The sequence below is a fragment of the Pleurodeles waltl genome, chromosome 7, assembly GCF_031143425.1.
Source record: "Pleurodeles waltl isolate 20211129_DDA chromosome 7, aPleWal1.hap1.20221129, whole genome shotgun sequence".
Lineage (NCBI taxonomy): Eukaryota > Metazoa > Chordata > Amphibia > Caudata > Salamandridae > Pleurodeles > Pleurodeles waltl.
Window position 1 is genome coordinate 451,094,237 of NC_090446.1, and position 288,358 is coordinate 451,382,594.

Consider the following 288,358-nt stretch of genomic DNA (forward strand, 5'->3'; position numbering starts at 1 on the left):
CAGGGGCCCTTCCCCCGACACCGTAGCCATTGTCGCTTCCAGACTCAGTTCACAGCAGCACTTGCAGTGTAGGTCATCTCCTGTTGCCGGTCAGGTATCAAGTGAGTGAACAGAAATAAAATGGTGGTCACCTCCGCGGCGGTGCGTACCGTCACCGCCGGAGTACATCGTCATTGGCTCCTGGAACCCAGAGGGCCCAATGGTAACCAATGCTGAATTGCACCGCGGTCTTCGTCAGAGACGCTGCACAAAGCCAGCACAGTTCCCCTTGTCCCTCCTTACTGGTCAGGCAACTGCCATTTCAGGGGGCCACATGGCAGGGCAACTAACTGCGTCACAGCACTTTTGGCCAGGAATACGGACAGACAGCGCCGCACACCGATTACATCACAATAGTGCAAAATACCCTTGTGAAACCTATGTGATATATGACCCTCTGCTCACCCTTCTCCTCTATAGGGAACATCTGCTGGGGCAGATGATGAGATGGAATCATCCTCCGGTATACAGACCCCTGGTGGACCTGTTGACAATGGAAGACAGACACATCATTATCACCTACAGACTTGATTGTGCCACAATCCATGAATTGTGTGCCCAGTTGGAGCCAGGCCTGCTTTCATCTATCCGCCATCCCACAGGAATCCCCCTCTAGTGCAGGTCCTGTCAGTGCTCCATTTCCTGGCCAGTGGTTCCTTTCAAACAACAGTGGCCATGGCATCAGGGATGTCACAGCCAATGTTCTCTAACGTGTTGTCCAGAGTGTTGTCTGCCCTGCTGAAACACATGCGCAGCTACATCATTTTCCCGCAGGTGGAGGATTTGCCCACAGTGAAAGGTGACTTCTATGCCCTGGGACATATCCCCAACATCATTGGTGCCATTGATGGTACACATGTGGCATTTGTCCCACCCCGCAGGAATGAACAGGTGTACAGAAACCGCAAAAGCTACCATTCTATGAATGTGAAGATGGTGTGTTTGGCAGACCAGTACATCTCCCATGTGAATGCCAAGTATCCTGGCTCAGTGCATGATGCTTACATTTTGAGGAAATGCAGCATCCCTTATGTGTTGGGCCAACTCCAGAGGCACCGTGTGTGGCTAATAGGTAAGCCCAAAGTCCCCACACAGTTTGATTAGGTGTCTGGGTATGGGAGAGTCCCTAAGGGTTAGTGTGTGTCTAACAGTTGTCCCTCAATATTTTCAGGTGACTCTGGTTACCCCAACCTGTCATGGCTACTGACCCCAGTGAGGAATCCCAGGACAAGGGCAGAGGAACGCTACAATGAGGCACATGGGTGAACTAGGAGGATTATAGAGTGGACGTTCGGCCTCCTGAAGGACAGATTCCGGTGCCTCCATTTAACAGGTGGCTCCCTATACTACTCACTGAAGAAGGTGTGCCAGATCATCGTGGCATGCTGTATGTTGCACAACCTGGCTTTGCGACGCCAGGTGCCTTTTCTACAGGTGGATGGGCCTGATGTTGGTCTTGTGGCAGCTGTGGAGCCTGTGGACAATGAAGAAGAGGAGGCAGAAGAAGAAGATATAGACAACCAAAACAACATCTTCATGCAATACTTCCTGTGAGGCACAGGTAAGAGACTGGCACTGCTCCTCTCATATCAGACTACTGTAGGACATTGCATGATTCTGCTTTTTTACCTCTGTGTATGGACCCTGACAGTTTACTTTGCCTTTCCTTTTCACAGATCTGGGTACCACATTCTGCCTTCTGCTATGTTTACTGCTGCCCAACAACTGTCATACATTGGTATGTGCAAATGAACATTGACATTGATATTTGTCAGAGAGGTTGTAATAACACACTTGTGAAAGTACAGACTGACTCCAGATCATTTTGTGATTCAAGGGTGTTTATTTAAGTGCTATTCAGTGGAGGGGGATATGCAATGGGCTGGGGTGATGGTGGAGGAATGTCCATGGTAGGGTCCAGTCTCTTTGTATCACATGTGCATTGTCCAAGGGGGCATAGGAAGTGGAGTAATGGCAGTTCAAGGTGGTCAGGGTGACATAGTGGGACAGAATGGTGACAATCAGGAGAGTCTTATTTCCTGGCAGGGGTCTGGCAATGTTCTCTGTCTTGTGCCTGGATCGCAGGGACCATTTGCAGTGTGGTTCTCCTTCTACAGGGGGTGAGGTGCTGGTGGCCTGTTGGTCCTGTGGCGGGACCTCCTGTCCACTAGCGCCAGCGGATGTGGAGGGCTGTTCATCGTTCAGGCTAGTGTCAGGGGCCGGTTGGTGTGCCACTGTCTCCCCCATGGTGTTGGCCATGTCTGCCAGCACCCCTGCAATGGTGACCAGGGTGGTGTTAATGTACTTGAAGTCCTCTCTGATCCCCAGGTACTGTTCCTCCTGCAGCCGCTGGGTCTCCTGAAACTTGGCCAGTACCGTGCCCATGGTCTCCTGGGAAAGGTGGAATGCTCCCATGATGTTGGAGAGTGCCTCGTGGAGAGTGGGTTCCCTGGGCCTGGCCTCCCCCTGTCGCACAGCAGTCCTCCCAGCTTCCCTGTTGTCCTGTGCCTCTGTCCCCTGAACTGTGGGCCCACTGCCACTGACCCCAGGTCCTTGATTGCCTTGGGTTAGTGGGTTTGCCTGGGGTCCCTGTAGTGGTGGACACACTGCTGATTGACGTGTCCTGGGGACAGTGGCAAGGGCACCCGGGTGGGTGCTGTGTTGGTGTTTCCTGAGGGGGGAGGTTCAGTGGTGGTTTGTGACTGTGGCAGGGGAACCAACTGTCCAGAGGTTCCTGATGGGCTGGGCTGGTCATCTTGATCCAGGTGTGCAGAGCTGCTGTTGTCACTGTGGGGGGACTGGATATGGCTGGCACCTCCTATCCGGTGACATTGGGTAGGGGTCCTGTTGGGGTGTAAATGCATAGTTATTGTATCTGTGTATGCCATCTTGTGCAATGGGTGAGTTTCCCTCTACTCCTGTGCTTGCATTATTGCCTTGGCCCTTGTGTGATTGGTGATTTTGTGGCCGGGGTGAGTCTCTCTACTGGACATGCTTTGGTGATGGGTGTCCATGCAGGTCTGTAATGGGTGTCCATGCATTGGTGCTACATGCAGGGCTTGGTTTTGGGATGTGTGGGTAGTGATAGCAGCGTATCTCTGAGGTGTTGGGGTGATGGGTGTGAGGGTAGGGGTAGGAGTTTGTGACGGCATGCAGGTAGGGTGGGGGGTATAATAGTAAATATTTGCCTTACCAGAGTCCAGTCCTCCTGCTGCTCCTGTTGCATGATCACCAAGACTAGCTCCTCCCATGTTGTTAGTTGTGGGGGAGGAGGTGGGGGTCCACCGCCAGTCCTCTGCACGGCTACCTGGTGTCTGGATACCACGGAATGCACCTTCCCCCGTAGGTCGTTCCGCCTCTTCCTGATGTCATCCCGTGTTCTTGGGTGCTGTCCCACTGCGTTGACCCTGTCGACAATTCTCCGCCATAGCTCCATCTTCCTTGCAATGGATGTCTGCTGCACCTGTGATCCGAATAGCTGTGGCTCTACCCAGATGCTTTCCTCCACCATGACCGTGAGCTCCTACTCAGAAAACCTGGGGTGTCTTTGAGGTGCAATAATGTGGTGTGAGTGATGTGTGAGGTGATGTTTGTTGTGCTGTGTGAAGTGTTGTGTTGGTGTGTGTTCTTTGAGGTGCGTGGATGTTGTATGGGTGATGGTGTTGTTTGCCTGTGGATGCTGGTGTTGTGTTTGCTATTCTCTCTCTCTCTGCTTATTCCAAAAAAGTCATTGTAAGGGGTTGTGGGTAATGTGTGTGTGTGTTTTATAGTGGTGTGAGTGTGTGGGTGTGGTGTGTGTATGTGTATCAGGTGTGTGTATTTTGAATTGTCCAATGTGTTTGTGTTTTGAAAATGTGTGTGTATTTTGAGCGCAGCGGTGTGTACCGCCAATGGATTACCGCTGTTGAAAGACCACTGTGTTGATTCGTGGGTCGTGATACTGTGGGCGTATTCCTGTTGGAATGGCGGTGTGAATTTTGCTATCGCCACTTTATCACTGACCTTTGGTGTGGCGGACTTGTGTGGGTGTCTGTATTGTGGTGGATTACGAGATGTGGGTCGTAATTCCTGTAGCTGATTTCTGCCGTGGCCACTGTATCGTGGCGGCCGCCAGCACAGCGTTAAGCGGAATTTACCGCCAGTTTTGTAATGAGGGCCTATATTTCATTTTGATATAGTAAATACAGAGCCAGCTTCCTACTCTATCTTTTGTAGGAAAGTAGCATCTTTCTAGCATGGTCACCTCCACTTTTGGCCTGTTTGTCAGTGTGTTTGACTGTGTCTACTGGGATCCTGCTAATCAGGGCTCCCTTATGAGTCCCTAGTCTATGGTACTTAGGTACCCAGGGCATTAGAGATTCCTATGGGCTGCAGCATTACTTTTGCCACCCGTAGGGAGCCCAGCCAAAGGCTTCCGCAGGACTGCCATTGCAGCCTGCGTGAAAAGGTGCATGCACCCTTTCACTGCCATTTACATGGAACCAGGTCACTTATAAGTCATCCCTATAGCAGGCCCTTCGGCCCTGAGGGCAGGGTGCAGAGAACCTGTGTATGAAGGCACCCCTGCACTAGCAGAGGTGCTCCCAGGACCTCCAGGACCATTTTTCCAGACTTCGTGAGTGCGGGGAGGCCCTATTATGCGTGTACTGGACATAGGTCACTACCTATGTCCAGCTACATAATGGTAACTCCAAACACAGGCATGTTTGGTATCAAATATGATGGAATAATACCCAAATGCTTTTGCAAGCACTGGTGGATAATTTCATGCACTCTGAGGGCTCCTTAGAGGACCCCCTGTATTGCCATTACAGCCTTCTGAGGTTTTTCAGGCAGACCCAGAACCTCTCGGACAGGTTTCTGCCCTACTGTTGCTTGAGCAGCTCAAGCCCAGGAAGACAGAACAAAGGATTTCCTTTGGGAGAGGGATGTTACAACCTCTACCTTTGGAAGTAAGTGTTACAGGCTTGGGAGGGGTAGCCTCACCAAGCCTCTGGAAATGTTTTGAAGGGCACCAATGGTGCCCTCCTTTCATAATCCAGTCTACACCGGTTCAGGAACCAACAGTACCTGCTCTGGTGTGAAAATGGACAAAGAAAAGGGGAGTGACCACTCCCCTGTCCATCACCACCCCAGGGGAGGTGCTCAGAGCTCCTCCCAGGGGTGGTGCTCAGAGCTCCTCCAGAGGGTCCCTGGGTTTTGCCATCTTGGATTCCAAGTTGACAGGGTACTCTGGGATCAACTGAGTAGCTAGTGCCAACAGGTGACGTCAGAGCCCACCCTTGATAGGTGCTTGTCTGTGTAGCTGACCAATCACCCTTTTAGGGCTATTTAAGGTCACTCTCTTGAATGGTCCTTCAGATTTGGATTGCAAGACTCAGGCAGGAATACTCTGCATCCTTTACTTCACCTTCTTACCGAAGAAACTGCTGCTGGACCCTCCAGAAACTCTACAAACTGCAACAAAGAAGCAAAGACGACTTCTGCAACATTGTATCTTCAGCTCCTACCAGCAACTGCAACTGTTTCCAGGTCGTGCGTCCTCAGAGGACAGCCTGTCTTTAGTCTGTACCAGAAGAACGAAGGAATCTCCTTTGGAGTGAAGAAGTCACTCCCCTGCTTCAGCAGGCACCCCTCAGCAGCGACGAACAGTGGCGTGGGTCCCCTCTCCTGAAGAAGTGCGTGGATCCAGCATCACGGGTGGTAGACTAAAGTGGTCCTGACTTCCTACTGTCTAACTTTGGTGGAGGTAAGAGCTTTCCTCCCCTTGCAAAACAGTACCCCCGTGCACCGTGTGTTTTTCAGTTGCCAAGGCTTGTTCGTATCCTTCCACAAAGTTCTTCTACACTGTGCAGCTCCGGCCCCCTGTACTCCTTTCTGTGACGCACAGCTTCCTGCGTGGCTCTCCAGCAGCGTGGGACCCATTGTTGTAGTGCTGCGTGGGCCTCTATTTGCACCTTCTTTGTTCTCGTGCTGTGGGACTCCTGTGTATGCTGCCTGGTCTTCTGAGGGCTCTCTGACTTGCTGAGAGCCCCCTCTGATTCCCCCTCCCGGGTAGAGTCCACCAGGTCCCTCCTGGTCCCCGGCAGCGCCATTTTCTGCTAACTGTGAGCTATGCATGTGCCAAGGCTTGTTGACGGAATCCAGTGACACAGACCAGACTGCAATCATCCAGCCAGCGTGGGACATATCTGCACCAACCAGGAACCCGCATCCGTCTTCTTTGGTGCAGTACTGACTGTTGTTCTTCACCTGTGGTTCTTCTTTTGCAACTTCATCCGGGTTAGCTGGGGTTCCTGTTCTTCTTGGACTTTTTAGTGCTTCTAGGATTTAGTCCCCTTGTCCACAGGTCTTCAGGTCCAGGAATCCGTCTTTGGTGTCTTGCAGTCTCTTCTGGTTCTTGCAGTACTTTCTTTCTTGTGTTCTTGTGTGTTCTAGGAAAGTTACTATGATTTACTCCTGCTTTCCTGGACTCTGGGGTGGGTTCTATTACTTACCTTTGGTGTTTTCTAATATTACCAGCACCCCTCTACACACTACACTTGCCTAGGTGGGGAACCGACTTTTGCATTCCACTTTCTTAGTTTATGGTTTGTTTTCCCCCAGGTCCAATTCTAACTATTGTGATTTTCACTATTTCCACTGTTTTCTAACTGTTTTACAGCTACTTCTGCATACTAGTATTTATAATTTGTGTATTACTTACCTCCTAAGGGAGTATAATCTCTGGTATTTTTGGCATTTGTGTCATCAATATAAAGTACCTTTATTTTCGTAACACTGAGTATTTTCTTTCATGTGTGTGAGTACTGTGTGCCTATAGTGGTATTGCAGGAGCTTTGCATGTCTCCTAGTTAGGCCTTGGCTGCTCATCCACACTACCACTAGAGAGTCTGGCTTCTAGACACTGTCTACATTTCACTAATAAGGGATAACTGGACCTGGTATAAGGTGTAAGTACCTTAGGTACCCACTACAAACCAGGCCAGCCTCCTACATTGTTGATGCAGCGGTGGGACAAGTACTTCTATCTATCTATCTATCTATCTATCTATCTATCTATCTATCTATCTATCTATCTATCTATCTATCTATCTATCTATCTATCTATCTATCTATCTATCTATCTATCTATCTATCTATCTATCTATCTATCTATCTATCTATCTATCTACCAGTGCAACTCTTTAGTTACAACTCTATCTATCTATTTATCTATCAATCTATCTGGGCAACCCTTGCTATGTAGCTATCTATGCCACAAGCTACATTGATGTACCCATATATCAACCAGCTATCTATCTAAGCAACCTTCTCTTTGCAACTTTATCTGTGTATATAACTAGCTCTGTTTAGCTATTTATTGAACTCGATGTATGCAATCATATTTCTTTCTATGCATCTCTATGTATCCATCCATCTTTCTTGGCTATTTTAGGTCTGCATTCACACAAGATCTTTTGATTGTGCTTAAATTATACGTACAACATAATTAATTATATGGGTTTTCAGCCAGACGTCATCCATTAGTCTGCAGGTGTGTCATTCACATTTTTCTTCCAAGCATTCCAGCATGCATCATGGGGAAATTGGTCAGCCCACTGCAGTCATTGGTTGACTTCACTGAGTTTTTACAAGCTTCCCTTTCACAAGAAGCACATCCATACTCAAAGCAGTTTGGGGAACACCCGTCTGCCAAACTCCCGGCAGGGTGGCCGCCACATTAGTGGCAACCTCTAAGCCAGCCCCATTATTACTTTACAGCTGGGCTGACTGGCTGAAACCAAGGTTTCTGACGGTCAGCCCAGCAGAAAAGTGGCAGCGCTATTGTCGCCAGTTCGTAATCGAGCCGGCTGCAATGCTGCCACCCACAGGGAGAACCAGCACTCTCACAATGGGAATGGGAAGTGTGCATTACGAGGGTTCTGGGCAGGGGGACCCCTGCACTGCCCATTGACATGGGAAGTGCAGGGGCCTCCCTGTGGCCCCCTGCACCTGTTATGCACCAGCCCACCTCAATGAAAAGGCTGGGGAAGCACTGGGTTGTAATCAACAGGGTGGGGCTGAGGTCAAGTCCACCCTGGCTGATTGCAACCTGCACTGCCGTCAGCCTGTCAGGATCCGAAGATCAAGTAGGGGACGTGGGTAGGTTGGCTGGGCTGCCCATCAACCTCGTAATGTGTCGGTCGGATTGCCACAACCACAGCGGTCCGACAGCTACGGCGAGTGTGGCAATCCGAGGCCGCTACACTCGTAATCATGCTCCAAGTCTTGCCCAGATACTGGATACTGTTAAAAAGACCTTCCTCTGATGCTCCTTCCTCAAAAGAGGGGCCAGTAGCAGGACTGACATCTTACAGGAATCATTTGAGGGACGCTTGGACCACCATCACTGGGGCTAACTGCGGAGAGGAGAAAATATGGATGAGTAATGCGTTGCAGGTCAGTAACAATCTCTGCTGATGTTGGTAAGCACCACGTTCAGATAAAGAAGAATTTCCCATTCAGTCTTCATAATACATATGGGACACATGTCCTTTAGTATTGTTGTACTTCACGATTTTTGGTGTCATTGAAGCATAGGTGTGTGAAGGTGGTATGCAAATAGAGTGCACCATATCTAAGCAGCAAGGACTCGAAATGTAAAACTAGTTCTAAGATATTTTATTTAACAATATATATCGTTTATAAAGGGGTGTTACAGAGGTAGCAATGTTGCTTTTGTTAAATTGTATCTTTGGCTGAAGGCAAAGACTATATTAGAAAGACATCTGTTAGTATGCAATAGAAAATGTGCAGCAAAATGTAACATCGCAGAACAAGAAAATGTGCAGTTCTACTGCCTCCCATAAAGGTCCCATTAAAATGTGCATTACACTGGTGTAATCATGTGTCATTTTGTTAATTTCACTTTTCTCTTATGTAAAATATTCAAAGTTACATTTTGTGCCATAGCACAATTACCTTCTGCTCACTGTAAAATTTACCATGAGCCATGGAAAGAACATGAACGACAGAACATGAGTGGCTGTTGTTCAATGTGCTTGTGTTTTTTACACTAGTTTTTAAAAAGGGGAATGCATCCTCACAACCAAAAACGGACAGGAGTACTAATTTCATGCCAAAATATATAATCAAATGCTAGTTTTGCATTTTGAATAATTATGTGAAATTTCACTGAAATTTGACTTTAATGTACAAATGTAAATTACACAGATTTCACACACACCCTGCTCCTATACTCCTTCCAGTCCCCGATACATACAAGAGCACAGAGTTTTACCTCCCTAACATATCACATCCTGGACCATGAAATATTCTGTGATTTGCTGAGGCTGAATGTTGGGCATGTGTAGTGCAGGTTATAAAGTGAGAACAAACGTCATCAGTTGAAACTGTTTCCTTTTTACAGTGGATCTTCACGGTTAACTACAGGTTTCCTAGCACATGTTGTGTGTTTGAACCCTTGCAGGAGCAGCCAGGTAACAAAATAATGAAACGTGTGTAAACAGTCTCACACAGCAGCATCCCCAGAAGAGAACACGTGCACAGTATTGTATGTAGCATGCATGTGGAGCAGCACCACGTTGAGACACTAAGGCCCATATTTATACTTTTTGAGCCAAACCTGCACTAACGCAGGTTTGTGTCAAAAAGTAAAGTGCCGGCTTGCGCCATTCCAGGACACCAGCCAGTTGCCATATTTATGGAATGGTGCAATCCGGCTCAAAGGGTGGGCTAGCGTCAAAAAAGTTGATGTTAGCTGGGTGGGGGTGGCGGTATGGGAGATGGGTGTTTAGCATTAAAAGATGATGATAGGCCGGTCAGAGTAAAAAAAGATGACTAACCAGATTGGCGTCATTTTATGGCTCTAAACCTACCACGCCACATGACTCCTGCTTTAGAAAAAGCAGGAGTCATGCCCACCACCCCAATGGCCAACGCACGGGACAAGGCTCCCCTGGCATGGCCATTGCACCCTGTGCCATGGAGGGGGCCCATTTCAGGGCCCCCATGGCACTTTCAAAAAATTAAACAAAAAACTTCCCTGTACTTACCTCCACTTACCTGAGATGGGGTCCCAAATCTTCTGCTGTCCCACTGGTGGGGGTGGGGTTGTCCCTGGGACCTGGGGAGGGCACATGTGGGCTCTTTCCATGGTGTCCCTCCATGGAAATGGACCCACAGGACACCCTAACGCCTGCCCTGACCCAGGCGTTAAATAAGGGTGCTAAGCATTCTTAGCACCATTATTTAGGCCCGCCTACCTCACGTGCACCATTTTTGCACGGGAGGAGAAATAAGGCGCTTTGGCCTTTGAGTAATTTGTTTTGCCAGAGAACGCCTACCTTGCAAGGTGGTTTTCCACAGGCAAAAAATGACTTTAACTTCAATATTTTGGCGCTAGACATGTCTATCACCAGCATATAAATATGGAGTTAAGTTTGCACCAGATTTGCATAAAGTAAATTACGCAAATCTGGCGCAAACAGAGTATAAATATGCCCCTAAATAACGTACGTTTGAGGATGTGTTTTGAGCTGTCCCTGAAACATACTGCATTGAATGACTAGCGTGAGTTTTTTTCCCACGGATCCTCCTGAGCCCCGAGGTGGTCAGAGTTCAACAGTCCACCCTGTCCAATCAAAGCTTTCAATGGGTCCTGCTATTCACTACTGACATCACAGGGCTCCTGTTCCTAGTGCAGTCAAATTGTATAACCGGAAGGAACAAATAAGGCTTAAACTCAGATGGTGCTGGGAGTTACAAACTTGCAGACACTATTACACATAATAATCTCATCATGGTCCAGTGTGAGCTCCTACTTAAAAAGAAAAGAATCTTTCTAGGTATGTATTAAGGGTACCTAGAATTAGAAAATGTGTACAACTAGAGGTTATTTTCACCTTCTGGGCCCAGGTGTACACTGAAACATGTTTCTTGAATGTATGCTCTAAGACAAATGTTTTAATATGGACAATGTACATCGATTGAAGGAGAGATTCATAATGGTCTTCTTTCACCCTGTAGGACTCGCTGCTCTATGCTGTGTTCTGTTGCAAAACAATGAATGGCCCTTACCCTGATTATACCTATAGTTGGCCCTAAGTCGTGCTTTGCATCCGTATCTCCAACAACCCTTCTTGATGCCCCACACCACCTCCACCTGTCTCCAGAAGCACCTTCCATCTGTGCCACAGATGCTCCATGTCACTAATTGCCTGCTTTGTATGACCTACACCTCTTTCCCAGTACCACTGCTCAGTCCTTCCAAGTTACCCCAGCTCCAGTCAGTGATCTCCCAAAGCACTACTCCCTTAGTATACGGGCTCCAATTCGTACCTCTGAGTGTCCCCCGGAGCTGTGGTCATACAGCACTCTCTAAGTACCCTAACATGCAGTGCCACCCCTGCTTTAATGGTCTAATAGAGGGTGGAGTTGCACAGTGCCCAACAACATTCCCTTCCTTTGACCCACAAATACCCCTAATACACCTACGTTTTATGTTTGCATTTTTATTGACGCCAGTGCATCAAACATAGCAAAAGAATCATCCTAAATCAAGTGAAATGAAAAAGGAAATTACTTTCAAGCAGCCAACGTTTGTACGCATGCGCAATGCAAGCAGTCTCCCAGCCAGAATGGCTTTAAATTGACCCCAGTCACTGCAACTCTCTGTAAAGAACCCAGCTCCAACTGCTCTTTCTACACGCCCGCCAATGTGTGGCTATATTTATGACCGCAAACACTATTTGCCCCTTCGAGCATCCAATAGGACTGGACTACTGAGTACAAAAACACTGTAGCATACCAATTTAGTGGACAAAATATCAAGTGACAAAATATCAAAGGTAAGAGTGCACAGAGGAGGAAAGTATAAATGTATATGGCTTGGGTTGGTATATAGGGAAAAAGTTGTCCTAATTATAACTAATCTTTAACTTTTGGTTTTATGCATGTGTGTATATTATTCCACACAACATCCAGCGGTGACAAGTAACTGGACACCAACACTTACTAGTAAACTGCAGCAGTGGAACGATGCTGAAATTTACGCATTTTGGCCCCACAAGGCAGGCCTTCAAATTACCTTAAGTAGCGGACCTCATTATCCACTCTTTTCAAATCACTTATACACTCTTTTCAGCTTACTAACCAGAAAACTATAACTAGAGTAAAGTTTGTAGGGTATCGTACCATGTATAAAAGTGCAGTATAGTGTAGTGGCATGGCGTCTCACATAGTGGAGTCAAATATTGTAGACTACAGCAGCAAACTGTACAGTGGAATGGCATGTTTAACAGGAGAGAAGGGTGCCATGAAGAGTCGTAAAGTGAAGTAGAGTGTTGTAGAGTGGAGTAGGATGAAGTGTCAGAGTGGAGTATCGTCAAGTGGAATGTCACAGAGTACAGTGGAGGAGAGTGTTATGAGTGGAGTGTTGTCTCATATAGTGGAGTGGCCTATCGTAAGAGAGCAGTTGAGTGGCATGTCGTCAAGTGTCATTCAGTGTAGTACAGTACAGTGGTGTAGAGGGGATGGGTACAGAGCGGAACAAAGTGGCATAGAGTGTAGTACAGTGTTGTAGTGTGGAGTTGCATACAGTGGAGTAGAGGGTTGGACAGTGGAGCAGCATGCAGTGGAACATAAAACAGTTTCAATGAGTGGGTTAAGGTGTTGTAGAGGGATGTATAGTGGAGTGTAGTACACTGGAGTAGGGTAGTTCAGAATGGAATAAATTGTCGTAGAGTGGAGTGGCATGTTGTAATCTATGGTGGCCTGCAATGCAGTTGAGTGAAGTTGTGTAGCATGCAGTTGAGTAAAGTTTCAGAGCTGGAGTACCATGTTGTACACTAGAGTGTAGTGAGGTTTCATACAGTATTAGAAAGTGATGTAGACTACAGTAGAGTAGATAGGTATACTTTATAGTTGAATTTTGTAGAGTGGAGTGATGTACAGTACTGGCTTGCAGAGTATGGTACAGTGGATTAGCATACAGTGCTATGAAGTACAGTAACTTTGAGTGGCACAGGGTGAGGTAGAGTTCAGTGGAGAGGTGGAGTAGAGTGGAGTACTGTGTTTGTGCAGAATGTACTTAAGTGGAGTGTAATGGCATACAAAGAGTTGGGTACAGTATCTTACAGTGGAGTAAAGTATTGTAACATTGTGTGGAGTAGAGTGATGTATTGTGGCATACAGTATAGTAGCATAGAGTGAAGTAAAGTCTTGTACAGTGGAGTAGAGTCAAGTGGAGTGGAGTAACGTAGTGTGGGATAACCTACAACAGAGTGTGTTAGTGTGTTGTAGAATAGAGTGGTGTGGAGTGTACTGGCGTAGCATAGATAGTAAACTGTTATAAACGGTAGTGGGGTCTCGCACAGTAGAGTGGAGTGCTGGTCATATAGAAAAGTGTTGTATAGTGGCACAGAGTGTTGTACATTGAAGTGTAGGGGCATTGATTGGAGTATAGCGTTGGACAGTGGAGTGAACAGGGATAGAGTGGAAAAGAATGTTGGAGAGTACCATGAAGTGTGGTAGACTTTTATAGAGTGGCGTTACAGAGAGTGGAGGAGAGTGTCAAACAAAGGAGCAGCATAGAGTGGAGTGGCATATACTGTAGTGGCGTAAATTGTATTACTGTAAAGTGGAGTATCGTACAGTGCAATACTGTAAAGTGGAGGGTAGAAGAATGGAGTGGCATAGAGTGGAACAGCATAGAGTGGAGTGGTGTACAGTGGAGTGGCGTAGAGTGGGGTGGCACACACTGAAGTGGCATAGTGTAGGTTCGTGGGAAATTTATAAACTGGAGTGGTGTCTTATACTGTAGAGTAAAGTGCTGTGTCATAGAGTTTTGGAAACTGTTTTAGGGTGGAGTAAAGTGTTGTACAATAGAGTGTACAAGCATGTTGAGTGCAAATTTGGACAGTGTAGTGTATGGGTAAAGAGTGGAGTAGAGTCTAGTAGAGTGGTATAGGGCGCAGTAGAGTTTTGTAGAGTGGAGTTATATAGAGTGCAGGAGAATACATTTGGATGGTGTAGATTGGAGTTGCGTAGATTGGCGTGGCATTAAGTGGAATAGCATACAGTGGAGAAGTGAAGAGTGGAGTGGCAAGGAGTAATAGCGTATAGTGTAGTAGCGTGCTACAATGGCGTTTTTGTAAATTTTAATGGCATACAATGTAGTAGTGTATAGTGTAGTGGAATACCTTGGAGTGGCGTACAGTGGAGTGGCATATAGTTGAGTGGTTTAGGCTGGAGTGGTTTATTGTAGGTTGTGGTAGAGTGTAATGACATACAGTGGAGTGGTGTACAGTCTTGTTTATTTCCTGGGCTTCCCTGCTACTTTAGTAGTATTGTGTTACATGAAATCACTAAGTTTAAAAACCTTATAACTTAACATTTACATACTCAACTTACCTGCAGTACTCCACAGAATAATCTGCCCACCTATAGGTAATACTGACAAAGGTCATAAAGATCAAGCTGACTTTTTGCACTACACCAAATACAAAAGTCTATGGGAAATGCATTGAATTTGAGGCCCGTTTTGGGAACCCCACTTTTTTCTTTTCACCCAAATGCCACATACTTTCAGCACCCTTCTCCACTCCCCACCCCCTGCAAATGAAACAGGGGCAGCAGGTCTGCAGAGTTTCAGGTGTATTCGTCAAATAGGTGCAAAGTTATGAAGGGCTAAAAATCTAAAAAATCCCCATCTCTGATCATCCTATATACCCCATGTATACACTTTTTGCAGAAAAAAATGAAATGCAAACCATAGCCAACATTTTTCATTTATTTCAATGCCATCCTTGATCTAAATGAAGTTTTAAACACATATACCACAGAAACATTTCTTTCACGCACTGATGACTACTACTATTACTGGGCCTACTGGCTAGATGGCCTGTTAGAAGTCTAGGCCAAATAGTAAAATAATTAATATTGCAAATGTAACAAACATGGAGAAAAGGTATTGAGCTGTGCTACATTTTCTGTTTACAAAAGATGAAACATTAAATGCAAAAAAATAACTAAGCCTCTACTTAAACTACAGGTCACCCACGACAATGAAGTTTAAAAATCATTTAAAAGTACAAAGAAATACCGGTGCATACACTATCATACACACAACAGTCTTATACAAGTTTTTGACCCTACTTGTGTGATCTCACAAAAACAAAGTCCTTAAATTCAAAGGTATATATCCAGGAGGCAAAGAGCGCTCCTTCCACCTTGAAATCCAAGAGAAAATTGACCAGGAGATGGACAAAGCACTGGCAGGAGCTGCCTGGACAGGAACAGGAAGATGAAGTCTCTGGGGCACTTCTTACCAGTTGGGGAAAAAGTTATAAAGAGAACAGTCTATTGGAGAAGAAAATCCACTCAAAAACCTATTTTTGAGTAGATTTAGCTGCTTCTCGAGTGGAATAGAAAATCTACTTGAGGTGCGTATGCAAGCAGCACTGTATTGGTGCTGTTGTGTCTGGAAGCGGTGCGTGTGGGTGCAAAATCTCACACGTGCTCGCTAGAGGTCTGAGAATATCGTGGCACAAGCAAGCATCTAAATCTTGCACATGTAAATTGAAACTACTCTGCTTTGTGCCAGATGGCAGAATTCTGCAACTCTGTGTAGAGCGGAGTGCCCAAATTCCTAAAACTCTGCAAGCGGAGCAGAGTTTTTCACACGGGCCTACTCATTATTTCTCTATGTTTTTGGGTTATCATAGACAACACACACCCCCTCTTCTCATGGCAGAAAAGGTAAAATTCCTGGTCATAACCAGATGTCAAGGTTAGGTGCACTAGGTAAACTTTCTCTCAATTCTTAGGAGACCTTCATGCATTTGTCATCAATCAGTACTAGATCCTTCATATAACTTTGAGTAAGTCTTTTTAAAGGCTTCAAATTAAGGGAAAAGTTTGGAATCCACTGGTGACCATAGCCAACTATTACCAGAAATATCCTCACCTACGTTTGGGGGGTTGGAGTATTCATTTTCAGGATTGCAGAAACATGTTCTTTTAAGACTTACCTTGTCCCTTTTTCAATGTGATGACCAAGATGAATCAATTTTCTTTTATCTTAGTACTTCTTTGTAGGTGAAACCTTGCAACCTTGCCAGAAAGATGATTTATGATTGCAAATGTATATAATTTGTAGACTTCTTTTGAACTGATGTCACGAACAGGTTATCAATGTACAAGACCAAAACTGAGTAACACAGTAGCTGCATACCATCCAAATCTTTTGTTAGGATCTGACTAACAATTGAGAGACTTTCAGTATACCCTTGTGGAATCCTACACCAAACAAGCATTTTATTTTGGAACCGGAATACAAAAAGACATTGGTTATCTCCATGAAGAGGAACAGAAAAGAATGCTTGACATAAGTCAGTGACTCTATACCATTATGTATCCACAGGAATCTGTAACAAGAATAAAACAGGATTTAGTACCACTTGACAACATGGAACTACTATCCAATTACTTTTTTCAAGGTCCTGCACAACCCCCACTTATTGCTCATTTTTGGAAGCCCTTCACAGAAGAATTGCAAGGACTACCTAGCACCTCCCCTGTAATACCTAGTTCTAACATTTTTTCTTTGTTAGGCTTCATTCCCTCTTTTGTTTTTCTTGAAAGTTTGTATTGCAGAATTATGGGGTACATAGCATTTAGTATGACATGTAGTTTTACATTTTCTGCACTTTCTATCAGTCCTATCTCTTTCACTGCAAAATTCTGTCTTGTCAGAGTCACCAGATCCTCGGGGTCTGTGCACATTCCCAACACGTCCACCACAAAACAGCTCCAATACTCTGATTAGAATGTCACAGAGTCAAAGAGAGTCCAAGTGGGGAAAAGGGTATTAGGTTGGGAACAGCGGGGAAGGAGACCTGTAGGAAGCAAAAAGGCTAAAACACACAATATCAAGATTATATCATATTAATCATTACTAGGCTATGACTCTAAGTATTGTCATACTGGAAACATGGATAACTTAAGCATGGACTTAAATAATTAGGCCTCAAGATGTCTGGATACCTGTGAGGGAATCAAGAAAGATTAATACAACTTTCCAATGAACCACTCAATGAAATGTTACACATGGATTAGAAACATCAGAACCTTCTAGAATTACGCTTTCAAATTCAAGCATAGTCTTTTGCATGAGGCCCAGGAAATAATCTGAATTATTTCTATAACACCATATGAACTGTACTTGAGGGACTTATTATGCACATACAATAAAACATCTAAAATTCTAACACTTTAGTTTTCTTAAAATGCCAGAACATGAATTGCGCACATTGCAGATTTCCACAAAAGTTTGTAAATGCCATGAAATTATTGTGCACAAGGAATAACATGAGTTAGACACGAGAAATGAATTGCGCATCTTGCCGATTCGAAGCCCACCAAGTAAATGCCATGAAGTGGTAGCGCACAATGAACATCATGATTTAAGCACAAGAAATTAATTGCGCGTCTTGCTGATTCAAATACAACCAAGTGAATGCCATGAAATGATAGCGCACGATGAGTAACATGAGTTTAGCACAAGAAATGAATTGCGCGTTCTGCCGATTCGACCACGTAAATGCCATGAAATGGTAACACACAATGAGTATCATGAATTAAACACAAGAAATGAATCGCGCCTCTTGCCGATTCGAAGGCCAGATTTTAGAGTGCGCGCCCAGCACTATTGCAGTGTTTGTTTCTTAAATAATCTCTCCCTTACCTGGAAAGTAGACTCTGCTAGCTTGGAAGTGTGGATTCAGCCTGTCTGTATCCAAGGAGATTCTGAATAGAGCAGCAGTTGCCTTTCCCCCTGACCACAGGGACTGGACTTAGCTGATCGGCTCCCTGAGTCCCAGCTGCACCTGAGACCTGCCCCCCCCCACCTGCTCTGACCCCTTAAGTTTGTGGAGGGAAGCCCGAGACAGCCACCTCCATTTTGTGAGCCTCTGTGCATCTCCCCTGTGTCCTGATACAGCCCAGTGTTCAAGGATTGCAAAAAGACCTAGGTAAGGAGCCCTGAGATTTTTCTGGGTGAATAGTATTATTTGTTCAAATGTGTTTGTTTCAGCTACCTGTGTCTGTTTTACTGTGGACTCTTGGTGTTTCAGGCAACCTGGCCTCTTTTAAAGTAGTGTTTTTTTTTTTAATTTGTTTTTGCTGTGACTGTGTGAATTGCCTTGCTATTTTGTGGCCTCCCCCCTCTCCCCTCCCTTTTTTCACTTCAAAGTAAAAAGGCTACATGCATCTTGCAGAGTGTGTTTTTAGGAGACTGTTTTAATCAGTTTCTGTGATTTAAATTGTGCTTAAAAACTGTCTGCCCCCCCTGTATTTTTGCTTTTGAAAAAGCCCGATTTTAGAGTGCGCGCCCAGCACTATTGCAGTGTTTGTTTCTTAAATAATCTCTCCCTTAACTGGAAAGTAGACTCTGCTAGCTTGGAAGTGTGGATTCAGCCTGTCTGTATCCAAGGAGATTCTGAATAGAGCAGCAGTTGCCTTTCCCCCTGACCACAGGGACTGGACTTCAGTTAACTTTCTCCTTATATAAGTTCCTATTGGTTGTTGCATATGTTGTTGTGATAGGTTGTTGGGAGATGGTCTTTCATTGGCTTCTGGCTCCAGGGCTGCAGTTATGATTGGTGGATAGGGATGGGAATCTGATTGGCTGTTGGTTCTAGGGCTGATATTCTTATTGGCTGTTGGTTCTAGGGCTGTGATTGGTGGATAGGGCTGAAATTCTGACTGGCTGTTGGTTCTAGGGCTGTGATTGGTGGATAGGTCTGGGATGATTGGCTGTTGGTTCTAGGGCTGTGATTGGTGGATAGGTCTGGGATTCTGATTGGCTGTTGGTTTTTAGGGCTGTGATTAGTGGATAGGTCTGGGATTCTGATTGGCTGTTGGTTCTAGGGCTGATATGTCACAATTCATTGAAGACAATTCTACACTTTCAGACTTCCAAACTGGATTCCGCCCAGGTAGAAGCACTAAATCGGCACTCATAGCAATCTGGGATGATCTTAAAAACACAGTCGACCACAATGGAGTTGCTGCACTACTTTTCTTGGACCTCTCGGCTGCCTTTGATACGGTTGACCATGACACCCTAACTCAAAGACTCCACAAAGCCGGCATACAAGGGATTGCTCTCGACTGGATTACTTCCTATCTTCAAAAAAGATCTAATATCATCCACTCGCCCCCCTTCTCGTCCGAACCCTACCTCACAAAAGCAGGGGTCCCCCAAGGGTCAATCATCTCACCTTTGCTTTTCAACATCTACATGATATCTTTACCAGAACCAATCAATGATTTCCATCTCACATGCTACAACTATGCAGATGACACACAAAATACTACTTAAATTAGAATGCCCCAAAAACATTGAAAACTCACAAATCTTCAGCTGCCTCAGAGCCGTTGATCAGTGGATGACCTGGAGCCATCTCAAACTTAATACCTCCAAAACAGAAATACTTATATGTGGTGACTGGAAAAGTTATGACCCTCTGTGCGTCTGGCCTGACGATCTCGGACCACCTCCTCAATTATCCAAGGAAGTTAAAAACCTAGGAATCACCATGGATTCCAAGTTAACTATGAATGCCCAAGTGGACAAATTAGCACGAACAAGCTTCATCACCTTGAAGACTTTACAACGCTTCTTCCCCCACCTCGGATTTCCACACAAGGTGCAAGCTACTATCTCACTTGTACTATCCAAACTGGATTATACCAATGGCCTCTACTATGGATCATCTCTATCTGTTATGAAAAAACTACAACGTATCCAGAATTCCGCAGCCAGGCTACTATTACATGTAAAGTCGCAAGCCCACATCTCCCCTGCCTTGAGAGCACTACACTGGTTACCCATTGCCAGAAGATGCACTTTCAAGCTGCTTTGTATCACCCACAAAGCTATACATGGAACAGGACCGCTTTTTATCAGAAAGAAAATTACCAAATACATCCAACAAAGAAACCTCCGCTCAAGATTGGCACCCCGCCTTAGAACACCACCATACATGAAAAAGACTATAGGTGGTACATCCTTCTCCGTCCAAGCAGCCAAACTATGGAATTTATTACCCCCAACTATAAGAGCCACAGATAACTTTCTTGTCTTCAGAAAACTACTAAAGAGTTGGCTCTTTCCTTCATAACCACCATATTCAAACAACTATGAACTGCATATGCCTATGTTGATAAACATTTTTTTCAGATTATGTGTATATTTCTATTTATTTATAGTTTCTTTAGAAAATATTTATCGCAACTATGTCATAACAATAAAATACACACACACTCTTTAAACCTGTTTGATTAAGTATTTTTTACCCATGGTTCTAATTATGTATTGTATGTGCATAAGTGTGTGTATTCATGTGTGTGTGTGTGTGTGTGTGTATATATATATATGTATGTATGTGTATATGTTGTTTCTGTGCTTGGCATGTTCGTGGATCATTGCATGGCTCCTGGGTGGGTTGTTATACTAGATATCTATGAATTCCTGCTCTCATCTTATCACACTTATCTACTCATCATCATATGTCATGTCTCTATCAAACTATCCTCCATTCTCACTCTGACTCATCCCAAATCCCTTCTTCTACTTTCATCTCCTAAGTAACTCTGCCTAAGCTCTTCCCTCCGCTTCCACATCCAACTCACCAAACCTCACTCTACTACTGTGACCTCCAACACAACCCTTCTAAATTCTCCCGCATTTATCTCACCCTGCTACTATGCTCTCCCTAACCCTTCCACATACTCTTCCCTCCTCCACCCCTGCATTACTCCAGTCAATCTAACTAACAAACTCTCATATCCGCGACTCAAATGAACTCATAATAATACTAAAACTGTACTCATTATTTCCCGATACTAATCCATCACTAATTCTTGTTGAGTTCCAGAGTAGCATGCTACTCATCGAAAAGCGCTTCGACGCCTCGTCAGGGGTAGTAAGCGCTATATAAATACGATTACAATACAATACAATACAATAACATGAATTAAGCACAGGAAATGAATATCGCATCTTGCCGATTCGAATGCTACCTTGTAAATGCCATAAAATGGTAGCGCACAATGAATATCAAGATTTGTACACCAGTAAATAATTGCGCGTCTTGACAATTCGAGTGTCAGCATGTAAATGCCATAAAACATCAAGCGCACATTCACACGCACAAGAGCAAAATTGTTTTATCATGCTAATTAGGCCCAAGAACTCAAAAACCATCGAGAACGGGATCGGGGGCCCAGCCTGACCTCCGTCTTACCACCCTGATCAAGAATCACCAACAAACTGAAAGGACAAGGCCTGGAAGATCAAAATAGGCCTCCGGAACAGGAGCTCAGGAAGTTGCTGCTGCTCTGCACCGGGACCTCTGAATAGTGAGCACATGGAGTTGGGCTGGCTCCCTTATATAGAGTCTTGGCCCAGCCCACAAACCACACCCAGACATGCTACAGGGAAAGCTTCTAGAAGGCCCTGGAAAGGGACCACACCCTGACACACTCTGAAAGCCTGAAGCAGTACATTGCAAATGAACAGTATTTATATGCACCTTGAACATAAGTCTTCAGGATTAAACTCTGCAGTGCAAAAGGTTAAACAAGAGTATATCAGCACAATGGATAAATTACGTTATCTTGAGAGTGCTGGGTTTTTGCATTCTAGTCGTCCATAGAGCGCACACTGCCCTGATGTTGACAGTACTCCTATCTCCCAGACGCGCTCTAGGGCCTGGTTTGTCTGGATTGAGATGATGAAAATGCCTAACAAGTACTGGAGCATGAATATCAGATGCGAAAACCCATGAGTTACTTTCAAGGCCATAACCTTTCCATGAGATTCAGTACAATAGATTACACCCTCTCACTTTGGAATCCAGCACCTTCTTGACTTTGTATTCTATTTCCCACTGAACTAGAACTGGAGCTGGATGAGGGGGGACCTTCTGGACTGCCTTTTTAAAGAGGGAAGTGTGGAACACTGGATGAATCCGTTATGATCTTGGCAATTGCAGTTTATAGGTCACAGGATTGATTTGCTGAAGGACAGTGTAAGGACCTATGAATTTAGGGATGAACATGTGCTTCTTCTTGAAGTCTATAAGTTTAGAAGAAAGCCACACTTTATCACCTGGTTGATACTGCGGTCCCTCACAATGTTTCTTGTCATAATGCTTTTTGTATTTTTATTTGGCCTTTTCTAAATGCTGTTGAATCAATTTCTGGGTTTGATGAAGATGTTGAATGGTTTCTGGCACAGCTGGTGTAAGAGAACTTGCTTGAGGGATCGTGATGGGCAAGGTGTCAGGATGATGGCCAAACAAGCCAAAAAAGGGTGTAACGCCAGTAGAAGTGTGGAATGAGTTATTGTAGGCTGACTCAGCTAACCAGAGCATTGATGTCCAAGACTGAAGTGCTTTTTCAGCGTAAGCATGTAGGTATTGCTTCAAAGTCTGATTTAGTCTCTCAGTTTGACCATCTGTTTGAGGATGATGGCTAGTAGATAGTGTGGATGTTACTTGAAGTGTTTTGCACCATGTCTTCAAGAAATTGGAGGCAAATTGCGACCCTCGATCGGAGAGGATCATTTTCAGCAGTCCATGATAACGAATCACTCTGTTCAGTAAAATAGTTGCCAGTTCACTGGAGGTGGGCAATTTCTTACAGGCAATGAAATGTCCATATTTCGTGAGACTATCTACTACCACCAGGATTACTGAATGTTGTTGATCCACTGGTAGACCTTTATTAAAGTCTAAAGAAATGTGCTCCCAAGGACGATTTGGAGTTGGGAGTGGATGCAACAACCCTTTCTGTTTTGAATTACTTGTTTTAATGTGAGCACAGACTTCACAGTTGCTTACCATTGCTTTTACGTCTTTCGTCAGAGTGGGCCACCAAAAGTAGCATTTAATTAATTCAAGAGTTTTAGGAGTTCCTGGATGGCCTGCTGTAGGTATAACATGCAAACAATGAAATACTATCTTGCGAAGCTTGGTAGTGGGCACAAACAAACGAGCGTCATGGAAAGGTAATCCTTGCTTGATTGACCTTTTGGGATCTGCTTGGGCCCATGTCTGCCATTTCTCAATGGTGAAAGAATTACGGATGTCTTCAAAGAAATCTTCAGTTTTTATGATGCATAGGACTTTGTCTGGAGCAATGATAGCTCTTGAGGTTTGAGCTGCAGGCAACGTGGTAGACACTTGGCGGGACAAGGCATCAGCTTTGGGATTGTCTGTACGAGGACGGAAAGTTACCACAAAATCAAATTCGGCAATAAACAGCATCCAGTGTAATTGCCGAGGAGTCAAAAGTCTGTTGGAACTCATGAACTGGAGATTACGATGATCAGTATATACTGTGACAGTGTATTTGGCACCCAACAAATTATGTCTACATTCTTTAAAGGCATCACGAATCACCAGAAGCTCTTTTTCAGCAATGACATAGTTCTGTTCGGCTTCGTTCAGTTTCCGAGACATGTAAGCTACAGGATGAAGTTGGCCAGTGTCTTTGCTTAGTTGTGACAAGACTGTACCTATTGCCACATCTGAAGCATCAGCTTCCACTCTGAAGGGACGATCCGCATCTGGGTGAGTCAGGACTGGGGCAGTGGAAAATGCTTCCTTCAAAGTTGAAAAGGTTTGGCCAGCTTCTGGGGACCATACACATTTTTCTTTCTTTCTTAATAGCTTAGTGATTGGGGCCACTGTCTGGGAGAAGTGATTTATGAACCTCCGGTAAAAATTTGCAAACCCCAGGAAACATTGTACATCACGAACAGTGGTGGGCCAATCAGATATGGCTTTTACTTTCTTTTCTGCCATCACCATACCTTGACTGGTAAGGATAACCCCTAAAAACTCAACTGTGGTAACATGAAACTCACACTTGCTTAGTTTGTAATGTAAATGGTGCTTTCGAAGGGCTGCAGGAATTTTCTTGACATGTTGTACATGTTCATTTTCATTGTCAGAGTAGATCAAAATGTAATCGATGTAGACTATGGCAAATATGTTGAGATATTCTCGAAGAACGTCATTCAAGAAAAATTGAAATGCTGCTGGAGCATTACACAGACCAAAAGGCATGACGGTGTATCCAAAGAGGCCATATCTTTTCTTGAACGCTGTTTTCCATTCGTCGCCCTCTCTCATTCTGACCAAGTGATAAACATCTCGGAGATCAAGTTTCGTGTAGATTTTAGCTTTCTTTACTTCTTCCAGCAAGACCGGGATTAGGGGCAAGGGATATTTATTCTTGATGGTAACTTTGTTCAAACCCCTATAGTCAATACAAGTTCGAAGATCTCTATTTGCCTGTGGAACAAAAAACAAAGGAGAGGCTGCAGGAGACTTAGAAGGGCGGATGAAACCATTCTCCAAGAATTGATCTAGATACTTTCATAAATGTTGATTTTCATGTTCTGACAGGGCGTATACACAACAGTTGGAGAGTATTGCACCTGGGACTAGATCAATTTGACAGTCATAAGGCCTATGAGGAGGCAAGGTTTCTGCTTCTTTTTCATTGAATACATCTTCATAGGATGAATACCATGCGGGCAATGTAACTTCTTTCTCCACGGCAGTGGCTATGTAAGAGTTGTAAACTTTTGGTACTTGAGACTTTTGGAGGCATTGTTCTTTACATAGCACTGATGAGAACATGACCTTTCGTTCTGCCCAATTAATCTCAGGATTGTGATGAGTTAACCAGGGTAAGCCAAGGATAATTCCATACTGGGGAGCATGGATCACGTCAAGGATGAGTTTCTCTTTATGTTTATTTCTTTGGTTCTTACCCTCACAGATTACCGACAAGGGGACAGTCTGAAGAGTTACCGGACCTCCAGTCAAGAGTTTCCAATCTACTGCCTGTATGATTTCTGGAGTCTTCTTATCAATACATGGGATTCCCCCATGCACGAACCAATTGGGCGTCAGCAAAGTTCCCGGTAGCCCCAGAATCTAATAGGGCCTTCTTGAAATAGGTCTTTTTCTTTACTTGAACTTTTATGCCCAGCTTGAGATGTCTAGATTGTGAAGGGTCCACGGTGACACCCAAGAGCAACCCTTCTTTACATCTTGGGTGATTTGAGTTTTCCAGCTTGACTTGTGCATTGGCTGCAAGTTTCTTGACAGGACCTTGTTTGCTCTTTGTTTTGATTTGACATTCTTTGGCAAAATGAACCTTGCATCCGCAGTAACGATATTGTCCATTCTTTTTACGTAGGTCTTTTTCGTCTTGGGTCAGAGATCTCCTGTTTGTTCCAATTTCCATAGGTTCTGGCGTCCTTTCCATCTGAGTTCTTGAGTCTCTATTATCATGAACATGCCAGGAATATTTTTCAGTCTTTTCGCGTGTTCCCCTTCGTTCTGCTAAACGATGATCCAGTCTCAAAACGAGGTTTATCAGGTCTTGACAGTCTGTAGGCTGCGGGCCTATTTGAGCTAGAATATCTTTTAGCTCCTCTTTGTGTCCCTTGTAGAACAAGGCCGCTTGCTTTTCTTCAGGCCAGGATGTCTCGGCTACCAGCCGGTTAAAGTTGGCTAAATATGACACTAAGGGGGTTATTACAACTTTGGAGGAGGTGTTAATCCATCCCAAAAGTGACGGTAAAGTGACAGATATACCACCAGCCGTATTACGAGTCCATTATATCCTATGGAACTCGTAATACGGCTGGTGGTATATCCGTCACTTTACCGTCACTTTTGGGACAGATTAACACCTCCTCCAAAGTTGTAATAACCCCCTTAATCCTGATTACCTTGTTGTAAGTCTAATAATTCACGATCTGCCAACAATGTTACAGTTCAACGATTAAATACTCGTTCAAACTCACAAACAAAATTTCTTCAGTTGTAAAGCAGGGGACTGTCTTTACGCACAAGAGGAATAGCCCAGGTAGCTGCATCTCCAGTCAGATATGATAACAAGAAAGCTACTTTGGACTGGGCGTCAGGGAAAGTATGTGGTCGGCAGGTGAAATGTAATTCCACTTGAACCAGGAAAGATTGCGCTTTCAAGGGATCACCTGAGAAACGTTCTGGAGGAGCTAAAGGAATAGCCGAAGGAACATTGAGGGAAATGTTTGTAGGATTACCTCTAGACGTCTGAGAGGAAGGACCTGGCCAAGACACACCTGTGGGATTTTGTCCCTTCTTCTCTACCTTATCCTGTAACTGACTCACTCTCTCAGCTAGGCTAGCTGCCAAATCTTTTGATGACACCACTTCTGCTTGGAACTGCGTGATAGCCTTGACTAGCTCGTCCAGTGTGGCCATGCTGAGAACATACACAAACCAGGAGGATTATTAATTTGTGGGCTCACTATTCTGTCAGAGTCACCAGATCCTTGGGGTCTGTGCATGTTCCCAACACGTCCACCACAAGACAGCTCCAATACTCTGATTAGAATGTCACAGAGTCTAAGAGAGTCCAAGTGGGGAAAAGGGGATTAGGTTGGGAACAGCTGGGAAGAAGACCTGTTGGAAGCAAAAAGGTTAAACACACACAATATCAAGGTTATATCATATTAATCATTACTAGGCTATGACTCTAAGGATTGTCATACTGGAAACATGGATAACATAAGCATGGACTTAAATAAATAGGCCTCAAGATGTCTGGATACCTGTGAGGGAATTAAGAAAGATTAATACAACTTTCCAATGAACCACTCAATGAAATGTTACACATGGATTAGAAACATCAGAACCTTCTAGAATTACGCTTTCAAATTCAAGCATAGTCTTTTGCATGAGGACCAGGAAATATTCTGAATGATTTCTATAACACCATATGAACTGTACTTGAGGGACTTATTATGCACATACAATATGAATTGCGCACATTGCAGATTTCCACAAAAGTTTGTAAATGCCATGAAATGATTGTGCACAAGGAATAACATGAGTTAGACACGAGAAATGAATCGTGCGTCTTGCCGATTCGAAGCCCACCAAGTAAATGCCATGAAGTGGTAGCGCACAATGAACATCGTGATTTAAGCACAAAAAATGAATTGCGCGTATTGCTGATTCGAATACCACCAAGTGAATGCTATGAAATGATAGCGCACGATGAGTAACATGAGTTTAGCACAAGAAATGAATCGCGCGTTCTACCGATTCGAATGTCACCACGTAAATGCCATGAAATGGTAACACACAATTAGTATCATGAATTAAACACAAGAAATGAATCACGTGTCTTGCCGATTCGAAGGCCACCATGTGAATGCCAAGGAATGGTAGCGCACACTGAATATCATGAACTAGGCACAAGAAATGAATCACAAGTCTTGCCGATTCAAAGGCCACCATGTGAATGCCAAAAAATTGTAGCGCACACTGAATATCATGAATTACGCACAAGAAATGAATCGCGCGTCTTGCCGATTCGAAGGCCACCATGTGAATGCCAAGAAACGGTAGCGCACACTGAATATCATGAATTAAGCACATGAAATGAATTGGCGTCTTGCCGATTCGAATACCACCCTATGAATGCCAAGAAATGGTAGCATACAATGAATAACATGAATTAAGCACAGGAAATGAATCGCACGTCTTGACGATTCTAATACTACCTTGTAAATGCCATAAAATGGTAGCGCACAATGAATATCAAGATTTGTACACGAGTAAAGAATCACGCGTCTTGACGATTCGAGTGTCAGCATGTAAATGCCATAAAACATCAAGCGCACATTCACAAGCACAAGAGCAACATTGTTTTATCATGCTAATTAGACCCAAGAACTCGAAAACCTTCGAGAACGGGAGCGGGGGCCCAGCCCGACCTTCGTCTTACCGCCCTGATCAAGAATCACCGACAAAGTGAAAGGGCAAGACCTGGAAGATCAGAGTAGGCCTCCGGAACAGGAGCTCAGGAAGTTGCTGCTGCTCTGAACCAGGACCTCTGAATAGTGAGCACGTGGAGCTGGGCTGGCTCCCCTATAAAGAGTCTTAGCCCAACCCACAAACCACACCCAGGCATGCTGCAGGGAAAGCTTCTAGAAGACCCTGGAAAGGGACCACACGCTGACACACTCTGAAAGCCTGCAGCAGTACATTGCAAATGAACAGTATTTATATGCACCTTGAACATAAGTCTTCAGGATTAAATTCTGCAATGCAAAAGGTTAAACAACAGTATATCAGAACAATGCATAAATTAGGTTATCTTGAGAGTGCTGGGTTTTTGCATTCTAGTCACCCGTAAAGCCTGCACTGCCCTGATGTTGACATGTCCCTCTTCTTTGACAGTATTGCAGGAAGTTGGCCCAGTGTGTGGAGCACATTTATGGTGTTATACCTTATACTGGTGGCAGGCAACCCCTATTAGATAGTGTTACACTGTCTAGGAAGCCAAGGTTCTCTAATGCTAGCTGTGGTGAGCAGCCAAAACTTATCTAGGAAGAATGTGAAGTACTTGCAATACCACAGTAGTCACACAGTAACTTATCACACATAGAAGGAACCACACAGTGTTGCAAAAATAAAGGAACTTTATTACAGGAATACCAAATAGATTCCTATAGGTAACACCCCTTCTGGAGGTAAGCACATACAAAATATACCCAGGTAAACAGTAGGAAATAGCATAAAATAGCAAAGGCCCTATGGGGGGCCAAACCATATTCTAAAAACGTGGAATGTGAGAAAGGGTCCCCCATCAGAGGATATGGAGTAGTTAGCTAAGGGTTGGGAGAGAGCAGAACCCCAAGAGGTAACTATCTAGAAGATCCCCTGTAACCAGGAGAAGAAAGGTAAGTTAGCTTGTCGTCCCACAGGCTAACAAGTGGGACTTGTAAACGGAATATTGCAAAAGCAGGAACAGGCTGGAGGAATGTAATGGTGGATTTTCGATGAAGAGGACCTGAAAAAAAGGGGACAGAGTCCAGTCCACACAGGAGTGTCTAGGTAGGGCAGGAGCCAACACCCACACTTCTGTTGGAGAGGATCGGGGTCAACAGTGATGGAAGAAGTCCAACTGCAAAGTCCAGGAGCTGCAGAGGAGTCCCTGAAGTCACCTAGGAGCTGTCCCTTGTCAGTCTCCAGATTACAGATGGGTCAGTGAACAGGAGGACTACAAACAAGCACAAGCACATGCAAATGTAACTGGAGCAGTTGGAGATTTGCAGCGCTTGAGAGGACCAGCAAGGTCCTGGGTTCTCAACGCTTGGACGGGAGTGTAGGCTGATCCTCAGGATGTAGGAGAGCCAGCAGAAGCAGTCAGAGCCCCCATGTGCAACCCACTGGCATCAGGTATAGTAAGGCGCAGTGAGACCCAGTCAGCACACCTGAAGAGGAGTCCCACGTCACTGGAGCAGGAGAGAGGACACTGTCCTTGCAGAGGTAGAATGCTGGGGGCCAGGGCTACTTGGAGACTGAAGCTTCCTCGAATCAGGAGTCAAGAAGCCCTTGTTGCTGCAAGAGTTGCACTATGCAGGTGCTCTTTCTTGGAGGAAAAGGCTAGGACTCATTGTCTCACAAGTTGGAAAGAGGGCATAGAGTACCCAGAGGACCCTTCAGAACTACAACCTGTGTTGGAGAATCTTTACAGGGCCACAGGCCAGTAGAGCCCAGCAGCCAGACGACATTGCCTTAGGTGCCTGTGGATACAGGGGAGTGACTTCTTCACTCCCAGGGAGATTTCTTCTTGCTTCTTTGGTGCAGCTGAAGTCTTGATGACCGCAGACGATGCACAGCCACTGAAATTTAGGATAGGATAGGAGCTGTGGAAACAAAGTTGCAAAGCGAGGTCACCTCAGGCGTTGTATACTTGTTCAGTTTCCGTGGAGTCCAGAGCAGGTCATGGTGGCCAGCAGCGGGAGATGTATTTGCAGGGAGGTCCTGGTGGAGTCTTGCATTACAAATCTGGGGTCTGGCCAGTAAGGGAGTCCCTAAATAGCCCAAAAAGGGGCTTTGCCACTCTATGAGGTGACCACCAATCAGAGGGGGACAATGATGTCAGCTACCTATCCTGCTCAGTCAGATGCTCCGAGGGGCCTCTGCACATCTTCCTAGATGGCAGAATCAAGTGGCCACCTGGAGGAGCTCTGGGCACCACCACTGGGGTAGTGATGTACAGAGGAGTGGTAACTCCCCTTTCCTTTGTGCAGTTTCACACCAGAGTGTGGACAGTGGACTGGTGCTAACCGGATTATGCACGGAGGGCACCAAATGTGCCCTTCAAAGCAGTCTGCTGGCTTGGCGAAGCCACCCTTCCCCAGCCCAGTAACACCTATTTCCAAGGGAGAGGGGGCTGCATCCCCTCTCCAACAGGAAATCCTTTGTTGTGTCTTCTCCCACTCGAGCTAGTTCAGCAACAGGAGGGTGGAATCCTGTCTGAGGGGCTGCAGCAGCATGGGCTGCCCACAGACCCAGAAAGACTGTTAGGACCAATACTGGGGGGTCCTCTAAGAAGCCCCTAGAGTGCATGAAATCTTGCCGCCAATACTTCACCTCACTGTTGGTTTAGCTGGTGAATTGCACCTGAAAGATTATTGTCACAATTAATAAGGACACACTATTGTATACCAATCAACTTAACAACTAATCATTTCAACTCAGCAATACTATAGTCATTCACTCTGAGCTCTCTGGGAAATGTGCCTCTTTCTCTGTTTGTCTTACTGTTGTTATTGAAATGGAAATAAGTGTCTTAGAACATAAACTCTACCAGTTCAATAAAAGAATTGTCCACTTCTTAACTAAGAATCTCTTTTTTTTTTTGTCTTTTTTTCCTCTGCGCACTTTTCTTTTCCTTTGCTCAAGAATGTTGCTATATATGTATATTAAAATATTGTCTGTATAGCTTTTCTTGTGTTTAGTTAGTTATGTCAAGCATGCTATATTATTTGAGTCATTATTATATTTATATTCTCTAAATGCTCTTTGAATTGTCATTTTTTTTTACCACAGAATTTTCTTAATCCTTCAATAAAGCTAATTTTCAGAATTTGCTTTCTGCTTCCTGTTTTTTTGTTTGCTGTGACGCTTGTGTTTTCTTTCTTAATCAATATACTTGCAAAGACGGATTTTCCTCACAGAATGTTTCTTCACAGGCGCGCTCTCTCTCCAAACACCTGACTCCTGCCTAAGCACAGTTGAAGTGCGAAGCTCTCAGGCTTCGCGCGCGTATCCTAGCAACTGGACTAATGCAACACTAGAGCAACTACTTTACTGTCTGCCTAAACGGTGGACATCTTGGATTCCTGTTCACAACCTCCTTTCTGTAAAAGGTGCAACACGACTTGGCAGATCTTCCTCCAGCCTGGACGACGCTGTCTCCACTGAGGATACTTCTTCAGCTGCATTCTGATTACTTTTCTGGCACCTTTCGTAGTTATGGCATGACAGGCTTGAAGGGTCTTGACAATATGCGGTACCAAGACAACCAAATTTAGAGGAGAGAGCACAATCACTAGGGTCTTAGCTAGCAGGATACCAGTGCAAGCAGTCTAAGCACACTGACAACAGGCAAAAAGTGGGGGTAACCATGCCAGAAAGGGAGTACTTTGCTACAAGTATGTCTTAAATTCAGAGGCAGGTCCTCTTTTGTAAGAACTGGAGACTGCTGACTTTGAGTATTGTGATATTAATATGTTTATTGCTAATGCCTACAACCTGGTCTTAGCGCCTTAAGACAGCCCAGGTGATAAGTCACACTTTACAAATACTGATTGATTGGTCTTGCTTTCCATGGAGTGATAGATTCGCACCTCCCCTGATTCACCATAGAACGGGTAGCCCTAGTATTGATCAGAAATGATACTGGGTGACCATTCACATCACCATCTACATATGTGACACTCTTGTCTACCTCTACGACTGCATCACGCTTGTAATCTTCTTTCCTCTCAGACACAGTCATTGAGAATTTGTCTCTTGTGAAAATCATTGTTCAAAATCAATGAATTCTGTTGGCACTTGGATTATATTGTATAGTGTTTCTCATGTTATGCCGCATCACTGGAGCTTCAAGCATATTCTTATGGCACATTCAGCACAGCTGTTTCCTGTATTGGGGCAACATTTATCATCTGCATTTGATTTGTGTTTCACTGCAACCGGGGAAAGAAATAATTCTGGATTAGATCTGAATTTGTACTGCACTCGCAGTTCAAGTGGCCAATTTTACCACTGATTTGAGAAGCAGTGCTTTTCTCCAGCAAATTATAATTTGCATTTACTAGAGAATTATTCACATTCCATCTATCACAACCCTACATCTGCACCACCTCATTTTTTATTCCAACACATTGCATTTCATGTGTCCGAATAATTTAAAACTTTAAAGACTGTACAAAATCTGAATTTGAACCCCCTGTCTGATTTATTTTGTTTCTATGAGTCTGCTTCATCTGTACAATCAGCAATTTCCACTTTTTCTTTTTCTGCTGTGCATCAAAACAATTACAGCAATATTTGACATACCTCAGCATTTTCCCCATACTCAAAATGAGCCAATTTACTTACCTCCCATCTCTTTAAAATGATTCCCTGTAATACGTTCTCCAACTGTTTTCTCAGCCCATCCAAACTAGCCCTCAAAACCTCTGTCTCACCTAATTCCATCGACTCAGCCTTATACTTCAACATTTCTTACTCTAACAAATTAATTTCATTTCTGAACAGTTTATGCTTATAATATGAAATATTCGTTATCTTCCCCCTAATAACAGCCTTGAAAGTGTCACATACCACTGACGTTGGAGCGGACCCTGCATTTACACTAAAACAAAATTCTGATTCCTTGTGCAATTGCATTACCACTTCCTGATCCAGCAGTAAAGGGCGGTCAATGGTCCACCTATTACTGATTGTCCTCTGCAGAAAAATCATATCTAAAACAACCGCAGAATGGTCAGATAAGTGAGAGGGCAGATATACTACCTTCTCCACAGCCTCTCTCAAATGTATATCTAGTAGGAAATAATCAATTCGGGAGGCATGTTTATATTTCTTATTAAAAAAGGAGAAATCCCTATTGTTTCCCACTCTTTGTCTCCAAATGTCACACAACCCAAATTCTTTCATCATCCTCCTTAAATATTGTTGCGATTTGGAAGTGCCTAGCAACTTACAATTATCTCTATCCTGCTCATTGTCTAACACAACATTAAAGTCACCCATCATAATAACCGGGTCCGAGAATTCAAGAAGTTGAGAGAAAAGCCATCTTAGAGGTTCTATGTCGTCGCAATTGGGGCCGTAGTACCCCACTAAGACCAAGTTTCGACCATTAAGCTGTACTTTAACTACAACCCAACGCCCTACTGTATCCGATCTTACCTCCAATATTACTAAATTTTCCTGTTGGAGCAGTTTAAATAAAATCGCCACACCTTTAGTATGGTAATTGTGCTCTGTGCATAGAGACGCTTGAACCCACCTCAGCTTTTGTATTAAGCTCATACACTCAGCCTTTGCTAAGTGGGTTTCTTGCAAAACCAAAATTTGTGCAGTTGAATCACGCAAATACTGCAATATTCTATCCCTTCTCCCTCTTGTTCTCAAACTATTAACATTCCAAGAGAGAATTTGCAGTGGTGTACCCCTTGTCCCCTGGCCTCTACCCCTATTAGCTAGATCTCAAATATTGCAATAAAACATAACTGTGTTGAACAAGGCACTTTTTTATACTCTTTCTCCTCCATCCCCCACACTAGCCAACCCCCCAGCTCCCTCCCCCCACCTACCCCACACATAGAGAACCCCCCCCATATATAGACCATTGTTGGTCCAAATTTTAGAACGCCCCTGCATTCCTGGGTGATCTTGGCTTAAGAAAACCATCAAACTCCACTATTTTAACGTCTGCCCACTCTTAACTACTTCCAATAACTCATCCGCTTCAGTTATATCCCTGATATTATACATTTTGTTATACATAACCCGGAGAAAGGCTGGAAATTTCAACTGAGCCGAACCCCATAAACTCTTAAATACCTCCAAGCGCTTCCCCAACTCCCACTGCCTATCCATGGTAGACCTAGACAGATCAGACCTAATCTCAAAGACAACATCATTTACGTTTAAAGATTTTTGTTTCAACGCTCTAGACAGGATCTTCTCTTTCATCTCATACGTCAAAAAAGTTATCAAAATTCTCAGAGGTTTACTACTGTTCATCCGCATCGTAAAAGGGTCCCGATGGACTCTCTGAATATCTTTTCCAATTTCCTCATCGCTCTCCTCCAGTCCCACTGCAGATTTAATTAGCGAGACCATAAAGGCTTTAAGATCATTACCTTCCGCACCTTCTGGAACTTTCAAGAGCCTTAAGTTATTTCTTCTATAATAATTTTCCAATTGCTCTATCCTATTTTTTAGCACCTGCTCATTTCCCTTCCGTGCATCAATCTCATCCTTGTGTCGGCTCAATTCCTCCTTCATGCCGCCCACAGCCTCTTCAAGAGCCTGGGTTCTCTCCATCAAGCCATCGATCTTTCTTTCCAACACCCCGCAAACCTCTCTTATCTCCCCTTGATTTGTTTCTGAATTTGCGAAACCTCTCTTTACATCCTCAGAGATAGACAGGATCACCGCCTCAAACAAAGGACTCTGGGAAGGTGGGGGGTACCAAAAGCTTGAGGGGCTTCCTCTACTAACGAAAGCAAAGGGTCTTGTGACTGTAAGACCGCCAAGGTTAGATTCCGAACTTGAGGGGCATCAAACTGTTCCTTGCTAGACTGCGCAGGGGGAAATATCTTCTCCAACACATATCCATCCTTATTTCCTCCATTAACTTGGGAAAGCAAGACCGTATTATTGTCAACCAACCCCCTGCCCTCAACCAGAGGAGTCAGTAAGCTGTAAGCAGTAGCCTCCATCACCGCTCTGGCCTGACCGGGTGTAACCTTAACTACCTCAGGCCTAACCCTAAAATAAGGCCTCAGGGAGGGAGTCAGCTTGTTTCTTCCCTTAAGCTTATTTTCCCCCTTTTTCCTCAAGGAGCTCCTTCTTCCCTCAAATGATTTTGCTGTGTTCTTCTCCTTGCCTGAGCCCCCCTTACCTTCCACTGCAAAGTTAGGTTTATCAGTCAGCAGCTGACCAGCCCCTTCCACAATCGTCGGGCCTGAGGGGGGAGAGGGGGGTATCACAGTCCCCCCCCGCTTTGTCTTACCGTTCTTCGAGCTGCCCTGGCCTCCGTCCCCCTTTCTGCTCCAGAAACGCTGCAAATCGGCGCTCCTAGCCTTGCCTGCTTCACCCAGGCGCCCTCGCTGGTGCTGCCGCTGTTCCCCCGAAGAGGAATACGCGCCGCTCCTCTTCGTGTCCGGCACAACTCCAGCGCGGCACGCCACCACAGTGCAGCCCCAGCTGCCTTCCACCTCTCGTCCGGATTCGAAAACTGTGGAGCACACATCCACGTGTCGGCCGCAGTTCACCCGGCAGAACCATCTCCTCGCTTCACCCAGGAACCGGAAGCCGTCCTGGCGCGCTGCTACCACGGCGCAGCCCGCCATGTTCTCCTCTTCGCCCCTTCTTTTCCTTTTAGCTTGAAAGTGAAAAGCAGACCGAGTAAGGAACCATATTAAGGAGATTGAAGTGGAGCAGTTAGGGGAAAAAGTAGCGGATAATGATGCTATTGAATCTGCTTTTCAAAATGTTTTTGCACAGCTGTACTCGGAGGAGTTAGAGGTGGGAGAAGATATGGTGACGGATTTGCTGGGGTCTGATATATCTTTATTTCTAGCACCGCAGGTAAAGGAAATACTGAACGCCCAATAACGCCAGAGGATATTAGGAGAACCTTGAATAGCAGTAAGAATGGGACGGCCCCGGGCCCAGACGACATTCCAGTGGAAGTATATAAGGCATTAGGGGACTCGATTATCCCAGCCCTGACAGACTTGTTCGGGGGGATTTTCAAGAATGGCTGTAGTATTCCTCTTTCGTGGAATGAGGCTATTATTTCATTGATTTTGAAACTGGATAAAAACCCAGCAAAATGTGCTTCTTATAGGCCTATATCGCTGTTGAATAGCGATTATAAATTATTAGCTAAAATCTTAACGGATAGGCTGAGTAAGATAGTCAATAACTTGGTTCACCCAGACCAGAAAGGCTTCTCTAAAGGTAGATGTCTGCATGAGTTGAGTTTTGAATTGATCCGGAGATAGATTTGGCCACAATCTCTGGGTCACCGCTGGCAATTATTATTTTAGATGCAATGAAAGCATTTGATCAGGTAAACTGGAACTATTTAAAATCAATTCTAAGGCGGGCCGATTTAGGAGCTAAGTTTTGTGGGGTTATTGATCATATATATACAGCTCCTTTTGCTAAGGTGTTGGTTAACAGGAATTTTACAGGGTCTATCACAATTTCTAGAGGTACTAGGCAGGGTTGTCCATTGTCTCCTGTTTTGTTTAACCTGTATATTGAACCATTTGCTAGAAAGATTAGGCAAAATAGCCTCATCCCTCCTTTTTGCTGTAATGGTTGGGAAAAAAAAATAGCCTTATATGCAGATGATCTTTTGATATACACTAATAATTTATCATTGGCCTTCAATACAGTTATAGAATTGGCTGAACAATTTGGAAGCATATCGGGATATCGGGTTAATGTGGGAAAAACTGAAACTATGCAATGGAAAATGGAGGTAGGGTCGACACAGAGTAAGCAGGAAGTACGGTATTTAGGTATTTTAGTGGCCAGTGACCTTAAGGACCTAGTTGAAAGGAATTTACGAAAATTGTTAGCTGAGTGTAAAGGTATACTGCAGAAATGGGCACATCTCCCTTTGACGATAGTTGGGAGAGTCAACTTAATTAAAATGTTTATCTTGCCTAAATGGAACTTTGTGTTTTCAGCTATCCCTCTTACAATGCATAAAGGGTATCTGGATGAAATGCAGCAGGTGATAAACGGCTTTATTTGGAGTTCAAAGGGGCCAAGGATATCTTGGAAGAAATTACATAGAAGAAGGGAAAAGGGAGGGTTGGCTTTACCAGATCTGTCATATTATGCTTGGGCCTTTTTATTTAAGAACTTAAGGATGTTGTTTTCATGTCCAGATGCTTTAGCGGTGGATGTGATGTACAAGGAATGGTCTCAACTGTTGAAGGGGCCTCAAGGAATTTCCTTTTCAAATTTGGCGATCCTAAGTTTTTCAAAAAAATCAATTTGAAAGTTCTGCAAGGGCTGGCGAAGAGTTGGTATCAGTTGAGACGACGAGTTGGTATTTTTTATTACAGCTACCTTGCGCCTATTTGGGATTCCCCGGGCACTCCAGAGTGCTTTAAAGACATCTTAGCACTAGCATTTAAAAAGGCAGGGGTAGAAAGTTGGGGTGACCTATCTCGGGATGGAACTTTGCTTTCATGGGAGGAGTTAGTAGGTATAACGGGTGGATCCCTGTCTAGGCTGAAGTTTTTGCAGATGAAAAAGTAGGAAAGAGGAATTAAGAGGGGTCTGGGGGTGGGAAATCCATTGGAGGATTCTTTTTTAGAGTTCTCTGTCTCTGTAAAGAAGTTGGCGGTTTGGTATTGGGAAATGGTAGAAATATCAGACGGGAACTTTACACTGCCGATTGATCTGTGGGGTAATCTTATGCCCAGGGATAAGGGTTGGTGGATGGTGGCAGAAGTCTGTGTCGATCCTGTACGAAGTAGTGAAGCCAGCCCCGTTGAGGAAGAATCATCTTTATACTCTACATAGAGCATATATTTATCCGTAAAAGCTTTCTAAGATTAAGAAAGGAGAAGTAATAAAATGTTTAAAATGTGGTAGTGTTGGAGCAACGGATGTTCATATGTTTTGGGATTGCCCTAGTATTCGTTTGTTTTGGGAGGATGTTTGTGATATTGTATCAGCTATGTTGGGTCGGTAGATTATTGCATTGCTTCCGCTGATTATATTTAGGCAGCTACAGGAAGAGGGCATAAGGAGCAGTGTGAGTAATGTCAAACTTAAATTTTTGTTTTCTGTAATTTTGTTGGGTAGAAATGAAATTTGCAAGAACTGGATGAAGGACTCCCCTCCGGTGTATATGGATTGGCTTAGCGCTGTTTTTCACGTATCGAACTTGGACTTGAACACGTGGTGCACTAGGACAAATGCGGAATTGTGGACGCCTTTATTAAATTGGGGGGGAGATATCTGAAATATGTTGTTTAATTATGGTCCAATGATTATGCACCGCTCTCCAACTTCTCTTGTCTGATAAAGCGGACCGGGAGATATAATGGTGCCCCCTGGCTTGAGCCTCTCTCTTATCTAGATGGTGAGAAGGGTGTACGGATAAAGAGGTGGCTTAGAATGTGGGGATGAATGAGGACAAAAAGTATATATATATTTGACATACCTCATGATGTCATTAACACTCTTAGCCTGCCAGCACATTACAACCTGCTGAATATGAGGACTCATTTCTGGACACAAACCCAAAATGGCAGCCAATACACTACACCTTCTTTCTCAGGCTCTTTAACTTTGCTGTACTTGCTATAAATCTGCATAAATCTCTCATAATAAGCATGTACTGACTCCTTCAATTCTTGTGTAGTTTTCATTTTTGCCTAGTTCACATTCGTCATTTCCACTTTCTTTTTCAAATGCTCTATCACTGCTCTGTATTTTTCAATACCCACTTCAGCTGAATCACTGGTAGGTGGAGCTCCAGCCAGTTTGTCAAGTAGCCAAGCAACTGTAGCCTTGCACTTTGTCAATCACTAGGAAAACAATGTCAAGGAATGTATGTGTAGGAGGCTGGCCTGATTTGTAGTGGGTATCTATGGTGCTTACACCTTATGCCCGGTCCAGTTATCCCTTATTAGTGAAATGTAGGCAGTGTCTAGAAGCCAGGCTCTCTAGGGGTAGCTGAGCAGCCAAGGCTTATCTAGGGGACATGCAAAGCTCATGCAATACAACTGTAGTCACACAGTAATCACACACATGAAAGAAAGTATTCAGTGTTACAAAAATAAAGGTACTTTGTTTTAGTGACACAAATGCCAAAAATACCATGGAGACTATATACACTTAGGAGGTAAGTAGTGCACAAATTATAGAACTAGTATGCAAAAACAGGTGTAAAAACAGTTAGAAAACAGTGCAAATATTGAAAATCGCAATGGTTAGAAATGGGCCTGGGGGAACACAAACCATACACTAAGCAAGTGGAATGAGAATGTTGGTTTCCCACCTAGGCAAGTGTATTGTGTAAAGGGGCAATGGGAGTATTAGACAACACCAAAGGTAAGTAATAGAACCCACCCCAGAGCCCAGGAAAGCAGGAGTAAATCACAATAACTTTCCTAGAACACACAAGAACATGAGAAAGAAGATAATGCAAGAACCAGAAGAGGCTGCAAGACCCAACAGTGGATTTCTGGACCTGAAGACTTGTGGAAAAAGGGGACCAAGTTCAAGTAGCAGAGAAGAGTCCAGGGAGAACAGGAGTCCCTGCTAACCCGGATGAAGGTGCAAAAGAAGAACCACCAGTGAAGAACAACAGTCAGTACTGCACCTAAGAAGACAGATGTGGGTTCCTGTTGCAGTTTGTAGAGTTCCTGGAGGGTCCAGATGCAGTTTCATCGGTTCGGTGAGAAGGTAAAGTAAAGGATGCAGAGTATTCCTGCTGGAGTCTTGCAATCAGAATCTGAAGACCCATCCAAGAGAAAGACCCTAAATGGCCCTGAAAAGGGGACTGGTCAGCTAAACAGGTGAGCACCTATTAGGGGCAGGCTCTGACGTCACCTGCTGGCACTGGGCACTCAGATGCTCCCAGAGTTCCCTGCCAACATGGAATCCAAGGTGGCAAAACCAAGGAACCCTAAGGAAGAGCTCTGAGCGCTACTGGGGCTGCCTGGAAAACCTCAGAGGGCTGGAATGGCAATACTGGGGCTCCCTATGGGTGGCAAAAGATATGCTGCAGCCCATAGGGATCCCCTGGAACCCCAATGCCTTGGGGACCCAAGTACCATATACTAGGGACTTCTAAGGGGCCACCAGTATGCCAATTGTGGGTGAAATACTGGGTTACCAGTATGCAATAACTATACTTTAAGGGAGAGAGCATAACTAATGGGGTCTTGATTAGCAGGATCCCAGTAGACACAGTCAAACACACTGACAAACAGGCCAAAAGTGGGGGTAACCAAGCTAGAAAGAGGCTACTTTCCTACAGTATGTAAACCAACTCGGAGCACCTTCAAAATTGTGACCAATTTCCTTGTGCGTATTTTTCTTTTTAACTTGCTTTTTCAAATTTTCCTTGTATTTCTTCAAACCTCTTTAGTCCTTAATGCAATTCTTTAATGTTTGCTCGCAAAGTTGCTAAATCCATCTCTGCTATTTCTGATTCACTCAAAATAATTCTGTATTTCCTCTGTAAACCTTTTGCCTTGCTTATATCAACCTCTTATTTTTCAGCTAATGCCTCAAGTTTATTACTTGCTTCATTGGCACAACTTGCTACTTCCCTGATGGGCTATTCAATATCTTCCACATGATATAACCATTATTCCCTTTTCTCTGAAAATTATCAACAAATTCAATCTTTAGGTTTTAATATTAATCTTCCTCTCTGTAGGAAGTGCAGTAACCTAAGCAGGGGCTGGAGTAGATATAGCATCAGACTTAGCAGTAGACACGGCAGTACAGCCAGCAATAGGAACAGTAGTAGTTTCCCTACTAGTAGTGGGCAAAACTAGCACTGCATTCTCAGGCGTGCGCTTGCCCTCACAGTTGTTCTTGCGCAAGCTACCACAAGCGTAGAGACCACTTGAGCCTGTGTTTCTGTAACATGTGAGTGTAGGAGAGGTCTAAAATAAAAAAATGTAATTTAAAAGTTATTTTCTAATCTGAATCTTTTTCCTTATTTTCTTTCTCTTTGTCATCTACAGCACCATCACCTTTGCTTCTATTGGCTGTCACACTAACTGTTACAAGGAAAGCTCTCCCTCCTTTACCATATCCTCCCACCAAAATCTCCCCTGATCAACCAACTTGTTTTCTAACCACTGTCTCAGTAAATCATTAAGCTGTTTCTTCTTTTTAATGTCCCTCCTTCTTTGTGGCCATTCAATCCTATTTATTCAGTGCTTTAAATTGTGTAGGTCTAGGTAGTGGGTTTCTTTTATTCATTTTATATCTTAGGAAATTTAGCTTTCTAATGTTAAAGACACCCTCTAAAGGTAATTACTGATCCTTGTCATCAGAGGTATACTTACGCCAGACTTGATTCCATGTACAAGTACAAAGTCCAACGCTCATCAACATCTTGTACGCAGGTGAGCCCCCTGGAGGAATCTTTTGTTCCTTCATTGCAGGTACGCTAGGGATTTTAGGGTTTTATTAACACTGCACCCATTATTCTCGCTTGAAACAAAACAGAAATCTCACAAACAAGTAAATGAAAAACAACCAATCCCAGTGCCGCTACACCAAAAGTCAACCAATCACAGAACAACTTAGAAGCAATCAACTCATGACAGCATGACTCAGTGGTGTCATCTCACTCATCAAAGTGCAACTCTCAGTACCAGCTAAGAAATTGCAGCACATCTTTCCTATAAACGGGAACACAACACACAGGACTTGTCTGTCACTGAACACAGACAGGAAAACAAAATAATTATTGTCTGCTCAACTTAAACCGCTCAAAATAAGCATGTTAGATAAAAAGAATCTCACAGTCAAAATAAAGAAGATTAGTACCTTTGCAATACATGTCAAGCACAATGCACATTAAAGCAGACTCCCGTCCAGCAGTAATCCACCTTTGATTAGTCCACTTACTCCTGTGCACCAAAGACCAAATAACACTGACCTAATTAGACACATGAAACCTGGAAAGAAACTTTTATTTCAGAAAATCTCAATCTGTGTGAATGCAGTGCTTTACAATCAGACTACCCTACAGACAAGTTCAGCAACAATATCACAATATCTTGAGATTTTGGATTACGATTAATCCAATTACCTAATTCACAAATAATAAAACCAACATATTTTCAACACAAATCACATATTTGACAAATATATCAAAATCACAGTGATCAAACCACCAACTGAACTATGAATCAATAGCGTACAACCAAAAACTTCACATACGGCATAACAGTCCATCACTCTATACCAACCGCACCCTCAATATATATCCCAAAGAGGATCACTAACACACTAAACACACTCAATCTCAAGAATCATTCCACGCTACTAATATTAAGGAAAAGTAAATAATCTAAAGTTGGACTCAGAAATGTAGACAGACAACCCATCTAGGGACAGTGCTAAAACCACCCCGTGTCATCAACCATCTTCTGCTGCAAAACATTTGTTTGTGTGGTTTACGCCTAAAATTTACATCTCTAAGGTCCCCTCAATACTACACCCAGGGGTGGGAGGATCAGGGATGATGTACATCTCAATTTCAGGAGGCAATGTGCCCCAGACACTAGTAGGGAAGGACTGATTCAATAAGTGAGTTCTATGGAGAAATTAGAAATTGTATGAAGATTTGTTTGAAAACATTTAAATTTACATTACAGAAACTGTGAACTGCAAATGAATAAAGTTGCTACCACGAAGGCTTGTAGTATTACGAAAATCCAGAACAATAAGCAAAATCAAAAATAGATGAAGTCCCAATGAGCAGCAAAATAAGTAAGAAATCTGACAGCATCCCTAGTAGCACCAGAAAGTCATCATGGCTCTCCCCAAATTTGATGGTAATATGCAATTATATATGAAATATTCTTACAGAATAGAATGATAACTGCAGATTCATCGTGGTGTGAGGGGAAAGTATTTTCAACAAATCAGAGCACTCAATTAATATACCCTTACCACCTAAGCACGATCTCACTACATAAATATTTGTGCAGCCCCAAAGTACTAATGCCATTCAGAGGTGTCTTAACAAATTAGATACAAAACAAGAGTGAGCCATTGTGAATTAATGCAACACTGCATGCAAGCTTGTTAGATCTGGCATCCTTAGGGTGGTCTTACCCCAGATCTTTTGACTTTCACCTCCTGTTATTGCTGTATCTTTTTGGTGGCCTTGGGACTATAAACACTTTGCCACTGCTTACCAATGCTAAATTGCATGTACGTCTTCCTCAAACATGGTAACATTGGTGTGTCTACAACTGGCATATTTCATTTACTTGCAAGTCCCTTGTAAGTGGTATCCCATACACCCAGGGCCTGTAAATTAAATGCTAATAGTGGGCCTGCAGCACTGACTGTAGCCCTGTAAACATCTCAGGCTTGCCATTGTACAGCCTGTGTGTGCAGTTTCACTACCACTTCCACTTTGCATGTAAAACCCCTTGCCAAGCTTTAAACTCTCCTTTTATTACATATATGTCACCTCTAAGATAGGTCCTCAGTAACCCTAAGGTCAGGGTGCTATATAAGTAAAAGGCAGGACATGTACTTTAAAGTCGTACATATCCTGGTAGCGAAAAACTCCCAAAGTAATTTTTCATTACTGTGAGGCCTACTCCTCTCATTAGGTCAACACTGGGAATTTCTTAGTATACCTTTAAGCTGTAATTCCTGATCAGAAAAGAGTAGCTATAGTGCGTTTCATATAGTTGGAATGATAATGATATTTAACACTACTATTTTACAAAGTGGGCATTTCTCTGTTCTTACTGCTCTGTGTGCCTGACAGCCTGTCCCAGTATATGTCTGGGCTAAGTGACAGCTACATTTGTGCATTCCCTTTAGACAGCCACAACACAGGACACTCAACTGCATCTGCATTCATCTGCATACTGGTGGGTCTTCCTAGGCAGGAAGGATGGGAGGGGCTCACACTTGCACTATAAAGGGTAGTGGCCTAACCCCACCCAGAGGCCTGATTACCTCCCACAGATAGCACGGTAGACAGTGCTTGGCTGAAAGGAATCCTTGTACAGTTGAGAGGATTCCCTTGAAGTCATCCCCTACATGAAAGGCACTTTTGTGTAAAAGTACTGGGTCTCTTCCTTTCTAATATCTAATCAATAATGTACCTGGGAAGAACTTTGCTGGAGAAAAGACTGCTGTGCTGTAAGGATTACCACTCTGCCTGGACTCAGTGTTCCAGGAAACTTCTACTCTGCTGTAGTGAGTTGCTTTGCTGTTTGCTGGTCTTTGCCCTGCTGAGGACAAGAATTGGATTCATCTCATTTGAACCCAGAGTGACTCCAAGGGCTTGCTCCTGTTCTTTTGCAGTTTCATGGATATCAAAGACTGCCTGCAACCCTCCTGGTGCTGCTGGATTCTGCCATCTGTGAGTACCTTGCCTGACGTGCCCCCCTCCAATCTTGGGACTCAGAAGTGGGGTGCAGAAGTGGGTTTCTGCAGCTTTTTTCCACCTTGACGTAGCAGGGGTTTTGACATGGACGCAATGCCTGCTAGTAAAAGTATTCAATGCCCAAGCTTTCATTGACTGCGTGGATCAGCACTAATACTAACCTACATCGACATGATCGACAAAAATGCCTCCTCGACTCCTCGCATCGAGTCTTCAAAATCAACAATTGTTCCATCTAAGGTACTTTGTCAGCTGGACCTGTTTGAGTCCTGAAGCCAGACTACCCTCCATTGGGGTCGGCTTGAACTTTGGATTTGCACTTGTCCATCGCGTCCTCAATTAACCTTTTAACAGGCAGTGACTCCTAAGCATTTTTTAGTTTATTCGTTTAACAATTATTATCTGAACTTCTACTGATTGGAATTTTGTCATTTTGGTCTTGTTTTATTCACATCCATATTCTCTATTGTTCTAAGCCTGTGGGGAGTGTTTTTGTGGTGTTTTCAACGAGTTACTGTGTGTTAGTGTTGCACACATACTTTACACATTGGCTCTTAAACCTGCCTAATCTGTGCCAAGCTACCAAAGGATGAGCACAGGCTGTGGGTACCTGACCTACTCTGACTAGAGTGGGGGTTCCTGCTTGTACAGGGTCAACACTCCAGCAACCAGAAACCTCACTTTTAACAAGGCTGAAAAACTGTGAAGAAATGAAACATTAGTGAGGCTATGGTAGAGAGCCTACTTCAAGAACAATGTATCACTCAGAAATAACCAAACATAATTTGCTTGCCTACGTTCAGCAGAAATAATAAACAGAGTACAAGCAGGATGAGACATCCACTTTGAACAAGATGGTGTGTGTTCTAGCTGAGGCATTGTTAGCATAGGCCAATTAACAGGTAATATCAAAAGTGTTTCAAATGCAATGGCATCAATAACTGTACATATGTGGCTTTGAGTGTAAATTACTATTCTGCATATTGTTAATAATGAACACTTTTGATTATACACAAATACTTTGCAATGACTTTGGCAGAGACTTCCTCACCAGAGCATGCAAACAATATGCATAGAGTATGGAACCTTGGTATCATGCCTGAATGTGGTTGCAGAGGACTCAAAGCATTTGCTTGCACTGCCTTCAGGGTTAGACAAGCTTTTTGAGCAGTCTGGCACTGCCAGATGGAACACCTTCAAAGGTTCCGCGTGTGTGCCACTTTTTTGGTCTCACCGGGCCATGATGGGACCAAAAATACCATCTCATGCACTGGCCCTTGCAAGATGGCCCATGAGTCAAAATGTTCCCCAATTTACCCACTGCACTGTCAGCGCAATCCTGAAAGTGTGCACCTCAATTATGTCCAACTGCTTTATAAATGAGTTCTGGGGCTGAACCGAGTCAAACACTTGCCACAGAATAAACACCAAGACCTAGTGCAGTGCACACTTCTAAAACATTTAAAATACATTAAAACCAGCCATATCTCTCTCAAATAAGAGGATATAAAGGAGCATATTTATTAATAAATCACACAGCACAGCAAGTCATTTGGCTGTGCTGGGTTATAGGGAAAGGGCGGGAATGAGTTGTACGTAACTTTGTACAGTGCATTCCTGTCTTTTCCCTGTGCTTGTGCGCATTGTGCTGCCTAGCACTAACTCAGGCACCCTTGTACCACGGTGAAAGTGTGCCTGCGTTGTAAGCAGGATTATTTCAGTGCAGCAAGGACCAACTGCCAGCACAAAAACAGTTGTGAGTGGCATCTTTCTCTTTCTTTGTGTGCTACAGATGCAGCATACATAGAAAGAGGATTTAACAAGGAGAATGAAAGATACTTTTTCTCATTATGCCTCATCTGGTGAGTCTCCCAGTAATGGTAAATTTGGGAATGCCCCAAAATCCATGAGTGGATGCATGGGAACCAGGCTCCACCCACGGAATTCTTTCCCAGGGCAGAGTAATGCAACATAATGATTTGTGCTGCATTGCATTACTCAAGATTTATCAAGCCAGGCAAGGCCACGCAAGGTTCGCTCCTCCAAGATACTGCCTCTGGATTTTTTGTGGCGTGATCCATCAAAACCAAAACATGCTTGCTGCCTGTTGCTGAGGTGGTGTGGGTCAAGCAGACTAACAATGCCAAAGTTCACCCATTTGAATGGAATTCCTACTAGGTGCGGTGATATTATTTGTCCTGGTCCCAGGATGCTTGTTTCCGGTCCAGGGAGGACCTGGCCTGGCAGTTTGGGCTGGACTATTCCCATGAGGAACAGGGTCAAGACTGATTTGCATATGGCTGGGTCTAAACTGGGGTGGCATGGTGAGCAATAGACTGATCGATTAAACCCAGATCTGTGACTGGAAATGAATGTTTGATTGCTTCCTCATTCCGACCATCATTTATGTTTTGCTTTATTAATAGTGCCTTGGTCTTACCTACTGACTTACCACTCAATTGGCAAGAGAAACATGTTATACAGAACCTCTACTTGTCAGAGAGCACCCTGTCCAATAAGACAGTCTCCAACACAGAGCCCTGCTAGAGGCACTTCATGTGCTAGCGACACCAGAGAGCTCCTGTGCCTCTTGCTAGCGCCTAACTCAGGATTTCCCAGATCGCTGTATAGTAGTCATCCTCCCAGCCAACATAATGCCTTTCAACCACTCCACTGCTGATCTCTGCTGAACTCTTCCTTGGCGCCCTTCAGGCCACAGAGGACCTACCCTCGAATTCTTCAAGGGTAGGTCCTCCGTATGCTAACAAACTGTAGGAGGCTGGCCTGGTTTGTAGTGGTACCAAGAGGTACTTACACTCTGCACCAGGTCCAGTTATCCCTTATTAGTGTAGAAGAGGTGTCAAGCAGCTTAGGCTGATGGAAAAGGTAGCTTAGCAGAGCAGCTTAGGCTGAACTAGGAGACGTGTAAAGCTCCTACTATACCACTGGTGTCATATGCACAATACCATACGAAAACATAATACACAGATATACTAAAAATAAAGGTACTTTATTTTTATGACAATATGCCAAAAGTATCTCAGTGAGTATCCTCAGTATGAGGATAGCAAATATACACAAGATATAAATACACAATACCAAAATTATGCAGTAATAGCAATAGAAAGCAATGCAAGCAATGTACAGTCATAATAGATTGCAATGAGAGCACATGGGTATAGGGGCAACACAAACCATATACTCTAGAAGTGGAATGCGAACCACGAATGGACCCCAAACCTATGTGAGCTTGTAGAGGGTCGCTGGGACTGTAAGAAAACAGTGAGGGTTAGAAAAATAGCCCACCCCAAGACCCTGAAAAGTGGGTGCACAGTGCACCTAAGTTCCCCAGAGAGCACAGAAGTCGTGATAGGGGAATTCTGCAAGGAAGACCAACACCAGCAATGCAACAACGATGGATTTCCAGACGAGAGTACCTGTGGAACAAGGGGACCAAGTCCAAGAGTCACACTCAAGTCGGGAGTGGGCAGATGCCCAGGAAATGCCAGCTGTGGGTGCAAAGAAGCTGCCACCGGATGGTAGAAGCTGTGAATTCTGCAAGAACAAAGAGGGCTAGAAACTTCCCCTTTGGAGGTTGGATGTCCCACGTCGTGAAGAAGCTTGCAGAGGTATTCCCATGCAGAAAGACCGCAAACAAGCCTTGCTAGCTGCAAGGGTTGTGGTTAGGGTTTTTGGATGCTGCTGTGGCCCAGGAGGGACCAGGATGTCGCCAATTGTGTGAGGAGACAGAGGGGTCGTCCAGCAAGACAAAGAGCCCACTCAGAAGCAAGCAGCACCCGCAGAAGTGCCGGAACAGGCACTACGAAGAAGAGTGAACCGGAGCTCACCCGAAGTCACAAAAGAAGGTCCCACGATGCCAGAGGACAACTCAGGAGCTTGTGCACTGCAGGTTAGAGTGTCGGGACCCAGGCTTGGCTGTGCACAAAGGAAATCCTGGAAGAGTGCACAGGAGCCGGAGCAGCTGCAAATCACTCAGTACCCAGCAATGCAGTCTAGCGTGGGGAGGCAAGGACTTACCTCCACCAAACTTGGATTGAAGAATCACTGGACTGTGGGAGTCACTGGACAGAGTTGCTGAGTTCCAGAGACCACGCTCGTTGTGCTGAGAGGGGACCCAGAGGACTGGTGATGCAGTCTTTTGGTGCCTGCGGTTGCAGGGGGAAGATTCCGTTGACCCAAGGGAGATTTCTTCGGAGCTTCTAGTGCAGAGTGGAGGCAGACTACCCCCACAGCATGCACCACCAGGAAAGCAGACGAGAAGGTGGCTGGATCGGCGATACAAGGTTGCAGTAGTCGTCTTAGCTACTTTGTTGCAGTTTTGCAGGCGTCCAGAGCAGTCAGTGGTCGATTCCTTGGCAGAAGGTGAAGAGAGAGATGCAGAGGAACTCTGATGAGCTCTTGCATTCGTTATCTAAAGAATTCCCCAAAGCAAAGACCCTAAATAGCCAGAAAAGGAGGTTTGGCTACCTAGGAAGGAGGATAGGCTAGCAACACAGGTAAGAGCCTATCAGAAGGAGTCTCTGACGTCACCTGCTGGCACTGGCCACTCAGAGCAGTCCAGTGTGCCAGCAGCACCTCTGTTTCCAAGATGGCAGAGGTCTGGAGCACACTGGAGGAGCTCTGGGCACCTCCCAAGGGAGGTGCAGGTCAGGGGAGTGGTCACTCCCCTTTCCTTTGTCCAGTTTCGTGCCAGAGCAGGGCTGGGGGATCCCTGAACCGGTGTATACTGGCTTATGCAGAGATGGGCACCATCTGTGACCATCAAAGCATTTCCAGAGGCTGGGGGAGGCTACTCCTCCCCAGCCCTGACACCTTTTTCCAAAGGGAGAGGGTGTAACACCCTCTCTCTGAGGAAGTCCTTTGTTCTGCCTTCCTGGGCCAAGCCTGGCTGGACCCCAGGAGGGCAGAAACCTGTCTGAGGGGTTGGCAGCAGCAGCAGCTGCAGTGAAACCCCGGGAAAGGCAGTTTGGCAGTACCCGGGTCTTTGCTAGAGACTCAGGGGCTCATGGAATTGTCTCCTAAATGCCAGAATGGCATTGGGGTGACAATTCCATGATCTTAGACATGTTACATGGCCATGGTCGGAGTTACCATTGTGACGCTATACATATGTAGTGACATATATATAGTGCACATGTGTAATGGTGTCCCCGCACTCACAAAGTCCGGGGAATTTGCCCTGAACAATGTGGGGGCACCTTGGCTAGTGCCAGGGTGCCCACACACTAAGTAACTTAGCACCCAACCTTTACCAGGTAAAGGTTAGACATATAGGTGACTCATAAGTTACTTAAGTGCAGTGGTAAATGGCTGTGAAATAACGTGGACGTTATTTCACTCAGGCTGCAGTGGCAGGCCTGTGTAAGAATTGTCAGAGCTCCCTATGGGTGGCAAAAGAAATGCTGCAGCCCATAGGGATCTCCTGGAACCCCAATACCCTGGGTACCTCAGTACCATATACTAGGGAATTATAAGGGTGTTCCAGTATGACAATGTGAATTGGTGAAATTGGTAACTAGCCTGTTAGTGACAATTTGGAAAGCAAAGAGAGAGCATAACCACTGAGGTTCTGGTTAGCAGAGCCTCAGTGAGACAGTCATTCATCACACAGGTAACACATATAGGGCACACCTATGAGCACTGGGGCCCTGGCTTGCAGGGTCCCAGTGACACATACAACTAAAACAACATATATACAGTGAAATATGGCGGTAACATGCCAGGCAAGATGGTACTTTCCTACACAACCCCACCCCCAAACGAAGGACAATAAGACTAGCCATGACCTGATGAGTCTTCATTGTCTAAGTGGAAATATCTGGAGAGTCCATCTGCATTGGAGTAGGTACTCCCAGGTCTATGTTCCACTGTATAGTCCATTCCCTGTAGGGATATGGACCACCTCAACAATTTAGGGTTTTCACCTTTCATTTGTTTGAGCCAAAGTAGAGGTTTGTGGTCTGTCTGAACAATGAAGTGAGTGCCAAACAGGTATGGCCTCAACTTCTTCAGTGCCCAGACCACAGCAAAGGCCTCCCTCTCTATGGCAGACCAACGCTTTTCTCTAGGGGTCAACCTCCTGCTGATAAATGCAACAGGTTGATCCTGGCCCTCAGAATTAAGTTGTGATAAGACTGCCCCTACCCCTAATTCAGATGCATCAGTTTGGACAATGAATTTTTTGGAGTAACAGGAGCTTTTTAGGACAGGTGCAGAGCACATGGCCTGTTTCAGCTCCTCAAAAGCTTTCTGACAGCTAGCTGTCCACAATACCTTTTTAGGCATTTTCTTTCAAGTGAGGTCATAAAGAGGGGCTGCTATGGAGCCATAGTTCTTTATGAACCTCCTGTAATACCCAGTGAGGCCTAAGAAGGCTCTCACCTGGGTCTGAGTTGTAGGGGGAACCCAATCTATGATAGTTTGGATTTTCCCCTGAAGTGGTGCAATCTGTTCTCCACCTACAAGCTGTCCCAGATAAACCACTTTCCCCTGCCCTATCTGGCACTTTGAAGCTTGATAGTGAGGCCTGCCTTTTACAGGGCCTCCAAAACTTCCCATAGGTGGACCCGGTGATCATCCCAGGTGGAGCTAAAGACAGCTATATCATCTAGATATGCTGCAGTAAAAGCCTCCAACCCTTGCAGGACTGTATTCACCAACCTCTGAAAAGTGGCAGGTGCATTTTTCAAACCAAAAGGCATTACTGTGAATTGGTAGTGCCCTCCAATGGTTGAAAATGCAGTTTTTGCTTTAGCATCCTCTGATAACTTGATCTGCCAATACCCTGCAGTCAAATCAAAGGTGCTTAGATACTTGGCAGATGCCAGTGTATCTATGAGCTCATCTGCCCTGGGTATAGGGTGAGCATCAGTTTTGGTTACCTGGTTGAGACCTCTGTAGTCTACACAAAATCTCATTTCCCTTTTCCCATCTTTGGAATGGGGCAAGTACCACAGGAGAGGCCATTGGACTTTCAGAGTGCTCAACCATTCCCAGTTCAAGCATTTTCTGAACTTCTTGCTTTCTGCAGTCTCTGGCATGGTCAGGCTGCCTATAGATCTTACTTTTGACAGGCAAGCTGTCTCCAGTATCTATAGTGTGCTCACACCAAGAAGTGGTGCCTGGCACAGTAGAAAAGAGTTCAGAAAACTGACCCAGGAGATTTATGCAGTGGTCTTTCTGCTCAGCAGTAAGACAATCTGCCAGAACTACACCTTCCACTAGAGCATCCTGTTCTGTGGAAGAGAAGAGATCAGGGAGAGGGTCACTCTCTTCTTCCTGTCCTTCATCTGTTGCCATGAGCAGGGTGAGATCAGCCCTGTCATAGTAGGGTTTCAGGCGATTGACATGGAGCACCCTAAGGGGACTCCTGGCAGTGCCTAAGTCAACCAAGTAGATGACTTCTCCCTTTTTCTCAACAATAATGTGGTGACCACTCCATTTGTCTTGGAGTGCTCTTGGGGCCACAGGCTCAAAGACCCACACTTTCTGCCCTGGTTGGTACTGAATCAGAACAGCCTTTTGGTCATGCCATTGCTTTTGGAGCTCTTGGCTGGCCTGAAGGTTTGTACTGGCCTTTTTCATATACTCAGCCATTCTAAATCTTAGGCCAAGTACATAGTCCACTATGTCTTGCTTAGGAGCTTTTAAAGGTTGTTCCCAACCCTCCTTCACAAGTGTTAGAGGACCTCTTACAGGGTGTCCAAATAAGAGTTCAAAGGGGCTGAAGCCCACTCCTTTCTGGGGTACCTCCCTGTAAGCAAAAAGGAGGCAAGGTAACAGGACATCCCATCTTCTCCGGAGTTTTTCAGGGAGTCCCATTATCATTCCTTTGAGAGTTTTATTAAACCTCTCAACCAGTCCATTTGTTTGTGGATGATAGGGTGTGGTGAATTTGTATGTTACACCACATTCCTTCCACATGGCCTTTAAGTAAGCAGACATAAAGTTGCTACCCCTGTCTGATACCACCTCTTTTGGGAAGCCCACCCTGGAAAAGATTCCCAGGAGGGCCTTTGCCACTGCAGGGGCTGTAGTGGTCCTTAGAGGAATTGCTTCAGGATATCTGGTGGCATGGTCCACTACCACCAAAATAAACCTATTGCCTGAAGCAGTAGGAGGGTCAAGGGGGCCAACTATGTCAACCCTACCCTTTCAAAGGGAACCCCAACCACAGGCAGTGGAATAAGGGGTGCCTTTGGGGTGCCACCTGTTTTGCCACTGGCTTGACAGGTGACACAGGACTTACAAAATTCCATTGTGTCCTCTGACATTCTAGGCCAATTAAACAAGGGAACAAGCCTGTCCCAAGTTTTCATTTGTCCCAAATGTCCAGCCAAGGGAATGTCGTGGGCTAGAGTTAGGAGGAACTCTCTTTATTGCAAGGGAATGACCAATCTCCTGGCTGCTCCAGGTTTAGGGTCCCTTGCCTCAGTATAAAAGAGGTTGTCCTCCTAGTAAACTCTGTGAGAGTCACTGACATCCCCATTTTGCTGTTTGACAGCTTGCTGTCTTATACCCTCTAGTGTGGGACAGGTCTGCTGTGCCACACTCAGCTCCTCCCTGGCAGGCCCCCCTCCACCCAAAAGCTCAGCAGTGTCTGCTTCCAGCTCCTCTGGTGTAGGTTCTGCACAGGGTGGACATTTCTCTTCTTCAGAAGTTGAATCCACTGTAGAGGGAGGGATAGTAGGTAGTGTTTTACCTTTACTAACCCTAGCTTTAGGGAGCACTTGGTCCATTGTTCCAGGATCCAAGTCACCCTGTCCTTTTTGCTGTTTGGCCTGAGCCCTTGTCAAAGCACAAATATGCCCAGAAATGCCCAGCATTGCTGCATGAGCCTCCAACTCCACTTCTGCCCAAGCTGATGTCTCTAAATCGTTCCCTCGTAGACAGTCTACAGGTAAATCTGAGGCAACCACAACTTTATTTGGACCAGTAACCCCCCCCCCCCCCCAGTTGAGATTCACAACAGCCATGGGGTGGCTAAGAGTGTTGTTATGAGCATCAGTCACTTGGTACTGGTGACCAAGTAGGTGTTGTTCAGTGTGGACCAGTTTCTCTATTACCATGGTAACACTGGCACCTGTGTCCCTGTAGGCCTGAACCTCAACACCATTTATTAGGGGAAGTTGCTTGTATTTATCCATATTAAGGGGACAAGCAACCAAGGTGGCCAAATCAATGGCACCTTCAGAGACTAACACAGCCTCTGTGGTCTCCCTAACAAGACCAACCCCAACTAAATTACCAAAAGTGAGCCCAGCTACTCCCTTGGATTGGCTATTAGTAGGTTTGCTCCCACCACCACTGCTATTACTAGGGGCACTAGGTGTAGCAGTAGGGGTTGTTGTAGTGGGAGGCTTGGTGCTTTTCTTTGGACAACTGGCATCAGTTGTCCAAAGGCCTTTTACTTTACACAAATAGCACCATGGTTTCTTAACTTGATTAGAAGAGGATTTGGGCCCACCACCCCCACCAGAGTGTTTTTGTGGGCCTGATGAAGACTCATTTTTAGATTTGTCCCCACCCTTGTCTGAAGACTTACCATCCTTTTTCTTGCCATCCTTGTCACTCCCTGTATGAACTTTTCTGTTTACTCTTGTTCTGACCCATTTGTCTAGCTTCTTTCCCAATTCTTGGGGAGAGGTCAGATCTGAGTCCACTAGATACTGGTGTAACAAATCAGACACACAATTATTAAGAATATTCTCTCTCAGGATTAAGTTATACAGGCTTTCATAGTCAGAAACTTTCCTGCCATGTAACCACCCCTCCAAGGCCTTCACTGAATGGTCAACAAAGTCTACCCAGTCTTGTGAAGACTTCTTTTTGGTTTCTCTGAACTTGATCCTGTACTGTTCAGTGGTTAAGCCATAACCATCTAGGAGTGCATTCTTAAGAACTGTAAAATTATTGGCATCACTTTCCTTCACAGTAAGGAGCCTATCCCTACCCTTTCCACTGAAAGATAGCCATAGGATAGCAGCCCACTGCCTTTTAGGGACCCCCTGTACAACACAGACCCTCTCAAGTGCAGCAAACCACTTGTTAATGTCATCCCCCTCCTTGTAGGGGGGAACTATTTTGTGGAGATTCCAAGAATCATGGTCTTTTACAGGATTACTATCTGTAATACTGCTGCTGCCACCATGGGGTCCAAACCCCAACCTCTGTCTTTCTTTTTCTAAGTCAAAAGCTTCCCTGTCTAGATCCAGCTGTTGCTTCTTGAGCTTCAGTCTGGACTCTTCAACTCTCAATCTATTGAGTTCCCTTTCTAACACTCTGTCTTCAGGGTGGGTGGGTTGGGCATGCTTAAACACAGAAGAATGGTGTGAATGAACAGAGGGAGACCTGTCCCTAACAGATGGCACTCTAACAACCTGGCCTAAAGGAGTAACCTCTCTACTGTGATGAGAACTCACCTCAGTACCAGCCCTGCTAGGTGGCCTGCTAAGGGGCAGGTTGGGAAGGTTCCCTTCTAACACTTTTACTGGGGCTACCCCAGAATCAGAGTGTGAACCATCAGCTAATCTCTCACCAGATGTGCCAGCTATGGTCTTATCATGTTCAATGAGCATATTAACTAACAATTCTCTAGAGGGATTCTTCCCTACCCCTAAACCTCTATCAATGCAGAGACTCCTTACACCTTTCCAGTTAAGATGGTCATAAGCTGTGCTGGCCAGATCCAGAGTTTGACCTGTACCAGACATGATAGGAAAGGGTTTAAGGGACAGAAAAAGAAAGAAAATGTTTCAGAACTTTTAAAGGAACAGAAAAAAACTTATTCAACTTTTAAGAAACTTTTTAAAAGTTTAGAGGTACTTTTCAGCACTTAGCAAAAGAGTAAGAGGAGAAAAGCAAAACCTTTTGGTTAGGTGTACATACACTGAACTTGTTTTGTATATTTTTCTCGTATGAAAAGTACAAAATGACAAAGTGGTAAGCAGTTACAAGTACTTATCCCACCGCTGCACAACCAATGTAGGAGGCTGGCCTGGTTTGTAGTGGTACCAAAAGGTACTTACACTCTGCACCAGGTCCAGTTATCCCTTATTAGTGTAGAAGAGGTGTCTAGCAGCTTAGGCTGATAGAAAAGGTAGCTTAGCAGAGCAGCTTAGGCTGAACTAGGAGACGTGTAAAGCTCCGACTATACCACTGGTGTCATATGCACAATACCATAAGAAAACACAATACACAGATATACTAAAAATAAAGGTACTTTATTTTTATGACAATATGCCAAAAGTATCTCAGTGAGTATCCTCAGTATGAGGATAGCAAATATACACAAGATATATGTACACAATACCAAAATTATGCAGTAATAGCAAAAGAAAGCAATGCAAGCAATTTACAGTCACAATAGATTGCAATAGGAGCACATAGGTATAGGGGCAACACAAACCATATACTCTAGAAGTGGAATGCGAACCACGAATGGACCCCAAACCTATGTGAGCTTGTAGAGGGTCGCTGGGACTGTAAGAAAACAGTGAGGGTAAGAAAAATAGCCCACCCTAAGACCCTGAAAAGTGGGTGCAAAGTGCGCCTAAGTTCCCCAGAGAGCACAGAAGTCGTGATAGGAGAATTCTGCAAGGAAGAACAACACCAGCAATGCAACAATGATCAATTTCCAGATGAGAGTACCTGTGGAACAAGGGGACCAAGTCCAAGAGTCACACTCAAGTCAGGAGTGGGCAGATGCCCAGGAAATGCCAGCTGTGGGTGCAAAGAAGCTGCCACTGGATGGTAGAAGCTGTGGATTCTGCAAGAACGAAGAGGGCTAGAAACTTCCCCTTTGGAGGTTGGATGTCCCACATCGTGAAGAAACTTGCAGAAGTATTCCCGTGCAGAAAGACCGCAAACAAGCCTTGCTAGCTGCAAGGGTTGCAGTTAGGGTTTTTGGATGCTGCTGTGGCCCAGGAGGGACCAGGATGTTGCCAATTGTGTGAGGAGACAGAGGGGTCGTCCAGCAAGACAAAGAGCCCACTCAGAAGCAAGCAGCATCCGCAGAAGTGCCAGAACAGGCACTACAAAGAAGAGTGAACCGGAGCTCACCCGAAGTCACAAAAGAAGGTCCCACGACGCCGGAGGACAACTCAGGAGGTCATGCACTGCAGGTTAGAGTATCGGGGACCCAGGCTTGGCTGTGCACAAAGGAAATCCTGGAAGAGTGCACAGGAGCCGGAGCAGCTGCAAATCATGCGGTACCCAGCAATGCAGTCTAGCGTGGGGAGGCAAGGACTTACCTCCACCAAACTTGGACTGAAGAGTCACTGGACTGTGGGAGTCACTTGGACAGAGTTGCTGACTTCCAGGGACCACGCTCGTCATGCTGAGAGGGGACCCAGAGGACCGGTGATGCAGTCTTTTGGTGCCTGCGGTTGCAGGGGTAAGATTCCGTTGACCCACTGGAGATTTCTTCGGAGCTTCTAGTGCAGAGAGGAGGCAGACTACCCCCACATCATGCACCACCAGGAAAGCAGACGAGAAGGTGGCTGGATCGGCGATACAAGGTTGCAGTAGTCGTCTTAGCTACTTTGTTGCAGTTTTGCAGCCGTCCAGAGCAGTCAGCGGTCGATTCCTTGGCAGAAGGTGAAGAGAGAGATGCAGAGGAACTCTGATGAGCTCTTGAATTCGTTATCTAAAGAATTCCCCAAAGCAGAGACCCTAAATAGCCAGAAAAGGAGGTTTGGCTACCTAGGAAGGAGGATAGGCTAGCAACACAGGTAAGAGCCTATCAGAAGGAGTCTCTGACGTCACCTGCTGGCACTGGCCACTCAGAGCAGTCCAGTGTGCCAGCAGCACCTCTGTTTCCAAGATGGCAGAGGTCTGGAGCACACTGGAGGAGCTCTGGGCACCTCCCAAGGGAGGTGCAGTTCAGGGGAGTGGTCACTCCCCTTTCCTTTGTCCAGTCTCGTGCCAGAGCAGGGCTGGGGGATCCCTGAACCGGTGTATACTGGCTTATGCAGAGATGGGCACCATCTGTGACCATCAAAGCATTTCCAGAGGCTGGGGGAGGCTATTCCTCCCCAGCCCTGACACCTTTTTCCAAAGGGAGAGGGTGTAACACCCTCTCTCTGAGGAAGTCCTTTGTTCTGCCAGCAGGACCTCTGTTTCCAAGATGACAGAGGTCTGGAGCACACTGGAGGAGCTCTGGGCACCTCCCAAGGGAGGTGCAGGTCAGGTGAGTGGTCACTCCCCTTTCCTTTGTCCAGTTTTGCACCAGAGGAGGGCTGGGGGATCCCTGAACTGGTGTAGACTGGCTTATGCAGAGAAGCATTTCCAGAGGCTGGGGGAGGCTACTCCTCCCCAGCCCTGACACCTTTTTCCAAAGGGAGAGGGTGTAACACCCTCTCTTTGAGGAAGTCCTTTGTTCTGCCTTCCTGGGCCAAGCCTGGCTGGACCCCAGGAGGGCAGAAACCTGTCTGAGGGGTTGGCAGCAGCAGCAGCTGCAGTGAAACCCCGGGAAAGGCAGTTTGGCAGTACCCGGGTCTGTGCTAGAGACTCGGGGGCTCATGGAATTGTCTCCTAAATGCCAGAATGGCATTGGGGTGACAATTCCATGATCTTAGACATGTTACATGGCCATGTTCGGAGTTACCATTGTGACGCTATACATATGTAGTGACATATGTATAGTGCACGCGTGTAATGGTGTCCCCGCACTCACAAAGTCCGGGGAATTTGCCCTGAACAATGTGGGGGCACCTTGGCTAGTGCCAGGGTGCCCACACACTAAGTAACTTAGCACCCAACCTTTACCAGGTAAAGGTTAGACATATAGGTGACTTATAAGTTACTTAAGTGCAGTGGTAAATGGCTGTGAAATAACATGGACGTTATTTCGCTCAGGCTGCAGTGGCAGGCCTGTGTAAGAATTGTCAGAGCTCCCTATGGGTGGCAAAAGAAATGCTGCAGCCCATAGGGATCTCCTGGAACCCCAATACCCTGGGTACCTCAGTACCATATACTAGGGAATTATAAGGGTGTTCCAGTATGACAATGTGAATTGGTGAAATTGGTCACTAGCCTGTTAGTGACAATTTGGAAAGCAAAGAGAGAGCATAACCACTGAGGTTCTGGTTAGCAGAGCCTCAGTGAGACAGTTATTCATCACACAGGTAACACATATAGGGCACACTTATGAGCACTGGGGCCCTGGCTGGCAGGGTCCCAGTGACACATACAACTAAAACAACATATATACAGTGAAATATGGGGGTAACATGCCAGGCAAGATGGTACTTTCCTACACAAACCCTACAGCCCTTCTGTGGCCCAGACTCCCAAACCCTGGTCTGCCTTGGGGGCCTCATACTCCTCTCGGTATAGAGAAGGGGAGAAGAATGCCACATCCTGTGCCTTCTCAGAGTCTTCCATGAGCTGCTCACTACCTTTGTCTGGGCTGTACAAATCAGGCCTGGTCCAAGTCTTTCACTGAGACTGACATGCAGCCTGCGCTCTGGTCAGCAGAGCTGATGTGGTCCAAGCCTTGTAGGTTTGTAGTTGTGGTACTGGTACTGAATCATCAAATTATTGTCTAAGAGATGTCCAGCACCTTACTGCCTTCTTACCCCTTTATCGACCGTGGCTGCTTCGCCTTTAAATTCATCCTCATTCTGTGGCTAGTAACAAAGCCTGTACTGCATGGAGTTGCTTCACACCTCCCCCTGCAGGAACTGTAACACCTGGCGGTGAGCCTCAAAGGCTCACCCCCTTTGTTACAGCACCCCAGGGCACTCCATCTAGTGGAGTTGCCTGCCCCCTCCGGCCACGGCCCCACTTTTGGCGGCAAGGCCGGAGGAGATAATGAGAAAAACAAGGAGGAGTCACTGGCCAGTCAGGACGCCCCTAAGGTGTCCTGAGCTGAGGTGACTCTGACTTTTAGAAATCCTCCATCTTGCAGATGGAGGATTCCCCCAACAGGGATAGGAAGGTGCCCCCCTCCCCTCAGGGAGGAGGCACAAAGAGGGTGTAGCCACCCTCAGGGCTAGTAGCCATTGGCTACTAACCCCCCAGACCTAAACACACTCCTAAATTCAGTATTTAGGGGCTCCCCAGAACCTAGGAACTTAGATTCCTGCATCCTAAGAAGAGGACTGCTGAACTGAAAAACCTGCAGAGAAGACGGAGACACCAACTGCTTTGGCCCCAGCTCTACCGGCCTGTCTCCCCCATTCTAAAGACACTGCTCCAGCGATGCATTCCCAGGGTCCAGCAACCTCTGAAGCCTCAGAGGACTACCATGCATCTCTGCACCCAACGCCCCTGGCTCGACTTGTGGAGAACAAACACCACAGGGAGGACTCCCCGGCGACTACGAGACCGTGAGTAGCCAGAGTTGACCCCCCTGAGCCCCCACAGCGACGCCTGCAGAGGGAATCCCGAGGCTCCCCCTGACCGCGACTGCCTGCTTCAAAGACCCGATGCCTGGTAAAGACTCTGCACCCGCAGCCCTCAGGACCTGAAGGATCCGAGCTCCAGTGCAGGAGCGACCCCCAGGTGGCCCTCTCCCTTGCCCAGGTGGTGGCTACCCCGAGGAGCCCCCCCCCCCCTTGCCTGCCTGCATCGCTGAAGAGACCCCTTGGTCTCCTATTGATTTCTATTGAAAACCCGACGCTTGTTTGCACACTGCACCCGGCCGCCCCTGTGCCGCTGAGGGTGTACTTTCTGTGTGGACTTGTGTCCCCCCCGGTGCCCTACAAAACCCCCCTGGTCTGCCCTCCGCAGGCGCGGGTACTTACCTGCTGGCAGACTGGAATCGGGGCACCCCCTTCTCCATTGAAGCCTATGCGTTTTGGGCACCTCTTTGACCTCTGAACCTGACCGGCCCTGAGCTGCTGGTGTGGTAACTTTGGGGTTGCTCTGAACCCCCAACGGTGGGCTACCTTGGACCCAAACTTGAACCCCGTGGGTGGTTTACTTACCTGCAAAAACTAACAAACACTTCCCTCCCCCAGGAACTGTTGAAAATTGCACTGTCTAGTTTTAAAATAGCTATATGTCATTTATGTGAAATCTGTATATGCTATTTTACTAATTCAAAGTTCCTAAAGTACCTACCTGAAATACCTTTCATTTGAAGTATTACTTGTAAATCTTGAACCTGTGGTTCTTAAAATAAACTAAGAAAATATATTTTTCTATACAAAACCTATTGGTCTGGAATTGTCTCTGAGTGTGTGTTCCTCATTTATTGCCTTTGTGGGTACAACAAATGCTTAACACTACTCCTCTGATAAGCCTACTGCTCGACCACACTACCACAAAATAGAGCATTAGAATTATCTCTTTTTGCCACTATCTTACCTCTAAGGGGAACCCTTGGACTCTGTGCATGCTATTTCTTACTTCGAAATAGTACATACAGAGCCAACTTCCTACAATACCAATATAAGTGAAGCCGGGAAATTAGGGGAAACCAGTACAAATATACTGCAGACACTACACATCTTTCTCTTTACAGAATAATAACAAATGAAAACACAACAACATACTTCAGCATGCGACAATAAAAGAGTGAAAATGATGTTCTCTCATTTGAAGACATAGGGCCTGATTTAGAGTTTTGCAAAGGGGGTTACTCTATCACAAATGTGACGGATGTCCTATCTATTACAATTACATTATTGCCTATGGAACTTGTCATACAGCGGACGGGATATCTGTCATGTTTGTGTCTGAGTAACCCCTCCACCCAGGTCTAATTCAGGCCCATGGTCTTTCAGAAATAGCAGAGGAAGTGAGCTGTGGCCACTGGATCGACATCACACATGCCTAGACACAAATTTGCCACTATTGTTTTACAATATGTGCATCAGCCAACATGTTTTCCCCAACTCCACACTCCCTAGATTCCAAATTCTTCCACCTTGGGTTTTAACTGCATTACGGAACAATTTCATCACCTTGATAGGTTTGATGAACTTGGAACATGTGGGATTACCGTGGGAGCTTTAACTTTTGTAAAGAAGAAGGGCCCCCTGCTACAAATTGAAATTCCATGGCAGGGAAATCACATAAGTGTACTCACTCCTATGGCATACATCACTGATACAGGTGGAGGGCCAAATAACATACTATACTGGCTTTGCATACCATTTTATATTGTTGCACAATCTTTATTGGGCCAGTATAGCCATGAGTTAGCAGTTCTGGCAGCAAGTATTTGTCCATAGATATTGACTTGGGCTCAGGCATTAATATCTGCAGTCACCTCAGTGTACAACATATTTGTTGTGATCTTTGAGAAGGTCTGGAGTTTTTTAATTTTCTTTTTGTGACATTCTATCTAGTGGGCATGGCTAATTTCTATAGGGGACCACAGCACCAGGAGTATGTGCTCCAGTCAGAATCAACCGACTTTTGATGATACGTTTTCCTTTAGTGGTAGACATATGTTGTGTTTCTTTAATATTTGTTTCTGTTCTATCCGGGGGAATTGGTAACTTCATAGGACTATTAATACATTATGCAGTGTACATATATATGTATATATATACATATATATATAATACTTTATCCTTGAGTGATTATCACCTTAGACGTTTATTGTGTCAAATGGAGCAGTTTATCTATATTAAAGTCAGCAAGGGCTGCACAAGTTGCCCATTACATGAGAAAACAATATTGGGGGGGTGAGAAAGTCTGTGTGTATAGGATTCATGAATGAATTATCGCCTAGATTGCATTATAAATCTTGCACATAAAGGTTTATTTGTGGTATTTTATGTGAGATGGGTTTAAGCTGTATGGTGTTTGCACCTGTGGTGTATTATAGGTGGGCTATGGTGATCTTTGTAGCATGAACAGTGGGACGAAGTTGTTTCCTTTGTAAAATGCTGTATTAACATTACACTGGGCCTGGATCTGTCAAACAGGTTACAAATGTAAGGACTAAGGCGGTCATTACAACATTGGCGGTAAAAGCCACATACCGCCGTGCAGAAGACCGCCAACACACCGCCGCGGCCGCGGAATTCTGCCACAGCTGTTATGACCCACATTTCGGAATCCGCCAAAATTCAGACACCCACACAAGTCCGCCACACCAAAGGTCAGTGATAAACTGGTGAAAACAAAACCTCCACCGTCACGCCAACAGAAGTACACCCACACTATCACAACACAAATCCACGCAGCGGTCTTTCAACCGCGGTATTCCTTTGGAGGTACACACTGCCGCGCTCAAAATACACACACTTTTACAAAACACAGCCACATTGGACAATTTGAAATACACACACCTGATACACATACACACACCACTCCCACACACCCAATACAATATGAAACACACACCCACATCACCCACAAACCCCTACGACCACAATTACCGAGAGAAGGCCAGAGAGAGAGCACCAGCAAGAACAACAGCATCCACAGGCACACAACACCATCACCCACAGAACTTCCACGCACCTCACACAACACACCACTACATATCAGCACACATATCACCACACACTCGACCCCACACATCACCTACACCACCCCATGGCACGGCAAAGACACCCCAGGTTCTCGGAGGAAGAGCTCAGGGTCATGGTGGAGGAAATCGTCCGGGTAGAGCCACAGCTATTCAGATCACAGGTGCAGCACACCTCCATTGCAAGGAAGATGGAGCTATGGCGAAGAATAGTGGACAGGGTCAATGCATTGGGACAGCACCCAAGAAATCGGGAGGACATCAGGAAGAGGTGGAACGACCTACGGGGGAAGGTGCATTCCGTGGTCTCAAGACACCACCTGGCTGTTCAGCGGACTGGCGGCGGACCCCCACAACTAACAACATGGGAAGAGCAGGTTTTGGAGATTCTGCATCCTGAGGGTCTCGCAGGAGTAGGTAGAGGAATGAACTCTGGTAAGTCAAATCTTAACTATTACAACCCCCACCCTACCTGCATGCTATCACATACCCCCACCCTCACCCTCACCCCCAGTATCCCAACTCCTCACATATGTCCCAACATCACAAACCACACATCCCAACACCAAGCCCTGCATGCAACAACAAAGCATGGACACCCATCACCAAAGCATGCTTACTGCACATACCCATACACCCCCCTAAATCATCATCACACAAGCTCCCACACAGGAATGCCAGCACTGGGGTACACGGTCACCCACCCATTGCACATCATTACACACACAGATTTAATAAACATCCTTTTATACCCCTGCAGGACCCCTACCCAACGTCACCGGACAGGAGCGTCCACACATGTCCACACGCCCAACAGAAGAGGCCCACAGTGATGACAGCAGCTCTGTCCAACTGGATCTAGATCACCAGCCCGGCCCATCGGGGACCTCTGGACAGTCGGTTCCCCTCACACAGGCACAGGCCACCACAGACCTTCCCCCCTCTGGAAACACCAGCACAGCACCCACCCAGCGGGCCCATACCTCCGTCCCCAGGACACGTCAATCAGCTGTGTGTCCACCACTACAGGGAACCCAGGCTAACCCACCACCCCAACAACAACAGGGACCTGGGGGCAGTGGTTGTGGGCACAAGGTCCAGGGGACGGAGGCCCAGGAACACAGGGGAACTGGGAGGGCTGCTGTGCAACAGGGGGTGGACAGGCTAAGGGAACCCACTCTACACGAGGCCCTCTCCTCCATCATGGGAGCCTACCACCACTCCCAGGAGATGATGGCAACGATACTGGCCAAGTTTCAGGAGACCCAGCGCATGCAGGAGGAACAGTATATGGGCTTCAGGGAGTTACTCAGAACCATCAGCTCCACCCTGGGCACCATCGTAGGGGTGCTGAAGGAACTACTCAACACCAGGAGGGACACTGTGGCACTACAAGGGGCCCCTGACACTAGCATGGACGATGAACTGCCCACCACCCCGCCGGCACTAGTTGTCAGGACGCCCCGCCGCAGGACCACCGCACCAGCACCCCACCCCCTGCAGAGGGAGAACCACCCCGCAAACGGTCCCTGAGATCCAGGACAAAGACAGAGCACAATACCAAGACCCCCGCCAAGAAATGAGACCACCCTGATTGTCATCCTACTGTCCCACTTTGTCACCCTGTCCATACTGAAACTGCCCAAGCTCCACTTCCTAAGCCCATATGGGCAATGCACCTGTGAGACTAATAGACTGGATTCTGCCATGGACATACCTCCGCCATCACCCCTCACCATTTCACTACCCCCTCCAATATTGAGCACTTAAATAAACACACTTAAAGCACAAAACAATCTGGAGTCTGTCTGTCGTTTCGAAATAGTGTATTAGCAATTACAGTGACAAAATGCTCTTTCAAGTTTAATGTCCACTTACCTATGTCACACAGCTCTAGTCCATGAGGAATCTAAGCAGATGTCACACAGTGGGACCCACATCTGTGAAATCATAAGGGAAAGTGACAACTCAGTGACCATACACTGGGTGAAAACGACACACAGTAGAGAGGTAGTAGTGTTAAAGTACATGTAGTAGGCAGCTCTGTATTCTTACCTGTGTCTCACTGGAACTATTGCTGGATCACTGAGTCCCTGTTGTGCATGTCTTCTTCCCCTGCTTCCTCGTCTTCACTGTCCACAGGCTCCACAGCTGCAACAACACCGCCATCTGGAACATCCTCCTGCAGAAAAGGCACCTGTCGTCACAAAGCAAAGTTATAAAGCATACAGCAGGCCACGATGATCAGGCACACCTTCTTTGGTGAGTAGAATAAGGATCCACCTGTCATATGGAGGCACCTGAACCTGGCCTTCAGGAGGCCGAAGGTACGCTTGATCACCCTCCTAGTTCACCCATGGGCCTCATTGTAGCGTTCCTCTGCCCTTGTCCTGGGATTCCTCACTGGGGTCAGTAGCCATGACAGGTTGGGGTAATCAGTGTCACCTGCAAATGGTGAGGGACAACTGTTAGACATGCACTAACCTGGAGGGATATCCCCAGACCCAGACAACCATTCCCGCTGACTTGCTTCCAGGTGCTCACCTAATAGCCACACACGGTGCCTCTTGAGTTGACCCATCACATAAGGGATGTTGCTATTCCGCAGGATGTAGGCATCATGCACTGAGCCAGGGAACTTGGCATTCACATGGGAGATGTACTGGTCTGCCAAACATACCATCTGTACATTCATAGAATGATACCTCTTCCGGTTTCTGTACACCTGTTCACTCCTGTGGGGGGGTACCAAAGCCACATGTTTCCCATCAATGGCACCTATGATGTTGGGGATGTGTCCGAGGGCATAAAAATCACCTTTCACTGTAGGCAAATCCTCCACCTGAGGGAAAACGATGTAGCTCCGCATGTGTTTCAGAAGGGCAGACAACACTCTGGACAAAACGTTGGAAAACATAGGCTGGGACATCCCTGATGCCATGGCCACTGTTGTCTGAAAGGAACCACTTGCAAGGAAATGGAGCACTGACAGCACCTGCACTTGAGGGGGGATTCCTGTGGGATGGCGGATTGCTGACATCACGTCTGGCTCCAACTGGGTACACAGTTCCTGGATTGTGGCACGGTCAAGCCTGTAGGTGATAACCAAATGTCGGTCCTCCATTGTCGACAGGTCCACCAACAGTCGGTACACCGGAGGATACCGCCATCTCCTCACATGTCCCAGCGGACGATCACAGCGATCACAGAGTCAAACAACTCAGAGGTGCGTACCCACAGTTTACACAGAACACCTATCATACACAAAAGGTGGCCTGTATGTGTGTTGAGTCTAGGCCTAGGTATGAGTGACGCAGTTGGAAATGAGCCCCTGAAATGGCGGCTGCCTGACCTGTAAAGTGGGACAATGGGATGTGAGGTAACTGTGCTGGCGTTGTACACCTATGGGTCCCAGGAGCCAATGGTGCTGTACGCCGGCGGTGACAGTACGCACCGCCGCGGACGTGACTGCCATTTTCTATCACTTCAATCACTCGATACCTGATCTTTGACAGGAGAGGACCTACACTGCAAGTGCTGCTGTGACCTCGGTCTGGAAGAGACAATGGCTCGAGTGTCTGGGGAAAGGGCCCCTGCCTTCACATCGGAGGAATTGGAGAAACTCGTGGATGGGGCCCTCCCCCAGTACACGCTACTCTACGGTCCTCCAGACAAACAGGTAAGTACAATGGGAGCAGGCTGTATGGGCTATGCCTGTGTGGAGAGGGCTGGATGTAAGAAGGAAGGGGGAGAGTGCTGCGTGCATGAAAGACGGTGAATGCATTTGCCACATGGCAGGGGTAGGGATGGGGGCCAACCACTTAGACGGTGCAGTTGGTAATAACTTCTCTTTTTCCCCTGTACATTTCATGTAGGTCAGCGCCCACCAGAAGAAAGATATTTGGTGTGGCATCGCCAAGGACGTCCGGGCCCTGGGCGTCTACCAAAGACGGAGCACCCACTGCTGGAAAAGATGGGAGGACATTCGCCGCTGGAGCAAGAAGACGGCGGAGGCTCAGCTGGGGATGGCCTCCCAACGTGGGAGGGGTGCCCGTCGCACGATGACCCCCCTGATGTTCAGGATCCTGGCGGTGGCCTACCCGGAGTTGGATGGGCGCTTGAGGACATCACAGCAGACACAAGGGGGTGAGTACACTCTCATTCTGCTGACTTTGCGCGCAGTGGAGGTGTCTGGGTGGGGGAGGAGGGCTGTGGGTTTCCCTAGGCCAGGGCGAGTTCCGTAGGCAAGGCCCCTCCGTATGTCAGGCCATGTGGCACCCCAGCCCACCTCTGTAGAGTGCCAAGTACAGATTGTCATGCCCCTGTGTCATCTATGTGTGCAGAGGTCATCCATAGCCTTGTAGGCCATTTCCCAGAAATTGAACAGTGGAGCCCAAGAGCGCGGTGTAGTGCAGGGGGCTTCTGTGTCTGTCGTGTCCGCCAACGGTAGCGGTAATGCATGCACTCAACATGTCTTTCTTCTGTCTTCCCCCCCTTTTTGTGGTCTCCCTGTTCTTGTGTGCATTAGCATCATCAGGCGGAGGAGCAGTGGCAACGGAGCACGAGGGAGCTGCATCCCACATGGCCCTGGAGGCCGACACTACGGAGTCTGAATTCACCAGTGGGACGGAGGGCGAGGGGAGCTCCACGGCGGGGACAGGAGCTGACACCAGCGACACAGACTTGTCCTCTGATGGGAGCTCCCTTGTGGTGGCGGCAACATCTGAGCCCCCGCATCTACAGGTACAGCCACCACTCTCCCTACCAGCACCGCCCTCCCAGCAGCCCCTCAGCCTTTGCCCCCTGCCCGCTCACCCAGGAGGGTGGGCATCACCTTCGCCCCATGCACCTCAGGCCCTGCCCCAGTCACCCCTGCTGCCCTCAGTGAGGAGGCCATTGACCTCCTCAGGTCAATCACTGTTGGGCAGTCTACCATTTTGAATGCCATCCAGGGCGTAGAGAGGCAGTTGCAACAAACCAATGCATTCCTGGAGGGCATTCATTCTGGTCAGGCGGCCCTTCACCGAGCTTTACAGACTCTGGCCTCAGCACTGATGGCAGCCATTGTCCCCGTCTCTAGCCTCCCCCCTCCAACTTCCTCAATCCCGACCCAATCCCCTGTACCTCAGCCTATCCCAAGCACACCTACAGACCAACATGCACACACCTCAACACACAAGGGAAGCTCAGGCAAACATAAGCACCACACATCCCACAGGCACTCACGCAAGCATCACACACATGCAGACACACCAACATCCACTGCCTCCACTGTGTCCCCCTCCTCCTCATCTCCCTCCCAGTCTCGTCTACACTCACACCTGCATGCAGTACCTCTACAGCCACTACGTCCCTCTCCAGCACACCCAGCTCATGTGACGTCACCACCCCCACTACCATTCACACGTCCCCTCTGTCCTCTCCCAGTGTGTCTGTGACGCCCCCTCCCAAGATACACAAATGCAGGCACACACCCACCCAACAGCCATCCACCTCATGACAGCCTGCAGCAAATGCACCTCCACCCAAAGTCACCAAACGTACACCTCCTACAACCACCACCTCTTCTTCCACTCCCAAACCCCCTCCAGCTACCCGTCCCAGTGTGTCCAAAAAACTTTTCCTGCCCACCATTGACCTCTTTCCCACACCTCCCCCACCCCCTCCGTCTCTTAGGTCCCGAACTAGCACCTCAGCCACAACATCTCCGGGACCAGTGGTGCCTGTAGTCACCGGAATCTGGAGTGCACTGGCCACCAGGGCAGCCAGTGTGGCACGGAGCCACAGCACAGACAGTCCCCCACCTGTGAAGCATCAGAAGTTGGCCAGTGCCCGGCGGGAGAGGGTGAAGACTCCAGCCACCAAAGCCGCTCCCAGGGGTCCCGTTGGGAGTGTGGAGTCAGCTGTGACACCTTCCGAAGTGGGGAAGGGCCATAAGAAACCCGGCAAGTCTGGGAAGAGCTGCACGGTGGAGAAGACCGCCATCATCCCAGCTGCCCAGGAGGCCACCGCCAGCACCAGCCCAGCTGCCCAGGAGGCCACCGCCAGAACCAGCCCAGCTGCCCAGGAGGCGACCGCCATCTCAAGCACCGCTGAACAGGGCACCGCCATCTCAAGCACCGCTAGCCCTTGAGCGGCAGGGGCACTGACGCAACTGAGTCCGTCACGGGGTGAATGATGCACTCTGGGCACCATGCCCCCTCCAGAACCAGTGGAGACTGACATCCACTACCTCTGTCCTTAACAGGATGAAGCACTCTGGGCACCATGCCCCCTCCAGAAACAGTGGAGAGATACATCCACTACCTCTGTCCTTAACAGGATGAAGCACTATGGTCACCATGCCCCCTCCAGAACCAGTGGAGACTGTCATCCACTTGTGAGACTGTGGCTTTGCACTCCCCAGGATGGAACAGTGGGCAACCCACCCACTGTAGAGACTTGTGAGACTGTGGCTTTGCACTCCCCAGGATCGAACAGTGGGCAACCCACCAACTGTAGAGACTTGAGAGACTGTGGATTTGCACTCCCCACGATCGAACAGTGGGCATGTGGCCCCCTCGTGGACTTGGCATCGTGTACTCAAGCGGCTGAGGTGCCCCCCCTTTCCCTCCCCCTGAGGTGCCTGTTTTCTTGCTCTCTGATGCCCCTGCAGTGTTCTCTCTGTCATGGTCGGGGATCTTGTGTGGGCCTCGCCTATACCGTGTGGTCCCAGTGTTCCATGGACTATCTTAGTAAACTACCTGGACTACTATGCTTGGTATATATTTTGTACATGGTGTGTATATATATATTTACGCCTACTTGTTTTTAATATATTACAATGGTTACACTTATTTTCTATTGTCTTTGTATTCTTCCTGGGGTTTTGGGGGGTGTTACTGTGATGTATTGATATGCATTTGTGTGTGTTGTAGTGGGTGAGGGTGGGGGTGTTGCGTGTGTGTGTCCCTGTTTTTTCCCTCCCCCCCTCCCCTGTGTCGTAGCTGCAGTACTCACCATGGTCCTCGCCGCCGGCGTTCATGCTCCTGGTAGAGGAGCAGGAAGACTATTGCATGGAGAATTTGGAGTTCCGGGTCCATGGTGTCCTCGTTCCTCGTGGGGTGTGTAGAGGTGAGCATTTTCCCTTCGAAATTCCTGTTTCCGCAGTGTTTTTATCCGCAGTGAATCCGCCCTGGAAAAGGTGGCGGGTTGGTAGGTTATGATACTGTGGGCTGTACATTGTCTCCCGCCTGTCTGTTGGCGGTGAGCGCCTCGCTGTTTGTTTGTACTGCCGTGGCGGTCAGAGTGTTAAAGTGGCTGTCTTTGTTGGCGGTTTCCGCCACGGTCGTAATTGCAATTTTTTTACCGCTGGCCTGTTGGCAGTTTTACCGCCGCTTTAACACCGTCCGCCAGGGTTGTAATGACCACCTAAGTTTTTTTTATTTTATACATTTGGTACAGGTGGGGTGCTTTATGTAGATTTTTTTTATTTCAGTTTATGATTATGGGGGGTTTCTCCTGAAGAATGCACACATGCGCCGAAGCGCACTTCAAGAGGCAACAATTGATGACATCAATAAATCTCCTCAAGTTTATACTTCACAGTACTATGCACTGTATTGCAATTTAGGGATTCAGCAATCTATTCCATTAACAAATTCCAGGAAAGTGTTAATTTGTCTGTACTGTACTGTTTAAGAGATTATGCAGAAGGAGTTATTCATCAATGAATTAAGCACATTTTGTGTACTTCCAATGTTATAATAAGTGACAATAATTGTGGGTTTCCTTTGGATATTTGGGAAGAATATGTATAGTCTGTCTGCCATTTTTTCCATTGATAGTTTTATTTGGTAGAGAGTGTGTGGATGTGTGCATGCAGATATGGAAGGTGTGTGATTCTTGAGGGTCTTATTGTGGCCATTTTTATGTTAATTTTATTGAATGTGGCAATTAATATGTGATTTAATAAAACATATTTTTCGATCAGTTTATTGTATAGTATGTCAGTTTGCCCTCCATCTGTATCAATGATGTATAGAGTTGCCATAGGAGTCAGTACACTTAGGAGCTTTAACTTTCAACACTTCCCCTACCTTAACATTTGCCACACCAGTGTTCTTCGATTCATCATATTCTTCTTCACACCTCCTCTGTGAACTCAACCCTGAGTCTCCAGGGATCCCAGGTTTATACATTAACCCACCCTTTTTGGCACTTCATACAACCAGGAACAAGTTTGGAGTTGAGTATTGTACCCCTAAATAACTGAAAAGGTTTTATATCTGTCACCTGATGTGGACTCAGTCAAAACGTGTAGGAGGCTGGCCTGGTTTGTAATGGGTACCTTGGGTACTTACACCTTACACCAGGTCCAGTTATCCCATATTAGTGAAATGTAGTAGTGTTCTAGCAGCTTAGGCTGGTGGAGGTAGCTATAGCAGAGCAGCTTAGGCTGAACTAGGAGACATGCAAAGCTCCTGCAATGCCAATTATAGTTACACAGTACTTATACATAAGTAAAGACAATACTCAGTGTTACCAAAAATAAAGGTAGTTTATTTGGGTGAAAAAAGGCCAAAAATATCTTAGAGGCAATAATCCTTCTGGAGGTAAGTATTATACACAACATATACACTAGACATCAATATAAGGTAAGTCATTAGACACAGGATAGTGCAAACAATAGGAAATGCTATAGAATGCAATGGGAGAAAATAGATCTGGGGCAACACATCCCATATACTAAGAAAGTGGAATGTGAATCACAAATTCCCTCTAGACAAGTGAAGTGTGTACAGAATCGCTGGGAGAGTAAGAATACAGTAAAGGTAAGTAAAATACCCCACTCCAGAGCCCAGGAAAGCAGGAGTAAAGTACTGAAAGTTTCCTTAGGACACACTACAAGTTGTGACTAGAGTTATTGCAAGAATCAAGCAAGACTAGAAACAACAAATGGTGGATTCCTGGACCTGAAGACCTGCAAAGGAAGGAGACCAAGTCCAGAAGTCGAAATAAGTTCCAGGAAGGACAGGAGCCCCTGCCAACCCAGAAGAGGGTGCAAAAGAAGAGTCCCCGGTTGGACGAAGACTGCAGAAATACACCCAAGGATGATGTCAGTGGGTTCCTGTATGATGTACTGGATGTCCCACAAAGAGAAGTTGGATGCAGGTGACTTTTGGCGCTGGATTCCTCCAACAAGCCTTGGTTCTGGCAAAGACGCGTTTTGCATCAAAATGTTGCTGTCTGGACCCAGGAGGGACCTGAAGGCCTCAACTCTGTGTGAGGAGGAAGAGGGGGTTCTCAGCACTTCAAAGAGCCATCAGAAGATCAGACAGCACCCACGAGAGTCCCAGGACATGGGAACAAAAGTGGTGCAAAACGCGGTTGGTGCAGCACTACAAAGGAGGGTCCCACGCTGCCGGGGTCAACTTAGCGAGTTGAGCATCGCAGGATAGATTGCTGGGGACCTGGGCCAGGCTGTGCATGAAGGAATTTTGCAAATACTGTACAGAGGCCTCAGGAGGCGAAGAAGATGTGGTGCACAGGGATACTGTCATTCTCAGAGAAGGCAAGGTGTTACCTTCTCCAAATTGGGACAGCAGCCCTCAGGACAGTCTGTGTCGGAGGGGTCCACCTTCTGTGTTCCAAGGAGCATGCTTGTCGCCAGGAGAGGAGTCCAAGAGAACTGGTCATCGACGTAGAAAGTGCCAGCTTGAACAGGGGAGTGACTCCGTCACTCCATGGGAGATTGCTTTGGTCCTTCTGCTGCAGGGTGAAGACTGAGAGTCCCCAGAGCGTGCACACCGTGGAAACTGTTGCAGTTGCTGGCTGAAGCTGAAGTTGCAGAGGAAAAGTAGCCCTTCTGGATATTTTGTTGCTTTTACAGCATTTCCTGGAGCAGTCTGTGGTTGATCCGATGTCAGAGGATGAAGTAGTAGTTGCAGAGGATTCCTACTGGAAACTTGCAAGTAGAATCTGAAGAGAACCCACAGGAGAGACCCTAAATGTCCCTCAGAGGGGGATTGGCTACCTTATTAGGTATGGACCTATCAGGAGGGTCTCTGACGTCACCTGCTGTTAGTAACTTTCCATCTAGACTTCATCAAATGAAGGTTAGACATATAGGTGACTTATAAGTTACTTAAGTGCAGTGAAAATAGCTGTGAAATAGTGTGTGCACTATTTCACGCAGGCTGCAATGTCAGGCCTGTGAAAGGGTTTGTCTGAGCTCCTTATGTGTGGCAAAGAAATGCTGCAGCCCATAAGGATCTCCTGGAACCCCCATGCCCTGGGTACCTACGTACCATATACTAGGGACTTATAAGGAGGGTCCAGTGTGCCAACTGAAATTGCTAAATGAAGTCACTAGCCTATAGTGACAAGTTGAAAAGCAAAGAGAGCATAAGCACTGGGGTTCTGATTAGCACAGCCTCAGTGACACAGTTAAGCACTATACACAACACACACATTAGGCCATAAACTACGAGCACGGGGTCCTGACCAGCAGGATCCCAGTGAGACAGGCCAAAAAATACTGACATACAGGTAAAATGCCAAGAAAGATGGTACTTTCCTACAAAAAGCAATGAGAGCTGAATTATTTCATCTCTCCACTTCCAACCATTACTTTTGGCTCATTGTATGCTCTCCTTGAGTGTTTTATTACATTTCTCATTGACACCATTGGTTTCAGGATAATATGAAGTACATTTGTTGTGATGTTCCATCCCTCTGGCTTCTAGGCAATTCTGCATCTCAGTGGAGCAAAATTAATCTCCATTGTCTGTGAGGGTTGAATTCGAGAAACCTTCTCTTCTAAATATGTCAGTTTGGACAAAATCCCGGGGGACCTGTTCAAACATAGTTTAGAAATTTGGGCACCCTATCTAAATCTTTTAAGTAACGCTATAGCAAGGGGAGGTCTTGTCCCCGAGACATGGAAAGGGGCAGAAATAATCCCAGTCTTCAAAAAAGGTTCCAGGGATGAACCAGGGAATTATAGACCAATTAGCCTCTTAGATGTCACGCAAAAAGTATATGCTAGACAGCTGCTGAATAGGATTAACAGCTGGATAGATGGAAACAGCATACTGACCATATACCAAGCCGGCTTTAGACACCAGACGAGCACAGTCGATCAGGCCTTTAGGCTATTGACGATAATGTGGAAATATACTAGACTAACGAAAGGCCATCTCTATATCGCATTTGTGGATCTGCGCGCAGCCTTTGATCTAGTGCCAAGGGACTCCCTATGGGCTGCGTTAGGGAAACAGGGTATGCCAGGGAACCTTTTGAGCCAGCTAGAGAGACTACATGAGAATACATTTGCAAAGGTTCGGTGGGGGCCAAAGGGAGAGTTGACAGACCCAATACCTATTAAGAGGGGGGTGAGACAGGGTTGTGTGCTTGCCCCAACCCTCTTCTCACTATACATTAATGATCTGGTTCATTTTCTGAAACAAAGCAACCATGACTCACCAAGATTGAACGGTGATCCTGTCCCCGCCCTCCTCTTTGCAGATGATACTATCCTATTATCTCAAACTCCCATGGGCTTGCAAACTCTATTAGATAAATTTAGCGAGTACTGCAGCCTGAAGGGATTAGAAATTAACACAAACAAGACCAAATACCTGACTGTTAACCCTCATAAAGCACTCAAGAGAAACATTCGGATTAGAGGGCAGGCATTGGAACGAGTAACAAATTTCAATTATCTAGGGATACTCCTTGATGCCAAATTGTCATGGACACCGCATGTTAATAAAGCTGCTATTTCCTTGGCGCATAGCTCCATGGCAATTAGCAAAAATTACAAATGCTCAAGGTCTAGTATTGTTTCACCAGTATTTGAGATTTATAGGTGCAAAGCACAGGTTGCTGCTCTATATGGTGCTGAACTCTGGGGATTCATAAATCTAACCCCATTGGTTACCCAGGAAAATAATTTTATGAGGGGGGTACTCGGTCTCCCTCCATCTACTCCACTGATTCCTTTAACCTATGATATCAACATGAAACAAATAGGTAAATTGGCAGCCTTGAGGCCCTTGCTTTACTGGTGTAGACTTTGGTCTACCCCTGAATTAATCCATTATAGGCAAGCGCTAATTGAGATTATAGACTTGGACAAGGCAATTTCCCTCCCGTGGCTCCATTATATAAGACAATGCTTTTACACTCTTGGCCTAAAATTTTACTGGGAAGAACCATACACACTAACAAAACAATCTAAGATTCAACTAAAACAAGTATTTTGGGACTTTACCCTAAACAGCCCTCTCTACAGCAAGGATCTAGGTAGACTCACTTTAAGTTTCCTGGATATGAAACCATTACCGTATGCTGAGGAATGGATAGATACTATCCAACCTAGACGAGCAAAAGTCTTATTTATGAAGCTTCGATATGGGACTCTCCAGGTTAAGGCTTTTACTTCTAAATGGGGCCCCTTCAATGGGAGAACACAAGAGGTGATTTGTGGGCTGTGCAATATGGAGACTCCTGAAACGACGGACCATGTCCTTTTAAACTGCAATGCCTATGATAAACCAAGGAGGAAATGGCTTCGACCTATCTGCAGGAACGTTGGAATCAGGAACTATAATGAAGCAGCAAGATTCTTGAGATACTTATTCCTTTTCTTTTATCTAACTGTACTGTATGACCTAGGGGGAGTCCTGGATTTTATTTTTTTTCTTCTCATAATCTTTTGATGGGTCTGGTTTTACTGTTTTTACCAAATTGCTTTTGTTTTCTTTTAGAAATGTATGATTTGTGTTGGCATGCTTTTATGGTATTGTTTTACCGAAATAAAGCTGAATTGATATTGATAAATATGTCAACCAGAAATTTTGTGACACTCTTCGTGATAATGTCAACAAGATACTTTGGGGTATATCTAAAAGTAAGTGGTGCATTGGTCTCAAAAAACCACTTTTCATGTGTCAACCCTGCCCCACCTAACGGCACCATGGTTGTGCAATGTTTACAATAGGGTGCACCATGGCAATCATCAGGACAATAGCATCAAAACCTTTGATGCTTTTGTGGCACTTTGCTGAACTAGTGTCAAAAGTGTTGATGCATGTGCGGCAAAGCACAGGGAGGCCCATTACTCTGAGCAGGCGTTACAAATGATGGAAAAAATGTCACTGCACCATTCTTTCGGGCATCCCTACATGCCTTTTCCAGTCAGAGGCCCCACTATAACCATGGCAAGTTCTATTCATGGTCTCTTTGGAAACTGTTGGCAGGTCATTGGTGGTTTCTTAGTAATATTAGTTGTAACACAGACAACACCCTCCTACAATCCTCCCAACTAAAATGTCCATTCCCAAACCCAAAAAGTCAATTTTGAGTCTGTCCTTGATCTTGCAAATGCCAAACATTCCTTCATGTGCCAGGCATATTCGTCTTTCACTTAACTATTCTCTGACACCAACCTGGACAAACAAACTGCTGCTTTGTTTTTTATCCCTGGAGTATATTCAACACAAAATGTGTATTCTTCCAAGTAAAGTGCCCAATGCCAAATCCAACTGGATACTGCAACTAAATCTCTTTTCGAAAATAGTTTGCTCAGTGGCTTCTTGTTCGTCTGTACCTTAAACTGCACTCCCCAGGGCATTGCTAAACATATTCAGGGCCCAATGTATTGCCATGCCTCTTTTTCTATGACTGAATAATTTATTTCTGACCCGTGCAAAGATCTGAATGAAAATGCTATGGTCTATCCTTTCTCCATTTCTGACCTTTTCACTTGCAACCACACTGCTCCTAGCCCTTTAAAACTGGCATCAGTAGTTACCACCACTTTGTAACCAGGAATAGAGGCTTTTAGCTAAAGGACAGGCAGCGGCTGAACACAATCTGGTCAAGCAGGGAAGCCAAGAATGATCCCAGGTTTTTTGTTTAAGCATTGTGCACTTCTGGCCCTAAATAGGTATCTTATTCTCTCTCCTACTTTACATCAAGGGTTATTGTTTGTCTTCAATTCTTGCGCATGACCTTAAAGTGAGGATGGCCACATCAAAGCTTAGCTCGTTTTGGTCTCGAGGTGCCAAGAGGACCTCAAGGAGAGCCAGAGTCAGGCACCTGGCTCGCGTCTCCACTGGCTCACCCACCTCTACGAAGAGTCTACAGTGCCAAAGAGAAAAAAAAACATTGCGATGGAGAGAGTGAAAGCCTGGTCCTTTGAGGAGATGGAGGAAATGCATAATGGGAGAGAACATGTCCTAGAAGGGTGCGCCTTCTAGACACTCTGGAGGAACCAATGGTCGATAGAGATGAACAGCTAATGGTATAAGTGAAATGGCACCCTCCCTCCTACAGGCAAGATGTGTTCCCTGAAGGGCAATCTAGATCTAAAGCGGTTTTTGAGGTTCTGTAGAGGAGGAGGACTGTTGCTGTTGTCTATGGACATCTTTGGAATCACCACATCTTTTGTAAAGTGGTAAGAACTGGTCTGACTGCTACTGCACAGGTTTGAGGAATGGCGGTGCCAAAAGGATATACCTTAGTAGTAATTCTCGAACTTACAGTATTGTCTGTGGAATTGAAGAGCAGGGGAAGCCAAGCCAAATAATTGGGCCAAGACAAAACCCTGTTTAAAATGCTCCAAAGGTAAGTCGGCTTTCTTGCCAAAAATATGAGCATCATCAAAAGGGAATGTTCATAAACATCTACTGGAAATCACCGAACAGCCAATTGAGTGCATCCAAGCATAGTGATCCAGAAGAATAAAGAGCTTAAGACAGTACCCCTGTGCACCACATGAAGTACAGTTGCTAAGGCTTGTGTGGACCTTCCACAAAGTTCTTTGTGCACAGCACAGCTTGAGCCCCCAGCACTCCATCATGTGACGCACAGCTTCCTGAGTAGTTCTCCTGCAGCATGGGAATCCTTTGTGTCGTGCTGCATGGGCCTTCATTTGCACCTCATTTGTCCCTGTGCTGTGGGACTCCTGTGTGTGCTGCCTGATCTTCTGAGGGCTCTCTGAGTTGCTGAGAACCCCCTCTGTCTCTCTCTCCTAAGTAGAGGCCACCAGGTCCCTCCTGGGCCCAGGCAGCGGCATTTTCTGCTAACTGCAAGCTTTGCGAGTGCCAAGGCTCGTTGGCAGAATCCAACGACGCAAACCAGACTGCATTGATTCAACCGCCATGGAACATCTTCTGCACCAACCAGAAACCCACATCTGTCTTCTTTGGTGTAATGCTGACTTTGTTTTTTTCACCAGTGGTTCCATTTTTGCACCTTCATCCGGGTTAGCAGGGGCTCCTGTTGTTCCTGGACTCTTTAGTGCTTCTTGGACTTGGTCCCCTTCTTCAACAGGTCTTCAGGTCCAGGAATCCATCACTGGTGTCTTGCAGTCTCCTCCGGTTCTTGCATTATCTTCTTTCACAACTTCTAGTGTGTTTTAGGAACCTTGCTGTGTTTTACTCCTGCTTTCCTGAGCTCTGGGGTGGGGTATTTTACTTACCTTTGGTGTTTTCTCACACTCCTATCGCCCCTCTATACACTACACTTGCCTAGGTGGAAAACCGATTTTCGCATTCCACTATTTTAGTATATGGTTTGTGTTCCCCCAGGCCCATTGCAGCCTCTGGTGTTTTTCACAATTTGCATTATTTTCCTACTGTGTACTACCTGTTTTGGTTACTGGTTTATTTATTGTGTAATGTACTCTCCTTCTAAAGGAGTATAGCCTACAAAGTATTTTTAGCATTGTGTGATTAAAATAAAGTACCTTTATTTTTGTAACACTGAGTATTGTCTTTCATATGTGTAAGTGCTGTGTGACTACAGTGGTATTGCAAGAGCTTTGCATGTCTCCTAGTTCAGCCCTGGCTGCTCTGCCTACAGCTACCTCTAGAGAGCCTGGCTTCTAGACACTGACTACATTGCACTAATAAGGGATAACTGGACCTGGTATAAGATGTAAGTACCTTTAGTACCCACTACAAATCAGGCCAGCCTCCTACATTCCTGTATACAAACAATCTTACATGCAACGAGTTCTAGACACTGACTACATTTCACTAATAAGGGAAAACTGGACCTGGTATAAGGTGTAAGTACCTTTGGTACCCACCACAAACCAGGCCAGCCTCCTACATTCCTGTATACAAACAATCTTACATGCAACGAGTTGGCACTAGGCGGCCCACTGTGAGTCAGCAAAGGGGGAAAGGACATGAATGCGTTGTATGCCTTAAATACAGCACATTCATGTCCTTTCCCGGTGACACAGAGCAGCAAGAAGACTTACTGCTCTGCACAACTTTCCCATAAATATGGTCCTAAGATTTAAAGCATTATCCCTCATCCAATTACTAATATTAAACATACACTGGTTGAACTTCTTGGTCATGGAGGACAAATCTTTGGAAATAGACACAATGATTTGTGTGGCATCTGTGTAAGATAGTTTGTGTAACCCATAAGAGCAAACTAATCATGCCAAAGGGGCCACATATAAAGAGTTGGGCTCAGAGACAAGCCCTGAGGCACTCCACGAGAAAGGCTAAAAGCCTTCGCCTTGCACTCACCATAGCTGACAATTTGCACTGTCTTAGATAGAAAAGATTAAAGAAGCTTCAGGGCAATCTGACTGACACCAGCCTGCTGCAGTTGTTGGACCATATGTAGGGGCAGGACGATATTGAATGCTACGGGCATATCAAGCATTACCAAGATAGCCCACCCATCCCTAATCAACCTGACAACCAACTATACAGTGCCAGCCCAGGAAGGGCCCCAGGAGATGGAAACTCTAGGTAGAAAGCAGGAGGCTCTGGCCCAGAACCAGCAGATACTAGGAGGATGTCCATGCCCGGAAGTCAGGCAATGACCTGCAGCAGTGACGCATCCAGCGGTCCTGCTAAGCTTGTGCCATGAAGAGCTCTGCCTTCCACCCCTTCAAGGCCTTGGTGTGCAGGAAGCCGCATGTCTCACATGACCCAGTTATGTTTGGGCTCCAGGCACCAGAGGTAGGTATCTGTTGCTGTCCAGTGTAAGGGCATTGATAGCTCATCTCCTGTTGCCCAATAACTGGCATTGCTTGCTCATTCAATCCTTTTTTTCAGTTTCCATTCTAGCACTTGTTTTCTTATTGGTACAATGTGGTGGAAAAAATACATGTATGCAATGGCAAGAAATAAACATGACTGGACCAGCTTAATCATGCGTGGCAATGGAAAACTTGGGAACTCTGTTGAATGCTCTCCCACGCTATTCAAAGTAAATTTACTTAATGGTGCAAACATTTGAGTTCTATCAATTTTGTACCTGTATAATGCAGGTGCTTGTGAAGTAAATGTCATGGGGAACTGGTATGATCATGTTAGTGTATAATGCGTCTGGATTAAATATGATTATTACATACAAGTAAGAGTGACACAAAATAAAACTTTTACATTGAATTGAAGTGGTGGACCCTACTGACTTTAGTAGCTGACACTCTGCAATCGCTGGCATAGTGAGTTTTTACATGCCTTTGGTGCATGCAGCTTTGGATGCTGTGCGCAGAGAACCTTTATTGCCGCACATAGAAGAAAACTATTAGAAGGAACCTTGGTTGTGGAGTGGAGTGTGGTGAAGTGGAATGTTGTGGATTAGATTGGAGTGTCATGAAGTAGAGAGTGTCATCAATAAGAGTGGAGTAGAGTTGTGTAACATGGAGCGGTGTAGACTGGAGTGATGTAGAGTGGCAGAGAGTGACATGGAGTGCAGGGGTGTAGTGTAGAGTGGCGTAGAGTAGAGCAGCACAGAGTGGAGTAGAGGGGAATAGGTTATCATGGCATAGAGGGGGCAGAGTGCTGTAGAGTGGTGTAGATTGGCATAGAGTGGAAGGGCATAGAATGGCGTAGCATAGTGTGGCGTGGAGTAGAGTGTCATAGAGTGGAGTAGCATAGAGTAGAGTAGACTGGAGTGGCATTGAGTTTCATGGAGTGTAGTGGCACACAGTGTCATAGAGTGTCATAGAGTGGAGTGTCATAGGATGGAGTACTGTGTCAGAGTGGAGTGTCGTAGAGTGGAGGCTGTAGAATGGAATGCCGTAGAGTGGAGTGGCATTGAGTGGAGAAGAGTGCAGTGGAGTGTTGTGGAGTGGACTGGTGTACAGTGGCGTGGCATAGAGGAGTGGTGTAGAGTGGAGTGGCATAGAGTGGAGTAAAGTGCTATTGAGTGGAATGGAGTAAAGTGTCATAGAGTGGAGTATTGTGGGGTGGAGTGTTTTAGAGTGAAGTGTTGAAGAGTGGAACAGAGTAGCTTAGAGTAAATTGGCATAGAGTGGAGTAGAGTGGAGAGTGGCATATATGGAATTAAAGAGGAGTGACGTAGAGTGGAGTAGAGTTGAGTGTTGTAGAATGCAGAATCATAGCATGGAGTGCATAGAGTGTTGTAGAGAGGATTACAGTGTCATAGAGTGTCGTGGAGTGTTGTAGAGTGGAGTGGCATAGAAAGGAAGGGTTTAGCGTGGCATAGAGTGGAGTGGAGTAGCATAGATTGGAGTGTCATAGAGTGTCACAGAGTGGAGTGAAGTGGAGTGGCCTAGAGTGGATTGACATAGAATAAAGGGGAGTAGAGTGTTGCAGTGTGTCGTGGAGTAGAATGCTGAAGAGTGGAGTAGAATGGAGTTGCGTAGTTTTGAGTATGCATGGTGTGGTACCGTACTGCCATTACATACAACACACTGTCATTTGAAATGACCATAACCTTTGCACAGACATACAATTTTACTGATCAAACTAAGGAGCCCAGAAACAATAACGAATTTGTGGAAATGACATCAACAAGTGTATTGATTTGATTTTATTGTACTAAAATACAGTATTTGTTTCCACCACACTTCAGGATCACCAAAAAATGTGCTTCATTTCTGATTTCATAATTCTAATTTATTCTGAAATATTTGCACAGTTCATTTAAAGACATTTACATGTTGTGTACTAGACAAAATAACATCCTGCAGCTGTTCCTCTCACACGGGTACAAAGCAGGATTGTCACATAAATCCATTCACTTTGAAGTCATAGAAAGAAAAGTAAATAGCAACCTCCCTCAGAAGACAGAACCTGACATTTTGTTTTAAACTCCAGGAGACCAAAACTTACTAACAAACCACCACACATTGTGGCCACAGTGGCAGGGCCCTTGTAAAGGTAAGCGGCTCACTGTTCAGAGGATGATTGCTGTAGGCAGAGGTTAAAATGTTACAACTGAAGTGATTTTTTGCAGAGACAGTATTAATATGTTGCAATGAAAAAACTGTGAAATATTAATGCCACTGATAATGATGCATCAAGTGGCACAATGTGTCTTTTCTTGCTACACATTTTCTCAACCCTGTTACAAAGTTTGGTCCTTATTGCCGTGTAGTTCCAGTGGTCCTGACAAAAACCTTCATCCAGTCACGACAGTTCTTTCACCTAACATTGAATGAGGGACCTGTCAGGAGTCAGTCGATCCTCGGTGTCAACACGATGCTCACTTCGGTACTCCTCCTGGCACCACCAGCTCAGCTTACTGTGATGGCACTGAGTGCTGGAGTGGCCAGGCGAGGGAAGGGGTATTGGGGTGGGAACAGCAAGGAGGGAGACCTGGAAGAGAAGAGAGTATCCATAATTCCTTGTTCCTTGCCCTTATTCCCCTGATTCTCCCAGCTAGATTGGGGGATGAATAGTGGACAGGTACAGCGATTACCTGTCAATGATGAGCTCGCCTCTTGCAAGTCAGTAAGGATCAGGAGCTCTCCCAGATATTCATTCACACAGGAAGACAAATAGTCCCTTTCATAATACTTAGTGATAAAGCCCCAGAAGTTGTCTTATAATGATTGCAGACCCACCCCCACTTGTATAACACAGCATGTGCTTTGCCACAGCATGTTCAAAGTGTCATGGGTTCAAGAATGACAGCCTTTCTCTTCTCGCCATAAGGTGTGTTCCTGCCACCAGTTTCACTGGCATCATTCATGTTTATTCTTGTAGTCACCCTTGCCTGGATGGCCCTTTCAGAAAGGATGAGGCTACTTCTGACACTAATAGTGGGCTCTGTGTCCCAAAAGAAGGGTTCTGATCGGTCCATGAGACACCAGAGAATGGGAAATACTGGTGACACGTAGGTGCATAGTTAGTCTAAATAACACTTGGACACTGTTCATTCAAGTTGTCCGGCAAAATAGCACATCTGCTCTAAATGCTTTTTCTAAAGCAATATGGTGTACTTTTAAACAAGACCAGTTAACTGGTACCATGTGTTGGGGCCATGAATTGTGTTCTTACAGCAAAAGCGTGAGCCTGACAGTCTGGTATTACGGGAGCTGCAAGAGCAAGTGAAGCAAATACCACAGTCACTTCTTGGCGCTGTTCCTCCATCTACTCCTGAAGGTTTTTGTACTTTTCTGTCCTCTCAATAGCCCTGGTGAGCCCAGGGCTGCTGACTTCCTCTACCAGTTATCACTGTTTTGACCTTTGGAAGTCAGGGGTCATGGATTGTTTGCTCTGCAGGTATAATAACACCAGTGCTTAATTTGTTAAAGAATGAGTGCCTGTGCCCGAAGCTCTGCTCAGACACCACTGGCTGGTGCTATTACATGTCAGCTCGTGGAATACCAAGGCTGTGTAGTCGGGAATACACCTCTTGCCTCTTCAATCAGCCACCAGACACCCCCCGGCCGCCTTGTCTCACTCTTGTAGGTTCCTGCTTTCTCCCTTTGCGGCGGTTTTCCATCTTTCTCCTTTTCCTTCTTTTCTCTCTGTGCACTTTCCCTCTCTTGCTCCTGGGAAATGTATGATGAGGAACAATAAATGCTGGTCCCCACAAATGAGTGCTGGTGGGCCCCGCCTGCAACAACTGGCTCATATCAAGCGCTGCATCATGCTTGGATTTGCAGCTAAGGTGTTCTCAGGATTGCTTTCACACTCAGTGGTTTCCGTGTCATGAACCAAAGAACCAATCCCAGCTAAGTGTGCATGACCAAATGTTGGCTGTGTTCACCTAACACAATGCAAGAGCCGTGCCACGCGCTGTCACTGCCCCCACTGACTGCAACATTACTAGCCGGACTGTACAGCATCCCAAGGTGGGTTATTTGCATCTAAGAACTGGGATTTGGAAAATAGTGTCTGCTAATACTATTGAAGGCTGAAAATGTATACAAATAATTCCCCACTGTCTACCAAGAGAACTGGAAGAGGGTACCAGTGCTTCATCCGGGTGTAGACGAAGAACAAGTGTAGAAGCAGAATAATCTGCATAATGGATAATAAGTGATTTTCCTGATTGTAAAGTAGAAATCCGGTTATAACAAAACGTTCACCCGGGCACGAACTGAACCATAACAAAATGCGGTTACTACGCATGTACTATTTAGATGCTATTCCGCGGCATTACCTCCGTCCCTCCCTCGCCTTCCTTTAAACCAATGAGGCTTTCTGCCTCCCACTAGACCCTCCCTTCCCCTTTTAAACCACCCCCCACCCCTACCCCCTCCAGTTCTTTTTGTCTAGCCCACGGTAGACTTTTCTTTTCTCTTACCTCCACGGCGGGGCCTGGGGGACATCGGTATGTGCACTCCTCGGGACGCGGAGCTCCGCGAGGTGTGCTTCGGCCGGGCGCGTCTTTTTGGAGCAGGCGGGGCTGCTCGTAAGACGCGTCCTGGGAGGCGGCTGATGGGGTCAGCCTGCTCTTTGTGGCTGGGGCGTCAAGTTCCGGTTTTCTACGCCGGAGAGCCGCGTAGAGATGCCGAGGATCGTTTTTTGGTGTCCTGTGCGGGTAGGACTGGGGTTCTGCCCGCATTTTGACTACAATTCTTGTTTTGACCTTTGTGTGGATTGGTTGATGGTGGTGTTGTGGGAGGTCCTGGGTCCTGTAAATTTGGGGGTGTTTTAGGGTTGGTGGTAGTGTGTTTTTTGGATGCTATCATGCCTAAAGCTCCAGCTAAAAGACGGAGGATTGTTTCTTCTTCCTCCTCAGAGGAGGAAGGTGCTGCTAGCGTTTCAAACCCTGGGGGCCCCCAGATTCAGGGTGGTGGTGCTGCACCCCTCATGGCCAGGGAGGAGGTGCAGGAGATGATCGAGGTGGCTGTTTCCAGAGCTCTTCAAGCGGGGATGGCCAGGCCTAGTCGGTCTAAGGCTACCCATATACCTGCATCTGCAGGGAATTCCTCCCCAGAGAGTGAGGAAGGGGATGCTCCATCTACGTCCTCTGGGGGTAAATATGTCTCCAGGGAGGAGATGTGGGATGCGATGGCACATGTACGGGACAATTTGGGGTTTCCAGTGTTTCAACCTACAAACTCAGACTCTCACTTATTTCCGCAATATCAGACGCCTTCTAAATTTGCCATGCCTTTTCAGGGACCTGTGAAGGATATGGTGTTTCGAGAATGGAAGGATGTGGATAAGGCTCAGGTTCCACGCTTCCTTCAGAAACTTTATTTACACGAGTGTGAGGAGGTGTTACCTCCCTCGGTCCGCCTGGATTCAATTTTGGCTACCCTGATTGGCAAGACAGCAGTCAATCCGGAGGATTGTGTGCCTACTGATGCCACGGACCGTAAGGTGGATTCAGGGCTTAAGAGGGCTTTTGCGGCTGAGAATCTGGCACTGAGGGCAGGTATATATTCTGCTTATGCAGCCCAGTCGTTGGTGCAGGACTTTGATAAGCTGGCAGTGGCTGTTCAGGAAGGGGCGGAGTGTTCGGAGCTCCTGGCTGGTATGGATCAGCAGGCCAGGTTGTTGGCAGATGTATCTTCAGATGTGGTCCGTACTTCGGCTATGGCGTCGGGTGCTTTGATTGGGGCCCGTAGGTCCCTCTGGTTGCGATCCTCTAAGGCCAACCCGGGGGAGAAGTCTGCCTTGCTGAGACTACCTTTTGAGGGTCGTAGCTTGTTTGGGGATCAATTGCCTTCCATGCTTTCCAAAGCGTTTAAGGAAAGGAAGCATGCCTTGCCTTATAAAGGGGGATCTGCTTCAGGAAAAGGGTGGAAGAAACATTCCCATTCTTCTCCCAAGATGGATGCCAAGTCTTTTTCTTTTAGGAAACGTCGTTTTCAGCCGTGTTTTTCCCCTAAGAAGTCTGCTCCTTCGAACCGGGGTGGATTCAAGAAGGGGTCCTGACAATCACTGTAGGCCTGGCATAGGGCCGGTTGGGGGAAGGCTGAGACACTTTCTTTCAACTTGGAAGGAGAGTGTCAGCGATCATTGGGTGCTGGACATTGTGGCTAATGGTTACGTCATCGATTTTGTTGTGGTGCCTCCAGATTCGGGGGTGCGTCCCACTCCTCTGCCTACAGGAGGGCCGCGGAGGAAGGCATTGTTGGACGGAGTCCGGGACTTGTTGGTCAAAGGGGCCATTTCCCGCGTTCAGCTGGAAGAGAAGGGTCAGGGCACTTATTCTGTCTTATTTCTAGTTCAGAAAGTATCAGGGGGGTTTCGGCCTGTGCTCAATCTGAAGGAAGTGAATGCTTGGATCAGGACGGTGCATTTCCGCATGCTGTCTATTCAGACTATCTTTCCATTGGTCAGTCAAGGGGACTTTCTGGTGTCACTGCATCTGCAGGATGCTTACCTGCATGTGCCTGTGGCAAGGACTTTGCAGAGGTTCCTGAGGTTAAGTGTGGATCAGGAGCACTATCGGTTTTGTGTACTGCCTTTTGGCCTCAAGTCTTCTCCTCTGATTTTTACAAAGGTGCTGGCCCCCCTGGTGGCTTTGCTGCATTCAGAAAGGGTGTTTATTCATCCATATCTGGACGACATCTTGATCCATGCACCCTCGCGGGCCCTGATGCAGAGGCAGGTGGCCCAAGTTCTGGTGGTCCTGCAAAACCACAGGTTTTTAATCAACTGGGGAAAATAAGATTTTGTCCCGTCCCAGGATCTGGTTTTTCTAGGGGCTCGGTTTCGGACTCTTCTAGGCTTGGTGACAGTGTCAGAAATGAGGTTAGGTGTGCTCCAGTCCATGGTGAGGGAGGTTGTGTTACGGACTGCCCCCCGTGCTCTTCTATGGTTGCGTCTGCAAGGTCATTTGGCGTCTGTGATATTTCTGGTCCCTTGGGCGCGTTTCCATTTGCTGTGCTGAATGACCTGGTCCCTGAGAAGGTGGACGCCAGGGTCCGGTTGACTGATGACCAGGATTCCGGGGTCAGGATTGATTCGCAGGGAGTTGAGATGGTGGTTGGATGCCGATCATCTTCGGGTAGGGGTGTCTTTGTCTCCTCTGAGCCCAGTGGTGGTGACTACGGATGCCAGCCTCTCCGGATGGGGTGCTTGGATGGGGTCGGCACAGATTTGGGGGTTCTGGTCCCCGCTGGAGGCCAATCGGTCGTCGAATTGGCGCGAGTTGAGGGCTGTATTGTTGGCTCTGATCCATTTCCAGGTGTCCCTAAAGGGAGCTGCGGTTCTTGTTCGGACGGACAACTTAGTGGCCAAGGCTTATGTCAACCGACAGGGGGGGACCAGGACAAGGGCTTTGTTCAGTCTGGCCAGGAGGATTTTTGTGTGGGCTCAGGATTGGGTTCCTTCTCTCAGGGCTACGTACATTCGGGAGGTGGTCAATGTTCGGGCGGATCTGCTGAGCAGGGTGATTCCTTCCTCTCAACTTTTCTCCCTCCGGAAGTCACTGTTTCTTCATCTGGTTCGTCTCTGGGGTCTTCCAGTGCTGGATGTGTTTGCGTCCGAGGAAAACGCAAAACTTGGTCACTTCTGCTCCCGGTTTCGGTGTCCTTGAGCTTGGGAGGTGGACGGGATGTCGTGTCCTTGGCCGAGGGGCCTTTTGTATGCGTTCCCGCCGTTTCAGCTAATCAGGTCTTTTCTGTTGAGGGTGCAGCTTCTGGGGGCCAGGGTTATCCTAATTGCACCCCATTGGCCGAGGGCGAATTGGTTCCCATTACTGCAGCTGATGGCATTCGGTCGGATGTGGCCTCTTCTTCTTTGTCCGTCGCCCCTGGAGTTTCCCTGCCTCTCGATGGGGTCATTGAGGAGGTTACACTTGACGGCCTGGAAGTTGAACGCTGGGGTTTGACGGGTCTGGGAGAACCAGTGGCTTTGAGTGCTACTTTACTGGCTTCCAGGCGGCGTTCCACTTTGCTTTCATATGGTAGGCAGTGGAAGGTTTTTTTTCTTCTTGGTGCTTGAGGCATGAATTGGATCCTACCTGCGTGTCTATCTTTGATGTGATGCAGTTCTTGCAGGAAGGTGCACAATTGGGGTTGTCAGTGGCGTCTCTGCGGGTACAGTGGGCGGCTATTCAGGCATTTAGAGGTCCGTGGCGTAATCTTCCAGATGAGGGTCGTTTGATGCCTAGATTTTTTCAGGGGCTTCTTAATTTGTTTCCTCGCCCTGTACGTTCTTTTCCTTAATGGGATCTTTCTTTGGTTTTGGATGTTTTAACGGAGGCTCCTTTTGAACCTCTGGGGGACTGTGATTTACGACATCTTTCCTCGAAGACATTCTTTTTGGTGGCCATTACTTCGGTTTGCCATTTAGGGGAATTGGGGGCCTTGGCCTGTTCTTTTCCTTTTGTAAAGTTTTTCAGAATCGGGTGGTTCTGGTTCCGGTACCTTCTTTTATCCCGAAAGTCTATTCTTCTTTTAATGCTCGCCAGGAGGTCATCCTTCCTTCCTTTTGTCCGAATCCCTCCTCGGTGGAGGAGGTTTGTTTGCATTCATTGGATGTACGCAGGGCTTTGTTGGAGTACCTGCGTGTGGTGGCTCCTTTCCGTAAGGGTGATTCGCTTTTTGTGAATTTCGGTCCGGCCCGTAAAGGGGAGAAGCCTTCCACGGCTTCCTTGAGTCGTTGGGTGAGATCATTGATTCTGTTGGCTTATTCCTTGAAAGGGGTGGTTCCTCCTCAAGGGATTCAGGATCGTTCTACCAGGGGTATGGCGGCTACGGTGGCGGAGCTTCAGGGGACTTCAGTGGTGGGAATTTGCAGGGCCGCAACTTGGGCCTCTCCTTCGACGTTTGTTCGGCATTATAGGCTGTCGGACTTGGGTAGTTTGGAGTCGGTATTGGGTCACAGAGTATTGTCCTCTATGAGGTAATAGGGGAGGGGTTTTGGTGGCCTTTGTGCATGATAATAAACTTCTTGCAACTCAGTGTCCGTCTCCTGTGTGTTTCTTGCTATGTCTCATTGGTTTAAAGGAAGGCGAGGGAGGGACGGGAGGTAATGCGTCCATTTTCTTACGATAATGGCATTACTTCTAGTCCTACTCCCTCGCCTTCCTTTCCGTTCCCTCCCGCCCTCCCGGTACGGACTGTCTGAGTTGCTACTTGGGCTTGGTTTTTGCACAGGAGGGGGTAGGGGTGGGGGGGGGTTTAAAAGGGGAAGGGAGGGTCTAGTGGGAGGCAGGAAGCCTCATTGGTTTAAAGGAAGGCGAGGGAGTAGGACTAGGAGTAATGCCATTATCGTAAGAAAATTGAAGCATTATTTGTCCCCACAGTGTGCAGTGTTGTTGTGCTGGTCACTCACAGCAGGAGGGTCGGTGGGGCCCTGAAGGAGCCGAGAGCTCCAGGCAGAGGTGGGCGGGGCTCTGGGCCTACAAGTCTTTTCTGTGGCTGCATCCACTGTGCTCGGCCCCAGCAGCTGCGGGAAAGGTCCCGGGAGGCCCGGGGTGGGTAGCGCGGAGCAGGCGGACGCCCTGCCCAGGAGCAGATAATGGGAGAGGAGAGGTGGGGGAAGAAAATGGAAGAAAGAAGGAAGACCAGGCGAACAGTCGAAGGGTGAGAGGAGTCTTGTGAGGAGAAGCGAAAGACGGAAGAGAAGGGCAGAGGGAGGAGAGATGAGAAAAAGGGAGGCAAATTGGTGGAGTTGAATGGTGGAAGGATCAGTGAAGAGAGAAGCAAGAACCAACTAGGGCAAAGAAGAAACAGGTGTGCAGAGAGGGGAGGGAGGGGAAGAGAAAGAGAAAAGGGGAAAAAGAGATTGAAAAAAGAGAAAAAAAACAGCAGTCAAGAGAATGGAAATAGAAATTAAATAAAGGAGATATAAAAGAGGGGAGAAAAGCGTGAGTTGGCGATGGCCAGAGGAGACAGAAGGGAGCAAATGCGATTTGAAAAAGAAAGGGATAGAAAAAGGAACAAGAAAGAAAATGGGTGGAAGAAAGCCTAAAGAGGCCAGAAATAAGGAAGCACAAAGGAGAGAGAGTAATGGGGAGAGCTCAAAGGAAGGAGAGGTGAAAGGGGGAGGGATGAGGAGGAGTGAAAGGGGAGAGACGAGGGAGAGTTAAAGGGGAGAGTCGAGGGGGAGTGAAATGAACATTTGTGAATAGGAGCGTTAATGGATGAGGTGCAGAGACAGGAGAGAGGAAGAAGGCCTGAGCTGTGGCCCTGTGGGTACAGGAGGCTGGGATGCTGCATGCTGAGGTTCAGCTTTAGAGCTGCTGCTGGGCACCCTGGGCTGCTGGTGGTCACCAGGGTTGGCACAGCATCAGAAAGCCTCTGCGGCACCGGGAGCAGTCACTGTCTGCTCCTCGGCTTCAGCTCCTCCTGCTCCAGGGGCCCTCAGTATACCCGGGACCGCATGCGGCCCTCCTGCCCTTTACATGCCGCCACCAGGTCAGGAGGAGCACTGGGCTGCTGTTCACTCAACCCCGCACTAACATTACAAAGATGGTAAGTAAACAGGCAAGCATTTATTCAAAGCTTAATGGAAGTTAAAGGAGAGAAGTAACTAGGGTATCCTGCACTGATTAACTTCAGAAACACCTTCTTTTTTCAAAGCATCTTGCAGCAAAGTGTAAAAGTGTGATAAAGTCTGTTCAAAATTCAAATAGTAAATTTCATTAACATGCTGAGACATTTCACCTTAGTAAATCAAATTATAATAGGGCATTGAGATGTAATTTTGTAGGAGTGATAGTTTTCAAACATTAATTCAGAAACATTCATTCTTGCTATGCCTCACCTCGGGAGGCGTAGGTTTTTGGCGCATTCCCAGGTTAACCACTTCTGATCCATCTGCATGACAGGTGAAAGAGCAGGAAAGCACCGTATTTTAAAAAATAGAGGGCATTCCTGCCTTTTCCCTTGCACTGGCGCAGTAATTGTTAGGGGTGTGGTAGTTCGGGAAAGCAAACAGTGATAAAATGTGTCCTCACACGGGCTATCCTTGGTGTAGGAAGGCTGCCTGATGAGTGGTGGAGACCTATGGTGTTTGCACCTTAAACCAGATCTAGGTGACCCCTTATTAGTGAATGAGACAGTGTCTATGAAGCCAGGGCTCTCTAGGGGTAGCTGTAGGCAGAGCAGCCAAGACTTATCTAGGTGACATACAAAGCTCTTGCAATACCACCTCAGTCACACAGCAACTTATCAAACATAAAAGGAACCAGAGTGTTACAAAAATACAGGTACTTTATTACAGTAAAACTAAACTAGATCACATATAGGCAGTCCCCCAACTGGAGTTAAGTACACACTATATATACACAGGGGATATTAGGCAATAGCATATAGAAGCAACAAGCACTGGCAAGAGATAGTGAAAAACAATTAGGGCCGAAGGGGGGCCAAACCACACACTAAAATAGTGGAATGCGTAGTTAAGCCCCTCACCCAGGGATGTGGATGAGGTAGAGGGGAGCTGGGAGAACTTGGGTCTCCAGGAGGTGAGTACCTGGATGATCCCCAGTGATGAGGAGAGCAGAGGTAAGAAACCTGGCCTTCCCAGAGACTATCAAGGGGATTTGGAGAAAGGAGATTGCAAGACCAGGACCAGTCCAGTGGAACCCACTAGTGGATTTCCAAAGAAGAGGACCTGCAAAAGAAGGGGACAGAGTCTGGTTCATGCAGGAGTGTGCAGGTGGGGCAGGAGCCAATGGTCACCCTTCTGAGGATGCAGGTCCGGCTCAACAGTGGATGAAGAAGGTCAGCTGCAGAGTCCAGCAGCTGCAGAGAAGTCCTTGGAGTCATGCAGATGTTGTCACATGGCGGTCGCCGGGTCATCAATGGTCAATGGTCAGGAGGACCACCAAAAAGCTGTGGCGAATACAATGCCAGGCAGAAGGAGTGTTACAGAGAAGAAGAGGACCAACAAGGTCCAGGTACTCAGCCCTTGGAAGGGAGTTCGGGCTGACCGACAGCAGTCAAGAGAGCCAGCAGAAGCAGAACCACCCAAACAGGACATAGTAAATTATGTGCTAGACCTAAGATCCAGAATGGCTGAGTGCATGAAGAGGGCATCCAAAAACCTTGAGGCCAGCCAAGAACTGCCAAAGGCGTGGCATGACCAAAATACTTTTGTGACTGTATATCAGGAAGGACAAAAGGTGTGGGTCCTGGAGCCTGTGGCTCCCAGGGCACTCCAAGACAAATGAACTGGACCCCACACTATTGTGGAGAAAAAAAGGTTAGGTCCCCTACGTGTCTGATCTAGGCATTCCCAGAAGCCCCCACAGGGTACTTCATGTGAATTGCCTCAAGCCTTACTACGATAGGGTTGACTAGTCTTTGCTCAGGGCCACTGATGAAGGTCAGGAAGAAGAGAGCGACCCTCTCCCTGAACTCTACCCCCACAACCCAGCTGATGGTTCAGTAGAGGGAGTAGTTCTTCTTGACTGCCTCTCTGACCAACAGAAGGATGACTGGAAACATCTCATGGGTTAGTTTTCTGAATTGTTCTCCCTAACCCCTGGTCAAACCACATGGTGTGAACACACCATTGATGTAGGAAAGTACACTCTTTTTGGCATGTTACCCCCAATTTTTGCCTGATGTTTGACTGTGTTCACTGGGATCCTGCTAACCCGGCCCGCCACTGATTCTACTCTCTCTCGCCTCTACAGTTTGACACACTGGTCACCCCTTATTAATTCCTAGTTTATGGTACCTAGGTGCCCAGGACATCGGGGTTCCAGGGGATCCCTACGGGCTGCAGAGTTTCTTTTGACACTCATAGGGAGCCCATGCAAAGGCTTCTACAGGAATGTCATTGCAGCCTGTGTGAAATGGTGCATGCACCCCTTCACTGCCATTTACATTGCACCAGGTCATTTATAAGTCACCCATTTGTCACGGCTTCCAACTCTGAAGGCTGGATGCAGAGTACCTGTGTGTGAGGGTACCCCTGCACTAGCAGAGGTGCCCCCACCTCATTCAGGACCATTTTCCCGGACTTCGTGAGTGCGGGGACGCCATTTTACTCGTGCACTGGACATAGGTCACTACCTATGTACAGCTTCACAATGGTAACTCTGAATATGGCCATGTTTGGTATCAAACATGTTGGAATCATACCCCAAGGCTTTTGAAAGCATTGATTGTATGATTCCATGCACTCTGGGGGCTCCTTGGAGGACCCCCAATACTGCCATTACAGCCTTCTGAGGATTTCCTGGCAGCCCCAGCTGCTGCCACTTCACAGACAGGTTTCTGCCCTCCTGTTGCTTGAGCAGCTCAAGCCCAGGAAGGCAGAACAAAGGATTTCCTTTGGGAGAGGGATGTTACACCCTCCACCCTCTCCCCTTGGAAATAGGTATTGCAGGTATGGGAGGGGTAGCCTCACAGAGCATCTGGAAATGCTTTTAAGGGCACAGATGGTGCCCTCCTTGCATAATCCAGTCTACACCGGTTCAGGGACCCCCAGTCCCTGCTCTGGCGTGAAACTGGACAAAGGAAATAGGAGGGACCACTCCCCTGTCCATCACCACCCCAGGGGTGGTGCTCAGAGCTCCTCCAGAGGGTCCCTGGGTTTTGCCATCTTGGATTCCAAGGTGGCAGGGAACTCTAGGAGCATCTGAGTGGCCAGTGACAGTAGGTGACATCAGAGCCATCCCCTGATAAGTGCTTGCCTGTGTAGCTGACCAATTCCCCCTTTTAGGGCTATTTAGGGTTTCTCTCTTGGGTGGTTCTTCAGATTCGGATTGCAAGACTCCAGCAGGAATCCTCTGCATCCTCCACTTCGACTTCACACTGAAGAAACTGCATCTGGACTATCCAGGAACCTACAAGCTGCAACAAAGAAGCAAGACGCCTCCTGCAACATTGTATCTTCAGCTTCTGCCAGCAACTGCAACAGTTTCTGATTCGTGCATCCTCTGAAGACATCCCGTCTTCTGCCTGCATCAGAAGGAAGGAGGAATATCCCTTGGGGGGATAAAGCAATGAACCACTTGTGGATGTCACCCCTGCCTTGCAAGGTGGGACTATTTTACTCAGGTTCCTAGAGTCACAGGAGTCCTCCCTGACCCTGGTGTCCCTAAAGTTGTTGCTGTCACCATGGGGAACAAGCCCCAAATTCTGTCTTTTCCTTCCTACTGCCAGGGCCTCCCTTTCTACAGCTAACTTGTGCTGCTGCTGCCTCAGTTTGGGCTGTTCTGCTGCCACCTCAGTTTGGGCTGTTCTTACTTCAGTATGTGGAACTACCTATCTAGGGACCCAACCCCTGAGTTAGAGTGGTCTGTCTCATAGGAGGTCCTTGAGATATGGATTTGAACAGATGAGGAGGTCCTATACCTCCTTCTGGGGACCCTTTGTACCAAACCCGTAGGAGTAAAACAGGGCCTCCTTGTGTGACTCCCCTTTTCACTACCTGCAGTGCTCCTAACAGGGCTATGGTATTCTCCGGTTTCTCCCTGACCCTCCTCAGTGTAGCCTAACTCTACCTTAGCTAAGACTGAAGGTCAGTCTCTACTTCATCCTCCTCCTGGCTGCCTGAGCTTCCCTGATCAGACTGGAGTAGTAATACCAGAAGTAGACTCTTGTTGGGATTTCTCCTGGTCTTCAGCTTCCTGGAAGCACATATCTCCCTCAAATCCTGAAAAGTGTAGCCCCCATACTGAGAGTCTGGGGCCTGAGTTGTGTTTTTCACTGAAGATGTTTTCCCCAGAGTAGTGTTGGTGTACCTCTCTACTCTAAGTACTAGTCTTCCTAATAGTTTGGAGAAAGGGCTATGCCAGACCCACAACTTACCTAAATTAGGAGACCAGTGATCCTAATCACTAAGTGCAGGGTGCCATATAGACTAGTAGTGGTCTTTCCTGTGGAAAGCTACCTAGTGACAAAATGTAGCAAGACAATTGCAAGTGTCTTATCCCACCGCTGCACCACCAATGTAGGAAGGTGGCCTGGTGTGTAGTGAACACCTATAGTGTTTGCATATTACACTAGGTCCAGGCAACCCCTTATTAATTTAATGAGACAGGGTCTGAGAAGCCAGGGCTCTATAGGGGTAAGCTGGGGAAAAGCAGCCAAGACTTATCTAGGAGACATGCAAAGCTCTTGCAATACCACCACAGTCACACAGCAACTTATCACACATAAAAGGAACCACACAGTGTCACAGAAATACATGTATTTTATTACAATAACACTGAACTAGATTACGTAGGGGTCTTGGAGAGAGGTGATTGCAAGACCAGGACCAGTCCAGTGGAATCCAAGGATGAAGTGCTGAGGGCTGGGGCTACTTGGGGCCTAAAGATCCCTTGGAACAGGAGTCAATAAGCCTTGGCTGCTGCAAGTGTCACAGTGCATAGGGGTACTGTCCAGCAAGGAGAGGCAAGGGCTTGCAAACCCTCATGTTGAACAGAAGACAGAGGGGATGTAGTGGACTATTCAGACCCACCACACGTGTTGCAGGATCCATGTAGTTCCAGAGGAGAGCAGATCCATGCAGCCGGATGTCGTTGCCATAGGTGCCTGCAGATACAGGGGAGTGACTCCTTCACTCCAAGGGAGATTCCTTTTTGCTTCTTGGTGCAGCTGAAGTTGTACTGACCCCAGAGGATGCCCAGCCATGGAAATGTTGCAGTTGCTGGAAGTACTTGGGGAAACAATGTTGCAAGGGGAGGTCATCTCAGGAGTTGCAGTCTTGTTCGGTTCCTGAAGTGTCCATTTGTGGTTCCAGTGGCCAGAAGCAGAAGGGGTTGATGCAGATGAGTCCTGGTGGAGTCTTGCATGCCAAATCTGGGGATCCACCCTCAAGAAAGTCCCTAAATAGACCTAACTGGGGGCCTGCTCACTCTGCAGTGTGACCACCTATCAGAGGGGTCACTGACTTTAGTCACCTGTCCTGGCCAGCCTGATAGTCCCAGAGGCCTCTGCACATCTTTCTTTCAAGAGAGCAGAATCAAGTGGCCACCTGGAGGAGCTCTGGGCACCACCCCAGTGGTGGTGATGGGCTAAGGGGTGGTCACTCCCCTTCCCTTTGTTAAGTTTCACACCGGAGCAGGGATTGGGGGTTCCTGGACAGGTGAAAACTGGTTTATGCAAGGAGGGTACCAAATTTCAAAAGCAAGCCGGTGGCATGGGAAAGCTACCCCTCCCTGCCAATTTAACACCTATTTCCAAGGATGAGTGTGTTGTATCCCCTTTCCCACAGGAAATCCTTTGTTCTGCCTTCCCCTGCTTGAGCTGGTCAAGCAGTAGGAGGACAGAACCCTGTCTGAGGGGTGGCAGCAGCTTGGGCTACCTGCAAAACCCTGGAAGACTGTTTGTAAGGAAATGCCTCTTTGCCATGGTTACCCCCTGACTTTTTGCCTTTGCTGATGCCAAGTTATGATTTGAAAGTGTGCTGATGCCTGCTAACCAGGCCCCAGCACCAGTGTTCTTTCCCTAAAACTGTACTTTTGTCTCCACAATTGGCACACCCTGGCATCCAGGTAAGTCCCTTGTAACTGGTACCCCTGGGAAGGTCTCTAAGGGCTACAGCGTGTCTTATGCCACCCTGGGGACCCCTCACTCAGCACATGCACACTGCTTGCCAGCTTGTGTGTGCTGGTGGGGAGAAAATGACTAAGTCGACATGGCACTCCCCTCAGGATGCCATGCCAACCTCTCACTGCCTATGGCATAGATAAGTCACCCCTCTAGCAGGCCTTACAGCCCTAAGGCAGGGTGCACTCTACTACAGGTGAGGGCATAGGTGCATGAGCCCTATGCCCCTACAGTGTCTAAGCAAAACCTTAGACATTGTAAGTGCAGGGTAGCCAATAGAGTATATGGTCTGGGAGTCTGTCATACACGAACTCCACAGCAGCATAATGGCTACACTGAAAACTGGGAAGTTTGGTATCAAACTTCTCAGCACAATAAATGTACACTGATGCCAGTGTACATTTTATTGTGAAATACACCCAGAGGGCATCTTAGAGATGCCCCCTGAAAACATACCCGACTTCCAGTGTGGGCCGACTAGTTTTGCAAGCCTACCACATACCAGACATGTTGCTGGCCACATGGGGAGAGTGCCTTCGTCACTCTGTGGCTAGTAACAAAGCCTGTACTGGTTGGAGGTGCTTCTCACCTACCCCTGCAGGAACTGTAACACCTGGCGGTGAGCCTCAAAGGCTCACCCCCTTTGTTACAGCACCACAGGGCATCCCAGCTAGTGGAGATGCCCGCCCCCTCCGGCCACGGCCCCACTTTTGGCGGCAAGGCCAGAGGAGATTAAAAGAAAAACAAGGAGGAGTCACTGGCCAGTCAGGACAACCCCTAAGGTGTCCTGAGCTGAGGTGACTCTGACTTTTAGAAATCCTCCATCTTGCAGATGGAGGATTCCCCCAATAGGATTAGGGATGTGCCCCCCTCCCCTCAGGGAGGAGGCACAAAGAGGGTGTAGCCCCCCTCAGGGCTAGTAACCATTGGCTACTAACCTCCCAGACCTAAACACACCCCTAAATTCAGTATTTAGGGGCACCCCAGAACCTAGGAAACTAGATTCCTGCAACCTGAAGATGAAGAAGGACTGCTGACCTGCAGCCCTGCAGAGATGACGGAGACACCAACTGATTTGGCCCCAGCCCTACCGGCCTGTCTCCCCAGTTCAAGAAAAACTGCAACAGCGACGCATCCCCCAGGGTCCAGCGACCTCTGAAGCCTCAGAGGACTACCCTGCATCTAAAAGGACCAAGAGCTCCCGAGGACAGCGGCCCTGTTCCAAAGAAACTGCAACTTTGCAACAAAGAAACAACTTTTAAAGACCACACGTTTACCGCCGGAAGCGTGAGACTTTCCACTCTGCATCCGATGCCCCCGGCTCGACCTGCAGAAAACCAACACCACAGGGAGGACTCCCCGGCGACTGCGAGCCCGTGAGTAGCCAGAGTTGACCCCCCTGAGCCCCCACAGCGACGCCTGCAGAGGGAATCCAGAGGCTCCCCCTGACCGCGACTGCCTGCTTCAAAGAACCCGATGCCTGGGAAACACACTGCACCCGCAGCCCCCAGGACCTGAAGGATCCGACCTCCAGTGCAGGAGCGACCCCCAGGTGGCCCTCTCCCTAGCCCAGGTGGTGGCTACCCCGAGGAGCCCCCCCCTTGCCTGCCTGCATCGCTGAAGAGACCCCTGGGATTCCCATTGAAACCTATTGCAAACCGGACGCCTGTTTGCACTCTGCACCCGGCCGCCCCTGTGCCGCTGAGGGTGTACCTTCTGTGCCTGCTTGTGTCCCCCTCGGTGACTACAAACTTCCCTGGTCTGCCCTCCAAAGTCACAGGTACTTACCTTCTGGCAGACTGGAACCGGGGCACCCCTATTTCCATTGAAGCCTATGTCTTTTGGGCACCACTTTGACCTCTGCGCTTGACCAGCCCTGAGCTGCTGGTGTGGTAACCTTGGGGTTGCTTTGAACCCCCAACGGTTGGCTACCTTGGACCCAACTTTGAACCCTATAAGTGCTTTACTTAACAGTGAACCTAACAAATACTTACCTCCCACAGGAACTGTTGAATTTTGCACTGTGTCCAATTTTAAAATAGCTCATTGTCATTTTGCCACAACTGTACATGCTAATGTGAAGATTCAAAGTTCCTAAGATACCTGAGTGAAATACCTTTCATTTAAAGTATTGTTTGTAAGTCTTGAACCTGTGGTTCTTAAAATAAACGAAAATATATTTTTCTATATAAAAACCTATTGGCCTGGAATTGTCTTTGAGTGTGTGTTCCACATTTATTGCCTGTGTGTGTACAACAATTGCTTAACTCTACCCTCTGATAAGCCTACTGCTCGACCACACTACCACAAAATAGAGAATTAGAATGATCTTTTTTTGCCACTATCTTACCTCTAAGGGGAACCCTTGGACTCTGTGCATGCTATTTCTTACTTTGAAATAGTACATACAGAGCCAACTTCCTGCACTGGTAAGAGGAATACTGGGGGGGTCCTCTAGGGAGCTTCCTGAGTGCATGGAATCTTGCCACTAATAATGGCATCAGTATTGGGATATGTTTCCAACATGTTTGATACCAAACATGCCCAGGTTCGGAGTTGCTACTAGGTATCTGGACCATTGGTAGTGAGTGACCTGTGGCCAGTGCACATGTAAAATGGCTTCCCCGCACTTACGAAGTCCAGTGCCTTGGAACTGGAGTTCATAAGGGTTTATCTGCTCATGCTGGGGTGCCCTCCCACAGAGGAACCTGCACCCTGCCCTTTTGGCTGAAAAGGGCCTTCCATAGGAGTGACTTACAGTGACCTGGTGCTATGGCCTGTAGTGAAAGGGTGCATGAACCTTTTCAGGCAGGCTGCAATGGCAGGCCTGCAGACCCATTTTGCATTGGCTCCCATGGGTGGCTTAATACATGCTGCAGCCCATGGCAGACGCCTGGTGTACCAATGTCCTGGGGACCTACGTGCCATGTACTTGGGACTTACAGAGGTATCGCAGTATGCCAATTGTGAGGTGTAAAAGGTATCAAGCAACCAAATTTAGGAGAGCACAATCACTGGGGTCCTGATTAGCATGATCCCAGTGAAAACAGTCTAAGCATACTGATAACAGGCAAAAAGTGGCGGTAAACATGCCAAAAATGAGGATACTTTCCTACACCCGGAATTTGGGCAATACCAGTGGCAATATTTTGGTACAATCATATTGTATGTAATTATTGGCATGGGGGTACCATATTGAAATGCTGGAATTGGAAAATGAAGGTATATGGACAACTCTCAGTGAACATTTTAAACAAAATGAGGTGAATTCCTAGCATTCATTCTATTCCATCACTTTTAAAGATTATCAGTCACCACTGTGTTTCAATGTATTTTTCTTGTTCCTTTGTATAAGCCTTGCTGCTTAGAACAACAGCTATCCATGCTTGAGCTAAAGGTTGAATAAACAAAGACCTAGTGGTACTAAAGAGGTTGGTAAAGTATATTTCCCAGCGAGGTTGCAAAACCTCTAGTTACACTATTATTTAGATATAATTTTTTAACACTTCTTAGGCGCTGTGTGTTTGTCCTATACACCATCTGCCACAATAGCGACTTGTGTTCCTAGCACTGCACCAAAGCCCAGACTGGCACCACAGACCACATGGACGTTAGAGACCACTAGGATAATTTTCTGCTGTTTTGGCTTTGGATCTATCCTCTTTATTTATAACTGACCCGGTAGCCATACGTCTTTTGTCACACATCCCTATTTACACCCTGGACAATATTTAATGGAACTATTGATCAAATTATTTATTGTGTTATAAAATTGCCCTTAGATGTGGCAATGTAAGGGGAGCACTATAAGATAGGTCTTGTCTTCACTTGAAGGAGAGAAAGGTTTGTGGGTCCCAATTGAGTATTGAAACCATCTAACTAGCATCTGTTTTATGATTTTGTATGGCTTACTCCCCTCTGTATTTTTCGTTCTCTCCTTTCAGTCTGGGAACATCTGATCTTAAATTCTACTTCTCGTCATTAGTCCTTTCAATTACATATTACATTTCTTTTTTACATCAAATGTTAAAAGTAGTTTTGTTGGTTTTGATTGTTTCAATTTCTTGTACATATCTGTACTGTGTCAGCATTTGTGGTAATGAAAAGTTTTGTCAGTTGACAAAATACAATAGAAATAATACTTCTCTCTATAACTGTTGGTTCAGGAGATACCTTGGCAACACCAAATATAATAGCACAGCAACTGACCTCATGGGGGACATTCAGAGAGCAAATATCTGTGGTTAGCGCTGGTGAGTTGATATTGTTGACATACAAATGTTCCATGCACGGATCAAACCTTAATTTCATGTCTTTCTTTTTGTTGACAAGGTGTTAACTTTGTTATATTTATTTCAGAGCAATGTAAATTAAAGTTCTGTATGGAATTTTAGACACAAAACTATGGGGCTGATTTAAGAGCCCCTAGCGCCTCCTTGCGCCATATTAGTGTAATTTGTTTTTTACGCTAATGTAGCACAACAAGGCCAAAATTGCTGTGCCAAATTGACAAAGTGTGGCAATGCATGATTTGTGCCACTTTATAACCGTATGAGCTACATTATGTCTCTGCCAGGCATAATGTATGCAAATGGGGCGTTCCCCAGTTAGGCGGGCCGAAGAAATGATGCAAAGAAATCTAAAATATTTCCTTGCACCATTTATTTTGGCACTTTTAACGCCTGCTGAGATCAGGCATTAAAAGGAGGCATGCCATTGTTTTCAATGGGCCTCAATGGGCTTTGCAGGATTAGTGTCAACATTTTTTATGCTAATCCTGCAAAGCTCCGAACTAGCGTCAATATTTATGATGCTAGTTCCCCTAACTACCACCATGGTGCGCCGTATCATAGATACGGGGCACACCTGGTGGCATTAGGGAGTGCTAAGGGGCGCAAGAAAAGTGCACCCAGTGCAGCACCACTTTTCTTAAATCAGGGCCTACATTTGATGTATTTCAACTGTGTAGATCTTCTTTTTGCAGGTACTGGGAACATTGCACCAGATGATGATGCAGTACCATCTGCAAGTGGAAGACTGGGGATGGGAGTAGGAGGGGTTAATTCATGGAGAAAATCCTTACCTCCTCCAAGCTAGTATCTCAGCAGCCAACACTGCTCAAGAAGAAGAGGAGGAGCAGAATCTGGTTGAGGAGAAGGAGGACATGCTTGTCCCCATACAGAATATCTCCAAAAGGCCACTTTACAGCAGTGCATGCAGCAGTCTTCCTTCAAAATCACGTTTGAGGATTGCCAGTCCCCAACCATAAAAGTAGCAGCCACGGATGCCGGTTCTGCCTATGCAACTCACATCCACACAGAGCTTAACGAAGGGGTACCGCTGTACAATCTCTTATCACACTCCTCCCAAGAAGGTGCATTTCTGGTTCTTTCTCTTTCTTCTGAGGGAGAGAAAACCCCTTTTAAGGAGAAGGTATAACCCATTCATCATTCTCTCACACAACCGCCCAGATATCGCCCTTCTCCATGCTGTCCATCCTGCTGGTCATGTCAGAAGGCCATGCAAGTAGTAGAAGGTTTGCATGCTCTAATGCTGTTGTCTGGGAGGATATTTTTTTCTAACTGCAGTCTAATGTACAGGAGGATAGTCATAAAATGGAGATTACTCTCCATGAGATAGCGACCTCCCTTTACGAACTCCCTCAGGTGACTAACATACAGGCCCATGTATTGGATAATGTTGCCAAATCCAGCCAAGACACGTCAAAAATGCTGCAAGAACATCTTCTGGTTTTAGGGAAGAGACTGCAAGGCATCATGACTCAACTGTAAATATGATAAAGGCAATTAACAAACAAACCTAAACCTAGGAGGGACACACCACCTGTTTACCTCACTCCACAGCCACAACTACTTGCGCCACCTCCACCTGTACCATCTCCACCTCCAGGCCTTCAACTTAACCACCCGCAAGACGAGCACACTTTCACATAATCTCACCACCTGCGCTGCATAGGCAGAATAACAGGATATTTTTTTTGATTTGTAAAAATTCTCAAGTCTATTCTTAACAGTCAATAAAATTATTTTTGAAAAATACAAATCTGTATATCTTTTTCATACTAAACTTCTGTCTGTAATACATCTGTGTTGAAAGCTTGATGCTGCATTTACTACATAGAAAATGTTATGTATGTGCTGCTTTACATTCAAAGTGTAATGTTCAAAATACCATCATGATATTGAAAGCATCTTTAACTAGACATTTCTTTTGTGTGATATGTCATGTATTAATCTAAAAGTTTTGTAAAAATAAAGAGTTTTTTCAAAAAATCTTCATAGAGGAAAAATAAAAACTGACCTTGGAATTGGGCAAACTTTAATAAAAAAGAATCTTATAGCAGAGAGAAAATTTAAATTTGGAGAGGGTTGGCAAGTAACATGTGTGGAAACATCAAGAGAAGAAGTATTTATACAAAAGGGACTAATGTAACAAAAGTTACCACGAAGAGTCAAAAAACATCTGTCCACTCTCCTACACTTTATTAAAGTCATTCTCCCTAGCCAGAGAGGCAAAAGATCCTGCCCATTTTTGTTTTCTGTCTTCACCACAACAATGGTGAAGTCCTCCTTTGACACAAACATTAAATCGCTGGCTGTGGTAGGACCAGACATCCCAAAGGATAAAAGTAACACAGGGATAAAAGAGGAAATTGAAATGGCAGGCAGACTGGAGCTGAGACAACAGGAAGCGAAGTGGGTTGGGGAGGTAGATGCAATGTAAGACCTGCTATCAAGGATGTCACACTCCTTCATAAAGTTCAGAGTTGTTCAAAGACTGCCTTGGAGTACATAGACCTCTTCATCTCAGTTGTGAATTTCCAGCCACCCACCCACCGGAGCCTTTTAGAAGCAGATCTTGTTTGCCTTCAGTGGATGAACCCCGCTGCTTGTGGTGACTTCCTTCTCCTCGCTGATGGTGTAAAGTGGTTGTACCAGCCTCGCATTTGAGGATCTTCTTCCTTGCCTCGGGTCCTGTTGGGATGATCCTTGGCAAGATGAAACAGAATGTGAAAAAAAGAGAGAAAATTGGAATGTGTGTGTTCAATATTGCAAATCAAATTAATTTTATTTGAAAAGTAATATTATATTACTAAATCCAAGAATTGACATTGTGCAGTTATTACGAAACTGGTCACAATCCAATGTTTATATGCTAATTTTGTTGACTTTCCAAATAGTAAGAAATTATATTTTCCAAAAAGTAAAAAGATGTTTTGTAACATCTTCCACACAGTGGCTATCGGAGATTGGGGTGTTTTGTACGAGACATCACATGGGCCTACTTTAAAAATTGGTACAGAGGGTACTCGACTGCAACGGTGTTGGAAGGATCTTCAGTATGTAGATGCCAGAGACTATTCTGTCTCTGCTGCCGGCATACATCTTTGACTGCCTGATCAATTTAGATGCATTGGAGGTTTTGTCATTTGTTCACCCACCCTATTTAGAGTGGGAGAACAAATGTCACATTTTCACTGTCATTCACTATCTGGTCAAACCTGGTGGTAAGGGGAAGTGAAAACTGCAAAATGACCCCATGCTAAGGGAGAACGTTTCCATGGGGAGATGCAAGAAGTGTCCATGGGCCGACAGAAATCTCTAAATCTGATAGGCTGGTACTCCAACCAGGTGACACAGTACTTTTTTCTGTTGCTCTGCATGAGTAAATCCTGTCCAGCAAAGTCCATATCTGGCCCTATATCTTATTGTTGACTTTCGTTGAAAAAGCTTTCAAAACTGTTTTATAATTGAATGAATTTTGAATCCTAGTTTTAAAAAATATTGTGGTTAGAAAATAAAGTAATGGTACACAATGTCACATTACCTAAACTAACATTGACAAAATGAAAATGTAACAGATCCCACATGTTGAAGTTGTGTTTTAACTAATAGACTGTCACACATTAAAACAACAGAAAAGCATTTCCAGTATGTCAAGATTCAGATGATTAGGCATTCCAACAAAAACTACTATAATTCATGCTTGCTAGAAATTGTAAACTTTCAATCCTTTCGTAACACACAAGTAACACAGGTTAAACGCAAAATGGAATGTGATGTCAGAGCTCTGATTGAACACGAACGGGCACCACTCTGAAAACATGTGCTCTTAAGTGAATACACAAAAGTGCACTTACCATCTGTCTGCTACTCACAGCCTTCCAGCTGCACATGGGGGTCAAGGGAATGGACAGGCTGCTCTCAGACAACTCCTGTACATTGGTGTCATAGAGTGGTGCCAAGAGTGTGCCGGTAGGACAATCCCAGAATACCCTGGACCTTTATATGGTCCATCAATATAGGTTTCCCAATGCTTGCGGCACAGCTTCCCCGCAGGGTATCAATGGCCACTGCACTGCAGCACATGCTGATGTTTCTCCACATTTGTTCCCAGCTCAGCTTGGCCTCAGGACTCTCATAAATCTGATGGTACTTTTGAAGGAACTCCTCCTAAATGATCTGTAATGTGTCATATTCAAATTGGGAGGCCCTTATCTTCTCCTTCAGCCATGTTGGGACTTTGAATATAGAAAGGAGCAGCAGAATGGAGGAGGATGGTGATGTGGTGTTGATAGAATGGCTCAGAATAACCACAAAAACCCTGACTTCCTCTTCCAGTGTGTATTTTAATGTCTGCTGGGGCAGGTGGAGATCTCAGCCTCAACTGTTGACATCTCTGCATGCTGGGAGGACATCCCCATATTCAGGACGGAGATCTCTGCATGGAAAAGATAAGAGCCGCAGAGGAGGCGATACCTCTGCATACAGGAGCAAGACCTATGCATGTAGAGAGAGCCATAATGATGGTGTTGTTCGACACACAAGAATTACCATCCCTTCCTTTGCTATTTCTTGGCTTCACTTTTCACCTTCTTCACATTCTTCTCTAACAGTTTTAGAGCTTCTCCATAGAGACTCGTGTTTGTGACCAAATAATTATTGTGAGACAGGATAACGACAGCCTACCCAATGGGCCACTGGTAACACCCAGTGCAGCTGCTGCAGTGGGGGTTGCAGGACTAATATGTCCTTGTGCTTTGCTTGTTCTGTGTCTGAAGAATGATTGCATTGCTGCTGCCTTTGCTGTGCTCGTGCTGTGTGTGACCAAATCTCAAATTTTTAAAATTATTCTTGGGACACTCCTCAATAGTCAGTGTGAGCTTGAGGTGCCTATCTGAACAGGGTGATGCTGGTAGTACAGATATAGGGGGAACCACTGCAGTCACTTAGCTCTATAAACGCTACCCATGGTGGATTATAGGGCCATAGAAATGTCCATGGATACTGCTCCCCAAACTAGCCAATTTAAAACAAAGCTATCCCCAGACCCAAGATATGTGAACCTGAAGTGGGGAGTCAAGTGCATAACTCACACTTATTCTTTGCAATGTCACCCTCCCCATTCTATTAGTGGCATGCTTAATGTTTGGGTTTCATCCTGGTATCTTAAAAACCAGGACAGGATCAAATTAGGTGGAGGGAGAATGTTGATATTCCTTTTTTGGGGGGAACTAGGAATATAAAAAGACCTAGAGGCTGCTACGATATCTCTTTATTTTAGGTGCCACTGGTAAGAATAATTGTGTCTACATGTTTCAGCCATCTATGAAAGCGCACTGAGGGTCACGGCTTTCATCAGTAGTAAGTGTTAACTCCTATTAATGCTTGTTATTGTTCCTATCACTACCAATCTGATGTGTGTAAGATAACGGAAATTTGTACCATGCAGTCTTCCTTTGCCAGAACAAAACAAACATGTATGAGTGCCAGGAACCAACGTTTCATAGGCCTTTTAGAAGAGTGGGTTTCCCCTGTAGTAAAACAGTTATCATGGATGCCATGTCACCAATGATCTTACATACTCTCCCCGTCTCCTTTATTTCAAAAGTGTGAGTTATGTCCTGACACTCCACTTCAGGTTCACATAGCTTCAGTCTGCACATATCCTTGTGGAATATATTAAACTATACTGATCAGGGATTTATGGAGGGTGGCATTTAAGGTGGCTAAGAGATGACAGGAATAAAAGCCAGAGACAGGGTCCTCTTTTATATTGAGCAGGATGCCACCCTGGACTCTGAGGCTTGCCACTGAGGCTTGTTCTTTCAATGCTGCAGCAAAGTCTGAGACCAGAACTCTAGTCATGTAGCCTAGAGTTGATCTTCACTTGTCTTTTCTATTAAATTGTACCGGGTACTTAACACGATCATGAGAAATGGTAGATTTGTGATGAATTGTTAGCTGTCATGGTTTCAAATTTGAGGTTTGCATTTTTCAGTCGTTTGTAGATTTTTGCAGTTTCATTCTAGCAGGAAAACAAATGATACATAACCTTCTTCGTATGAGCAGAACGGCAGCCCACTTGATTCCAAAGTTACTAATAACAAGCAGCAGACTTCACCTGGTTCCTGTTTATACCCAAAACACAACCACATGGCCACCGCATCTCATGTGGCATTCCATTCCCAAAAGATTTTGAAATCATAAAAGACTTTGTAAGAACAGGAGCAAGAACGTATTTTGTGTAACAAAAATAGTCTGATCCCAATCAAGGACAGATGTAACTTGGCTAGCACCTGTGGACAAGACTATAGTAAAAGATTTTGCCTAATGATTTATTGTAGCATATCTGTGGGAGATGAATGGTGGCAGATATGGACACGCTTGGCTTGCATCTTACAGCATCTACTATCTTGACAAACACAAGCACATACAAACACATATCTACACCCACCTGCTTATAGTGACAGATGCAGTCACACAATCATGCTCTCCATGTACTTGTGTATAGGGACTGCTGTATGTTTTGTGTGTGTGTGCGTTTGTGTGAATGTGTGTGTGTGTTTAGATCTTTACTTTTGTCTGCATGTCTGTTTCTCTGTCTGTCTTAGAAAAACAGACTGCCACCATCACAAAGTGCAATACACAATATTTCACTAAATGTTAAATGACTCAAAATGTCCCAGCATACAAAAACATAAGGCCACACACAATATGTGAAAGTGTGTAACACACACACAGAATTTACAATATCATCCATTAGCCTTCTAGAGACTAGGGCAGATTCTGAGACTCAGACATTTGCAGAGACCTATACCAAGATGTTCAGAGCAGATAAAAATGTACACACCTCCAACAATGTCTTAAAAATCATCCAAGGGTGCCTACAGTGAGAAAGGCAGACAAGCATGAATTTTCTTAGTGGCACTTGCATCAATCTTCATATAAATAACCCTCCTGTTACAATTACTTTTGGCAACACTGTCGGCCTTGTTAGAAATGGGGTCTCTGGTTGGCAGTCAGAATGCACTCTGTCCAAGCAGGGGCCCTCACTCTAGTCAGGGCAATGGAGATACACACATAGGATAATCCCTGCTCACCCCCTTGGTAAATTGGTACAAGCAGTCAGGCTTATCTCAAAGTCAATGTGTAAAGTATTTGTACCAAAACACACAGTAATACAGGGAAAACACCACAAAACGGACACCACAACAGTTTAGAAAAATAGCCAATATTTATCTTATTCAAACAAGACCAAAACACCAAAAATCCAACATACACAATTAACGTGATGAATTTTGAAACTACGAGTCTTACTCCATAGAAAACAATGGATGCATTGATGTTACACAAAGTACCTGGTTTGCGTCAAAAATAAAGCTGCACAGGTGAGTGTGCATTAGAAAAGTCAGCGATGTGTTGATTCTTTACTCGCAAGTAAGGCTGTGGGTTGTTTCTTCTCCGGTCAGGTAGACAATGCTTTGTTTTTCTCTCCCGCAAGAGAGAGATACATCAATTTCTGGACGGGCCCCTTGGGTCCGGGCAGGTTAATGATGATTTTGATGCCCAGTGATGATGCATGTGAAATCCTCCCGCACAATGACAAGAATCCGACAAGAATTTTCAGCAGTCACAAGCGGGAGTTGCTTTCTTTCTCCAGCCGCGATACAGGTGATGCATCGATTTCCCAGCCGTGATGCAGGTTGTGAGTTGATATTTCAGCCACAATCCAGGTGGTGCGTCATTTTTACAGCTGCGTTGTAGGTGGTGCATCAAAATTTTCCCTGCATGGCTGCTGTGCATGGATTTCAGCTTCACCTCTCAAGGGACTGGATAGGGCACCACTTGGCAGGGTTGGAGACTCAGCAGGGAGTCCAGGGGCTGCAGAGGAAGTCTTTGATAGCCCTTAGACTTCAAAACAGGAGAGAAGCTCAATCCAAGCCCTTGGAGACATGTCACAAGTAGGAATATAGCACAAAAGTCCAGTCTTTGTCCTCTTTCAGGCAGAAGCAGCAACTGCAAGCCAACCGAGAAAAGCACAGTCACATGCAAAAGGGCAGTAATCCTCCTCCAGCACTTCTCCTTAGCAGAGGTTCCTCTTGAGTCTAGAAGCAATCTAAAAATCTGGGGTTTTGGTTCCACTACCTAAACCACTTTCTGCCTTTGAAGTTTGCAAACTTCAAAGGAAAGTATCTGTTGTTCACAAGATCCTGCCTTGCCCAGGCCTAGCTCCAGACTCACACCAGGGGTTTGGAGAATGGATTGTGTGAGAGCAGACACAGCCCATTCAGGAATAAGTTTCAGCTCTTCCCACCACTCTAGCCCAGATTGTCCATTTGGCTTTGCAGGCTACACCCCAGCTCCTTTTGTGTCACTGTCTAGTGGAGATTCACAAACAGCCCAACTGTCAGTCTGACCCAGACAGGGAATACACAAGCAGGCATTGTCACAGAATGGTTTAAGCAAGGAAAAGCCTATTTTCTAAAAGTGGCATTTTCAAACTGACAATCTAAAAACCAACTTTACCAAAAGTTGTATTTTCATATTGCGATTTCAGAGACACCAAACTCCAACTGGATTCTCTAACTGCTCCCAAAGGGAAACTTCACTTAAAAGTTATTAAAGGCAGCCCCCCATGTTAACTTATGAGAGAGATAGGCCTTGCAACAGTGAAAAACGAATTTGGCAGTATTTCACATTTAGGACATGTAAAAGCACACAACCACATGTCCTACCTAAACATATATTGCACCCTGCCCAGTGGCTACCTAGGTCCTACTTTAGGGGTGCCGTATATGTATAAAAAGGGAAGGTATGGGCCTGGCAATGGGGTACACTTGCTAGGTTGAACTGGAAGTTTAAAACTGCACACACAGACACTGCAGTGGCAGGTCTGAGACATGTTTACAGGGCTACTCATGTGTGTGGCACAATCAGTGCTGCAGGTCCTCTAGTAGCATTTGACTTACAGGCCCTGGGCACCTCTAGTGCACTTTACTATAGACTTACTTGTGAATCAAATATGTTGATCATTGAAAAGCCAATTACACATACAATTTACACAGATAACACTTGCGCTTTAGCACTAGTCAGCAGTGGTAAAGTGCCCAGCACCCTAAAGCCAACACAAACTGGTCAGAAAAAGTGGGAGGAAGGAGGCAAAAAGTTTGGGGATGACCCTGCAAAAAGAGACAGGTCCAACAGGCCATATCTATGTTTACCCATAAATTTTGCAATACACAATGCAATGTGACAAATACATTACAGTTGAAGGCTCCTGCAGTGACACAGCACCACTAAGAGATTTCTGTTAGCTTAAGTCATTTGTGGTAGTGTAAGGAAATGCCTCCTTGGCCGGTTTTGCCTTTGCTGATGCCAAGTTATGATTTGAAAGTGTGCCAACCAGGCCCCAGCACCAGTGTTCTTTCCCTAACCTGTACTGTTGTTTCCACAATTGGCACACCCTGGCATCCAGGTAAGTCCCTTGTAACTGGTACCCCTGGTACCAAAGGCCCTGATGCCAGGGAAGGTCTCTAAGGGCTGCAGCATGTCTTATGCCACCCTGGGGACCCCTCACTCAGCACAGACACACTGCTTGCCAGCTTGTGTGTGCTGGTGGGGAGAAAATGACTAAGTCGACATGGAACTCCCCTCAGGGTGCCATGCCAACGTCACACTGCCTATGGCATAGATAAGTCACCCCTCTAGCAGGCCTTACAGCCCTAAGGCAGGGTGCACTATACCATAGGTGAGAGCTTCGGTGCATGAGCACTATGCCCCTACAGTGTCTAAGCAAAACCTTAGACATTGTAAGTGCAGGGTAGCCATAAGTGTATATGGTCTGTCATACACGAACTCAACAGCACCATAATGGCTACACTGAAAACTGGGAAGTTTGGTATCAAACTTCTCAGCACAATAAATGCACACTGGTGCCAGTGTACATTTTATTGTGAAATACACCCCAGAGGGCATCTTACAGATGCCCCCTGAAAACATAACCGACTTCCAGTGTGGGCTGACTAGTTCTACCAGCCTGCCACACACCAGACATGTTGCTGGCCACATGGGGAGAGTGCCTTTGTCACTCTGTGGCTAGTAACAAAGCCTGTACTGGGTGGAGGTGCTTCTCATCTCCCCCTGCAGGAACTGTAACACCTGGCGGTGAGCCTCAAAGGCTCACCCCCTTTGGTACAGCGCCCCAGGGCACTCCAGCTAGTGGAGATGCCCGCCCCCTCCGGCCACGGCCCCACTTTTGGCGGCAAGGCTGGAGGAGATAATGAGAAAAACAAGGAGGAGTCACTGGCCAGTAAGGACAACCCCTAAGGTGTCCTGAGCTGAGGTGACTCTGACTTTTAGAAAACCTCCATCTTGCAGATGGAGGATTCCCCCAATAGGATTAGGGATGTGCCCCCCTCCCCTCAGGGAGGAGGCACAAAGAGGGTGTAGCCACCCTCAGTGCTAGTAGCCATTGGCTACTAACCCCCCAGACCTAAACACACCCCTAAATTGAGTATTTAGGGGCTCCCAGAACCTAGCAAGATAGATTCCTGCAACCTGAAGACGAAAAAGGACTGCGGACCTGAAGCCCTGCACAGAAGACGGAGACACCAACTGCTTTGGCCCCAGCCCTACCGGCCTGTCTCCCACTTCAAGAAAAACTGCAACAGCGACGCGCTCAACAGGGTCCAGCGACCTCTGAAGCCTCAGAGGACTACCCTGCATCTAAAAGGACCAAGAACTCCCAAGGACAGTGGCTCTGCTCCAAAGAAGAAACAAGTTTGCAACAAAGAAACAACTTTAAAAGGACTCCACGTTTCCCGCCGGAAGCGTGAGACTTTGCACTCTGCACCCGACGCCCCCGGCTCGACCTGAGGAGAAACAACACTACAGGGAGGACTCCCCGGTGACTGCGACCCTGTGAGTAGCCAGAGTTGACCCCCTAAGTCCCCCCAGCGACGCCTGCAGAAGGAATCCAGAGGCTCCCCCTGACAGCGACTGCCTGCTTCTAAGAACCAAACGCTTGGTAAAGACACTGCACCCGCAGCCCCCAGGACCTGAAGGATCCGACCTCCAGTGCAGAAGCGACCCCCAAGTGGCCCTCTCCTTTGCCCAGGTGGTGGCTACCCCGAGGAGCCCCCCTTTGCCTGCCTGCTTCGCTGAAGAGACCCCTGGGTCTTCCATTGAACTCCATTGCAAACCCGATGCCTGTTTGCACTCTGCACCCGGCCGCCCCGTGCCGCTGAGGGTGTACTTTTTGTGCTGACTTGTGTCCCCCCAGGTGCCCTACAAAACCCCCCTGGTATGCCCTCCAAAGTCACGGGTACCTACCTGCTGGCAGACTGGAACTGGGACACCCCCTTCTCCATTGAAGCCTATGCGTTTTGGGCACCACTTTGACTTCTGCACCTGACCGGCCCTGAGCTGCTGGTGTGGTAACTTTGGGGTTGCTATGAACCTCCAACGGTGGGCTACCTTGGACCCAACTTTGAACCCTGTAGGTGGTTTACTTACCTGCAAAACTAACAAATACTTACCTCCCCCAGGAACTGTTGAAATTTGCACTGTCTAGTTTTAAAATAGCTTATTGCCATTTTTGTGAAAACTGTACATGCTATTTTGCTGATTCAAAATTCCTAAGTTACCTAAGTGAAATACCTTTCATTTGAAATATTACTTGTAAATGTTGAACCTGTGGTTCTTAAAATAAACTAAGAAAAGTTATTTTTCTATACAAAAACCTATTGGCTGGGAATTGTCTTTGAGTGTGTGCTCCTCATTTATTGCCTGTGTGTGTACAACAAATGCTTAACACTAACTTCTGATAAGCCTACTGCTCGACCACACTACCACAAAATAGAGCATTAGAATTATCTCTTTTTGCCACTATCTTACCTCTAAGGGGAACCCTTGGACTCTGTGCATGCTATTTCTTACTTTGAATTAGTACATACAGAGCCAACTTCCTACAGGTAGTTTCTGTGCATCTTAGGGTGCAGGTGGTATTGCACAGGCACACAATGCTAACATAGAAATATACTGCAATACTGCTCCTGCATATGGTCTTCATGGGCTTTCATGTTAACATCACACAGGTACAAACGTATCAATGACCCAGTAAGGCATTGTTGTACTCCAGCTAACATCATTGTAATGCTGTAGCCCTTGCACTGTAACACAGCTTTAGGAGAGAACATCTAGTCATCACTTGCACCTAACTGAACACAAAAGGATGTGGTCAAAAAGCATTAACAATGTACTCTGCTGTTGCATAACTGCCTTCCCACTATGATCCTTTGTGTGCATGTGGATAGAAAATACATCCAAAAAAGAAGCACTGAAGAAGTGATTGAACACATTTGGGTCAGTTTAAACCAGTGCTCTGCTCTCGTTCCCATTACCCTTTCAGTCTTGGTGCACTGGCACTGACCTACTATCTCAGGTGGTGAAGTTGCGCTTCTGGGTGGCAAGGAAGACTTATCAACACCCTGGCCAACATCCACTAGTCCTAGAAGAACAAGGTTTTATTCATATTAATGCTGGCAGAGATTATACCTATATGACAATCTGCTTAAACCACTACTATTTGGCGATTGAGGAGCTCTACTGTGTGATGTTTCATGGGAAAAGGAACACTAGTTACTCTGTGAGCACCTAAGATGTTGTGTCCCTATATATCTTCTCCTTACCTTATGATCTCCTCATATGATTCAATCCTCCTGATACTGCACATGATAGTCTCTGTAGCACCAGTGGAACAGATGTAGTATGCGATTTTGCATTTGCAACAATGGGATTTTTAGGGTTGCAACTGCATAATGGGTATCTTAAATGTGTAAACAAACGTTATGTGGCTCGAAAAAGCTTTTGCAGCTTGTAAAATGAGTTTTGTGACCCATACTGAATCACAGTTTGGAAGGTGATAAAAAAAGGTGTTCCTTCCAAATTGAGATTTGGTCTGGTGTGTGTCAATGTTTTGCAACTGCAATTTCCTTTGCAAACCATTGATCTGCTATCAAACTCTCAAAGGAAGTGGCAACTGATTTGGGACCTCTTCCTCTTTGGTGATCAACTTTGCAGCCTCAGAGGGAGTCGGTAGTGGTCCAAACAACCACCCCATGCTCCACATTAAATTTTCCAAAATAGAAAGTTTTATGTTCTTTAAAGCAGCACCGGTTCCTATAAGGAACGCAGCCTGCTTAAAAAAAGTTTTCCATTTTGGAATGTAAACACAGGGATGGTGGTCTGCTGTCCCTTGCAAGCAAATTGACACCTCCCTATCGCATATCAATAAAGCAGGCTAGCCTATACCATTGTGATCCCTTATTTTGTGATTTGACCTAGTAGGTCCAAAGGTCAGTTTGCAAAATCAGATTATCGCAAAAATTCAGTGCGCAAATTGCAACTGCTCTTTTCAAATGAAAAATTCAAACATCTGGCCCTATATTCCTTAATGAGGACATCAACTGTTGTAGTCCCAGATTATGTCAAAATGGTAATTTCTGAATAATGCCAACAGCACAGAAGCCAAATCTAGCCCTGTTCTATTTTCTAATAAATTCGCCATAGGCCTTAGCGAGTCAATTAAGAAAGCCCTATTCGGATTGTACACTGCCTAGAACTCACTCCCTGTGAAAGTGCTCATATAATTAAACTCTCTTTTTATATGCTCCATTATTAAGAAGTTCTGTGCTTGAAGGTTACACTGGATTATTATGGTTGCCTGTCAGGTAGGCAAGATGATGTGAAGGAGAACCATGCATACCTGGATCTCAATTGCCTAAAAGAGCCTTGAGGCGCAAAGCAGAAATATTGGCTAATATAAAGCAGAACAATAAACTATATGCTCCTTCAAGAACAACCACCAATCTTTGGGAGACCTCTAAATAATCAGTCTGTGATGCAATTCCTTTGATTGTGAGAGATGTTAAGGTCTGCAAACATTGCTAGGACAATTTAAAGATGATTTTCTGGAGGCTTGTCATGCAAAATGACTTGGACTTTGTAGCTACAGTGGGTGGTCCTACTTCATTTCTGCTCTGGTTCTGATGCTCTCCACTAGAAGAGACAAAGATGCAGTTATTCACAGAAATAGCCTCACTGGTCAAGGTAAGTACGTATGCATTTTGACACTGTAACCAATGCAATTGTGACACTCTAACACTGCCTCGTGAACAAACAACATATACTCTCAAACAAATATTGATACATCCGTAAGCTGGGGTTTATGACATCTCTCTTTATTTGTGATGCACGTGTAGCCTATTGCCTAGCCTGAGAAGGACCAAGACAACAACCCAGACGATGCTCCTGCATCTAGCAATAAGCCAGTGCTTCCAACCCACCAGCCTGATGAGCCCGAAAGCCATCAACAAGGACACCCATTTGGCAAGAAGGAAATCAGCAGTCACCCAACCATCGAGAAGTCAGCTTTCAACCAGCCAAATAAGTTACTTACCAGGATAGTTGGATAGAAACTCTATCCAACTGCAGATTCTTCATATTTTGAATACTCTCCCGGCGTCAGACAGGCTACTAAAACATGGGCTCCGGAGGAAGGTCGAAGGCTGCCAACTGTCGCCGCTCAATCTCCATGCAAGAAGTTATAGAGTTGACAAGTTTGGGTGGAGGACCCTCCACTGCTGCTGCAACAGAAGATCTCCCGAAAGGGCAGCCTGATCTGAGGATTTTTGCTCCTTTTCAACAGCTCGGTTTACCAGACTTTCCATGCCCAATCAGGTGCCAAAAGAATGTCTTGAGCCTGGTAATTTCTGATCTTCTTAAGAACTCTGGACAGAAGTGGTAGGGGCAGAAAGGCATACAGGAGGCCTGAACTCCACTTGAGACGAAAAGTGTCTCTGGGAAATAGCTGCTTTGGAAACTTTAACACGCAAAACTGTTGACATTGAGCATTGTCTTCCAAGGTGAACAGATCTACCCAAGGCTCTCCCCCCCCTGCTGAAAGAGTCCTTGTGCTACCTCCGAATGGAGACACCACTCATGATCTGATAGGCATCGACAGCTGAGTTTGTCCATGCTGGTGTTCAGAGAACCTGCCAGGTGTTGAACCACCAAAGAAATGCCCTTCTGTTTCAGCCATGTACAGAGACTCTTAACAAAGGATCCACAAACTCACCCCACCCTGCTTTTTGCAGTACCTCATTGAGGTGGTGGTGTCTGTGAACACCTGAACTAACGTCCCCTTGACAGAGGGAAGAAATACTTTCAATACTAGGCGCATCACACAGAGCTTCAACAAGTTTATGTGGAGTCCATATTCTGTCGGAGACCAGAGTCCTCTGATCTCCACCTCTCTCAGATGGCTGTCCCACCCTAGGAGTGATGCTTCTGTCACTACTGTCAGATGTGGCTGGGGAAGGGAGAGTTCCCTCCGAGATCAGAACTATGTTGGAGAGATTCCCCTGATGATGCACCCACTGGAACGTCAGGTCCTAATGCAAAGCCCACATAGGCCATCTGGCATGATTCACCAACAGGATGCAGGAGGACATGAGGCCCAGCAGCCTCAAAGTCATTCTCACCAAAATCCACAACAGAGGCTGCAACAAGGGTCTTTGACCTTTTCCGTAGTGAGAGCTACGTCTGAGTAGTGAAAGTCATCATAAGCTACGGAAGGCTAAACAACTTGTACATCGTTACCAGACATCCCCATGCCGAGCTTCAAGAGACAGGTACTTTGGTTTGAACAAAATACTTTGCCTTGGAGCACTGTGACAGTGCTCGTGTGTGCCAGTGAGAGAGTGGTCTTTGGGAATGTATGAACATGAATTAGAATGGGATATATTTGTATGGGTGACTGAGAGCCTGATGGGTGACTGAGTACCTGCGTCATATCTACTTTCGGCACATTATCTACCTTTCACTATATGTGACACTGTTACATGTATAACACAAACATACAATTATTTTATTAAATGGGAGAAATGTAAAATGCTGAAAAGTGTTCTGCACAAATATTCATAATATGGAACATTTATCTGTACTTTAAATTTCTCTCATTTGAAAAAGTGCCTGTATTTTCCAGTTACACTTCTGGCACAGTGTCTACTGGCCATTGAGATCAAAAGACCTGTTGTTTGCAAAACGTTGAAATGGGAGAAAACTAAAATGAAGAGTTAAATTATTCATTAAGGTAACTTTGAATTTTAATTTCTCCTATTTAAAAGCATTCAGAAACATATTTTTTCACAGACCCAATACTGAGCTGACAAGGAGTTTTATTTAAAAGTTAAATACCTCAGAGTGTCATTTGTTCACCTCTGTGCCGCAATCCCAGCCTCCGCCATAAATTCGACTGAGCACTGCTTATTATCAGGCTCAGCTATCTGCAGCTTGATCATAATAATGTAAAGTAAACACAGTCTTCCCTTAGCTTTAAAAGGAATTTATGACTTTATGCATATTTAAAAATAAACCCAAGGCTGCGAGCTACTCTGAAGGTGTCTGGGAGCTGCTGGTAGCTCGTGATCGACTGGTTGGAGACACCTGGACTGAAAGATCACTATCATAGCCTGAATATCCTAAACTCGCTGCTTAGGAGGATAAGCCCATAAATGCACTTTGTACAGAACAGCTCCAATAAAAGGGAGAATTGGAGGAGTCAGTTGTGAATTCAGCACGTTGATAGTGAACCCCCGTGAATGCAGGAGTTTTACCATAGTCTGGAGGTGAGAGATGACAGCCTGGGGTGAGCCTGCCTTCTACAGCCAGTCATCAAGATAGGGAAAAACTGGGACCCCTGATCTCTGCAAATGAACCGCAACCACTGCTATCACCTTGGTGAACACCCAAGGGACACTGGTAAGGCCGAAGGAGAGCATGGTGAATTGAAAGTGTTCACGGCCTACCTTGAACAGCAGGTAATGTCTGTAGGCATGTAGGATTGAGATGTGAAAATATGCATCCTGCAGGTGCAACACTACTTATAAGTCGCCTTTGTCTAAGGCAGACAAAACCTGAGCAAAAGTGAGCATCTTGAATTTCTTCTTTTTGAGGTAGAAGCTAACTGTTCAGAGTTCAAGAATAGGACAAAGACCTTTGTTCTTTTTGGGAATCAGGAAGTAGTGTGAATAACAACCACTGCCTACTTCTGATATCGAAACCCTCTCTGTATCTCCCTCGGCCAAGAGAGCCGTAACTTTCTCTCATAGTTAAGATAGATGATCCTCTATCATCTGCTCTTGTGTTGCGGGCATATGGGGAGGGGAAGATTGGAAGGGGAGACAGGAGCCCCGCCGAATGATCTGCAAGGCCCATTTGTCCAATGTAATGGACTGCCACTGGAGATGATGCTGGATTCTTCCTCCAACTGGGCAGCCATGGTCTTGTAGGGCTTAGAGGCTACAGGACAGTGGTTGGTACAGGGATGATATGGTGGTACGCCCCTTGCTGTAGCCACCAAAGGGGCAAAAGGCAGACGAGAGACGAGGGGTCTCTCAAAGGCCCAAGGACTTGGCCGTAGCTCAAGAGTCCTTAAAGTGCTCCAGTGCCGCCTCTGGTCTTCTCTCCAAAGATATGAGTCCCCTTAAAGGGCATGTCCATGAGGTTGGCCTGGACATCCCCCCAAAAGCCAGATGTTCTCAACCAGGTGTGGCATCTAAAAGCCACTGTCGATGAAACCGCTCTGCCCATTGAGCCAGTCATGGCCAATCACACCTAATGGTGATCTCTGCTGCATCTCTCCTATCTTTTACTGCTTGGGAGAGTATAGCATGAGCCTCCTCCTGGACCCATGGTAGCACTTGCACAATGTATCCCACAGAGTGCAGAAATAATGGGGCAAAAGCATGCAGTGTTCAATGCAATGCTAGGCCGCTGGAAGAAAATATTTTCTTTCCCAAGGTTTCAAGGCTTTTGGAAGTGGCATGGAATGCACTATGGGAAGTTGAGGCCTGGACTATCAGGCTCTCAGGGGTGGGGTGTGGGCTGAGGAAACTTGGGTCACCTGGGGCAGAGTGATGGTGGCGGGCAATTGTCCTGTTCACAGGAGCCCTTGTTATGGGCTTAGACCAGGTTCCCAGCCGAACATCAGTTTGTGCTTCATTGCAAGGGAACGTGGGTTCTGAAGAGAAAGATTCAGGTTGAAGCACTTCTGTGAAGAGGTTAGTCTTGATGACCACAGAGGGAAATTTGAGGTTGAGGACCTCCGCTGCCCTCTTCACCACCGTTGAATATGATGCTCTCCCCTCTGTAGCCACAGCTAGAAAGCAAACCAGTATCTGGAGATGTGTTCAGTCGACTGGCATCCACAAGTTCCTTATACCAGTCCAAAGATTTTCTCAACTGGTATTCTAAAGGGTCCAGTGACCTTTCCCATTCTTCCCCTAAGCCTGGCTACTCAGAAAAAGTGCAACCTAGGACCAATGGGCCCTGTTGGCGCTGTCGAGCGACGCCGTTCTGAGTCATCGGGGATTAGAATGGGACTGGAACCACCAGTGGGTGCTGCCAGCAGCATCAGGACCAGCACCCGAGAAGGTGGCATTGGCACGACGGGCACCTCTGTGGATCCATGATCGGACCCACAGGAGCCCACTGAAGCGGAGGCCAAAGTGGCCGGAGTGGAACTGGGAGGGCCCTCTCTAGCTCCACGGGCCCGAAGGCACGCTGGTGGGCAGCCCACTCAAATATGTGGCACATAGTCTCAACAAACTCCCTTACCTGAGCAGGAGCTGCTTTGGCTCCCCGAAATGGAAGCAGGCTTGAAGTCGAACCTTGCAAAGGCTCAGCTGAACCCTTACTGGAACGCCGATGTTCTGAGTCATCGCTTCAGCCGACGGATGAGAAGTCAAAGCATGCTTTGACTTCTTGTGCTTCTTATACCTCCTCCCAGAGTGTCCCGATGACCCTGAATAGGACAAAGAGGACGTAGGGCTCCTGGAGCGGTTCTGCAACCTTCTCCTTGATTTGGACAGTGACTTCCACGGAGTCACGCTAAGTAGCGTTGACTGCCGGGCTGCAAGCAACTTTAGGAACCATTCCCTCAAAGCAAACAGTGCCATGGCCCAGCAATCTGAACATGACTTAGCGTTATGGGTGCTCTCCAGGCACCACAAACAGTCCAAATGGGGGTCTGTTACCAACATGGAACGGTGACAGGGGCCACATGGCTTAAAACCTACCATCCTTGAAGATATCCTTGACACACTTTGCAAAATATCCGAAAAAATGTAAAACAAATCTGTCAAAAAGAGACAGAGGGATAGCTCTTCTCCGGATGGCATTAATTGGTGCATAAAGAAAAAAAATGACATCTATGCACCTGCTTAGTACCTCTATATGTGACGTCACTTACAGTGCCAACAACGCTGTCCCGAACCAAGACACATGATGACACACGGGGTACTGCTCACACAACAATCTTCCAGATCCAGTCTGAGGCCTGTGAAATTCAAAGTTAAGGAATCTGCACCTACATGTCTCTATCAGATGTTACAATTCAAAAACAAACTTGTGGATGGCCAGTCAATTGTTCCCATGTGGATGGCCAGTCAATTGTTGAATGAAGAAAAGGGAATCGTTTTCTTTCTTTAGTAAGACCCTCACCCACTCTAGTAGTGGCTTGCTTCATTATCGGGTCTCATCCTGACCCCTAAAGGCCAGGATGGGCTCAACTGTATTCCAGAGAGCACTTTTGATATTCTTGTGACCGGGGTGTGTAGAAAAAGAATAATAACAACAATAATACCTCAGACAGACCTAGATATCCCTTTATTGGTGGTCTCTGTGGGTATAGATTGAAATGTATCTTAAAGGGGGTTTGGGATATAATGGTTCTATGACCCTAACATAACTGTCAACATGTTTCAGTCACGATTTTATGGCCTCTCTGGTCCAGGGCTTTCGTCTGGATATTTCACTATTAATTGACCTGGTAATGCATACACTCACATTTGTCTAGGTGTATCTAGGGTATACAATGCTAAATTGCATGCGAGGAGAGTAATTTTACTTGCCTTATTGTAGGATCATAGTTCCAGAATGAAGAAAGAAAGCAATGCATGCTTAATATCACTAATCAAAGTACACAATAAATGGTAATGTCAGGTTTTGTCTTTGGCTTACCGTCCAGGCCAGAGAGAGATGGCATGTGGCCTTGGTTCTTGTAGGTCCAGCTCTGGCCGAGGTAAGGGCGACCCCTTCCGGTAGCCACGGTGCTGTTGACAGTTATACGCCACTACAGTCCGTGCCCTCCAGAAGGAGTCCCAGAGGAAAAACCCCGTAGGGAAAAAACCTCCAGACAGGAAGTCCCTGGAAGAAAAGGAGGACACGAGAAAAATCAGAATCTTGATGCCAGGAAAAACACAGGAAGAAGAGCAAAAAACAGGAGTCAAAACTGGATTCCAATTAGAAGACCAGCTGGAGCATGACCACCACAGGAGAAGTGTTGCAACGCAAAGAGAAGAGAATTCAATCCCCTTATATACCCCTAGATAGGAAGTGACAAACAGGGAGATGAAAACTGCCATCTTGGATTGGGAAGGGGTAATAGGACTGGATAGGAAAAGCACCATAGTAAAAAGGGAAGCAGATGCATGCAGGGAACCAGAAAAGAGAAAGGTATGCTGGGGAAAACAGGAAAAAATGTCTAACCAAGAGAAGAATGAGAAAGCCAGGTAGTGGGCACCAGGTGAGTGGAAGCCCGAGGGGGGGACCGCGGGCCTTCAATATTAATATGCGCGCCACGTACAACATGCGGCAAAAACCGAAGCCCAATTCTTGACTCCCGTCGCCTCCGTAGCAGAGAGGATGGCGCAAGGCCAGAAGAAAGGGGCACACCAGGCGGCACCGTTTGTACCCACGACGCAACAGGTAACCACTATGCAGAGAGGAATCAGAAGTAGTCCTTGTCTGCTTCCCAGGGCATGTGTTTGATGGTATTGATGACCATCTTCTCAATAGTGCCACACCAGGCATAGTTGTTTATAATTGGTGTCAAGCACATCTGAGTCCACCCACGCTATCACACACCATGTGTTTCACTCAGTGCATTTCACAGAAATGTTGTGCTCTTTACTTGTTATGCCTTAATTGCAAACCATGTCTCATTAGTGAGATAACATGCGGAATACCATCCAGCTTGTACCAGGTACATGCACCTCCATCCATACAATCACTTACCCCTTTCAGGATTTTGGTCCTACTTCTCTGGAAGCGGGGAAGCATGCCCCTGTAGTCACAAACTGGTAATATTAGGCACACCAGAGGTAAAAGCCGGAACAAAAGTTTAAAACAAGTTTAAAATATTTAGTAATGAATAAAAACAAGGAAATGTGCATAGTAGCCGACATCGTGAGAACAAAGACCCCTACTCACGACATCAAGGGGGTCATTACAACCCTGGCGAATGGTGTTAAAGCAGCGGAAATACCGCAAACAGGCCGGCGGACAAAAAAAGGGAATTATGACCCTGGCGGAAACCGCCAACAAAGACAGCCACTTTAACACTTCACCCGCCACGGCGGTACAGACAAGCAGCGCGGCGGTCACCACCAACAGACAGGCGGGAGATAATGTACCGCCCAAAGTATTACAACCCGCCAATCTGCCACCTTTTCCGGGGCGGATTCACCATGGATAAAAACACTGCGGAAACAGCTTTTGCTATGGGAAAACGCTCACCTGAACATATCCCACGAGGAACGAGGAATCCATGGAGCCGGAACTACAAATACTCCCTGCCCTTGTTTTTCTGCTCCTCTACGACCAACAGCTACGTAGGCGCCGCAGACAACGGTGAGTACTCCACCTACGACATGGGGGAGGGGGGAGGCACAAGTTAGGGGGACACACACCAAACACCCCCACCGTCGCATATTACAACATACACACCAATGCATTCACAAAAAATCACAGTAACAACCCACAATCCCCCCGGAAGAATGAATACACAAAGCGAAAATCGGTCAAACAATGTAATGTGCCAATATACATGTCATACAAAAATATACAGATATATATTTGAAAACCAGTCATAAGTATATACAATACGAGAAGTAGTGCAGATATGTACACAACAATGTCCGTGCACCATCAGTCCAAAAATGCATGGGCGAGGCCCACAAACGATACCTGACCACAATCGGAGAGAACACTGCCGGGGCATCAGATAGAAATACTACAGGCACCTCAGGGGGAAGGGAAGGGGGGGCACCTCAGCCGGATGACTGCAAAGCCAGATCCACGACGGGGCTCCATGCCCATTTATGTCATCCTGGGGAGTGCAAAGCCACAGTCTCTCAAGTCTATACAGTGGGTGGGTTTCCCACTGTGCCATCCTGGGGAGTGCAAAGCCACAGTCTCTCAAGTCTATACAGTGGGTGGGTTGCCCACTGTTCCATCCTGGGGAGTGCAAAGCCACAGTCTCTCAAGTCTATACAGTGGGTGGCTTGCCCACTGTGCCATCCTGGGGAGTGCAAAGCCACAGTCTCTCAAGTTGATGCAGGTCTCCACTGGTACTGGGGGGGACTGGTGCCCAGACTGGATGAGTCTCCCTGTGAAAGGTCGTGTCCTGTCACTGTCCCAGCTGCACATGGGATAAGGATGCCTGATGTGGCGGTCCATTCATTCCTACCCGGTGCATTGCCCTGTTCAGCGGTGCTTTGACATGGCGGTCTTTGCCCTATTCAGCGGTGCTTTGACATGGCGGTCTTTGCCCTGTTCAGCAGTGCTTTGCCATGGTGGTCTTTGCCCTGTTCAGCGGTGCTTTGCCATGGCGGTTCAGGACTGTTCAGCGGTGCTTTGCCATGGCGGTTCAGGACTGTTCAGCAGTGTTTTTCCATGGCGGTTCAGGACTGTTCAGCGGTGCTTTGACATGGCGGTTCAGGACTGTTCAGCGGTGCTTTGCCATGGCGGTCTTTGCCCTGTTCAGCGGTGCTTTGCCATGGCGGTTCTGATAAGGACATTGGTGTGTGGCATGACGTTCTCTACACTGGACATTGGTGTGTGGCATGACGTTTTCTACACTGGACATTGGTGTGTGGCATGATGTTTCATCATTGCCCAGCGGGGCTGTGGCAGCCGGGGCCCTCCAGGGCACTGACTCCGGCGGTGGCGGTGGTCTCCTGACCAGTGACGATACTTGGGCCCTCCTGGGCAATGACTCCGGCAGTGGTCTCCTGACCAGTGATGTTACTTGGGCCCTCCTGGGCTGTGACTCTGGCGGTGGTCTCCTGACAAGTGACGATACTTGGGCCCTCCTGGGCAATGACTCCGGCGGTGGCGGTGGTCTCCTGACCAGTGACGATACTTGGGCCCTCCTGGGCAATGACTCCGGCGGTGGTCTCCTGACCAGTGACGATACTTGGGCCCTCCTGGGCAATGACTCCAGCGGTGGCGGTGGTCTCCTGACCAGTGACGATACTTGGGCCCTCCTGGGCTGTGACTCCGGCTGTGGTCTCCTGACCAGTGACAATACTTGGGCCCTCCTGGGCAATGACTCCGGCGGTGGCGGTGGTCTCCTGACCAGTGACAATACTTGGGCCCTCCTGGGCAATGACTCCGGTGGTGGCGGTGGTATCCTGACCAGTGACGATACTTGGGTCCTCCTGGGCTGTGACTTTGGCGGTGGTCTCCTGACCAGTGACAATACTTGGGCCCTCCTGGGCTGTGACTATAGCGGTGGTCTCTGGACCAATGACGATACTTGGGCCCTCCTGGGCTGTGACTATGGTGGTGGTCTCTGGACCAGTGACGATACTTGGGCCCTCCTGGGCTGTGACTCTGGCGGTGGTCTCCTGACCAGTGACGATACTTGGGCCCTCCTGGGCTGTGACTCTGGCGGTGGTCTCCTGACCAGTGACGATACTTGCGCCCTCCTGGGCTGTGGCTCTGGCGGTGATCTCCTGACTAGTGACGATACTTGGGCCCTCCTGGGCTGTGACGCTGGCGGTGGTCTCCTGACCAGTGACGATACTTGGGCCCTCTTGGGCTGTGACTCTGGCGGTGGTCTCTGGACCATTAACGACGGTGCTGGCGGTTGTGTCACGACCGCCGGAAATAATGACGCCCTTCTTCGCCGTGACACTCACAACAGGCTGGGCAGACTTCCTCTGGCCCTTCCCCACCTTTGGTGGAGTCACAGCTGACTCTCCAATCCCCTTGGAACCCATGTCAGTTGTTTTCCCAGGAGGAGTCTTAACAGGGTCCCGTCGTCCACTCTCCAATTTTAGAGCCTTTACAGGGGGTGGGCTGCCAGTGCCTTGGCTTCGGGTCCTACTGCCTGCCCTGGTGGCCGGTGCACTCCAAAAACCTTGAACAGGCACCACTGGTATTGGAGGCTTTTTGGCTGAGGCGCTACGACAGGACTGATGAATTGGAGGAGGGGGTGGGGGCAAAATAGTCAACTTTACAGAGGGACAGTTTCTGACGAACACTGGGATGGGTAGCTGGAGGGGGTCTGTGAGTGGAGGAAGAGGAGGTGGTTGTCGGAGGTGTCACTTTAGCTGTTTTGGGTGCAGGTGCAGGTACTGGAGGCTGTCGTGAGGTGGATGGATGTTGGGTGAGTGATTGCCTGGTGTTTGTGTACTTTGGGAGGGGGCGTTACAGACAGACTGGGAGAGGACACAGGGGACGTGTAAATGGCAGTGGAGGTGGTGAGTGCAGGTGAGCGGATTGTGGTGCTGGGTGTCCTGGTGCGATTCATGGTGCCTGTAGATGTGGTGCGTGCAGGTGTGTGTGTAGACGAGACTGGGAGGGAGGAGGGAGAAGAGGAGGAGGGGGACACAGTAGAGGCAGTGGATGTTGCTGTGTCTATATGTGTGTGTTGCTTGCGTGAGAGCCTGTGGTGTGTGTGGTGCCTATGTTTGCTTGAGCTACTTGTGTGTGTTGACTTGTGTGCATGCTGGTCTGTAGGTGTGCTTGGGATGGGCTGGGGTACAGGAGATTGGGCCAGGGTGGAGGAGGTTGGAGGGGGGAGGCTAGACACAGGGACAATTGCTGCCATCAGTGCTGAGGCCAGAGATTGCAGGGTTCGCTGAAGGACAGCCTGACCAGAATGAATGCCCTCCAGGAATGCATTACCGTGTTGCAACTCTTGTTCTACACCCTGGATGGCATTCACAATGGTAGACTGCCCAACAGTGAGTGACCTGAGGAGGTCAATGGCCTCCTCACTGAGGGCATCAGGGGTGACTGGGGCAGGGCCTGAGGTGCCTGGGGCGAAGGTGATGCCCACCCTCCTGGGTGAGCGGGCACGGGGCGAATGCTGAGGGGCTGCTGGGAGGGCGGTGCTGGTAGGGGAAGTGGCGGCTGTACCTGTAGAGGTGGGGGGCACAGATGGTGCCGCAACCACAAGGGAGCCCACATCGTCGAATGAGTCTGTGTCGCTGCTTGGTGATCCGGTGGCCATCGTGAAGCTCCCCTCGCCCTCCGTCCCACTGGTGCATTCAGAGTCCGTGGTGTGGCCCTCCATGGCATGTGGGATGCAGCTCACTCGTGCTCCGGTGCCACTGTACCTCCGCCTGTTGATGCTGATGTACAAAAGGACAGGGAGAGCAGAAGAAGGGGGGGAGACAGAAGAAAGAGGGTTTTAGTGCATGGCATACCGCTACCGTTGGCGGACAAGACAAACGCAGCTGCCCCCTGCATTACGCCGTGCTCCTGCCCTCTGCACATGCAATTTCTGGGCAATGGCCTATATGGCAATGGTGGACATCTGCGCACATGGATGCCACAGGGGCAACTATACCTCGACTTGGCACTCTGCTGAGGTGGGGTAGAGTGCCACATGGCCTACATTACGGAGGGGCCTTGTCTACCGAACTCGCCCTGGCATAGGGACACCCACAGCCCACCTCCCCGACCCAGACACCTCCACTGCACGCAAAGTCAGCAGAATGTGAGTGTACTCACCCCCTTGTGTCTGCAGTGATGCCCTCAAGCGCCCATCCAACTCCGGGTAGGCCACCGCCAGGATCCAGAACATCAGGGGGGTCATTGTGCGACAGGCACCCCTCCCACGTTGGGAGGCCATCCCCAGCTGAGCCTCCGCCATCTTCTTTCTGCAGCGGCGAATGTCCTCCCATCTGTTACGGCAGTGGGTGCCACGTCTCTGGTGGGCCCCCAGGGTCTGGAACTCCTTGGCAATGGCACGCCAAATGTCCCTCTTCTGGTGGGCGCTGACCTACATGACATGCACAAGGAAAGAGGAACAGTCATTACCAACTGCACCGTCGTTGTGAGTGGCCCCCTCCCTACTCTGGCCATGTGGCCCATTCATTCCCATGCATTAATGTTCTATGAACTCTGCCCCCTTCCCTCTTCCAACCAGCCCTCTCCACCCAGGCCTAGCCCATACAACGTGCTCCCTGTGTACTAACCTGTTGGTCTGGAGGACGGTAGAGTAGTGTGTACTGGGGGAGGACCCCGTCTACCAGTTTCTCCAACTCCTGTGCAGTGAAGGCAGGGGCCCTTTCCCCAGACGCAGCAGCCATCGTCGCTTCCAGACCGAGGTCACAGCAGCACGTGCAGTGTAGATCCTCTCCTGTCGAAGGTCAGGTATCTAGTGATTGAACAGATAGAAAATGGCCGTGATGTCCGCGGCGGGGACGTCCGAGGCGGTGCGCATCATCACCGCCAGCACACCTGTTCATTGGCTCCTGGGACCCATAGGGTCCAATGTTAACCAATGCAGCATTGCGCCGCGGTCTACGACTGCCTACTGCGACGGTGTGCAACGCCAGCGCAGTTACCCCACAATCCCATTGTCCCAGTTTAGAGGTCAGGCGCCGCCATTTCAGGGGCCCACATGGCTTCATTTACTACTGCGTCACACATAGCTAGGCCTACACTCAACACACATACAGGAAGGGTTTTGTGAGTGGTGTAGTCTTGTGTTTGACTGTGGGTACATACCTGGATAAATAATGACTGGTTCTTCGCTGTTGTCCTTCGTAGGCGCTGTCAGCTGGGACATATGAGAAGATGGCGGAATCCTCCGGTGTACCGACCGCTGGTGGACCTGTTGACAATGGAAGAGCGGCATGTCATCGTAACCTACCGGTTTGACCGTGCCACAATCCAGGAACTATGTACCCAGTTGGAGCCAGACCTGATGTCACTAATCCGCCATCCGACTGGAATCCCCCCTGACGTGCAGGTGCTGTCAGTGCTCCATTTCCTTGCAAGTGGCTCTTTTCAGACAACTGTGGCCATGGCATCAGGGATGTCCCAGCCTATGTTTTCCAAGGTCTTGTCCAGAGTGTTGTCTGCCCTGCTGAAACACGTAAGGAGATACATCATTTTCCCTGAGGTGGAGGATTTGGCTACAGTGAAAGGTGACTTCTATACCCTTGGACATATCCCCAACGTCATAGGTGCCATTGATGGGACCCATGTAGCTCTGGTCCCCCCCCACAGGAGTGAACAGGTGTACAGGAACCGGGAGAGTTATCATTCGATGAATGTCCAGATGGTCTGTTTGGCAGACCAGTACATCTCCCAAGTTAATGCTATGTTCCCTGGCTCAGTGCATGACGCCTACATCCTGCAGAATAGCAGCATCCCTGATATGATGGGTCAACTCCAGAGGCACCGTGTATGGCTATTGGGGGAATCTGCTTACCACAACCTGTCAAGGCTACTCACCCCAGTGAGGAATCCGAGGACCAGGGCAGAGGAACGGTACAATGAGGCCCATGGGCGGACTAGGAGGGTGATCGGACGCACCTTCGGCCTCCTGAAGGCCAGGTTCCGGTGCCTCCATATGACAGGTGGATCCCTATTCTACTCACCGAAAAAGGTGTGCGACATCATCATCGCCTGCTCCATAATTTGGCTTTGCGACGCCAGGTGCCTTTTCTGCAGGAGGATGATCCCGATGACGGTGTTGTAGCAGCTGTGGAGCCTGTGGACAGTGATGAGGATGAAGCTGATGAAGAAGACAACGACAACAGGGAGTCAGTCATACAGCAATATTTCCAGTGAGACACAGGTGAGAACATTTTCATTTTTAGCATTACATTAACTTTCACACGTCTACCTCTATCCTGTTTTTCGATTTAATTCACTATTTGGTAACTGAGTTGTACCCTCCCATTACGGTTTCACAGGTGTGGTTACCTACGTGTCAACTGCTTGCATCCTTCAAGGGCTTGTGATGTGTGACATAGGTATGTTAGCTTTACAATGGTACACCCATTATGACACTGTCATTGATAATACATTTTTACTAAATCACAGCCTGACTCCAGATTGTTTTGTGTTTCAAGGGTGTTTATTGAAGTGCTCAGAAATGGGAGGGGGTTGTAAAATGAGGATGGGTGATGGCGGAGGAATGTCCATGGCAGAGTCCAGTCTATTAGTCTCACAGGTGCACTGCCCATCTGGGCATATAAGTGGAGCTGGGGCAGTTTAAGTATGGACAGGGTAACAAAGTGGGACAGTGGGAGGACAATCAGGGTGGTCTCATTTCCTGGCGGGGGTCTTGCCATCTTGCTCTGTCCTGTTCCTGGATCTCAGGGACCGCTTGCATGGTGGCTGTCCGTCTGCAGGGGGTGGGGTGCTGGTGTGGTGGTCCTGTGGCGGGGCGTCCTGTCCACTAGCGGCGGCGGAGGTGGTGGTCAGTTCATCGTCCTGGCTAGTGTCAGGGGCCCCTTGGAGTGCCACGGTGTCCCTCAAGGTCTGCTGTATGTCCTTCAGCACCCCTACGATGGTGCCCAGGGCGGAGCTGATGGTCCTGAGCTCCTCCCTGAACCCCAAATACAGTTCGTCCTGCAGGCGCTGGGTCTCCTGAAACTTGTACAGGACCGTCGCCATCGTCTCCTGGGAGTGGTGGTATGCTCCCATGATGGAGGATAGGGCCTTGTGGAGAGTGGGTTCCCTTGGCCTGTCTGCCCACCGTCGCACAGCAGCCCTCCCAGTTCCCCTGTGATCCTGGGCCGCCATCCCCTGGACCGTGTACCCACTACCACTGCCCCCAGGTCCCTGTTGTTGTTGGGGTGGTTGGTTACCCTGGGTGCCCTGTAGTGGTGGACACACCGCTGATTGACCTGTCCTGGGGACGGAGGTTTGGGCCCGCTGGGTGGGTGCTGTGCTGGTGTTACCAGAGGGTGGAAGGTCAGTGTTGGGCTGTGCCTGTGCAAGGGGAACCGAATGTCCCGAGGCCCACGATGGTCCGGGCTGGTCATCAGGATCCAGTAGGGCAGATCTGCTCTCGTCACTGTAGGCCTCTTCTGGGGGTGGAGTGGTGTTGTCTGGACCCTCTGGTGTGGTGACGGTCCTTCGGGTTCCTGCAGGGGCATAAGAGCATGTTTATTGCACATGTGTGTGTAATGGTGTGCAATGGGTGGGTGTTTGTGTACCCCAGTGCAAGCATTCCTGTGTGTGGGGTTGTGTGATGATGGTTGGGGGGGTGTACTGGGTATGTGCAGTGGGCATGCTTTAGTGAGGGGTGTCCATGCTTAGTTGTGTCATGCAGGGCTTGGTGTTGGGATGGGTGGTTGGTGTCATGGGTACATTAGTGAGGAGTTGTAGTGATAGGGGAGGGGGTGAGGGAGGGGGGGTGTGATAGTTAAGATTTGACTTACCAGTGTCCCATCCTCCACCGACTCCTGTGAGGCCCTCAGGATGCAAGATGGTCAAGACTTGCTCCTCCCATGTTGTTAGTTGTGGGGGAGGAGGTGGGGGTCCGCCGCCAGTCCGCTGTACCGCAATGTTGTGCCTGGAGACCATTGAACGCACCTTCCCCCGTAGGTCGTTCCACCTCTTCCTGATGTCCTCCCTATTTCTTGGGTGCTGTCCCACGGCGTTGACCCTGTCGAGTATTCTGCGCCATAACTCCATCTTCCTGGCTATTGATGTGTGCTGTACCTGTGAGACAAATAGCTGTGGCTCTACCCGTACGATTTCCTCCACCATGGCCCTGAGCTTCTCCTCGGAGAAGCGGGGGTGTCTTTGGCGTGCCATGGGGTGGTGTGGGTGATGTGTGGGGTGCTGTATGTGGTGATGGTTGTGGTCAGTGTGGTGCTGTGTGGTGTTATGTGCGTGGATGTAGTGTGCGAGATGGTGTTGTGTGCCTCTGTGTAGTGGGGTTGTCTAATCTGTGCTCTCTCTCTGTCACCTTCGTGACTAATTTTTGGTCGTAGGGGTTTGTGGGTGATGTGGGTGTGTGTTTTATATTGTATTGGGTGTGTGGGAGTGTTGTTTGTATGTGTATCAGGTGTGTGTATTTGGAATTGTACAATGTGGCGGTGTTTTGGAGATGTGTGTGTATTTTGAGCACGGCGGTGTATGCCGCCAATGGTATACCGCGGTTGAAAGACCGCCACGTGGATTCGTGGGTCGTAATAGCATGGGCGTGTTTCTGATGGCATGGAGGTGGAGGATTTGTTTCCGCCAGTTTATCACTGACCTTTGGTATGGCGGTCTTGTGTGGGTGTCTGAATTTCGGCGGATTCCAAGATGTGTGTCATGATAGCTGTGGAGGAATGCTGCGGCGGCGGCAGTGTATTGGCAGTCTTCTGCGCGGCGGTAAGCACCTTTTACCGCCAATGATGTAATGACCCCCCAGGTGTTGCATGCCTCACAACCAAATAACTTAGTATCTGCACTCTTCCGGCTCCTTTTAGTTCTGTATGCAGGCAAGCTGGCTACAGAAACAGTTTCTGGTGGTTTCGGGAGCTGTGAGAAGGTAGCCTCTTTCTAGCCTTGTTACCCCCACTTTTGGCCTGTTTGTGAGTGTATGTCAGGGTGTTTGTCACTGTTTTCACTGTCTCACTGGGATCCTGATAGCCAGGCCTCAGTGCTCATAGTGAAAACACTATGTTTTCAGTATGGTTGTTATGTGTCACTGGGATCCTGCTGGTCAGGACCCCAGTGCTCATAGGTTTGTGGCCTATATGTATGTGTCACTGGGACCTTGTCACACAGGGCCCCAGTGCTCATAGGTGTGCATGTATATGTTCCCTGTGTGGTGCCTAACTGTCTCACTGAGGCTCTGCTAACCAGAACCTCAGTGGTTATGCTCTCTCATTACTTTCAAATTGTCACTAACAGGCTAGTGACCAATTTTACCAATTTACATTGGCTTACTGGAACACCCTTATAATTCCCTAGTATATGGTACTGAGGTACCCAGGGTATTGGGGTTCCAGGAGATCCCTATGGGCTGCAGCATTTCTTTTGCCACCCATAGGGAGCTCTGACAATTCTTACACAGGCCTGCCACTGCAGCCTGAGTGAAATAACGTCCACGTTATTTCACAGCCATTTTACACTGCACTTAAGTAACTTATAAGTCACCTATATGTCTAACCTTTACCTGGTAAAGGTTAGGTGCAAAGTTACTTAGTGTGAGGGCACCCTGGCACTAGCCAAGGTGCCCCCACATTGTTCAGAGCCAATTCACTGAACTTTGTGAGTGCGGGGACACCATTACACGCGTGCACTACATATAGGTCACTACCTATATGTAGCTTCACCATGGTAACTCCGAATATGGCCATGTAACATGTCTATGATCATGGAATTACCCCCTCTATGCCATCCTGGCATTGTTGGTACAATTCCATGATCCCAGTGGTCTGTAGCACAGACCCTGGTACTGCCAGACTGCCCTTCCTGGGGTTTCACTGCAGCTGCTGCTGCTGCCAACCCCTCAGACAGGCAGCTGCCCTCCTGGGGTCCAGCCAGGCCTGGCCCAGGATGGCAGAACAAAGAACTTCCTCTGAGAGAGGGTGTGACACCCTCTCCCTTTGGAAAATGGTGTGAAGGCAGGGGAGGAGTAGCCTCCCCCAGCCTCTGGAAATGCTTTGTTATGCACAGATGTGCCCAATTCTGCATAAGCCAGTCTACACCGGTTCAGGGACCCCTTAGCCCCTGCTCTGGCGCGAAACTGGACAAAGGAAAGGGGAGTGACCACTCCCCTGACCTGCACCTCCCCTGGGAGGTGTCCAGAGCTCCTCCAGTGTGCTCCAGACCTCTGCCATCTTGGAAACAGAGGTGCTGCTGGCACACTGGACTGCTCTGAGTGGCCAGTGCCACCAGGTGACGTCAGAGACTCCTTGTGATAGGCTCCTTCAGGTGTTAGTAGCCTTTCCTCTCTCCTAGGTAGCCAAACCCTCTTTTCTGGCTATTTAGGGTCTCTGTCCCTGGGGAAACTTTAGATAACGAATGCATGAGCTCAGCCGAGTTCCTCTGCCTCTCCCTCTTCACCTTCTGATAAGGAATCGACCGCTGACCGCGCTGGAAGCCTGCAAAACTGAAACATAGTAGCAAAGACGACTACTGCAACTCTGTAACGCTGATCCTGCCGCCTTCTCGACTGTTTTCCTGCTTGTGCATGCTGTGGGGGTAGTCTGCCTCCTCTCTGCACCAGAAGCTCCGAAGAAATCTCCCGTGGGTCGACGGAATCTTCCCCCTGCAACCGCAGGCACCAAAAAGCTGCATTACCGGTCCCTTGGGTCTCCTCTCAGCACGACGAGCGAGGTCCCTCGAATCCAGCGACGCTGTCCAAGTGACCCCCACAGTCCAGTGACTCTTCAGCCCAAGTTTGGTGGAGGTAAGTCCTTGCCTCACCTCGCTGGGCTGCATTGCTGGGAACCGCGACTTTGCAGCTACTCCGGCCCCTGTGCACTTCCGGCAGAAATCCTTCGTGCACAGCCAAGCCTGGGTCCACGGCACTCTAACCTGCATTGCACGACTTTCTAAGTTGGTCTCCGGCGACGTGGGACTCCTTTGTGCAACTTCGGCGAGCACCGTTTCACGCATCCTCGTAGTGCCTGTTTCTGGCACCTCTCCGGGTGCTACCTGCTTCAGTGAGGACTCTTTGTCTTGCTCGACGTCCCCTCTCTCTGCAGGTCCAATTTGCGACCTCCTGGTCCCTCCTGGGCCCCAGCAGCGTCCAAAAACGTCAAACGCACGATTTGCGTGTAGCAAGGCTTGTTGGCGTCGTTCCAGCGGGAAAACACTTCTGCACGACTCTCCAAGGCAAGAGGGATCCGTCCACCAAAGGGGAAGTCTCTAGCCCTTTTCGTTCCTGCAGAAACCTCAGCTTCTTCTGTCCAGTCGAAGCTTCTTTGCACCCGCAGCTGGCATTTCCTGGGCATCTGCCCATCTCCGACTTGCTTGTGACTTTTGGACTTGGTCCCCTTGTTCCACAGGTACCCTAGATTGGAAATCCACAGTTGTTGCATTGCTGGTTTGTGTCTTTCCTGCATTATTCCTCTAACACGACTCTTTTGTCCTTAGGGGAACTTTAGTGCACTTTGCACTCACTTTTCAGGGTCTTGGGGAGGGTTATTTTGCTAACTCTCACTATTTTCTAATAGTCCCAGCGACCCTCTACAAGGTCACATAGGTTTGGGGTCCATTCGTGGTTCGCATTCCACTTCTGGAGTATATGGTTTGTGTTGCCCCTATCCCTATGTTTCCCCATTGCATCCTATTGTAACTATACATTGTTTGCACTGTTTTCTAAGACTATACTGCATATTTTTGCTATTGTGTATATATATCTTGTGTATATTTCCTATCCTCTCACTGAGGGTACACTCTAAGATACTTTGGCATATTGTCATAAAAATAAAGTACCTTTATTTTTAGTATAACTGTGTATTGTGTTTTCTTATGATATTGTGCATATGACACTAAGTGGTACTGTAGTAACTTCACACGTCTCCTAGTTCAGCCTAAGCTGCTCTGCTAAGCTACCATTATCTATCAGCCTAAGGTGCTAGACACCCTATACACTAATAAGGGATAACTGGGCCTGGTGCAAGGTGCAAGTACCCCTTGGTACTCACTACAAGCCAGTCCAGCCTCCTACATTGGTTGTGCAGTGGTGGGATAAGTGCTTGAGACTACTTACCACTCTTGTCATTGTACTTTTCATAAGAGAAAAATATACAAAACAAGGTCAGTGTATATACACATAGCCAAAAAGTTTTGCATTTCCTCTTTTCACTCTTTTCTAAGTGCTTAAAAGTTTAAAAAGTTTTTTTCTGTCTTTTCAAAAAGTTCTGAAAACTTTTTTCTCTTTTTCTATCACTTTAACTCTCTCTAAAAAAATGTCTGGTACAGGCCAAAATGTTGAACTGTCCAAAATTGCATATGATCACCTTAGCTGGAAAGGAGCAAGGAGTCTCTGCATAGAGAGAGGTTTGAGTGTAGGGAAGAATCCTTCCTTAGAACTGTTAATTAATATGCTTAGAGTACAGGATAAGGCCATAAGTGCCCAATCTGGTGAAAAAGTAGCTAATGGTTCTCAATCTGATCCAGGGACTCCCCCAGGAAAAGGTTCAGGAAAGAAACTTCTCAGCCTGCCCATTACTAGACAGTCTAGCATAGTTGGTACAGAGGTTGAATCACACCATACTGATGGTGTGCTCTCACATTATGCTGGTAGCCAAGCTGTTAGGGTGCCCTCTGTAAGGGACAGGTCTCCTTCTGTTCATTCCCATCATACCTCTGTATCTAGAAATGTCCCTCCCACCCACCCTGATGACAGATTGTTAGAAAGGGAGCTCAATAGATTGAGAGTGGAACAAACCAGACTGAAGCTCAAGAAGCAACAGCTGGATTTGGATAGACAGTCTTTAGAATTAGAGAAGGAAAGACAGAAGTTGGGTTTAGATACCCATGGTGGCAGCAGCAGTATTCCCCATAGTCATCCTGCAAAAGAGCATGATTCCAGGAATCTGCACAAGATAGTTCCCCCTTATAAGGAGGGGGATGACATTAACAAGTGGTTTGCTGCACTTGAGAGGGCCTGTGTTGTACAGGATGTCCCTCAAAGGCAGTGGGCTGCTATCCTATGGCTATCATTTAGTGGAAAAGGTAGGGATAGGCTCCTTACTGTGAAAGAAAATGATGCTAATAATTTCCAAGTTCTTAAGAATGCACTCCTGGATGGTTATGGCTTAACCACTGAACAGTACAGGATAAAGTTCAGAGAGTCCAAAAAGGAGTCTTCACAAGACTGGGTTGATTTCATTGACCATTCAGTGAAGGCCTTGGAGGGGTGGTTACATGGCAGTAAAGTTACTGATTATGAAAGCCTGTATAACACAATCCTGAGAGAGCATATACTTAATAATTGTGTGTCTGATTTGTTGCACCAGTACCTGGTAGACTCTGATCTGACCTCTCCCCAAGAATTGGGAAAGAAGGCAGACAAATGGGTCAGAACAAGGGTGAACAGAAAAGTTCATACAGGGGGTGACAAAGATGGCAATAAGAAGAAAGATGGTGAAAAATCTCAAGATAAGCATGGGGATAAGGGTAAAACCAAAGATCCCACTTCAAATCTTAAACACTCTTCAGAGGGTGGGGATAAAACAAATTCTTCCTCTTCTTCCCAACCTGCACACATTAAAAAGCCTTGGTGCTTTGTGTGTAAAAACAGAGGCCATAGGCCATAGGCCAGGGGATAAGTCTTGTCCAGGTAAACCCCCTGAGCCTACCACCACTAATACATCAAGCTCTAGTGCCCCTAGCAGTAGTGGTACTAGTGGTGGGACTGCTGGCAACAGTCAAGCAAAGGGTGTAGTTGGGTTCACTTATGGGTCCATAGTGGAAACTGATGTAATCAGTCCCAAGACAGTTTCTGTAACACCTAGTGGCATTGGCCTTGCCACACTGGCTGCTTGTCCCCTTACAATGGATAAGTACAGGCAGACAGTTTCAATAAATGGTGTTGAGGCCTTGGCCTACAGGGACACAGGTGCCAGTTTCACTTTGGTGACTGAAAACCTAGTGCCTCCTGAACAACACATCATTGGACAACAGTATAAGATTATTGATGTCCATAACTCCACTAAGTTTCTTCCCTTAGCTATAATTCAGTTTAGTTGGGGTGGAGTTACTGGCCCTAAGCAGGTGGTGGTATCACCTAGCTTACCTGTAGACTGTCTCTTAGGTAATGACCTAGAGGCCTCAGGTTGGGCTGATGTAGAGTTTTATGCCCATGCAGCCATGCTGGGCATCCCTGAGGAATTGTTCCCTCTCATTTCAAGTGAAATGAAAAAGCAAAGGAGAGAAGGCCTGAAAACTCAGGATCCCTCTCCATCAACAGGTAAAAAGGGTATCACAGTATCCCCTAACCACCCTACCATTCAGGATACTATTCCTGTGGTGGGAGAAACCTCTCCTGGGGTGGCACCTGTTCCAAGGGAATCATCAGCTGGCAAAGCTGGACTCCCTGAGGTGGAAGTACCTCTCTGTGGGATAACTAACATTGGTGAGAAAAACAGCACCATTTTAGTTAACATGGAGCATCCCTCCAACCCTCCCAGAGAAACTTTAGTGCAGAAACCCTGCACTACCTCACAACACTTAGGACAGCATCCCTGCCCTAGTGTGGAGCTCATAGGACAGCATCCCTGCCCTGCTCCAACTCAAGAGAAACAGCATCCCTGTTCTCTCTTCCAGCCAGATGGACAAAGTTTTTGCCCAGCTATGGCTTTTCTGAGACAGCATCCCTGTCTGGCATTTCCATCACTACAAATAGGTTCAGTGGACAATTCCCACTGCTCTAAACTAAAACTTACTGATAGAAACTCTGAAAATACATCTTCACATTGTTGCTTAGCTAAAAAACTTCAAACAGGGTGGTTTACATCCCCACAGGGAAGTAACCATATAGTGGATGATAAAGGGAGTAACCAGTCTATTGCAGAGCTACTCTCTACTTATCACCACTTAGACAACAAAGTCTCAACTGGCCAAGGTTAGCCTTATTGTCCTTCGTTTGGGGGGGGGTTGTGTGAGAAGGTAGCCTCTTTCTAGCCTTGTTACCCCCACTTTTGGCCTGTTTGTGAGTGTATGTCAGGGTGTTTGTCACTGTTTTCACTGTCTCACTGGGATCCTGATAGCCAGGCCTCAGTGCTCATAGTGAAAACACTATGTTTTCAGTATGGTTGTTATGTGTCACTGGGATCCTGCTGGTCAGGACCCCAGTGCTCATAGGTTTGTGGCCTATATGTATGTGTCACTGGGACCCTGTCACACAGGGCCCCAGTGCTCATAGGTGTGCATGTATATGTTCCCTGTGTGGTGCCTATCTGTCTCACTGAGGCTCTGCTAACCAGAACCTCAGTGGTTATGCTCTCTCATTACTTTCAAATTGTCACTAACAGGCTAGTGACCAATTTTACCAATTTACATTGGCTTACTGGAACACCCTTATAATTCCCTAGTATATGGTACTGAGGTACCCAGGGTATTGGGGTTCCAGGAGATCCCTATGGGCTGCAGCATTTCTTTTGCCACCCATAGGGAGCTCTGACAATTCTTACACAGGCCTGCCACTGCAGCCTGAGTGAAATAACGTCCACGTTATTTCACAGCCATTTTACACTGCACTTAAGTAACTTATAAGTCACCTATATGTCTAACCTTTACCTGGTAAAGGTTAGGTGCAAAGTTACTTAGTGTGAGGGCACCCCGGCACTAGCCAAGGTGCCCCCACATTGTTCAGAGCCAATTCACTGAACTTTGTGAGTGCGGGGACACCATTACACGCGTGCACTACATATAGGTCACTACCTATATGTAGCTTCACCATGGTAACTCCGAATATGGCCATGTAACATGTCTATGATCATGGAATTACCCCCTCTATGCCATCCTGGCATTGTTGGTACAATTCCATGATCCCAGTGGTCTGTAGCACAGACCCTGGTACTGCCAGACTGCCCTTCCTGGGGTTTCACTGCAGCTGCTGCTGCTGCCAACCCCTCAGACAGGCAGCTGCCCTCCTGGGGTCCAGCCAGGCCTGGCCCAGGATGGCAGAACAAAGAACTTCCTCTGAGAGAGGGTGTGACACCCTCTCCCTTTGGAAAATGGTGTGAAGGCAGGGGAGGAGTAGCCTCCCCCAGCCTCTGGAAATGCTTTGTTGGGCACAGATGTGCCCAATTCTGCATAAGCCAGTCTACACCGGTTCAGGGACCCCTTAGCCCCTGCTCTGGCGCGAAACTGGACAAAGGAAAGGGGAGTGACCACTCCCCTGACCTGCACCTCCCCTGGGAGGTGTCCAGAGCTCCTCCAGTGTGCTCCAGACCTCTGCCATCTTGGAAACAGAGGTGCTGCTGGCACACTGGACTGCTCTGAGTGGCCAGTGCCACCAGGTGACGTCAGAGACTCCTTGTGATAGGCTCCTTCAGGTGTTAGTAGCCTTTCCTCTCTCCTAGGTAGCCAAACCCTCTTTTCTGGCTATTTAGGGTCTCTGTCTCTGGGGAAACTTTAGATAACGAATGCATGAGCTCAGCCGAGTTCCTCTGCCTCTCCCTCTTCACCTTCTGATAAGGAATCGACCGCTGACCGCGCTGGAAGCCTGCAAAACTGCAACATAGTAGCAAAGACGACTACTGCAACTCTGTAACGCTGATCCTGCCGCCTTCTCGACTGTTTTCCTGCTTGTGCATGTTGTGGGGGTAGTCTGCCTCCTCTCTGCACCAGAAGCTCCGAAGAAATCTCCCGTGGGTCGACGGAATCTTCCCCCTGCAACCGCAGGCACCAAAAAGCTGCATTACCGGTCCCTTGGGTCTCCTCTCAGCACGACGAGCGAGGTCCCTCGAATCCAGCGACACTGTCCAAGTGACCCCCACAGTCCAGTGACTCTTCAGCCCAAGTTTGGTGGAGGTAAGTCCTTGCCTCACCTCGCTGGGCTGCATTGCTGGGAACCGCAACTTTGCAGCTACTCCGGCCCCTGTGCACTTCCGGCGGAAATCCTTCGTGCACAGCCAAGCCTGGGTCCACGGCACTCTAACCTGCATTGCACGACTTTCTAAGTTGGTCTCCGGCGACGTGGGACTCCTTTGTGCAACTTCGGCAAGCACCGTTTCACGCATCCTCGTAGTGCCTGTTTCTGGCACTTCTCCGGGTGCTACCTGCTTCATTGAGGGCTCTTTGTCTTGCACGACGTCCCCTCTCTCTGCAGTTCCAATTTGCGACCTCCTGGTCCCTCCTGAGCCCCAGCAGCGTCCAAAAACTTCAAACGCACGATTTGCGTGTAGCAAGGCTTGTTGGCGTCCTTCTGGCGGGAAAACACTTCTGCACGACTTTCCAAGGCGAGAGGGATCCGTCCACCAAAGGGGAAGTCTCTAGCCCTTTTCGTTCCTGCAGAAACCTCAGCTTCTTCTGTCCAGTCGAAGCTTCTTTGCACCCGCAGCTGGCATTTCCTGGGCATCTGCCCATCTCCGACTTGCTTGTGACTTTTGGACTTGGTCCCCTTGTTCCACAGGTACCCTAGATTGGAAATCCACAGTTGTTGCATTGCTGGTTTGTGTCTTTCCTGCATTATTCCTCTAACACGACTCTTTTGTCCTTATGGGAACTTTAGTGCACTTTGCACTCACTTTTCAGGGTCTTGGGGAGGGTTATTTTGCTAACTCTCACTATTTTCTAATAGTCCCAGCGACCCTCTACAAGGTCACATAGGTTTGGGGTCCATTCGTGGTTCGCATTCCACTGCTGGAGTATATGGTTTGTGTTGCCCCTATCCCTATGTTTCCCCATTGCATCCTATTGTAACTATACATTGTTTGCACTGTTTTCTAAGACTATACTGCATATTTTTGGTATTGTGTATATATATCTTGTGTATATTTCCTATCCTCTCACTGAGGGTACACTCTAAGATACTTTGGCATATTGTCATAAAAATAAAGTACCTTTATTTTTAGTATAACTGTGTATTGTGTTTTCTTATGATATTGTGCATATGACACTAAGTGGTACTGTAGTAACTTCACACGTCTCCTAGTTCAGCCTAAGCTGCTCTGCTAAGCTACCATTATCTATCAGCCTAAGCTGCTAGACACCCTATACACTAATAAGGGATAACTGGGCCTGGTGCAAGGTGCAAGTACCCCTTGGTACTCACTACAAGCCAGTCCAGCCTCCTACAGGAGCTGGCTGTAGTGTATCTGTGATGATGCTGAGCTTTATTGCCACATCACAAGAGTGCAGGTGGACTCACGGGAAATAGAGCTCCACTACAGGGAAAAATGGGGTCATGTGAGGATGTGAATAACACAATGCTGTTCGGCAGCATTATTGAGAACAGCTTTCCAGGTGGAAAAAGTGAAATTTCACTATTAAAAAAAAGGAAGAAAGAAGATGGTGAGACTAGTATACCCAATGATAATACAGGACTGCTGAGTGACAGTCATGTAGAAAGTGACTATGAGTCAGAAAGTTGTGTAGGTATTCTCTGGACGTCATGCACATGGCAATTTTTGTAGCCCATTTAGATAGTCTTGTCTTGTTAATGTATATACATGAATACATTAGAAAATGTGTGGGTGTTCAAGGTGTAATAGGAATAGTTTGTATTCTTTCCAAAGAGCCAGGTGGGGAGAAAGGTCTGAGAGGATATAGGTGGTGACAGGTACTCCACTACACTGTCTGCTATCCATACTAATGAAAGGAATTCAATTGGTTTAAAGGGATCTTCTTAATGAGGCCGGTCTTGTGTGTCTTCAGTTTGTACACCCAGTGCTGTTATTCTTCTGGAAGTGACTTTATGATATCCATGTGTTGTGGCATTTTTTCTTTAATTGTCCGGCACATCTCATTTTCCCTATGACTCTTCTCAAGGTAGTGGGCTGTTAGCCACATGGATGCCTTCTTGCAGTGGATGACACTCTGTGTTCTCTAATCCTGTTCTTTATTTTCATGGCCGTCATACCTTTATATTGTAGCCTGCAAGGCATTCGATAAGGAAGATCACGTTCTCCGAATTACAGTTGGTGTGGGTCCGCTTTTCCCAGGGGGTGGATAAACCCAGGTCCAATGTCTTGGATTATTTAGTCTAGGGGCAAATGGCACATTGGTTGCATGGGAGGCGGTTAGTTACAGATGGGAGGTTCCACGGGGTATTGGGTGTTAGCAGCTCATGCCCTTTGGGTCTGGTATGGACCAAAATGTCCCTGACGTGCAGGGAGGCTATGCTGGTAGCAAACGTGCTTCCCATTGAAGTCCATGCCGTTGGAGAGAGATCTTGCCCTGAACAGTGAAGTAGTTCTTTGTCAAGGCCAGCTTGGTCAGTCTAATAATCCAGTTCAAGGGGCAACACCCAATGCAACGTCTGACTGTGTAGTAAGCTGGTGATTACCCTTAAACTTTCCTCCTATACATGGAGCCTTCACATCAAGGCAAAACATACTTCCTGTGTTTGGGTCATATTCCACCTTGTTCAGGATGTTAAGAAGGTGTACAGTGTCTTTAATGTATGACCTGTTTTTTGTAACCAGAGGTGTAAGAACCAGCCAGTGAACTGGCATAGAGGTTCCAAAACTGAGGGCCTGATTTATACTTTTTAGCGCCGCATTTGCGTCCCTTTTTTGATGCAAAAGCAGTGCAAACTTACAAAATTAAATTATATTTTGTACGTTTGCTCCGCTTTGCATCAGAAAATGACGTAAATGCAGCACTAAAAAGGTATAAATCAGGCCCTGAGTCTATATCCGAGATGATTGGTCTACCAGGGGGTGGTAGCCTCCCCTTGTGTAGTTTGGGAATGTTGAAGAAATAGGGTACCCTTGTGTAACGTGGGTTGGTGACCGAAGGACTCAGAGACTCAGGTAAGTGACAAAAGTGTTTTATTTATATTTTACAGTTATTGTGGTGTTCATTTATCCTGGTGCTGTCTCAGGTCAGTTTGTCCCTCTGTCCCTTTTCAGCTTCTTGCTTGGCTGGCGAAGATACTTGGATGTGTCTCCCGGTGTACCAAAAAAGAAAAGGAAAAGGAAGGTAAGTCGGGGTAATTTCCTCTTCAGGATTCTAAGAGAAGTTTGGGGACAAGAGGGGAGAGGGAAAGAGAAAAGAGAAAGGAAAAAGAGAAAAGAGAAAAGAGAGAGAGAGAGGGATCCCGGGTGTAAATATGGGAAATAATGAGTGGAGGGTGTGAGGTGGTCCCCTTTTAGTGCAGGGTCCGAAATTATGAAGGTCTTAGTGCTCGTGTTGGTTGCTCACCCACCGTGCTGTTCCCTTGATTTAACTATTGTCTCCAAAACTAGTCTTTTCCGCCTGTTCCACTCCTCCCTCTCCTTAATTCCCCTCCCTCTCCCTCTGGCCTCCCCTCCTCTCGTACCCTCCCAGGTGAAATAGCTGTTTGTCCCTCAGAAGGGACCGTACCTTTAAGAGCCACGTCCCTCCTGGGACGTGGCCGGGCTTTGTTGCTTCTTTCGTCGGCTCCTGGGTTCTCCAGTTTCCCAGTTCTCTGCCGCGATCAATATCCTCTGCGCCCGCCTCAAGTGGTTTCGTTGATTCCTCCTCAATCTCTCTCTCCGTCTCAGCGGCTCCTCCGTCGGCGTTCTCCTGCTCTCTCGTTCTCCTCCCGTCGTCGCTTTTCATTCCCGTCAGAGCCCGGAAATCCGGGTTTGCGTCTCCGACGCTGGCCCCCCCCGGTCGTCAGGACAACCAGAGACGCTGTTCGCGCGGCTGCGCGAACAGCGTTTTCCTGACATGGGGTCCGCGCAGCCGGATAGCCGGCTACACACCCCAGCCCAAGACCAGGACTGATATAGTCCCGTAGAGTCAGGAAATCGGGACAAAAAATCAGCCGGGCTTTGACGGGAGCCAGGAATGTGCCGGACCTGGAAGGAAAAAGGTTGGAGCTCCATAAACCAACGAAGTACCAAGGAGTTCGAGTCCTTATGGGAGGCCAATCAGGTCAAAGGGGCATGATCGGTGAGGAGCACAAAAGGGCGACCCAAAAGCTAATATTTCAAGCTATCAATAGCCCATTTAATGGCCAAGCATTCCCTCTCGATAATGGGGTAATGACACTCGCGAGGAAGTAATTTCCGGCTGATAAAAACAACAGGGAGGTCAAGACCCGCCTCGCTGGGCTGGGTAAGAACTGGCCCGAGTCCCACATTGAATGCGTCAGTATAAAGGTGGAAGGGTCGTGAAAAATCCGGACATCTCAATACTGGTTCTGAGGTGAGGGCGGTTTTAAGGAGGTGAAAACTACGTGCCTGAACTGAGGAGAAGGGAGGTCATTTTTTAGGGAATTGTTTTTTTAGTAGATCAGTGAGGGGGGCGGCCAAAGTGGAATATTGTGGAATGAAGCGGCAATAATACCCTACGAGGCCCAAAAAGGAGCGTAAACCTTTTTTCGTAGTGGGTGTAGGGACCTGGAGTATGGCCTCCACTTTATTCTTTTGGGGACGTAGTTGGCCCTCTCCAATAAAATACCCCAGGTATTACATTTTATTGTTACCAAGACTGCATTTCTTAGGATTGGCAGTGAGCCCGGCTTGATTTAGGGCCTGGAAGATGGTATGTAAGTGATCTAAATGTTCCTCCCACGTATTGCAGAATATAACTATATCGTCTAGGTAGGCTGCAGAAAACGAATGGTAGGGTTTTAATAAATGATCCATTAAGCGCTGGAAGGTTGCAGGAGCCCCGTGCAGGCCGAAGGGAAGGACTGTAAAATGATATAGGCCTGACTGAGTGGCAAAGGCTGTTTTCTCTTTGTCTTCGGGTGCAAGTGGAATCTGCCAATATCCCTTAGTGAGGTCTAAGGTTGACATGTATCTGGCTTTTCCCAGTTTTTCTAACAAATCATCTACTCGGGGTATCGGATAAGTATCAAAAAGCGATATTTCGTTCAATTTGCGGAAATCAATACAAAAACGGATAGATCCGTCTGGTTTAGGTACTATAACGACAGGGGAACAACATGGGCTGGAAGACGGTTCTATAACTTGTAAGTTAAGCATCTTTTGTACTTCTTCTTCAATAAGATGTCTGCGAGCCTCGGGTATACGATATGGGCTTAATCTTACTGTTTGTCCTTCCGGGGTCCTAATGTGGTGCTGTACTATACTGGTTCTTCCGGGATTTTTGGAAAAGAAATTCCTAAATGAATTTCCTACTCTGAGAAGTTCAGTTTGTTGGCTTTGTGCGAGGTTTGGATTAAGTGGTGGATTTTCTTCCGTCACCTCCATATTGGGGGGAGGAAATTCAATTCCTAATGCGGTTCCCGGGGTTATAAAAAATCCAGAGGCTTCTATATGGGTGGTTTCATGGGGTTCTTCCCATTTTTTTAATAAGTTAACATGATATATTTGGGTTTTCCTAGGATGTCTAGAAAGTTCGATTAAGTAAGTGACTGGGGATACGGGTCGGATGATGGTATATGGACCTTGCCACTGAGCCAGCAATTTGTTTTCAGAACAGGGTCTTAATATTAAGACCCTGTCTTGTGCTTAAAAAGAGCGAGGTTTTGCCCCTCGATCATAGTACTCTTTTTGGTTGCATTGGGCTTTTTCTAGTTGTTTGCGGACGTCCTCCCATACCGACTGAAGCTGGGTTTTTAATTTGTACACATATTCAAGAAGAGGTCGCTCCTCTTTGCCCTCTTCCTCCCAGTGTTCAGCTGCCATATCTACGAGATTGCGGAGTTGTCGCCCGAAGACTAGTTCAAACGGGCTATGCCCCGTTGATGCTTGTTCGTGTGTTCTTATTGAGTAAAGTACAAGCGGAAGTTTTTGGTCCCAATCCCTCCCTGTCTCTGATACTGTTTTTCGAAGTAGAGTTTTGATGGTGCGATTATATCGTTCAACTAGGCCGTCCGTTTGGGGGTGATAAACTGAAGTTTTTAACTGTTTTATCCCGAGTGTTTGACAGATACGTTTCATTAGAGCTGACATAAAAGGAGTTCCCTGATCTGTTAGGATTTCCCGAGGAAATCCCACTTGTGCAAAAAAGGTGATCATTGCTTGGGCCACCGCCTTAGTGGTCATGCTGGAAAGGGGGATGGCTTCTGGATACCTGGTGGCATAATCGACTAATACCAGTATATAGGTGTATCCTTTGGTGGAAGGGAGGAGAGGTCCCACCAAATCCATTCCGACCCGGGAAAAAGGTATGTCGATAATAGGCAGGGGTTGTAGTGGGGCTTTCCTATGAGGACCAGGGTCAATTAATTGGCACCGGGGACACTGTGCACAATATCTTCTGAGTTGGCCATAGATTCCTGGCCAATAAAATCGTCTTAATAAGTATTCTTCCGTTTTTTCACGGCCATAGTGCCCTCCCCCTGGTTGATTGTGTGCGAGGCAGAGGACCTGTACCCGATATGGTTCCGGGACCACTAACTGTTTCTTCTCGATACCCACGGACTTTAGGACCCTATATAAAAGATTGTTTTGTACTAGGAAGTAGGGACCCACCTCATTAGTGGATGTGGTCTTAGCGGTTCTCCACGCATGGTGTAGGGTTGGGTCTTCTCGCTGGCATGCTCTAAATGATGACGGAAACGAGGTGAGATTGGCCACCTCTTTTCCTGTGTTTTTCTCTTGGGTCGAAGTCAGGAAATTTCGTTTTACTTGTCTTTTCTCCCGTTTTGACAATTTCTTTCTATCTGGTTTGTTTTCTATAGAGGAGTTATGGAAGGGGGCTTCTTCCCACCAGTTTTCAATCAATGGCTGAGCTTTAACCTTCTCTAGAATGTCGGGGAACCGGATGTAATCCGTGCCCAGAATACACTCCTCCACTAGTCTTTCCATGACCCCCACAGATACGAGGTCTTGGTATTCTTCCCATTCTATTTGAACCAGTTCCAAGGGATACTTATTCTTGTCGCCGTGAATGCAACAAATGGATACCCATTGATTAGTGGACGGGCTGGAGGTAGTCAGCACGTCGTCTCGCACCACTGATTGACTACAGCCTGAGTCTACAAGAGCTAAGACAACCCGACCATTTAGTCTAACAGACCGTTTGTACTTAGGCGCACCTGACCATGTGCATAAAACCCTTCCACGGGTGACCCCTATTTCCATCGGTTCTCCTCTATCTCCCTTCCGAGGACATGCTCTAGCTATATGTCCCCACTCCCCACAGCTGTAACACTAGGGCTGTTGCATTGGAGGATTGTCTCCGCTACGACTTTGCCCGGTCTCTCCTGGATAATTTCGCATAGAGGGTTTATAGGGTACCCAAAGGGGTTTGTTTGTCGACTTAAGATTGGGGTTCTTAAAATCAACGGACCTATGATAGGCACAGGCCAGATCTATGGCCATGTCGGTGTTTACATTAGGGTGTTGTCTTATCCATCCCCTGGTGGAGGAGGGGAGAGATTCCAGGTACTGTTCCAGAATTACGGCTTTAATGACGTCCTCCCTTTCTGTCCCCAAGGGTCCTAGCCATTTAAGCCCGAGGTCTTTCACTCTGAAGTAGAAAGTCCGGGGGTCCTCTGCTTGTCCCCATTTGACTTTCAGGAATTTTAATCTGTAATATTCGGAGTCGTGACCCACTCTTTCTAGTATACTTTTCTTTATGTCTTTATAGGGGGTAGTACCTCCTGGGTTGGCAGCTTGGTAGGCTGTTTGCAGAATGCCGGTTAACAAGGGGGCGATGTACTGGCCCCATCGTTCTTCTGGCCATTGTGCAGAGGAAGCCACACGCTCAAAGTCCGTAAAGAATGCGTCTGGATCTTCCCCTTCCTGGAATTTTTGGAGGACCGAGCTGGGGACATTGGGGTGTACCTTACTTTCCGCGAAGGTGTCTGTTAACTTCTGTATAGCGGTCTCATGCACTAGTTGATTATTGGCCATGATGATAGCCTGGCTTTTCAGTGCACTCTGTAAGGCTTCCCGATCCTCTTTTGCCTCCCTCTGGTGAGCTTCCCACACTAGTTGGAGGTGTCTTTGTCCCATAGCCAGCTGTTGGATCATGTCCTCTAAGGTAGGTTTCTCTCTCATTATTCTGGGATTCCTTCGTGTCACCAATGAAAGAGGAAATCCCACTTCTGACACCAATGTAACGTGGGTTGGTGACCGAAGGACCCAGAGACTCAGGTAAGTGACAAAAGTGTTTTATTTATATTTTACAGTTATTGTGGTGTTAATTTATCCTGGTGCTGTCTCAGGTCAGTTTGTCCCTCTGTCCCTTTTCAGCTTCTTGCTTGGCTGGCGAAGATACTTGGATGTGTCTCCCGGTGTACCGAAAAAGAAAAGGAAAAGGAAGGTAAGTCGGGGTAATTTCCTCTTCAGGATTCTAATAGAAGTTTGGGGACAAGAGGGGAGAGGTTAAGAGAAAAGAGAAAGGAAAAGAGAAAAGAGAAAAGAGAGTGAGAGGGATCCCGGGTGTAAATATGGGAAATAATGAGTGGTAGGGTGTGAGGTGGTCCCCTTTTAGTGCAGGGTCCGAAATTATTAAGGTCTTAGTGCTTGTGTTGGTTGCTCACCCACCGTGCTGTTCCCTTGATTTAACTATTGTCTCCAAAACTAGTCTTTTCCGCCCGTTCCACTCCTCCCTCTCCTTAATTCCCCTCCCTCTTCCTCTGGCCTCCCCTCCTCTCGTCCCCTCCCAGGTGAAATAGCTGTTTGTCCCTCAGAAGGGACCGTACCTTTGAGAGACACGTCCCTCCTGTGACGTGGCTGGGCTTTGTTGCTTCTTTCGTCGGCTCCTGGGTTCTCCAGTTTCCCGGGTCTCTGTCGCGATCAATATCCTCTGCACCCGCCTCAAGTGGTTTTGTTGATTCCTCCTCAATCGCTCGCTCCGTCTCAGCAGCTCCTCCGTCGGCGTTCTCCTCCTCTCTCGTTCTCCTCCCGTCGTCGCTTTTCATTCCCTTCAGAGCCCGGAAATCTGGGTTTGCGTCTCCGACGCCGGTCGTCAGGGCAACCAGAGACGCTGTTTGCGCGGCTGCGCGAACAGCGTTTTCCTGACATGGGGTCCGCGCAGCCGGATAGCCGGCTACACCTTGGTTTTGTAGTGGTGAGAAATTCTACTTCTTTCTAGGGGATCCATTTGTTCTCTTTGGCTTCTTCTTCCAATGCCATAATCTTCTCCTGCAGTCTTTTTTTGGGGTCTCCCCTAACTACTTCATAGTTACTCTTGTCATCACTCAGTAGAGTCAGACACGCCTCTCTGTGGCCTCTCTTCTTCATTTTGAATCACTATCACACTACCCTTGCCAGCTGGTTTTACAATGAGATGGATTTTCTTACTCATTGATTCAAAGGTGTTACTCTCCCTATTCAATAGGTTCCGATATCCTCTCCTGAGGTCTAATGGCTCTACATTTTGTTATGATGGCCTCATCGAAGGTGAGTATCACATGGGGTACTGATGTCAGAGGTGAATTGAAGTAGAACTTCCTGAGTAGGTCAGTGTGGCCTTCATTTGTGTCTGGCATTGGGGTATTTTTAAATAAGGCCTTGACTCTGATCTTCCTAAAAAAAATCTGTTAGTTTGCATCCTAATCTGAATTTGTCCATGGATGTAGTAGAAACAAAAGCCAACCCTCATTCAAGTTTGTGATTTATTTGTTCATGAGGGTTTCATTGGTTAGGTTTACCTTCATGTCTACTGGCCCCTCAGGTTTGATTCAGATTCCCTCGTATTACTCTGTGTCTGTATGTCTTCTTGTCCCGAGGTGTCTCCCTACAGCCGTACATTGCATAACTATGTCTACAACAAATAGGTAAGAGGCCCAGCGGAGCCAGCCCTACTGGAAAAGAAGGGGAGAACTTTGAGTGAACTGACCCAAGAGATACACTCTCCCCCTCAAAGATAAACATGGGGTATACCTTGCCTATCTGGAGTAACTCCTATCCCACATGGATGCCCACTCATTTGTTTAATGAAGAAAAAGGAATCTCTCTTTCTTTAGCAAGATCCCCATCCACTCTAGTAGTGGCATTCTTCATCATCTGATCTTATCCCGGCCCCTAAAACCCAGGATGAGCTCAACCGTTTCACAGGGACCCCTTTGGTATTCTTGTGACTGGGGTGTCTATAAAATAAAAATACCTCAGACATACCTAGGCATCCCTTAATTGGTAGTCTGTGTGGGTGTAGAATAAAACTTATTTGAAAGTGGGTTTAGTATATATAGGTCCTATGACCCTAACATAACAGTCAACATGTTTCACTCCTTATTCTACGGCTTCTCTGGCCCAGTGCTTTTGTCAGGATGTTTAAGTGTCAATTGCTCCGGTATTGCATACATTCTCACTTTTCTATTTGTATCTAGGGCACGCAATGCTGACTTGCATGCAAGGAGAGCAATTTTACTTGCCCTGTTGTACGGTCTCTGTTCCTGAAAGAAGCAGAAGAGCAATACATCATTAATATCACTAATCAAAGTATGTATTAAGTGGGAACCACAATGTGGAGAGGAACAGGAAGTAGTCCTAGGTATATACATTCTTTGTAGAGGAACTCGTAGGTACCAGAATGACATAAAAAACCTCCAGAGTCAACCCTCAATCTCTAAACATAAAGGTGAAGATTATTGTGATGCCCGCGTGCAGAACCCTGCTCTGTTGCTGCAACAGCAGATCTTCACGGCGAAGCAGCCTAATAGGAGTACAGATGCTCATGCCCAGAACCTCTGGATACCATACTCACCGATCCCTTTTGGGAGTCTCTAGGATTAATTGGGCCCCATCGGTCCTGATTTTCTCCAGAACCTGCAGCAGTAGAGGTATCAGTGGAAAGACATACAAGAGCTATGAGTTCCACTCTAGGGGGAATGCATCTCCTGGCGAGAGACGCTTTGGAAACTCCAACACACAGAACTGCTGATAATGGACATTTTAATGGTGGCAAGTAGAAAGAGCTGAGGTTCTTCCCCATCAAGGAAGAGACCCTGCACAACCTACAGGTCTAACAGCCACTCGTAATCAGCTAGATGTTGACGGCTGAGCTTGTCTGCACTGGCATTCAAAGATCTTGCCAGGTCATTCACCACCAGGCAAATTCCTTAATGATTTAGCCACTCCAATGAGTGCAACGCCTTTAAGCACAGGGCTTATGGCTTCACCCGCCGCAGTTTTTTGCAATACCACATGGCAGTGCTGTTGTCTATTAGCACCTGTACTTGGCCCCCATTGATGGATGGAAGGAAGGCTTTCAACGCCTAGTGGATTGCTTCCAGCTCCAGAAGGTTGATATGGAGCTAGAACTCTGCCAGAGACCAGAGACCTCTGATTTCCACCTCTCACAGGTGGCCGCCCCAACCTAGAAGTGACTCATTGGTCACCACTGTCATCTCTGGGCAGAGTAGGGCGAGGGTTCCAGTAAGCACCACTGCAAATCTTGTTCACTCTCCTCCAAAATCTAGACATGGTCGGAGAAGTCCCCTTGATGTTGGGCCTACTGAGACTTCAGGTCCAACTGCAGAGCCCACACAAGACATCTGGGGTGCTGTACCAGCAGGATGCAGAAGGCCATCAGTCCCAAAAGCATCAGAGTCAATCTCACTGAAATCAAGGACAAAGGATGAAAGATCAGGATCATTGCCTAAATGTCCTGGTCACTCCTTTCTGGGGAAAATGCATGGACCCACACAGTGCCCAGAATAGCTCTGATGCAGAAGAATGTCTGTGAAAGAGTCAGGTGTGGTTTTGGCACATCGATAGTAAACCCTAAAGATGACAGGAAGTTCACTACAGTCTGTAGGTGGTTGATGACTGCCTGGGGCAAGCCCGCATTCAACAGCCAGTCATCGAGGTTGGGGAAGACTGGGCCCTGTAACCTCTGAAGTAAGCTGCTACTTTCACTTTTGTGAACACTTGAGAGGCACTGGTGAGACCAAAGGGGGAACAGCAAACTGAAAATGCCCCTGTCACACCACAAACGGAAGGTGGCGCCAACTTCTGGCTATAGATGTGCTGAGATACAACAATCAGAAGGATTCCATTCGGACAAATTATGATGAAGTAGCACTAAATTTAACAGGCTTAAAGCCAAATGCAGCTGTGCATCCGGTATCTGCCACTCATCTCAGTCAGCATCTGTACCCTGCTGACTGGCAGGTTGAAGGCAGTTATACAAAAATGAGCAGGCCATATTGGCCACCAAGTGCAGGAAAGGAAATAAGCATTTCAACTGAAAAACATGGATTTAATGGTGTGAGCCATGCACACCATGAAGTGAGCTACAACACATCTGGCAGCATCCAAACTCAAAATTACACATCATGTGTCTGAAAGCAATCCGGCATCAATGACACATTCAACAAAGTAGCCAATCTGCTGTAGCCATAGGTTTAATGAGCATCTTTGCTGAAATGTAAGAACACAGCACATGTTTCTTATGCTTTGTCTTGGGTCCCCATTTGTCAAAATGCGTGGGCTGGTATTAAGGATGCTGTTTGGAGGCTTTTGCACTCTGCAATTTCTAACTACATCCAAGTGTGCGAGTGAGTGTATATGTACAAGACTGGCAAGTGGTTTGTTTCATGGTCATAACGTCTGTACTTAACAAAGGATTTTTTAAAGCGCAATAACATTTTTAAGAGTCTATATATGGATGCTTGTTAAAATATTAAGGAGTTGCTTCCTCTGCAGATGCTATCTCCTTACAATATTAAGTATAAAGTTGTTGCAGAAGAAAATGAACCTGAGAGACAATGCAGCAAACAGCTCCCTCCAATGAAAAGTGATGTTGAGGTAATTTGCATATGTATTGAATAAGTCTTTTTTAGTGCCAGTTGCCCATCTTTCTGGTCTTTGGTGATACCAGCTTGGTGGTCGTGCACTTAACCTTGTCAATGACACTTGAAATACTTGTTGTGGAATGAGATTTGATTCCATGGACATTCACAGTACCCCTTTTAGTGGAGAAAATGAGGTCACCCTAATGCATTCACTACCTGTTCAGTATGTGTCAGAAGGCTGCTTGGGTAATGTCACACGCCAATGTAGCGGTACACTGATAGGAACCAGCAGAAATGTCATGGACAGCTGCTAACAGCCTCTAGAATAATGATCTGACTATCCTGATCTTGATATTGGACTGCAGGATTTCCACAATGAGAGTAAAGAAGGTCAATGTGCCATATTAAGTAACCAAAAGCAATCTGGCTCTTAGGATTTCCAAGATAACTAACTACAGGCCTTTACACCTGATTTAGAGTTGGTAGATTGGCTACTCTGTCATTAATGTGTCAGAGAACCCTGTTTGGCAAACTCTTGGTCCACCCTCAGTATTGTAAGTCAGGCAGACCATCAAGCTTCTTAGATGTGAATTTTGTTATTTGAACTTGTGGGTTCCTCTGAACTACCTGTTCCAGAAGGATGTTCCATCATCCTTATGCTCTGCCGGGCGGCTTCAGTAGCTAATTCCGGCTAGATGTGGGCCTGTTGATAACAAAAAGCCAGGGATCAGGTACACTCGATCTGTGATGGAATGCCGGCACATGTGTTTGGGGGCACAGTCACCCCTGTGCTTTCTGGCTTGAGCTCCATGGACTCTATGGTTCAGCCTGTCACCAAGTATTCTGTTGACTCTGCCTCACATCCATCATCCTAGTCCTCTTACTGATTCCATCCAGAGGTTGGGTGACTGTACTCACTCTGTGCAATCTGGAAACTGATGAGGGCAGCAAGAGTGTTGGTCGTGCTCTTACAGGTAGGTATTATAGATTTAAACTGCACTATTTGTCCCTAAAGGCTATTTCACATGCTCGCACACTATATTCCAGCTAGTACCAGGGGGCATTGGTTACTAAAGCCCAGATGCACATAGTGCAAACAAGCACCAAAGTGTGCTCGTCTGTCCCCAGCAACAGCCCAGACGAAGTAGGACAAAGAAACAGCCCATCTATAACTGTCAGTAGTCAGGCCATCATGTTTCCTTCTTGTGTTTGGAGTCAACCTCACTGGAAATGTTAGTATAATTATGTGAGCTCAGAATTAAAATCTGCTAAACACTGTTTTCCATACTGCTATACTGCCTCACAGACAGTTACAGATCTGGAAATAGAAAAGTAAAAGTCACCATGGCCCCTATGACAGGTTGGCCAACTTTTGGAAAAAATAATTATCACAAGGATAAAAAATGACACCAAGGTGTTAGGTATTAATTGGAAACAATACTTATCTTCTATCTCAAATTTGTGTGGAATACCAAGCAGGTTGTGGTGCTTACCATGCGGGATCTGCAGTGTCTTCAATTGTACCTCACTGATTAGGGTTAGGTTTGGCCTGCTGAGAATTATCACAAAAATCATAATTCTAATATGTGTTGTAGTAAGTGTGACTGCACATGTTGGAATTTATCTCTCTGCTTGGTACGTAGGCAGTGTCTTTGTCCCTGGAATAAGCTTCTCAAAGAACTATCTGCTCAAGCTCCCTTTTCACATTTCAGGAAATAACCCTACTTAAGAAGGTTGGTAAACTATTGTGAAGTATTATGGGTCCACAGGACAATGTGGAATACATACAAAATCATTAAAACCGCTCATAAGAAAAGGTGATTTCAAGTTGGTATAGCAACTGGGCATGCACTGTTTTTTTGTGAATTGAGTACCTAAAGCACAAGTTTAGGATGAGACCTAATGCAGTGTTAATTGACCATTAAACCACATTTAGAGTTTGACATCTAAATTATCCAGCCCAGAGTCTATATAAGAGCACTCCACCAGCAATTCCCCTCACATTCTGTGAGGAATAACTGCAATTTAATCAACTGGCTGATTTGCAAAGATATGTGCCAATAACATGAATTAATATTTATTATATCAGCAGAGTTGAAGGTTTAAATACATTTCAGAATGGTATCAGCTTACTCAACCAATGTGGCTGAGTAGAGTTTTATAGTGTGGTTAATTCTGATATATAACAGCGTTTAAGGGAAGCAACCTAGTTACGATTCAGCTTATTTTAAATGCTGTGAAGTATCCTCAGCTCTGAATAAACAAGGGATTTATTGTCATAAAACAGTTGATAAACAACTGAAAACATCTGAACCATATGCAGGTAAAACTGAAGGGCATTCATGCCACGCATGAAAGGAGCTGGGCAATGGGCCGAAGGTCATTGTTAAGCAGGTAGCTGATGTATTATCCAGTTTTTAATATCATGCTGATAATAGATGTACTCTATAATATCAACTACCACTATATCATCATGGTAAATATAAGCATACATTTACCATTCTTTACTCCACATCAACGTACCTTGCAGATATGGCAGCATGGAATTAAGGATAGCTTTTCATCTGCCTTCTTCCTATGATAACCTGCCTTCCTGGGAGCTAGTTTCCCGCAATGGAACAACGTACTGACTTTCTGTTTTGTTTGCTTCTTCCCCTCATAGGGAAGATAATGACCATAAAAGCAGAAATGAGACACTGTCGTGAGGTGGATGGATGTTGGGTGAGTGATTGCCGGATTTGTGTACTTTGGGAGGGGGCGTTACAGACACACTGGGAGAGGACACAGGGGACGTGTAAATGGCAGTGGAGGTGGTGAGTGCAGATGAGCGGCTAGTGGTGCCTGGTGTCCTGGTGCGATTCATGGTGCCTGTAGATGTGGTGCGTGCAGGTGTGTGTGTAGACAAGACTGGGAGGGAGGAGGGAGAAGAGGAGGAGGGGGACACAGTGGAGGCAGTGGATGTTGCTGTGTCTGTATGTGTGTGTTGCTTGCGTGAGTGCCTATGGTGTGTGTGTGGCCTATGTTTGCTTGAGCTACTTGTGTGTGTTGACTTGTGTGCATGCTGGTCTGTAGGTGTGCTTGGGATGGGCTGGGGTACAGGAGATTGGGCCAGGGTGGAGGAGGTTGGAGGGGGGAGGCTAGACACAGGGACAATTGCTGCCATCAGTGCTGAGGCCAGAGATTGCAGGGTTCGCTGAAGGACAGCCTGACCAGAATGAATGCCCTCCAGGAATGCATTACCGTGTTGCAACTCTCGTTCTACACCCTGGATGGCATTCACAATGGTAGACTGTCCAACAGTGAGTGACCTGAGGAGGTCAATGGCCTCCTCACTGAGGGCAGCAGGGGTGACTGGGGCAGGGCCTGAGGTGCCTGGGGCAAAGGTGATGCCCACCCTCCTGGGTGAGCGGGCACGGGCCGAATGCTGAGGGGCTGCTGGGAGGGCGGTGCTGGTAGGGGAGGTGGCGGCTGTACCTGTAGAGGTGGGGGGCACAGATGGTGCCGCAACCACAAGGGAGCCCACATCGTCGAACGAGTCTGTGTCGCTGCTTGGTGATCCGGTGGCCGACGTGAAGCTCCCCTCGCCCTCCGTCCCACTGGTGCATTCAGAGTCCGTGGTGTGGCCCTCCATGGCATGTGGGATGCAGCTCCCTCGTGCTCCGGTGCCACTGTACCTCCGCCTGTTGAGGCTGATGTACAAAAGGACAGGGAGAGCAGAAAAAGGGGGGAGACAGAAGAAAGAGGGTTTTAGTGCATGGCATACCGCTACCGTTGGCGGACAAGACAAACGCAGCTGCCCCCTGCATTACGCCGTGCTCCTGCCCTCTGCACATGCAATTTCTGGGCAATGGCCTATATGGCAATGGTGGACATCTGCGCACATGGATGCCACAGGGGCAACTATACCTCGACTTGGCACTCTGCTGAGGTGGGGTAGAGTGCCACATGGCCTACATTACGGAGGGGCCTTGCCTACCGAACTCGCCCTGGCCTAGGGACACCCACAGCCCACCTCCCCCACCCAGACACCTCCACTGCACGCAAAGTCAGCAGAATGTGAGTGTACTCACCCCCTTGTGTCTGCTGTGATGCCCTCAAGTGCCCATCCAACTCCGGGTAGGCCACCGCCAGGATCCAGAACATCAGGGGGTTCATGGTGCGACGGGCACCCCTCCCACGTTGGGAGGCCATCCCCAGCTGAGCCTCTGCCGTCTTCTTGCTGCAGCGGCGAATGTCCTCCCATCTCTTATGGCAGTGGGTGCCCTGTCTCTGGTGGGCACCCAGGGTCCGGACCTCCTTGGCAATGGCACGCCAAATGTCCCTCTCCTGGTGGGCTCTGACCTACATGACATGCACAAGGAAAGAGGAACAGTCGTTACCAACTGCACCGTCGTTGTGAGTGGCCCCCTCCCTACTCTGGCCATGTGGCCCATTCATTCCCATGCATTAATGTTCTATGAACTCTGCCCCCTTCCCGCGTCCAACCAGCCCTCTCCACCCAGGCCTAGCCCATACAACGTGCTCCCTGTGTACTAACCTGTTGGTCTGGAGGACCGTAGAGTAGTGTGTACTGGGGGAGGACCCTGTCTACCAGTTTCTCCAACTCCTGTTCAGTGAAGGCAGGGGCCCTTGCCCCAGACGCAGCAGCCATCGTCGCTTCCAGACCGAGGTCACAGCAGCATGTGCAGTGTAGATCCTCTCCTGTCGAAGGTCAGGTATCTAGTGATTGAACAGATAGAAAATGGCGGTGACGTCCGTGGCGGGGACGTCCGCGGCGGTGCGCATCATCACCGCCAGCGCACCTGTTCATTGGCTCCTGGGACCCATAGGGTCCAATGTTAACCAATGCAGCATTGCGCCGCGGTCTACGACTGCCTACCGCGACGGTGTGCAACGCCAGCGCAGTTACCCCACAATCCCATTGTCCCAGTTTAGAGGTCAGGCAGCCGCCATTTCAGGGGCCCACATGGCTTCATTTACTACTGCGTCACACATAGCTAGGCCTACACTCAACACACATACAGGAATGGTTTTGTGAGTGGTGTAGTCTTGTGTGTGACTGTGGGTACATACCTGGATGAATAATGACTGGTTCTTCACTGTTGTCCTTCATAGGCACCGTCAGCTGGGACATATGAGAAGATGGCGGAATCCTCCGGTGTACCGACCGCTGGTGGACCTGTTGACAATGGAAGAGCGGCATGTCATCGTAACCTACCGGTTTGACCGTGCCACAATCCAGGAACTATGTACCCAGTTGGAGCCAGACCTGATGTCACCAATCCGCCATCCGACTGGAATCCCCCCTGACGTGCAGGTGCTGTCAGTGCTCCATTTCCTTGCAAGTGGCTCTTTTCAGACAACTGTGGCCATGGCATCAGGGATGTCGCAGCCTATGTTTTCCAACGTCTTGTCCAGAGTGTTGTCTGCCTTGCTGAAACACGTAAGGAGATACATCATTTTCCCTGAGATGGAGGATTTGGCTACAGTGAAAGGTGACTTCTATGCCCTTGGACATATCCCCAACGTCATAGGTGCCATTGATGGGACCCATGTAGCTCTGGTCCCCCCCCACAGGAGTGAACAGGTGTACAGAAACTGGAAGAGTTCCATGAATGTACAGATGGTATGTTTGGCCGACCAGTACATCTCCCAGGTTAATGCTATGTTCCCTGGCTCAGTGCATGACGCCTACATCCTGCAGAATAGCAGCATCCCTGATATGATGGGTCAACTCCAGAGGCACCGTGTATGGCTATTGGGGGACTCTGGTTACCCCAACCTGTCATGGCTACTGACCCCAGTGAGGAATCCCAGGACCAGGGCAGAGGAACGGTACACTGAGGCCCATAGGCGGACTAGGAGGGTGATCGAACGCACCTTCGGCCTCCTGAAGGCCAGGTTCAGGTGCCTCCATATGACAGGTGGATCCCTATTCTACTCACCGAAGAAGGTGTGCGACATCATCATCGCCTGCTCCATAATTTGGCTTTGCGACGCTAGGTGCCTTTTCTGCAGGAGGATGATCCCGATGACGGTGTTGTAGCGGCTGTGGATCCTGTGGAGCCTGTGGACAGTGATGAGGATGAAGCTGATGAAGAAGACAACGACAACAGGGAGTCAGTCATACAGCAATATTTCCAGGGAGACACAGGTGAGAACATTTTCATTTTTAGCATTACATTAACTTTCACACGTCTACCTCTATCCTGTTTTTCGATTTAATTCACTATTTGGTAACTGAGTTGTACCCTCCCATTACGGTTTCACAGGTGTGGTTACATACGTGTCAACTGCTTGCATCCTTCAAGGGCTTGTGATGTGTGACATAGGTATGTTAGCTTCACAATGGTACACCCATTATGACACTGTCATTGATAATACATTTTTACTATATCACAGCCTGACTCCAGATTGTTTTTTGTTTCAAGGGTGTTTATTGAAGTGCTCAGAAATGGGAAGGGGTTGTAAAATGAGGATGGGTGATGGCGGAGGAATGTCCATGGCAGAGTCCAGTCTATTAGTCTCACAGGTGCACTGCCCATCTCGGCATAGGAAGTGGAGCTGGGGCAGTTTGAGTATGGACAGGGTAACAAAGTGGGACAGTGGGAGGACAATCAGGGTGGTCTCATTTCCTGGCGGGGGTCTTGCCATCTTGCTCTGTCCTGTTCGTGGATCTCAGGGACCGCTTGCGTGGTGGTTGTCCGTCTGCAGGGGGTGGGGTGCTGGTGTGGTGGTCCTGTGGCGGGGCGTCCTGTCCACTAGCACCGGCGGAGGTGGTGGGCAGTTCATCGTCCTGGCTAGTGTCAGGGGCCCCTTGGAGTGCCACGGTGTCCCTCAAGGTCTGCTGTATGTCCTTCAGCACCCCTACGATGGTGCCCAGGGTGGAACTGATGGTCCTGAGCTCCTCCCTGAACCCCAAATACAGTTCGTCCTGCAGGCGCTGGGTCTCCTGAAACTTGTCCAGGACCGTCGCCATCGTCTCCTGGGAGTGGTGGTATGCTCCCATGATAGAGGATAGGGCCTCGTGGAGAGTGGGTTCCCTTGGCCTGTCCGCCCCCGTCGCACAGCAGCCCTCCCAGTTCCCCTGTGTTCCTGGGCCTCCGTCCCCTGGACCGTGTGCCCACTACCACTGCCCCCAGGTCCCTGTTGTTGTTGGGGTGGTGGGTTACCCTGGGTGCCCTGTAGTGGTGGACACACCGCTGATTGACCTATCCTGGGGACGGAGGTTTGGGCCCGCTGGGTGGGTGCTGTGCTGGTGTTACCAGAGGGTGGAAGGTCAGTGTTGGGCTGTGCCTGTGCAAGGGGAACCGACTGTCCCGAGGCCCACGATGGTCCGGGCTGGTCATCAGGATCCAGTAGGGCAGAGCTGCTCTCGTCACTGTGGGCCTCTTCTGGGGGTGGAGTGGTGTTGTCTGGACCCTCTGGTGTGGTGACGGTCCTTCGGGTTCCTGCAGGGGCATAAGAGCATGTTTATTGCACGTGTGTGTTTAATGGTGTGCAATGGGTGGGTGTTTGTGTACCCCAATGCAAGCATTCCTGTGTGTGGGGTTGTGTGATGATGGTTGGGGGGGTGTACTGGGTATGTGCAGTGGGCATGCTTTAGTGAGGGGTATCCATGCTTAGTTGTGTCATGCAGGGCTTGGTGTTGGGATGGGTGGTTGGTGTCATGGGTACATTAGTGAGGAGTTGTAGTGATAGGGGAGGGGGTGAGGGAGGGGGTGTGTGATAGCATGCAGGTAGGGTGGGGATATGATAGGTAAGATTTGACTTACCAGTGTCCCATCCTCCACCGACTCCTGCGAGGCCCTCAGGATGCAAGTTGGTCAAGACTTGCTCCTCCCATGTTGTTAGTTGTGGGGGAGGAGGTGGGGGTCCGCCTCCAGTCCGCTGTACCGCGATGTTGTGCCTGGAGACCGTTGAACGCACCTTCCCCCGTAGGTCGTTCCACCTCTTCCTGATGTCCTCCCTATTTCTTGGATGCTGTCCCACGGCGTTGACCCTGTCGACTATTCTGCGCCATAACTCCATCTTCCTGGCTATTGATGTGTGCTGTACCTGTGAGCCAAATAGCTGTGGCTCTACCCGTACGATTTCCTCCACCATGACCCTGAGCTCCTCCTCGGAGAAGCGGGGGTGTCTTTGGCATGCCATGGGGTGGTGTGGGTGATGTGTGGGGTGCTGTATGTGGTGATGGTTCTGGTGAGTGTAGTGGTGTGTGGTGTTATGTGCGTGGATGTAGTGTGCGAGATGGTGTTGTGTGCCTCTGTGTAGTGGGGTTGTCTAATCTGTGCTCTCTCTCTGTCGCCTTTGTGACAAATTTTTGGTTGTAGGGGTTTGTGGGTGATGTGGGTGTGTGTTTTATATTGTATTTGGTGTGTGGGAGTGTTTTTTGTATGTGTATCAGGTGTGTGTATTTGGAATTGTCCAATGTGGCGGTGTTTTGGAGATGTGTGTGTATTTTGAGCGCAGCGGTGTACGCCACCAATGGAATACCGCGGTTGAAAGACCGCCGCGTGGATTCGTGGGTCGTAATAGCATGGGCGTGTTTCTGTTGGCGTGGAGGTGGAGGATTTGTTTCCGCCAGTTTATCACTGACCTTTGGTGTGGCGGTCTTGTGTGGGTGTCTGAATTTCGGCGGATTCCAAGATGTGTGTCATAATAGCTGTGGTGGAATGCCGCCGCCGCGGCGGTGTATTGGCAGTCTTCTGCACGGCAGTAAGCGCCTTTTACCGCCAATGATGTAATGACCCCCCAGGTGTTGCATGCCTCACAACCACCTAACTTAGTATCTGCACTCTTCCGGCTCCTTTTAGTTCTGTATGCAGGCAAGCTGGCTACAGAAACAGTTTCTGGTGGTTTCGGGAGCTGGCTGTAGTGTATCTGTGATGATGCTGAGCTTTATTGCTACATCACAAGAGTTCAGGTGAACTCATGGGAAATAGAGCTCCACTACAGGGAAAAATGGGGTCATGTGAGGATGTGAATAACAAAATGCTGTGCGGCAGCATTTTTTAGAACAGTTTTCCAGGTGGAAAAAGTGAAATTTCACTATTAAAAAAAAGGAAGAAAGAAGATGGTGAGACTAGTATACCCAATGATAATACAGGACTGCTGAGTGACAGTCATGTAGAAAGTGACTATGAGTCAGAAAGTTGTGTAGGTATTCTCTGGACGTCATGCACATGGCAATTTTTGTAGCCCATTTAGATAGTCTTGTCTTGTTAATGTATATACATGAATAAATTAGAAAATGTGTGGGTGTTCAAGGTGTAATAGGAATAGTTTGTATTCTTTCCAAAGAGCCAGGTGGGGAGAAAGGTCTGAGAGGATATAGGTGGTGACAGGTACTCCACTACACTGTCTGCTATCCATACTAATGAAAGGAATTCAATTGGTTCAAAGGGGTCTTCTTAATGAGGCCGGTCTTGTGTGTCTTCAATTTGTACACCCAGTGCTGTTCTTCTGGAAGTGACTTTGTGATATCCATGTGTTGTGGCATTTTTTCTTTAATTGTCCAGCACATCTCATTTTCCCTGTGACTCTTCTCAAGGTAGTGGGCTGTTAGCCACATGGATGCCTTCTTGCAGTGGATGGTACTCTGTGTTCTCTAATCCTGTTCTTTATTTTCATGGCCGTCATACCTTTATATTGTAGCCTGCAAGGCATTCGATAAGGAAGATCACGTTCTCCGAATTACACTTGGTGAGGGTCCGCTTTTCCCAGGGGGTGGATAAACCCAGGTCCAATGTCTTGGATTATTTAGTCTAGGGGCAAATGGCACATTGGTTGCATGGGAGGTGGTTAGTTACAGATGGGAGGTTCCACGGGGTATTGGGTGTTAGCAGCTCGTGCCCTTTGGGTCTAGTATGGACCAAAATGTCCCTGACATGCAGGGAGGCTATGCTGGTAGCAAACGTGCTTCCCATTGAAGTCCATGCCGTTGGAGGGAGATCTTGCCCTGAACAGTGAAGTAGTTCTCTGTCAAGGCCAGCTTGGTCAGTCTAATAATCCAGTTCAAGGGGCAACACCCAATGCAACGTCTGACTGTGTAGTAAGCTGGTGATCACCCTTAAACTTTCCTCCTATACATGGAGCCTTCACATCAAGGCAAAACATACTGCCTCTGTTTGGGTCATATTCCACCTTGTTCAGGATGTTAAGAAGGTGTACAGTGTCTTTAATGTATGACCTGTTTTTTGTAACCAGAGGTGTAAGAACCAGTCAGTGAACTGGGATAGAGGTTCCAAAACTGAGGGCCTGATTTATACTTTTTAGCACCGCATTTGTGTCACTTTTTGATGCAAAAGCAGTGCAAACTTACAAAATTAAATTATATTTTGTACGTTTGCGCCGCTTTGCGTCAGAAAATGACGTAAATGCGGCACTAAAAAGGTATAAATCAGGCCCTGAGTCTATATCCGAGATGATTGGTCTACCAGGGGGTGGTAGCCTCCCCTTGTGTATTTTGGGAAAGTTGAAGAAATAGGGTACCCTTGGTTTTGTAGTGGTGAGAAATTCTACTTCTTTCTAGGGGATCCATTTGTTCTCTTTGGCTTCTTCTTCCAATGCCATAATCTTCTCCTGCAGTCTTTTTGTGGGGTCTCCCCTAACTACCTCATAGTTACTCTTGTCATCACTCAGTAGAGTCAGACACGCCTCTCTGTGGCCTCTCTTCTTCATTTTGAATCACTATCACACTACCCTTGCCAGCTGGTTTTACAATGAGATGGATTTTCCTACTCATTGATTCAAAGGTGTTACTCTCCCTATTCAATAGGTTCCGATATCCTCTTTTGAGGTCTAATGGCTCTACATTTTGTTATGATGGCCTCATCGAAGGTGAGTATCACATGGGGTACTGATGTCAGAGGTGAATTGAAGTAGAACTTCCTGTGTATGTCAGTGTGACCTTCATTTGTTTCTGGCATTGGGGTATTTTTAAATAAGGCCTTGACTCTGATCTTCCTAAAAACAATATGTTAGTTTGCATCCTAATCTGAATTTGTCCATGTATGTAGTAGAAACAAAGGCCAACCCTCATTCAAGTTTGTGATTTCTTTGTTCATGAGGGTTTCATTGGTTAGGTTTACCTTCATGTCTACTGGCCCCTCAGGTTTGATTCAGATTCCCTCGTATTACTCTGTGTCTGTATGTCTTCATGTCCCAATGTGTCTCCCTAAAGCTGTACATTGCATAACTATGTCTACAACAAATAGGTAAGAAGCCCAGCAGAGCCAGCCCTACTGGAAAAGAAGGGGAGAACTTTGAGTGAACTGACCCAAGAGATACACTCTCACCCTCAAAGATAAACATGGGGTATACCTTGCCTATCTGGAGTAACTCCTATCCCACATGGATGCCCACTCATTTGTTTAATGAAGAAAAAGGAATCTCTCTTGCTTTAGCAAGATCCCCACCCACTCGAGTAGTGGCAATCTTCATCATCTGATCTTACCCTGGCCCCTAAAACCCAGGATGAGCTCAACCGTTTCACAGGGACCCCTTTGGTATTCTTGTGACTGGGGTGTCTATAAAATAAAAATACCTCAGACATACCTAGGCATCCCTTAATTGGTAGTCTGTGTGGGTGTAGAATAAAACTTATTTGAAAGTGGGTTTAGTATATATAGGTCCTATGACCCTAACATAACAGTCAACATGGTTCACTCCTTATTCTATGGCTTCTCTGGCCCAGTGCTTTTGTCAGGATGTTTAAGTGTCAATTGCTCCGGTATTGCATACATTCTCACTTTTCTATTTGTATCTAGGGCACGCAATGCTGACTTGCATGCAAGGAGAGAAATTTTACTTGCCCTGTTGTAGGGTCTCTGTTCCTGAAAGAAGCAGAAGAGCAATACATCATTAACATCACTAATCAAAGTATGTATTAAGTGGGAACCACAATGTGGAGAGGAACAGGAAGTAGTCCTAGGTATTTACATTCTTTGTAGAGGAACTCGTAGGTACCAGAATGACATAAAAAACGTCCAGAGTCAACCCTCAATCTCTAAACATAAAGGTGAAGATTATTGTGATGCCTGTGTGCAGAACCCTGCTCTGTTGCTGCAACAGCAGATCTTCACGGCGGGGCAGCCTAATAGGAGGACAGATGCTCATGCCCAGAACCTCTGGATACCATACTCACCGATCCCTTTTGGGGGTCTCTAGGATTAATTGGGCCCCATCGGTCCTGATTTTCTCCAGAACCTGCAGCAGTAGAGGTATCAGTGGAAAGACATACAAGAGCTATGAGTTCCACTCTAGGGGGAATGCATCTCCTGGTGAGAGACGCCTTGGAAACTCCAACACACAGAACTGCTGATAATGGACATTTTAATGGTGGCAAGTAGAAAGAGCTGAGGTTCTTCCCCATCAAGGAAGAGACCCTGCACAACCTACAGGTCTAACAGCCACTCGTAATCAGCTAGATGTTGACGGCTGAGCTTGTCTGCACTGGCATTCAAAGATCTTGCCAGGTCATTCACCACCAGGCAAATTCCTTAATGATTTAGCCACTCCAATGAGTGCAACGCCTTTAAGCACAGGGTTTATGGCTTCACCCACCGCATTTTTTTGCAATACCACATGGCAGTGCTGTTGTCTATTAGCACCTGTACTTGGCCCCCATTGATGGATGGAAGGAAGGCTTTCAACGCCTAGTGGATTGCTTCTAGCTCCAGCAGGTTGATATGGAGCTAGAACTCTGCCAGAGACCAGAGACCTCTGATTTCCACCTCTCACAGGTGGCTGCCCCAACCCAGAAGTGACTCATTGGTCACCACTGTCATCTCTGGGCAGAGTAGGGCGAGCGTTCCAGTAAGCACCACTGCAAATCTTTTTCACTCTCCTCCAAAATCTAGACATGGTCGGAGAAGTCCCCTTGATGTTGGGCCTACTGAGACTTCAGGTCCAACTGCAGAGCCCACACATGACATCTGGGGTGCTGTACCAGCAGGATGCAGAAGGCCATCAGTCCCAAAAGCATCAGAGTCAATCTCACTCCTTTCTGGGGAAAATGCATGGACCCACACAGTGCCCAGAATAGCTCTGATGCAGAAGATTGTCTGTGAAAGAGTCAGGTGTGGTTTTGGCATATTGATAGTAAACCCTAAAGATGACAGGAAGTTCACTACAGTCTGTAGGTGGTTGATGACTGCCTGGGGCAAGCCCGCATTCAACAGCCAGTCATCGAGGTGAGAGAAGACTGGGCCCTGTAACCTCTGAAGTAAGCTGCTACTTTCACTTTTGTGAACACTTGAGAGGCACTGGTGAGACCAAAGGGGGGAACAGCAAACTGAAAATGCCCCTGTCACACCACAAACTGAAGGTGGCGCCAACTTCTGGCTATAGATGTGCTGAGATACAACAATCAGAAGGATTCCATTCGGACAAATTATGATGAAGTAGCACTAAATTTAACAGGCTTATAGCCAAATGCAGCTGTGCATCCGGTATCTGCCACTCATCTCAGTCAGCATCTGTGCCCTGCTGACTGGCAGGTTGAAGGCAGTTAAACAAAAATGAGCAGGCCATATTGGCCACCAAGTGCAGGAAAGGAAGTAAGCATTTCAACTGAAAAACATGGATTTAGTGGTGTGAGCCATGCACACCATGAAGTGAGCTACAACACATCTGGCACCATCCAAACTAAAGAATTACACATCATGTGTCTGAAAGCAATCCGGCATCAATGACACGTTCAACAAAATAGCCAATCTGCTGTAGCCATACGTTTAATGAGCATCTTTGCTGAAATGTAAGAACACAGCACATGTTTCTTATACTTTGTCTTGGGTCCCCATCAAAATGCGTGGGCTGGTATTAAGGATGCTGTTTGGAGGCTTTTGCACTCTGCAATTTCTAACTACATCCAAGTGTGCGAGTGAGTGTATATGTACAAGACTGGCAAGTGGTTTGTTTCATGGTCATAACGTCTGTAGTTCACAAAGGATTTTTTAAAGTGCAAAAACATTTTTAAGAGTCTATATATGGATGCTTGTTAAAATATTAAGGAGTTGCTTCCTCTGCAGATGCTGTCTCCTTACAATATTAAGTATAAAGTTGTTGCAGAAGAAAATGAACCTGAGAGACAATGCAGCAAACAGCTCACTCCAATGAAAAGTGATGTTGAGGTCATTTGCATATGTATTGAATAAGTCTTTTTCAGTGTCAGTTGCCCATCTTTCTGGTCTTTGGTGACACCAGCTTGGTGGTCGTGCACTTAACCTTGTCAATGACACTTGAAATGCTTGTCGTGGAATGAGATTTGATTCCATGGACATTCACAGTACCCCTTTTAGTGGAGAAAATGAGGTCACCCTAATGCATTCACTACCTGTTCAGTATGTGTCTGAAGGCTGCTTGGGTAATGTCACACGCCAATGTAGCGGTACACTGATAGGAACCAGCAGAAATGTCATGGACAGCTGCTAACAGCCTCTAGAATAATGATCTGACTATCCTGATCTTGATATTGGACTGCAGGATTTCCACAATGAGAGTAAAGAAGGTCAATGTGCCATATTAAGTAACCAAAGGCAATCTGGCTCTTAGGATTTCCAAGATAACTAACTACAGGCCTTTACACCTGATTTAGAGTTGGTAGAAGGGCAACTCTGTCATTAATGTGTCAGAGAACCCTGTTTGGCAAACTCTTGGTCCACCCTCAGTATTGTAAGTCAGGCAGACCATCAAGCTTCTTAGATGTGAATTTTGTTATTTGAACTTGTGGGTTCCTCTGAACTACCTGTTCCAGAAGGATGTTCCATCATCCTTATGCTCTGCTGGGCGGCTTCAGTCCCTAATTCCGGCTAGATGTGGGCCTGTTGATAACAAAAAGCCAGGGATCAGGTACACTCGATCTGTGATGAAATGCCGGCACATGTGTTTGGGGGCACAGTCACCCCTGTGCTTTCTGGCTTGAGCTCCATGGACTCTATGGTTCAGCCTGTCACCAAGTATTCTGTTGACTCTGCCTCACATCCATCATCCTAGTCCTCTTACTGATTCCATCCAGAGGTTGGGTGACTATTGTAAAGGAGGATTGTACTCACTCTGTGCAATCTGTAAACTGATGAGGGCAGCAAGAGTGTTGGTCGTGCTCTTACAGGTAGGTATTATAGATTTAAACTGCACTATTTTTCCCTAAAGGCTATTTCACATGCTTGTACACTATATTCCAGCTAGTACCAGGGGGCATTGGTTACTAAAGCCCAGATGCACATAGTGCAAACAAGCACCAAAGTGTGCTCGTCTGTCCCCAGCCACAGCCCAGACGAAGTAGGACAAAGAAACAGCCCATCTACAACTGTCAGTAGTCAGGCCATCATGTTTCCTTCTTGTGTTTGGAGTCAACCTCACTGGAAATGTTAGTATAATTATGTGAGCTCAGAATTAAATTCTGCTAAACACTGTTTTCCATACTGCTATACTGCCTCACAGACAGTTACAGATCTGGAACTAGAAAAGTAAAAGTCACCATGGCCCCTATGACAGGTTGGCCAATTTTTGGAAAAAATAATTATCACAAGGATAAAAAATGACACCAAGGTGTTAGGTATTAATTGGAAACAATACTTATCTTCTATCTCAAATTTGTGTGGAATACCAAGCAGGTTGTGGAGCTTACCATGCGGCATCTGCATTGTCTTGAATTGTACCTCACTGATTAGGGTTAGGTTTGACCTGCTGACAATTATCACAAAAATCATAATTCTAATATGTGTTGTAGTAAGTGTGACTGCACATGTTGGAATTTATCTCTCTGCTTGGTACGTAGGCAGTGTCTTTGTCCCTGGAATAAGCTTCTCAAAGAACTATCTGCTCAAGCTCCCTTTTCACATTTCAGGAAATAACCCTACTTAAGAAGGTTGGTAAACTATTGTGAAGTATTATGGGTCCACAGGACAATGTGGAATACATACAAAATCATTAAAACCGCTCATGAGAAAAGGTGATTTCAAGTTGGTATAGCAACTGGGCATGCACTGGTTTTTTGTGAATTGAGTACCTAAAGCACAAGTTTAGGATGAGACCTAATGCAGTGTTAATTGACCATTAAACCACATTTAGAGTTTGACATCTAAATTATCCAGCCCAGAGTCTATATAAGAGCACTCTACCAGCAATTCCCCTCACATTCTGTGAGGAATAACAGCAATTTAATCAATTGGCTGATTTGCAAAGATATGTGCCAATAACATGAATTAATATTTATTATATCAGCAGAGTTGAAGGTTTAAATACATCTCAGAATGGTATCAGCTTACTCAACCAATGTGGCTGAGTAGAGTTTTATAGTGTGGTTAATTCTGATATATAACAGCGTTTAAGGGAAGCAACCTAGTTACGATTCAGCTTATTTTAAATGCTGTGAAGTATCCTCAGCTCTGCATAAACAAGGGATTTATTGTCATAAAACAGTTGATAAACAACTGAAAACATCTGAACCATATGCAGGTAAAACTGAAGGGCATTCATGCCACGCATGAAAGGAGCTGGGCACTGGGCCGAAGGTCATTGTTAAGCAGGTAGCTGATGTATTATCCAGTTTTTAATATCATGCTGATAATAGATGTACTCTATAATATCAACTACCACTATATCATCATGGTAAATATAAGCATACATTTACCATTCTTTACTCCACATCAACGTACCTTGCAGATATGGCAGTATGGAATTAAGGATAGCTTTTCATCTGCCTTCTTCCTATGATAACCTGCCTTCCTGGGAGCTGGTTTCCAGCAATGGAACAACGTACTGACTTTCTGTTTTGTTTGCTTCTTCCCCTCATAGGGAAGATAATGACCATAAAAGCAGAAATGAGACACTAAAGGTCTTGAAAGAGGTTTATGGTCTGGGGAGTGAATTGTCTGCTTAAAGGGCTTCATACAATTGCTCTTCTGAATCTATATTGATGTTAGATATATACCTTGTTCTCCCTTCAGTTGAGCAGAAAATACTGCCACATGATTTGTTAACACCCATGATCGACAGCCAAGTAGCTCACCATTTATATACCTTGAAGATTAATATATTGTCAATGTTCATGTATGTGGAGTTAGATATAGTAAGTTATTGATACAGCGCTCATCAATATGTTTGTAGCACAATATTTAGTACCCAATATTCTTTTACCATAAAGGTCTGACACCCAAGTTTTATGGGAATATGAGAGACAAACCTCAGGAATGTACGGAATACATTTCTGTTCCATGTTTTATTGTGCCCTTTGATCTATCTGAATGATAGCATTTCATGTTGGCCACAAGAAAGGTAAAGAGCAACTATCAAGAGTTCCTTTATCATTCTATATATTCTATCAGATTTATTTGTAAGCATATTTCCTAAACAGCCAGCTGTGGTTTCAAAAGCAAGTATTGTATTATTCTACCATAAAATTGACAAAAGTGAAGATTATGTTACCTGCCATGGGGATGTTGACCTCCAAAAGCTACTTACAATGTTCACAGCCTCGCTTTAGGATAACAAACCTTTGATAGTAACAGAGGAACACAGAGACAGAAATATTATAAATTTAATGTAAACTTTATTTAAATCAAGACCAACTTAGTGCACACTTTGAAGAGATACAATAAAAATATTTTTCTACATTTAACAGTTATTTCATTTTGCTAGCAAGCTTTGCTTAAAACTGTAAAGACAATAAAGCATCAAAATTATGTTTTCATCTAATTGTAAATGCACTTAAGTTGTTCTGTTCCTTTCTACCAATTACTAGATTTTATTTTATGAGACATTAAATCAAAATTTTATATATTATTAGGTTGATGTTTTTTACAGTGTCACTGAATTGCCTTTCAAAAACGTTAGGTTGAATTATCGCTAAGCACTTACGTTAGCAAACATGCAAAGAATGTTTTTATTATTTTCAAAATAGTTTGGTTAACAAACTTTGGGCCTGATTTAGAACTGTATATATATATGTATATTCACATGTGCAAGATCCATGAACTGAAAGAGTTCGAAACATGCATAATTAAGCATCTGTTTTGAAAAATTATTCAAAATGATGTTTAAACACACAAAATGTTGCAGAGGATTGAGAATGCCACAAAAAGTTGTGGGTGAGGGGAACTCTCAAATATATTTTGATGACCTTACCCTAGTTCTTCTTGAATGGGATAAACCTGGTATATTGTCTTTAAATTTGCGTTCTAGGATCTCGCACGGGTGAAGAGATATTCTACCTTTTATGATTATAAGAAGGAATCCGGTGAAGATAATTCTATGTTAAGCTGGTATTTTATGGACTTACAAAGATAGTGTTTCCAAAATGTTTGGCGATTAGGAGGAAATATTTATTTCTTATATAGTGAGATCACCCACCACAATCAGAATTATTGAGAAAGGTTAGGGTACAGCCTACATAATCATTACAATTGATAGGCTAGATGTTATCTTGGGGACTACAAGTCTCACTGACATCAGGACCATTGTTTCATCTAATTACATGGTGAAACCCTAACATTTTTATCCCCCAGAGCTCTGTCGTCCCATCAACTAACCTAGACATACACAACATTTTTGTTACTTTCAAAAGGTCTTCCTATTTATTTTAGTTAAATGTCAGTAAATTCAACTTGCTTGAAAGTTCCAGTTTAGTGAAATTCGGATAAAGATAAGTAAATTAATGTAGCTATTAATGTTTATTTTAACATTCCTAAATAGAATTGCAAGTATTGACTTGCTTTGAAAACAGCAGAAATATATTTAGAAAATAATTCATAGAATACTAAAATCCCACTTTATTCACTATATTTTTTAGTTATTTGTTATTTTCTCTAAGAATGGTGAGGAAGCGCCCAGCAAACACCCCCTTCAAATATTAATTTTTCATACTATCCCTGAATTTGAAGGTAGATAGCATGTATTGCTGCTTTTCCTGCTTCTTGGGTTTTTATATTCTCAAATTTGTATTCCTATTACTCTATTCTATTAGTGACCTAATGCAGACACAAGGAAATACTATTAAAAACTAATGTAAACTAAACATTAACTAAATGCATAATACAGAAATGAAAATATATCTATTTGTATATGTTGAAAATCTGATTCCTCTGATCAGTGAGGCATTTAACAAATTCTCCACTGCTGATGACAACTATCTATAGCCTGTTGAAGAAAAAAAAAAAAAAAAAGGTACATATAATTAGATCGAAAGATAGAAACCACAAAATGACCTGAAAACACTTAAACACAAAGTAATGTTAAGTAACACACATTATATGAACAATTATAGACTAGTTACACAGTCTGGGTTTTAATGAGTCCACTATATTGGTGTACCATGTCTATGACAGCATAGTCCACCCAATAAAATAATAAACGCATTTTCTCCAATGTCTGAACTGGAGACAGAGCATAGATGAGAGATATAAAATGCAACTCTGTCTTTCACTGAAGATGAGCCAGGCTTGCCTTTTAGGAATGCAGTAAACATTTTCACTAGGAGCAGAGGACTGACACCTGTTTGCCTCTTCCAAAAAGGTGCTGTTGATCCTGACATCCTTGATGTGTTTTTACCCAAACGTTTTTGTTGTCCAGCCTTCTGTTTTTGCTCACCTTTTTAGCTGGCATTAGGATTTTGCATACTTTACCACTGCTAACCTATGCTATGGTGCTTGTTCTCTCTCCTTTAAATATTATAACATTGGCTTACATCCAATTGACACAGTTAATTTACCTGTAGGTCCCTAGTAAAGTGGTAGTATATTCACCCAGGGCCAGTAAATTAAAAGGTACTAGTGGGTCTGCAGCACTGATTGTACCACCCACTTAAGTAGTTCTTAAAACAGGTCTCAGGCCTGCCATTGCAGAATGTGCGTGCAATTTAAAACTTCCTTTTCAACTTGCCAAAATATAACTCTTGCCAGGCGCAACCCTCCCCTCTGTTTTATTACATGGAAGACACCTCTATGGTAGGTCCTAAATACCCCAGAGGGCAGGTTGCAATATACTTGAAAGTTTTGACATGTACTTTTAGATTTTACATGTTTTGATAGTCAAATAACTGCTTTGAGGCCTACCTCTCTTTAAGGATAACATTGGATCAACTTATTACATTTAATAAGTGATACCTAACAATTGGCAGCAGGTAGCAATATCAAACTTGGCTTCTAAAGAATTGTAATTAAAAGCCCACTTTAATATTAAAGTTGATTTTTAGCCACAATACTTAAAATGCCACTTTTTTAAAATTTGGCATTTTCTTGGCCTATCCATTTGGTGGCAGCAGCCTGTCCCTGGGTCACATCTAATAACTTGTTGCAACTGGCATTTGGTCCCTGCGTATTGCTCCCTGAGAGTGAGACGAAGAGAAGATATGTATTGGTAGGATAGGCCATTCTGGGTTGATGAAAGGGAAGAACTGTTACCTATCAAGCTTGCACATTAAAAAGGCTCTGCTGGAGCATTTTCAGAAAGGTTCTGACACTGGTCTTTTGTGAACAAAGGCAAGCTGGGGTCAGGGTAAGGAAGAAGGGAATGCCTTACCCCTTGGGGTGGGGGGAGGGAGGGTGAAAACCTCCAAAACCTTCTCCTACTTCAAAGTGGGCACCAGGTAAAAATATTGTACTATTAGTCCCAGCTCTTCAGTACACATCTGGACCTATGGGGGAACTCAGAAGGAGGCCTGTTGTGTTGCTCTGCAACAAGGACTTCTGATCTACTGCCCTACTGCCTGCATGAAGGGCTTGACCTGCTTCTTGAACCCACCAAGTTGGAAAGTTGGCTGTCCTCCTGACCACAGCCTCAGGGAGAGAAGGCTCCAGTCACTTTGAACACAGCACCTGGACTTTGCCTGCTGTGAGTGATACCCTCCCAAGTTAAGCCTCCTGAGTTCTGGACCATTGGCAGTGAGCCTGAAGGTGCTCTGTCAGCCCAGCTTTGCTCCCAATGGAACAGACACATTGCCTTTGGAAAAGTCTGCATGAGAGCCGGTGAGTGAAGCATCATTGGTGCTGGTCTTCAGATTGTAAGCCCCTCTTCGATGGCATCCTTGACGCCAATGCAGGACTCTGCATCAGAAGCCCTGCAGCGCAACACATTGTCAACGCAGGCCCTCACATCAGAAAGCCCCTGGTCAATAGCCCCCTTGATGATGATGGAGGTCCTCGCCTTGAAGCTCCTTGGAAGATGCGTCTACATACCAGGACCTCACATTGCTTCGGCTGCGCTGTGCATCCTCAGCTCAAGATCTCGCAACGCTCTGCACCCAGGATTTAAGCTACTTTGTTTTGCAGGCATAACTGGGTCCCTGTAACTGGCCCATGCTCCATTTCAGTTGGCCTGAACATACGACTTTGTCCCAGCCTGGTGCGTGCAGATAACCACAGTTTTGGTTCAGTGCTTTTTTGTGCTAAATTCACTAAAATCTTTACATTTGCATATCTCCAGTTCTACTGATTGGATTTTTGTTGTTTTGATCTTAAATTGTTTATCAAGTTTTACTTTATTTTTGTAACTTGTGTGGGATTTTTCTTGTGTTGTTTTTGACTTTATTACTGTTTGACGTGCTGCCTAAATACTTTACACGTTGCCTCTAAATTAAGCCTCACTGCTTTTGTGTAAAGCTACCAGACGGTTGAGCACAGGTTAATTTGAGGTTTGTCTGTGACTTCACCCTGACAAAGACTGTGGTTACTGCTTGAGTAGGGTTTCACCCCCCTAAACCAGTTACCCAATTTGGTGCATTGAATATTCACCATTCTTTGTTGGTGTCTCCAAAGAGCCACTATGCTTTTGTGTCCAGATATGTAATATGGCAGCATCTTTGTCTAAAAGACCAGATCAGGCAGGTGTTCTAAGTCGTTGTGTAAGTTGAAACCCTTGGTAATGCTTTTGATATTCAGCCTCCTCTGGCGGCTTGACAGAACAAAGTCCACCGCTAGACAGCTAGTACAGGCGGGCTCGGCCAACCAAATCACTGGGTGGGATTTGATACTGCTTACATTGGAGCCTGACCCAGACAGGCGGCCACCCTGAAGGACTGCTGGTCAGGGCTTGTGTACTGGGGCTGTTCGGGCAGTTGGCGCACAGAGCTTGGAGTCAATACACTGGTCATGGCAATCAGTCTGAACTCAGACTTCTTATGGCTGAGGGCGGCCCTCTCACACAGAGAAACTTACTGCACATATCAGGTCAACTCACCCATACTTCACGTCAATGTACATGGATACCTGAGATCACAGTGCACTCCAAATGCTCACATATTTAATGACAAAAGGTTGCATACTTTAGTGTTGTGTCAGACTACTAAATGTCTCAAAATATTGCCTTCCCATTGTATATTAACAAACTTCAATAAAGACCAATCGGAAAAGTACTCTTTTGTTAGTCAGTCTGTCATCCTAAACAAATCACTGTTGCTTCATCAGGCTCTCTGTCTATAGGAATGGCTGGAAATAGCTCTTTGATTGCATGTTACCCTGTTACCCAGTCTCACCCACAACATTCTAGGTAGCTAGACATGACAGTCTTGCTTGCTGAGGAGGGGATATACCTAACAATGTACCTAACAAGACTTAAAGCCCCCTATGCTTTAGGTGGATCAGTAGCAGTAAAGGCTAAGGCCCTCATCACAACCCTGGCAGACGGTGGAGAAGTGGCGGTAATACCGCAAACAAGCCGGCAGTAAAACAATTGGAATTACAAGCATGGAGGTGACAGCTATGCAAAACCGCCACTTCTCCACTCCGACCGCCAGGGTGGTAAAGACCGCTGGACTGGAGACTTCAGTCTCCAGCCCGGTGGCCATTATCACACCGCCGGCGGCATCACGACCCCGCATACCGCCATGGAGTTCGTGGGGTTCTGTACCGCCACGAAATCCATTCCGGTTGGCACTATCAGTGCCAGGGAATTCGTTCCCTGGCATTGACAGGGGTCCCTCCCCCGCCCCAGAGTCCTCCCCCCAAACCCACGACCCTCTTACCACCCCCCAACATTGACACACACACCCCCCCACATGCACACTTACACTTCAACTACACATACACACACACATGCACACAAACATACACACAGACATACACACAGACAGACACGCACAATTTTCCAAACACACACCCCCTGCATGCATACACACACTCACACACCCCCTCTACACACTCACACAAAACCCCCCTCCCCTAACAGACGATCACCTTACCTGGCCCGGTGATCCTGCGGGAGGGAACGGGATCCATGGGGGCTGCTCCGCTGCCAGCTCCCTGTCACCAGAACAACGCCACACCAAATCATGGGACTTGATTCGGTGGGCGGTGTTCTCATGACGTGGCGGTTGAGGTGAAGCAGCCTCCACTTCCCCGCCGACTGCCAGTCCGAAAAAGGCTGGAGGGCTGCCAGCAGTCATGATACGCTGTGCGGAAAACCGCCTGCACTGGCGGTCTTCAGCACAGCAGTACCTCAGCAGTCTTGCTTAAAGACCGCCAAGGTTGAAATTAGGCCCTAACTCATTAATCCTGTGTTTATGCATAAGATAGTACTTCAAAGTGTGGTTCTCTTGTTGCTCAGAAGTTTCCTTTTTAGTGGTTCACTGAAGCAGACTTTACTGATGTTTAATTAGACAACAAGATATGACAATTTCTCAATAGCTTCTTCATCAACTGTGTCACAGGGTTCATGCTAACCAAGAGGATTTAAATCCCTGTGTATGACCCATGTAGAAGGTTGTTCTATGTTTGATCAAGATAAAGAAACCATAGACTAAAATATATGAAGGGAGTCTGCAAAGTCAAGCTCAGTTGGGACCACTTCTGAGAAAATGCTTCTTGCTTTTTTGCTTACCTGTCAAAGTACACAAGTCCTAGGCCATTAAGCACCACAAGATTAACAAGTATCTGTGTGCCTTTGACATAACAATAGCAGGATCAGGGGGTCATGGTGCAGAGAAAGGAACCTCGGTAACAAAAGAGGACTAAAGTAGGCATGGTTGCCTGTGGTACCACAATTGGGCAATTGGGCTATCACAAAGATGATGCTCCACACCTGCACAGGTTCCACACACAAACCAAGCAGTTATTGAAAAATAAGAGCTTTTGACACAACAGGTTTTTTCCAGCAGGTATGACATGGTGTGGCTAGTACCTGCAGAACTTATGATCTTCTGAGAGGAGTGGTACAGGAACAGCACTGATGCACAAAACCACAAAATGGGAAATCCATAATTTTCACTTGATGGTTTGTGTGAAACTGTCAGAAACTGATTGGATATCACTCACATCTACAGCTCATGGATAAATCATTCCAGGGTGGAAATCAAGAAAGGTATGCACCTGAAGGAACCAGTGACAATTAACACCTATTTCTTCTTGTGGAAACAACAACAAAAGAATCTGTAAAGCAAAAAAGAAAAGTATGACTTAGATAAAACCCAGTGTGTCACTGAACTGTACTCGTCATGGGTGACATGTATTAACTAGAGGTCTTAAAAAGTCTAATCCACAATCCCTTTATAAAAATGAACCTATTTATTTTTAGCAGATGCCTCTTATGTGCCCTTGGGCTACACAGACCACAGCACAATGAGTGGTAATTTATTTGTGTTTCCAGGTGTGTGTATGAACTCATAGGAGCTCGGTGGATAAATAAAAATACACCCCCTTTTCTTAAGGACTCAAGGTATCCAACATTCCATCATTGCCGTCCATCAACAAAATGACCCACCTTCACTGCCATTCCGTATGTACATTTATATAGCATCCATGACTGTTTGTCCTGCACAGCACAACTCAACCACCATATTCCATGTGTTGTCCTAAAGTAGCTACCCAGAAAGTAACTCTGTTATTTCCACTCTAGAGATGCTACGAACATCACTGCTGTGAGAGGTCCTGCTAAAGCTCAATAAGTATAAAAGAAAACATGGAGCCTGATTCACAAAGGTAAACAAACTTTTGTGTAAGTTACATGTTTGGTATTCACGAACTACAAGTTAATAGTAAATTTAGGACTGCAGAGGATCCGCAGTCGGAGCACAGAACTCCACACATAAAAATATAGGCCTGGCCTATTAGTAAGTTTACAACTGCAGAAACTCAACAGTTGAGGGGGAGAGCTCTGCACATAAAAAGATAGGCCTATCCTCAATTTTTATGTGTGGGGTTCTCTGCCCCAACTGCAGACTCTCCACACCAGAAACTTAACATTGACTCGTAGTTTGTGAATACCAAAAAACATTTAAACTTACACAAAAGTAAGATTACCTTTGTGACTCAGGCCCTATGTCTGTTTTTGTGTTCTTTGTGTGTAAGTTTGTGTGCATCATAATATCCTGGTGAATGGATCTCAGTCTGTGCTCACTTATATTCAAGGAATTAAGAAACTTCTAGTTTGTTACGCAATTTTCTCTTTTCAGTTAAAATATATACTAATTAACACATTAGTTGTATACCTGTGCCACCATTTTCTTCTGGCCAGCGTCTCCCTGGATCTATAAAACAAAACACGTGAAAAGAAGCTGCAGTTTTCATTCAACTTTGGCTTCTCAAAGAGTACACCCCCTATAAAATGAAATCCAGTAGTTAGGTAAGTTCCTCCTGTCATACCTCTCCCACTGCTCAGGTCAGAACAGTACTAACCACTGAGTACCAGGGTGCAGGGCGCCATCTCTCATATCGCCGAAATAATAAGGTTCCACTTCTGAGCAAGGGAGCATCTAGACTTTCTCTTTTTGTGTTTTTTTTAAGTGTTTCTCAAGTCATTGCTCATGAATGATGCTCGATTAACACAATGGGGAACTGAGGTCCTGCTATAATTTTGTATACTAATGTCACTACCTTGTACCCCTTTGCACAGTACTGAATAGAATAGACAAACGCTCAAAAGTAACAATCTCACCTTCCTGATGGGTCACTTCTTTCTGAACCTTATCTCAGCTGGCCCTGTCACCATTAAGTGGTACCCCTTCCAAATCATTGAACTGTTTTTACTTGACTCCATTGAGAACTATATATTACACAAGCCCAAACTACTATAAATTGCTCACCTGCAAAGCATTGTGGATGGAACAGATTGCACAAGCCACAGAACCCCAAAATATAGTAAGTAAAATAAATAATGTTGGTATTAATTAGAGTTTGGTAGACTGTTACTCTGTGAAACCATGGAAGATATCCCATCTACTGAATTACAAGTGCCTCTAAAACATTTGCAGTGGAGTGGAGGGACATACACCACTTTTGTGACGGAGTATCCTGTCTATAAAATTATAAACATGGCCCTTAATCTCTAATATAACCTGCATTTTAATTGCATCTGATTTTCTATACTCTAAACACGACAAATGTATCTCTCCCACTGTATTCACAATATATCACATCAACATTTGCTATACATATTTTTAGAAAATAATATTATTTTATTCAACATATACATACTTCATTATATAGTTTCCAAGCAGAAAAAAAGCAAAAATTCCCTAAGCTAACTAGAAATAAAAATTAATCATATGAACATACATAAGACAAGACAATAATCTAGAAATACTCCAATTAAGGACCAACAAAGTACAAAGCCACAATAGCCGAAACGCACGTCGGCAATGGCAACGGCTAGGCAACGGCCAATAGTTGGCGAAAGGTTACTGAGTGGCAGAAAGAAGTCTACGTTGCCTACCATGAACTTTGAGGATCACTGAGTGGCCCATGAAAGAGTTACAGTGTTCACTAGGGACTCTCGAAGATCACCAAGTGGCGCACGAAAGGGCTGCAGTGCTCGAAATTAATAATCATCTGCTGGCACTGAATGTGCCCCTATTATTAGTTGGACAAAATTCTGACAACTGTAGTTTTGGTATAGAACATGCATTTGCTATTATCTGTGATATATAATATGAGTAATTAACTCTTTGCTTGATATATAGGTGTGGTTATCATTATGTGATATTTGTTGTTGTATGTTGGTCTGTTGCTATTGTGGTTTTATGTTTGTCGGTCCCTAATTGGAGTTTTTCTTTATTATTGTCTTGTCTTAAGTATGTTGATATGTTTTATATTTATTTCTAGTTAGCTTAGGGGATTTTTGCTTTTTTTCTTCTTGGAAATTGTATAATGAAGTAGTTCTATGTTGAATAAAATAAAAGTTTTTTCTAAAAATATGTAGAGCAACTATTGATGTGATATATTGTGAATACAGTAGTAGAGATGCATGTGTCGCCTTCAGAGTGTTGCTTCCTGGATTTCTCTCCTTATCTAGTCATGGACCCCTTCTGTTTTCTACTCTGATTTTCTGTGCTACAGGTCCAGGACTGCACAGGAGGGGTGTGACATGGGATATAGCTCAAAGAGAACTTGGTGGTGACATACAGGGTGTGAAAGCTAAAAAGTGTGAGTGCTGGTAAGTGGTGGCAGTCAGTTCACCCTCTTACACTTTCACCAGCATCAACAGTTCAGAAAGTTATCAGGCATACTTACGAAAGCGTTGCATAAGTCTGCTTCCCATTGCCTACACAAGAAAATAAATACAATAGAATTAGAGAGCGTTTGACTGGGTAGAGAAAGGGAGGGATATAAGAAGAGAGAACGAGCGGGAGAGCTACAAAAGGGGGAAAGAGAGGCAATCGGACTGAGTAAAATAGAGAGAGGAAGAGAAGAATGAGGAAAGAGAAAGAGAGACGAGCGGCAACAACAGACAGAAAGAGAAAAAATGTCACAGTAAACGGAGACTGACTGATTCTTTTAGACAAGCAAGACTAGTAGTTATGTCTCCTTGAAGGAGATTGGTAAAATGGCTTGACCCTCACTGATTTACACAGCTATCACCGCTAGTGCTACAAAGCCCAGTTAGGAGGAGAATTGTCTTTTCATTGTCACAGATGAATTTCCAATTTGACTTGATCCTTCTTACAAAATAATACAGGACGAGCATGATTCGTCATACAGGGTAATTTTTAACTGTAGCAGTCGGATCAGAAACCCTTATCAAGGGAGATAAAGAAATTCAAGCTAGGCCCTCACGATAGTTCTATTTGTATTCATAAGTGAGCCCTAAAGAAGCAATTGTTCACGAAACATGTGTTGACTGTTCACAACTACTCTGTATGAAGAATCCTGGTTGTCATGTACTATTTTGTAAGAAGAGCCATACCAAATTGGAAACCGATCTGGGACAATGCATTTCTCAAATTGAACATTCATCTGTGACAATAAAGAGCAATTTCTATGAAATATTCACAGTTCAAGGACTTTATATTGTCTATTAGATAATCAATTATATCCTGCTGTTGGTTGTATAAATTTGAATGGTTATGCCCTGTTTGGGTTGATGGATGGTAGGCAGACTGCACTTTTTTCTTCCAAGGGGACCATAGTACACCACGGATGGTCCTACGTGTCCCAAAGAATGCTTGATTCAATAACAAATATAAAGAATTCTAGAAGATACAGCAATTACCTTCTTCCAGAGCCTCAGGTGAAAGATGCTGTAAAGTAAACAATACAAATTATTGTTGTGATTTACAAACAAACCTACCCCTGCGTCTACCACTCAGACACGGAGGGCCTGATTCAACAAGGTACATTTAGACTTGAAATCCAACTTTAGACCTGAAGTCTATGTTAGACCTTAAGTTTAACTCTAGACCTAAAGTACAGGCTAGATCTGAAGTCTAAGTTTGGACTTCAGGTCTAAAGATAGACTTCAGATTTCAATTACACTTCAGGACTAAGTTTACCTTTGTGAATTGGGCCCTGACTGATGTTAATGTCAGTCCCCCCTACCTCTCCCCTGCCAAAGAAACCACTGACTCCCACAGAGTTCCACCATTGTGTCTTGCTCAACTCTTGGCACTGATCAGTGCACCCACATCCCAAGGTTCAAAACACAGCTGTGGATTTTACCTGAAGACTCGGCGTGAAACCACTACAGTGATAGATCTGAGGTACCACACTTACAGCGAGATGAACAACAGAACGAGCTGTTATTTAGTAGGTGTGAGTTTTACAATCCCGGTGACGCACTCCAACTCCCAACTCATCCTTGCTTGATCATTCTCTATGGTTGCTCTGGCAACCACGTATGAAGTATCCCACGCTGGAGAAACGTCTGTAGCACAGCAAGCATCTATCTCAACCATAAACTGATGGTAAGACTCGGATTATAAACACAAAGGGGGTTTTAGATACATGCTTATGACCTTGGAGAGGGTTCCCCAAGGTTAGATACTTTTGGTGGTATAAACAAGCTGAAATAAAAGAGCGACCCGCAGAAACCTAAGGCTAGGCAGTGTCTCTGACAGAAACCACGAGTCGCTCATATCCATTTCAGGCTGGGTCAAAGAAAATTAAAAGAAACATGTTCAGTTGGAGGAAACTCTGCATCTAAGCTTTCATGTGAACAGAAATATATTATTTTATTGAATGTTTCAATAATTGCATCCAATTCAGTTAGTGGTTTTAAGTACTCGTAGTCCAAATGAAAAAAGAGCGGCATTGGAAGCTAAAATAAAACGTAAAAACCTTGAGTAGAAAAGATGTAAAAGACACCTTCATTGCAAATCCATCCCCTGCTGTAGAGTGATGGACACAGAGGCTATAGGAATAGGATGCTGGAGCCCGGATGAGGGTGAAATGCACTTCCATGCACACTGACATCCACGCATACTTCGACGCCCCCGCTGACCTCTGACGTGACGACCTGTCCTCTTGCAGATTGCCGGAAGGATGCGGGCCCAGTAAATAATGAACACAGAGACTATGGGTCTCTTCAATCTGACAATGCCTCCAAGTACACTCTTGTGGGGTGGGGGAGGGGTTTACTTTTTGCTAATATCACTCTTAAGAAACTAAACCTCTCTGGCATTAAATTGGAAAAGATTGAAAAAGTGAGCCAAAATGTTCCATATCCTTAAGTGACTCAAGTGGCAGATTAATAAGATTACATAACAAAGGCTACCTCTTAGCCAGTCAGAACACCCTCTATATGAATAAATGTGATGCTTTCAGAAACCTGAGAAATATGTTCCTAATGTGACTGGATACGCACATATCTAAAGACAAGTTATTTTTTAAAGGTAAACGCCGGTGTTGCTCATTGGCAGAGGCTGGAACCACTTTTGGTTATGCTCTGACTCTGCTGTGATGGCCTTTGTTTAACCAATGTCAGAAGTTGCTGTGGTATGCAAAGGATCATGGAGGGGGTGGGGGGGTTCACTACATGCTCACATGGATGGATTTCTCATTTGTTTGACATGTTCCACATGTGAGTTGTTTGAAAACTCAGACGAAAGGTCACTGATCAGTGACTGAAGACGGAACTTCCTGACTGACTGACAGCTTTAATCACGTCTCATTGTTAGCTGATTCTTCCTCCCTTCTAGCATATTCTGAGCTTCAGGTGGACACACAGAGTGAGGACTCAGCTATTCCTGTATTATTCCACACTCAGTACATGTCTCTACATGTATCTGGTCTGTTAGGAGGGAATATTACCTCAAGATGCTGCAACTATTCTACACACTGGGTTGCGTGCGTTTACAAATCATCCTATATTTACAAGAAATATTTTCAACTGTGAATTGGCGCTGTAGTGTCTCCTCCTCGCCCAGACCCACAAGGCCCTCCTCCTCTAACGCCTTCACCTGCTTATTCTGCCCCTGCAGCCAAACTCTCTCACCCTCACCAGACTGTCCCTCCACACCAGCTCCCGCACCTACACCAGATTGTCCCTCCACACCAGCTCCCGCACCTACACTAGACTGTCCCTCCAGAACAGCACCCTCACCTACAGTAGGCTGTCTCTCCACTCCAGCTCCCTCATCTTCACTAGACTTTACCTGCAGCTCAGGTACATCACCTTCAGTAGACTGTCCCTCCAGCCCAACTCCCTCATCTTCACTACACTGTCCCTTCAATCCAGCTCCCCTCCCATTCACTAGACTGTCCCTCCAGCCGATCTCTCTCACCTTCACTATAATGCGCCTCCAGCCAATCTCCCTCACCTTCACAAGACTGCCCCTCCACTCCAGCCCAAGTCAAAAAGGAAGATCTTCCTGGAGTCATTCTGAAGTCATCTGATGACTTCAGCTGGGCTATTCCTACAATTAACTGGTGAAGTCATCCCAAACCATCCTGAAGTATGTGTATAGACCGAAAAATGTAAATGAGATGACTCTAGAATCATCACAAAAACTACTCTAGGATGGTGTTCTGATGACTTCCACTGGCAGGGAGTAATGACCTTCTACAACTCCACGAATACTAATTGACAACTTCAGGATGAGTGTGAATTACTCCAGGATGGTCTCTAGACAATTTACTGATTCTTGTGGATTACTCTAGGATGCTTCTACAACAGTTTCAGGATGACTGTGGATGGTTTCCCGATGATCCCATTACCACTTCAGGATGGCTGTTGATTACTCTGTAATGACCACACTACAATTTCAGGATGACTGTGGGTTATTCCCCGATGATCCTATTACTGCTTCAGGATGGCTGTTGATTATTTTGGAATGATCCCATGACAATTTCAGGATGAGTGTGTATTACTCTAGGATGATTTAAAGACTACTCAGAAATTAGCATGGATTACTCAGGATTATTTTAGGACAACTTCAGAATGAGTGTGGATTACTAAACCATGACTACATGTGGACTTTCAGATGATTGTGCAATACCCTTGGCTGATTTTCTGCCAACTGCAGGCCAACTGTGCATAGCTCCTAGATGATTTAATAAATTATTTAGAATGGCTGTGGATCACTGTTAAATCCTTAAGGGTTGGATTACACCTTGACAATTCCATGTTACAAGCACATTAGCCAACTGCCAATATTTCATTGCAAAGTCTCACTAGTAGTTTAGGAATATGGATTTGTTGATAGTGAAATATTTAGATGACCACTTCCTCAAGCTTCCTTCCAATTGAAAAAAGGTCCCTTGGATGTAACATGCCTTCTTTACACAATACCATGAATTATTTGCAATGCCATGAGTTCCAAAGAACTAAGTGCCAAAATTACAAAGCTGTCACTGAACGCAGCACAGCACCCAAAATTGCTGTGTTGCATGATGGGAGAGAACATGAAAGTACCTTTTCTCCCCCTCTCCCTTTCACCAGTGGACCATCAGGCAGCCGGGCACCATGCACACACCTCTGCATCATAGTGCAAAGGAGTCTACCATAGTCTAGCTTAGGCTAGACTTAGCCTAGGCAAACTTAAAAACGTTTTCCCACTTTGGACAGGTATCGTACCAAATACCAATTTGCTTCAGTTTTTAAATCCAGAAAAGGAGTTTGCATTAGTTCCGAGTTATAAAACATAAGCAAACCAAACACAAAACTTCCATCAATCTGGTCCCAATAATCAGATCATTATTCTTCTGCTTTGGAAAGAGTACTTTTTAATCTCTACCAAGAGGGGGGCACTGGTATGAAATAATTCTGAGAATCATGCTTTTTGGCTAGATTGGTGCTGTAAAAATAACATATATACAACAGTAATTGCCTGCAACAAAGTTAAACTTTCCATTCAGAAAAGCTTAACTTGTGGTGCTTCACTTCCCATGCTCCGGACTCCCTGGGGCTTGCCTTACTTTGAGGTACAGCACATTATTAGTTGTTTTACATAGTGACTAGTGGCAAAAGACTGAACAAAACAATGGTTCAAGTAAAAAGGATTAACAGGGGTATGTCATCATGTCATTTTATTGATCTAAAGCACATCATTAGCCCCATGGGGGCCAGGATACTGAACAAGAGAACAAAAGAAAGCCCATGACACTGTATGAGAACAAAAAGAAAAGCCAGAAGGCTACAAAACAGAACAAATAGATTCAACGAAAACCGCAAGCAAGTGATATTTATGTTGAAAATGAATGGTTAATGAGCTAGGAAATGCTTCAGAACAGTAGAAAATGTGCGGTTATCAACTTTTCCATCATTATCGTACTTCATAGTTGTTTATATGCATTATCACTTTCTCAGCTCAAATAAGCCTTTTACAGCGATATGCTCTCCTATTGCAGAAAATGCTCATATTTGAATCTGGATTGAAGTCAATGAAAACAGCGTTTAAAGGCCGCCGGGAGTGTTTTAAACATCATTTGCCGTACTTTAGCATACACACGAGCAAGTGATATTTATGTTGAAAATTAATGGTTAATGAGCTAGGAAATGCTTCAGAACAGTAGAAAATGTGCGGTTATCAACTTTTCCATCATTATCGTACTTCATAGTTGTTTATATGCATTATCACTTTCTCAGCTCAAATAAGCCTTTTTATAGCGATAGTTGTGCTCTCCTATTGCAGAAAATGCTCATATTTGAATCTGGATTGAAGTCAATGAAAACAGCGCGTTTAAAGGCCGCAGGGAGTGTTTTAAACATCATTTGGCGTACTTTAGCATGCAAGCGAGTAAGTGATATTTATGTTGAAAATTAATGGTTAATGAGCTATGAAATGCTTCAGAACAGTCGAAAATGTGCTGTTATCGAATGTTCCACCATTCCTATACTTTGTGGTAGTTTATATGCTTTATCACTTTCTAAATTTAAATAAGCCTTTTAGAGCGATTTACGTGCTCCCCTAAGGCAGATAATGCTCATATTTGAATCTGGATGGGTGAGTGAAAGGTAGTGTCGATGGATTGATGAAAGGGTGGATGAATGAATGAGTGAGTGACTGAAAAGATGGATGTGTGAAAGGATGGATGAATGATAGGTGCGTGGATGGATAGGTTTGATGGCTACGTATTGAGATGAATGGATAGACTGGAAATGTATGGGTGGACGGACAGAATGGTGAAAGACTGAATGATGGATGAAATAATGAATGAATGACAGAATGAAATGGTGGTTATCAGCAGGCGAATGGAAGGAGGAAAGGGTGAATGGATACAATTAAAACAGGAGCGCTCTTTTGGGAAGGGACGCCAGATCTATCTCATTGCCCACGCTGCTGTGTCCCAGCTTAGCCAGCAGCAGAGGACAAGGTGGACATTTTGTTCTCCTGTACTTGGACTTCCCTCCTTATGAGTCCAAGCAGACCAGGCTTGGGGGGGTCTCAAAGTGCACACACCTCTACAAACAGTGGTAAATTGCAAGAAGTAGCACTGCAGTGGTTCCGATTCTAGGGCCACCTACAACCTCACTGGTACCCTCAAGCTGCTTCAGTAACCCTACTTGGGATTTCCTCCTCATGCAAGCAATGGCACACATTCAAATCATAAATTTGCTTGTGTCACTCAGGCTGCTGCAATATCCGTAACACCTCTTATTTGTGTGTGTGCTTGTTAAGCTCCAAACATATGCAGTAATGCTTTTTTTAAATGTGTTTCTCTCCTCTTTAACGCACACAGGCTAATTTGTCATGTTTGCTGCTCCTGTAGCTGACCCGTACCAGTCTCGCCTGTTTTTCATTGACGTTTAAGACTTGGGCAAAGTGGGCTCTGGCCCGGGGTCCCAGCCTTTCAGGGGGACCCCTGCTGAACTTGCATAAGTCTTAAAGGGCTTGTTTTAAATACAATTTTCCTTTAATCTAATTTTAGGTGGGTAATGTTTGAGTCCATTATGGACTTGTTGTACTATTCTGTATTTCCCTTAAATCTCCCAATACAAATGGTACCTCACTTGTGTGGGTAGGCCTGGTGCCCATGACAGGAAATGGCCTGTAATGCAACATGAAAAGAATTTCCACGCAAAACTGACCTGTTTTTTTCAAAGTGGGTAGCTGTGGTTTTTTGGCCTAACGTAGGCTTGCTTCTAGGGAAACCTAGCAAACCTATAAATTTTTTAAAACTAGACACCCAGGAGACTCTATGATGTGGAGACGTGTGTGGCTCTCACCAGGTTGTTTTATCAAGAATCCCTTGTGAACCTCAAACTCAAAACACATTTCCCTTAAATTTCTGTGATGGAAAGTTCTGCAATCTGAGGGGAACCACAAATTTCGTAGCACTCAGTGTTCCCCTTGGTCTCCCAATAAAAATGATACCTTACTTGTGTGGGTGATCCAAGCTCCTGCGGCAGAGAAGGGCCAAAATATGTATAGTTTGAGTGGGAACCCCAAAGAGTGTCCAAAAGGGCAGTTTTTTAAAAATATGTTTTTAGGCTCGCTCTGCTTTGGGCACCCACACAAGTGAGGTATCATTTTTATCGGGAGACTGATGGGAACGATTGGTGATAAGAAATTTGTGGTTTATTTCGGTTTCGGAAAGAATATGGCACAGAAATTCAGGGGAAATGTGTGATTTTAGTCACATTGTGAGGATTACAGGGCATTGTGGTTAAGAAAATGGTATGGAATAGATGCAAAGCACTCCACCATGGACTCCTCCAGATGTCTAGTTTTCAGAATTGTCTGGGTCTGGTAGGTTTTTAGGGGCTGCACTCCTACAGCGATCCCCAAGCAGGGATCCATTAGGGAAGAGTACCTTTGGAAATTCTTCCTTTTCCAATGATACCTCTCCTGTCTTCCTGTGTGCTTGAAGGCTGAAATAGCCCCAAGAGCACCTAGGCAGTGAAAGTGAAATTAGCCAATCAACTTATTTCACTTTACTTTTCGGTGAAATGCTGTCAGCATGCTTTGCGCGCTGCTCGTCATTTCACTGAAAACCAAAAACAGCCTCAAGAGCTGGGAAAGCTCTTTCCCAGCTCTGAGACTCTTTTTACAAAAAAACAAATCCTTCTGTTGTAAACAGCAGAGGGATTTAGCGCTTGTGTGATGAGGACAGAATGGTTCTGTCCTCCATGCACAAACCCAGGTGCGCGTGACGGAACCATTCCGCCATGCGCACCGAAGAGGTTAAAACCTCAATATAGCAATAAGCTACAGAAATGTGACCAGCCAACCTTTGGGGCTTTTTTCAGGCTGCTGGACTAAAGCTTCCTGTCTCCTGCCAACGTGCTCTGGGAAGCAATGTCTGTAGCCAGACAGGAGTCGCAGCACACCCCACCTGGGTGATACTGCGGCGGCATCTTCAAAGTAGGAGGGGTGCTGCTAGGACTAGGCACCTTGCCGCAGCTCATCTTCAATATTTAAAGTGTATTTGAACCTGTACTTTACATTATGTACATATGTTAAACATAATAATATTTTTTCTAGACCATTAGAAGAAGCCAAAATGATGCCAGTGAATAAAGGAGGAGAACTTGGAAAAGGAAAGAAACGGGGGCCATACAAAAAATGGTTATATGAGGTAAGCGCACATTATGAAAGATCACACCAACTCTGTTCCGAGCACACTTCAATCTACAAAACTGATCTACTCACAAAGGCCAGTAACCCTAGAAGACACTCTCAGCTATGACAGTTTTACACTGAAGACCACTTTCTGATGAACATTTGCCTTGGGTTACCTCCATTTGCATGAAGCCAAATCAATACCACTGCACTCAAACTCACAGAGACACTATTTGTTCATCCTCATATCCCATGCAAATAGCTCTGCAAATGTGATACACGCACACAAGAGACACTATATAATTCATGCTAGGATACAAGAATTGCTCTATAAGTGGAGCTTTAAAAAGTCATCAAAAGTCCTGTGCTGCATGTTACTAGTGCAGAACTGCATTAATTGGCCACTTATTTGCATGATTCCAGAAAGAACATTTAATTGAAAAAACAGATGTCATTATACAGTATACAGCACTGAAGAAAGTAAAAGGAGAACCCTTGAGGACTTCAAGCGGAGAAGATTGCGTTATCCCACAAGGTACAGTGAAAAACTATAAACTCCTTATGATATTGCTTACATTCAGAATTTGATGCATGAATGTATATGGTTTGAAAGCTTGCCACCCATGAAAATGAAGGTCCTCATCAACCCGCATGCAGTTTTTGTCACCAAAAATGTCATTTTCTTTTATTATAGTTCTTCATACATCACCTTCTTCAGAGCACAGTACAGCAGTACCAAATTATACTCCACCAGTAGAAAACATAGATGAAGATCCACTTGACACGGTTTGGGATAAGCTTTGCACTAGCTTAGAAGATGAAATGTATGATGCTCAACACAAAGATGATGTAAGTAATGACTCGGATTCTGCTTTTGAACAACTTATGGATCAAGTTGGATATACCATTCTAAATGAGTATGAAGAAAGTCCCTGTCTCAGGAAAAGGGCACTGTAGAGTATTTCCTTATAAAGTTGAAAACCCAAAAGGCCCACCAAGGACACTTGATACTATTAAATCTGACGTAAACAGTGCCATAAATAACATCGAGAATGGACTTTCTGATTACAGTGTAAGGGGTATCAAAGGTCCCATGTGGTTCATGTTTTTGAAACATTTTTGTGCAACCAAAGGATTTGTAATTAATTACATGCATGGTGTCTGTAGTGGCATTATGAAATTGTTGCTGACAATTTGGTTCACTAAAGAATATAAGCATCATTCATATTCTTGTTATGAAAAAGTCAAAGCAGTTAATGTCTATTTGAAACAGATAAAACCCACACTGGATGTAAGTTGAGTTCCAAGGTCTCTTGATGAACTACCATACTGGAGGGCCTCAGAGTTTCGAAACTTTCTTTTATTTTATGGAATACCTGTGTTAAAACATGTTTTAGATAAATCACGCTATTTACACTTTTGTGTACTTGTAAAAGCAATTCATAAGATATTAAGTGACAACATTACCCAGGAAGATTTAAAAATAGCAGAACAGTGTTTACTTCTATTTGTGCAACTATTTAATGATTTATATGAAAAAAGATTTTTGACAATGAATGTTCAACAACTGGTCCATTTAGTAGACAGTGTAGGAGCAGCAGGGCCTCTGTTTACTGTTAATTGTTTTGTTTTTGAAGATCTTAATGGTTTCCTTTTACAACATGTGCATGGTACAGTAGGAATAGAAACACAGATTCTAGACGCAGTAAACATGATACAAGTAATACCTGTGTTGATGGAGAATCATTTGTCTCCCAATGTGATGAGGCAGAATTTTACCAGAGTATGATGTGTTCATATAACAGAAAACAATACTTAAAAATAGAAACTTTCATGTACTGTGTTGGGTCTACATACCCCTACAGCTTAACAGAGAATGAATATATAGCAGTAACTCAGGTCACTCATATTTTAGGCTCTGATGTAGTAGCCTATAACAAAATATTTTTAGAACAAAGCAATGTTCTTGTTTACAGCTCAAATTACACCCGTATTCAGAGGAGAGACCAAAGTGTAATAAAATATGAATCAGAACCAGGAGTGTTTGCCTATGGCAGGGTGACTAGATTCATTCAGTGCAAGCAGACAGACGTGTCTATTAATCTGGCACTCATAATTCCACTTAAGTGTGAATCCTATGACATTAGGGAACCGGTTCATCTGGTAGTTGTAGATAACAACATCATAGCTATCAGAATATCATTGATAAAGTGTGCCTGCTTTTACATTCAGGTAGAAAATTAATCATTTGTAAGTGAAATGCCAAATAGATTTGAAATAGATTAAGTCAAAGCATTATACATAGTTTTCCTACATGCATGTCTCTTGATATACCAGATTTGATTTGAGATAATCTACAATAGCACTCTTAAACTGTGATCTAGGGACTCCTGGGTGATCTGCGACACCTATTCAGGGGTCCACGACTACTTATAAAAAATTATAATTTTGACACGATAATAAAGGGCCTGATTAACAGTACGGCGGTCCTAAGACCACCGTACCAGTGGTGAAGGTCTGACTGCCACATCCATGCCAGTCCCACAGCCAGATTAGGATGCTGGTGGTCAGACATCACAAGACCACTGCCCCCGCCAGGATTGTGGATCCTGATGCGTTGGCGGCATTGAAAGCCATGGTCAAGCACAGGAGTGGCGATGTCGGCCCCACATGCTGGTCACGACTTGCCTTCCCACTGGCCTTTTCAAGGCGGGGACGCTGCCATCAAATGGCTGGCGGAAAGGCAGAGATGGGGCCACAGAGGGGCCCCAGCACCGCCCATGTCAATGTCATGGACAGGGCAGAAGCCCCACATCAGCACAGCCAGAATGAGCACTATATGCAATGGCAACAGTGGGCATTCCGACTGTACTGTTGGCGCAGAGAGTGCGGTGGCATTGGCCTCGGCTCTCTCTTTGAAGTTAAAGCCGTCCCACTGTCTCAGCCATCGGCCCTGTGGAAACATCATAATATGGTGGTCAGGAGGCCGCCGACTTGGCTTCATCCTCCCAACCATCGTCTTGGCCGTCTGACCACCCTACTGCCAAGTTCGTAATCAGCCCCACCGTGAATATCATTATAGAAGCAAAATGTACAATTGAACAATCAAAAATGGTCTGTAAATATGCAGCACTATGAAATTGGAGGCTTTAATTTGGTATCCTAGATTGATTTGGGGGAACAGTGCAAGTGCATCAGATAGAATACAGTATGGCTAATGAGTGTCCCCAATTGAATTTAGACAAGCTTCAACCTTTCATTAAAAGTAAAATGTTGATCTCTTTATTTACATTTAAATGTGAATTAAATGAAATATTCCACCATTTGTGTATTTGTTTGATGAATGCATGTCTGCATAAATTTATGTATTTGTTTGAGGTTCAAATCATCCAATATCACAATGGCTAGATAAAGAATGTGCTGCATAATGTGCCTCTAGTTATTGCATCATATGCAGCATCCCTTTTTTGTTACGTTATTTAGTCAATCCTCTCACATAATTTCAAACTCCATTGTCACTTAATTTTAGTGATCATGGATATAATGGTCAATGTTCATCTTTATTATTGTTAAGCATTGCTCATTTTAACAATGGATGCTTGTTTTATCCATTTTGGAAAAAAAGAAAAAGTGGCAAAAATAAAAAATGTGTTGAAAAATAACCTGTGACTTATACAAAGTTCTCTGCTCATTGTGAATTATAAAAAAAAAAAAATGTAATTTTGTGTTTATCTGCAATTAAATATGCAATCATCCAACGGTTTGAAGTTTTTCTAGCGAACGTGAAGCTAGAGCGGTGAGCATGCTCTTGAAGTAACCAGCAATTCATGTTAAAATCACCAGAAAAAAAACATTTTATTGAAAACAAAATTGTACTTTTGAAGTAATCAGATACTCATTTTCAAATCATCCAAAAGTCATCAGGAACAGTCTCATCTTATAAAGTAATCGGATACTCATTTTCAAGTCGTTCTTAAATCAACAGGAATAATGGCACCTTCTGAAGTCATCAGATACTCATTTTCAAGTCATCTTTAAATCATCAGGAATAATGACACCTCCTGAAGTCATTGGATACTCAGGGGCATATTTATACTCCGTTTGCGCCGAATTTGCGTCGGTTTTTTTCGACGCAAATTCGACGCAAAACTAACTCCATATTTATACTTTGGCGTTAAAGTTCATGGAGTTAGCGTCATTTTTTGGCGTGAACACCTTCCTTGCGTTAATGATATGCAAGGTAGGCGTTCCCGTCTTAAAAAATGACTCCGATGCATATGCGTCGTATTTATACTCCCGGGCAAAAATGACGCCCGGGAGTGGGCGGGTCTAAAAAACCCGCATTAGCGCCGGATTTGAACGCCTGGGTCAGGGCAGGCGTTAAGGGACCTGTGGGCTCAAAATGAGCCCAGAGGTGCCCTCCCCTGCCCCCAGGGACACCCCCTGCCACCCTTGCCCACCCCAGGAGGACACCCAAGGATGGAGGGACCCACCCTGGGGACATAAAGGTAAGTTCATGTAAGTATTTTTTTTTTTTTTTTTGTGGCATTGGGGGGCCTGATTTGTGCCCCCCTACATGCCACTATGCCCAATGACCATGCCCAGGGGACATAAGTCCCCTGGGCATGGCCATTGGGCAAGGGGGCATGACTCCTGTCTTTGCTAAGACAGGAGTCATTTCAATGGGGGTTGGGCGTCGTAAAAAAATGGCGCAAATCGGGTTGAGGCGATTTTTTTGCCTCAGCCTGACTTGCACCATTTTTGGACGCCCATACTCCATTTTCCCCCTACGCCGGCGCTGCCTGGTGTACGTCGTTTTTTTTCACGCACACCAGGCAGCGCCGGCGGCTAACGCCGGCTAACGTCATTGAATAAATACGGCGCCCGCATGGCGCTTCAGAATGGAGTTAGCCGGCGCTAATTTTTTTGACGCAAAACTGCGTTAGCGCAGTTTTGCGTCAAAAAGTATAAATATGGCCCTCATTTTCAAGTCATCCTCAAATCATCAGAAATAATGACACCTACTGAAGTCATTGAATACTCATTTTCTAGTCATCCTTAAATCATAAGGAATAATGACACCTTCTGAAGTCATCAGGTACTAATTTTCAAGTCATCCTCAAATCATCAGGCTGAGCTTTTAAGCTTTCCTGATGACTTCAAGAGCTTGATGATGTCTGATGATGTGAAAATGACTTCTAATGTGGTTGGATGATCATCAAATGACTCTAGGATGGCTTCTAAAGCAATCCTGTTTGACCTGGGCAGCTCTCTCACCTTCACCTGATTGTCCTTCCCGCCCAGCTCCCTCACCTTCACTGAACTGTCCCTCCTCAACCTCCAGGTGCTGTTCCTTCTCCTGCTTCCCCTCCTCCTCTTTGCTACACTGACCCTCTACGCCTCCCTCCTCAGGGCCCTTCCTGGTCAGTCCCTCCTGCTGCCTCCCCGCACTCAGCTTCTCACAGTCCCACTGCCAGACTCTTTCTTCTGCGGAGCTCTAGCCCTGGCTAACCCCTCCAGCGCCCCCATGCGGCCCTGTCTCCTCTCCGCACTCTCCCCACAGCTGCTGAATCTCTTCATCATACCAGCCCCACTGGTGCCCTGGGTCTCCGAAACCCGGGGCCCCCTGCTCCCCACCGCTCAGCCGTTGCCAGTCCCAGTGCTGCCTTGACCCTTTCTCTCCTGAACCCCGTCCCTGGCTGACCCCTCCTGCCCCCCACCTCTGTCCTGCCTCTCCAGGGGATTCTGTCTCTCCTGCACCCCAAAACCCCTGATCTGCGCCAATCAGCCCCTCCCAGTCCCACTGCTGCTTCCACCCTCCTTCAGCCCCATTCGTCCCCTGGCTGCCCACCCCCGCCTGCCTGCTGTCCTGTACTCTCTCCTTCCCCCCACCTCTGCTGGCCCCCACACTCTGTACCCCTCCCCCCCGCTCGCCTCCACTCTGACTGCCCCGTTGCTGCGTAACATAATCTGGGGCCCACCCCCACTTCTCTACACCATAACTACTCTCCCACCCCGGCTCCAGGGGTGCGCTCCAAGGAAACTGGTGAAAGTTTGAGCCATCCTGAGGCGACACATTGAAAGCGACATTCTTGTCTGTCATCACCGCCGTGATGATCGTACTTCCGGTGTATAATGTCATAGTCACCAGACCTGTGGTAAACACAGATTCTGTGCGACCATCCTTTCTATACTGACAGACAGACAGGCCCCGCGCTGTCCACTTAAATTCAGTGGTCACCTTGGCTGCATCTTCCCCCACACTGTCTCCCTGGCCCTCCCTCTCCTGCTAAAAACCCCCCACTAGATCTGACACCCCCTGCAGATAGTCGCTCCCCTTCACTCCAGCTCCGTCCTGCGTCTGGTAAATCAAACAGGCCTCTGTCAGCTGAAAAATAGAGTAAATCACACATTAGTTTAATTGTCCACCTCTTTGAACATTTACATTAATGTATGTAACATGTGGTTGTACAATGGCATCCGTTTTATGTTTTTCTGCTTTTTGAGGATTTGAGATGCATGACAGGTATTACTCTTTTTTTAACAGATTATTGAATCGATGTTTTATCGGGCCTTTCTTACTGCATCATAAGCAAAAGAAAACACAGAGTTAAAATATTATTTCTAAATTGTACTGTAAACATAATAATAATATTCAGGCTATTTGAAGGTATGACCGCCGTGTCCTATCCCTGCTAATGACTCTGGCTCCGAGCACTGGCGCAGCAGAGGTGCCATTGACTAAATATGGCCCCAAACAGCTATATTTGGGGTCCACTCGTGGCTTACAAGCCTAGAGACCCGACGCCACTGCACCTGCAGCACTTTTTATAAAGTCCCCGAGGCTCGGGCTCTTCAGTCCTTTAGAGTCACTAAGGGACAGTTCAGAATAGCAGAGATCAGCCTTTCACATTTGCAAGATACATGTCTTAAGATGACACTGCCCCGAAGTGCATCATGGGAACATCACGGAGACAACAGGGGCAATATACTGCTGAAAATTGGGGCTATCAGGCACCTCACTAGATAATCACTAATCCGAAAGTTATCCAGCTGTACAATACTGGTTTCAAGGAGAATCTTTAGAGAAGGCGCCCTAAAGAAAGCGGCATTGCGTGCACTGTAAACCTCTTCCCCAACCTTGCACGCAAGAATGTGCTATGTGTACATTTATCAATATATTCCCTCTTTATTCCTTGTCCCTTAAATCCTGCTCAGTGCTGTTTTCAATATTATCAGCATTATAGTGGATGAGAATAGTTAAACATGTTTCACTCTAAAATAGTTTTAAATAAAAAAGAAAGGATTTCAATTCTTTTAGGATCTGCTAAAAGACGTGTAAAGTGAAGGCCGGAACTGTTACTTCCAACCTGTAAAAAACAAACATGTATTAGAAAAGCATTCTGTCACCGTGAAACAAAACATAATTTACTTTACAAAAAAACTCATCTTCAGTGGGTAAAATCCGCACTACAATGTGAAAAGAAGTCAGCACTTCCGCCTGGAGTTGTTGCAAATGTCAGGAGGAAATGACGTCATTAAACATCATCTCGGCAGCGCCTCTTCACCTGCTCTCAATACCACATAATGTAAACAAAGTGCCAATGCATAAACAACAGAGTACCAAAAACAATGTACTTGTGTTATATTGCCTGTTAAAATAATATTTAATTTTTTGTTATTCTTTATTTTAATGGGACGAGGGTACAGATTTACCCATTTAAGATGTTAAGCTCTAATGCTGTGCAGCCAGAGTCGCTTGTTTACCATTACGGATGTATGACAATGTCATCCTTTATATCTTTCATAAAGCTGTGAACTCCTTCAGTTATCTTCATGCGCCTATCGGTTGGAGGCGATACAAAGCGCTTCGACGCCTCGTCAGGGGTAGTAAGCGCTATATAAATACAATTACAATATAGAGTGAATATTAATATCAGGTGCTTCTTCTACAGGCACCATCTTCACCACTAAGCTAACTTTATAATTCTCTTGCGAGTGATGCCTCTGGGAACCTGGTAATGAGCAGACACGGCCTGTGGCTCAATGTCCACTACGTACCTGTGATGACTGAAGTAGACATGGATGACGCCGGTTAATCACTGTCCCTTCCAGATGGGTCTTACCATTGGTTTGTGTCCTGAATGTCGAGCAGGGAACATTCTTGTATTATACAATTGTATCCATAAAATGGAGAACATGAATAGCAAGAGGTGATTATGTATAGATTTTATACCCCTAACTCTATACCCTGAAGATATGTGTATCTTGAAGGTACGCAGATGGGGATATACAACCTTTTTACAGTATTGTACTCAATATTTTGGCAAGTTTTTAAGATCCAATGATATTCCCTTCTCGATATTCCAGACTATAATTCTTAAAATTCTTGTGAGGAAATTGAAACAGCAGAAAGTGGACAAAAAAGTTCAAAGAATGTTTTTGGTGCTGAGCCTAGCGCCACACTGGAGCAAGCGTGATGATAGTTTCCCTCAGAAAGTGTTCTGGGAAAGCCCTGTGCTGAATCCTAAGTGAACTCCATCATAGCTGCAGGATAAAGAGACCATCAACACAAGACTTGCTTTGCTGATGCTCCAATGGCAAGGAATGCCATGGAAGGACAACTGTCTTCTCCCAAATACGGGAAGAACTTTGTTACCTCCGGAAGGACAAGATGATCCTGACAGAGACAATTTGAATCAGGAGAAAACGGTATCTTAACAAGAAGTGTAGGTGGGGGAATGGAAGATTGTTGATTATTCAACTCTTTCTTAAACAAGCACTAGCAAGGCCAAAAGGTCTTGGCAATGCGACAGCTATTGGCTTTGTCAAGTGATTTTTTAGCCATGTTGTATAGCATCACAGCTACTGTTCAGCATGAGTGAAATTCCGAGAAGAATAAGTTACTTAACTTCGGTAACGCTTTTTCTGGTGGATACAGTAACTACCTGTGGATTCCTCACCTAAAGAATTCTCCCCTCGCGCCAGCCTCAGCGGAAATTTCTTCTAGCTCTGCACGTCGATGATGATGTCACAATCGCCCGACTCCACGCGACGCCGTATGACGTCATCTAGGCAATAAGAAGCTCTCGTCGACGTGCAGACGTCAGTTATCACCATTGTTTACGTGCCATAGAGGCGAACAGGTGAACATTGACCTTAAAGAGAACATAGTCACATCAAATAAAAGGGAAACCCAACATTTATTACAATAAAAATGAAATTAGGTAACAGCAATAACTTCTCTATACAAAAGTAAAATATGTCAGTCAAATCCAAACATGTTTTCCTTGGGCAATCTAAATTAGAGAAAGAAATGAATATACAGATGCCACAACTATATACATGATTCAGGTATATACATATATACAAGGCAAAGAATGCTCACCCATGGATTTCATGGTATGACCAGTCAGGCACCGGGGAGGCGGGTGGGACCGTGAGGAATCCACAGGTAGTTACTGAAATTCACCAGAAAAAGCGTTACCGAAGGTAAGTAACTTATTCTTCTGATGGATACACCTACCTGTGGATTCCTCACCTAAAGAATAGAGTCCCAAAGCAGTACTACCCCCGGAGGTGGGTGCCCAAATGGTCAAACCAAGAAATCCTGCAGCACCGAGCAAGCAAAATGGCCATCCCTCCTAACCTCAGAATCCAAACAGTAATGTTTAACAAAAGTATGGAGGGACGCCCAAGTCGCTGCCCTGCAGATGTCAGCCACAGGAACACCCCTAGCCAAAGCCGAAGAAGCAGCCTTAGCTCTGCTGGAATGGGCACGAAGCCCCACAGGTGGTTCTTTCTTCGCCAAAGAATAAACATTTTTAATTCATAGAATGACCCACCTGGATAGCGTTCTCTTGTGGACAGCTCTACCCTTCCTCTTCCCCACGTATCCAACGAAGAGCTGATCATCTTGCCTGAACTCCTTCGTCCTGTCGACATAGAAGCTCAGCGCTCTTTGTGGATCCAGCCGGTGGAGCCTTCCTTCCTCCTTGGATGGATGAGGTGGAGGGTAAAAGGAAGAGAGAGTAATAGACTGTCCCAAGTGAAAGGGTGTAACAACCTTCGGGAGGAAAGCCGCCTTGGTCCACAACACCACTTTGTCTCTATAGAAAGAAAGGTATGGGGGCTCTATACTAAGAGCCTGAAGCTCACTGACCCTTCTGGCCACCAGGAACACAGTCTTGAGAACTAGCAACCGCAAAGAGCAAGAATGCATCGGCTCAAATGGGGACCCCATTAAGAATGTTAACACCAAATTAAGGTCCCACTGAGGCATAACAAATGGTGATGGTGGAAATTTGTTAGTAAGCCCCTTTACAAACCTTAAAACAATAGGAGATTTAAACAAGGAAGGCTGATCAGGAAGGCACAGAAAAGCCGACAGTGCAGATAAATAAACTTTGACTGTGGCAACCGCACCACCCTTCTGTGCCAGGCAAAGAGCAAACGACAATATGTCAGACAAACAAGCCTTTAAGATATCAATTCTGTTCTCTCCACACCAGCCTACAAATTTAACCCAACGACTTGCATAGATCGATTTGGTGGAGTGTCGCCTGGCTAATAAAATAACATCCACCACTTCTGGTGGGAGAGAAAAAGCACTCAGATTGCCCCGTTCAATCTCCAGGCATGAAGGTGCAGGCTCTGGAGGTGGGGGTGTAGAATCTGCCCCTGCGACTGTGAGAGGAGGTCCACCCTGTAAGGGAGACGGAGCGGAGGGCACTGAGAGAGTTGCAGAAGGTCTGAATACCACACCCTTCTTGGCCAATCCGGAGCTATTAAGATGACCTGGGCTCGGTCTTGGCAGATCTTACTCAGAACTCGAGGAATCAAGGGTATGGGAGGAGACGCGTAAAGCAAGTGACCCTTGCATGACATCTGAAACGCGTCCCCCAAAGCTCCTTGCACAGGATACTGGAGGCTGCAAAATAGCAGGCACTGCGCATTCTCCTGAGTTGCAAACAGATCTATCTGTGGATATCCCCACATCTGGAATATGTGCAGAACAAGATCTGGATGAAGATGCCACTCGTGGTCGACCGAGTTGCGTCGACTGAGAACGTCCGCACGCACATTCAGAGCCCCGGCCAAATGATGTGCTACCAAGCAGATCTTGTGATCCTGAAGCCAGGACCAGAGTCGAAGAGCTTCTCTGCAGAGAAGATACGATCCCACTCCTCCCTGCTTGTTTATATACTACATTGCGGTAGTATTGTCCGTTAGGATCTGGACTGACTGACCGCGAATGGAAGGGAGGAAGGCCTTGAGAGCCAGACGTACTGCCCGCGATTCCAACAGAGTGATGTGAAATCTCTGTTCCACTGGAGACCAAAGGCCTTTGACCTCCAGGTCCCCCAGATGAGCTCCCCACCCTAGGATGGAAGCATCCGTTACCACTGTAGCCACTGGTGGGGGTAGCGAGAACGGCCTTCCTTGTGACAGGTTGTCGACCGCTGCCCACCACTGAAGATCCACGGCAGTGTCTCTGGAGATCTTTATCGATTCCTCAAGATCTCCTTTGTGCTGAAACCACTGCCTGCGGACACACCACTGAAGAGCCCTCATGTGCCAGCGTGCTTGAGTGACCAGCAGTATGCAAGAAGCAAACAGACCGAACAGACGAAGGACCTTGAGGACTGGAACTACCGCTCCATTTCGAAACATTGGAATCAACGCCTGGATGTCCTGAACCCCCTGGGGCGGAGGAAAGGCCCGATTCAATGTCGTGTCCAATACTGCCCCTATGAACAGGAGGCATTGCGAGGGCTCCAGGTGAGATTTGGGCACAATGATTGAAAAACCCAGGTCGTACAACAATTGAGTTGTCGACTGGAGATGACGCTGCACGAGCTCCGGAGTCTTGGCTTTGATCAACCAATCGTCCAGATAGGGAAACACCGCTATCCCCCTTCTTCTGAGCTCTGCCACTACAACCGCCATCACCTTTGTGAAGACTCGAGGTGCTGAAGTAAGACCAAACGGGAGGACCGCAAACTGATAATGCTGCGATCCCACCACAAACCGGAGATTCTTCCTGTGTGATTTGAGGATCGGAATATGGAAATAAGCGTCCTGCAAATCGACAGACACCATTGAATCTCCTTCGTTCAACGCCAAAAGAACCTGTGAAAGGGTCAGCATTTTGAACTTTTCCTGCCTGAGGAACCAATTCAAAGTCCTCAAGTTCAGAATTGGTCTTAACCGACCATCCTTTTTGGGGATCAGGAAGTATCTTGAATAACAGACCTGAGCCCTCTCCTGCTCGGGAACCAACTATACCGCGCCTTTTGCCAATAGGGATAACACTTCCTGTTGTAGTAACAGAAGATGGTCTTCCGAACAGAAGGATGGGCGGGAGGGAAGGGAGGAGGGAATTCCTGAAAGGGAAGAGCGTACCCCTTCTTCACAATGTCGATGACCCAAGAGTCTGTTGTTATAAACTCCCACCTCGGATGAAAATGGGCAAGTCTCCCCCCTACCGGAGACAAGTGGACAGGGAGTGGTGGAGGACTACGGCTGCTTTCCCTGCTGCACCCCTCCTGAGGAAGAGGAAGAGGCAAAGTGCTGCTGGGTGGCTCCTCTTGTACGGACTCTGGCCCTTCCCCTGAAGGATCTGTATGGCAGGGAGCTTGCAGATTGTTGTGGTCCTTGAAATCTGCCACGAAAGGAGGAGCCACGTCCAAAACCCCTAAACCTCCTATAAGATCTAAAGGAGGAGGAGGCAGCTGACTGAAGTCCTAGCGACCTCGCTGTGGCTCTGCTCTCTTTAAATCGTTCAAGAGCAGAATCTGCCTTTGTTCCAAAGAGTTTCTCGCCATCAAAGGGCAGATCCAGGAGAGTCGCCTGCACATCTGATGAAAAGCCAGAGGAACGCAGCCAAGATTGTCGTCTGGAAACTATGGACGTGCCCATATCTCTTGCCACTGAGTCCGAAGTGTCTACTCCAGACTGGATCACCTGGGTCGCCGCCGCCTGAGCGTCCGTCAGCAATTGCAATTTGGATGGCCTTTTGCTTCCTCTACAAAGGCATGGATATAACGTCCCAAAATGCAGGTTGCGTTGGTTGACTTTAAGGTCATACTACATGAAGAAAAGGCCTTTTTGTCAGAATGGTCCATTTTCTTCGATTCCCTGTCCGCAGGGGTTCCAGGAAACGAGCCAGGAGAGGACCTGGAAGAACAGGAGGCCTGAACTACTAAGCTTTTCGTTGTCGGGTGCTTGGAGAGGAAGACAGGGTCACCTGGTGCCGCCCGATAACATCATGCTACTGCTCTGTTGACAGCTGCTGAAGACACAGGTTTTTTCCAAATGTCTTTGATAGGGTCTAGAAGAGCCTCATTAAAAGGCAAGAGAGGCTCTGCCGTCACAGAAGTTAGATGTAACACCTCCGTCAACAGGTTTCTCTTCACCTCCGCAGCCGGAAGAGGAAGATCTAAGAAGTCTGCAGCCTTCCGTATTACTGCATGAAAAGATGCAGCTTCCTCAGTATACTCCCCAGGGGAAGCAAGATCCCACTCAGGGGAAGTATTGATGCCACTTTCAGTATCCAGTCCTTGAAACTCACTGGAAGGCTCCAAGATCTCACCCTCTTACAGGTGTTGTCTGCTGTATTCTTCTTCCTCCAGAAGGCGCAAAGCCAGACGTCTGGATCGAAGTCTAGATTCGAGACCCGGTGTCGATAAGGTGTCGGCCGACGCCGAAGATCTTTGTTGGCGCCGAACCTCGGATCCATCTGACTCCGGACCCTCCAGCTCCACAGGAACCTTGGCTGTGGATTGGATCCGAGGCGAATCCATCGGCACCGTAGCAGGTGTAGCAGGTCTCCTAGGTGACGTCAAGGGCATCAGCGCCGCTTCAGCTGCAGCAGTCAAAAATGGCGTGAAAGGCGTCGACTTATAAGACGCCGGAACACCCAAATTAAAGCCCAAAGGGCCCGACGGACCTGCTTGTCCTCCACCCGGCGCCATGGTGGAAAAAATGCTAAACGTGGCATTCAAAAAAGTCGCAGGATCCGTACCCGGCGCCGGGAAAGCCGTGTATTGCTGTTGCACCAGCGCCGGCATTGACGCCATAGATGGGCCAGGCAACTCCAGGCTAGGAGAACCCTCTGTCCTCTGAAGAGGCTCTACCTCGAAAACCAACCCAGGTGAAGTTGGAGTCGTAGGAGGTGGAGGGGTGACGGTCGGGCTAATCTCCCACGTCGGACAACGATGAGCTGACGGAGATGCCGATCTGGACCTGGACTGTCCCTTACTCGATCGGTGCCGGGAGTCGTGGCGGCGCCGAGAGTCACCATGGCGATGATGAGCCCTCGAGGATCTTGAAGAGGACTCTCTCCGATGACGCCTCTCCTTCTTTTTCTTGGAACGGGACAAGAACAATTTTGCCTCTCTTTCCTTGAGTGCCTTCGGGTTCATGCGCTGGCAGGAGCCGCATGACTCGAACTCATGGTCGGAGCTAAGGCACCAGATGCCATTCTCATGGGGATCGGTCACCGACATTCGACCTCCGCACTGGTTACAAGGCTTAAAACCGGATTTCCTTGGTTGCGACATTGTAACCGTCGATAGGCAACTGTAGCTCCCTGTGAGCCTCGAAGAAAAACCGTTACTCGGAGGCACGGAAAAAAGGGAACTGACGTCTGCACGTCGACGAGGGCTTCTTATTGCCTAGATGACGTCATACGGCGTCGCGTGGAGTCAGGCGATTGTGACATCATCGTCGACATGCAGAGCTAGAAGAGATTTCCGTCGAGGCTGGCGTGAGGGGACAATTCTTTAGGTGAGCAATCCACAGGTAGGTGTATCCATCAGAATAAAGCCTTATTATGCTGCCAGTGCTGGCGGTGTCATAGTGCTTTTTTGTCTAGAGGAGGGATGTAAGGAAATGGCTCCTTGTTGCAATTACCCCCCACTTTTTGCCTGATACGGATGCTGACTTGACTGAGAAGTGTGCTGAGACCCTGCTAACCAGGCCCCAGCACCAGTGTTCTTTCACCTAAAATGTACCATTGTCTCCACAATTGGCACAACCCTGGCATCCAGGTAAGTCCCTTGTAACTGGTACCCCTGGTACCAAGGGCCCTGATGCCAGGGAAGGTCTCTAAGGGCTGCAGCATGTCTTATGCCACCATAGGGACCCCTCACACAGCAGAAACACACTGCTTGCCAGCTTGTGTGTGCTGGTGGGGAGGAAATGACTAAGTCGACATGGCACTCCCCTCAGGGTGCCATGCCAACCTCACACTGCCTGTGGCATAGGTAAGTCACCCCTCTAGCAGGCCTTAAAGCCCTAGGGCAGGGTGCACTATACCACAGGTGAGGGCATATGTGCATGAGCACTATGCCCCTACAGTGTCTAAGCAAAACCTTAGACATTGTAAGTGCAGGGTAGCCATGAGAGTATATGGTCTGGGAGTCTGTCAAAAACGAACTCCACAGCTCCATAATGGCTACACTGAATACTGGGAAGTTTGGTATCAAACTTCTCAGAATAATAAACCCACACTGATGCCAGTGTTGGATTTATTAAAAAATGCACACAGAGGGCATCTTAGAGATGCCCCCTGTATTTTACCCAACTGTTCAGTGCAGGACTGACTGGTCTGTGCCAGCTTGCTGCTGAGAGACGAGTTTCTGACTCCATGTGGTGAGGGCCTTTGTGCTCTCTGAGGACAGAAACAAAAGCCTGCTCTGGGTGGAGGTGCTTCACACCTCCCCCCTGCAGGAACTGTAACACCTAGCAGTGAGCCTCAAAGGCTCAGGCTTCGTGTTACAATGCCCCAGGGCACTCCAGCTAGTGGAGATGCCCGCCCCCTGGACACAGCCCCCACTTTTGGCGGCAAGTCCAGGGGTGATAATGAGAAAAACAAGGAGGAATCACCCACCAGTCAGGACAGCCCCTAAGGTGTCCTGAGCTGTGGTGACCCCTGCCTTTAGAAATCCTTCATCTTGATTTTGGAGGATTCCGCCATAGGAATAGGGATGTGCCCCCGCCCCTCAGGGAGGAGGCACAAAGAGGGTGTAGCCACCCTCAAGGACAGTAGCCATTGGCTACTGCCCTCCCAGACCTAAGCACACCCCTAAATTCAGTACTTAGGGGCTCCCCAGAACCTAGGAAACTAGATGCCTGCAACCTGAAGACGAAGAAGGACTGCTGACCTGAAAGCCCTGCAGAGAAGACGGAGATACCAACTGCTTTGGCCCCAGCCCTACCGGCCTGTCTCCCCACTTCAAGAAAAACTGCAACAGCGACGCGTTCCACAGGGTCCAGCGACCTCTGAAGCCTCAGAGGACTACCCTGCATCTAAAAGGACCAAGAACTCCCGAGGACAGTGGCTCTGCTCCAAAGAAGAAACAACTTTGAAACAAAGAAACAACTTTAAAAGGACTCCGAAGACGCGGGTACTTACCTGCTGGCAGACTAGAACCGGGGCACCCCCTTCTCCATTGAAGCCTATGTGTTTTGGGCACCACTTTGACCTCTGCATCTGACCTGCCCTGAGCTGCTGGTGTGGTAACTTTGGGGTTGCCCTGAACCCCCAACGGTGGGCTACCTTGGACCCAACTTTGAACCCTGTAGGTGGTTTACTTACCTGCAAAACTAACAAACACTTACTTCCCCCAGGAACTGTTGAAAATTGCACTGTGTCTAGTTTTAAAATAGTTTATTGCCATTTTCGTGAAAACTGTACATGCTATTTTGCTGATTCAAAGTTCCTAAGTTACCTAAGTGAAATACCTTTCATTTGAAGTATTACTTGTAAATCTTGAACCTGTGGTTCTTAAAATAAACTAAGAAAATATATTTTTCTATACAAAAACCTAATGACCTGGAATTGTCTTTGAGTGTGTGTTCCTCATTTATTGCCTGTGTTTGTACAACAAATGCTTAACACTACCCTCTGATAAGCCTACTGCTCGACCACACTACCACAAAATAGAGCATTAGAATTATCTCTTTTTGCCACTATCTTACCTCTAAGGGGAACCCTTGGACTCTGCATGCTATTTCCTACTTTGAAATAGTACATACAGAGCCAACTTCCTACAAGGGATAAGCAAATCAACACGGGGGACAGGCAAGCAACACAACAAGGGAGGGAGTGGAGGGCGGGTCAGGAGAAGGTAAAAAAGCACCATGACGTGGCCAGCAGTGTGCATGCTCTTGGAATTTTATTGCTTGGTGTGGAATTGTGTGACTATCTCACTTCCTAGAGGAAAGCAACGCACTCAACGCTTCCCAGTCTGGATTCCGCAAGAACCACAGCACTGAGACTGCCCTCATCGCATGTACTGACAACATCAGAACCAGAGTCGACAAGGGCGAGACCGTCGCACTCATCCTCCTGGACCTCTCCGCTGCCTTCGATACTGTCTGCCACCAAATACTCTGCAGACGCCTCCACAACGCAGGTATTCAACACAAGGGCCTAGAGTGGCTTGCCTCCTTCCTCACCGAAAGAACCCAGAAAGTCCGCCTCCCTCCCTTCCACTCTCCAGCCACCAAGATCATCTGTGGAGTCCCCCAAGGGTCCTCCCTCAGCCCCACCCTTTTCAACATTTACATGGCTCCGCTCGCCAACATCCTCCGGCCACACGGAATCACCATCATATCCTATGCAGACGACACCCAGCCCCTCATCTCCCTCACCTGAAACCCTACCACCGCCTAAACCAACCTCCACGTCAGACTCCTTGACACCGCCAAATGGATGACAGCTAACCGCCTCAAGCTAAACTCCAACAAAACCAAAATCATCATCTTCGGCCCCAACAAAACTATATGGTACGACTCCTGGTGGTCCTCCGCCCTAGGATCCCCACCAACGCCCGCAACCAATGCACGCAACCTCGGCATCATCTTGGATTCTTCCATCTCCATGACCCAGCAAATCAACGTCATCACCTCCTCCTGTTTCAACACCCTCTGCATGCTGCGAAAAACCTTCAAATGGATTCCCATAGAGACCATGAAGACCGTCACCCATGCACTCATCAGCAGCAGGCCAGACTACGGAAACGCTCTCTACGCCAGCACCACAGTCAAGCTCAAGCAAAAACTCCAGAGAAACCAGAATGCAGCCGCCCGCTTCATCCTGAACCTCCCACGCCATGAACAAATCGCCTCACACCTCAGATCCCTTCACTGGATTCCGATCGACAAGAGGATCACCTTCAAAACCCTCATCCAGGCACACAAATCCCTCCACTGGACTAACCTACCTCAACGAAAGAGTGAACTTCCACACTCCCACTCGCCACCTCCGCTCCGCCGACCTCGCACTCACCACAGTCCCCCGCATCCAACGCGCCACCACTGGAGGCAAATCCTTCTCCTACCTCGCCCCCAAAACCTGGAATTCCCTCCCCACCAACTCCGCAAGACTCAGAACCTCCTGCTCTTCAGAAAACACCTCAAGACATGGCTTTTCAAACAGTAATCGGCCTCCCCTCTCCCCCTCCTGCTCCCTCCCGCTCCCTCCCACCCCCCTCAGCGCCTTGAGACCCTTATGGGTGAGTAGCGCGCTCTATACATTTTTTGATTGATTGATTGATTTACGTGGAGTGGTACTGTGAGGCTTGGAGTGGAGCTGTGTGGCATGGAGTACAATGGTGGTGAGTTTAATTATGTGATGCGGAGTGGCATTATGTGGTATGGTGTGGTATTAGGTGACATAGCATGGAATTATGTGGTGTGCAGTGGAAGTATGTGGCATAGAGTGTAATTATGGAGTGGGTGTGGAACTGTCTGGTGTAGCGTGGAATTTTGTAGAGTATAATTGTGTTGCGTTCAGTGGAGTGGAATTATCCAAGTGTAACTAATCCTGCAAAGCCCATTGAGACTCATTGTTAACAATGGTGTGCCTCCTTTTAAGGCCTGCTCTGAGCAGGTAGTAAAAGTGCCATAAAAATAACGCAAAGAAATGTCTTAGATTTCTTTGTGCCATTTTTCAGCCTCCCTAATGAGGGAATGCCACCTTTGCATACATTAGGCCTGGCGCAGGCATAATGCAGTGCAAAGGGCTACAAAGTGGTGCAATGCATGCATTGCGCCACATTGTATATTTGGCGCAGCACTTATGGCCTCATTGGGCCACATTAGCATGACAAAATTACTCTAATGTGGCACAAGGAGGTGCTAGGTGCTCTTAAATCTGCATCTATGAGTGTAGTGTGGAAGTATGTTGTGTGGACTTCCAATATGTTGCTTGGAGTAGTGTTGAATGATGTGGAATTGAGTGCCATGGACTGGGATTGTGAGATGTGGAATTGTGTAGCACGGAGCGCAATTGTGTTACCTGGAGCACAATTGTGGAATGAGAAGTACAATTGTATGATATGCATTGCAATTGGGTGGAGTGCATTATGTGACATGATGTAGAATTATACGATGTGGAATTATGTTGTATAGAATGGAGTAGAATTGTGTGGCATGGGATTGTGAGGGATGGTGTAGAATTATGTGTTGAGGAGTGGAATTTTGTGGCGAGGAGTGCAATTGTGTGTAGTTGAATTATGTGGTGTTGACTAGAATTTTGTGGGGTGGGGTGAAATTAGGTGGCATGGCAAGAAATTCTGTAGTGTGGAGGGGACTTGTATGGCATGGCGTGGAACTGTGTCCCACCAACTGTGTTGCACTATGTAGAGTGAAATTATGTGGTGTGCAGTTGAGTGGAAATATGTGGTGTGGAGTCAAATGACATGGCGTGGAGTGGAAATGTGTAGATTGTAATTATGTGTAGTGGAGAGGAATTATGTGGCCTGGAGTAAAATTATATGACATAGAATTGTGGTGTTTGGCATTGAATTTGGTGAAGTTGAATCGTCTGTGTGGAATGCAACTGTGTGGATATGAATTATGTGGCATGGAGTGGCATTATGTACCAGGGTGTGTAATTAGGCATCATGGCATTTTACTACGTGGTGTGGCTTGGAATTATGTGGGATAGATGGAATTATTGGTGTGGCATGAATTTGGGAGCCATTGGCAACAAATTGTGAAGCAGGCAATTGTGTTGTTTTGAGTGGAGTGGAATGATGTGTTGTGGAGTGGAGTAGAATAATATGTAGTAGAATGGAATTATGTGGTACAGAGTGGAATTATGTGGTATGGTGGAATTATGTGGTGAAGAGTGAAATTATGTGGAGTGTAGGGATTTATGTTTAGTGAAGTGAAATTATGTAGCAAGGTCTATCCTCGAATTTTGAGGCATTGTTTGGAATTGTGTGGCGTGAAGGTGTGGAGTAGAGTGCAACTGTGAGAAGTGAAATGCAAATGTATGGAGTAGATTTATGGGAGGCTGAGCGACATGATATATAGTTTTATGGTGTGGCATGGAATTTTGTGGTGTAGAATTGTGTGATGTGTAGTGGAATTGTGCTGGATTGACTGGAATGGAATTACATGGAGTGCACGTATATGCAATGAAGTGTAGCGTAATTATGAGGAACAGAGTGGAATTCTGTAAATGGAGTAAAAATACCTAGTGCAGAATTATGTGGCATGGCATGGAATGATGGTGTGTGTCTTGCGCTGAAATTGTGTGGCATGGAATTCTGGTGTGGAATTGCATTGCATAGAATTGTTTGGAGTTCAGTGGGGTGGAATTATGCATTGTGGAGTGTAATTATGTGGCATGGGTTTGTGTGGCATGGAATTGTGTGGCACAGAGTGGCGTTATGTGGCATAGACTGGACTGAAAATATGTGGAGTGAAATTAAAGTCACACATAGTTGAATTATGTGGTGTGGAATAATGTGGAGTGGGGCTCAATTATGTGGAGTGGAATTATTTTCTTCGTGAGTTGACTTTTGTGGAGGGGTGGAACTGTGGGATGTGGAATTGTGTGGTATGGAGTAGAATTGTGTGGCATGGAGAGCAATTGTGTAATGTGGAAAGTAATTGTGTTCCATATTGGTCTATCGTGTGGAGAAGAGTGGAATTATGTAACGTGGCATGGAATTATGTGGCATGAAAATGTGGCAAGGTGGCAAAGAATAACTATGTATCCTACAACTGTGTGATGTGGAGTGGAATGATATGGCACAGATTAGAACTCCCTGGAGTGGATTTATGTGTACTAGAGAGGAATTATGCAGCATTGAGAGGTGTGGAATTGTGTCACACAGAGTAAGCCTATGTTCTGTGGAACTGTATGACATGGTGTGAAATTGTGTTGTGCTGAACTGTGTTATGCAGAGTCGGCTTGTTTTATACAGCATGGAGGGAATTATGTGGTGTGGCATAGAGTGGAATTATGAGGAGTGAAATTATATGGCATGGAGTGCAGTGAATTATGTGGCACGGAGTGTAATTATGTGGGTTGTGTTGAATTATGTGGCATAGAATGATATTAAGTCTTTTACGATGAGCTGAAATTATATGGTGTGGCTTGGATTTCTGGCATGAACTTTTGTGGTATTAGGTGCAGTGAAATTAAGTGGGTTGGAGTGGAATTGTGTGGCATGAAGTGTAGTGAATTATGTGGCACGGAGTGGAATTATGTAGGTTTAGATGGATTATCTGGTGTGAAATTGCATGGCACTGAGGTGTGTGGCATTATGTGGAGTGGAATTATGAGGCTTGGAGTGGAATTATGTGGCCTGGAATAGAACATAAATATGGAGTGGAATTAAGAGGCGAGGACTGGAATTATGGGGCATAGAATTGTCTAGCATGGGATGGAATTGTGTGGCGGGGATGGAATTGTGAGAAGTGGGATTGTGTGGTGTGGAGTGCAATAGTGTGACCTCAACTGAAATTGTGTAATGTTGAGAGCAACTGTTTGATGTGGAGTGGCATTGTGTGAAGTGGAAGTATTTGACATGGTGTTGAATTATGTGGTGTGGCATGGAATTATGAGTCATGTGAGGGAGTAGAACTATATGGCGTGGAATTATGAAACATGGCACTCAATTGTGTGTCATGGAGTGGAACACAACATGGAATTGTTGTATGGCATGGAATTGTGTGGCAAGAAGTTGAATTGTGAGATGTGAAATTGTGTGGCGTGGAGTGCAATTGGGTAGTGATGAATTGTGTGCTATGGAGTTGATTATGTGGCATGGTGTGGAAGTAGTTGGCATGGCACAGAACAATGTGGTGAGCAGCTTAGTTATGAGGTGTGCATTGGAATCATGTGTTGGAATTGAGTGGTGTTGCCTGGAATTGTGTGTCTTGGAGTAGAGAGGAATTATGTGATGTGGAGTGGAATTATGTGGCACAGAGTGAAATGATGTGGCCGAGAGTATAATTATGTGTAGTGTAGTAGTTAAGCGCAATGGAGTGGAGTGGAATTTTGCAGCTCAGATTTCCATGCCATGGAACAAAATTATGTGGCATGGCGTGGAATTACATGTTGTGTCTTGGAGTTGTGTGAGCAGGAATTGTATGGCATGGCATGGAATTATTGGTGTGGCTTGTGCTGAAATTATGATGCATGGTATTCTGGTGTGGAATTGCATTGCATAGAATTGTGTGGAGTTCAGTGTGGTGGAATTATGCATTGTGGAGTGTAATGATGTGGCATGGGTTTGTGTGGCATGGAATTGTGTTGCACAGAGAGGCTTTATGTTGCATAGACTGGACTGAAAATATGTGGAGTGAAATGATGTCACAAATGGTTGAATTGTGTGGTGTGGAATCATCTGGAGTGGGGCTAAATTATGTGGTGTGGAATTTTTTTCTCTGGACTGGAGTTTTGTGGAGGGGTGGAACTGTGGGATGTGGAATTGTGCGGTATGGAGTAGAATTGTGTGGCATGGAGTTCAATTGTGTAATTTGGAAAGTAATTGTGTTCCATATAGGTCTATCATGTGGAGAAGAGTGGAATTATGTGATGCGGCGTGGAATTATGTGGCATGAAATTGTGGCAAGGTGGCAAAGAATAACTGTGTGTCCTGCAACTGTGTGATGTGGAGTGGAATCATGTGGCACCGATTGGAACTCCGTGGAGTGGATTTATGTGTACTGGAGTGGAACTATGCAGCATTGAGAGGTGTGGAATTGTTTCACACAGAGTAGAACTATGGGCCATATGTACGAAGACATTTTCCCATAGACATAGAATGGGTAAAATTCTTTGCTACATCTGGCCCTATGTTCTGTGGAACTGTATCACATGGTGTGAAATTGTGTTGTGCTGAACTGTGTTATGCGGAGTCGACTTGTTTTATACAGCATGGAGGGAAATATGTGGTATGGCCTAGAATGGAATTACAAGGAGTGGAATTATATGACATGGAGAGCAGTGAAGTATGTGGCATAGAGTGGAATTATGTGGGTTGTGTGGAATTATGTGGCATAGAATGTAATTATGCCTTGTACAAGGGGCTGAAATTATGGGGCATGGATTGGATTTCGGCATGTACTTGTGTGGTATTAGGTGGAGTGAAATTAAGTAGTTTGGAGTGGAATTGTGTGGCATGAAGTGTAGTAAATTATGTGGCATGGGGTGGAATTATCTGGGTTGAGATGGATTATGTGGCATAGAATGGGATTATGTCTTGTAGGATGGAGTGAAATTATGTTGTGTTGTGTGGATTTGTGGCATGAAATTGCATGGCATTGAGCTGTGTGGCATTATGTGCAGTGGAATTAAGTGGCTTGGAGTGGAATTGTGTGGCATGGAGTACAATGGTGCGGAGATGAATTTCGTGATGTGGAGTGGCATTATGTGGTATGGTGTGGAATTAGGTAACATTCCATGGAATTATGTAGTGGAAGTATGTTGCATAGAGTGTAATTATGGAGTGGTTGTGGAACTGTGTGGTGTAGTGTGGAATTTTGTGGAGTACAATTGTGTTGCGTTGAGTGGAGTGGAGTGGAATTATGTTGCATGTGGTTGAGTGGAAATATATGACAAGGAGAGGAATTACGTAGTGTGGAGTGGAATTATGAGCTCCAGAATTGTGTGGCATGAAGTCAAATTGCGAGGCGTGAAATTGTGTGGCATGGAGACGAGTTGTGTGGCATATAGTGCAATTATGTAACGTGGAGTGCAATTGTATGATGTGGAGTGAAAGTATGTTGAAATGAATTATAGAGATTGGAGTGAAACTGGCGTGTGATGGAATTATGTAGTATGTGGTGTGACTATGTACTATGTAATTGTGTTGCACTGAAAGGAGTGGAGTTGTGTTATAGAGTGTAATTATGTGGCGCAGTAGATTGTGTGGCATGCAGTGGAATGGACGTGTATGGTGTGCAATTATGTACCATGTAAAGGAATTATTTGGTGTGGCTTGGAATTGTGCCGCATGCAATAGTGTGGTGTGGAGTGCAATTGTGAGGTGTAGAATGAAGTGGAGTGCAGCTGTGTGATTTGGATCGCAATTGTATGGTTTAGAACTATGTGGCATGGTGTGAAATAGAATTATGTGGCATGGAGTAGAAATGAATGGCATGGAATTATGTAGTGTGGCATGGGACTGCAGCATTGAGTGAAGTGGAATTATGTAGCATGGTGTGGGATTCTGTGGTGCAGTGAGGACTTGAATTAAATGGAAGTATCTGCTGTGGAATTCTGTTGTGGATCTGTGTGGCATGGAATTGTGCTATATGAAATTGTGTGGCATTTAGTTTTGAGGAATTATGTGGCATGAACTGTAAATGTGTGGCATGGAATTGTGGGACACTGAAGGGAGAGGAATGGAGTTATGTGATGTGAACTGGATTGGGAATATGCGAAGTAGAACTACTGGCCAGATTGAAGAAAAGTGTTGCTGCACCCAGTGCAGTGCCAATTTTCTTGTGCCCCTTAGTGCCCCCATAATGCCACTATGTTTGCACGGTATCTAATATACAGGGCATCATGCCGGAAGTTAGGATCTAGCGCTAGTGCGGAGCTTTGCAGGATTAGCATACATTTTCTTGATATTAATCCTGCAAAGCCTAAAGGAGGCAGCTGACTGAAGTCCTAGCGACCTCGCTGTGCCTCTGCTCTCCTTAAATCGTTCAAGAGCAGAATCTGCCTTTGTTCCAAAGAGTTTCTCACCATCAAAGGGCAGATCCAGGAAAGTCGCCTGCACATCTGATGAAAAGCCAGAGGAACGCAGCCAAGATTGTCGTCTGGAAACTATGGACGTGCCCATAGCTCTTGCCACTGAGTCCGAAGTGTCTAATCCAGACTGGATCACCTGGGTCGCCGCCACCTGAGCGTCCGTCAGCAATTGTAACATTTCCTGGGACAAGTTTGAATGGCCTTTTGCTTCCTCTATAAGGGCATGGATATAACGTCCCAAAATGCAGGTTGCGTTGGTGGACTTTAAGGTCATACTACATGAAGAAAAGGCCTTTTTGTCAGAATGGTCCATTTTCTTCGATTCCCTGTCCGCAGGGGTTCCAGGAAACAACCCAGGAGAGGACCTGGAAGAACAGGAGGCCTGAACTACTAAGCTTTTCGTTGTCGGGTGCTTGGAGAGGAAGACAGGGTCACCTGGTGCCGCCCGATAACATCATGCTACCGCTCTGTTGACAGCTGCTGAAGACATAGGTTTTTTCCAAATGTCTTTGATAGGGTCTAGAAGAGCCTCATTAAAAGGCAAGAGAGGCTCTGCCGACACAGAAGTTGGATGTAACACCTCCGTCAACAGGTTTCTCTTCACCTCCGCAGCCGGAAGAGGAAGATCTAAGAAGTCTGCAGCCTTCCGTATTACTGCATGAAAAGATGCAGCTTCCTCAGTATACTCCCCAGGGGAAGCAAGATCCCTCTCAAGGGAAGTATCGATGCCACTTGCAGTATCCAGTCCTTGAAACTCACCGGAAGGCTCCAAGATCTCACCCTCTTCCAGGTGTTGTCTGCTGTATTCTTCCTCCTCCAGAAGGCGCAAAGCCAGACGTCTGGATCGAAGTCTAGATTCGAGACCTGGCGTCGATAAGGTGTCGGCCGACGCCGAAGATCTTTGTTGGCGCCGAACCTCGGATCCATCCGACTCCGGACCCTCCAGCTCCACAGGAACCTTGACTGTGGATTGGATCCGAGGCGAATCCATCGGCGCCGTAGCAGGTGTAGCAGGTCTCCTAGGCGACGTCAAGGGCATCAGCGCCGCTTCAGCTGCAGCAGACAAAAACGGCGTGAAAGGCGTCGACTTATATGACGCCGGAACACCCAAATTAAAGGCCAAAGGGCCCGACGGACCTGCTTGTCCTCCAACCGGCGCCATGGTGGAAAAAATGCTAAACGTGGCAAAAAAGTCGCAGGATCCGTACCCGGTGCCGGGAAAGCCGTGTATTGCTGTTGCACCAGCGCCGACATTGACGCCGTAGATGGGCCAGGCAACTCCTGGCTAGGAGAACCCACTGTCCTCTGAAGAGGCTCTACCTCGAAAACCGACCCAGTTGAAGTTGGAGTCGTAGGAGGTGGAGGGGTGACGGTCGGGCTAATCTCCCACGTCGGGCAGCGCTGAGCTGACGGAGATGCCGATCTGGACCTGGACCATCCTTTACTCCATCGGCGCCGCGAGTCGTGACGGCGCCGAGAGTCAGCATGGCGATGATGAGCCCTCGAGGATCTTGAAGAGGACTCTCTCCGATGACGCCTCTCCTTCTTTTTCTTGGAACGGGCCAAGAACAATTTTGCCTCTCTTTCCTTGAGTGCCTTCGGGTTCATGCGCTGGCAGGAGCCGCATGACTCGAACTGTAGCTCCCTGTGAGCCTCGAATCAAAACCGTTACTCGGAGGCACGGAAAAAAGGGAACTGACGTCTGCACGTCAACGAGGGCTTCTTATTGCCTAGATGACGTCATATGGCGTCGCGTAGAGTCGGGCGATTGTGATGTCATCGTCGACGTGCAGAGCTAGAAGAAATTTCCGTCGAGGCTGGCGTGAGGGGACAATTCTTTAGGTGAGGAATCCACAGGTAGGTGTATCCATCAGAATAAAGCCTTATTATGCTGCCAGTGCTGGCCGTGTCATAGTGCTTTTTTGTCTAGAGGAGGGATGTAAGGAAATGGCTCCTTGTTGCAATTACCCCCCACTTTTTGCCTGATACGGATGCTGACTTGACTGAGAATTGTGCTGAGACCCTGCTAACCAGGCCCCAGCACCAGTGTTCTTTCACCTAAAATGTACCATTGTCTCCACAATTGGCACAACCCTGGCATCCAGGTAAGTCCCTTGTAACTGGTACCCCTGGTACCAAGGGCCCTGATGCCAGGGAAGGTCTCTAAGGGCTGCAGCATGTCTTATGCCACCATAGGGACCCCTCACACAGCACAGACACACTGCTTGCCAGCTTGTGTGTGCTGGTGGGGAGAAAATGACTAAGTCGACATAGCACTCCCCTCAGGGTGCCATGCCAACCTCACACTGCCTGTGGCATAGGTAAGTCACCTCTCTAGCAGGCCTTACAGCCCTAGGGCAGGGTGCACTATACCACAGGTGAGGGCATATGTGCATGAGCACTATGCCCCTACAGTGTCTAAGCAAAACCTTAGACATTGTAAGTGCAGGGTAGCCATAAGAGTATATGGTCTGGGAGTCTGTCAAAAACGAACTCCACAGCTCCATAATGGCTACACTGAATACTGGGAAGTTTGGTATCAAACTTCTCAGAATAATAAACCCACACTGATGCCAGTGTTGGATTTATTAAAAAATGCACACAGAGGGCATCTTAGAGATGCCCCCTGTATTTTACCCAATTGTTCAGTGCAGGACTGACTGGTCTGTGCCAGCCTGCTGCTGAGAGACGAGTTTCTGACTCCATGTGGTGAGGGCCTTTGTGCTCTCTGAGGACAGAAACAAAAGCCTGCTCTGGGTGGAGGTGCTTCACACCTCCTCCCTGCAGGAACTGTAACACCTAGCAGTGAGCCTCAAAGGCTCAGGCTTCGTGTTACAATGCCCCAGGGCACTCCAGCTAGTGGAGATGCCCGCCCCCTGGACACAGCCCCCACTTTTGGCGGCAAGTCCAGGGGTGATAATGAGAAAAACAAGGAGGAATCACCCACCAGTCAGGACAGCCCCTAAGGTGTCCTGAGCTGTGGTGACCCCTGCCTTTAGAAATCCTCCATCTTGATTTTGGAGGATTCCCCCATAGGAATAGGGATGTGCCCCCCGCCCCTCAGGGAGGAGGCACAAAGAGGGTGTAGCCACCCTCAAGGACAGTAGCCATTGGCTACTGCCCTCCCAGACCTAAGCACACCCCTAAATTCAGTATTTAGGGGCTCCCCAGAACCTAGGAAACTAGATGCCTGCAACCTGAAGACGAAGAAGGACTGCTGACCTGAAAGCCCTGCAGAGAAGACGGAGATACCAACTGCTTTGGCCCCAGCCCTACCGGCCTGTCTCCCCACTTCAAGAAAAACTGCAACGGCGACGCGTTCCACAGGGTCCAGCGACCTCTGAAGCCTCAGAGGACTACCCTGCATCTAAAAGGACCAAGAACTCCCGAGGACAGTGGCTCTGCTCCAAAGAAGAAACAACTTTGAAACAAAGAAACAACTTTAAAAGGACTCCACGTTTCCCACCGGAAGCGTGAGACTTTGCACTCTGCACCCGCCGCCCCCGGCTCGACCTGCAGAGAAACAACACTACAGGGAGGACTCCCCGGCGACTGCGACCCTGTGAGTAGTCAGAGTTGACCCCCCTGAGCCCCCCAAGCGACGCCTTCAGAGGGAATCCAAAGGCTCCCCCTGACCGCGACGGCCTGCTTCTAAGAACCCGACGCCTGCTAAAGACACTGCACCCGCAGCCCCCAGGACCTGAAGGATCCGACCTCCAGTGCAGAAGTGACCCCCAGGTGGCCCTCTCCCTTGCCCAGGTGGTGGCTACCCCGAGGAGCCCTCCCCTTGCCTGCCTGCTTCGCTGAAGAGACCCCTGGGTCTCCCATTGAACTCCATTGCAAACCCGACGCCTGTTTGCACTCTGCACCCGGCCGCCCCTGTGCCGCTGAGGGTGTACTTTTTGTGCAGACTTGTGTCCTTCCGGTCCCCTACAAAACCCCCCTGGTCTGCCCTCCGAAGACGCGGGTACTTACCTGCTGGCAGACTAGAACCGGGGCACCCCCTTCTCCATTGAAGCCTATGTGTTTTGGGCACCACTTTGACCTCTGCATCTGACCTGCCCTGAGCTGCTGGTGTGGTAACTTTGGGGTTGCCCTGAACCCCCAACGGTGGGCTACCTTGGACCCAACTTTGAACCCTGTAGGTGGTTTACTTACCTGCAAAACTAACAAACACTTACTTCCCCCAGGAACTGTTGAAAATTGCACTGTGTCTAGTTTTAAAATAGTTTATTGCCATTTTTGTGAAAACTGTACATGCTATTTTGCTGATTCAAAGTTCCTAAGTTACCTAAGTGAAATACCTTTCATTTGAAGTATTACTTGTAAATCTTGAACCTGTGGTTCTTAAAATAAACTAAGAAAATATATTTTTCTATACAAAAACCTAATGACCTGGAATTGTCTTTGAGTGTGTGTTCCTCATTTATTGCCTGTGTTTGTACAACAAATGCTTAACACTACCCTCTGATAAGCCTACTGCTCGACCACACTACCACAAAATAGAGCATTAGAATTATCTCTTTTTGCCACTATCTTACCTCTAAGGGGAACCCTTGGACTCTGTGCATGCTATTTCCTACTTTGAAATAGTACATACAGAGCCAACTTCCTACAAGGGATAAGCAAATCAACACGGGGTACAGGCCATTAACACAACAAGGGAGGGAGTGGAGGGCGGGTCAGGAGAAGGTAAAAAAGCACCATGACGTGGCCAGCAGTGTGCATGCTCTTGGAATTTTATTGCTTGGTGTGGAATTGTGTGACTATCTCACTTCCTAGAGGAAAGCAACGCACTCAACGCCTCCCAGTCTCGATTCCGCAAGAACCACAGCACTGAGACTGCCCTCATCGCATGTACTGACAACATCAGAACCAGAGTCGACAAGGGCGAGACCGTCGCACTCATCCTCCTGGACCTCTCCGCTGCCTTCGATACTGTCTGCCACCAAATACTCTGCAGACGCCTCCACAACGCAGGTATTCAACACAAGGGCCTAGACTGGCTTCCCTCCTTCCTCACCGAAAGAACCCAGAAAGTCTGCCTCCCTCCCTTCCACTCTCCAGCCACCAAGATCATCTGGGGAGTCCCCCAAGGGTCCTCCCTCAGCCCCACCCTTTTCAACATTTACATGGCCCCGCTCGCCAACATCCTCCGGCAACACGGAATCACCATCATATCCTACGCAGACGACACCCAGCCCCTCATCTCCCTCACCTGAAACCCTACCACCGCCTAAACCAACCTCCACGGCAGACTCCTTGACACCGCCAAATGGATGACAGCTAACCACCTCAAGCTAAACTCCAACAAAACCAAAATCATCATCTTCGGCCCCAACAAAACTATATGGTACGACTCCTGGTGGTCCTCCGCCCTAGGATCCCCACCAACGCCCGCAACCAATACACGCAACCTTGGCATCATCTTGGATTCTTCCATCTCCATGACCCAGCAAATCAACGCCATCACCTCCTCCTGTTTCAACACCCTCTGCATGCTGCGAAAAACCTTCAAATGGATTCCCATAGAGATCATGAAGCCCGTCACCCATGCACTCATCAGCAGCAGGCCAGACTACGGAAACGCTCTCTACGCCAGCACCACAGTCAAGCTCAAGCAAAAACTCCAGAGAAACCAGAATGCAGCCGCCCGCTTCATCCTGAACCTCCCACGCCATGAACAAATCGCCTCACACCTCAGATCCCTTCACTGGATTCCGATCGACAAGAGGATCACCTTCAAAACCCTCATCCACGCACACAAATCCCTCCACTGGACTCACCTACCTCAACGAAAGAGTGAGCTTCCACACTCCCACTCGCCACCTCCGCTCCGCCGACCTCGCAATCACCACAGTCCCCCGCATCCAACGCGCCACCACTGGAGGCAAATCCTTCTCCTACCTCGCCCCCAAAACCTGGAATTCCCTCCCCACCAACCTCCGCAAGACTCAGAACCTCCTGCTCTTCAGAAAACACCTCAAGACATGGCTTTTCAAACAGTAATCGGCCTCCCCTCTCCCCCTCCTGCTCTCTCCCGCTCCCTCCCGCCCCCCCCCAGCGCCTTGAGACCCTTATGTGTGAGTAGCGCGCTCTATACATTTTTTGATTGATTGATTGACGTGGAGTGGTACTGTGAGGCTTGGAGTGGAACTGTGTGGCATGGAGTACAATGGTGTAGAGTTGAATTATGTGATGCGGAGTGGCATTATGTGGTATGGTGTGGTATTAGGTGACATGGCATGGAATTATGTGGTGTGCAGTGGAAGTATGTGGCATAGAGTGTAATTATGGAGTGGGTGTGGAACTGTCTGGTGTAGCGTGGAATTTTGTAGAGTATAATTGTGTTGCGTTCAGTGGAGTGGAATTATCCAAGTGTAACTAATCCTGCAAAGCCCATTGAGACTCATTGTTAACAATGGTGTGCCTCCTTTTAAGGCCTGCTCTGAGCAGGTATTAAAAGTGCCATAAAAATACTGCAAAGAAATGTCTTAGATTTCTTTGTGCCATTTTTCAGCCTCCCTAATGAGGGAATGCCACCTTTGCATACAGGCCTGGCGCAGGCATAATGCAGTGCAAAGGGCTACAAAGTGGTGCAATGCATGCATTGCGCCACATTGTATATTTGGTGCAGCACTTATGGCCTCATTGGGCCACATTAGCATGACAAAATTACTCTAATGTGGCACAAGGAGGTGCTAGGTGCTCTTAAATCTGCATCTATGAGTGTAGTGTGGAAGTATGTGGTGTGGACTTCCAATATGTTGCTTGGAGTAGTGTTGAATGATGTGGAATTGAGTGCCATGGACTGGGATTGTGAGATGTGGAATTGTGTAGCACGGAGCGCAATTGTGTTACCTGGAGCACAATTGTGGAATGAGAAGTACAATTGTATGATATGCATTGCAATTGGGTGGAGTGCATTATGTGACATGATGTAGAATTATACAATGTGGAATTATGTTGTATAGAATGGAGTAGAATTGTGTGGCATGGGATTGTGAGGGATGGTGTAGAATTATGTGTTGAGGAGTGGAAGTTTGTGGCGAGGAGTGCAATTGTGTGTAGTTGAATTATGTGGTGTTGACTAGAATTTTGTGGGGTGGGGTGAAATTAGGTGGCATGGCATGAAATTCTGTAGTGTGGAGGGGACTTGTATGGCATGGCGTGGAACTGTGTCCCACCAACTGTGTTGCACTATGTAGAGTGAAATTATGTGGTGTGCAGTTGAGTGGAAATATGTGGTGTGGAGTCAAATGACATGGCGTGGAGTGGAAATGTGTAGATTGTAATTATGTGTAGTGGAGAGGAATTATGTGGCCTGGAGTAAAATTATATGACATAGAATTGTGGTGTCTGGCATTGAATTTGGTGAAGTTGAATTGTCTGTGTGGAATGCAACTGTGTGGATATGAATTATGTGGCATGGAGTGGCATTATGTACCAGGGTGTGTAATTAGGCATCATGGCATTTTACTACGTGGTGTGGCTTGGAATTATGTGGGATAGATGGAATTATTGGTGTGGCATGAATTTGGGAGCCATTGGCAACGAATTGTGAAGCAGGCAATTGTGTTGTTTTGAGTGGAGTGGAATGATGTGTTGTGGAGTGGAGTAGAATAATATGTAGTAGAATGGAATTATGTGGTACAGAGTGGAATTATGTGGTATGGTGGAATTATGTGGTGAAGAGTGAAATTATGTGGACTGTAGGGGATTTATGTTTAGTGAAGTGAAATTATGTAGCAAGGTCTATCCTCGAATTGTGAGGCATTGTTTGGAATTGTGTGGCGTGAAGGTGTGGAGTAGAGTGCAACTGTGAGAAGTGAAATGCAAATGTATGGAGTAGATTTATGGGAGGCTGAGTGACATGATATATAGTTTTATGGTGTGGCATGGAATTTTGTGGTGTAGAATTGTGTGATGTGTGGTGGAATTGTGCTGGATTGACTGGAATGGAATTACATGGAGTGCACGTATATGCAATGAAGTGTAGCGTAATTATGAGGAACAGAGTGGAATTCTGTAAAAGGAGTAAAAATACCTAGTGCAGAATTATGTGGCATGGCATGGAATGATGGTGTGTGTCTTGCGCTGAAATTATGTGGCATGGAATTCTGGTGTGGAATTGCATTGCACAGAATTGTTTGGAGTTCAGTGGGGTGGAATTATGCATTGTGGAGTGGAATTATGTGGCATGGGTTTGTGTGGCATGGAATTGTGTGGCACAGAGTGGCGTTATGTGGCACAGACTGGACTGAAAATATGTGGAGTGAAATTAAAGTCACATATAGTTGAATTATGTGGTGTGGAATAATGTGGAGTGGGGCTCAATTATGTGGAGTGGAATTATTTTCTTCGTGAGTTGACTTTTGTGGAGGGGGTGGAACTGTGGGATGTGGAATTGTGTGGTATGGAGTAGGATTTTGTGGCATGGAGAGCAATTGTGTAATGTGGAAAGTAATTGTGTTCCATATAGGTCTATCGTGTGGAGAAGAGTGGAATTATGTGACGTGGCATGGAATTATGTGCCATGAAAATGTGGCAAGGTGGCAAAGAATAACTATGTATCCTACAACTGTGTGATGTGGAGTGGAATGATATGGCACAGATTAGAACTCCCTGGAGTGGATTTATGTGTACTAGAGGGGAATTATGCAGCATTGAGAGGTGTGGAATTGTGTCACACAGAGTAAGCCTATGTTCTGTGGAACTGTATGACATGGTGTGAAATTGTGTTGTGCTGAACTGTGTTATGCAGAGTCGGCTTGTTTTATACAGCATGGAGGGAATTATGTGGTGTGGCATAGAGTGGAATTATGAGGAGTTAAATTATATGGCATGGAGTGCAGTGAATTATGTGGCACGGAGTGTAATTATGTGGGTTGTGTTGAATTATGTGGCATAGAATGATATTAAGTCTTTTACAATGAGCTGAAATTATATGGTGTGGCTTGGATTTCTGGAATGAACTTTTGTGGTATTAGGTGCAGTGAAATTAAGTGGGTTGGTTTGGAATTGTGTGGCATGAAGTGTAGTGAATTATGTGGCACGGAGTGGAATTATGTAGGTTTAGATGGATAATCTGGTGTGAAATTGCATGCCATTGAGGTGTGTGGCATTATGTGGAGTGGAATTAAGAGGCTTGGAGTGGAATTATGTGGCCTGGAATAGAATGGAAAAATGGAGTGGAATTAAAGAGGCGAGGACTGGAATTCTGTGGCATAGAATTGTGTTGCGTGGGATGGAATTGTGTGGCATGGGATGGAATTGAGAGAAGTGGGATTGTGTGGTGTGGAGTGCAATAGTGAGACATCAACTGGAATTGTGTAATGTTGAGAGCAACTGTTTGATGTGGAGTGGCATTGTGTGAAGTGGAAGTATTTGACATGGTGTTGAATTATGTGGTGTGTCATGGAATTATGTGTCCTGTGAGGGAGTAGAACTAAATGGCGTGGAATTATGAAACATGGCACTCAATTGTGTGCCATGGGGTGGAACACGACATGGAATTGTTGCATGGCATGGAATTGTGTGGCATGAAGTTGAATTGTGAAATTGTGTGGCGTGGAGTGCAATTGGGTACTGATGAATTGTGTGGTCTGGAGTCGATTATGTGGGATGGTGTGGAATTAGTTGGCATGGCAAACAATGTGGTGAGCAGCTTTGTTATGAGGTGTGCAGTGGAATCATGTGTTGGAATTGAGTGGTGTGGCCTGGAATTGTGTGTCTTGGAGTAGATCGGAATTATGTGGAGTGGAATTATGTGGCACAGAGTGAAATGATGTGGCAGAGAGTAGAATTATGTGTAGTGTAGTAGTTATGCGCAATCGAGTGGAATTTTGCAGCTCAGATTTCCATGCCATGGAACAAAATTAGGTGGTATGGCGTGGAATTCCATGTTGTGTCTTGGAGTTGTGTGGGAAGGAATTGTATGGCATGGCATGGAATTATTGGTGTGGCTTGTGCTGAAATTATGATGCATGGTATTCTGGTGTGGAATTGCATTGCATAGAATTGTGTGGAGTTCAGTGGGGTGGAATTATACAATGTGTAGTGTAATGATGTGGCATGAGTTTGTGTGGTATGGAATTGTGTGGCACAGAGAGGCTTTATGTTGCATAGACTGGACTGAAAATATGTGGAGTGAAATTATGTCACAAGTAGTTGAATTATGTGGTGTGGAATCATCTGGAGTGGGGCTAAATTATGTGGTGTGGAATTATTTTCTGTGGACTGGACTTTTGTGGAGGGGTGGAACTGTGGGATGTGGAATTGTGCGGTATGGAGTAGAATTGTGTGGCATGGAGTTCAATTGTGTAATTTGGAAAGTAAGTGTGTTCCATATAGGTCTATCATGTGGAGAAGAGTGGAATTATGTGATGTGGCATGGAATTATGTGGCATGAAATTGTGGCAAGGTGGCAAAGAATAACTGTGTGTCCTGCAACTGTGTGATGTGGAGTGGAATGATGTGGCACAGATTGGAACTCCGTGGAGTGGATTTATGTGTACTGGAGTGGAACTATGCAGCATTGAGAGGTGTGGAATTGTTTCACACAGAGTAGAACTATGGGCCATATGTACGAAGACATTTTCCCATAGACATAGAATGGGTAAAATCCTTTGCTACATCTCGCCCTATGTTCTGTGGAACTGTATCACATGGTGTGACATTGTGTTGTGCTGAACTGTGTTATGCGGAGTCGGCTTGTTTTATACAGCATGGAGGGAAATATGTGGTGTGGCCTAGAAGGGAATTACAAGGAATGGAATTATATGGCATGGAGTGCAGTGAAGTATGTGGCATAGAGTGGAATTGTGTGGGTTGTGTGGAATTATGTGGCATAGAATGTAATTATGCCTTGTACAAGGGGCTAAAATTATGGGGCATGGATTGGATTTCGGCATGTACTTGTGTGGTATTAGGTGGAGTGAAATTAAGTAGTTTGGAGTGGAATTGTGTGGCATGAAGTGTAGTAAATTATGTGGCATGGAGTGGAATTATGTGGGTTTAGATGGATTATGTGGCATAGAATGGAATTATGTCTTGTAGGATGGAGTGAAATTATGTTGTGTTGTGCGGATTTCTGGCGTGAAATTGCATAGCATTGAGCTGTGTGGCATTATGTGCAGTGGAATTAAATGGCTTGGAGTGGAATTGTGTGGCATGGAGTACAATGGTGTGGAGTTGAATTATGTGATGTGGAGTGGCATTATGTGGTATGGTGTGGAATTAGGTAACATTCCATGGAATTATGTAGTGTAAGTATGTTGCATAGAGTGTAGTTATGGAGTGGTTGTGGAACTGTGTGGTGTAGTGTGGAATTTTGTGGAGTACAATTGTGTTGTGTTGAGTGGAGTGGAATTACGTTGCATGTGGTTGAGTGGAAATATATGACAAGGAGAGGAATTACGTAGTGTGGAGTGGAATTATGAGCTCCAGAATTGTGTGGTATGAAGTCAAATTGCGAGGCGTGAAATTGTGTGGCATGGAGACGAGTTGTGTAGCATATAGTGCAATTATGTAACGTGGAGTGAAATTTTATGACGTGGAGTGAAAGTATGTTGAAATTAATTATAGAGATTGGAGTGAAACTGGCGTGTGATGGAATTATGTAGTATGTGGTGTGACTATGTACTATGTAATTGTGTTGCATTGAAAGGAGTGGAGTTGTGTTATAGAGTGTAATTATGTGGCGCTCAGTGGAATTATGTGTAACGGAGAGAGATTGTGTGGCATGCAGTGGAATGGACGTGTATGGTGTGCAATGATGTACCATGTAAAGGAATTATTTGGTGTGGCTTGGAATTGTGCCGCATGCAATAGTGTGGTGTGGAGTGCAATTGTGAGGTGTAGAATGAAGTGGAGTGCAGCTGTGTGATTTGGAGCGCAATTGTATGGTTTAGAACTATGTGGCATGGTGTGAAATAGAATTATGTGGCATGGAGTAGAAATGAATGGCATGGAATTGTGCAGTGTGGCATGGGACTGTAGCATTGAGTGAAGTGGAATTATGTAGCATGGTGTGGGATTCTGTGGTGCAGTGAGGACTTAAATTAAATGGAAGTATCTGCTGTGGAATTCTGCTGTGGATCTGTGTGGCATGGAATTGTGCTATATGAAATTGTGTGGCATTTAGTTTTGAGGAATTATGTGGCATAAACTGAAAATGTGTGGCATGGAATTATGGGACACTGAAGGGAGGGGAATGGAATTATGTGATGTGAACTGGATTGGGAATATGCGAAGTAGAACTACTGGCCAGATTGAAGAAAAGTGTTGCTGCACCCAGTGCAGTGCCAATTTTCTTGCGCCCCTTAGTGCCCCCATAACGCCACTATGTTTGCACCGTATCTAATATGCAGCGCATCATGCCGGAAGTTAGGATCTAGCGCTAGTTCGGAGCTCTGCAGGATTAGCGTACATTTTCTTGACATTAATCCTGCAAAGCCTATTGAGACTAATTGTAAACAAAGGTGTGCCTCATTTTAACACCTGCTCTGAGCAGGTATAAAAAGTGCCCAAAAAAATGACGCAAAGAAATCTCTTTGATTTCTTTGCGACATTTTTTCAGCGTCCCTAATGGGGTAATGCCCCTTTTGCATACATAAGGCCTGGCGCAGGCATAATGCAGCACAAAGGGCTACAAAGTGGTGCAGTGAATACATTGCGCCACTTTGTATATTTGGCGCAACACTTATGGTCTCGTTTGTCCACATTAGCATGAAAAAATTACTCTAATGTGGAACATGGAGGTACTAGGTGCTCTTAAATCTGCATCTATGAGTGTAGTGTGGAATTATGTGGTGTGTAGTTCAATTATGTGGCATAGAATAGTGTTGAATGATGTGGAGTTCAGTGCCATGGACTGGGATTGTGAGATGTGCAATTGTGTAGCATGGAGTGCAATTGTGTCTCCTGTAGCAGAATTGTGGAATGAGAAGTGCAATTGTATGATATGCATTGCCAGTGGGTGGAGTGCGTTATGTGACATGGTGTAGAATTATACAATGTTTAATTATGTTGCATAGCATGGAGTAGAATTGCATGGCATGGAATTATGTGTTGAGGAGTGGTATTTTGTGGCGAGGAGTGCAATTGTGTGTAGTTGAATTATGTGGTGTTGACTAGAATTTTGTGGGGTGGGGTGAAATTAGGTGTCATGGCATGGAGTTCTGTAGTGTGGAGTGGACTTGTATGGCATGGCGTGGAACTGTGTCCCACCAACTGTGTTGCACTATGTAGAATTAAATTATGTGGTGTGTAGTTGAATTGAGATATGTGGCGTGCAGTCAAATTATATAGTGCAAAGTGGAAATGTCTAGATTGCAATTATGTGTAGTGGGGAGGAATTATGTGGCCTGGAGTAAAATTATATGACGTAGAATTGTGGTGCGTGGCATTGAATTGGGTGAAGTTGAATTGTTTGTCTGGAATGCAACTGTGTGGATATGAATTAATTGGCATGGAGTGGCATTATGTAGCATGGTGTGTTATTAGGTGTAATAGTATTCTACTACCTGCGTGGTTTGGAATTATGTGGGATAGATGGAATTATGTGGTGTGGCATGAATTTGAGAGCTATAGGCAAGGAATTGTGAAGCAGGCAATTGTGTTGTTTTGAGTGGAGTGGAATGATGTGGACTGGAGTAGAACTATATGGAGTGGAATGGAATTATGTGGCACAGAGTCAAATTATGTGCCAAAACGGAATTATTTGGTGCAGAGTGAAATCATGTGGAGTGTAGAAGATTTATGTTTAGTGAAATTATGAAGCATGGCAAATCCTCAAATTGTGAGGCACGGTTTGGTATTATGTGGCATGAAGAGTGTGGAGTGGAGTGCAACTGTGAGAAGTGAAATGCAAATGTATGCAGTAGAATAATGCGAGGCCGAGAGACATGATGTAGAATTTTGTGGTGTGGCATGGAATTTTGTGGTGTAGAATTGTGTGATGTGTGGTGGAATTGTGCTGGATTGACTGTAATGAAATTATGTAGAGTGCGCTGATATGGATTGGAGTGTAGAGGAATTATGAGGAACAGAGTGGAAATATGTAAAAGGAGCAAAAATACCTGGTGCAGAATTAAGTGGCATGGCTTGGACTTATGTGGTGCTGCTTACCCTGAAATTATGTGGCATGGAATTCTGGTGTGGAATTGCATTTCATAGAATTGTGCGGAGTTCAGTGGGGTGGAATTATGTATTGTGGAGTGTAATGATGTGGCATGGGTTTGTGTGGCATGGAATTGTGGCACGTTGGCAAAGAATAACTGTGTGTCCTGCAGCTGTGTGATGTGGAGTGGAATGATGTGGCACATGGAGGAACTCCTTGGAGTGGATTTATGTGTACTGGAGGGAATTGTGCAGCAATGAGTGGTGGGGAATTGTGTAACACAGAGTAGGACTATGTTCTGTGGAACTGTATGACATGGTGTGAAATTGTGGTGTGCTGAACTGTGTTACGCGTAGTCGACTTGTTTTATACAGCATGGAGGGAAATATGTGGTGTGGCCTAGAGTGGAATTACAAGGAATGGAATTATATGACATGGAGAACAGTGAATTATGTGGCACAAAGTGGAATTATGTGGGTTGTGTGGAATTATGTGGCATAGAATGCAATTATGTCTTGTACACTGGGCTGAAATTATGTGGCCTGGCTTAGATTTCTGGCATGAACGTGTGTGGTATTAGGTGGAGTGAAATTATGTGGCTTGGAGTGGAATTATGTGGCATGAAGTGTAGTGAATTATGTGGCATGGCGTGGAATTATGTGGGTTGAGATGGATTATGTGGCATAGAATGGAATTATGTCTTGTAAAATGGAGTGAAATTATGTGGTGTTGTGTGGATTTCTGGAGTGAAATTGCATGGCATTGAGCTGTGTGGCATTATGTGGACTGGAATTACGGTAAGTGGCTTGGAGTGGAATTATGTGGCCTGGAATATAATGGAAATATGGAGTGGAATTAAGAGGCGAGGACTGGAATTATGTGGCATAGAATTGTGTTGCGTGGGATGGAATTGTGAGATGTGGGTTTGTGTGGTGTGGAGTGCAATAGTGTGACCTCAACTGGGATTGTGTAATGTTGAGAGCAACTGTTTGATGTGGAGTGGCATTGTGTGAAGTGGAAGTATTTGACATGGTGTTGAATTATGTGGTGTGGCATGGAATTATGTGTCCTGTGAGGGAGTAGAACTATGTGGCATGGAATTATGAAACATGGCACTCAATTGTGTGCCATGGAGTGGAACACGGCTTGGAATTGTTGCATGGCATGGAATTGTGTGGCCTGAAGTTGAATTGTGAGATGTGAAATTGTGTGGCATGGAGTGCAATTGGGTAGTGATGAATTGTGTGGCAAGGATCGATTATGTGGCATGATGTGGAATTTATTGGCATGGCACAGAACAATGTGGTGAGCAGTTTATTTGTGAAGTGTGCAGTGGAATCGTGTTGGAATTGAATGGTGTGGCCTGGAATTGTGTGTTGTGGAGTAAAGAGGAATTATGTGATGTGGAGTGGAGTTAAGTGGCACAGAGAGAAAGGATGTAGCAGAGAGTAGAATTATGTGTAGTGTAGTTGTTATGCGCAATGGAGTGGAGTGGAATTTTGCAGCTCAGTTTTCCATGCCATGGAATAGGATTATGCGGCATGGCGTGGAATTACATGTTGTGTCTTGAAGTTGTGTGGGCAGGAATTGTGTGGCATGGAGTGCAATTGTGAGACGTGCAATTGCATGGTGTGTAGTGTATTTATGTGACCAGGAGTGCAATTGTGTAGAATGGAATGATGTGGGGTGAAGTGGATTGAATTATGTGAGAAGATGTGGCATTATGTTATCTGGTTTTGAGAGGAATTACGTGGGGTGGTCTTGGATGGAATTATGTGGTTTGGAGGAAAATAATGTGGTATGGAATTGTGCTGTGGGAAATTGTGCTGGGTTGAGTGGGATGCAGTTGTTTGGCATGAATCAGAGTAGAATTATGTGAAGTTGAATTGTGTGTCATGGAGTGTAGTAGAACTATGTGACATGGAGTGAAACTGTGTTATGTGGGGTGGAAGAAGTAACACGTGTAGGGGGCGTGCAAAAGGGAAAAGAAGCAACAAGGATGGGCGGGCAGGAAGAAAAGGAACAAATGGATGGGGCTATGGGAGACAGTCTGAAATCACAAGCACTCATACGGAGTGCTTGAACCGAAAAAAACATAGCTCCAGAAACAGGAGCAGTGGAAAAACATAAGCACTTGGTCAGTGCTCTGGGGGAGGGAGGGCAAACACAAGATGGCGGCATGGCACATGCAGGCTATAATGAACAGGAGCAATTAGAATGTGAGCGACACTGAAGCTAGCCAATGATAAGCTATCATATATTGGTGGAATTATGTTGCTAGGCGTGGAATTGTATGGCATGGAATTGTCAGGCATGGAATTGGATGGCATTATATGGAAGGACCTGGGATTCTGTGGTGTAAAGTGCAATTGTGTGGAGTCGAAATATGTGTTGTGGAGTGGAATTAAGTATATATGCTGTTGGGATTTTATTGCTTGGTGTGGAATTGTGTGACATAGAGTGGAACTGTGAGGCCTGGAGTGGAATTGTGTGACATGGAGGACAATGGTGCGGAGTTGAATTACGTGATGTGGCATTATGTGGTATGGTGTGGAATTAGGTGACATTCCATGGAATTACGTAGTGGAAGTATGTTGCATAGAGTGTAATTATGGAGTGGGTGTGGAACTGTGTGGTGTAGTGTGGAATTTTGTGGCGTACAATTGTGTTGTGTTGAGTGGAGTGGAATTATGGTGCATGTGGTGGAGTGGAAATATGTGACAAGGAGAGGAATTATGTAGCGTGGAGTGGAATTATGAGCTCCAGAATTGTGTGGCGTGAAGTCAAATTGTGAGACGTGAAACTGTGGCATGGAGACGAGTTCTGTGGCATAGAGTGCAATTGTGTAACATGGAGTGGAATTGTATGACGTGGAGTGAAAGTATGTGGAAATGAATTATAGAGATTGGAGTGAAACTGTGGTGAGCAATGGAATTATGTAGTATGTGGTGTGAATGTGTACTATGTAATTGTGTTACATTGAAAGGAGTGGAGTTGTGTTATAGAGTGTAATTATGTGGCAGAATGGAATTCTGTAACAGAGATGGAATTATGTGGCGCTGAGTGGAATTATGTGTAATGGAGAGGGATTGTGTGGCATGCAGTGGAATGGACGTGTATGGTGTGCAATTATGTACCATGTAAAGGAATTATTTGGCGTGGCTTGGAATTGTTCTGCGTGTAATAGTGTGGTGTGGAGTACAATTGTGAGGTGTAGAATGGAGTGGAGTGCAGTTGCGTGATTTGGAGTGCAATTGTATGGTTTAGAACTATGTGGCATGGTGTGAAATAGAATTATGTGGCACGGGGTAGAAATAAATGGCATGGAATTGTGCAGTGTGGCATGGGTCTGCAGCATGGAGTGCAGTGGAATTATGTAGCATGGTGTGGGAGTCTGTGGTGCAGTGAGGACTTAAATTAAATGGAAGTATCTGCTGTGGAATTCTGTTGTGGATCTGTGTGGCATGGAACTGTGCCATATGACATTGTGTGGCGTTTCGTTTTGTGGAATTATGTGGCATGAACTGAAAATGTGTGGCATGGAATTGTGGGACACTGAAGGCAAGGAATGGAATTATGTGATGTGGACTGGATTGGGAATATGCGAAGTAGAACTACTGGCCAGATTGAAGAAAAGTGTTGCTGCACCCAGTGCAGTGCCAATTTTCTTGTGCCCCTTAGTGCCCCATAACTCCACTATGTTTGCACCGTATCTAATATACAGCGCATCATGCCGGAAGTTAGGATCTATCGCTAGTTCGGAGCTTTGCAGGATTAGCGTACATTTTCTTGACATTAATCCTGCAAAGCCTATTGAGACTAATTGTAAACAATGGTGTGCCTCATTTTAACACCTGCTCTGAGCAGGTATAAAAAGTGCCCGAAAAATGACGCAAAGAAATCTCTTTGATTTCTTTACATCATTTTTTCAGCGTCCCTAACGGGGAATGCCCCTTTTCCATACATGAGGCCTGGCGCAGGCATAATGCAGCGCAAAAGGCTACAAAGTGGTGCAATGCATGCATTGCGCCACTTTGTATATTTGGCGCAGCACTTATGGTCTCTTTGGGCCACATTAGCATGAAAAAATTACTCTAATGTGGCACATTGAGGCGCTAGGTGCTCTTAAATCTGCATCTGAGTGTAGTGTGGAATTATGTGGTGTGTAGTTCAATTATGTGGCATGGAATAGTGTTGAATGATGTGGAATTGAGTGCCATGGACTGGGATTGTGAGATGTGCAATTGTGTAGCATGGAGTGCAATTGTGTCTCCTGGAGCACAATTGTGGAATGAGAAGTGCAGTTGTATGATATGCATTGCCAGTGGGTTGAGTGAGTTATGTGACATGGTGTAGAATTATGCAATGTGGAATTATGTTGCATAGCATGGAGTGGAATTGCATGGCATGGAATTGTGAGGGATGGTGTGAAATTATGTGTTGAGGAGTGGTATTTTGTGGCGAGGAGTTCAATTGTGTGTAGTTGAATTATGTGGTGTTGACTAGAATTTTGTGGGTGGGGTGAAATTAGGTGTCATGGCATGGAATTCTGTAGTGTGGAGTGGACGTGTATGGCATGGCGTGGAACTGTGTCTCACCAACTTTGTTGCACTATGTAGAGTGAAATTATGTGGTGTGCAGTTGAATGGAGATATGTTGTGTGCAGTCAAATCATGTGGTGTGGAGTGGAAATGTGTAGATTTAAATTATTTGTAGTGGAGAGGAATTATGTAGCCTGGAGTAAAATTATACGACGTAGAATTGTGGTGCGTGGCATGGAATTGGGTGAAGTTGAATTGTTTGTCTGGAATGCAACTGTGTGGATATGAATTATGTGGCATGGAGTGGCATTATGTGGCATGTTGTGTTATTAGGTGGCATGGCATTTTACTAAGTGGTGTGGTTTGGAATTATGTGGGATAGATGGAATTCTGTTGTGTGGCATGAATCTGAGAGCTATAGGCAAGGAATTGTGAAGCAGGCAATTGTGTTGTTTTGAGTGGAGTGGAATGATGTGGACTGGAGTAGAACTATATGTAGTGGAATGGAATTATGTGGCACAGAGTCAAATTATGTGCCACAGTGGAATTATTTGGTGTAGAGTGAAATTACGTGGAGTGTAAAAGATTTAATTTTAGTGAAATTATGAAGTATGGCAAATCCTCAAATTGTGAGGCATGGCTTGGTATTGTGTGGCATGAAGAGTGTGGAGCACAGTGCAACTGTGAGAAGTGAAGTGCAAATGTATGGAGTAGAATAATGCGAAGCTGAATGAAATGATGAAGAATTTTGTGGTGTAGCATGGAATTTTGTGGTGTAGAATTGTGTGATGTGTGGTGCAATTGTGCTGGATTGACTGGAATGAAATTATGTAGAGTGCGCTGACATGGATTGGAGTGTAGCGTAATTATGAGGAACAGAGTGGAATTATGTAAAAGAAGTAAAAATACCTGGTGTGGAATTAGGTAGCATGGCATGGACTTATGAGGTGTGGCTTGCCCTGAAATTATGTGGCATGGAATTCTGGTGTGGAATTGCATTTCATAGAATTGTGCGGAGTTCAGTGGGGTGGAATTATGTATTGTGGAGTTTAATGATGTGGCATGGGTTTGTGTGGCATGGAATTGTGGCACGGTGGCAAAGAATAACTGTGTGTCCTGCAGCTGTGTGATGTGGAGTGGAATGATGTGGCACAGATTGGAACTCCTTAGAGTAGATTTATGTGTACTGGCGAGAAATATGCAGCATTGAGTGGTGGGGAATTGTGTCACACAGAGTAGGACTATGCTCTGTGGAACTGTATGACATGGTGTGAAATTGTGTTGTGCTGAACTGTGTTATACGTAGTAGACTTGTTTTATACAGCATGGAGGGAAATATGTGGTGTGGTCTAGAGTGGAATTACAAGGAGTGGAATTATATGACATGGAAAGCAGTGAATTATGTGGCATGGAGTGGAATTATGTGGGCTGTGTGGAATTATGTGGCATAGAATTACATTATGTCTTATACAATGGGCTGAAATTATGTGGCGTGGCTTGGATTCCTGGCATGAACGTGTGTGGTATTAGGTGGAGTGAAATTACATGGCTTGGAGTGGAATTGTGTGGCATGAAGTGTAGTGAATTATGTGGCATGGAGTGGAATTATGTGGTCTGAGATGGATTATGAGGCATAGAATATAATTATGTCTTGTAGGATGGAGTGAAATTATGTGGTGTTGTGTGGATTTCTGGAGTCAAATTGCATGGCATTGAGCTGTGTGGCATTATGTGGAGTGGAATTAAGTGGCTTGGAGTGGAATTATGTGGCCTGGAGTAGAATGGAAATATGGAGTGGAATTAAGAGGCGAGGACTGGAATTATGTGGCATAGAATTGTGTTGCGTGGGATGGAATTGTGTCACGTGGGATGGAATTGTGTGGCGTGGGATGGAATTGTGAGATGTGGGTTTGTGTGGTGTGGAGTGCAATAGTGTGACCTCAACTGGAATTGTGTAATGTTGAGAGCAACTGTTTGATGTGGAGTGGCATTGTGTGAAGTGGAAGTATTTGACATGGTGTTGAATTATGTGGTGTGGAATTATGAAACATGGCACTCAATTGTGTGCCATGGAGTGGAACATGGCATGTAATTGTTGCATAGCATGGAATTGTGTGGCATGAAGTTGAATTGTGAGATGTGAAATTGTGTGGTGTGAAGTGGAATTGTGTAGTGATGAATTGTGTGGTGTGGAGAGGATTATGTGGCATGGTGTGCAATTAGTTGGCATAGCACTGAACAATGTGGTGAGCATCTTAATTAGAGGTGTGCAGTGGAATCATATGTTTGAATTGAGTGGTGTGGCATGGAATTGTGTGTCATGGAGTAGATTGGAATTATGTGATGTGGATGTGGGGTTGGATTATGTGGCAGAGAGTGAAATGATGGGGCAGCGAGTAGATTTATGTGTAGTAGAGATGTTTTGCGCAATGGAGTAGAATTTTGCGGCTCAGATTTACATGCCATGGAATAGGATTATGCGCAATGGCATGGAATTACATGTTGTGTCTTGGAGTTGTGTGGGCAGGAATTGTGTGGCATGGAGTGCAATTGTGAGACGTGGAATTGCATGGTGTGTAGTGTATTTGTGTGACTAGGAGTGTAATTGTGTAGAATGGAATGATGTGGCGTGAAGTGGATTGAATTATGTGAGAAGGTGTGGAATTATGTTGTGTGGTTTTGAGCGGAATTATGTAGGGTGGTGTTTGATGGAATTATGTGTTGTGGAGTAAAATAATGTGGTATGGAATTGTGCTGCAGGAAATTGTGCTGGGTTGAGTGGGATGGAGTTGTTTGGCATGGATTAGAGTAGAATTATGTGGAGTTGAATTGTGTGTCATAGAGTGTATTAGAACTATGTGACATAGAGTGAAACTATGTTACGTGGAGTGAAATTATGTGGTGTCATGTAAAATTATATATTATGGCATAGAATTGTGTGTGCTTGATGTGGATTAGAATTATGTGGTGTGGGATTTTGTGGCATGGAATTGTGTTGCTTTGAGTTGAATTATGTGGCATGTATTGGAGTGGAATTATGTGGAGCACAATCATATGGTGTGATGTAGAATTATGTGGCACAGTGTGGCTTGGAGTAGAATTATGTGTTATCAATTTGTGTGGAATGGCATGGAACTTTGTGGCATTGAATTACATTACACTGAGTGAAGTGGAATCATGGCAAGGAGTACAGTGAAATTATGTGGCTCGGAGCTGAATTATGTGGAATGGAGTAGAATTATGTTAAGTGGTATTATGTGCCATGGAGTGGAATTATTCGGTGTGGAGTGGAATTATGTGCCATGGAGGGGAATTAAGTGACAGGGAGTGAAATTGTGTAGCATGGAATGGTGAGATGTGAAAATGAATAAGGTGCAATTGTGTGGCTTGTAATTAAATTGTGTAATGTGGTGTATAACTGTGTGATGGGGAATTGTATGGAGTGGAACTGTGGGGGCTGGAATTGTGTGAGTCTGAATAGTGTGCCGTAAAACTGTGTGGCATGGATTAGCCTGGAGTGAAATAGTATGGAGTATAATTGTGTGCAGAACAAAAAAAACAAAGAACACTGGGATGGTTTGGAAACACCGAGGAAGCAAGACAAGGAAAACCACTGCTAAGGTAATACGTATAAGAAGTCAAATTAAACAGCACATGGTTAAAAAAGAGTTATGTGTTTATAAATAAAACATGTTTATGGGAACTTGTGCAGTTTTGCAGTATGGACAAAAGACATCTGTAGTTTGTAACAGAGACTGGAGGAATGATCTGAAGTTAATGTGTCCATGAAGAAATGTGGCTTGGACATCTTGGAAACACAGGCAGTGGAATGCGCCGTCTGAAATATGCTCCTGTGTACTGAGTAAATGAAAGAAGATGTATGTGTTGGACCTGGCACTTTTTGCAGGGTCATCCCCAAACTTTTTGTCTTCCTCCTCCTATTTTTCTGACCTCTTTTTGTTGGCTCTAGGACTCTGGACAATTTACTACTACTGATCAGTGCTAAAGTGCATGTGATCTCCCTTCTAAACTTGGTATGATTGGCTTACACCTGATTGACACATTTAATTTACCTGTAAGTCCCTTGTATAGTGGTATCCCTTATACCCAGGGCCTCCAAGTAGTGACAGCCTATTTGGTTTCTCACTGTTGTGAGTGCTGCCTCCCTCATAGGCTTGCATTGGAAATGCCCTTTTATATGGCTAAGTGGTATTTTCTGATTAATGATGGGTAGGGACGGCATGTTTGGTATAGTTGGAATGGCAGTGAGAAATGCTGCTTATTGGCGTAGGTGAATTCTTTCTTATCATGGTAGAAATGCCTCTTTTAAAAAGTGGACATTTCTCTGTGCTTATAACTCTGGTTCTTTTGCAGCTTGACTCCAATCCACGTCTGGGGTAAAGTGACAGCTGGGCTTTGTGCTTACGTCACAGACAGCCATCACACTGGGAGGGTGGAGGTGTAATAGGAGTACACTGAGTGGTCTTCCTGGACTGGGAGAGGTAGAGGAGGTGCACACTTACATTTGTATAGACTGTGTCCTACCCTGACACAAAGGGCTTGTTTACTCACCCCCCTTATGTCTGGAGTCAGTGTGGACGAGAAGGGGCATTCCTGGAACTGGTTAGAGCTGGTTGGAACCTTCTCCCCACTTCTAGAAGCTGGGCAAAATGAGTGTAAGTATAGGGGTTGTTCCCCATGTTGTTAAACACTGATGGATACTGTATGGACTGGACACTAGATGCTGTTGGAGGGACTCACCAGGGACCGCCTTGGACAACTCTGTTGTTGTGCTGATCCCTGACCCATTAGGTCACTAGAGGACTGCCACTGCTTTCATCTGGCTGCCTGTGCTGGCATGCTTGCCTAGGGCCTGCAGTCTTGTGCCCCCACAGCTGCCTCCAGGGCTGTGAGGTGTGCCCACTGCCTCTCCTGCATTTCTGATGCTTTGGTGCTGTTTTCTTCCGCTGGGCACGAGTAGAGTACTCCTTACCCTTGTTGAGCACGTGAAAACTGCTTTATTCTTTTACAACAGAACATAAAGAGCATTATAGTTCAGTCATAGTGGTGAGCGTGGTGGACTGGGATCCACCATATAACGTACAATAGGAGCCCAGGAGGGCTGGGCCTATACGCTTGTGTTCTTCTTTCTAAAATGCTGCATATCGATGTTCCCATACTGGTGTAGGTCTTGCTTGCTGCAGATAGGAACTCTGTTCAGGGAACTCTGTGGTATGCACAATAATGTCTCTTTTATGATATTTTTAATCCATATGGAAATGTTTCCTTTTCATGGTTCTCCTGGGAATGTTTAATTCTATGTGCATTTATTGTGGTAAATATGATCATCTGCCATATGGGAATGTTTCATTATATGCTCATTTTTCGTGATGATGATGACCTGACAACTGCTTGCTTAGCAGAGTACTAATAACCTATGTGATGATCTGACACCTGCTTGTGTAGCAGGGTACTACTGATACATGTCATTTTTTGTCTATTGATATTCTGTGCAATACCGTACATTTTTATATAACTTGTTGTGGAGTTTCTTTTGTGGTGTATTTCTTGTGTCACCTAGTGTCGTGTGTGTTATGCAAACGCTTTACACATTACCTCTTGGATACGCCTGACTGCTCGTGCTAAGCTACCAAAGGGGTGTGCAGGGGTTATCCTATGTGTGAAACACTCTTGTCCTAACTAGAGTGACGTTCCCTGCCTGGCTGAGGTGCCTACCCTCACCAACCAGGATCCCCATTTCTAACAGTAGGTGTAAGTAAAAATATCCTGGCTATTGCAAATGAGAAGAGAGCAATATAAAATGGTTACGCTTTCAAAATATGTGTCTTGTGTAAGGAAATGCCTCCTTGGCAGGGTTACCCCCTGTCTTTTTGCCTTTGCTGATGCCAAGTTTTGATCTGAAAGTGTGCTGAGGCCTGCTGACCAGGCCCCAGCCCCAGTGTTCTTTCCCTAAACTGTACCTTTTATTTTCCACAATTGGCACAACCCTGGCACCTAGGTAAGTCCCTTGTAACTAGTACTCCTGGTACCAAGGGCCCTGATGCCAGGGAAGGTCTCTAAGGGCTGCAGCATGACTTATGCCACCCTGGGGACCCCTCACTCAGCAGGGACACACTGCTTGCCAGATTGTGTGTGCTGGTGGGGAGGAAATGACTAAGTCGACATGGCACTCCCCTCAGGGTGCCATGCCAACCTCACACTGCCTATGGCATAGATAAGTCACCCCTCTAGCAGGCCTTACAGCCCTAAGGCAGGGTGCACTATACCACAGGTGAGGGCATAGGTTCATGAGCACTATGCCCCTACAGTGTCTAAGCAAAACCTTAGAAATTGAAAGTGCAGGGTAGCCATAAGATTATATGGTCTTGGAGACTGTCATACACAAACTCCACAGCACCATAATGGCTACACTGAAAACTGGGAAGTTTGGTATAAAATATCTCAGCACAATAAATGCACACTGATGCCAGTGTACATTTTATTGTGAAATACACCCAGAGGGCATCTTAGAGATGCCCCCTGAAAACATACCCGACTTCCAGTGTGGGCTGCCTAGTTTTACCAGCCTGCCACACACCAGACATGTTGCTGGCCACATGGGGAGACTGCCTTTGTCACTCTGTGGCCAGGAACAAAGCCTGTACTCGGTGGAGGTGCTTCTCACCTCCCCCTGCAGGAACTGTAACACCTGGCGGTGAGCCTCAAAGGCTCACCCCCTCTGTTACAGCACCACAGGGCATCCCAGCTAGTGGAGATGCCCGCCCCTCCGGCCACTGCCCCCCACTTTTAGTGGCAAGGCCAGAGAAGATAATGAGAAAAACAAGGAGGAGTCAATGGCCAGTCAGAACAACCCCTAAGGTGTCCTGATCAGAGGTGACTCTGACTTTTAGAAATCCTCCATCTTACAGATGGAGGATTCCCCCAATAGTATTAGGGATGTGACACCCTCCCCACCGGGAGGAGGCACAAAGAGGGTGTGGCCACCCTCAGGGCTAGTAGCCATTGGCTACTATCCTCCCAGACCTAAACACACCCCTAAATTGAGTATTTAGGGGCTCCCAAAACCGAGGGAGATAGATTCCTGCAACCTGAAGACAAAGAAGGACTGCTCACCTGAAGCCCTGCAGAGAAGACAGAGACACCAACTGCTTTGGCCCCAGCCCTACTGGCCTGTCTCCCCACTTCAAGAAAAACTGCAACAGCGATGCGTCCCCCAGGGTCCAGTGACCTCTGAAGCCTCAGAGGACTACCATGCATCTAAAAGGACCTAGAAGCTCCAGAGGACAGCAGCCCTGTTCACCAAGACAGCAACTTTGCAACAAAGAAGCAACTGTTAAAGACCACACGTTTCCCGCCGGAAGCTTGAGACTTTCCACTCTGCACCCGACTCCCCCGGCTCGACTTGCGGAAAAATAACTCTAAAGGGAGGACTCACCGGCAACTGTGAGCCCATGAGTAGCCAGAGTTGATCCCTGTAGGAAGTTGGCTCTGTATGTACTATTTCAAAGAAAGAAATGGCAAGCACAGAGTCCAAGGGTTCCCCTTAGAGGTAAGATAGTGGCAAAAAGAGATGATTCGAATGCTCTATTTTGTGGTAGTGTGGTCGAGTAGTAGGCTTATCAGAGGGTAGTGTTAAGCATTTGTTGTACACATACAGGCAATAAATGAGGAACACACACTCAAAGACAAATTTCAGGCCAATAGGTTTTTTATATGGAAAAATATATTTTCTTAGTTTATTTTAAGAACCACAGGTTCAAGATTTACAAACAATACTTTAAATGAAAGGTATTTCACTTAGGTATCATAGGAACTTTGAATCAGCAAAATAGCATGTACAGTTTTTACAAAAATGTCAATAAGCTATTTTAAAACTAGACAGTGCAAATTTCAACATTTCCTGGGGGAGGTCATTATTTGTTAGTTGTTCAGGTAAGTAAACCACCAACAGGATTCAAAGTTGGGTCCAAGGTAGCCCACCGTTGGGGGTTCAGTACATCCTCAAAGTTACCACACCAGCAGCTCAGGGCCGGTCAGGTGCAGAGGTCAAAGTGGTGCCCAAAACACAGAAGCTTCAATGGAGAAGGGGGTGTTCCGGTTCCGGTCTACCATCAGGTAACTACCCGCGTCTTCGGAGGGCAGACAAGGGGGGTTTTGTAGGGCACCGGGGGGGACACAAGTCAGCACAAAAAGTACTCCCTCAGCGGCACGGGGGCGGCCGGGTGCAGAGTGCAAACAGGCGTCGGGTTTGCAATGGAGTTCAATGGGAGACCCAGGGGTCTCTTCAGCGAAGCAGGCAGGCACGGGGGGCTCCTCGGGGTAGCCACCACCTGGGCAAGGGAGAGGGCCACCTGGGGGTCGCTTCTGCACTGGAGCCCGGATCCTTCAGGTCCTGGGGGCTGCGGGTGCAGTGTCTTTACCAGGAGTCGGGTTCTTAGAAGAAGGCAGTCGCTGTCAGGGGGAGCCTCTGCATTCCCTCTGCAGGCGTCGCTGGGGAGGCTCAGGGGGGTCAACTCCGGCTACTCACAGGGTCGCAGTCGCCGGGGAGTCCTCCCTGTAGTGTTGTTTCTCCGCAGGTCGAGCCGGGGGCGTCGGGTGCAGAGTGCAAAGTCTCACGCTTCCGGCGGGAAACGTGGAGTCCTTTTAAAGTTGTTTCTTTGTTGCAAAGTTGTTTCTTCTTTGGAGCAGAGCCGCTGTCCTCAGGAGTTCTTGGTCCTTTTAGATGCAGGGTAGTCCTCTGAGGCTTCAGAGGTCGCTGGACCCTGTGGAACGCGTCGCTGTTGCAGTTTTTCTTGAAGTGGGGAGACAGGCCGGTAGGGCTGGGGCCAAAGCAGTTGGTGTCTCCATCTTCTCTGCAGGGCTTTCAGGTCAGCAGTCCTTCTTCGTCTTCAGGTTGCAGGAATCTATCTTGCTAGGTTCTGGGAGCCCCTAAATATTCAATTTAGGGGTGTGTTTAGGTCTGGGGGGGTTAGTAGCCAATGGCTACTAGCCCTGAGGGTGGCTACACCCTCTTTGTGCCTCCTCCCTGAGGGGAGGGGGGCACATCCCTAATCCTATTGGGGGAATCCTCCATCTACAAGATAGAGGATTTCTAAAAGTCAGAGTCACCTCAGCTCAAGACACCTTAGGGGTTGTCCTGACTGGCCAGTGACTCCTCCTTGTTTTTCTCATTATCTTCTCCGGCCTTGCTGCCAAAAGTGGGGCCGTGGCCGGAGGGGGCAGGCATCTCCACTAGCTGGAGTGCCCTGGGGCGCTGTAACAAAGGGGGTGAGCCTTTGAGGCTCACCACCAGGTGTTATAGTTCCTGCAGGGGGAGGTGAGAAGCACCTCCACCCAGTACAGGCTTTGTTAATAGCCACAGAGTGACAAAGGCACTCTCCCCATGTGGCCAGCAACATGTCTGGTGTGTGGCAGGCTGGTAAAACTAGTCAGCCCACACTGGAAGTTGGGTATGTTTTCAGGGGGCATATCTAAGATGCCCTTTGGGGTGTATTTTACAATAAAATGTACACTGGCATCAGTGTGCATTTTTTGTGCTGAGAAGTTTGATACCAGACTTCCCAGTTTTCAGTGCAGCCATTATGGTGCTGTGGAGTTCGTGTATGACAGACTCCCAGACCATATTCTCTTATGGCTACCCTGCACTTACAATGTCTAAGGTTTTGCTTAGACACTGTAGGGGCATAGTACTCATGTACCAATGCCCTCACCTATGGTATAGTGCACCCTGCCTTAGGGCTGTAAGGCCTGCTAGAGGGGTGACTTATCTATGCCATAGGCAGTATGAGGTTGGCATGGCACCCTGAGGGGAGTGCAATGTCGACTTAGTCATTTTCTCCCCACCAGCACACACAAGCTGGCAAGCAGTGTGTCTGTGCTGAGTGAGGGGTCCCCAGAGTGGCATAAGACATGCTGCAGATCTTAGAGACCTTCCCTGGCATCAGGGTCCTTGGTACCAGGGGTACCAGTTACAAGGGACTTACCTGAATGCCAAGGTGTGCCAATTGTGGAAACAAAGGTACAGGTTAGGGAAAGAACACTGGTGCTGGGGCCTGGTTAGCAGGCCTCAGCACACTTTCAAATCATAACTTGGCATCAGCAAAGGCAAAAAGTCAGGGGGTAACCATGCCAAGGAGGCATTTCCTTACACAACCCCCCCAAACGAAAGAGGATGAGATTAAACTTTCCCATGAGAGTCTTCATTTTCTAAGTGGAAGAACCTGGAAAGGCCATCTGCATTGGCATGGGCAGTCCCAGGTCTGTGTTCCACTATAACGTCCATTCCCTGTAGGGAGATGGACCACCTAAACAGTTTTGGATTTTCACCTTTCATTTGCATTAGCCATCTGAGAGGTCTGTGGTCAGTTTGAACTACAAAGTGGGTACCAAAGAGGTATGGTCTCAGCTTCTTGGGGGGCCAAACCACAGCAAAGGCCTCCCTCTCAATGGCACTCCAATGCTGCTCCCTGGGGAGCAACCTCCTGCTAATGAAAGCAACAGGCTGGTCAAGGCCATCATCATTTGTTTGGGACAAAACTGCCCCTATTCTATGTTCAGAGGCATCAGTCTGCACAATGAACTGCTTGGAGTAATCTGGAGCTTTTCGAACTGGTGCTGTGCACATAGCTTGTTTCAGGGTGTCAAAGGCCTGTTGGCATTCTACAGTCTAGTTTACCTTCTTGGGCATTTTCTTGTAGGTAAGTTCTGTGAGGGGTGTCACTATTGATCCATATCCCTTCACAAACCTCCTGTAGCATCCAGTCAAGCCAAGGAATGCCCTGACTTGAGTCTGGGTTTTTGGAGCTGCCCAGTCCAAAATATTCTGGATCTTGGACTGGAGTGGCTGAACTTGGCCTCCACCTACAAGGTGTCCCAAGTAAACCACAGTTCCCTGCCCTATCTGACATTTGGATGCCTTGATAGAGAGGCATTCTGCTTGCAAGGCCTTTAAAACCTTCTTCAGGTGGACCAGGTGATCCTGCCAGATGGAACTAAAGACAGCAATATCGTCAAGATAAGCTGCACTAAAGGACTCCAAGCCAGCAAGGACTTGATTCACCAACCTTTGGAAGGTGGCAGGGGCATTCTTTAAACCAAAGGGCATAACAGTAAACTGATAGTGCCCATCAGGTGTGGAGAATGCTGTCTTTTCTTTTGCTCCTGGTGCCATTTTGATTTGCCAGTACCCTGCTGTCAAGTCAAAGGTACTTAAGTATCTGGCAGCACCTAGTTTGTCAATCAATTCACCTGCCCTTGGAATGGGATGGGAATCCGTCTTGGTGACAGAAGTAAGTCCTCTGTAGTCCACACAAAACCTCATCTCTCTCTTTCTATCTTTGGTGCGAGGTTTGGGGACTAAGACCACTGGGCTAGCCCAGGAGCTGTCAAAGTGCTCAATGACTCCCAATTCCAGCATCTTGTGGACTTCCACTTTGATGCTTTCCTTAACTTGGTCAGACTGTCTGAAAATTTTGTTTTTGACAGGCATGCTGTCTCCTGTGTCCACGTCATGGTACACAGGTGTGTCTGACCAGGGGTTAGGGAAAAGAGCTCAGCAAACTGTTGTAAGACCTTCCTACAGTCAGATTGCTGTTGGCCAGAGAGGGTGTCTGAATAGATCAATCTATCAACTGAGCCATCTTTAGGGTCTCTGGAGAGGAGATCAGGGAGAGGTTCACTCTCAGCTTCCTGGTCCTCATCTGTAACCATTAACATGTTTACATCTGCCCTGTCATGAAAGAGTTTGAGGCGGTTCACATGGATCACCCTTTTGGGGGTCCTGCTAGTGCCTAGGTCTACCAGGTAGGTGACCTGACTCCTTCTCTCTAGCACTGGGTGAGGGCCACTCCATCTGTCCTGAAGTGCCTTGGGAGCCACAGGCTCCAGAACCCAGACTTTCTGCCCTGGCTGAAATTCAACCATAGCAGCCTTTTGGTCATACCACATCTTCTGGAGTTGTTGGCTGGCCTCAAGGTTTCTGCTTGCCTTTTCCATGTACTCTGCCATCCTGGAACGCAGGCCTAGTACATAGTCCACTATATCTTGTTTAGGCTCATGAAGAGGTCTCTCCCGGCCTTCTTTTACAAGAGCTAGTGGTCCCCTTACATGATGGCTAAACAGAAGTTCAAAGGGGTAAAACCCTACTCCCTTCTGAGGCACCTCTCTGTAGGCGAAAAGCAGACATGGCAAGAGGACATCCCATCTCCTTTTGAGCTTTTCAGGGAGCCCCATGATCATGCCTTTCAATGTCTTGTTAAACCTTTCTACAAGACCATTGGTTTGTGGATGGTATGGTGTGGTGAATTTGTAAGTCGCCCCACACTCATTCCACATATGCTTCAGGTATGCTGACATGAAGTTGGTACCCCTGTCAGACACCACCTCCTTAGGAAATGGCTACTGCAGGGGCAGTAGTGGACCTAAGGGGAATTGCTTCAGGGTATCTAGTAGCATGATCCACTACTACTAGTATGTATTGGTTCCCTGAGGCTGTGGGAGGTGCAAGTGGACCCACTATGTCCACACCCACTCTTTCAAAGGGGACCCCCAACACTGGAAGTGGAATGAGGGGGGCCTTTGAGTGTCCACCTGTCTTACCACTGGCTTGACAGGTGGCACAGGAGACACAAAACTCCTTTACCTTCTGAGACATGTTGGGCCAATAGAAATGGTTAACTAACCTTTACCAAGTCTTGGTTTGTCCCAAATGCCCAGCAAGTGGAATATCATGAGCTAAGGTCAGAATGAACTTCCTAAACTCCTGAGGCACTACGACTCTCCCAGTGGCACGAGGTTTGGGATCTCTTGCCTCAGTATAGAGGAGTCCATCTTCCCAATAGACTCTATGGGGGTCATTCTGACCTCGGCGGTAAAAGTCCCTTACCGCCGGTCAGAAGTCCGCCATTCTACCGCCGTGGCCGCGGTAAACCGCCACGGTCATTCTGACCACCAACTGTTAAACCGCCAAAAACCCGACATCCACGGAAGGCCGCCTCATCAGCGGGCAGCGATAAACTGGAGATAACCAAACCTCCACCGCCACGCCAACACAAACACGCCCATGCCATTACGACCCACGAATCCACGCGGCGGTCTTTCAACTGCGGTATTCCATTGGCGGTACACACCGCCGCGGTCAAAATACACACACCCATACAAAACACAGCCACATTGGACAATTTGAAATACACACACCTGATACACATACACACACCACTCCCACACACTCAATCCAATATAAAACACACACCCACATCACCCACAAATCCCTACAACCAAAAATATCTGAGAGAAGGCGCAATACACTGAGAGAGAGCACAGGGAACGCAAAGCACAACACACACAGGAACACAACATCATCACCCACACCACATCTACGCACACATCACCACACATCACCACAAACACCACCCCACCCCACACCTCATCCACACCACCCCATGGCACCCCAAAGACACCCCAGGTTCTCGGACCAAGAACTCAGGGTCATGGTGGAGGAAATAATCAGGGTAGAGCCCCAGCTCTTCGGCACACAGGTGCAGCACACCACTATTGCAAGGAAGGCTGAGCTATGGCAAAGGATCATAGACAGGGTCAACGCTGTGGGACAGCATCCCAGAAATCGGGACGACATCCGAAAGCGATGGAACGACCTACGGGGGAAGGTGCGCTCGATGGTGTCAAGACACAGTATCGCTGTGCAGAAGACTGGCGGCGGACCCCCACCCATTCCACCCCAATTCACAGAATGGGAGAAAGAGGTAGTAAACATCCTGCATCCTAACGGCCTCGCTGGAGTACACGGAGGAATGGACTCTGGTAAGTCGAATCTCAACTACTTCACCACCCCCCCAATCACCAGCATGCCAACCCACAACCCCACCCTCACCCCCAATCCCAAACCCCCCAGCACACATCCTCCCTGCCAGTGTCCCACCAGCACAACCCACCCTAAACAGCACCAACCCCTGAATGCCAACACAAACCATAGACAGCCATCACCAATGCATGACCACTGCACAGACCCATCCCCCCCCCCAACCACCCTCACAACACCTCCCACAAGGGAATGCCAGCACTGGGGGACAAGGGCACTGACAATATGCACGCCATGGCACACACAAAAACAATAACCACACTATTTTACCCCTGCAGGGCCCGAACGCCAACATACCGCCACGGAGGGTCCAGATTTGTCCATCCCACCCCCAGAACAGCCCCCCAGTGAGGACAGCAGCTCTGTCGACCTAGAACCTGATGACCAGCCCGGACCATCGGGGACCTCTGGACAGTCGGTTCCCCACACACAGACACAGGCCACACCAGACCCAACCCCCTCTGGGAACAACAGCACAGCTCCCACCCAGCGGGCCCATGCCTCCCTCTCCAGGACGCGTCAATCAGCGGTGTGTCCGCCACTACAGGGCACCCAGGCTGACCCAACACCCCAACAACAACAGGGACCTGGTGGCAGTGGTAGTGGGCACACCGTCCAGGGGACAGAGGCCCGGGGAAACAGGGCAACTGGGAGGGCTGCTGTGCGACAGGGGGGGGAGGACAGGCCCAGGGAACCCACTCTCCAAGAGGCCTTCACCACCATCATGGGAGCATACCACCACTCCCAGGAGACGATGGTGACGGTACTGGCCAGGTTCACCGAGATCCAGGCACAGCAGGAGGAACGCTACATGGGGTTCAGCAATGAACTCAGGACCATCGCTACCGCCATGGGGACCATAGTCCAGGCCCTCAACCGGATAGAAACCACATTGCGGGACCATGTGGCACCACAAAGGGCCCCTGTCACTAGCCAGGACCAGGAACAGCCTACCACCTCCGCTGGCGCTAGTGGACAGGAGGCCCCACCACAACGTCAGGCCACCAGAACCCCACCTCCTGCTGAAGAACAACCACCCCGCAAGCGGAACCTGAGATCTCACAGGAAGACAGAGTAGGATGCCAAGACCCCCGCCACCACAACATACCCCCTGATGTCATCCCACTGTCCCACATTGTCACCCTGTCCAATCTTGAACTGCCCCTGCTCCATCCTTCCACAGGCATATGGACAATGCACCTGTGAAACAGAACTGGACTCTGCCATGGACATTACTCCACCCCCTCCCATCACCGTTTTAATATCATGTACCAACATCTAGCACTAAAAATAAAACACTCATTGCACTGAAATCATTCAGGAGTCAGCCTGTATTATTTACAAATGTATTACACATTAATGTACAATAATGGTCAGTCAATTTATGAAGACAACATACCGATGTCAATAACCATTAGTCCATGGGCTAACCAAGCAGAAGTCACGCAGTGGGTCATACAGCACTGAAAAGGGAAGGGAAAAACAAAAATCAATAAAAAAGAACTGGGGGGAAATACACAAAGTAGAGATGCAGGAGCCTTTAAGTAAATGTTAAATGGCGTGGGTGATTCTTACCTATGTGCTACTGAAAATACTGTTGGATGACTGTGTCCCTGTTGTCTGTGTCGTTCCCGTCGTCTTCCTCCTCTTCACTCTCCACAGGCTCCACAGCTGCTACAACACCACCATCTGGACCATCCTCCTGCAGGAAAGGCACCTGGCGTCGCAATGCTAGATTGTGAAGCATACAGCAGGCCACGATGATCTGGCACACCTTCTTTGGTGAGTACATCAGGGATCCACCTGTCATATGCAGGCACCTAAACCTGGCCTTCAGGAGCCCAAAGGTTCTTTCAATGATCCTCCTAGTTCGCCCATGGGCCTCATTGTACCGTTCCTCTGCCCTGGTCCGGGGATTCCTCACTGGGGTCAATAGCCAAGGCAGGTTGGGGTAACCAGAGTCACCTAATAGCCACACACGTTGTCTCTGTAGCTGTTCCATCACATAGGGGATGCTTCTATTACGCATAACATACGCGTCATGCACTGACCCTGGGAACTTGGCATTTACATGGGAGATGTACTGGTCAGCCAAACAGACCACCTGCACATTCATAGAATGGTAATTTTTCCTGTTTTCGGTACACCTGCTCATCGTCTTTTGGGGGTACTAAAGCCACATGGGTCCCATCAATGGCACCAATGATGTTGGGGCTATGTCCAAGGGCATAGAAATCACCCTTCACAGTGGCCAAATCAGCCTCCTCAGGGAAAACAATGTAGCTACGCATGTGTTTCATCAGGGCAGACAACACTCTGGACAAAATCTTGGAAAACATAGGCTGAGACATTCCAGATGACATGGCCACTGTTGTCTGGAATGAGCCACTTGCCAAAAAATGGAGGACTGACAGAACCTGCACTAGAGGGGGAATTCCTGTGTTGGCGGATGGGGGACATCAGGCCTGGCTCCAGCTGGGCACACAGTTCATGTATAGTGGCGTTCTTCCATTGTCGACAGGTCCACCAGCGGTCGGTACACGCGAGGATTCATCCTTCTCCTCGCAAGTCCCAGCGGACGGTGCCTAGGAAGGACAACATGGAGCACAGAATCAGGCAAACCACAGGTTCGTTCACACAGCTTGCACAGTAAAAGAATCGCAATGCATTGAAAGGCGTGTATGTGTGGCAATGCAAGGCCTAGGCCTGTGTGACGCAGTTGAAATTAAGCCATGTGGGCCCTTGAAATGGCGGCTGCCTGACCTGTGAAGTGGGACAATGGGATGTGAGGTCAATGCGCTGGCGTGGCACACCGTGGCGGTAGGCGGTCGAAGACCGCTGTACGAAGGCGCATTGGTTAACATTGAAGCCTATGGGTTTCAGGAGCCAATGACGAGGTGCGCCGGCGGTCGTGACCGCCATTTTCGACATGATTAATCACTCGAGACCTGATCATCCACAGGAGAGGACCTATACTGCAAGTGCTGCTGTGACCTCGGTCTGGAAGTGACAATGGCTGCTGCGACTGGGGAAAGGGCCCCTGTCTTCACGTCTGAAGAGTTGGAGAAACTTGTGGATGGGGTCCTCCCCCAGTATGCGTTACTCTACGGTCCTCCAGACCAACAGGTAAGTACACTGGGTGCACATTGAATGGGCTATGCCTGTGTGGAGTGGGGTGGATGTAAGTTGGTGGGGTGGGGGGCGAATGATGAGTGCAACGCACGACAGATGAGAGCATGTGCCATATGGCAAAGTTGGGGCGGGGGGGGCATTCACAACTAACATGCAGAAAATTGATGAATTTTTCTTTCCCACCCTGTACATGTCAAATAGGTCAGCGCCTATCAGAAAGTCGACATTTGGCGTGCCATCGCCAAGGAAGTCCGGGCCCTGGGGGTCCACATCAGACGGGGCACCCACTGCCGCAAGAGGTGGGAGGACATCCGCCGCGGAACCAGGAAGACCGCCGAGTCACTGCTGGGGATGGCCTCCCAACCTAGGAGGGGTGCCAGTCGTACCCTGACCCCCCTGATGTCCCGGATCCTGGCGGTGGCCTACCCTGATTTGGATGGGCGCTTGAGGACATCACAGCAGACACAAGGGGGTGAGTATCTGCACATTCTGCTATCTTTACGCGCAGTGGAGGCGTCTGGGTGGGGGAGGAGGGCTGTGGATGACATTAGGCCAGGGCGCTTTCTGTAGTGTAGTCCCCTCCTTTAGGCATGGCCCTGTGCCCCCGCCCCCCACCTCTGTAGGGTGCCAAGTACAGCTATCCATGGTCCTGCATCACACATGTGCGCGTTTGTTGTCCCTAGACCTGTTGTCCTAGTCAGAAGTACTGAGTAGTGTACCCCGATTGCGTGGCTTAGTGCATGAGGCTCCTGTGTCTGTCCTCTCCGCCAACGGTGTTGACAATGCATGCACTCAACCTGTTTTTATTTCTCCCCCCACCCTTTTTCTTCATCTTCTTGTGCATGTGTGCATTAGCATCATCAGGCGGAGGAGAATTGGCATTGGAGCACGAGGGAGCTGCAAGTCACAAGGCCCCGGTGGGCCCTGGAACAGACACCGAGGGCACCAGTGATACGGAGGGCGAGGGGAGCACCACAACGGGGACCGGTGGTGACACCAGCGACACCGACACGTCCTCGGATGGGAGCTCCCTAGCGGTGGCGGCAACATCCGGGCCCCCCGCCTCTACAGGTACAGCCGCCACCCAGCGCGCCAGCACCGCCCTCCCAGCAAACCCTCAGCCTTCGCTCCGTGCCCGCTCGCCCAGGAAGGCGGGCATCTCCTTCGCCCCAGGCACCTCAGCTCCTGCCCCTGTCACCCCTGCTGCCCTCAGTGAGGAGGTCATTGACCTCCTTCAGACCATCATTGTTGGGCAGACTACCCTTTTGAATGCCATCCAGGGGGTGGAAAGGGAGGTGCATCGGAGCAATGCCTACCCGGAGGGCATTCATTCGGGTCAGGCTGCCCATCAACGATCGTTCAATGCTCTGGCCTCAGCACTGACGGCAGCCATTATCCCTGTTTCCAGCCTCCCTCTTCTAACTGCCTCCACCCTGTCTCTGTCTCCTGTTCCTCAGCCTATCCCATCCACACCATCAGACCAGCCTGCACACACCTCAACACCCAAGGGCAGCTCATCCAGACACAAGCACCACAGATCCCACAAACACTCACCCAAGCAACACCCAGATGCAGACATTCCAACAGTCACTACCACCTCTGTGTCCCCCTCCTCCTCGTCTCCCTCCTCCCTCCCTGTGACGTCTACACTCACACCTGCATGCACACCACCATCAGCCAGTGCTTCCATCACCAGCACACCCTCCAGTACATTTCGCACACGTGCAGTCACCACCCCCACTACCATTTACACGTCCCCTGTGTCCTCTCCCACTGTGTCTGTCACCTCCTCTTCCAAGACACACAAACGCAGGCAGCCACCCACCCAACAGCCATCCACCTCACGACAGCCTACGTCACAATCACCTGCACCCAAAGACAGCACACCTGACTCTCCTACAACCACATCCTCTTCCTCCACTCCCATCACCACTACTCCTACCCTTTACCTTGGTCCTAAAAAAGTTTACCTCTCTAATCTTAACCTCTTTCCCTCCCCTTACCCACCCCCTCCAACTGCTAAGAGTCCCAAGAGCACCTCAGCCACCACCAGCCCAGCTTCGAGTGTCACTGTGGTGCATGGGTTCTGGAGTCCACCCTTTGGCATCAGTGACACTTCAATCAGCAGCAAGGGGACAGCAAGCCCCCCCCCAGGCAAGAGGACCCGGAAACTAAAGGGCCGCCGTGAGAGGACTGACACGGCTGCCCCCAAGGAGCAAAGTTCGGCCACTTCACCTGCCACAACATCCAGGGGAGTCAAGGGCCCGAGAGCCCCATCTAAGGAGCGAAAGGGCAGCAGGGCGGAGAAGTCAGCCAGCAGGAGCGCGGAGCAGGAGGGCCCCACAAGCCCCATCCCGGGTGTTAGGGAGGACACCAAAGGGCCCAGGACTCCGTCACCGAAGGGTCCAGCAACAGCACGGTCGGAAGGCGACTGAGCAGGGAGTCCAGGCCAGGTCTGGCTCCCTTGACTTACTGGACGAGCACCGCTGAACAGGGCCCCGCCGTGCAGAAGAGCACCGCTGAACAGGGCCCCGCCGTGCAGAAGAGCACCGCTGAACAGGGCCCCGCCGTGAAGACAGGCACCGCTGAACAGGGCCCCGCCGTGAAGACAGGCACCGCTGAACAGGGCCCCGCCGTGCAGAAGAGCACCGCTGAACAGGGCCCCGCCGTGAAGACAGGCACCGCTGAACAGGGCCCCGCCGTGAAGACAGGCACCGCTGAACAGGGCCCCGCCGTGCAGAAGAGCACCGCTGAACAGGGCCCGCCGTGCAGAAGGGCACCGCTGAACAGGGCCCCGCCGTCTCAAGCACCGCTCCGCTGGGCACCGCCGTCTCAAGCACCGCTCCGCTGGGCACCGCCGTCTCAAGCACCGCTCCGCTGGGCCCTTCCTGTCAAGCACCGCTCCGCTGGGCCCTTCCTGTCAAGCACCGCTCCACTGGGCCCTTCCTGCAAGCACCGCTCCGCTGGGCCCTTCCTGCAAGCACCGCTCCGCTGGGCCCTTCCTGCAAGCACCGCTCCGCTGGGCACCGCCGTCTCAAGCACCGCTCCGCTGGGCCCTTCCTGCAAGCACCGCTCCGCTGGGCCCTTCCTGCAAGCACCGTTCCGCTGGGCACCGCCGTCTCAAGCACCGCTCCGCTGGGCCCTTCCTGCAAGCACTGCTCCGCTGGGCCCTTCCTGTCAAGCACCGCTCCGCTGGGCACCGCCGTCTCAAGCACCGCTCCGCTGGGCCCTTCCTGTCAAGCACCGCTCCGCTGGGCACCGCCGTCTCAAGCACTGCTCCGCTGGGCCCTTCCTGCAAGCACCGCTCCGCTGGGCCCTTCCTGTCAAGCACCACTCCGCTGGGCCCTTCCTGCAAGCACCGCTCTGCTGGGCCCTTCCTGCAAGCACCGCTCCGCTGGGCACCGCCGTCTCAAGCACCGCTCCGCTGGGCCCTTCCTGCAAGCACCGCTCCGCTGGGCCCTTCCTGTCAAGCACCGCTCCGCTGGGCACTGCCGTCTCAAGCACCGCCCTGCTGGGCCCTTCCTGTCAAGCACCGCTCCGCTGGGCACCGCCGTCTCAAGCACCGCTCCACTGGGCCCTTCCTGCAAGCACCGCTCCGCTGGGCCCTTCCTGTCAAGCACCGCCCCGCTGGGCCCTTTCTGCAAGCACCGCTCCGCTGGGACCTTCCTGCAAGCACCGCTCCGCTGGGCACCGCCGTCTCAAGCACCGCTCCGCTGGGCACCTCCGTCTCAAGCACTGCTCCGCTGGGCCCTTCCTGCAAGCACCGCTCCGCTGGGTACCGCCGTCTCAAGCACTGCTCCGCTGGGCCCTTCCTGCAAGCACCGCTCCGCTGGGCCCTTCCTGTCAAGCACCGCTCCGCTGGGCACCGCCGTCTCAAGCACCGCTCCGCTGGGCCCTGCCGTCTCAAGCACCGCTCCGCTGGGCCCTTCCTGTCAAGCACCGCTCCGCTGGGCACCGCCGTCTCAAGCACCGCTCCGCTGGGCCCTTCCTGTCAAGCACCGGTCCGCTGGGCACTGCCGTCTCAAGCACCGCTCCGCTGGGCCCTTCCTGCAAGCACCGCTCCGCTGGGCCCTTCCTGTCAAGCACCGCTCCACTGGGCCCTTCCTGCAAGCACTGATCACGGTTCACTGTGCCCACCATGCCTCCTCCTTGACCAGTGGAGACTGTAATCCACCTGATGGACTGTGTCTTTGCACTCCCTAGGATGTTACAGTGGGCAAACCACCCAATGTATAGACTTGAGAGACTGTGGGTTTGCACTCCCCAGGATGGTACAGTGGGCAACCCACCCACTGTAGAGACATTGAGAGACTGTGGCTTTGCACTCCCCAGGATGGTACAGTGGGCAACCCACCCACTGTAGAGACTTGAGAGACTGTGGCTTTGCACTCCCCAGGATGGTACAGTGGGCAAGGGTTTCCCTTGGATGTCTCAACACTCTTCCCCTGGGGAGTCTTTGTGACCCCTTTCTTTTGGTCACCCCTGTGGAAGTCTTGGTCACCTTAGTCTTGACCCAATGGTATGCCTTCTTTCCCAATTCTTGGGAAGAAATTGGTCCTAGGTCTACCAGATGTTGATGCAGTTTATCATTGAAACAATTACTTAACAGGTGTTCTTTCACAAATAAATTGTACAGCCCATCACAATCATTTACACCACTGCCATGAATCCAACCATCCAGAGTTTCAACTGAGTAGTCAACAAAATCAACCCAGGTCTGGCTTGAGGATTTTTGAGCCCCATGGACCTTATCCAAACTCCTCAGTTGAGAATCCAAAGCCCTCAATCTGGGTAGCCTTCATGAGGTCATAGGATTCTGCATCTTTTCCTGAGAGTGTGAGGAGTCTATCCCTACACTTTTCAGTGAACATTTCCCAAAGGAGAGCACCCCAGTGAGATTTGTTTACTTTTCTGTTTGCACAAGCCCTCTCAAAAGCTGTGAACCATTTGGTGATGTCATCACCATCTTCATATTTAGTTACAATCCCTTTGGGGATCTTTAGCATGTCAGGAGTATCTCTGACCCTATTTAAATTGCTGCCACCATTGATGGGAGCTAAGCCCATATCTTGTCTTTCCCTTTCTATGGCTAGGAGCTGTCTCTCCAAAGCCAATCTTTTGGCCATCCTGGCTAACAGGAGGTCATCTTCATTGAGGCTGCCCTCAATGCTTCCAGAGCTATTGGACTCTTCTGTGAGAGAAGCAACATCTCTATCACTTCTGGAGTCAGGGTTGGAGAAACCCTGGTCTCCCTAACTAGGACTGGAGGTGGGAAGTCCTCCACATCACTAGTTTCCCCCTCTGGGAAGGTATCATCAGAGGGCTTATTTTTAGCAAACTCTGCCAAGAGCTCCTGGAGCTGTACTTTGGTAGGGTTTGAACCAGTCTTTATCTTTTTGATTTTGAAGAGAGACCTTAACTCTGACATCCTAAGATGCAGGTAAGGGGTGAGGTTGAGTTCCATCACTATCTCTTCTGCAGCAGACATTATGGGGGTCATTACAACATTGGCGGGTGGCTACCGCCGCCTGCCAAGCTGTAACCGCCGTGAGGCCGCCAATGCGGCCGCACTCCCGCGGTCCCCATTACAACATTCCCTCTGGGTTGGCGGGCGCAAACTTAGTTTACGCCCGCCGGCCCAGCGGGGATGCAGCCGCAACATAGGAGCCGGCTCCTAATGGAGCCGGCAGTGTTGCGGCCGTGCGATGGGTGCAGTAGCACCCATCGTGGTTTTCACTGCCTGCTATGCAGACAGTGAAAAGCTGCACGGGGCCCTGTTAGGGGGCCCCTGCACGGCCCATGCCAGTGGCATGGGCCATTCAGGGGCCCCCAGGGGCCACAGGACTCCCCTTACCGCCAGCCTCTTCCTGGCTGTAGGGGAGTTATAATCCCAAGGACAGCGCTGCTTGCAGCGCTGCCCTGGCGGATTATCACCACCGGGGCTAAAACAGTGGCAAACCGCCGGCCCCGGCGGTGCGACTGTACCGCCAGCCTGTTGGCGGTACGGACGCCACTTTAGCCCTGGCGGTTGGAATACATTTTTTTTTAAGAATCTAAAACTATCTCTAGAACTTAATTCAAACTTTTCCAAAACGTTTAAACTCTAAAAGAAATGCTAACAGGGACTAACACAAGGCCCTAGCAGGACTTTAAAAATTTTAGAAAAATAGCCCAAATTTAAAAAATCTGTTTCTAATGACAATTTTGGGAATTTAGTCGTGTGATCAGGTATTGGCTGAGTAGTCCGGCAAATGCAAAGTCTTGTATCCCACCGCTGATCCACCAATGCAGGAAGTTGGCTCTGTATGTACTATTTCAAAGTAAGAAATAGCATGCACAGAGTCCAAGGGTTCCACTTAGAGGTGTTTATGAAAGAACACCTTTCAAGTAATAGTTTCAATGATAAACTGCATCAGCATCTGGTAGACCTAGGTCCAATTTCTCCCCAAGAATTGGGAATTAAGGCGGACCATTGAGTCAAGACTAGGGTGACCAAGACTTCCACAGGGGGTGACCAAAAGAAAGGGGTCACAAAGACTCCCCAGGGGAAGAGTGTTGAGACATCCAAGGGTAAAAGTAAAGAGTCTTCTACAGAGCCCCAAAAACCTGCTCAGGAGGGAAGGTCCAAAGCCTCTTCACAATCCAATTTTGGGTACAAGGGTAAAAACTTTGATCCCAAAAAGGCCTGGTGTCGTAGCTGTAATCAGCAGGGACACCAAACTAGAGGCAAGGCCTGTCCCAAGAAAGGTTCCACTTCAACTTCTACTCCAGTTAGCACTGGAATAGCCATTCTCCAGGTGGGATCAACAGTGTGCCCAGAGCAAATCAGGGTTCACACTGAAGCTACATTAGTTTCAAAGGGTGGGGTGGACTTAGCCACACTGGCTGCCTGGCCCCCTAATATGCAAAATACAGGCAGCAACTCTTAATTAATGGGACTAGTGTAGAAGGCCTGAGGGATACAGGTGCCAGTGTCACAATGGTGACAGACAAACTTGTTTCCCCAGGACAATACCTGACTGGACAAACTTATCCAGTCACCAACGCTGACAATCAGACTAAAGTACATCCCATGGCTATGGCCTCAAACAGGTGGTAGTCTCCTCAAATATCCCAGTAGACTGCTTGGAAATGACCTGGAATCCTCAGCATGGGATGAGGTAGAACTCAAGACCCATGCAGCCATGCTGGGTATCCCTGAACTGGTGTGTGTCAAGGCAAGGGCACAGTGCAGAGCTCAGGATGAAAAAGAAGTGTTGAAGCCTGGAATAATGGCCCAACCCTCCAAGAGATAAGGAAAGAAGACTGGGGAACCAGCTTCAACACAACAAAAGATAAAGATCCTCTCATCCCAGGAAGAAGTTCTGCCCTCTGAGGGAACTGAGCTCATGGAGTTGGGACCTTATCAGGTTGAACTCTTAGGCCCAGGGGTCCCACAAGGGAACAGTTGTGTAAGGGGCAAGAAACCTGTCCCTCTGTTGAAGGCCTTAGACAGCAAGCTGCTGAAGAGACCAAAGGAAAAATCACTGGAAAACATAGGGTCCATTGGGAAGATGGGCTCCTCTACACTGAGGCAAGAGATCCTAAACCTGGTGCCACTAGGAGAGTGGTAGTGCCTCAGGAGTTTAGGAAGTTCATTCTGACCTTAGCCCATGATATTCCACTTGCTGGGCATTTGGGACAAACCAAGACTTGGGAGAGGTTAGTCAACCATTTCTATTAGCCCAACATGTCCCAGAAAGTAAAGGAGTTTTGTGTCTCCTGTGCCAGCTGTCAAGCCAGTGGTAAGACAGGTGGCCATTCAAAGGCCCCCCTCATTCCACTTCCAGTGGTGGGGTCCCCTTTGAAACAGTGGGTGTGGACATAGTGGGTCCACTTGAACCTCCCACAGCCTCAGGGAACCAGTACATACTAGTAGTAGTGGATTGTGCTACTAGATACACTGAAGCAATTCCCCTTAGGTCCACTACTGCCCCTGCAGTAGCTAAAGCACTCATTGGTATCTTTACCAGAGTGGGATGTACTAAGGAGGTGGTGTTTGACAGGGGTACAAACTTCATGTCAGCATGCCTGAAGCACATGTGGAATGAGTGTGGGGTGACTTACAAATTCACCACACCATACCATCCACAAACCAATGGTCTTGTGGAAAGATTCAACAAGACAGTGAAGGGCATGATCATGGGGCTCCCTGAAAAGCTCAACGGGAGATGGGATGTCCTCTTGCCATGTCTGTTTTTCGCCTACAGAGAGGTGCCTCAGAAGGGAGTAGGGTTTCCCCCCTTTGAACTTCTGTTTGGCCATCCTGTAAGGGGACCACTAGCTCTTGTAAAACAAGGCTGGGAGAGACCTCTTCATGAGCCTAAACAAGATATAGTGGACTATGTACCAGGCCTACGTTCCAGGATGGCAGAGTACATGGAAAAGGCAAGTAAAAACCTTGAGGCCAGCCAACAACTCCAGAAGATGTGGTATGACCAAAAGGCTGCTATGGTTGAGTTTCAGCCAGGGCAGAAAGTCTGGGTTCTGGAGCCTGTGGCTCCCGGGGCACTTTAGGACAGATGGAGTGGCCCTCACCCAGTGCTAGAGAGAAAGAGTCAGGCCACCTACCTGGTAGACCTAGGCACTAGCAGGACCCCCAAAAGGGTGATCCATGTGAACCGTCTCAAACTCTTTCATGACAGGACAGATGTAAACATGTTAATGGTTACAGATGAGGACCAGGAAGCTGAGAGTGAACCTCTCCCTGATCTCCTCTCCACTGACCCTAAAGATGGCTCAGTAGATGGAGTGATCTATTCAGACACCCTCTCTGGCCAACAGAAAGCTGACTGTAGGAAAGTCTTACAACAGTTTGCTTGCTGAACTCTTTTCCCTAACCCCTGGTCAGGCACACCTGTGTACCCATGATGTGGACACAGGAGACAGTATGCCTGTCAAAAACAAAATTTTCAGACAGTCTGACCAAGTTAAGGAAAGCATTAAAGTGGAAGTCCACAAGATGCTGGAATTGGGAGTGATTGAGCACTCTGATAGCTCCTGGGCTAGCCCAGTGGTCTTAGTCCCCAAACCTCACACAAAAGATGTTAAGAGAGAGATGAGGTTTTGTGTGGACTACAGAGAACTTAATTCTGTCACCAAGACAGATGCCCATCCCATTCCAAGGGCAGGTGAATTAATTGATAAATTGGGTGCTGCCAGATACTTAAGTACCTTTGACTTGACAGCAGGGTACTGGCAAATCAAAATGGCACCAGGAGCAAAAGAAAAGACAGCATTCTCCACACCTGATGGGCATTATCAGTTTACTGTAACGCCCTTTGGCTTAAAGAATGCCCCTACCACCTTCCAAAGGTTGGTGAATCAAGTCCTTGCTGGCTTGGAGTCCTTTACTGCAGCTTTTCTTGACGATATTGCTGTCTTTAGCTCCAGCTGGCAGGATCACCTGGTCCACCTGAAGAAGGTTTTGAAGGCCCTGCAAGCAGCAGGCCTCTCTTTCAAGGCATACAAATGTCATATAGGGCAGGGCACTGTGGTTTACTTGGGATACCTTGTAGGTGGAGGCCAAGTTCAGCCACTCCAACCCAAGATCCAGACTATCCTGGACTGGGTAGCTCCAAAAACCCAGACTCAAGTCAGGGCATTCCTTGGCTTGACTGGCTACTACAGGAGGTTTGTGAAAGGATATGGATCAATAGTGACACCCCTTACAGAACTTACCTCCAAGAAAATGCCTAAGAAGGTAAACTGGACTATAGAATGCCAACAGGCCTTTGACACCCTGAAACAAGCTATGTGCACAGCACCAGTTCTAAAAGCTCCAGATTACTCCAAGCAGTTCATAGTGCAGACTGATGCCTCTGAACATGGGATAAGGGCAGCTTTGTCCCAAACAAATGATGATGGCCTTGACCAGCCTGTTGCTTTCATTAGCAGGAGGTTACTCCCCAGGAAGCAGCGTTGGAGTGCTATTGAGAGGGAGGCCTTTGCTGTGCTTTGGTCCCTGAAGAAGCTGAGACCAAGCCTCTTTGGTACTCACTTTGTAGTTCAAACTGACCACAGACCTCTCAGATGGCTTATGCAAATGAAAGGTGAAAATCCAAAACTGTTGAGGTGGTCCATCTCCTTACAGGGAAAGTACTTTATAGTGGAACAAAGACCTGGGACTGCCCATGCCAATGCAGCTGGCCTACCCAGGTTCTTCCACTTAGAAAATGAAGACTCTCTTGGGAAAGGTTAGTCTTATCCTCTTTCGTTTGGGGGGGGGGGGGGGGTTGTGTAAGGAAATGCCTCCTTGGCATGCTTACCCACTGACTTTTTGCCTTTGCTGATGCCAAGTTATGATCTGAAAGTGTGCTGAGGCCTGCTAACCAGGCCCCAGCCCCAGTGTTCTTTCCCTAAACTGTACCTTTGTCTCCACAATTGGCATAACCCTGGCACCCAGGTAAGTCACTTGTAACTGGTACCCCTGGTACCAAGGGCCCTGATGCCAGGGAAGGTCTCTAAGGGCTGCAGCATGTCTTATGCCACCCTGGGGACCCCTCACTCAGCACGGACACACTGCCTCACAGATTGTGTGTGCTGGTGGGGAGGAAATGACTAAGACAACATGGTACTGCCCTCAGGGTGCCATGCCAACCTCACACTGCCTATGGCATAGATAAGTCACCCCTCTAGCAGGCCTTACAACCCTAAGGCAAGGTGCACTATACCACAGGTGAGGGCATAGGTGCATGAGCACTATGCCCCTACAGTGTCTAAGCAAAACCTTAGACATTGTAAGTGCAGGGTAGCCATTAGATTATATGGTCTGGGAGTCTGTCATACACAAACTCCACAGCACCATAATGGCTACACTGAAAACTGGGATGTTTGGTATCAAACTTCTCAACACAATAAATGCACACTGATGCCAGTGTACATTTTATTGACTAATTTTACCAGCCTGCCACACACCAGCCATGTTGCTGGCCACATAGGGAGAGTGCCTTTGTCACTCTGTGGCCAGGAACAAAACCTGTACTGGGTGGAGGTGCTTCTCACCTCCCCCTGCAGGAACTGTAACACCTGGTGGTGAGCCTCAAAGGCTCACCCCCTTTGTTACAGCACCACAGGGCATCCCAGCTAGTGGAGATGCCCACCCCTCCGGCCACTGCCCCCCACTTTTGGCGGCAAGGCCGGAGGAGATAATGAGAGAAACAAGGAGGAGTCAATGGCCAGTCAGGACAAGCCCTAAGGTGTCCTGAGCTGAGGTGACTCGGACTTTTAGAAATCCTCCATCTTGCAGATGGAGCATTCCCCCAATAGGATTAGGGATGTGACCCCCCTCCCCACCGGGAGGAGGCACAAAGAGGGTGTAGCCACCCTCATGGCTAGTAGCAATTGGCTACTATCCTCCCTGACCTAAACACACCCCTAAATTGAGTATTTAGGGGCTCCCAGAACTGAGGAAGATAGATTCCTGCAACCTGAAGACGAAGAAGGACTGCTGACCTGAAGCCCTGCAGAGAAGACGGAGACACCAGCTGCTTTGGCCCCAGCCCTACCGGCCTGTCTCCCCACTTCAAGAAAAACTGCAACAGCGACGCGTCCCCCAGGGTCCAACGACCTCTAAAGCCTCAGAGGACTACTCTGCATCTAAAAGGACCTAGAAGCTCCAGAGGACAGCGGCCCTGTTCACCAAGACAGCAACTTTACAACAAAGAAGCAACTTTTAAATACCACAGGTTTCCTGCCGGAAGCGTGAGACCTTACACTCTGCACCCGACGCACCCCGGCTCGACCTGCAGAAAACTAACTCTACAGGGAGGACTCCCCCGGCGACTGCGAGCCCGTGAGTAGCCAGAGTTGACCCCCTTGAGCCCCCACAGCGACGCCTGCAGAGGGAATCCAGAGGCTCCCCCTTACCGCGACTGCCTGCTTCAAAAAACCCGACTCCTGGGAAACACACTGCACCCGCAGCCCCCAGGACCTCAAGGATCAGAACTCCAGTGCAGGAGCGACCCCCAGACGGCCCTCTTCCTAGCCCAGGTGGTGGTTACCCCAGGGAGCCCCCCCTTGCCTGTCTGCATCGTTGAAGAGACCCCCGGGTCTCCCCATTGAATCCTATTACAAACCCGACGCCTGTTTGCATTCTGCACCCGGCCGCCCCTGTGCCGCTGAGGGTGTACTTTCTGTGCCTGCTTGTGTCCCCCCCGGTGCTCTACAAAACCCCCCTGGTCTGCCCTCTGAAGTCACGGGTACTTACCTGCTGGCAGACTGGACCCGGGGCACCCCTATTTCCATTGAAGCCTATGTGTTTTGGGCATCACTTTGACTTCTGCATCTGACCGTCCCTGAGCTGCTGGTGTGGTAACTTTAGGGTTGCCTTGAACCCCCAACGGTGGGCTACCTTGGACCCATCTTTGAACCCTGTAGAATAAGTTACTTACCTCCAGTAACGCTTTTTCTGGTGGCTACATTAACTAGGAATAGAGTCCCAAAGCAGTACTACCTCCGGAGATGGGTGCCCGAATGGTCAAACCAAGAAATCCTGCAGCACCGAGCGAGCAAAATGGCCATTCCTCCTAACCTCAGAATCCAAACAATAATGTTTGACAAAAGTATGGAGGGATGCCCAAGTTGCCGCCCTGCAGATGTCAACCACAGGAACATCCCTAGCTAAAGCAGAAGAGGCAGCCTTAGCTCTGGTGGAATGAGCACGAAGCCCCACAGGTGGTTCTTTCTTAGCTAAGGAATAACAAAGCTTAATACAGAGAATGACCCACCTGGATAGCGTTCTCTTGTGGACTGCTCTGCCTTTCTGCTTCCCCACGTATCCAACGAAGAGCTGATCATCTTGCCTGAACTCCCTCGTCTTGTCGTCAAAGAAGCTCAATGCTCTTCGTGGATCCAGTCGGTGGAGCCTCTCTTCCTCCTTGGATGGATGAGGCGGAGGGTAAAAGGAAGAGAGAGTAATAGACTGCCCCAAGTGAAAGGGTGTAACAACCTTCAGGAGGAAAGCCACCTTGGTCCTTAACACCACTTTGGGGTGATTCCAACCCTGGCGGTCGGTGATAAAGCGGCGGCCAACCTGCCAACAGGCAGGCGGTCAAAAAAATTGAATTCTGACCTTGGCGGTAACCGCCAACACAGCCCGCCACTTTAACACTCCGACCGCCACGGCGGGACAGACAAACAGCACGGCGGTCACTGCCAACAGGCAGGCGGCAGACAATGTACCGCCCACCCTATCACAACTCACCAATCCGCCACCTTTTCCAGTAGGCGCCGATAAAAACACGGCGGAAACAGACAACGAACGGGAAAACGCTCACCTCTACACACTCCACGAGGAAGGAGGACAGCATGGAACCCGAATTAAACATCCTACCAGCTATTGTCTACCTGCTCATCTACCACGAGTACGAACACCAGCGCAGACGACAACGGTGAGTACTGCACCTACGACACAGGGGAGGGGGGAGGAGAAAAGGTTACGGGCACACACATACGCGACACACCCACCCCCCACCCCCCCCCCCCCAAATCCCTACACACCAATGCAGAGCAACAAGTCAGAGTGACACCCCTCAAACCCCCCGGAATAATGCAAAGACATAATTAAAATGATCCTTAAAATTTATGTATAAAATAGGTTCATCGAAGTCATGGTAAATATGCAATATGAAATATACAAAATAAAGAATGAACATAGTGAAAATTATAAACATAGGCAATAAGTCCTGCACAGTCAGTTAAATTTCCATAGTCCGTGGGCCAATGTGTAAAACACATGGGCAAAGCCCACACAGGAGACCGGATACCATTGGAGAGAACACTGCAGGGGCATCAGATGATAAAACTACAGGCACCTCAGGGGGAAGGGAAGGGAGGGCACCTCAGCCACATGAGTCCACGACGCCAGATCCACAAGGGGCCTCCATGCCCACTGTACCATCCTGGGGAGTGCAAAGCCACCGTCTCTCAAGTCTCTACAGTGGGAGGGTTGCCCACTGTGCCATCCTGGGGAGTGCAAAGCCACAGTCTCTCAAGTATCTACAGTGGGTGGGTTGCCCACTGTACCATCCTGGGGAGTGCAAAGCCACAGTCCATCAGATGGATAACCGACTCCACTGGTATTTGAGGAGGCATGGTGCCCAGAGTGCTTCGTGAACACCTGCTCGACACAGAACCGGCACTGTCAATGGGCCAGCGGTTCTTGAGACGGCGTTGCCCAGCGGAGCGGTGCTTGACAGGAAGGGCCCAGCGGAGCGGTGCTTGACAGGAAGGGCCCAGCGGAGCAGTTCAGAGACGGCGGTGCCCAGCTGAGCGGTGCTTGAGATGAAGGGCCCAGCGGAGCGGTGCTTGACAGGAAGGGCCCAGCGGAGCGGTTCTTGACAGGAAGGGCCCAGCGGAGCAGTTCAGAGACGGCGGTGCCCAGCGGAGCGGTGCTTGACAGGAAGGACCCAGCGGGTATTTGAGGAGGCATGGTGCCCAGAGTGCTTCGTGAACACCTGCTCGACACAGAACCGGCACTGTCAATGGGCCAGCGGTGCTTGAGACGGCGTTGCCCAGCGGGGCGATGCTTGACAGGAAGGGCCCAGCGGAGCGGTGCTTGACAGGAAGGGCCCAGCGGAGCAGTTCAGAGACGGCGGTGCCCAGCAGACCGGTGCTTGAGATGAAGGGCCCAGCGGAGCGGTGCTTGACAGGAAGGGCCCAGCGGAGCGGTGCTTGACAGGAAGGGCCCAGCGGAGCAGTGCTTGACAGGAAGGGCCCAGCGGAGCAGTTCAGAGACGGCGGTGCCCAGCGGAGCGGTGCTTGAGATGAAGGCCCCAGTGGAGCGGTGCTTGACAGGAAGGGCCCAGCGGAGCGGTGCTTGACAGGAAGGGCCAAGCGGAGCAGTTCAGAGACGGCGGTGCCCAGCGGAGCGGTGCTTGACAGGAAGGGCCCAGCAGAGCGGTGCTTGACAGGAAGGGCCCAGCGGAGCGGTGCTTGACAGGAAGGGCCCAGCGGAGCAGTTCAGAGACGGCGGTGCCCAGCGGAGAGGTGCTTGACAGGATGGACCCAGCGGAGCGGTGCTTGACAGGAAGGGCACAGCGGAGCGGTGCTTGACAGGAAGGGCCCAGCGGAGCGGTGCTTGACAGGAAGGGCCCATCGGAGCGGTGCTTGACAGGAAGGGCCCAGCGGAGCAGTTCAGAGACGGCGGTGCCCAGCGGAGCGGTGCTTGAGATGAAGGGCCCAGCGGAGCGGTGCTTGACAGGAAGGGCCCAGCGGAGCGGTGCTTGACAGGAAGGGCCCAGCGGAGCGGTGCTTGACAGGAAGGGCCAAGCGGAGCAGTTCAGAGACGGCGGTGCCCAGCGGAGCGGTGCTTGACAGGAAGGGCCCAGCAGAGCGGTGCTTGACAGGAAGGGCCCAGCGGAGCGGTGCTTGACAGGAAGGGCCCAGCGGAGCGGTGCTTGACAGGAAGGGCCCAACGGAGCAGTTCAGAGACGGCGGTGCCCAGCGGAGCGGTGCTTGACAGGAAGGGCCCAGCGGAGCGGTGCTTGACAGGAAGGGCCCAGCGGAGCGGTGCTTGAGATGAAGGGCCCAGCGGAGCGATGCTTGACAGGAAGGGCCCAGCGGAGCGGTGCTTGACAGGAAGGGCCCAGCGGAGCGGTGATTGAGACGGCGGGGCCCTGTTCAGCGGTTCTTGTCACGGCGGGGCCCTGTTCAGCGGTGCTTGTCACGGCGGGGCCCTGTTCAGCGGTGCTTCTCACGGCGGGGCCCTGTTCAGCGGTGCCTGTCTTGGCGGGCCCTGTTCAGCGGTGCTACTCACGGCGGGGCCCTGTTCAGCGGTGCCTGTCTTGGCGGGGCCCTGTTCAGCGGTGCTTCTCACGGCGGGGCCCTGTTCAGCGGTGCTTCTCACGGCGGGGCCCTGTACAGCGGTGCTTCTCACGGCGGGGCCCTGTTCAGCGGTGCTTCTCACGGCGGGGCCCTGTTCAGCGGTGCCTGTCTTGGCGGGGCCCTGTTCAGCGGTGCTTCTCACGGTGGGGCCTGTTCAGCGGTGCCTGTCTTGGCGGGGCCTGTTCAGCGGTGCTTGTCCTGTCTTTCTAGGGAGCCAGACCTGGCCAAGACTCCCCGCTTAGTCGCCCTCCGACCTTGCGGTTGCGGGGCCCTCCTGTGATGGAGTCTTGGGCCCATGGGTGTGCTGGTGGACTCCAATAGCCCTGCACTATGGTCATACTAGATGCAGGGCTGGTGGTGGCTGAGGTGCTCTTTGGACTCTTACCAGATGGAGGGGGTGGGTCAGGTGATGCAAAGAGGTTAATTTTGGAGAGGAAAAGTTTTTTAGGAGCAATGGGAAGGGTAGGTGCAGTGGATATGGGAGTGGAGGAAGAGGATGTGGTTGTAGGAGAGTCAAGTGTGCTGTCTTTGGGTGCAGGTGCTTGTGACGGAGGCTGTCGTGAGGTGGATGGCTGTTGGGTGGGTGGCTGCCTGCGTTTGTGTGTTTTGGAAGAGGGGGTGACAGACACACTGGGAGAGGACACAGGGAACGTGTAAATGGCAGTGGGGGTGGTGACTGCACGTGTGCGGACTGTACTGGAAGGTGTGCTGGTGATGGAAGTACTGGCTGATGGTGGTGTGCATGCAGGTGTGAGTGGAGACGTCACAGGGAGGGAGGAGGGAGACGAGGAGGAGGGGGACACAGAGGTGATAGTGACTGTTGCCATGTCTGCATCTGGATGTTGCTTGGGGGATGCTTGTGGGATCTGTGGTGCTTATGTCTGGATGAGCTTGCCTTGGGAGTTGAGGTGTGTGCAGGCTGGTCTGATGGTGTGGATGGGATAGGCTGAGGAACAGGAGACTGGGACTGGGTGGAGGCAGTTAGAAGAGGGAGGCTGGAGACAGGGACAATGGCTGCCGTCAGTGCTGAGGCCAGAGCGTTGAACGATCGCTGATGGGCAGCCTGACCCGAATGAATGCCCTCCAGGTATGCATTGCTCCGATGCACCTCCCTTTCTTCACCCTGGATAGCATTCAAAAGGGTAGACTGCCCAATAATGATGGTCTGGAGGAGGTCAATGACCTCCTCACTGAGGGCAGCAGGGGTAACTGGGGCAGGGCCTGAGGTGCCTGGGGCGAAGGAGATGCCCGCCTTCCTGGGCGAGCGTGCACGGAGCGAAGGCTGAGGGGCTGCTGGGAGGGCGGGGCTGGTGCGCTGGGTGGCGGCTGTACCTGTTGTGGCGGTGGGCACGGATGTTGCCGCCACCGCAAGGGAGCTCCCTTTCGTCTCCACGGGTCCCCGTTGTGGAGCTCCCCTCGCCCTCCGTCTCACTGGTGAACTCGGAGTTGGTTGCATGGCCCTCCGGGGCCACGTGAGATGCAGCTCCCTCGTGCGCCGATGCCACTTCTCCTCCGCCTGATGATGCTAATGCACACATGAACAGGAAGACAAAGAAAATGGGGGGGGGAGAAATAAAGACAGGTTGAGTGCATGCATTGGCAACACCGTTGTCGGAGAGGACAGACACAGAAGCCCCCAGCACTACGCCGCGCAATCGGGGTACACTACTCAGTTCTTGTGACTAGGCCTACAGGTCTATGGACGACAAATGCACACATGGGTGATGCAGGACCCTGAATAGCTGTACTTGGTACCCTACAGAGGTGGGGGGCGGGGCACAGGGCCATGCCTAACGGAGGGGAATAGCCTACAGAAGGCGCCCTGGCCTAGAGTTACCCACAGCCCTCCTCCCCAACCCAGACACCTCCACTGCGCGCAAAGATAGCTGAATGTGCAGATAGTCACCCCCTTGTGTCTGCTGTGATGTCCTCACGCGCCCATCCAAATCGGGGTAGGCCACCGCCAGGATCCGGGACATCAGGGGGGTCAATTGTCGGCTGGCACCCCTCCTACGTTGGGAGGCCATCCCCAGCAGAGACTCAGCGGTCTTTCTGGTCCCGCGGCAATTCTGCATAAGCCAGTCTACACCGGTTCAGGGACCCCTTAGCCCCTGCTCTGGCGCGAAACTGGACAAAGGAAAGGGGAGTGACCACTCCCCTGACCTGCACCTCCCCTGGGAGGTGTCCAGAGCTCCTCCAGTGTGCTCCAGACCTCTGCCATCTTGGAAACAGAGGTGCTGCTGGCACACTGGACTGCTCTGAGTGGCCAGTGCCACCAGGTGACGTCAGAGACTCCTGCTGATAGGCTCCTTCAGGTGTTAGTGGCCTATCCTCTCTCCTAGGTAGCCAAACCCTCTTTTCTGGCTATTTAGGGTCTCTGTCTCTGGGGAAACTTCAGATAACGAATGCAAGAGCTCATCCGAGTTCCTCTGCATCTCCCTCTTCACCTTCTGATAAGGAATCGACCGCTGACCGCGCTGGAAGCCTGCAAACCTGCAACATAGTAGCAAAGACGACTACTGCAACTCTGTAACGCTGATCCTGCCGCCTTCTCGACTGTTTTCCTGCTTGTGCATGCTGTGGGGGTAGTCTGCCTCCTCTCTGCACCAGAAGCTCCGAAGAAATCTCCCGTGGGTCGACGGAATCTTCCCCCTGCAACCGCAGGCACCAAAAAGCTGCATTACCGGTCCCTTGGGTCTCCTCTCAGCACAACGAACGAGGTCCCTCGAATCCAGCGACGCTGTCCAAATGACCCCCATAGTCCAGTGACTCTTCAGCCCAAGTTTGGTGGAGGTAAGTCCTTGCCTCACCTCGCTGGGCTGCATTGCTGGGAACCGCGACTTTGCAGATACTCCGGCCCCTGTACACTTCCGGCGGAAATCCTTTGTGCACAGCCAAGCCTGGGTCCACGGCACTCTAACCTGTATTGCACGACTTTCTAAGTTGGTCTCCGGCGACGTGGGACTCCTTTGTGCAACTTCGGCGAGCACCGTTTCACGCATCCTTGTAGTGCCTGTTTCTGGCACTTCTCCGGGAGCTACCTGCTTCAGTGAGGGCTCTTTGTCTTGCTCGACGTCTCCTCTCTCTACAGGTCCAATTTGCGACCTCCTGGTCCCTCCTGAGCCCCAGCAGCGTCCAAAAACGCCAAATGCACGATTTGCGTGTAGCAAGGCTTGTTGGCGTCCTTCCGGCGAGAAAACACTTCTGCACGACTCTCCAAAGCAAGAGAGATCCGTCCACCAAAGGGGAAGTCTCTAGCCCTTTTCGTTCCTGCAGAAACCTCAGCTTCTTCTGTCCAGTCGAAGCTTCTTTGCACCCGCAGCTGGCATTTCCTGGGCATCTGCCCATCTCCGACTTGCTTGTGACTTTTGGACTTGGTCCCCTTGTTCCACAGGTACTCTAGATTGGAAATCCACAGTTGTTGCATTGCTGGTTTGTGTCTTTCCTGCATTATTCCTCTAACACGACTTCTTTGTCCTTAGGGGAACTTTAGTGCACTTTGCATTCACTTTTCAGGGTCTTGGGGAGGGTTATTTTTCTAACTCTCACTATTTTCTAATAGTCCCAGCGACCCTCTACAAGGTCACATAGGTTTGGGGTCCATTCGTGGTTCACATTCCACTTTTGGAGTATATGGTTTGTGTTGCCCCTATCCCTATGTTTCCCCATTGCATCCTATTGTAACTATACATTGTTTGCACTGTTTTCTAAGACTATACTGCATATTTTTGCTATTGTGTATATATATCTTGTGTATATTTCCTATCCTCTCACTGAGGGTACACTCTAAGATACTTTGGCATATTGTCATAAAAATAAAGTACCTTTATTTTTAGTATAGCTGTGTATTGTGTTTTCTTATGATATTGTGCATATGACACTAAGTGGTACTGTAGTAGCTTCACACGTCTCCTAGTTCAGCCTAAGCTGCTCTGCTAAGCTACCATTATCTATCAGCCTAAGCTGCTAGACACCCTATACACTAATAAGGGATAACTGGGCCTGGTGCAAGGTGCAAGTACCCCTTGGTACTCACTACAAGCCAGTCCAGCCTCCTACATTGGTTGTGCAGTGGTGGGATAAGTGCTTGAGACTACTTACCACTCTTGTCATTGTACTTTTCATAAGAGAAAAATATACAAAACAAGGTCAGTGTATATACACATAGCCAAAAAGTTTTGCATTTCCTCCTTTCACTCTTTTCTAAGTGCTGAAAAGTACTCCTAAACTTTCAAAAAGTTCTTAAAAGTTTAAAAAGTTTTTTTTTCTGTCTTTCCAAAAAGTTCTGAAAACTTTTTTCTCTTTTTCTATCACTTTAACTCTCTCTAAAAAATGTCTGGTACAGGCCAAAATGTTGAACTGTCCAAAATTGCATATGATCACCTTAGCTGGAAAGGAGCAAGGAGTCTCTGCATAGAGAGAGGTTTGAGTGTAGGGAAGAATCCTTCCTTAGAACTGTTAATTAATATGCTTAGAGTACAGGATAAGGCCATAAGTGCCCAATCTGGTGAAAAAGTAGCTAATGGTTCTCAATCTGATCCAGGGACTCCCCCAGGAAAAGGTTCAGGAAAGAAACTTCTCAGCCTGCCCATTACTAGACAGTCTAGCATAGTTGGTACAGAAATTGAATCACACCATACTGATGGTGTGCTCTCACATTATGCTGGTAGCCAAGCTGTTAGGGTGCCCTCTGTAAGGGACAGGTCTCCTTCTGTTCATTCCCATCATACCTCTGTATCTAGAAATGTCCCTCCCACCTACCCTGATGACAGATTGTTAGAAAGGGAACTCAATAGATTGAGAGTGGAACAAACCAGACTGAAGCTCAAGAAGCAACAGCTGGATTTGGATAGACAGTCTTTAGAATTAGAGAAGGAAAGACAGAAGTTGGGTTTAGATACCCATGGTGGCAGCAGCAGTATTCCCCATAGTCATCCTGCAAAAGAGCATGATTCCAGGAATCTGCACAAGATAGTTCCCCCTTATAAGGAGGGGGATGACATTAACAAGTGGTTTGCTGCACTTGAGAGGGCCTGTGTTGTACAGGATGTCCCTCAAAGGCAGTGGGCTGCTATCCTATGGCTATCATTTAGTGGAAAAGGTAGGGATAGGCTCCTTACTGTGAAAGAAAATGATGCTAATAATTTCCAAGTTCTTAAGAATGCACTCCTGGATGGTTATGGCTTAACCACTGAACAGTACAGGATAAAGTTCAGAGAGACCAAAAAGGAGTCTTCACAAGACTGGGTTGATTTAATTGACCAGGCAGTGAAGGCCTTGGAGGGGTGGTTACATGGCAGTAAAGTTACTGATTATGACAGCCTGTATAACTTGATCCTGAGAGAGCATATTCTTAATAATTGTGTGTCTGATTTGTTGCACCAGTACTTGGTGGACTCTGATCTGACCTCTCCCCAAGAATTGGGAAAGAAGGCAGACAAATGGGTCAGAACAAGAGTGAACAGAAAAGTTCATACAGGGGGTGACAAAGATGGCAACAAAAAGAAGGATGGTAAGTCTTCTGACAAGGGTGGGGACAAATCTAAAAATGAGTCTTCATCAGGCCCACAAAAACACTCTGGTGGGGGTGGTGGGCCCAAATCCTCCTTTAATCAGAACAAGGAAAAGAAACCATGGTGCTATTTATGTAAAATAAAAGGCCATTGGACAACAGATCCCAGTTGTCCAAAGAAAGGCACCACTGCTCCTACCACTACAACCCCTACTGCTACACCTAGTGTCCCTACTAATAGCAGTGGTGGTGGGAGCAAACCTACTAATAGCCAATCCAAGGGAGTATCTGGGCTCACTTTTGGTAACTTAGTTGGGGTTGGTCTGATTAGGGAGACCACAGAGGCTACTTTAGTCTCAGAAGGGGCTATTGATTTAGCCACTTTGGTTGCTTGCCCCCATAACTTGGAGAAGTACAAGCAACTAACCCTAATAAATGGTGTTGAGGTCCAGGCCTACAGGGACACAGGTGCCAGTGTCACAATGGTGATTGAGAAACTGGTGCACCCTGAACAACACATACTTGGACACCAGTACCAAGTAACCGATGCTCACAACATAACACAAAGCCACCCCATGGCTGTTGTAAATCTCAACTGGGGGGGGGTAACTGGTCCAAAGAAAGTTGTGGTAGCTTCAGATTTACCTGTAGACTGTCTATTAGGGAATGATTTGGAGACATCAGCTTGGTCAGATGTGGAGTTGGAGGCCCATGCAGCAATGCTGGGCATCCCAGGGCATATTTTTGCTTTGACAAGGGCTCAGGCCAAAAAGCAAAAAGGACAGGGAAGCTTGGATCCTGGAACAATGGACCAAGTGCTCCCTAAAGCTAGGGCTAGTAGAAGCAAACCACTTCCTACTATCCCTCCCTCTACAGTGGATTCAACTTCTGAGGAAGAAGAATTCCCTCCCTGTGCAGAACCTACACCAGAGGAGCTGGAAGCAGACACTGCTGAGCTTTTGGGTGAAGGGGGGCCTGCCAGAGAGGAGCTGAGTGTGGCACAGCAAACCTGTCCCACATTAGAGGGTCTCAGACAGCAAGCTGTCAAACAGGCTAATGGGGATGTCAGTGACTCTCACAGAGTTTACTGGGAGGACAACCTCTTGTACACTGAGCATAGGGATCCTAAACCTGGAGCTGCCAGGAGATTAGTGATTCCTCAGGAGTACAGAAAGTTCCTCCTAACACTGGCACATGACATTCCCTTAGCTGGGCACCTAGGACAAATGAAAACTTGGGACAGGCTTGTTCCCCTGTTTCATTGGCCTAGGATGTCTGAGCACACAAAGGAATTTTGTAAGTCCTGTGAAACCTGTCAAGCCAGTGGCAAGACAGGTGGCACCCCAAAGGCACCCCTTATCCCACTGCCTGTGGTTGGGGTTCCCTTTGAAAGGGTAGGGGTTGACATAGTTGGCCCCCTTGACCCTCCTACTGCTTCAGGCAATAGGTTTATCTTGGTGGTAGTGGACCATGCCACAAGATATCCTGAAGCAATTCCTTTAAGGACCACTACAGCTCCTGCAGTGGCAAAGGCCCTCCTGGGAATATTTTCCAGGGTGGGCTTCCCAAAGGAAGTAGTATCAGACAGAGGAAGCAATTTCATGTCTGCATACTTAAAGGCCATGTGGAAGGAGTGTGGTGTAACTTACAAGTTCACAACACCCTATCATCCACAAACAAATGGACTGGTGGAGAGATTTAATAAAACTCTCAAAGGCATGATTATGGGTCTCCCTGAAAAACTCCGCAGGAGATGGGATATCCTTCTACCATGCCTCCTTTTTGCCTACAGGGAGGTACCCCAGAAAGGATTGGGCTTCAGCCCCTTTGAACTTCTTTTTGGACACCCTGTTAGGGGTCCACTCACACTTGTAAAGGAGGGTTGGGAACAACCTTTAAAAGCTCCTAAGCAGGATATTGTGGATTATGTACTTGGCCTCAGATCAAGGATGGCTGAGTACATGAAAAAGGCCAGTAAAAACCTTCAGGCCAGCCAAGAGCTCCAGAAGCAATGGCATGATCAGAAGGCTGTTTTGGTTCAGTACCAACCAGGGCAGAAAGTGTGGGTCTTGGAGCCTGTGGCCCCAAGAGCACTCCAAGATAAATGGAGTGGTCCCCACACAATTGTTGAAAAGAAGGGTGAAGTCACCTACTTGGTTGACTTAGGCACTGCCAGGAGTCCCCTTAGGGTGCTCCATGTCAACCGCCTGAAACCCTACTATGACAGGGCTGATCTCACCCTGCTCATGGCAACTGATGAGGGACAGGAAGAAGACAGTGATCCTCTACCTGATCTCTTCTCTTCCACAGAACAAGATGCTCTTGTGGAAGGTGTCGTTTTGGCTGATTGTCTTACTGCTGAGCAGAAAGATAATTGCATAAATCTCCTAGATCAATTCTCTGAACTCTTCTCTACTGTGCCAGGTACCACTTCTTGGTGTGAGCACACTATAGATACTGGAGACAGTTTACCTGTCAAAAGTAAGATCTATAGGCAGCCTGACCATGTCAGGGACTGCATAAAGCAAGAAGTTCAGAAAATGTTGGAACTAGGAGTGGTTGAGCACTCTGACAGTCCATGGGCTTCTCCTGTGGTACTGGTACCAAAACCCAATTCTAAAGATGGAAAGAAGGAAATGCGGTTTTGTGTAGACTATAGAGGTCTCAACTTGGTAACCAAAACTGATGCTCACCCTATACCCAGGGCAGATGAGCTCATAGATACACTGGCATCTGCCAAGTATCTAAGCACTTTTGATTTGACTGCAGGGTATTGGCAGATCAAATTGTCAGAAGATGCTAAACCTAAGACTGCATTTTCTACCATTGGAGGACATTACCAGTTTACTGTAATGCCTTTTGGTTTGAAAAATGCACCTGCCACTTTTCAGAGGTTGGTGAACACAGTCCTGCAAGGGCTGGAAGCTTTCAGTGCAGCATATTTGGACGATATAGCTGTCTTTAGCTCCAGCTGGGATGATCACCTGGTCCACCTATGGAAAGTTTTGGAGGCCCTGCAAAAGGCAGGCCTCACTATCAAGGCTTCAAAGTGCCAGATAGGGCAGGGTAAGGTGGTTTATCTGGGACACCTTGTTGGTGGGGAACAGATTGCACCACTTCAGGGGAAAATCCAAACTATTATTGATTGGGTTCCCCCTACCACTCAGACTCAGGTGAGAGCCTTCCTAGGCCTCACTGGGTATTACAGGAGGTGCATTAAGAACTATGGCTCCATTGCAGCCCCTCTTAATGACCTCACATCCAAGAAAATGCCTAAAAAGGTATTATGGACAGCAAACTGTCAGAAAGCTTTTGAGGAGCTGAAGCAGGCCATGTGCTCTGCACCTGTCCTGAAAAGCCCTTGTTACTCTAAAAAATTCTATGTCCAAACTGATGCATCTGAATTAGGAGTAGGGGCAGTCCTATCACAACTTAATTCTGAGGGCCAGGATCAACCTGTTGCTTTTATTAGTAGGAGGTTGACCCCTAGAGAAAAGCGTTGGTCTGCCATTGAGAGGGAGGCCTTTGCTGTGGTCTGGGCTCTGAAGAAGTTGAGGCCATACCTGTTTGGCACTCACTTCATTGTTCAGACAGACCACAAACCTCTACTTTGGCTAAAACAAATGAAAGGTGAAAATCCTAAATTGTTGAGGTGGTCCATATCCCTACAGGGAATGGACTATACAGTGGAACATAGACCTGGGAGTAGCCACTCCAATGCAGATGGACTCTCCAGATATTTCCACTTAGACAATGAAGACTCATCAGGTCATGGCTAGTCTTATTGTCCTTCGTTTGGGGGGGGGTTGTGTAGGAAAGTACCATCTTGCCTGGCATGTTACCCCCATTTTTCACTGTATATATGTTGTTTTAGTTGTATGTGTCACTGGGACCCTGGTAACTCAGGGCCCCAGTGCTCATAAGTGTGCCTGAATGTGTTACCTGTGTAGTGACTAACTGTTTCACTGAGGCTCTGCTAATCAGAACCTCAGTGGTTATGCTCTCTCATTTCTTTCCAAATTGTCACTAACAGGCTAGTGACCATTTTTACCAATTTACATTGGCTTACTGGAACACCCTTATAATTCCCTAGTATATGGTACTGAGGTACCCAGGGTATTGGGGTTCCAGGAGATCCCTATGGGCTGCAGCATTTCTTTTGCCACCCATAGGGAGCTCTGACAATTCTTACACAGGCCTGCCACTGCAGCCTGAGTGAAATAACGTCCACGTTATTTCACAGCCATTTTACACTGCACTTAAGTAACTTATAAGTCACCTATATGTCTAACCTTTACCTGGTAAAGGTTAGGTGCAAAGTTACTTAGTGTGTAGGCACCCTGGCACTAGCCAAGGTGCCCCCACATTGTTCAGAGCCAATTCACTGAACTTTGTGAGTGCGGGGACACCATTACACGCGTGCACTACATATAGGTCACTACCTATATGTAGCTTCACAATGGTAACTCCGAAAATGGCCATGTAACATGTCTATGATCATGGAATTGCCCCCTCTATGCCATCCTGGCATAGTTGGCACAATCCCATGATCCCAGTGGTCTGTAGCACAGACCCTGGTACTGCCAAACTGCCCTTCCTGGGGTTTCACTGCAGCTGCTGCTGCTGCCAACCCCTCAGACAGGCATCTGCCCTCCTGGGGTCCAGCCAGGCCTGGCCCAGGATGGCAGAACAAAGAACTTCCTCTGAGAGAGGGTGTGACACCCTCTCCCTTTGGAAAATGGTGTGAAGGCAGGGGAGGAGTAGCCTCCCCCAGCCTCTGGAAATGCTTTGTTGGGCACATAGGTGCCCAATTCTGCATAAGCCAGTCTACACCGGTTCAGGGACCCCTTAGCCCCTGCTCTGGCGTGAAACTGGACAAAGGAAAGGGGAGTGACCACTCCCCTGACCTACACCTCCCCTGGGAGGAGTCCAGAGCTCCTCCAGTGTGCTCCAGACCTCTGCCATCTTGGAAACAGAGGTGCTGCTGGCACACTGGACTGCTCTGAGTGGCCAGTGCCACCAGGTGACGTCAGAGACTCCTGCTGATAGGCTCCTTCAGGTGTTAGTGGCCTATCCTCTCTCCTAGGTAGCCAAACCCTCTTTTCTGGCTATTTAGGGTCTCTGTCTCTGGGGAAACTTCAGATAACGAATGCAAGAGCTCATCCGAGTTCCTCTGCATCTCCCTCTTCACCTTCTGATAAGGAATCGACCGCTGACCGCGCTGGAAGCCTGCAAACCTGCAACATAGTAGCAAAGACGACTACTGCAACTCTGTAACGCTGATCCTGCCGCCTTCTCGACTGTTTTCCTGCTTGTGCATGCTGTGGGGGTAGTCTGCCTCCTCTCTGCACCAGAAGCTCCGAAGAAATCTCCCGTGGGTCGACGGAATCTTCCCCCTGCAACCGCAGGCACCAAAAAGCTGCATTACCGGTCCCTTGGGTCTCCTCTCAGCACGACGAGCGAGGTCCCTCGAATCCAGCGACGCTGTCCAAATGACCCCCACAGTCCAGTGACTCTTCAGCCCAAGTTTGGTGGAGGTAAGTCCTTGCCTCACCTCGCTGGGCTGCATTGCTGGGAACCGCGACTTTGCAGCTACTCCGGCCCCTGTGCACTTCCGGCGGAAATCCTTTGTGCACAGCCAAGCCTGGGTCCACGGCACTCTAACCTGTATTGCACAACTTACTAAGTTGGTCTCCAGCGACGTGGGACTCCTTTGTGCAACTTCGGCGAGCACCGTTTCACGCATCTTTGTAGTGCCTGTTTCTGGCACTTCTCCGGGTGCTACCTGCTTCAGTGAGGGTTCTTTGTCTTCCTCGACGTCCCCTCTCTCTACAGGTCCAATTTGCGACCTCCTGGTCCCTCCTGGGCCCCAGCAGCGTCCAAAAATGCCAAATGCACGATTTGTGTGTAGCAAGGCTTGTTGGCGTCCTTCCGGCGAGAAAACACTTCTGCACAACTCTCCAAGGCGAGAGGGATCCGTCCACCAAAGGGGAAGTCTCTAGCCCTTTTCGTTTCTGCAGAAACCTCAGCTTCTTCTGTCCAGTCGAAGCTTCTTTGCACCCGCAGCTGGCATTTCCTGGGCATCTGCCCATCTCCGACTTGCTTGTGACTTTTGGACTTGGTCCCCTTGTTCCACAGGTACTCTAGATTGGAAATCCACAGTTGTTGCATTGCTGGTTTGTGTCTTTCCTGCATTATTCCTCTAACACGACTTCTTTGTCCTTAGGGGAACTTTAGTGCACTTTGCATTCACTTTTCAGGGTCTTGGGGAGGGTTATTTTTCTAACTCTCACTATTTTCTAATAGTCCCAGCGACCCTCTACAAGGTCACATAGGTTTGGGGTCCATTCGTGGTTCACATTCCACTTTTGGAGTATATGGTTTGTGTTGCCCCTATCCCTATGTTTCCCCATTGCATCCTATTGTAACTATACATTGTTTGCACTGTTTTCTAAGACTATACTGCATATTTTTGCTATTGTGTATATATATCTTGTGTATATTTCCTATCCTCTCACTGAGGGTACACTCTAAGATACTTTGGCATATTGTCATAAAAATAAAGTACCTTTATTTTTAGTATAGCTGTGTATTGTGTTTTCTTATGATATTGTGCATATGACACTAAGTGGTACTGTAGTAGCTTCACACGTCTCCTAGTTCAGCCTAAGCTGCTCTGCTAAGCTACCATTATCTATCAGCCTAAGCTGCTAGACACCCTATACACTAATAAGGGATAACTGGGCCTGGTGCAAGGTGCAAGTACCCCTTGGTACTCACTACAAGCCAGTCCAGCCTCCTACATTGAAATGCTAATACTAAATTAAGGTCCCACTGAGGCATAACAAATGGTGAGGGCGGAAACTTATTAGTGAGCCCCTTAACAAACCTCAAAACAATTGGAGACTTAAACAAGGAAGGTTGATCAGGGAGGCACAAAAAAGCCGACAGTGCAGATAAATAGCCCTTAACTGTGGCAACTGCACAACCCTTCTGCGCCAAGGAAAGAGCAAATGATAATATATCAGACAAGTGAGCCTTTAAGGGATCAATTTGGTTCTCTTCACACAAACGTACAAATTTAGCCCATCAATTTGCATAGATCGATTTGGTGGAGTGTCGCCTGGCCGATAAAATAACATCTACCACTTCCGGTGGGAGAGAAAAAGCACTCAGATTGCCCTGTTAAATCTCCAGGCATGAAGGTGCAGACTCTGGAGGTGGGGGTGTAGAATCTGCCCCTGCGACTGCGAGAGGAGGTCCACCCCGTAAGGGAGACGGAGCGGAGGGCACAGAGAGAGTTGTAAAAGGTCTGTGTACCACACCCTTCTTGGCCAATCTGGAGCTATCATGATGACCTGGGCTCGGTCTTGGCGGATCTTCCTCAGAACTCGAGGAATCAGGGGTATGGGAGGAAACGCGTAAAGCAACTGACCCTTCCAGGACATCTGAAACGCGTCCCCCAAAGCTCCTTGCACCGGATACTGGAGGCTGCAAAATAACGGGCACTGCGCGTTCTCCTGAGTAGCAAACAGATCTATCTGCGGACACCCCCACATCTGGAAGATGTAAAGAACCAGATCTGGATGAAGACACCACTCGTGGTCGACCGAGCTGCGTCGACTGAGAACATCTGCACATACATTCAGAACCCCGGCCAAATGATTTGCTCCAAATCTTGTGGTCCTGAAGCCAGGACCAGAGTCGAAGAGCTTATCTGCAAAGAAGGTACGACCCCCCTCCTCCTTGCTTGTTTATATACCACATCGCGGTAGTGTTGTCTGTCAGAATCTGGACTGACTGCGAATGGAAGGGAGGAAGGCCTTGAGAGCCAGACGTACTGCCCGCAACTCTAACAGATTGATGTGAAATCTCTGTTCCACTGGAGACCAAAGGCCTTTGACCTCCAGGTCCCCCAGATGAGCTCCCCACCCTAGAGTGGAAGCATCCGTTACAACTGTGGCCACCGGCGGAGGCAGCGAGAACGGCCTTCCTTGCGACAGGTTGCTGATCGCTGCCCACCACTGAAGATCCACCGCAGTGTCTCTGGTGATCGTAATCGAATCTTCGAGATCCCCTTTGTGCTGAAACCACTGCCTGCGGACACACCACTGAAGAGCTCTCATGTGCCAGCGTGCATGAGTGACCAGCAGTATGCAAGAAGCAAACAGACCGAGCAGACGAAGGACCTTGAGGACTGGAACTACCACTCCATTTCGAAACATCAGAATCAACGGCTGAATGTCCTGAACCTGCTGGGGCGGAGGAAAGGCCAGATTCAATGTTGTGTCCAGTACTGCCTATGAACAGGAGGCGTTGAGAGGGCTCCAGGTGAGATTTGGGCACATTAATTGAAAAACCCAGGTCGTACAACAACTGAGTTGTCGACTGCAGGTGACGCCGCACGAGCTCCTGAGTCTTGGCTTTGATCAACCAATCGTCCAGATAGGGAAAAACCGCTATCCCTCTTCTTCTGAGCTCTGCCGCTACCACTGCCATCACCTTTGTGAAGACTCGAGGTGCTGAAGTAAGACCAAACGGGAGGACCGCAAACTGATAATGCTGTGATCCCACCACAAACCGAAGATACTTCCTGTGCGATTTGAGGATCGGAATATGGAAGTACGCATCCTGCAAATTGACAGACACCATCCAATCTCCTTCGTTCAACGCCAAAAGAACCTGTGAAAGGGTCAGCATTTTGAACTTTTCCTGCCTGAGGAACCAATTCAAAATCCTCAAGTCCAGAATTGGTCTCAATCGACCATCCTTTTTGGGGATCAGGAAGTATCTTGAATAACAGCCCTGACCCCTCTCCTGCTCGGGAACCAACTCTACTGTGCCTTTTGCCAATATGGATAACACCTCCTGTTGCAGTAACAGAAGATGGTCTTCCAAACAGAAGGATGGGCGGGGAGGGAAGGGAAGAGGGAACTCCCGAAAGGGAAGAGCATACCCTCTCTTCACAATGTCGATGACCCAAGAGTCTGATGTTATAAACTCCCACATTGGAAGAAATTGGGCAAGTCTCCCCCCTACCGGAGACAAGTGAGCAGGGAATGGAGGAGGACTAGGGCTGCTTTCCCTGCTGCACCCCTCCCGAGGAAGAGGAAGAGGCAGAGTGCTGCTGGGTGGCTCCTCTTGTACGTACTCTGCCCCTGCCTCTAAAGGATCTTTAAGGCAGGAAGCTTGCAGATTGTTGTTGTGGCGCCTCGAATCTGCCACAAAAGGAAGAGCCACATCCAAAACCCCTAAACTTCCTATACGATCTAAAGGAAGAGGAAGTAGCTGCCTGAAGTCCTAACGACCTCGCTGTGGCCCTGCTCTCTTTGAACCGTTCAAGAGCAGAATCTGCCTTTGTCCCTAAGAGTTTTTCTCCATCAAAAGGCAGATCCAGGAGAGTCGTCTGCACATCCGTAGAAAAGCCTGATGAGGGCAGCCAAGCCTGACGTCTCGATACTATGGATGTGCCCATAGCCCTTGCCACAGAATCAGAGGTGTCCAACCCAGACTGGATCACCTGGGTCGCCGCCGCCTGAGCGTCCGCTAGCAAATGTATCACCTCTTGCGGCAAGTTTGGATGACCTTTTGTTTCCTCCATAAGGGCATGAATATAGCGTCCCAAAATGCAGGTTGCATTGGTCGACTTCAAGGCCATACTGCATGATGAAAAGGCCTTCTTTGCAGCGTGGTCCATTTTCTTTGACTCCCTGTCCGCAGGGGTCCCGGGGAACGAACCAGGAGAGGACTGGGACGAACAGAAAGCCTGAACAACCAAACTCTCCGGAGTTGGATGTTTGGAGAGGAAGTCCGGGTCACCTGGAGCCGCACGATAGCACCTTGCTACCGCCCTGTTGACAGCTGTAGAAGTCACAGGTTTCTTCCAAATGTCCTTGATGGGGTCCAGGAGAGCCTCATTGAAGGGCAAGAGAGGCTCCGCCACCACAGAGGCTGGATGCAGCACTTCTGTCAAAAGGTTCCTTTTCACCTCAGCAGCCGGAAGAGGAAGATCTAAAAAGTCTGCAGCCTTCCTTATCACTGCATGAAAAGATGCAGCCTCTTCAGTATACTCCCCAGGGGAAGCAAAATCTCATTCAGGGGAAGTATCAATACCGCTTGCAGTGTCCAGCCCTTGAAAATCGCCCGAAGGCTCCAAGATTTCGCCTTCTTCCAGATGTTGCCTGCTATACTCCTCTTCCTCCTGAAGGCGCAAAGCTAGACGTCTGGACCGAAGTCTGGACTCGAGACCCGGCGTCGATAAGGAGTCGGCCGACGCCGAAGATCTTCGCCGGCACCGTTCCTTGGATCCATCCGACGCCGGACCCTCCGGGGCCACAGGCACCTTGACAGTAGACTGGATCCGTGGAGAATCCACTGGCGCCGGAGTTGCAGACGTTGTAGGCGTCGCTGGTCTCCTTGGTGACGCCAAGGGCATCTGGGCCGTAGCGGCTCCAGCCGGGAAAAAAGGCATGAAGGGCGTCGGCTTGTAAGGAGCCGGAACACCCTAATTAAAAGCCAAAGGGCCCGACGGACCCGCATGCCCTCCACCAGGCGCCATGGTGGAAAAGATATTGAACATGGCATTTAAAAATGCCGCAAGACCCGAACCCGGCGCCTGGAAAGCTGGGTATGCTTGCGGTGTCAGCCCCAGCATAGAAGCCGATGAAGGGCCAGGCAACTCCTGCTCCGGAGAAGCCACCGGCTCCTGAATAGGCTTGACTATAAAAAACACCGACAAAGGTGAAGTCGGAGTTGTGGGAGGTGGAGGAGTGACGGTCGGGCTAATCTCCCACGTCGGACGGCGCCGAGCTGACGGAGATGCAGATCTGGACATGGACCGACCTCTACTCGATCGGCGCCGGGAGTCGTGACGGCACCGAGTCTCCATGATGACTATGAGTCCTCGAAGATTTCAAAGAGGACTCTCTCCGATGTCGCCTTTCCTTTCTCTTCTTGGAACGGGCCAGGAACAATTTAGCCTCCCTTTCCTTAAGCGCCTTAGGGTTCATACGCTGGCAGGAACCGCATGATTCAACCTCATGGTCGGAAATTAGGCACCAGATACAATTTTCATGGGGGTCAGTGACCGACATTCGACCCCCGCAGTGGCTACAAGGCTTAAAACCAGATTTTCTTGGCTGCGACATTGTAACTACAGATGCGCAGCTGTAGCTCCCTGTTAGCCTCGAAGAAAAACCGTTATTCGAAGGCACGGAAAAAAGGAAACTGACGTCTGCACGTCGACAAGGGCTTCTTATTGCCTAGATGACGTCATACAGCGTTGCGTGGAGTCGGGCAATTGTGACGTCATCGCCGACGTGCAGAGCTAGAAGAAATTTCCGTCGAAGCTGGCGCGAGGGGAGAATTCTTTAGGTGAGGAATCCACAGGTAGGTGTATCCATCAGAAAGTGTTGTACTTACCTGTGAAAGTAACAAATACTTACCTCCCCCAGGAACTGTTGATTTTTGCAGTGTCCATTTTTAAAATAGCTTATTGCCATTTTTGCCAAAACTGTACGTGCTATTGTGATTATTCAAAGTTCCTAGAATACCTGAGTTAAATACCTTTCATTTAAAGTATTGTTTGTAAATCTTGAACCTGTGGTTCTTAAAATAAACTAAGAAAATATGTTTTTCTATATAAAAACCTATTGGCCTGGAATTGTCTTTGAGTGTGTGTTCCTCATTTATTGCCTGTGTGTGTACAACAAATGCTTAACACTACCCTCTGATAAGCCTACTGCTCGACCACACTACCACAAAATAGAGCATTAGAATGATCTCTTTTTGCCACTATCTTACCTCTAAGGGGAACCCTTGGACTCTGTGCATGCTATTTCTCACTTTGAAATAGTACATAAAGAGCCAACTTCCTACATCTTGTAAATAGACATGAAAGTACATTGTTTTTAAAATAGGATAACGTGCCCACGGTGGAATGTGGATTTGACATCTTGGAAACTTAGGCGGTGGCACCTGTTGTCTGAAATATGCCTCATTGCGTTCAGTAAATGAAAGAAAACATAGGTTTAAGTAAAGATATCCTGGCTATTGCAAATGAGAACAGATCAATATAAAAATGTTAATGGTTTGAAAATATGTGCATCGCAAATAGCTGTGAAAGTACATTGTTTATAAAATAGGGTAACATGTTACATTTTAAGTCAAAGTGGCTCTGCAGGTTTGTTTCCTACAATCAGGTAACAGTTGGAGAAATTAATCACATCGCCAGCTGAAAATGTGCATGATAATGTTTAAAGTAAAGATTAGGGGTAGGCAGAATTGGCAGAGTTTCCTTATGCAGAAATCTGCAGAATTACATTAAAATTCCGTGGGATTCAACAAAATCCTGCAAAGGGGCAGCGTGGGCACCCACAATGCGCAGTGCATATCCCTTGGTGCCCTTACATGAATATGTAAGGGCACAGAGGGGTATCCACTCCATTGCTTAACTCTCAGAGCACTTACATATTTATGTAAGGGCACTAAGGAGCATGCACTGCAATGCAGTGCAGTGTACACCCTTCGTGCCCTTACATAAGTATTTAGGAGCAACGAGGAGTATCCAGTCCAGGGCGTAACCCACAGTGCTGGTGCATACTTATAAAAGGGCACTGAGGAGGGTGTACTGCGCTGCATACCACTAGGGGCCCTTACATGCCTATGTAGAGGTACTGAGTGGTATCCACTCCAGTGCATATCCCTCAGCGCCATTACATACTTATTTATGTAAGGGCACCAAGTGGTATGTACTTGCTCTGCAGGGAAGTGCATACCCCTTGGCACCCTTACATTAGTACGTAAGGGCACTGAGTAGTATGATCTGCTGTGCAATGGTTTAAACAGGGATGGAAGAGGGAGCAATCCCAATATGTTTAAAAAACTCTGCAGATTAAAGTTTGTCTGCAGTGGTTTTTAAACACAGTGGGACTGCTCTCTCTTCCATCCCTGTTAGTCACTTAATTCCGCCAGTGCCCATACCTTTAAGAAGATAAATCAGTTAAGTAGGACAGACATGGTGGTGCTAGAGAGGAGCGAGAGTGTCCATAATGCTCTTGATCTTACGACGCAAGGGTATTTGTTATTTAATTTCATAGAACCAAAACATGTACATTATGGTGAGATGAGCCTTTCAAATAACAAGTGTGTATTGAAATGGCCCTATGTTAAAAGCCACCCTCACTGAATACGTCAAATCTATGATAAAGTTGCAGATCCGTAAACTCTAATGGCAAATACAGGTAAAGTGGTTGAGTAGACTGACTGTAATGTGATGGCCCAAGATGACCAGTTGGATGCTTTAAAGAAATGTTTACAAGGGAATGTAAGTCCACACCTAAGCAGGGAGCCCAAAACCTCCTGGTTTAGTATGCAGTGCAGAGAAGCTAAGCAGGCCCTTACAGCCTAAATCTAAAGATTGTGTAAAAATAAAATTAGCAGGAAAATCTACAAGTGTAACCAAGCAGCTGCTCGGTCTGAGTGGGAGAATGAAATGTGGCATGATTTGATTGTAGCAGCTGGAGTGGATGAAGAACAAATTATTCGTATCTGCTCACTTCAGAACCCTGTGTTTGGGTGCCACATCTTACAAGCTTACAAACTGTATTTTGGAGGGCGCTGAGTTATCTAAATTTTGGTGGGTAGTGGATCCTATTTAGTTTCAATGGGAATCAGGAGTTTAGCTTAGCCTTTGGATTGCAGGCCTGTGCCCACATCCCCTAGTGGCTTTTAACCTACTTAGCTTGCTCTGTTTTAGCACATTTATGTAATTATTTCTTCCAAGATGGCTGCCATGTTTATAGTTAGGAAGATGTTTTCAGTTCATGTTATCAGTGTCTCTCTGTAAAGGCGTCACTATCAGCGTCAAAGATAAATGAGATACATAGGTGTTAACATCATGTACTTTCCCACTTTCGTGTCACAGTAACATAATGTACCTTTTCAGGGAATTGATTATATAATTGCCGCCCCAAGCATGCCTTCTTATCTAGTGTTTGGGAACATACCTGCGTCAGGGGTCCTACAAGATCTGTATAAATACTTCTCACATAGACATGATTATCAGAGGGATTCCTACCAGATGCCATTGACACTATCTATGCTACACGTTGCCTTGATGCAGACCCAGCCTTTGTGTCACCACAGAGTCTAATTTAGAGACCTCACTCCAAAGTAACAAGGGTTGAGGGGCTCTTCTCATGGACATGGTACTGTTAGATCAGGTGTAACACAGGTAGCTCTCTTTAGGTTAGAGATTAGGTCCATCATGCCAGGGTATTACGGTTCATTTCACATCTATTTTACATTTCATGTTATTGGAAGATGGTGGGGGGTCTTTGTATTCATGACTCTCGTTTTCACAATTCTGTTTCTTGCATTGTTCATTATCCTAATCACTGCAGCCCATACAATTTACAGTATTCTGCAGTCTTGTTAATAAAACCTATTGAAAACTTTACTGCATCTCTTTCAATGCTTGTGTGTGACTGAGACTTGTTGCTCATGTGAGAAAAGGATAATCTCCGTTTAACCAGGACTCCCCTGAGATGTTGTACTCTTGAGTCCATGGTTAAAGGCTGCCACAAATCACCTTCTACTGTTTGAGTTTTTGGTGAGGTACTGCTTTGGAGCCAGGAGGGTTGGGCCAACAGTTGCGACTTGTTGTAGAAATGGCCTAGTCGCCTACAAACAAAAGTGCTGTCATCCCTAAACCAGCAGTCTTACCTAGAGCAAAAGTTGTACGGTTTTACAAGAAGGGCAGGCACAAGGATCCACCAAGTGCAATCCCATTAGCTTGATTGGCAGCTTGCAGAAGCCCCTCTGTTTCCAGATACTGGGGAAACCTATAGAATGTGCTAATGAAAATAGGATATTGAAGGTTTGCAAGCAGGGTTTTGTCCCAAAATCAGTACCACTGATCAGATTTTTCCACTAGGTTCAATATATCGGAAAACTGTGACATTGGGGAAGAGTGAATATGTGGCATTCTCAGGTCAGCTTTCGATCTGATCCCTCACCATAAGCTCTGGAATGTCCTAGGCAATATTCTATTGGTACTAATAAGCTTTCATACGTCTATACCCGGGTGTGACGGTGCAGCAAGGATGAAGTGACTAGCTGCAACAAGACTGAGAAGAGAATTTGGTAGGGATGCGTCGTGCCTCTGACACTCTTTTCACTATATATAAATGATGAAGAGAACTATTTAGATCTACCTAAAACAATGCACCAAAAATAGGGGCCCAGAAATACCAGCATTGCTATTTGTAGAAGGCATGCTCCTAATTACAAAAACCCCTGCAGGTTTGTAGGCCCTGGTTGATCACTTTTTGATGTTTTGTGCAGATCGAGCATTGGTGTTAAATATATAAAAAAACAAATCTATGTCCTTTAACCTTTAGAAATTCAAAAAGGTCAGCAGTAAAACGTATGATGAAATTAATGAGCATGTCACAGATTTTGATTACCTTGGTTGACATGCAATTTGTCTTGCATGCAGTAGATTAATAAAAGTGCATTAAAATTGCAGCATCAGTCTATGGCCATTCTTAAACTATACAAGCAAACAAAAACAAGAACAATTTCATCAGCTTTAAAAACTATATAACATTAAGGCCAAGGGGACGGCTTTATATGGATCTGAGTAATGGGGTCACTTTGAAGATACTTTATTAACGGTGGTGGAAAACAGATTTTTGCAATCATTAATACATCTTCTACAGACTGCTCCTTATCTTCCACTGCTAATGGACCTGGGTTTGCATCCCCTTGCACACATAGTTAAACTAAGACCTCTCTTGTGCTGGCACAGAATATAGCAAACAGAGGAGCTGAGTCCATTTAGGTTAGCCCTTGAAGAATTACTGTGCTCAAATCACCATTTAGAAATCCCATGGCTGGCATATGTTAAGGCCACGCTACATAGGTTAAGCCACCCTTTCGGTGACTGCTGTCAATGCTCGCTTGGTGTTGAAGTCAGTCATTAAAGACATTTTTTAGCTCTTTCTATTTGAAGAAGAGCTGCACAAATGTGTACAGGATAACTTGATCCTGTACAGGATAACTTGAGAGACAGGTTCGTGGATCCTAAAGTAATACTGTTATTCCCCAATGGCTAAGCAGTTATATGCTAAATTTAGACATAACTCTTTGCACTAAAAGCTTTTGTAAGCGATGGGGCAAAAAGAACAAGTTAATTACCTTCCGTAACGCATTATCTGATATAGACTCCATCTAGCTGCAGTTTCCTTATCTTTAGAATTTCCTGGCGTCAGCTTGGAATCCGGAATTTTAGCTGAACAGTGCCCTGTGCTCACCGTCGGGTGGCATCTTTCAGATCCATGTGGCGTTGTCAGTGTCGTTGGAGCCGTCTGTGATGTCAGGGTCTCCTATAAAGGCACCATCCCGGCGCGCACGTGTCAGTTCTTTTTCCCACAAACTTCCAAGCCAGAAGCACAGAGCCAAGAATAGACCAACAGTTCATCTGAACGAAAATCTAAGGCTCTGAGAGGGCCAATCTCTGACCCTACTAGACATATCTGCAGAGCGGCGAGGCATGGGCAGGTGTAAGAAACCTGCAGCTAGATAGAGTCTCTACCAGATAATGCATTACCAAAGGTAATTAACTTGTTTATCTGATAGAGTCTTCTAGCTGCAGATTACTTACCTTTCGAATAGATAGGCTGCAGATAGATCTTCTTACACTAGAAAGTCCTGTAGGACTGAACAGGCAAAGTGTCCATTTCTCCAGACCTGATTGTCCAGGCAGTAGTGTTTTGCAAACATGTGCCAGGATGACAGATATCTAGGACTGGAACACCCCATGCTAGCACAGTGGTAGCAGTTTTCCCCTGATAGAATAAGCCCTCAGGAGGCTGCTTCTTGGCCAGTGTGTAGCAGATCTTAATGCAGAGAACAACCCTGCGCGAAATGGCTCATTTTTGCACCGCTCGACCCTTCTTTCCTCCCACGTACCCCACAAAGTGTTGGTCACCCACCCGGAACTCTTTTTGTGCGGTCAAGGTAGAACGACAATGCTCTTTTTGGGTCCAGTCAGTGGAGTTGCTCCTCTTCCTTAGAGGGATGCGGTGGAGCAAAGAAGGTGGGCAGGGTGATATTCTGACCCAGATAAAATGGGGTCACCACCTTGGGAACGAAAGAGGAACGTGTTCTGAGAACCACCTTGTCTGGGAACTTGGTGAAATACGGTGGCTTAGATGAAAGAGCTTGCACCTCACTAGCCCCTCTGGTAGATGAACAAGTTACTTACCTTCGGTAACACTTTTTCTGGTGGATACACTAGCTACCTGTGGATGACTCACCTTATGAATTCTCCCATTGCACCAGCATTTGATGGAAAATTTTCTTCCCAGCTCTCCACATCGACGAGGACGTCACAATTGCATGGCTCAGTAAGCGAGTACGTCGGATGTCCTTGTGGCAATAAGAGGTCCTCTCCTGCACGCTGACGTCAGTTTCACCCTTTTTTACGTGCCTTTGAGCCGAACAGGTGAAAACCGACCTCACAATAGCACATATAAATACATACATATAACTATACAGATGTAACATAAGTACAACATTTATTTATATAAAAATTAATCAAAACACTTATATACAAAAGTATTGGTATGACCAGACAGGCAACGGGGAGGCCGGTGGGACTGTGAGGAATCCACAGGTAGCTAGTGTATCCACCAGAAAAAGCGTTACCGAAGGTAAGTAACTTGTTGTTCTGATGGATACAACTACCTGTGGATTCCTCACATTAAGAATAGAGTCTCAAGGAGGGTGCCTGACTAGTCAGACCAAAAAATCCTGCAACACAGAACATGCAAAATGGCCATCCCTCCTGACTTCCAAATCCAAGCAGTAGTGCTTCGCAAAAGTATGGAGGGAAGCCCAAGGTACTGCTTTACAAATATCTACCACTGGAACACTCCTAGCCAAAGCTGAAGTGGCAGCCTTAGCCCTGGTAGAATGAGCTCTAATACCC